General features: G+C 53.3%; 7 protein-coding genes across 10 annotated transcripts in view; 4 read left to right on the plus strand and 3 right to left on the minus strand.

The window, feature by feature from the left end:
• The window catches only part of MAP2K5 (mitogen-activated protein kinase kinase 5), a 175,026-nt gene extending 134,153 nt beyond the window's left edge, over positions 1 to 40,873 (plus strand). The window contains exons 20-22 of the mRNA XM_071568130.1: positions 4,682 to 4,743; positions 10,264 to 10,309; positions 40,673 to 40,873. Coding sequence (XP_071424231.1) covers positions 4,682 to 4,743; positions 10,264 to 10,309; positions 40,673 to 40,777 — 213 coding nt within the window. The 3' untranslated portion in view covers positions 40,778 to 40,873. The remainder of the gene's footprint in view (positions 1 to 4,681; positions 4,744 to 10,263; positions 10,310 to 40,672) is intronic.
• An 8,560-nt stretch (positions 40,874 to 49,433) lies between these two features.
• Positions 49,434 to 53,701, plus strand: SKOR1 (SKI family transcriptional corepressor 1). The gene is made up of 8 exons (XM_071568508.1): positions 49,434 to 51,410; positions 51,497 to 51,593; positions 51,973 to 52,080; positions 52,190 to 52,261; positions 52,489 to 52,563; positions 52,641 to 52,715; positions 53,451 to 53,516; positions 53,604 to 53,701. The coding sequence occupies exons 1-8, from the start codon at positions 49,434 to 49,436 to the stop codon at positions 53,699 to 53,701; spliced, it is 2,568 nt and encodes an 855-aa protein (XP_071424609.1).
• A 27,076-nt stretch (positions 53,702 to 80,777) lies between these two features.
• On the plus strand, positions 80,778 to 154,252 carry PIAS1 (protein inhibitor of activated STAT 1). 2 transcript variants are annotated; one of them, XM_071568388.1, is made up of 14 exons: positions 80,778 to 80,809; positions 108,401 to 108,845; positions 129,342 to 129,426; positions 129,987 to 130,034; positions 131,085 to 131,175; positions 131,671 to 131,805; positions 135,978 to 136,083; positions 138,821 to 138,894; positions 143,620 to 143,780; positions 145,926 to 146,056; positions 146,314 to 146,491; positions 147,481 to 147,623; positions 147,840 to 147,877; positions 149,807 to 154,252. In XM_071568388.1, the coding sequence occupies exons 1-14, from the start codon at positions 80,786 to 80,788 to the stop codon at positions 150,101 to 150,103; spliced, it is 1,956 nt and encodes a 651-aa protein (XP_071424489.1). In that variant the 5' UTR covers positions 80,778 to 80,785; the 3' UTR covers positions 150,104 to 154,252. The 2 variants fall into 2 exon arrangements, with proteins under 2 accessions (XP_071424489.1, XP_071424491.1); XM_071568390.1 differs by having other exon boundaries at positions 150,007 to 154,252.
• A 3,258-nt stretch (positions 154,253 to 157,510) lies between these two features.
• CALML4 (calmodulin like 4) lies at positions 157,511 to 164,308 on the minus strand. Of its 2 annotated transcripts, XM_071568819.1 has the most exons (5): positions 164,200 to 164,308; positions 164,067 to 164,097; positions 161,689 to 161,829; positions 160,915 to 161,103; positions 157,511 to 157,797 (listed from the first exon to the last, which is right to left on the minus strand). In XM_071568819.1, exons 1-5 carry the CDS (start codon positions 164,200 to 164,202, stop codon positions 157,700 to 157,702), a joined length of 462 nt encoding a protein of 153 aa, XP_071424920.1. In that variant the 5' UTR covers positions 164,203 to 164,308; the 3' UTR covers positions 157,511 to 157,699. The 2 variants fall into 2 exon arrangements, with proteins under 2 accessions (XP_071424920.1, XP_071424921.1); XM_071568820.1 differs by lacking the exon at positions 164,067 to 164,097.
• Positions 164,309 to 166,190: 1,882 nt separating this feature from the next.
• On the minus strand, positions 166,191 to 174,371 carry CLN6 (CLN6 transmembrane ER protein). Its single transcript, XM_071568743.1, has 7 exons — positions 174,119 to 174,371; positions 173,082 to 173,196; positions 171,615 to 171,713; positions 169,010 to 169,198; positions 168,810 to 168,865; positions 167,863 to 167,985; positions 166,191 to 166,573 (listed from the first exon to the last, which is right to left on the minus strand). The coding sequence occupies exons 1-7, from the start codon at positions 174,199 to 174,201 to the stop codon at positions 166,285 to 166,287; spliced, it is 954 nt and encodes a 317-aa protein (XP_071424844.1). The 5' UTR covers positions 174,202 to 174,371; the 3' UTR covers positions 166,191 to 166,284.
• Positions 174,372 to 180,125: 5,754 nt separating this feature from the next.
• On the plus strand, positions 180,126 to 188,109 carry FEM1B (fem-1 homolog B). The gene is made up of 2 exons (XM_071568694.1): positions 180,126 to 180,627; positions 185,114 to 188,109. The coding sequence occupies exons 1-2, from the start codon at positions 180,380 to 180,382 to the stop codon at positions 186,747 to 186,749; spliced, it is 1,884 nt and encodes a 627-aa protein (XP_071424795.1). The 5' UTR covers positions 180,126 to 180,379; the 3' UTR covers positions 186,750 to 188,109.
• Positions 188,110 to 190,112: 2,003 nt separating this feature from the next.
• On the minus strand, positions 190,113 to 241,615 carry ITGA11 (integrin subunit alpha 11). Of its 2 annotated transcripts, XM_071568222.1 has the most exons (30): positions 241,459 to 241,615; positions 233,972 to 234,083; positions 220,604 to 220,713; positions 219,118 to 219,209; positions 218,278 to 218,392; positions 216,730 to 216,857; positions 215,883 to 216,031; positions 213,681 to 213,825; positions 212,594 to 212,759; positions 211,095 to 211,165; positions 210,492 to 210,636; positions 209,708 to 209,856; positions 209,347 to 209,487; positions 208,359 to 208,562; positions 207,604 to 207,734; positions 206,504 to 206,670; positions 203,773 to 203,912; positions 202,851 to 202,961; positions 202,563 to 202,648; positions 201,231 to 201,438; positions 198,079 to 198,177; positions 196,719 to 196,795; positions 195,902 to 195,991; positions 194,647 to 194,737; positions 194,445 to 194,558; positions 192,859 to 192,945; positions 192,395 to 192,505; positions 191,913 to 192,008; positions 191,282 to 191,395; positions 190,113 to 191,043 (listed from the first exon to the last, which is right to left on the minus strand). In XM_071568222.1, the coding sequence occupies exons 1-30, from the start codon at positions 241,508 to 241,510 to the stop codon at positions 190,972 to 190,974; spliced, it is 3,573 nt and encodes a 1,190-aa protein (XP_071424323.1). In that variant the 5' UTR covers positions 241,511 to 241,615; the 3' UTR covers positions 190,113 to 190,971. The 2 variants fall into 2 exon arrangements, with proteins under 2 accessions (XP_071424323.1, XP_071424324.1); XM_071568223.1 differs by lacking the exons at positions 219,118 to 219,209; positions 220,604 to 220,713; positions 233,972 to 234,083; positions 241,459 to 241,615 and adding an exon at positions 218,755 to 218,774.
• Between the last annotated feature and the right edge of the window lie 2,139 nt (positions 241,616 to 243,754).

Raw genomic sequence — 243,754 nt, forward strand, 5'->3', positions numbered from 1 at the left:
TTGCTCATAGATTGTGCATAATTAATAATTAAACGCTTGCAGTTGTAATGGGTTGACCTCCTTGAACTGTTCATTATTCACAAGGCAAAGGCATCACTCAAAGTTTTTTCCTCTTGCCCTTCCCCGGTCTCGCTCTGTGTGCACCATCGGGCTGGTTTGGAGAGAGCAGAGGCTGATCTTGGCTTCTCCTGCAGCAGATCCCACTTCTGGAAATGCTGCTTGGATGCTCAGGGAGCTTGGGAATAATGGGACATTGACCCTCACAACTGTTTGTGTCTTTACTACCATTTTAGCATCATCCCTGATATCGAGGTCTTCACGGTCCTGGCCAAAAGATACAGCATTTAATGAAAATGGAAGAAGCATTTCCCAGTTAAAATTGAGTATCTCTGCTCCTCTCTCCTTTGAGATGTTGGTTTTTTACCTTCTTTCCCTCTGTATGTGATTTCATGGAGCAGGTGGGGAGAATAAGGCAGGTCATGAGGGTGCAGCTGGACGTTCCCTGGGGGTACATCAGTGTGACTGTATTGCTTGGGAGAGAAATGGAGCTTTGCTTTATTTCCTTCTATTTCCCATCTCTCTGAGTGTCAGGAAACATGTGGGGAACTTCAGGATACAATACAGGATGGGTTTGCAGATCCTCATAATTGAGCAACCTGATCTAGTGGGAGGTGTCCTCAAGAATCAGCCTTGACCTCCTTGAACCTCCCAAAAGACTCTCAATTTTTCAGACAAATATCCCATAAATTTGAGTGTGCCCAGTCTAAAATCCTTGGGATTAAAGCATCTTGTTTCCATGCTGAGCTCCAGCATGTGTGTCCACCTCCAACCCCTCCACACACCATCTCTTCCTGAGCTCCCTGAGAGCAAACCATCCAAGGCATGGCCATGGCCAACAGCAGCCCAGGATGGGGCTGAAATCCCTGCCTTGCACAGAAAAATGGGCCAAAGAGAGGAAGAGAACAGGAGTTAACACTTCCTTTCAACCAGGTGAAGTGTTGTGAGGCAGGAGCCCCGTGCCCTCTGCCTGGCTGCAGGACAGGAGCTGGGTGGTCCAGGGTTTGGGCTGCAGGACAGGAGCTGGGTGGTCCAGGGTTTGGGCTGCAGGACAGGAGCTGTGTGGTCCAGGGTCTGGGCTGATGGTGCTGCAGGACAGGAGCTGGGTGGTCCAGGGTTTGTGCTGATGGTGAAGCAGGACAGGAGCTGGGTGATCCAGGGTTTGTGCTGCAGGACAGGAGCTGGGTGGTCCACGTTTTGTGCTGATGGTGAAGCAGGACAGGAGCTGTGTGGTCCAGGGTTTGTGCTGATGGTGCTGCAGGACAGGAGCTGGGTGGTCCAGGGTTTGTGCTGATGGTGCTGCAGGACAGGAGCTGGGTGGTCCAGGGTTTGTGCTGCAGGACAGGAGCTGGGTGGTCCACGTTTTGTGCTGATGGTGAAGCAGGACAGGAGCTGGGTGGTCCAGGGTTTGTGCTGATGGTGCTGCAGGACAGGAGCTGGGTGGTCCAGGGTTTGTGTTGATGGTGCTGCAGGACAGGAGCTGGGTGGTCCAGGGTCTGGGCTGCAGGACAGGAGCTGGGTGGTCCAGGGTTTGTGCTGATGGTGCTGCAGGACAGGAGCTGGGTGGTCCAGGGTTTGTGCAATTGGTGAAGCAGCTTCTGCCCTTCCTTGCAGGAGGCCATGGGGTATGGACACCCAAAGCAGGCTGCTGGCAGGCTTTGGACACCCAAAGCAGGATGCTGGCAGGGTTTGGACACCCAAAGCAGGATGCTGGCAGGGTTTGGACACCCAAAGCAGGATGCTGGCAGGGTTTGGACACCCAAAGCAGGATGCTGGCAGGGTTTGGACACCCAAAGCAGGATGCTGGCAGGGTTTGGACACCCAAAGCAGGATGCTGGCAGGGTTTGGACAACCCAAGCAGCCTGCTGGCTGCTGCAGAGCCGCTTAGCAGCTTCCCCTCGCCTCTCCCGATGAGGTTTCACTCGATTATGGGCCCGTCATCCCTTGTGAATGCAGAAATTATCACCTTCCAAATGAGTGTGAAGTGCTGGATGCCCATCCTGGTGCCCAGCAGGGCCTGAGCCGAGCTGGCAGCCCTGCCCGAGGGATGTTTGCCTTGGAACGAGCTCCTCTAGCATTTTACTTAAAATAACCAGCAGGGATAGATGGCTGGGCAGAGCCAGTTGCCAGGAATGGCATCCCGGGGCTCCGGGAGTGGTGCCCGGAGTGTTGCCCACCTTGCCCACCAAGGCTTCAGGTGGGAGCCCAGGAAGGCTGAGCTGGGCAGGAGAAAAGGATGGGGAGAGGCAAAGCCTGCTGGGCTCCCTCGGAGCAAGGCATTTCCCTCTGCATTTTCGGTATCAATGTGGGTAATTTTGGTCTTTGAAGTGGAGAAAGTTGAATTGTGCCTCTGATTTCCTCCACTCTCCAGCAGAAAGCTTCCAATCTTGCTGTCATTTGGAAGTTTGGGAACAATCACCTCTCCCTCCCCCGGTCGGAGTTCAAAGAGGACTTGGGCTCGTTCTATCAAACACTCCTCGTGTTTAATAGAAGTCTTTGAAAACCGGAAAGCAATTTCGGCTTCTCCTTTTCCTCCTCAGTTACTTTTGATTGAATCGTGTTTTCCAGCAGTTTCCAATTGTTCGAATTGGAAACAAAGCCTTAATAAGAGTTCTAGTTAATTTTCTGTCTTGTAATTACCGATCTCATTTTTCTGATAATTGGCCCCAGCAATTATATGTATATTTACTAATCACATAGGAGGCTCTGCAGTCGTGTCTCTCTGCCACCATCGATAATGACACCCACATTGCAGAGGTGCTTTTATCATCTCCTTTTTTCCACTACATCAAAGCTATTTCCTCGCCTTGCCCATAATGAATACATGCATGCATTTGACACAGTTGTGTGCTGGAGAAATTGTTTGGCTCCCACCAAATGCTGCACGCTCCGAGTTTCTTGCCTGCAGCGCTGGAAGGTTGTATGTAATGATATATTGCTCATCCAAATGGCCAAAGCACTCCAAAGCACAGTGAGATTAAAATAAGTCATTCCTTTGTTAATTTAAATAGGTGCATGTATCATACTTTGCAGGGTACTTTGTGGAGGGATGTCAGGGAGGGGAAAAAAGACGCCGAAAGGTATTTTTAATAGCAAATGAGAATAGATGAGAATGGAGTCATTTGCAGCTGCGTGTTTTATGTGGCTCTCTTGTTCCGACTGTAGGTCTAATGAGATGACACTGTTAAAGTACTCTGCAGTGTAATTTCATTACATCCTGAGCTGTTACACTATAAACACACTGGAGCTCTCTGTCATTCTTGGAAAAACTCCTAAATTCGTAAAGCCCTTCTTTTGCAAATGGTGATGTTGTTTGTTCCCAGTTTGGAAGCTTTTTTTTTTTATTATTATTATTATTTTTTTTTTTCTCTTGCGCTCTTAATTTTTTTTGTTTTCTTTCCTAAACGTTGGGATGTTGTTTTCCACCAGCAGCCTGGTGAATTTTTTGCTTTTAAAAATTCTTTTGCCTTTTAAATCCAGACCAGACAGCATATGAGGACAGGCTCTAAAATGAATAAGTGTAAATAAACATGAGTGTAAATAAATAGCGAATGCAGCGAAAGAAACAAAGGTCAACACAAGAATAATTTCGCAGCTCTTTGTTAATTACAAGACCATTTGTGTGTTACTTAAATAATCATTAATTTCTCATTTACACTTTCCCTACCTTCCTTTTTACCCTGTGGCTATCATTGTCCTTTTTTCACCTCCCCTCAGTGTCTTTCCACATGTTTTTACCCATCGTGTAACGCTCATTAGTGGCAATGCGGTGTTTTCTAACACGTTCTCCGCGGGATCGGGACCTCTCCCTGCCCGCAGTTCCCGCTGGGAAACGGCGGCTCTGCCTTTGCTGCTTTGGGCTGGGGGTGGCTTGGTTTGTTTGGGGGTTGGTTTGGGGGTTGGTTTGGGGGTGGTTTATTTGGGGGTTGGTTTGAGGGGTGGTTTATTTCGGGGTTGGTTTGGGGGTTGGTTTGGGGGTTTGTTTGGGGGTTGGTTTGAGGGTTGGTTGGTTTGTTTGGGGGTTGGTTTGAGGGGTGGTTTATTTGGGGGTTGGTTTGTTTGGGGGTTGGTTTGTTTGGGGGTTGGTTTGAGGGGTGGTTTATTTGGGGGTTGGTTTATTTGGGGGTTGGTTTACTTGGGGGTTGGTTTGGGGATTGGTTTAGGGGTTGGTTTGTTTGGGGGTTGGTTTGAGGGGTGGGTTGGTTTGGGGGTTGGTTTGGGAGTTGGTTTGGGGGTGGGTTTGTTTGGGGGTTGGTTTGAGGGGTGGTTTATTTTGGGGTTGGTTTGGGGGTTGGTTTGTTTGGGGGTTGGTTTGTTTGGGGGTTGGTTTGAGAGGTGGTTTATTTGGGGGTTGGTTTCTTTGGGGGTTGGTTTGGGGGGTGGTTTAGGGGTTGGTTTGTTTGGGGTTGGTTTAGGGGTTTGTTTGGGGGTTGGTTTGGGGGTTGGTTTGTTTGGGGGTTGGTTTGGGGGTTTATCTGGGAGTTGGTTTGGGGGTTTGTCTGGGGGTTGGTTTGTCTGGGGGTTTGTTTGGGGGTTGGTTTATCTGGGGGCTGGTTTGTTTGGGGGTTGGTTTGGGGGTTTGGTGTTGCTCTCCTATAGAATCCATCTCTTTTCCCCTTGGCAGGACTCGCCGGTGCTTCCAGCCGAGGACTTCTCAGAGCCCTTTGTGCACTTCATCACTCAATGGTGAGTGGCGCCGGGTCGTGTCGTGCCATGTCGCGATGAAGGCGACACGTGCCATCAATGTGGGCACAGCCACGTGTCATTAATGTGGGCACAGCCTGCCATTAATGTGGGCACTGCCACGTGCCATTAATGTGGGCACTGTCACGTGTCATCAGTGTGGGCATTGCCATGTGCCATCAATGTGGGCACAGCCATGGGCGATTAATGTGGGCACTGTCACGTGCCATTAATGTGGGCATTGCCATGTTCCATCAATGTGGGCATTGCCACATGCCATTAATGTGGGCACTGTCATGTGCCATTAATGTGGGCACAGCCACGTGTCATTAATGTGGGCACTGTCACGTGCCATTAATGTGGGCACACCCACGTGCCATCAATGTGGGCACAGCCACGTGCCATTAATGTGGGCACACCCACGTGCCATCAATGTGGGCACAGCCACGTGCCATTAATGTGGGCACACCCACGTGCCATCAATGTGGGCACAGCCACGTGCCATCAATGTGGGCACACCCACGTGCCATCAATGTGGGCACAGCCACGTGCCATTAATGTGGGCACAGCCACGTGCCATCAATGTGGGCACAGCCACGTGCCATTAATGTGGGCACACCCACGTGCCATCAATGTGGGCACAGCCACGTGCCATCAATGTGGGCACACCCACGTGCCATCAATGTGGGCACAGCCACGTGCCATTAATGTGGGCACAGCCACGTGCCATTAATGTGGCCACAGCCACGTGTCATTAATGTGGGCACTGTCACGTGTCATTAATGTGGGCACAGCCACGTGCCATCAATGTGGGCACAGCCACGTGTCATTAATGTGGGCACTGTCATGTGTCATTAATGTGGGCACACCCACGTGCCATCAATGTGGGCACACCCACGTGTCATTAATGTGGGCACTGTCACGTGTCATTAATGTGGGCACAGCCACGTGTCATTAATGTGAGCATTGCCACGTGCCATCAATGTGGGCACAGCCACGTGCCATCAATATGGGCACTGTCACATCCCTGGGGCACGTGGGGTGGCAGAGCCCGGCGAAATCTGTGACCCTGAGTTACACAAAGGCTTGGAAAGGGGCTTACAAGAGGCTTGGGGGGTTTTTCCTCTCCTCTCTCCCAGTTGCCCGGAATGTGGGTGCTGAGCCCCTGGATGTGGGTGCTGAGCCCCTGCCCTGGATGTGGGTGCTGAGACACTGGATGTGGGTGCTGAGCCCTCCAGTGTGGGTGCTGAGCCCCTGAATGTGGGTGCTGAGATCCTGCTCTGAATGTGGGTGCTGAGACCCTGCTCTGAATGTGGGTGCTGAGCCCCTGGATGTGGGTGCTGAGCCCCTGAGTGTGGGTGCTGAGCCCCCAAGTGTGGGTACTGAGCCCCCCAGTGTGGGTGCTGAGCCCCTGAGTGTGGGTGCTGAGCCCCCAAGTGTGGGTACTGAGCCCCCCAGTGTGGGTGCTGAGCCCCTGGATGTGGGTGCTGAGCCCCCCAGTGTGGGTGCTGAGCCCCTGCCCTGAATGTGGGTGCTGAGCCCCTGCCCTGGATGTGGGTGCTGACCCCCCAGTGTGGGTGCTGAGCCCCTCAATGTGGGTGCTGAGCCCCTGGATGTGGGTGCTGACCCCCCAGTGTGGGTGCTGAGCCCCTGAGTGTGGGTGCTGAGCCCCCAAGTGTGGGTACTGAGCCCCCCAGTGTGGGTGCTGAGCCCCCCAGTGTGGGTGCTGAGCCCCTGCCCTGAATGTGGGTGCTGAGCCCCTGCCCTGGATGTGGGTGCTGACCCCCCAGTGTGGGTGCTGAGCCCCTCAATGTGGGTGCTGAGCCCCTGCCCTGAATGTGGGTGCTGAGCCCCTGCCCTGGATGTGGGTGCTGACCCCCCAGTGTGGGTGCTGAGTCCCCCAGTGTGGGTGCTGAGCCCCTGGATGTGGGTGCTGAGCCCCTCAATGTGGGTGCTGAGCCCCTGAGTGTGAGTGCTGACCCCCCCAGTGTGGGTGCTGAGCCCCTGGATGTGGGTGCTGACCCCCCAGTGTGGGTGCTGAGCCCCTGGATGTGGGTGCTGACCCCCCAGTGTGGGTGCTGACCCCCCAGTGTGGGTGCTGAGCCCCCCAAGGCTGCCCTGGGGGGAAGGCTCAGTACAGCCTCACGTGGGTGGTGTCGTCATTAAGACCTTTCCCTGTCGAATTAATTGCCCGGGAAGGCAAAAGGCCTTGATGGGCTCCTTGGCTTCTCAGTAAGTAATTTTTAGGGAGAGTGGTGGTTTAAAATGCACCACTGGGTGTGTTTTCTGTCCTTAAAAGTGAGGAGTTGATTGGAAACCTTTTAAATGAAAGGAGGACTGGGGAGAGGAGGAGGTTGTAGAATAAATAAGGCAGTTCTTGAGTGACTAAGGGACCAAATGCTGAGGGTAAGATACCCAAAAGAGGCAAAGTGAAGGGAAAAATCACTATTTAACTGTCCCACCGCCCTGAAAACAATGAAATAAAGGGCAGGTATTTATGCAGAGCAGAGAAATAAGCTTGAATTTTGTAAAAATAGGGGATGTTTGAGGGAGAAGGGACCAGGCACACCCAGGGCTGGATGTTCAGCTCTGCCAAGTCAGAGGGAGCCATCGGTGTGTGGGAGAGGGAATCCTGCCCCAGGGGGGTGTCCTGCCCCAGGGGTGTGTCCTGCCCCAGGGATGTTTCCTGCCCCAGGGGTGTGTCCTGGTCCAGGGATGTGTCCTAGTCCAGGAATGTCTCCTATCCCAGAGGTGTCTCCTGCCCCAGGGATGTGTCCTGGTCCAGGGGTGTGTCCTGGTCCAGAGATGTGTCCTGCCCCAGGGATGTGTCCTGCCCCAGGGGTGTGTCCTGGTCCAGGGGTGTGTCCTGGTCCAGAGATGTGTCCTGCCCCAGGGATGTGTCCTGCCCCAGGGGTGTGTCCTGCCCCAGGGATGTGTCCTGGTCCAGGAATGTCTCCTGCTTGAAGGATGTCTCCTATCCCAGAGATGTCTCCTGCCCCAGGGTTGTGTCCTGTTCCAGAGATGTGTCCTGCCCCAGGGATGTCTCCTATCCCAGGAATGTCTCCTATCCCAGAAATGTCTCCTGGTCCAGGGATGTCTCCTGCTTGAAGGATGTCTCCTACCCCAGGGATGTCTCCTGCCCCAGGAATGTCTCCTATCCCAGGAATGTCTCCTATCCCAGAAATGTCTCCTGGTCCAGGGATGTCTCCTGCTTGAAGGATGTCTCCTACCCCAGGGGTGTCTCCTGCCCCAGGGATGTGTCTTGCCCCAAGGATGTCTCGTGCCCCAGGGATGTCTCCTGCCCCAGCGATGTCTCCTATCCCAGAAATGTCTCCTATCCCAGAAATGTCTCCTGCCCCAGGGATGTCTCCTGCCCCAGGGATGTTTCCTGCCCCAGGGATGTTTCCTGCCCCAGGAGTGTCTCCTATCCCAGGGATGTCTCCTGCCCCAGGGATGTGTCTTGCCCCAAGGATGTCTCCTGCCCCAGGGATGTTTCCTGCCCCAGGAATGTCTCCTATCCCAGGGATGTCTCCTGCCCCAGGGATGACTCCTGCCCCATGGATGTCTCCTGCCCCATGGATGTCTCCTGCCCCATGGATGTCTCCTATCCCAGGGACATGTCCTGCCCCATGGATGTCTCCTGCCCCAGGGATGTGTCTTGCCCCAGGGATGTCTCCTGCCCCAGGAATGTCTCCTATCCCAGGGACATGTCCTGCCCCAGGAATGTCTCCTGCTACAGGGCTGTGTCCTCCTCCAAACCCTTGCAGAGCTGTAGCTTGGGCTTTGCACATTTGGGGTTTGTACCATATGTCAGGGCCACTGCAGCAAAAGTGACCTGATGACATTGAGCTTTGACTGAGGAGAAAGGACCTCTCAAGCCTGTAACAAATCCAGACACAAAAAGCAGTCTGATGATCGGTTAATTAAAGTAACTAAATAATTAAAGTTTGTGTAAGAGAGGCTTCAGTTTTCAGTAGTTTCAGCTTACCAGGGCAGAGGCTGTTTGGCTGCTGTGCGTGGAGCTCTGTGTTTTTATCCTCCCCCAAAAATTGATGGCAGACCTTTTAAAAAAACCAATTGAGGCAGAGGGAGGGATAACCTGTGTTAAAATTTCCCCAGATGTCAACCTGAAGCAGAACTGATGGTGCTTAATAGCCTTGTTCTCCCTGGGGATGCAGCTACTTTGGACTGTCAGATTAAACTGCTACCTCAGACAGCTTGTGCTACTTGATTATTTGAGGGGCTTGTGCTTGTGTGTAGGGAAGGTAAATTGTGTCCTTAATATCTCCAGTTTGCAGCACAAATCATCCAGTATTTTATATATAATGTTATATTAGCTGTGCTTTTCAGCGGGAGGAATCACTGCTTGTAAAAAGCAAATAATATGGAAGTATAGATTATTTAAGCAATCAATTGCTAATAACCAGGAGAGATGTCAAGTGAGCAGCATCCCAGCCTTTGTGCCAGCTCTGCCATAAAGCCTGGCTGCTTGGATGGCATCCAATTAGTCAGGAGGCAGCTCCTGGTGGTCACCTCTGGGCCACGTTATTGTGTTCCCTCATGCAGCTCAGCACAGCCTTCAGGAGCTAATTGCACCTGTTGCCTGGAAAACTAGGACTGTTTGCATGAGAAACATGATCTTATAAACAGGTTAATGCTGTGTAATGAACTATCACCCTGCAGTGTAATGGAAATAAATGGGGAAGAGGAAGGGAGGAACCCCAGGGTATTGCCTGGGCTCCTGAAGCTGTTCAGCAGTGGAGCTGAATTTCCCACCTGTTTGCCTAATTCTTTGTGTCATAATCCCCAGAAAAATGGGCAGCACTCACTGTGCCTTCTGAGCTGGCTGCACTTCTGTGGGCTCTCTATTAATCCTCTTTTCCTGCTCACAAACATCCTACAGCCCATAGGGAAGGAAAACTCCCTCTATGTATTGGCCAGTAGGAGCCCTGTCCTCCCTCAACACCTGAAAAACGTTAAAAACACCCTGAAATGCTCCACTCTGGGATAAAAGAGAAGGAAAACTCCCTCTATGTATTGGCCAGTAGGAGCCCTGTCCTCCCTCAGCACCTGAAAAACGTTAAAAACACCCTGAAATGCTCCACTCTGGGATAAAAGAGAAGGAAAACTCCCTCTATATATTGGCCAGTAGGAGCCCTGTCCTCCCTCAACACCTGAAAAACGTTAAAAACACCCTGAAATGCTCCACTCTGGGATAAAAGAGAAGGAAAACTCCCTCTATGTATTGGCCAGTAGGAGCCCTGTCCTCCCTCAGCACCTGAAAAACGTTAAAAACACCCTGAAATGCTCCACTCTGGGATAAAAGAGAAGGAAAACTCCCTCTATATATTGGCCAGTAGGAGCCCTGTCCTCCCTCAGCACCTGAAAAACGTTAAAAACACCCTGAAATGCTCCACTCTGGGATAAAAGAGATACGAGAGAGAACAGATAATTCAATGTTTAAACATGCAGAATAAATGAGCAGTTGTTTTGATTTCTTTTTTATTATGTTTCATGCCACAGCATGAAGAAGCAACCAAAGGAAAGACCAGCACCTGAAGATTTAATGGTAAGTGAAAACTCAGTTTATATCTGTCAGTGATTACTTTTTATTCATATACATACATGTATATACATATATATAGTGTGTGTGTACTTGTATATACATATATATACACATATATACATAATTTACACAGTCCTGTTTAATTAACATCTTTATTGATGGTTTAGATGAGGGGATCGAGTCCATCAGCAGCAACTTTGCTGATGACACCAAGCTGGGAGGGAGTGTCGAGCTGCTGGAAGGCAGGAGGGCTCTGCAGAGGGGTCTGGAGAGACTGGAGAGATGGGGCTGATTGCAATGGGATGGAGTTCAACAAGGCCAAGTGCAGGTCCTGCCCTTTGGCCACCCCAAGCCCTGCAGCGCTCCAGGCTGGGCACAGAGTGGGTGGAGAGGGACAGGCAGAGGGACCTGGGGGGACTGAGGGACAGGAAGCTCAACAGGAGCCACCAGTGTGCCCAGGTGGCCAAGAAGGCCAATGGGATCCTGGCCTGGATCCAAACTAGCGTGGCCAGCAGGGCCAGGGCAGTGACCCTTCCCCTGGACTGTGCCTTGGGGAGGCCACACCTTGAGTGTTGTGTTCAGTTCTGGGCCCCTCAGTTGAGGCAAGAGATTGAGGGGCTGGAGAAGGGACTGGATGTGGCACTGAGTGTCCTCTGAAACACCTCCAGGGACAGAGAATCCAACATGTCTTGATCCAACCCCACTGTGATCACCAGCCCAGGGCACTCTGTGCCCTGGGCTGGTGATCACAGTGGGGTTGGATCAAGGATTGATGATCTCAGAGGTCTCTTCCAACCCAACTGAGAAGAGCAAGGAGGCTGGAGAAGGGGCTGGAGCACAAGTGCTGTGGGGAGAGGCTGAGGGAGCTGGGGGTGTTCAGCCTGGAGAAGAGGAGGCTCAGAGGTGACCTCAGCACTGTCTGGAACTGCCTGAAGGGAAGTTGTGGCCAGGTGGGGGTTGGTCTCTTCTCCCAGGCACTCAACAATAGGACAAGGGGGCACGATGGGCTCAAGCTCTGCCAGGGGAAATTGAAGTTGGAGAGCAGAAAAAAATCCTTTCCAGAGAGAGTGCTCAGGGTTTGGAATGGGCTGCCCAGAGAGGGGGTGGATTCCCCATCCCTGGAGGTTTTTCAGCTGAGCTTGGCCGTGGCACTGAGTGCCATGATCTGGTAAAGGGACTGGAGTTGGACCAAGGGTTGGACTTGATGATCTCAGAGGTCTTTTCCAACCCAGTCCATTCTGTGATTCTGTGAATGTGGCACTGAGTGAGAATCCACCATGTCTTGATCCAACCCTACTGTGAGAATCCACCTTGTCTTGATCCAACCCCACTGTGATCACCAGCCCAGGGCACTCTGTGCCCTGGGCTGGTGATCACAGTAGGGTTGGATCAAGGGTTGGACTCAATGATCTCGAAGGTCTTTTCCAACCCAAACCATTCTGTGATTCTGTGATATGCACATACACACACACATATATATATAAAATAAAAGTGTATCCATTTTTTCCTGACTTTTCCAGTATGTACAAACCTCACTCTCAACTCTTCCAGGCTTGTGCAGCAATTCCATGTTTGCAGAGGACACCCAAACCAAAGGTGGAATTATTATTATTCCACTGAAGTTGTTGGATGTTTTGCTGTTTTGGGGAGTTCATACAGAACTTCAAGTTTCAATCCAAACCATTTGGATACTTAATACCCCTTTTTGGTTTTCAGTTTGTCTGGCCAGGGATTAGAGCTTCATGGAGGTCACTCTTTGGTCAGCATTTACCATCTTAACCTTCCCAAAAGTGAGGATTGAAAACAGAATATGTGGTCAAAATTAAGTGTATTTTAATGAGCTGGAGGAGCCTCAGTTTTCCCTCAGATTCATGTAAACCACAATTGGATTGGCTGCAGAAAACTGAGTGAATTTGTAGCTTTGGCCTGTCCGTGGGAGGGTTCTGAGGGTTGGAATCTGAGCTCAGAGACCACTTTTTTTTTTGCTGGGAATTGTCATTTTTGCAGTGAGGCAATAACGGGCTCCGTGTTCTCAAGCTGCTCCCTCGTGGCTCTGCAGTTGGTGCTGTTTGGAGTGGTTTTGAGCAGCTGAAAAAAGCCCCATCTCCAGCAATTACTGCACATATTTACAGCAATTTCTTGGAGCCAAGAGTCCCAATCCCCTCTGACTCACATCGGGTTTTTTGGGGTTTACGTGGCAGTGCTTTTCTTTATTTGCTGCTTCCTGCCACTTGGAAAACCATCCCATTTGTGTGGGGGAAATAGCAAGGGGTAATTGCAGCATAGGGATAATTTTAATATAGGAATAATTTTAATATAGGGATAATTTTAATCTAGGGATAATTTTAATATAGGGATAATTTTATATAGGAATAATTTTATATAGGAATAATTTTATATAGGATTAAATTTTATATAGGATTAAATTTTATATAGGAATAATTTTATATAGGAATGATTTTATATAGGATTAAATTTTATATAGGAATAATTTTATATAGGATTAAATTTTATATAGGAATAATTTTATATAGGAATAATATTATATAGGAATAATTTTATATAGGAATAATTTTATATAGGAATAGTTTTTATATAGGAATAATTTTAAAATAGGAATAATTTTATATAGGAATGATTTTATATAGGAATAATTTTTGTATAGGAATGATTTTAATATAGGATTAATTTTAATCTAGGAATGATTTTTATATAGGAATAATTTTATATAGGAATAATTTTAAAAATAATTTTAATCTAGGAATAATTTTATATAGGAATAATTTTATATAGGAATAGTTTTTATATAGGAATAATTTTTATATAGGAATAATTTATATAGGATTAATTTCAATATAGGAATAATTTTATATAGGAATAATTTTAATATTAGGATAATTTTTATATAGGAATGATTTTTATATAGGAATGATTTTTAAATAGGAATAATTTTTAAATAGGAATAATTTTATATAGGAATAATTTTAATATTAGGATAATTTTATATAGGAATAATTTTAAAAATAATTTTTATATAGGAATAATTTTTATATAGGAATAATTTTATATAGGAGTAATTTTTATATAGGAATAATTTTTAAAATAATTTTAATCTAGGAATAATTTTTACCTAGGAATAAGTTTTATATAGGAATAATTTTTAAAAATAATTTTATATAGGATCAATTTTAATCTAGGAATAATTTTATATAGGAATGATTTTCATATAGGAATAATTTCATATAGGAATAATTTCATATAGGAATAATTTTATATGGAAATAATTTTATATGGAAATAATTTTATATGGAAATAATTTTATATGGAAATAATTTCATATAGGAATAATTTTATATGGAAATAATTTTAATATAGGAATAATTTTCTATAGGAATAATTGTAATAGAGGAATAATTTTTATACAGGAATAATTTTAATAGAGGAATAATTTTTATATGGGAATGATTTTAAAAAATAATTTTTATTTAGGAATGTTTTTTATCTAGGACCAATTCTGAAGGATTTTAGCAAGGCAGAGACACTTGTGCCTCCTCTCTGATGTTCCACACTGGGAGCTGCAGGGAGGATAAAGCAGAGTTTCTGCTGCAGCTCCTCTCCAGTCAAAGGCTCAGCTCTGAAGGTGCCCCGGGGCAGGTGTCTCACAATCCCACTCTCAGCTGAGGTCCTGGGGAGGGAAATATTTAACTGTGAATCTGATTGGAAGGGAATTAACTCCCCCCTCTGTATTTACAGTCCGGTACCTGCTCAAATCCCTCCGAAAAAGGAGCCCTAAAGTCTCTCAGGGCCCCCCTTTGGGTGCTCTCTGTGCCCAAGGCTCACACTGCCTGATTTTGCCTTTTTTATTAACTCCTGAGGGTTGGCAAATTCTTGCAGTTTAGTCACATCTGAGGGAACTTGGAGCAGGTTGTGGAGCCGTGGCCACATTTACCTCGTGCTCTGCTCTGCCATGGCTGGCTGGCTCAGCTATTAAAACAATGCAATGGGCTTCCATAAAACCTCAATTGTGTGCAGAGAGAGGCACGTTGGGGTGATGCAATGGCCCTGCCACTTATAAATAAAACATCTGCAGAGCCACAGACCCCAGAAGTGTATCTGGATGTTGGGAAGCAATAACACCACTCCAGGGTGCAGAGCCATAAAACTGAGGCCAAAGGGTGAGTGCCTGCAGTCCCAGGCAAGTGCACAGATTTATCTTTACAACTCCATGCCCTGGAGTGTGCTGGGCCCCTTTGAAGGAGGTATTTTGTGAAATAATTTGGAAATTCCAGCAGCTCTGGAAGAAAAAAAAAAATAAATAAGAATAAGCGGTCCTGTTTGTTAAACAAACTGGTTGGTTTGATGCATTTTGCCCCTCGTGCTGCTTCTTATTCAGTTATAAAGAAACTTGCAGCACAAGGAGTGAAATAGGAGGTGGTGAAATGAAGTCCTTGCCTGCAGGAGCCTCCCCAGTGCCCTGAATTCCCTCCTGTGCTTTCTGTGCCACACCCCCTGGTAGCTCAGGAGTTGCTCCCCAGTCAAACCAGTTCCATTCTTGCCCTTCCCCAGTCCTTTTATTTCTAAACCTCACATGCAGATACCCATCAGCAGGGTGGGTATATCTGTGTTCACAGCCTCCCCCAGCCTGTCTTTAGATACAGATGTATCAATTAATTCATAGGCATTAAGTTGAAAATGTAATCACTTATTTATTAGTAATTGCTGGAAAACAGGGCCAGAAGAAAAGCTGTTAAATAATCACATTTAGGTTGGAAAAGACCTCCAAGACCACAAAGTTCAGACTGTGCCCCATCACTGAGTGCCATGGCCAGTCATTCCCTGCACACAAATACCCTCTGAACTGTAGCACAATATCCTTCTAATTCCACACCATCCACCCCTGAGACCTCCCTGGAATTCTGATGGATGGGCCAGTGGGCAGAGGGATGTAAACACCGGGGTGGGCAGAGTGGGGCAGGTTCTGTCAGGGAAATCCTGGATCTGTCAAGGTCAGCTTGTCATTGACTTCAATTAGGGCAGGACTGGTGCATGTTCCTGGAGTTTGGGGATTTTTTTAATTTAAAAGCCATGTAGTCTCAAGGATGAAGGGGATATAACACAAACCATCATTACTCCAGAGGGGCCAGAGTGGGCTCCTCCCTGTGGGCACTGCCCGTCCTGGAGGGCACTCTGTGCTGACCAACTCAGCTCAGTGAGGGACTGAGAGCAGAACAAAGGGAGCACAACATCCATCTCTCTGCTCTCCTGATATTCAGGGAGTTGTTGGGTGCATTGAGGAGCTGCCTGACCCTCCCTGCAGTGCCAGCCCTGCAGCTGCCTGACCCTCCCTGCAGTGCCAGCCCTGCAGCTGCCTGACCCTCCCTGCAGTGCCAGCCCTGCAGCTGCCTGACCCTCCCTGCAGTGCCAGCCCTGCAGCTCTGGCACTGCCACGGCTCACACAGGGCTGGAGTTGCCCTCTCTGCTACAGGAGCTCTGCTCCAAAAAAATCCCAGTTTGGGCAGAAAATAGGGCCAAAGTCAAGGCTGTGGGAAGTTCCTGTGGGAAGGAATCTGTGTGCAGGTGAGCACCACATTTCCAGAACATCGTTGGGGTTCCTGGATTTGTTTCTTTTATTATTAATTATTCACTCTCTGGCCTTTGTTCCGTGTTCCCATCCCCAAAACAAGCTGGCACGTTGGTTGCTCTGTGTTTACAGGACCAATTAATTGTTTCAAAGTATTTCACATTAACAGGCTTGTTCCATGGGATTGAAAAGAGGAATTTCACCAAGTAATTGGAGAATTGTCCACTCAGGGAGAGGAGCAACCTTTGGAATTTACCAGTGCTTGCTCTAAGCTTGTTCCAAACTCATTCCAAAGTGCTTCTCCTTTATTTCCACCTTGTTCCCTCTTAAGAGAAGGGCACAGAGTCAGTTAAATGGAATATATTCCTGTATTAGGGAAGGCTTCACAACATCTCAGTATATTCCTCTTTCTCCTCTCCCTTTCCAACACCAAAATCTCACCAATTCTTCTGTATTTTTCCTTGGGCACTTCCATATTTTGCCTGCACCGTGGGGTTTCCTGGTGTGCCACCCTGCCCACAGGGCCAGGTGTGTCTGAGCAGTGGGGCTGGGCTGCCTGGCAGCTTTGGGTGCTGCTGGCACTGTCTGTGCTGCCCTGGTAACTTTGGGCACTGCCTGTGCTGCCATGACAGCTTTGGGCACTGTCTGGCACTGCCTGGGCTGCCCTGGCACCTTTGGGTGCAGTTGGCACTGCCTGTGCTGCCCTGGCAGCTTTGGGCACTGCCTGGCACTGCCTGTGCTGCCCTGGCAGCTTTGGGTGCAGCTGGCACTGCCTGTGCTGCCCTGGCAGGTTTGGGTGCAGCCTGGGCTGCCTGACACCTTTGGGCCCAGCCTGGCACTGCCTGGGCTGCCCCGGTACCTTTAGGTTGAAGGGTGGCACTGCCTGTACTGGCCTGGCACCTTTGGGCTCAGCCTGGCACTGCCTGTGCTGGCCCGGCACCTTTGTGCTCAGCCTGGCACTGCCTGGGCTGCCCTGGCAGCTTTGGGTTGAAGGGTGGCACTGCCTGGGCTGCCCTGGCGCTTTGGGTGCAGCTGGCACTGCCTGGGCTGCCCTGGTAGCTTTGGGCACTGCCTGGCATGGCCTGGGCTGCCCTGGCACTGCCTGTGCTGCCCTGGCATCTTTGGGTGCAGCCTGTGCTGCCCTGGCGCCTTTGGGCTCAGCCTGGCACTGCCTGGGCTGCCCTGGTACCTTTGGGTTGAAGGGTGGCACTGCCTGTGCTGGCCTGGCACTGCCTTTGTGCTCAGCCTGGCACTGCCTGTGCTGGCCTGGCACCTTTGGGCTCAGCCTGGCACTGCCTGGGCTGCCCTGGCAGCTTTGGGTTGAAGGGTGGCACTGCCTGTGCTGCCCTGACACCTTTGGGCACTGCCTGGGCTGCTCTGGTAGCTTTGGGTCCAGCTGGCACTGCCTGTGCTGCCCTGGCACCTTTGGGCTTAGCCTGGCACTGCCTGGGCTGCCCTGGCAGCTTTGGGCTCAGCCTGGCACTGCCTGTGCTGCCCTGGCAGCTTTGGGTTGAAGGGTGGCACTGCCTGGGCTGCCCTGGCACCTTTGGGTGCAGCCTGTGCTGGCCTGGCACCTTTGTGCTCAGCCTGGCACTGCCTGGGCTGCCCTGGCACCTTTGGGCTCAGCCTCGCACTCCCTGGGCTGCCCTGGCACCTTTGGGCACTGCCTGTGCTGCCCCGGCACCTTTGTGCTCAGCCTGGCACTGCCTGTGCTGGCCTGGCACCTTTGGGTGCAGCCTGTGCTGCCCCGGCACCTTTGGGCTCAGCCTGGCACTGCCTGTGCCGGCCTGGCACCTTTGGGCTCAGCCTGGCACTGCCTGTGCTGCCCCGGCACCTTTGGGCTCAGCCTGGCACTGCCTGGGCTGCCCTGGCACTGCCTGTGCTGGCCTGGCACCTTTGGGCTCAGCCTGGCACTGCCTGTGCTGCCCCGGCACCTTTGTGCTCAGCCTGGCACTGCCTGTGCTGCCCCGGCACCTTTGTGCTCAGCCTGGCACTGCCTGGGCTGCCCTGGCACCTTTGGGTGCAGCCTGTGCTGCCCCGGCACCTTTGTGCTCAGCCTGGCACTGCCTGTGCTGCCCTGGCACCTCTGGGCTCAGCCTGGCACTGCCTGGGCTGGTTCCAGAGCCACATCCCCGGGCTTTTCCCGCAGCTTTCCAGGCTAAGCTCTATTTAATGGAATCTCTGCATAGTGAGCAATCAGGTCAGAGCGGAGCCCCAGCCCCTGCTCGAGATCAATCGCTGGCTGATACTTTATCTGGGCCACTTTATTATCTCCCGCTGCTCCCAGCCCATTCTGCTCCTCCTTTGTAGCGTGCACTTCAGCTGTGGTAAAAGTGTGGCTCCCATACATATTAAAAACATATACCCATTCTATCTGTATGTAAATGGGGGAGGCACAGCTGGATCCTGCAGGAGTTTGATTTACTAATAGTTATTATCTGTTCTGGCTGTTCCGAGCAGGGAGAGTTGCAGCAAACAAGCTGGCGCAGAAATTGCCTTTATGAGATCACTGCCCTGCTTTGGTAATTGTTTCAAATCTCCCCTTTAGCTGCAAGCTTGGCCTTTCCCTCTCCCCTCTGCACAGGCTTTGCAGGGCTGGGGAGGGGCTCTTGGGGAGGCTTTTTTTGGTCAGGCGGCACCAAACTGGGCTGTGCCACCTCTGCCTCTTTAAGGGGCGGCTTTAATGGCAAGAAATTGGATTTGAAACACCAAAAGTGGGGATGTGGCAGCGAGTCTGTTCTTCTGTGGCGTGGAGGAATAAAAGTGCAGCCTTCAGGAGGCTGCTTGGGATTCTCAAGGAAAGATTGGGCTGGGAGAGGCAAAGCTGTTGGCCAGGGGTGCAAAAGATTGAGCTGGGAGAGGCAAAGCTGTTGGCCAAGGGTGCAAAGAGGCAAAGCTGTTGGCCAAGGGTGCACAAGATGGGGCTGGGAGAGGGAAAACTGTTGGCCAAGGGTGCAAAAGATGGGGCTGGGAGAGGCAAAACTGTTGGCCAGGAGTGCAAAAGGTTGGGCTGGGAGAGGCAAAGCTGTTGGCCAAGGGTGCAAAGAGGTAAAACTGTTGGCCAAGGATGCAAAAGATTGAGCTGGGAGAGGGAAAACTGTTGGCCAAGGGTGCAAAAGGTTGGGCTGGGAGAGGGAAAACTGTTGGCCAAGGGTGCAAAAGATGGGGCTGGGAGAGGGAAAACTGTTGGCCAAGGGTGCAAAGAGGCAAAGCTGTTGGTCAAGGGTACAAAAGATTGGGCTGGGAGAGGCAAAACTGTTGGCCAAGGGTGCAGAAGATTGAGCTGGGAGAGGCAAAGCTGTTGGCCAAGGGTGCAAAAGATGGGACTGGGAGAGGCAAAGCTGTTGGCCCAGGGTGCAAAGAGGCAAAGCTGTTGGCCAAGGATGCAAAAGATTGAGCTGGGAGAGGGAAAACTCTTGGCCAAGGGTGCAAAAAGTTGGGCTGGGAGAGGGAAAACTCTTGGCCAAGGGTGCAAAAGGTTGGGCTGGGAGAGGGAAAACTCTTGGCCAAGGATGCAAAAGGTTGGGCTGGGAGAGGCAAAGCTGTTGGCCAAGGGTGCAAAGAGGCAAAGCTGTTGGTCAAGGATGCAAAAGATGGGGCTGGGAGAAGGAAAACTGTTGGCCAGGGGTACAAAGAGGCAAAGTTGTTGGCCAAGGGTGCAAAAGATGGGGCTGGGAAAGGCAAAGCTGTTGGCCAAGGGTGCAAAGAGGCAAAGCTGTTGACCAGGAGTGCACAAGATGGGACTGGGAGAGGCAAAGCTGTTGGTCAAGGGTGCAAAAGATTGAGCTGGGAGAGCCAAAGCTGTAGGCCAAGGGTGCAGAAGATGAGACTGGGAAAGGCAAAGCTGTTGACCAGGGGTGCACAAGATGGGACTGGGAGAGGCAAAGCTGTTGACCAGGGGTGCACTCACCTCCTGCCCTTGGTTCCTTTCACACAGATCTGACCATTTTAGTTCAAGTCTCCCAATTTTGAACCCAACTGGGAGCTTTTCTCCCTTTTGGAATTTGCATTACTGGTGTTTTTTATGATGGGGTGTATTTCTTCAGAAGGCTGGGTGGTTGTACATCATCTGTGCCAAAACCTGCTGGAAAACATGATCTTGGTTTTAATAATTATTTTAATGCCTAATGCAATTTTTGAATTCCTCATTCCTGTGCATCCAGCAATCCCTCTCTCCATTCCAGGCAAAGCTTCAGTCCAGGCACCCTCACCTTATTACCTGTAATGGGAGTTTTTTCACATAAATAGTTTGTTTGTGTATTTAAATGTGTTAAGAATGTGTTAAAATGTTACAGACTCTCAAAAATGGGTTCTGGCTCCCTGTTCCCCTGTTTCAAACAAGTCCAGGAAATTCAAAATGTGAGGCTTTTAAGTAGCTGTATTTTAAGTAGCTGTATTTTATTTAGTTGTTTTATTTATTCTGGAGGGTCTGGACAGGAGCCCTTCTTACCAGGCAGAGCTGAAAATGTTTGCAGTTCATTGTGTTAAACCCTTGGGTTTAGTTCTCAGGAAACACTTTTATGGTTTAAACAAACAAGTGGAGGATCAGCATAATCCCACCTGGGTTTTCATCTAAACCTTCAGAATAAAGCCAATAAAATCCTGTGCTTGGGTTTGGCACTAGAAGGGCTTTTTTGTCACTGAGGAGCTCAGGTGGCTGCACAGGCTGGGGGTGTGATGGTGTGTGGTAACTTTGGGGATAGAGCAACACCAATCACCCCATAAATTGGGAGAAATCAGCTGGATTTTGGCTCCTTTTGTGGCCCTGCTTGGCCCTGGGATGGAAACACACCCCATAAATTGGGTGAAATCAGCTGGATTTTGGCTCCTTTTTTTCCCTACCCCAGTGCAGGATCTCTGAGTGATGATTTGTCCAACATCAAAGTGTCCCTGCTTGGCCCTGGGATGGCAAAATACCCCATAAATTGGGTGAAATCAGCTGGATTTTGGCTCCTTTTTTCCCCCTGCCCCAGTGCAGGATCTCTGAGTGATGATTTGTCCAACATCAAAGTGGCCCTGCTTGGCCCTGGGATGGAAACACACCCCATAAATTGGGTGAAATCAGCTGGATTTTGGCTCCTTTTGTGGCCCTGCTTGGCCCTGGGATGGAAACACTCCCCATAAATTGGCTGAAATCAGCTGGATTTTGGCTCCTCCAGTGCAGGATCTCTGAGTGATGATTTGTCCAGGATAAAAGTGGCCCTGCTTGGCCCTGGGATGGAAACACTCCCCATAAATTGGGAGAAATCAGCTGTATTTTGGCTCCTTTTTCCCCCCTGTCCCAGTGCAGGATCTCTCAGTGATGATTTGTCCAGGATAAAAGTGGCCCTGCTTGGCCCTGGAATGGAAACACTCCCCAAAAATTGGGTGAAATCAGCTGTATTTTGGCTCCTTTTTTCCCCCTGTCCCAGTGCAGGATCTCTGAGTGATGATTTGTCCAACATCAGTGGCCCTGCTTGGCCCTGGGATGGAAACACTCCCCATAAATTGGCTGAAATCAGCTGGATTTTGGCTCCTTTTTCCCTGTCCCAGTGCAGGATCTCTCTGAGTGATTTGTCCAGGATAAAAGTGGCCCTGGGATGGATTGCTGTGTGTGCAAACATTTGGGCTCTCTCTGTCACAACCAGCCCAGTTATTCACTCCCTGACAAGGAGAAATTCTGACAGGCACCAGCCACGTGCCAGGTGTGAAGGAAAGGGCTCTCTCCTGATTTCCCAAGGAAAAAAGGGACAGAGCCAGGTTTCAGGTGCTGTAAATATAGAATCATTTAGGCTGGAAAAGATCACCCAGTTCAGCCATTAAATATAGATGATAAATGTTCAAGTGTAGCTCCAGTCTATCAATTCAGACCCACAGTGGGCAAGGAGTTCTGGATCAAATCCTGGATGCACTGGAGGCAAAGTCAACATTTCTCTTGACTCCCTTGGTGCTGGATTTCACCCCAGGGCTCAGGATGCTCCTGTCACTGTGTGTTCATTATTCTCCTTGCTCAGGGGGGGCTTAGGAAGAAAAGCCATGTATTAGTCCAGGTGGCAGCATTGCTCAAGCTGAAATTGGGAAAGGTGGCTCAGGAATTCTCCCCCTTCATCTTTCTATAAAAGGGAGAAACCCCCATCTCTGTCCTTAGGGGTGTGAGCTCTTTGTCACTGGAGAAATCAGCTCTTGGAATAGGGAAATACCTTCTATCAGTGTCACCAAATGGAGCAATAACAGAAATTTGGGGATGGTGACAAGGTTGGGTGGGAGTGGTGGGGTGGGAAAGTGTTGTCCTCATTCCCTGCCTTTGCCCAGCCCTTGCTGGTGGGATCAGAGCCTTTCTGCAGCAAACATCTGACTTCCTCACATGCCCTCAAGCTGCACAATTTTCAGCACTTGGGAGGGAAATGTGGAAAGTAATGATTTGAGTTGGCTCGAAGAAGTGTTGGAAAACTGAGGGAATTGGACAAGAACAAATTGGCAACAGCTTAGAGTGATAGAGTTAATATTTTTGGTTCCTGGAGTCTCCTGAGCTTTGCAGTTTAATTTGAGCAAATGTTTCATTTGGCACTTCTGGTTGTTCTGGAGTTCTCCAGGCACAGGGACAAATATTTACATCTCACTCTTTTCTGGTGGCAGATTTACAAATCTTTCAGTCACTGCACGTGGAGAGTTTGTGCATTTGTCATGTTGATCTTTTTATGTCAGCTGTCTTCTTTATTTCAAAAATCTAGGAAAATAAAGCCATTCACAGTTCCCAAATCAGAGCCATATCTTTAATTCCCAGCATATTGTCCTTTCTGCTCATTGCAAATTCATCAAGGAATTCCCTTTGACAGGCAACTGTTGCAGTCTAGGTAGGATTTGTGTCATGAAATTGGTGTTTTAAATGGATTCAGACACTCTGCACGGATTAAATGGCTGGTGCTTCTGCAGGAGCAGCTACTTGTGGGGCTGCACTCTGATCAGCACCTCAGGACACTCCTGCACTCTGATCAGCACCTCAGGACACTCTGATCAGCACCTCAGGACACTCCTGCACTCTGATCAGCACCTCAGGACACTCCTGCACTCTGATCAGCACCTCAGGACACTCTGATCAGCACCTCAGGACACTCCTGCACTGATCAGCACCTCAGGACACTCCTGCACTCTGATCAGCACCTCAGGACACTCTGATCAGCACCTCAGGACACTCCTGCACTCTGATCAGCACCTCAGGACACTCTGATCAGCACCTCAGGACACTCTGATCAGCACCTCAGGACACTCCTGCACTCTGATCAGCACCTCAGGACACTCCTGCGCTCTGATCAGCACCTCAGGACACTCCTGCACTCTGATCAACACCTCAGGACACTCCTGCACTCTGATCAGCACCTCAGGACACTCTGATCAGCACCTCAGGACACTCCTGCACTCTGATCAGCACCTCAGGACACTCCTGCACACTGATCAGCACCTCAGGACACTCCTGCACTCTGATCAGCACCTCAGGACACTCCTGCACTCTGATCAGCACCTCAGGACACTCCTGCAGCATTAAATAAGAGCAGGAATTGCCTGGGAGGGAGCAGAGTACAAAGCAGGAGAAGGAGCCAGGGCTTCTCAGTGCCGTGTGTGCATTGTGCCTCCAAATCCCTTAATCAGATTTGTGCCACTCCGTCCTCCCACCCCCCAAATTCAGCTGCAGGATCAGGGCCTGGAGTAGTAAAAAATCAATTAATGCCACTTTCTCATTTGTGTGGCTGACAAAAGAAAAACCCCCTGTATATAAACAGGGGAGGGGAGGTTGTTAATCGGATTTTCCTGCTGATTGACGGCGCTTGGTGGTGACAGCAACTTTCCTGTTCAGGGCTGGCTTTTCCTTCTGCCTTTCCATCCAAGCTGTGTTTGCCCTGCTGGAATTGCCTCTGGTGCCCCTGGCAGAGCCCCTTTGTCGGTGCCATCCCCGGTGGGCACGGGGAGCAGCTGGTGGTGCCAGAACCTGTGCCACGCACAAAGAGCTCCGTGATCCTGCTCTCGGGGTTTCCAGAACCCCCCAGAAACCTGTTGAGGATTCCAAGGAGCTGAGAGATGTGAAATGAGTGTTAAGTATTAGTGATGTGGAGCTGAGGGCCCCGGGGACACCGGAGATAAACAGCCACAATTACGGCAAAGCTGCCAGAGCAAACAGCACTGAGCACAAACAGATGCCCTGCCCGTTTGGGGGGATTGATTGGAGGGCACCAAGGAATCGATTTTTGTCTTGTTTGCTCTTCCAAACCCCCCTCCCTGATCAAGTGGGAGGCTGAATATTTCATGGCTCCTGCTTGGGGTTCATTTCTGGGGGTCCCGCTTGGCGTGGCTGGTCCCGGCTCAGCCTGCCCAGGGAGCAGCCAATGAAGGGCCCCCGGGTTCCAATGGGCTTGGCAGGCACTTCAGGTGGGTTCCAATCAACCTCTGGTGTTCACAGCCTGCTCTGCTCACTCTTTTGGAAATTAAACAGGATTTTTTTAATTTTTTTTTGCCCCATTTCCGAAGCCACAGCCCCCCCTCCAGAGCCGGGTTTGTCCAGGCTGGAATCCCAGAGCACTGAAATTCATTGTGGTTTGTCCAGGCTGGAATTCTAGAGCGTGGAAAGCCATGGAAAAGTTCACAGTGGGTTTGTCCAGGATGCAATTCCAGAGCATGGAGAGCCATGGAAATGTTCACTGTGGGTTTGTCCAGGCTGGAATTCCAGAGCACTGAAATTCATTGTGGTTTGTGCAGGCTGGAATTCCAGAGCATGGAGAGCCGTGGAGAAGTTCACTGTGGGTTTATCCAGGCTGGAATTACAAAGTACAGCAATCCATGGAAAAGTTCATTGTGTGTTTGTCCAGGCTGGAATTCCAAAGCATAGAGAGCCATGGAAAGGTTCACTGTGGGTTTAACCAGGATGCAATTCCAGAGCATGGAGAGCCATGGAAAAGTTCACTGTGGGTTTGTCCTGGCTGGAATTCCAGAGCACTGAAATTCATTGTGGTTTGTCCAGGCTGGAATTCCAGAGCGTGGAAAGCCATGGAAAAGTTCATTCTGTGTTTGTCCAGACTGGAATTCCAGAGCATGGAGAGCCATGGGAAAGTTCACAGTGGGTTTGTCCAGACTGGAATTCCAGAGCATGGAGAGCCATGGGAAAGTTCACAGTGGGTTTGTCCAGACTGGAATTCCAGAGCATGGAGAGCCATGGAAAAGTTCACAGTGGGTTTGTCCAGGCTGGAATTCCAGAGCATGGAGAGCCATGGGAAAGTTCCTTTTCTGGGGTTTTTTTCATGCTTCTGGCAATTGTTGTTATTTGTGTACAGCATTTTCCACTCCGAGGTTTGGGTGAGAAACATTTAGGAGATTGTTTCAGTTTTCACTTCAGCTTAGCCATTTGCTTTGTAATTATTTTCCCCCTGTCATGGTTTCAAAACTTGGAGAAAAGCCCTCTTTTCTTGCCTAGTGCAGGGGAACATTTAGTCCCTGTTTGAAGGAATTACTTCATTAACCAGCTGTTAATTTTTGCTGTATCAGCTTTTAATTCCTGCCAAGCTCTGGTGCCAACAGGACCATTCCTGGGGACACCTCTGCAGGTGCATCTCCCTCAGCATCAGAGTTCAGGTCAGGTGTGCCTTTCTGGTGGGAATCCCCTGCTCTGTCAGAGCCCCCACTCTCTCATTCTCATCCCAGGCAGGTCCTGAAGCTTCTGAATTGAATGAATTTGAGATGAAGCCACCCCAGAAGGTTCTCCAGGCACACACCTGAGGAGCTCCAGCCACTAATGGGTGCTGGGTCTGCAGAACAGACCAGAGCTGCTCCAAAATCCTCCTCTGCCATCCCTGAGAGGCTGGCCCAGCCCTTCCCTGGGCAGCTCTGCTCCTGCTGGGCACAGCTTGCCAGTGTGGCCATAGTCCAGCAGCCCTGGCCACTGTCCCCACAGCTCTTGACCCTGAGATCAGCTCAGCTGGTTAAAACTTGGCTGTAACAATGCCAAGGTCATGGGTTCAATCCCCCGTGTGGGCCACTGACTTAAGGGTTGAACTCAATGATCCTTGGGGGTCCCTTCCAGCTCAGAATAGTCTGGGATTCTGGGATTCTGAACCTCAGCAGCACTCACAGGAGGCCAACTCCAGCTGGAGTTTGGTTTAAGAGTCAGAGCAGAACAGAACAGCTTTGCTGGGGGTTGGTTTGGTTCACTCAGCACCACGGGAGAGTTACTGAGTTAACAACAGAGAGCAGGAGCACTCAGCAACAGGACAAGGGGGCACGATGGGCTCAAGCTCTGCCAGAGGAAACTGAAGTTGGAGAGCAGAAAGAAATTCTTTGCAGAGAGAGTGCTCAGGGATTGGAATGGGCTGCCCAGAGAGGGGGTGGATTCCCCATCCCTGGAGGTTTTTCAGCTGAGCTTGGCCGTGGCACTGAGTGCCATGATCTGGTAAAGGGACTGGAGTTGGCCCAAGGGTTGGACTTGCTGATCTTGGAGGTCTTTTCCAACCCAATCCATTCTGTGATTCTATGGATGTGGCACTGAGTGAGAATCCACCATGTCTTGATCCAATCCCACTCAGTGCCCTGGGCTGGTGATCACAGTAGGTTGGATCAAGGGTTGGACTTGATGACCTCAGACGTCTCTTCCAACCCAACCCATTCTGTGATTCTCTGATTGTGGATTCCCCATCCCTGGAGGTTTTTCAGCTGAGCTTGGCCGTGGCACTGAGTGCCATGATCTGGTAAAGGGACTGGAGTTGGCCCAAGGGTTGGACTTGATGATCTCGGAGGTCTTTTCCAACCCAATCCATTCTGTGATTCTGTGATAATGCTGGTGAGGGGACTGGAGCACAAGTGCTGTGGGGAGAGACTGAGGGAGCTGGGGGTGTTCAGCCTGGAGAAGAGGAGGCTCAGGGCAGAGCTCATCACTCTCTACAACTCCCTGACAGGAGGTTGTAGCCAGGTGGGGGTTGGTCTCTTCTCCCATACAACTGTCAGTAAGACAAGAGCACATGACCTTAAGCTCTGCCAGGGGAGGTTTAGGTTGGATATTAGAAAGAAATTCTTTGCAGAGAGAGTGCTCAGGGATTGGAATGGGCTGCCCAGAGAGGGGGTGGATTCCCCATCCCTGGAGGTTTTTCAGCTGAGCTTGGCCGTGGCACTGAGTGCCATGATCTGGTAAAGGGACTGGAGTTGGACCAAGGGTTGGACTTGATGATCTGGGAGGTCTTTTCCAACCCAATCCATTCTGTGATTCTGTGGATGTGGCACTGAGTGAGAATCCACCATGTCTTGATCCAACCCCACTGTGATCACCAGCCCAGGGCACTGAGTGCCCTGGGCTGGTGATCACAGTAGGGTTGGATCAAGGGTTGGACTTGATGATCTCAGAGGTCTTTGATTCTGTGATTCTATGAACTGCTGAGGAAAGAATGGTCTGCAATGGCCAAATGACTCCTCTGTGCCACAGCCAAGCCCAGAAGGCTGGAGGAGTGCAAGGCTGGTGGTGCCACAGGAAGGACACAAAAAGCAGCCCCATCCCTTTGGGGTCCTGCAAGAGTTGGGGCTGAGGTGTTGGAGTCAGGTCCCTCCTGGGCAGTGGAGCTGCTCCCTGTCCTGCTGGTCTGACCTGCTAAATTCCCCCTGAGCTTTCACTGCTGAGGAGTTGCCAGCTGGCCACACCAAGGGGTGTCTGAGGTCTGATTTGGGGACCAGCAGCCACCCAGAACTTCAGAAGAAGGTGGAAAAGAAGGATTGTAAACATAACAGAAGGATCTGTGTTGGTGTTTAAAAATGGCAATCTGGGTAGACAGTTCCTCTTCAGGTTAAGATGCTGAGGTTTGAGTTAAGCTTGTTCTTCCTCTTGCTCCATCCATTAGGCTTGAGACTTATTTGAAGGCAAATTCTGTGAGTTGCAGGAGAGTTTTGGTGCTTCAACAAAATTAAACCAGCTGAAAATCCCTTGCAATTAACTTTCCCAGGGCTTTGGTAACACTTAATCTACAAATAGATAAAAAATAAGGGGGGAACCCCTACAAAAAGAGTCCTCAAAAACCCCCAGACAAACAAGAACTGCAACTCCAAGGCTTCAGTGCTTGGTTGTGTGATCCATTTCTCTTTCTTTGATATGCTTTGTGTCAGCTTGTCACCATCAGAGGGGAAATCATTGCTGTGCTAATCTAGGCAGGCACAGTTCTCAGGCTGACCTGGGCTAATCTGCCTTTGCAATTTCAAGAACTATGTTTGACTCCTCTGAAAGTAACCTTAAATTGTAGTCTTGTAAGAATTCCAGAGCTGTATCCTTCACTCCTTCTCCTAATGAGGTTATGACCAAATGCTCATTATAATTGCTTTAGACTCCTTTTAATTTTCAAGCTTATTAATCATAAGAAGAGTTATTTAAAATTGCATAAATTAATCTTAGATTAAAAGCCCATCAAAGCCTCGAAACAATTAAGAATAAGTAGGATTTCCCTGGGGCAGCAAGTTTTATTTTAATAGTGTAGTCAGGTGGATATCAGAACATTGAAGTATGGTAGTGATTAATGTATGCAAAATTTAAATGAGAGTTTTTAAATGGCAAATCTAAATCACATATTGACCTAACTGTAGGCTTTAACTGCATTGTCTGTCAGATATTTAAACTGTTTAGTAATCAACATTTTAATTACACTGTATGTTAGGGAGGCCAACAAACAAAATTCCACAGTTGCTGATGTTCTGTGTGCAGCTGTTGGGCAGGTTGGGCTCTGCCTCTGGTGGAGGAGGGAGGGCAGAGAGGAGCTCCAGGGAGGCTGATGGTGCTTGGATTTCCTTCTGGATGTCTCCTTGTTCCTGCTGCATCTCCAGGAAACACCACCAGTCAGTGCCTGGAGCGTCCAAGGCCAGGTTGGATGGAGATTGGAGCCCCCTGGGCTGGTGGGAGGTGTCCCTGCCCATGGCACGGGTGGCACTGGGGTGGCTTTGGGGTTCCTCCAACCTGGACTATTCTCTGAGTCTGTGATTCCCTGGATTTGGCCCAGGCTTGGAGCAACCTGGGCTGGTGGGAGATGTCCCTGTTCGTGGCAGGGGGTGACACTGGAGGGGCTCCTGCAGCCCATACACCTCTCTGAGTCTGTGATTCCCTGGATTTGGCCCCAGGCTTGGAGCCCCTTGGGCTGGTGGGAGGTGTCCCTGCCCATGGCACGGGTGGCACTGGGGTGGCTTTAGGGTTCCTCCAACCTGGACTATTCTCTGAGTCTGTGATTCCCTGGATTTGGCCCCAGGCTTGGAGCCCCTTGGGCTGGTGGGAGGTGTCCCTGCCCATGGCACAGGTGGCACTTGAGGGGCTTTAGGGTTCCTTCAGCCTGGGCTATTCTCTGAGTCTGTGACTCCCTGGATTTGGCCCTGCCATGGGGCTCTCAGGGCAGCAGCACCAGGCTCTGGGGCTGCAGGGGTGGTACTGAAGGGTCTTTAGGATTCCTCCAGCCCATGCCCTTCTCTGAGTCTGTGATTCCCTGGATTTGGCTCCAGGCTTGGAGCACCCTGGGCTGGTGGGAGGTGTCCCTGCCCCTGGCACGGGTGGCACTGGAGGATATTTAGGGTTCCTCCAGCCCATGCCCTTCTCTGAGTCTGTGATTCCCTGGATCTGACCCCTGCCATGGGGCTCTCAGGGCAGCAGCACCAGGCTCTGGGGCTCTGGATGCCTCCCCAGGCACAGACAGTCTGTTTTGCAGACAGAAGACTGTCCAGTGAGGTTCTAGAGAGGTGTGTTTATTCCAGGCCTGGGTGCAGGGGAGAAGCTCCTCCAAAAACCTGCACACCTGGTCGAGTTACAACTGGTTGATATGCAAGTAAGTTGTACATATTTATTATTCTTCTTGCATAAACATTATTCTCATAGAGAGGGCAGGGATATTACAATGAGTTTCAAGAACTGATTTCCATTTTCTCCACCCTGTGCCACTCTTTGCACCTGTGCTGTTCCCCCTGGGAACCCAGGGCAGGGCTCTCTGGTGGGCTTTGGGGATGAAGTCAGTGGTCTTCCTCTCATGAACTCTTTACCTTTTGCTCCAAACTGCTTCAAACCAGACTTGTTGGCAACTGCAACTGGTCTAATTGGTGAACTTCTCTATTTGTCTTGTTCTTTTGACGTATTTTCTGATTTATCTTCATTTCATGGGGTATCTTGGCTGTTTTAATTAGTGCAAGAGGCTCTGGGGCCTCTTGGTGTGGCATCTTCAAGGACAGGTCTGTACACTGTGAGTTTTGCTGTATGTTAGACAGGGAATTTTATACTACTGAGCAAACTCTGTGACAGGTATATCAATTAATAATGTTATCAATTAATAAGTCCCCCCAATCAGTCCTTGCCCTCAATAGTGGCTGCTCTGAGGACAGGAACCAGGAGAGAGAAGTGGGCCAGCAAACACTGGGGCCCAGTTCAGGCACAGCCCTGCAGTACTGGGAGAGCTGGGGGTTAAACCTGCCCTGCCATTGCTGCATGGGAGGGACAGGGAGGTGTCACTGCCCTGGCTGCAGCTTGGGGACACTGGGGACACACCTGCTAGACCTGCTGAGCCTCCCAGCCCCTGCTGCTTCAGCTGCTCACACTTTGCTTTAAAGGGGAAAAAAAAGCCATCCTAAAACTCCAAAAGGAAACCAAGAGCTGGCACAGCCACCTCACACCCCAACAGGGTCCTGCAGGAAACCAAGAGCTGGCACAGCCACCTCACACCCCAACAGGGTCCTGCAGGAAAACAAGAGGTGGAAAAGCCACCTCACACCCCAACAGGGTCCTGCAGGAAAACAAGAGGTGGAAAAGCCACCTCACACCCCAACAGGGTCCTGCAGGAAAACAAGAGGTGGAAAAGCCACCTCACACCCCAACAGGGTCTTGCAGGATCCTTGTGAAAGGAAACCAAGAGATGGAACAGCCCCCTCACACCCCAACAGGGTCTTGCAGGAAAACAAGAGATGGAAAAGCCACCTCACACCCCAACAGGGTCTTGCAGGAAAACAAGAGCTGGAACAGCCACCTCACACCCCAACAGGGTCTTGCAGGATCCTTGTGAAAGGAAACCAGGAACTGGAGCAGCCACCTCACACCCCAACAGGGTCCTGCAGGAAACCAAGAGCTGGAACAGCCCCCTCACACCCCAACAGGGTCTTGCAGGAAACCAAGAGGTGGAACAGCCCCCTCACACCCCAACAGGGTCTTGCATGGTCCTCTCACTCTGGGCATGGTCTGTGTCTCTGGATTAACGTGTGCTCAGCCTTCAGATTTGCTGCCCCACTCCAGCCTGAGGAGCTGGTGGAGCCTCCCCTGAGGGTGCTGTGACACCTTCTGTGCCTGTGAATTCTCCATGTTTTGGGAGGCAGCAGGGAGAGAATTGGCCTGAGGATTCCTGGCTGCTATTCCTGGCTGTGGAGCCGCCTCGGCCGCGTGCAGAGCGAGCAGATAATTAGAGCAGCGTTTAGTGTGGCTTGTCCTTGGAGAGAGGAGCTCTAGATGTGCAATCCTGCTCTGCTGGAGGAGGCAGGGGGTGCAGGGATGGAGTCTTGCATGTGCTGAGGTCGCTGGAGAGGGATGTGGGGTCAGCTCAGGGTTCTTTGGGTTACTCAGCACTTTCCAGGTGTCCTGAGGAGCTGCTTCAGCTCCAGAGCCAGGACTGGGGTTTGTCCTGGTGGCTGTTTGACTTTCTTCCCCATAAACATGGGAATGGGCAGGAATTTCCCCTGTAAATGGCTGTAAATGGCATGGACACCTCGGTAGCAGCGGGAGAACTGACTGGGATGTGCTGTTGGACAGCCAGGTTGGAATGTTTGGGAATTGTAGGGCTTGTGCTCCTTGTGCCAGCCAGGCTGTCCTGATGGAACATTTGCAGTGGCTTTGCTTTGAGCAGAGCAGAGAGGGAGGGCAGGGGGCATCCCACCTGCCCCAGGAGCATCCCACCTGCCCCAGCAGCGTCCCACCTGCCCCAGGAGCATCCCACCTGCCCCAGGAGAATCCCACCTGCCCCAACAGCATCCCACCTGCCCCAGGAACGTCCCACCTGCCCCAGCAGCATCCCACCTGCCCCAGGAACGTCCCACCTGCCCCAGGAACGTCCCACCTGCCCCAGGAACGTCCCACCTGCCCCAGGAGCATCCCACCTGCCCCAGGAGCATCCCATGTGCCCCACAGCATCCCACCTGCCCCAGGAGCATGGGCAATGCTGTGGTTTGGTCCTGGTTTCCACTGAGTTAGTGCTGACATGAGCTGCAGTTCTGAGAGAGGTTCTGACTCGTGGTGGGGTCAGGTGGAAACAAGTCCCACGTGTCCCCTGGGGCTGTGCAGAGCTGGCTCAGGGGATGCTCTTCCCAAGCCTGAGCAGCATCCCTGTGGATTAGGGAGTGGGAGGAGGTTTGCAGTGTTCCTTTTTTCGTGTTTGTGCAGGAGAACCTCCGTCCTGCTCCCCAGGGATGGGCAGTGCAGCTCCATGGGCAGGGCAGCTCCGTGGGCAGTGCAGCTCCATGGGCAGTGCAGCTCCATGGGCAGTGCAGCTCCCCAGGGATGGGCAGTGCAGCTCCATGGGCAGTGCAGCTCCCCAGGGAAGGGCAGTGCAGCTCCATGGGCAGTGCAGCTCCATGGGCCGGGCAGCTCCGTGGGCAGTGCAGCTCCGTGGGCAGTGCTGCTCCCCAGGGATGGGCGGTGCAGCTCCATGGGCAGGGCAGCTCCATGGGCAGTGCAGCTCCATGGGCAGTGCAGCTCCGTGGGCAGTGCTGCTCCCCAGGGATGGGCAGTGCAGCTCCGTGGGCCGGGCAGCTCCATGGGCCGGGCAGCTCCGTGGGCAGTGCAGCTCCGTGGGCAGTGCTGCTCCCCAGGGATGGGCAGTGCAGCTCCGTGGGCAGTGCAGCTCCATGGGCAGTGCTGCTCCCCAGGGATGGGCAGTGCAGCTCCGTGGGCAGTGCAGCTCCGTGGGCAGTGCAGCTCCATGGGCAGTGCTGCTCCCCAGAGATGGGCAGTGCTGCTCCCCAGGGATGGGCAGTGCAGCTCCGTGGGCAGTGCTGCTCCCCAGGGATGGGCAGTGCAGCTCCGTGGGCCGGGCAGCTCCGTGGGCCGGGCAGCTCCGTGGGCAGTGCAGCTCCGTGGGCAGTGCTGCTCCCCAGGGATGGGCAGTGCAGCTCCGTGGGCAGTGCAGCTCCATGGGCAGTGCTGCTCCCCAGGGATGGGCAGTGCAGCTCCGTGGGCAGTGCAGCTCCGTGGGCAGTGCAGCTCCATGGGCAGTGCTGCTCCCCAGAGATGGGCAGTGCTGCTCCCCAGGGATGGGCAGTGCAGCTCCCCAGGGATGGGCAGTGCAGCTCCGTGGGCAGTGCAGCTCCCCAGGGATGGGCAGTGCAGCTCCATGGGCAGTGCAGCTCCCCAGGGATGGGCAGTGCAGCTCCATGAGCAGTGCAGCTCCATGGGCAGTGCAGCTCCATGGGCAGTGCATCTCCATGGGCAGTGCAGCTCCACGTCCACCCCTGCCCACCCCTGCAGAGTGTTTTTCCTCACCCCCTCAAGCAGGGCCTCCCCTCTGCCTGGGAAGCCTCCCCCGGAGCAGCCAGCAGGGATATTTATTTTCTGTCTTTGTGTTGAGGCTGGGCAGGCTGTGCTCCCCTGCACACTGGCCTGATGGAGCCGTGCCCAGCCAGCGTGCAGTGCCCCCAGCCCTGATGTGCCATTAATGAGGGGTTAATGTGCACTCCGATGTTTTGTGGACTGTGGGTTCATTACACTTCTGAGTGCGAGGTCCTCGTGCAGAGCGCCCAAGGTCCCATTGCATTATATCATGCAATAAAAATACCCTTTTCATATCACAGGCTAATAAACTGTATTTGAAATGCTGTCTGAGGGCACTGCCATTGTCTTGATAGGCTGTGGCTGCAACAGTTGGGATCTTTTTATTGTGCTTCTTGTGATGCTGAATTCAGATTTTTTTAGGGAAGTGCATCGTTTGTCTGTGCTGTTGGAACAAATGGAGCTGCTCAGGCTGGGAGGGTTCCTGGGAATGTTGGAAGGATGGCACCATTGCAGCCACTGCACTGCTGCTTATTCCCAGTGTTCCTTGCTTAGGGATGAGATATTTTCCTGTCAGTTCTAATTTCCTGCCCTCCCCAGTCAGCCTCTCACTGCCCAGGGGAAAAAGCACCAGGAGAGGATGTTGTGGGTCAGATCTGGGTGTGCTGTCCAAAAAAAGAGCTTTATCCCTGCCCACCATCTGGGGTTCAGGTTCCTGTCCCTGTCCCCAGCCCTGTCACCTTTGGTGCCCCAGGGAACACCACCCTGCCCTTTGGTGGCTGCCTGGCATTTCACAGGGGGAATGTGCTTTGGTGCCATTCTAGGGTGGCATCTGCCTCTTTCATAGACCTTTAGCCCAGTCTCCCAACAAACCCTCACTCACTTTGTGCCTGGAAAGTGCCCTGAAATCCCAGGGGAGTTGCTTTAGGGCTGTTATTTCTGCTCTGCCTCCTTTGGACTGAACCTCCTTGGTGCTCTCCACATTATGTGGTCAGTGGCAAAGGAACCTGTTTGTGGCAGAGATTCTGCTGGATTTGTGAGAGTCAGTGTGAGCTGTTCCATTAGAAGGGTTCAGGTAGCTCAGACTGGGGGCTCAGATTGGGGGCTCAGATTGGGGGCTCAGACTGGGGGCTCAGACTGGGGACTCAGACTGGGGACTCAGATTGGGGGCTCAGACTGGGGGCTCAGATATGGGGCTCAGACTGGGGGTTCAGATTGGGGGCTCAGACTGGGGGCTCAGACTGGGGGCTCAGATTAGGGGCTCAGACTGGGGGCTCAGACTGGGGACTCAGACTGGGGACTCAGGTTGGGGGCTCAGACTGGGGGCTCAGGTTGGGGGCTCAGACTGGGGGCTCAGACTGGGGGCTCAGATTGGGGGCTCAGGTTGGGGGCTCAGACTGGGGGCTCAGGTTGGGGGCTCAGACTGGGGACTCAGGTTGGGGGCTCAGACTGGGGGCTCAGGTTGGGGGCTCAGACTGGGGGCTCAGACTGGGGGCTCAGACTGGGGGCTCAGATTGGGGGCTCAGACTGGGGGCTCAGACTGGGGACTCAGGTTGGGGGCTCAGACTGGGGGCTCAGACTGGGGGCTCAGACTGGGGGCTCAGATTGGGGGCTCAGACTGGGGGCTCAGATTGGGGGCTCAGATTGGGGGCTCAGATTGGGGGCTCAGACTGGGGGCTCAGACTGGGGGCTCAGATATGGGGCTCAGACTGGGGGCTCAGACTGGGGGCTCAGACTGGGGGCTCAGACTGGGGGCTCAAACTGGGGGCTCAGATTGGGGGCTCAGACTGGGGGCTCAGACTGGGGGCTCAGACTGGGGGCTCAAACTGGGGGCTCAGACTGGGGGCTCAGACTGGGGACTCAGACTGGGGGCTCAGACTGGGGGCTCAGACTGGGGGCTCAGATTGGGGGCTCAGATTGGGGGCTCAGACTGGGGGCTCAGGTTGGGGGCTCAGACTGGGGGCTCAGGTTGGGGGCTCAGACTGGGGTCTCAAACTGGGGGCTCAGATTGGGGGCTCAGATTGGGGGCTCAGACTGGGGTCTCAGACTGGGGGCTCAGATTGGGGGCTCAGACTGAGGGCTCAGATTGGGGGCTCAGACTGGGGGCTCAGACTGGGGGCTCAGACTGGGGGCTCAGACTGGGGGCTCAGATTGGGGGCTCAGACTGGGGGCTCAGATTGGGGGCTCAGATTGGGGGCTCAGGTTGGGGGCTCAGACTGGGGGCTCAGACTGGGGGCTCAGATTAGGGGCTCAGACTGGGGGCTCAGATTGGGGGCTCTGGGGGCTGCAGAGACTTTGTGTCCCAGGGGGAGTTTCATCTCCCTGGCACAGCTCATCCCTCTGGAGCAGAGCTGCTTGTGGGCACTTGGGGCTGGAAAATGCCCATGGATCTGCAGTCCTGCCAAGGCTGCCATGGCAAGTCTCTTGCAATAAGCTCTGGGTGGGTTATTATCAGAAACAAAGACTTCTCAGGGCAGAGGAGAAGGCCATGAAAGCAAATTGCTGAATTTTAAGGGTAGGTAAAATTATGGAACTTTTACCCTTGAATAATGGCAATTTAATTGACTGGGCTAAATGATTGATGGTTGGTGAGCAATGAGTTTGAATTCCCAGGGCTGGGTGTTCAGGGGGGCACTGCCCTTTTAATTTCATGTCAGATATTTAAATCATTTCCATCCCCCTGTGCAAGGAGCTCCCCTGGAAGGAGTTAACCTGTCTGGGGGGCCACTGAACCTGAGCAATGTACCCTTTATCAAGAGAACCAGATGAGACAAGTTCATTTAAAAAGCCTGGTTTGTCATTGTTTATCTAATTTTCGGGGTTGACACACAAAATTAGGCTGCCTGACACTCACTCAGGGTTGTCCTGGGCTGTCCTGCCTGACCTCCAGGCTGAGGTGCTGCAGGAATCCCTCCCAGTGCATCCCAGCCCAGGGAGAGTCAAACCAGTTCCTGCCCACTTCAAACAGGTCCACACATCACTGAGCTTTGCAGTCTCAGGAGGAATAAATTCCCTTTTGTTGACTTTCAGTAGCATTTTCAAAATGAAAATTCCTGAGAAAAATAAAAACTGGTTGAACCCTTGTGATGGAATAGAATTTTATCTCCTGGGTTTGCTGTTCTTGCTCACCCAGCATGAATTGCTGAGGGTTTCTGAGCTGCTCTCAGTCACTGAGCAGTGACTTAAACCTGGGGGAAGGTGGAGGGATTGAAGTGCTCCTCATCTCCCTTAAAGATGCCAACACACCCCTGGCATCCTAAACCAGCACACGCTGGAAAGGCCACAGGAAAACAAAACCAGGGAGAAATGAAATGATCCAACCTTTTAAATCAGCTGAATAATTGAACTGTAAAAAGCTAAAAGAGTAATTAACAATCGTCTCTTTCCTTTGCAAAGCAAAACAAAACAACCCCAAAACCTGAGCTCAAAGATGAGCAACTTTTGCATCCTGTTTAACAGCACATTTATTTGTCATTGCCTGGGGCAGCTCCAACGTGCCCACCCTGTTTCTCTCTGCACTTCAAGCCCACTAAACTTATTTTTCCAAAGAAAATCAATGCTGGATTTAGGGATATTTGCTTTTTAAAATACAATGATGAAATTAAACAAAACTAGATAGATTTTTTTTTTGTAATTCTGAAACACAAATTTTTAGTCCTTTTTTTTTGACTGTGGCAGCAAAGGCACAAAAAGGAATAATTTTGGATTTTCAGCCTGTGTTGGGTGTGCTGATTTCCAGGTGTTTTTAAGGCAAGGGGATGGTCAGGATTTGGTTGGGAATGTGTGTAGAAGTCTGAGCAAATGGGAAATATTTGTCCCACAATAGCTCCAGGCTCCCAAAAAAAGTGTCACCTCCCCAGGCCCCTCAGGAACTGGGCACTGCCCCAGAAAATGCAGTTCAGGTTTCCACACCTTCCCCTTTCCTCAGTGTTCCCTTGCAGGGAATGTGCTTTGGAATATTTAAGGACAGCAGGTTGCTTGGGCTTGGTGGAGAACATCCTAAAGTCAGGATGTGTTTATTAGACTTTATGAAGTGTCCAAGCTGGTGGGATTCCATTTCTTCCTCCCTGAGGTGAGTTTATCCCTCTGCACTGGAGCTGTAATTCCTCCTGCACTGGTTTGGATTTTTGTCTGGTTTTCCCCCTGTTGTCCTTCCATCCCTGCCCCTTCTCTCCTCTGTCCCTTCCTGAGATATCTCCAGTCAAGGCTCTGGTTTTGGGAGGTCTCTGTGGTGCTTTGGTTGATGTTTGGAGTGCTCTGGGTGCCTGAAAAGGAGGGATTGGGTGCTGAGGAGTGACCAAATGTGGGGGGACTTCTGAAGATGTTTCCAAGAGCAGAAGGAAGAGCTGCTGGTCCAGCTGCCTGCAGACCTTGAAGGAAATCCTAAATAATTTCCCTGAGACATTTTTGGCTGCTGAGCCAACTGCAAGTCCCTCTGACATGGTTTGTGCTACATTTTCCCTCCAAATCTTGCTTCAGACAGGCCAAGGCCAGCTTTGATGGGCTCCTGAATTATCCACAGTTGTGCTCTGCTCTTTGCTGGGTGTTTTATTGCAGGTGCAGGTGGGTGGGCAGCAGGTTGGGTGCTGCTGGCTGAGGGATTAGAGCCACCAAAGTGGGATTGGAAGTGGATTTTGGAAGTAGATTTGGGACACTTGGGACCTCCTTGGGTTTGGTGCCTGACCTGAACATGCTCTGGGTTGTCCAGCAAGATCTGCTGGCACTGCAGTTGTAGCCTTGGTGGAAATCTCTGTTCTCCTTATTTAAAAACAACAAAAAAAATCTAAAAAAAACACAAACAAAACAGAATAAAAAAAAACCAACCCCCACCAGATTCTGAAAATCAGCTTGTGGGAAAAACATCCTTCAGCCTGAGACAAATCCCCACTGAAAACAGGGGGAACTACAGTGTGCTTTGCTTCCAAGAGAGACATTCCTGGGGAGAAAGGGGTGCCCAGCCCCAGGCTCCAGGGCAATGCCCTCCCAAATAGGGTGCCCAGCTGAGGTGCCAGCCTTGCCCAGCTCCCTGGGCACTGGGGAGCAGCTCAGGGACAGGGGATGAGCAGGAGGTGGGAACTGCTGTGGCTGCAGGGGGGTCTGTCTGAGGCACATCCAGGGCAGCAGGACCTGCCTGGAATTGCTGCCTGGAATTGCTGCCTGGAATTGCTGCCTGGAATTGCCCCAGTGCAGCTGCTCTGCCTTGCCTGGGCCTCCTCTTTGTTTCTCCTGCTTCTCTCCAGCAGCCTTGGCTGTTTTGTTTCAGAGGCAACACAGCTCCTTCCAGGCTGGCTGGCTGATAATAAGCATTTACTTTTCTTCCTGCACCTTTTTCACCCCCAAATACCCCAAACTGATTCTTGCAGCACCTTTTATTCCCCTTTTAACCACGAGCCTGCTGGAAATGAGGCAGCTTTGGGAAGGTCACAGGGGTAAATATGTGGCAGCTTGGGAATAAACACCAGGATTGCTGTCTCTGGATTCCCCAGAGCTGTTTCCTTAGGTAAGAACCAAATAAAATCAACAATATTCCACACTGAATCCCTGTAAAATGGTGAAACTCCAACATAAGTGGGATATTTGGAGTAGGAGCTAAAAAAAAGAGAGGATTCTGCCTTTCCTTAGTGTTCCTGATGTTAGACATGCAAGACCAAAGCTGAGGATTTTTGGTAGGCAGGTGTTGGGAGGAGAAAGGCACTGGCCATATGCTCAGTGCCTGGAGCATCTGTGTGCTTAAATGCATCATTTGCCCATCAGGCCTCTCCTCCTGGGAGCACCGAGCTGGGCTGCCATCCCTGAGCTCCCAGGGAGGAGCTGCAGCCCCTGGAGCTGCCCCTGCTCCTGGGGGACCATCTCCCAGTGGGACATTCCCAATGCAATCCCACATATCACACAATCCCAGACTATTCTGGGTTGGAAGGGACCCCCAAGGATCATCGAGTCCAACTCTTAAGTCAGTGGCCCACACAGGGGATTGAACCCATGACCCACACAGGGGGTTGAACCCATGACCCACACAGGGGATTGAACCCATGACCTTGGCATGATTTCGAGTTGCTCAGAAGGGTGAGGGGAAGAGATTCCCTTCCAAAAGGTGAATATTGGGGGGAAACATCTTTTTCTGCAGCAGTTCCAAGAAGCACACTCAGGAAGGTGGGTTGCAATGGAAGGGCAACACCTGGCCACAATTCCAAAGGTGTGGAGGTACAAGGGAGGGTTTGGAGCTCCAGCCTGATGGGAAGCACCAACAAATCTGGGAAAGAAAGTTCTGTGGGCTGGCCTTGCCCTGGAAATCTGTAATCACAGGAGAGCTGGGCTGTGGCCTCGGGTTTGAGGAGTTGGGTGGTCCTGTATCTCTGGGTTTGGGTCATCCTGTGCCTCTGGGTTTGGGTCATCCTGTACCTCTGAGTTTGGGTCATCCTGTACCTCTGGGTTTGGGTCATCCTGTACCTCTGGGTTTGGGTCATCCTGTACCTCTGGGTTTGGGTCATTCTGTACCTCTGGATTTGGGTCATCCTGTACCTCTGGGTTTGGGTGGTCCTGTGTCTCTGGGTTTGGGTCATCCTGTATCTCTGGGTTTGGGTCATCCTGTACCTCTGGGTTTGGGTCATCCTGTACCTCTGGATTTGGGTCATCCTGTACCTCTGGGTTTGGGTAGTCCTGTGTCTCTGGATTTGGGTCATCCTGTATCTCTGGGTTTGGGTCATCCTGTACCTCTGGATTTGGGTCATCCTGTACCTCTGGGTTTGGGTCATCCTGTACCTCTGGGTTTGGGTGGTCCTGTGTCTCTGGGTTTGGGTCATCCTGTATCTCTGGGTTTGGGAATCTCTGTCGTTGTTTTCTGTGGGATGTGCACATAAGGAAGGGATCTTAAAGCCCATCCCATCCCACCCCTGCCATGGCAGGGACACCTCCCACCAGCCCAGGTTGCTCCAAGCCCTGTCCAGCCTGGCCTGGGACACTCCCAGGAATGGGGAATCCACACCCTCCTCCTTCAGCAGTGGCACAGCCTGAAGGCCATGCCAGGAAGGGTCTGGGTCTGAACACAGTGAGCCAATGGAATATAAAATGGCTAACCAGGATTTCCAAGGAGTGTTGGGCTGAGGCCTCCAGGAGGAGTCTGAGCTCCCCATCCCTCCTTCCTCCACGGGAACATACGGATAACGCGGATCTGAGTTTGCATCACTGCTTTGGGTCACTGCTTTGACTCACTGGTTTATTGCATTTTTATGGCTGTTCCACTGGTTTTCTTGTCCCAAAGGGCCCTGTTTCCCTTGGCTGACTCTGCCTGTCCCCTCTGCAGGGCCACCCCTTCATCGTGCAGTACAACGACGGCAACGCCGAGGTGGTGTCCATGTGGGTGTGCAGGATGCTGGAGGAGAGAAGGTCCACCCAGGGGGCACAGTGAGCAGCCCAGGGATCCACAGCTGCTCCTGGCCCAGCAGCACCAGCCCCACGCTGCAGACTCACAGCTCAGCTGGATCATATTGGCCTCAAAGTGTTTTCTGGGAGCACCAGCAGAACCTCTCAGGGGGTCTGGTGTTGCCTTTTCCTCACCCGCCACATTAAGGAATCTTCTTCCCACCTTTCTTTTGCTGCTGAGCAATTTACAGATTATCTCCAGTTATACTGTACACAGCCTTGAAGCAAGTCTTTTATATCTCTATTTTTGGGCTATCAAATGTACTGGATCTTTCCTGACTCCAGAGTTATTTTTTACCTGTTGCTCTTGGACAAATGACACGGTGAGTGTTCAGAGGAATCCTGAGTGCAGAAAGCCACAAAATGCTGGGTTTGAACAGAAAACAAAAGCAGACAAGCAAATTAAAAGGGAAAGGGAAGTACCTGGGCTTGCCCAGGTGAGGAGTTGCCCTTCCAGAGGGTGTGTCAGGTGGATCAGCACCAATAAATGAGCAGGAATGCCTCTCCCAGCACTGGCTGCTGCAGGGCAGGTTTGCTGGGAGGGCCGAGCAGGGAAGACAACACCAAAGGGAGGACCATCCATGGTCAGGCTCTGCAGGCTGAGCCCTAAATCAGGAAGGTTTTGCTGAGGTAGAAAAAGTGAGGAGAAAGAGGACAGTGGAACCAGGCTGGGAGAGCTGGGGGGGTCACCTGGAGAAGAGAAGGATCCAGGGACACCTGAGAGCCCCTTCCAGGGCCTGAAGGGGCTCCAGGAGGGCTGGAGAGGGACTGGGGACAAGGGATGGAGGGACAGGACACAGGGAATGGCTTCCCACTGCCAGAGGGCAGGGATAGATGGGATATTGGGAAGGGATTCCTGGCTGGGAGGGTGGGCAGGCCCTGGCACAGGTTGGGCAGAGAAGCTGTGGCTGCTCCATCCCTGGGAGTGTCCAAGGCCAGGCTGGACAGGGCTTGGAGCACCCTGGGCTGGTGGGAGGTGTCCCTGCCCATGGCAGGGGTGGCACTGGGTGGGCTTTGAGGTCCTTCCCACCCAAACCATTGCAGGATTCCAGGATTCTCCTAAACAGGGAGCAGGTGCTGCTGGCAGAGCAGAGCCAGGGTGGGCAGAGACCTCTGACTGCCCAGGGACAGCAGCCCCAGCCCAGGAGTCTGCAAAGAGCAGCAGCTCTGGGGGTCCCCTCTGCCCCAAAGCTCCTGCCTGTGTGGCATCCCATGGCACTGTGGGGGCAGAGGGGGCTCTCAGGGCTCACCAGGCTGCAGGATTTCCTGGCTGTGCCAGCAGCCTGGGGCCTTCTCAGGAGCCTTTGGGCCTCCCCAGCTCTGACTCCAGCCCTGATGTTCTCCCTGCAGAGGGAGGGGCAGGTGCAGGTGGGTCAGGCAGGAGCTCCCAGCTCTGCTGGAACAGGAGAGGGCAATGATTGCAATGTCTCTGCTCTGTGTTTCTGGCTCCTGCAATTTCTGGGGACATTTGCACAACACACCGACACAGATTGAATCAGTCCTTGTTCAAGATGCTTATTAAAAGAAAGAAAGAAAACACAGACAAGGTGTGAGAGGCAGGTTTGGGGTGGGTCACTTGGGTGGGAGGAGGTTGGGGCTTTGTTTGCTTGTCTTTGCATTAGAAATAAACTTTTGCTAAAAAAAAAGAGTCTCAGGTAGTTTATTTTATACCACCAGCTCAACCTCCCCCCACAATTCAGTGAAACGTTCCCCCTGAACCACTTCAAATCCTAAATGTTACTCTGGAAGCAGCCTGGAAAAGACTTTGTTTCCTTCCTTGGAGGGATCGTTTGTCTTCTTTTGAAGTGTGGAGGTTGCAGGCGTGAACTTACAGACTAAAGTTTGTCTTAATTGCTGTGATGTCCCAACCTGGCTGGCAGTGCAATGAGGGAGCCCCCAGCCCTGCAGGAAGTGAGACATTCCCTCCCTGGGAGCCAGCCAGAGGATGGGCAGCTCTCCCTTTTATTTATCCCTCACACTCTGCATTAGCTTTCCCTGGATAAAACATCTCCCTCTCCAATTTAGTTGCAAAGTCAGCAAACCCAAGGCTTTTCCTCTCCCTTTTCCAGACTCTGCATGGAAGGTCTCACTGGGAAAAACTCAGAATGTCCCATCTGAGCCAAAACTTCCAATATTCTCCACTTTTCCCTGCCTGTGATCACTGCCAGGCAAAGCTCACCCTGTGAGGTGAGCCCATGGTAGTTTGCCCTTAAACCCAACACAGAATACATCCAAACACATCCTGCTGCCAGCATTCCAAAGGCAAAGTGGCAGTGATGGTTTTCCAGAGAACAGCCTGAAAAGCAGGAGGGGGGAAAGGGCACTGCAAGAGGTGCCCAACCTGTGCCCCTCCCTTGGTTTAACTCCTGTGGGGCAGGGATGGCAGTGGGATGGTGGTAATAATGGAGCAACCCCCAGGAACAGCTCCTGGGAGCTTCATTTGATCCCTGAGAGCACAAGCAAACGGGAGGTTGGAATCTGGGAGCTGCACTGGTGCTTTCCTGCCTCGTGGAGCTGGGTGGTCCTGCTGGGAATGTTCACCTGGAGGTACCACTGGAGAAGGGATGGAGCACAGGAACCCCCAGGGAGAGTGTGGGCAATGTCTGAAGCAAAACCTGGGACTTTGAGGGTTTGCTGGAAAAGCAAATCCTGCAGGGAACACAATCCATGGGCGAAGGCACTCTGGTGACAGTGGGACTTTGGCTGTGGGTGCACAGGAGCAGGAACACCTCCCTTGGCTTTGTGGCTCCAGCTGTGCTCCCCCTGCCCACTGCTGCCTGTGGACAGGACAACCCAGAGGGCACCACATCCACCCCACGGGAGGGGCACCTGGCACTCCCCTCCCCAGGGAGCTGCAGCCTTGGCTGGTGAGGGAGAGGAGGGAGGAGGCAGCTCAGGGGTCTGTCCAAGCCATGGCTCCACTCTGGGAGGTCAGTGACTGCTCCCAAGGGGTCCAGGGCACACAGGAGCCCCCTCAGCCTCCTTGGGCAGTGAACAGGAGCAGCAAATCCTTCCCCAGGGTGCCCAGCTGGTGCCCCCTGCACTGCTCCAGGGGCTGCCAGGCTGTCCCCAGCCTCTTGAGGACATCCCAGTGCAGGGACTGCACCCTTCAGGATGTGGAACTGGCAGAGATAAACATGGAAGAGACTCAAAAACCCCCGAGAGACCCATCCTTGCCCAGCTGCCATGGGCTGGCTCTCTCAGGAATGAGTCAAACACAGCTCAGGGTGCCCTCAGTTCTCTGAGAGCTGCAGGAGAACCAGCCGTGCCCCCTCAGCCTCTCCCGAGGGTGCTCAGGGGACTCCCTGCAGCCCTGTGAGGGTGTTGCTGGGTGACTCCTGCCCCACACGGCCCCACCCCTGCCCTGTAGGGACCCAGGGAGGAGCCAACCCGAGCCCCAGCAGCCGCAGCTGGGTGGGCACCATGTCCCTGTGGTGGGTGCCAGGCCCGGGGGGCAGAGGGGTTCCCTGGAGGGAGGGCATTTGGAGCTCACTGAACGATGGAGAGATCCCGAGATACAGCAGTTATTTAGGATAACTCATCTTCAGCATTCCCGGGGGATCCTCCCTGGCTGGAGGGTGCTCAGAGGCATCTGGAGGGATGGGTGGCTGCCACCTGACCTTGCTGCCTCATCCTGCTGCCCCAGCTCAGGGGCACTGCCCTGCCAGGCTGCCCAGCCTGCACTGGGACAGCCGAACGGGGAAAACGAATCAAAAACCTCTCTCAGTGTATTATTTGGTGACATTGAATCAAAGGAAGGTTGTGCAACCTGCTCTAGTGGAAGGTGTCCCTCCCTGCGGAGGTGGGGTTGGAACGAGATGAGCTTTAAGCTCCCTTCCAGCGCCAAGAATTCCAGGATTCTGTGCCTTTCCGTGGGGAAACTGCAGCCGGAGCTGCATCCCAGGGGATGTCCATAAAGCACCCGTGTGCCTAAGGACAGGATTTATGGGTTGAGCCTTCCCCCCTGCTCTGCCCGCGGTGCCCCCTGCGCTGCCCCCTCTGCCCGGGCTGCGGAGAAGTTCAAGGTTTAGCAGAGCCGGAGCTCGCGAGGTGTTTAATGACAAATGGATGTCTGGGGCTTTTACGGGCAGCAGGAGGAAAACTGTCCTGCAGCCCAGGCAGAGCTGCCAGGTGAGTGCAGGTCCATCCTGGAGGGCCGCGGTGCCCGGCTGGCCCTGGCACGGCCTGGCACGGCACGGGCACAGGGAATTGCTGCCCCCACGGAGGCACTTTTGGTTTAACCTGCTCAATAAAATCGTGTCTATCGATCCCGCACGGTGCGTTCGCTCCTCCGAGCGCCGCGGCCGCCCCGGCCTCGGGAAATTCGGGAGACTGAGCCGTGAGGGGGTGTGGGGAGGGTTCAGGTGGGCAGAACAATGAGGGGCAGCTGTGCCATGGGGGCAGGGACTGGGGGCAGCAGCTGGGGGGTTGGACAGTGGGGGAAACGAGGCACATCAAGGGGTGCATGTTGGGGAAAGGCAGGCTGTGTGCTGGGCATGGCGGGGGCGCGGTGGGTGCACAGAAAGGGGGCACGCGGTGGGAGAGCTGGGGTAGAAAGATGGGGGGAGAATTGGGGGGCACAGACGGGGGGATGCGGTGAGAGAGAGCCGGGGTGGCATAGATGGGGGGTACACAGGGGGAAAACCGGGGTGCACAGACAGAGGGGGTACAGGGGAGAGAGCCGGGGTGGCATAGATGGGGGGTGCAGGGACAGAGAGACGGGGGGCACAGACAGAGGGGGTACAGGGGCAGAGAGCCAGGGGGCACAGACAGGGGGGTGCAGGGGCAGAGAGCCGGGGGGCAGAGATGGGGGGATCACGGCGGAGGAGGTGGGATGCACAGAGCGGGTGTATTGAGGGCCAGGTGTGCACACCGCCAAGGGGCCCAGGGGGGCACCGGGAGGACCCCGCAGGCTCCCCGGGAGTGGCACGGCAGGAACCTCGGAGGGTCCCGATCCTCCTCCCCCCTGCCCGTCCCCGCCCGCCCCGCGGGGGCTCCGCACGCCGGGTCAGGCTGAGTGTGCCCGGCCTGCAAAGCCACCGCCCGCTCCCTTTGTCAATGTCCAGTAATTAAAATGTCACCGTTTAATTTTCAGGCCTCTCGGAGCAATCTTTTCCTAATAAAGAGTCTAATCGAAACGCTCCTTCCCCCGCCTCGGCGGGAAGGGCCGCGGAAGAGGCTGCGGAGACTCAGAACCGCCGCGGATCGATGGAGAGAAGCCCGGATTGATCGGCCTCTAAAATTAAATTTATTGGGGTCATGGTTTTATATGGTGCTGATACAACTGTTAAATGGGGAACATTCATTTCCAATAGGAGGCGTTTATTAAACTTCCACTGAATTAGACCGCCGTGATTTATGTGGCAATCTCGGCTCAGCCCTCCAGGAGCGCGGGGCCTTCCGCGCCCGCCACGCGTGATTATTTATTTATACACCCGTGACACGGCTCCCTAAGTTTTAACCTAAATTATCCACCGGCTTCGTCTGCCAGCGGCACCGGCCCGAGGAGCGGGGAGGGCTGGGGGTCCTGCCGGGGCGCAGCGCCCGCCCCTCCGGCCGCGGTCCCTGCGCGCCCCCCGGCCCGGGAGGGTCCCCGGGGGGGTCCCCGGTTTGGGGGGACGGCGGCGCCCGCAAACGTCCCGGCTCTCGCGTGTGGCGATCGTTGAGCGTTAATTAGAAATTCATTACAATTAAAAGCCGCGCGCACACGCCTTAATTACATCTGATTTTTAATTCCGAATCCGTGTTTACACAGTAAGCGAGACGTACCTCCTGATTATCCCCAATACTCTTTATACTGTACTAATTATGTAAATTAAACCTAATTAACTGACAAAAACTGCAGTCAATTCAACTGTTAAAAGATACGGCGGCTGCGAGGAGCGGGGCGCGGGCGGGGAGCGCGGCCGGGGCGGCGGGGCCGGGGTCGGGCCCGGGGCCGTTCCCTTCCTCGGGGCTCCGCGCCGCCGTCGGGGCGAGCCGGGGGCCGAGGCCGCCGCTCCGGGCACCGGTGGAACTCTGCGGGCACCGGAGCAGCCGCACGGCCCGCGGAGGGCACGGCGGAGGGGGTCAGGACAGCGCTGCATCATCTCGGAGCCCCCCACACCCCCGACGTGCCGCCACCGGAGCGGCGCCGGGACCGGCGGGGACCGGCTCGGTGCGCGCCCGCTGCCGGTGCCTCTCAGCCCTGCCCGTGCCTCGCAGCCCTGCCGGTGCCTCGTAACCCGCCGCGGCCTCGCAACCGGCTCCGCAGCCACTGCGGGGGTTGAACGCCGTGGGACCCCCGAAACCGGCGGCGAGGGGGCAGCGGGGCTCGACCCAGAGCGGGCGCGCCTCACCGCGCTCCTGCCTCCGTATGGCCGGACAACGGGGCGGGGATGGGGGGGATAAATAATTAAAAGGTGAGGAATAATTACCGGCTCGGGTTGCGATCATTGCGGGAAGGCCGCGCCGCAAGGCCCGGAGGGCAGCACCGGGTCCGCGTCCCCCACGACGGGGCGTCCCGGGGGGAGCCGCGGCCGCTTTCCCGCGTGGGAGCGCGGACTACAGGTCGGTGCAACCGCGGAGGAGACGGGGGGCTCCGCACCTGCGTTTCTCTCCGCGCCGGCTCCGCCGATGCTCCCGGTGCCGCCGGTGATGGCGGGGAAGGGATGGCGGGGGGGGCACACACAAAAGTGATAGCTGGGGGCTATCCGCGCCGCTATTAACTTCTGTTTGATCAGTGTAATTGCGCCGATAGCGGCCGGACGCGATGATTAATTACAGTTTAATTAACGTGGCCGTGACAAGTGCTGCATGCGGGAACACAACCCGGGCAGGGATGCGGCTGGAGGCCCCGGCCACGCCGGCAGGACCGGCGGACACGCGGTCTCCCCGCCGCTCCGGTGTCCGTCGGTCCTGCCTGCGTGGCGTGAGCCCCCGTGGGGAACGAAAAACACGAGCTCGCCCCCTCCTGCCTTCTCCTCCCGACGATTTCGTTGCCGCCCGATGTCCCCCTCCCTCATCCCCGGTCCCGCTTCCGCACCCGCGCCCCGCAGCGGAGCGCGCATCCCGGCCGGGAGAGGGATGTGCGACAGCAGCGCATCCCCGATTTCGATGGGGTCCCTCCGCCACTCCCTCCGGGCTCGTCTTTTCGTTACCGCCCGCTCCCCACGCAAACTTTCAACGAGCATCGCTCCCCCCGGGAGGTCCGCACGGGGGGAGGTGGGTGCGGGGGGGGGCGCGGAGCGGCGCGAAGCCCACGCAGGTGCGGTGCGGGGCTGATCCCCGCTCTTACCTCGGGCAGCCCGGGCGGGTCCCCGCTCGGTGGCGGCCCCCCACGGCCCCCCCCCGCTCCCTCCCCGTTCCGCCGTGCCTTAAAGCCGCGCCGTGATTGACTGGAGCGCATCGGTGATTGACGGCGGCGGGGTCCCGGAGGCCGTTAATGTAAATATGCTGGTGCTAAGTGGGTGTGTCTTCCCGTTATTTTAGCTGTCACCGGATCAATGTGCAGCGTCTCCAAGTACGGATCCGGATCCTCCCTCGGTGGCGCGGCTGGTCACTCGCTCTTGTTGCATCTCTGCCGGGCGGACGCGGCGGCGGGGCGGGCGGCGGCCCCGAGGCGTCGGTGAAGGGCGCGCCCGCTGCCCGCCCGCCCCGCGCCCCGGAGGCTCGGCCGCCCCCGGGAACGGGCTCGGTGCGGACGGAGCCCCCCCGGCCGATGGCGGCCCCGGCGCCGGGCTGCGGCCCCTAGTCCCGAGGAGAGCCTGCACGTCCAGCCGGGCTCCGCGGCGCGGTGAGTGCGAGAGGGCGGCGGGCGAAGGGGATGCGAAGGACGGGGGGGCGGAAAGCGGGGCGCGTTTTCGGGGAGTCGCTCGCCGTTATTTTGTGTAATTACCACGGAAGCGGCTTAACCACCGGGAGCCCTCCCCGCTAAGCCAATTTGCCTGGCTCGCTGCTGCCCTTCTGCTACGTGCGGCGGGTGCTGCCCGCCCCGGCCCCTAATCCGCCCGCGCCTAATCGCCTGCCGGGGACAGGACAAAGGGGCTCGGGGGCACCGCGCCCGCCGCCCCGCTCCGCCCGCGGGCACCGAGAGCCAAGTTTGGGCCCGCCCGGTCCGGCCCGGGGCTCGGCTCCTCCGGCCCCGCCGCCGCGGGACGCGCCGGCCGCATCCTCCGGTGCGTTTCGTTGGAGCCCGCCCGGGGCTCGCCGCAACCGGCGGCCCGGCACGGCCCGGCGAGCCGGCACAAAGGAAAGGAGAGGAAAAGGAAAGGAAGGCACCTCCCGGGGACTCGGGGACTCGCGAAGGGCGGGCGGTGACCCCGCAGGACGCCCTTGCCCCGGGCTCCCGGAGCTGCCCAGCCGCGGGGCCGCGCCCGGTGGGGGATATGGCGGCGCTCGGTACCGGCGGCCGCGGCACGGGGGATGCGCTCCGGCTCCGCCAGACCCCTCCGGCCGGGCAGGGTCGTGCGGCAGCGCCCGGGGGGCTCCGGGCCGGGGCCGGTAGCGCCGAGCGAGGATTGGCCGGGCCTCGGAGCGAAGATCGGCCGGGCCGCGGAGCGGGGCCGCGGGAGCGGCGGGCCGGGAGCGGCGGCGGGGCCACGGCTGCGCCTCTAACCTGCGCCTTTCCCCGATTTTGTTTTGCAGGGGCGTTTTGGGGCGGAATGGAGGCGATCGCCAGTCAGATGGGAAATGGGAGAGATGCAAGCTCCTCCCCAAATTCAAAGCAAGAGCTGCAGCCGTACCAGGGCTCCAATACCCTCAAGCCCAACCAAGTGGGTGAGACCTCCTTGTACGGCGTGCCCATCGTGTCCCTGGTCATCGACGGGCAGGAGCGGCTCTGCCTGGCGCAGATCTCCAACACGCTGCTCAAGAACTACAGCTACAATGAGATCCACAACCGGCGCGTGGCCCTGGGCATCACCTGCGTGCAGTGCACGCCGGTGCAGCTGGAGATCCTGCGGCGGGCCGGGGCCATGCCCATCTCCTCCCGCCGCTGCGGCATGATCACCAAGCGGGAGGCGGAGCGGCTCTGCAAGTCCTTCCTGGGCGAGCACAAGCCACCCAAGTTGCCCGAGAACTTCGCCTTCGACGTGGTGCACGAGTGCGCCTGGGGCTCCCGGGGCAGCTTCATCCCGGCCCGCTACAACAGCTCCCGCGCCAAGTGCATCAAGTGCAGCTACTGCAGCATGTACTTCTCCCCCAACAAGTTCATCTTCCACTCCCACCGCACCCCGGACTCCAAGTACACCCAGCCCGACGCCGCCAATTTCAACTCCTGGCGCCGCCACCTCAAACTCAGCGACAAGACGGCCACGGAGGAGCTGTCGCACGCCTGGGAGGATGTCAAGGCCATGTTCAACGGCGGCACCCGCAAGCGGACCTTCTCCCTGCAAGGGGCGGCCGCCGGCGGGCCCGGGGCCGGCTCCCCCGCCGCCAAAGCGGCCCTGCACCCGCCGCCGCCCGCGGGCCCCGAGCTGGCCCCGGCGCACAAGAGCCTGCGGTGCAGCGGGCAGGAGGCCGCGGGCGAGCGCGGGGCGCTGGGGCTGGCGGCGGCGCACGGCGGGGCCGCGGGCGCGCACGGCGGGGCGGGCGCGGTGCGCAGCTACCCGGTGATCCCGGTGCCCAGCAAGGGCTTCGGGATGCTGCAGAAGCTGCCGCCGCCGCTCTTCCCGCACCCCTACGGCTTCCCCGCCGCCGCGTTCGGACTGTGCCCCAAGAAGCAGGAGGAGGCTCTGGGCGGCGCGGGGGGCGGCGAGGCGGGCAAGGGCGGCGCGCTGCCCCCCGGCATGTTCTGGGGCCCCCCGCACCCGCACCCGCACCAGCCGGCCCAGCCGCCGCACCAGCCCGGCGCCGCCAAGGACACCGGCGTGTACCCCTCGTTCCCCGTGTTCTGGCCGGCCGCGGGCAGCCTGCCCGTGCCGCCCTACCCCGCGCAGAGCCCGGCCAAGGCGGCCGCCACGGCCGTGGTGGTGGCGGCGGCGGCAGCGGCGGCGGCGGCAGCGGCAGAGCCGGCGGGGCTGGCGGGGCGGCACGGGGAGCTGGAGGGCTCGGAGCCCTCGGGCAGCGGCAGGAGCAGCGCCACCCCCCAGGAGGGCACCGGGGCGGAGGGCGAGCGCTGCCCCAGCGCCCTGTCGCGGGCGGCGGGCGAGGAGGAGCGCTCCGGGGACGAGGCGCTGCTCGCCCCGCTGCCGCTGCCCAGGAAGGGCAGTTACCTCTCCGCCTTCCGCCCCGTGGTGAAGGACGCCGAGAGCATCGCCAAGCTCTACGGCACCCGGGAGGCGTTCGGCGGCGCGGGCCCCCGCGGCCCCGGGTACCTCTCCCCGGACTTCCTCAGCGAGGGCAGCTCCAGCTACCGCTCGCTCTCCCCCGGGGGGGACACGGCGGAGGAGCCCGAGGTGGACGTGGAGTCCAACCGCTTCCCGGAGGACGAGGAGGAGGAGGCCGCCGCCGTCCCCGCCGCCGTCCCCGCCGAGGGCCGGGAGCCGCCGCCGCCGCGGCTGCTGGCAGGGCCCGAGGAGGCGCCGCCCGCCGGGGCCGACGGGCCGGAGGAGAACACGAGCGAGGTGGCCGTGCAGGAGGGAGGACCGGCCCCCGACGGCAGCCCCGAGCGGAGCAGCAGCAGCGGCGGCGCCTACGAGGTGCGGGGCCGGCAGGGAGCTGCCCTCCAGGGTCCCCGCGGGGCCGGTCCGGGGTCCCCCCACCGCCCTGACTCCCTCTTTTGTAGGTGTTCGCGCCGGAGAGGGGGGAGCATCTGCAGCCGCTGAAAGCCGCCGCCTCCATGGGAGCCCCCGCCGCCTTCCTCTGCGCCCCCGAGGCCAAGGGTAACGCGGGCCGGGCGATGCGCACCGAGGGCGCGGCCCCGGGGGCGGCCCCCGCCGGCGGCTCAGCCCCTGGGGGGCACCGGGGCCGCCGCTTTCGTTTGGGGGCTTTGGGGAGCAAAGCGAAACAAACGGTTTCCGGGCGGGGGTCGGGGCTGGAGCCCCCCCGGGCCCGGGGACGCCGCCGAGGCCGCGGCCGGTGCGGCGGGGATGGGCTAGGAGGGCCAAGCTCCTGCCCACAAGCTACTTTCCAACAGCAAAGCGATTAGGATGTCCGCTAAGAAGGTTTTAACGAGGGCTTTGTCCGTAATTATGTAATTAAGGATATATCAGGACCATACTTTCATTGCTTATGGTTGAAAATCGGTTTATTAACTTTAAGAGCAAGATAAAGAAGACAATCACTCCACGGCAGAGGATTTAGAGACCAGAAAATCCTATCAGGACCAAAGGAATGTCTCTCATCCCAGCCCTGTAAATACCGACAGAGGTAAGCGCCTCTCCGCGCTGCTCCGCGGGGCGATGCGCGGCCGCTCCGCGGGCCATGCGGGGTCGGGGAGCCCCCTCGGCGGGGCTGATGGAGCTTCGCCCCCCACCAGGAGAGGAAGGCCTGGCCATGGATGTCACCGGGACGCAGCTGGTGGAGAAGGACATCGAAAACTTGGCCCGAGGTGAGGCGGGGACGCGTCCCGCGGCGGGGCGGGGGCTGCGGGGCTCGGCGGGCTGGGGGGGCCGGTGACACCCCCGGCCTCTCCCGCAGCTCGAGGTATTTGTGTTTTGTGCAGGAGTGATTAACTCCTGTGATTAATGTAACGTAATGCGATTAGCGCCGCGCTGAGCCGCCTCCAGATGGAAAAGTGCGGGCTCCCCTCAACCCCGCCGTGTATTTTTAAAACAGATGAGTTACAAAAACTGGTCCTGGAGCAAATGGAGCTGAGGAAAAAACTGGAGAGGGACTTCCAGAGCCTGAAAGGTACCGGTGCCCCCGTGCCCCGCTCATCCCTGGCGCCAGGCGGGGAGCGGGCGCGGTGCTGACCCCTCGTCCCGCAGATAACTTCCAGGACCAGATGAAGCGGGAACTGGCGTACCGGGAAGAGATGGTGCAGCAACTGCAGATCGTCCGAGGTAAGGCCCGGCCGAGTCCATCCGCCCATTACCACCTCTATTTTTTATCTCCTCTACTCTTTTTTATTTTTTCCTTTTTTTCTTCCTTTCTCCTCCTTTTTTTCTTCCTTTCTCCTCCTTTTTTTTTCTTCCTTTCTCCTCCTTTTTTTTCTTCCTTTCTCCTCCTTTTTTTTCTTCCTTTCTCCTCCTTTTTTTCTTCCTTTCTCCTCCTTTTTTTTTTCTTCCTTTCTCCTCCTTTTTTTCCTCCTTTCTCCTCCTTTTTTCCCTCCTTTCTCCTCCTTTTTTTTCTTCCTTTCTCCTCCTTTTTTTCTTCCTTTCTCCTCCTTTTTTTCTTCCTTTCTCCTCCTTTTTTCCCTCCTTTCTCCTCCTTTTCCCCCCTTTCTTCCTATTTTTCTTTATTTTTTCCTTTTTTCTTTTTTAAATATCTTTTCTTTCGTGCCCTCCAATTCGTCTCGGCAATTCGAGCCGCCCCTCAAAGGGCTGCGAGGCATCATTACACGGGAGCGAATGAACCTTCCCTCTCGCAGTAATTTCCACACGGGCTAAATTAAAAACCGAGGCGTAAAATTACCTGGGAAGGCAGAAAGCCGTGCCCGGCTTTACATCCATCACGTCCCCCCGTTGCCCTCCTCCCCTCCTCCCCCCGCGCTGCGATGCCCTCGGGCCCAGCGCAGCCCCGACGGGGCGGCCGCGCTGGGCCCCGCGGGGCGCGGTGTGATCGCTGCCCCATTCCAGACACGCTGTGCAACGAGCTGGACCAGGAGAGGAAGGCGCGCTACGCCATCCAGCAGAAGTTGAAAGGTACCGGCGTGGGGCGGGTTGGGGGGGCACAGACGGCTAAAGAGGGGCATGGGGGGCTCGGGGGGTGACGGCTCCATCCCTCCGCAGAGGCTCACGACGCGCTGCATCATTTCTCCTGCAAAATGCTGACCCCGCGGCACTGCACGGGGAACTGCTCCTTCAAGCCGCCGCTGCTGCCCCAGTGAGCCCCCCCGGCCCTCCTTCCCCCGAAGCCATGAGGGCAGAGCCCACACAAGCCATTTCCACGAGGAGACACTTGTACATAGAGGACTCGGAGCCCGGCTTTCCTCGGACTGGCAATACGGCGGGGGGCGGCCCCGGGCCGGTCGGGGGGAGCCGGGCCCTGCCCGCGCCCCCCGCTCCGCCTCCCCCTCCCTCCCTGTGTGTCCGCTTCTTCCACCCTCGTCCAGACTGGAAACAAAAGTGGCTATGTGCAATGGATATAAATGTACTGTGATTCTCTTGGTACAGTATTTGTCGGATTTTTATTTATTTATGATGTATATTTATCCCCCCTCCCCGCCCCGGGCCCCCTCCTTTCCCCCTCCCTGTAAATTCTGGATGTAACGGCACTTTAAGGGCGGCCCGCGACCCCCGAGGCAGAACATCGCTCGCCCGCTCTGCGGACAGACCCCTCTGTACGTGATTTTGGTTCTTTAATAAAAACAGACTTTAAGAAGCCTCCTGGTGCGTGGGGCTGGCCCGGGGGGCGGGGGTGCCCACGCCGGGCACGCCGCGGGAGGGGCTCGACGGGTGGCCCCCGGTACCGAGGGTCTGAACCTGGGGGGCCGCGGAGCTTCCTCGATCCCTCCTCCTCCTCCTCGCCGCAGTCGGGAGCTCATTAATGCCCATTTATATGCTCGTTTCACACATGACGATATTCCATTAATGAGCTCGGAGAGCGGGCACGGAGTCGCGCGCACACCTATTAGCCCGAAATACCTGTTTTCAGCCCAGAATTAACCTCGGACCGCAGCGGGACCGGGATCGGGACGGGGACTGGGACGGGGCGAGGCTGCACCGGGATGCCAGGGAGCTCCAGGGTGGCAGGGACCGGGTGGGGAGACTCCCCGGGAGCTGCGGGAGGGATGCGCCGAGATCCCCCTGCGGCGGCCGGGACCGGGCAAGGGATGCGGGGATAGGGAGCTCAGCAGCATCCCGGGCATCAATCAGCAGCATTCCGGGGATCAGCAGCATCCCATGGATTGGGAGCATCCCAGGGATCAGCAGCATCCCGGGGATCGGGAGCATCCCAGGGATCAACAGCATCCCGGGGATCGGGAGCATCCCAAGGATCAGCAGCATCCTGGGGATCGGGAGCATCCCGGGCATCAGCAGCATCCCGGGGATCGGGAGCATCCCAGGGATCAGCAGCATCCCGGGGATCGGGAGCATCCCAGGGATCAGCAGCATCCTGGGGATCGGGAGCATCCCGGGCATCAGCAGCATCCCGGGGATCGGGAGAATCCGAGGGATCAGCAGCATCCCGGGGATCGGGAGCATCCCAAGGATCAGCAGCATCCCGGGGATCGGGAGCATCCCAAGAATCAGCAGCATCCCTGGGATCGGGAGAATCCCAGGGATCAGCAGCATCCCGGGGATCGGGAGCATCCGAGGGAAGGGGTTGGTGCGGGGATGCCCCCGGGGGGCTGCGCGTTGCCCATCCCGGCGAGGTCGCTGCGCTGCGAACCGGCCGCGGGAGCGCCGAGCGCGGCTGTGCCATCAATTAGTTGCTGAGGTTCATTAGACGGTTCCGCGGCCTGCGCTGCCACCGCGTGGGCGCAGCCGGAGCTGCAGCTGCCTCCTCCTCCTCTCCTTCCTCCATTCCCAATCCCGGGAGCGGCTCAGCTGGAGCAGGAGCAGCAGCTCCCACCCATCACCTGAGGGCAGCGCGCCCATCCCAGCCAGGGCAGGTGGGCACGGTTGGCTGGGATGAAGGTTAAAAACGCTTGGGGGGTGGAAGCAGAGAGGAGTTTTCTGGTTTCTCGTTGTTTTTCTGAGGTTCAGGCAAAGTTCCCGTGGTTTCTTTGCTCTGGGATGCCCTGGAAGTGCCCAAGGCCAGGCTGGAGCAACCTGGGCTGGTGGGAGGTGTCCCTGCCTGTGGCAGGGGGTGGGACAAGGTGGCCTTCAAGGTCCCTTTCAATCCACTCTGGGATTTCCTCCTCTGAACGCAGCCATCCTGCACTCTGAGCTGAAGGAGGTTCTGATGTGTGACCCTGACCCTGAGGAGGAACAGCAGAGCTGGTGGCATCTCTCCTGCAGGTAAGTGTTTGGGAAGGGGCATCATCCCCTCAGCCATGGGGGGGATGTGTGAAAAGGGAGGTGAGTAAAAAAGAATCAAGGTCTGCAAGAGGTGATCCCTTGAGGGAATGAAACAGCTGGAGCCCTTTGGAGCTTGTAGGGGGGGCACCTGAACCTCTTTCTTGCATGTTCCTCTATACCCTTCAGGCTGGGTCATTGTTGGCACCTCCCAGGCTGGGGGTGACCCTGTGGAGGAGCCCCAGAGGAGCCTGGCCTGGGTACCTGGGCCTGCTGTGCCCACCTGCCCTGGCACACCCCGTGTGTGGCAGCAGAGCCTACAAACATGGGTACAAAAATGAACTATTATGTGGTATTAATATTTTCACACTACTTAGCTCTCATTAAAATGTACTTTGCAGAATTTAATATGTGACTTCAAATGACACAACGTATTAAGTGCTTAATATACTAGAAATTATGAAACTATTATAGTCTAAGTAATATGAAATAATTAGAGTGAATTAAACTTCACCAGCAGAATGAGGGAAAGGCTTCAAATTTTTTATTCTTTTTTTTTTCTTCAGTCTCAGAATAGTTGAATGCAGTAATGGCCCCTGAAAATAAACAACCAGAGTTGGGATTTTTAAATAATTAAAGCAGGAAGAAGCCTGGAGTGTCTGTAGTTGAGCTTGTGGTGCATTTGGAACGGGGGAAGCAGAAGGTCTGGTTGCTGCAGCTGATGGAGTTGCTCTTTCAGGCCAGTGGCCCAGCAGCTCCGAGGAGCTGCTCACCAGAGCTGCAGCCTGGCCAGGGCCTGGCCCCATATGCTGCTTCCCTCTGGTGCACAGGGCTGGTTGTTTGAGCTGAGCAAACGTGGTGGCTCTTGGTGACAGAGAGGGCTCTGGTGCCACACGGCCTGGGAGTGCCCTCTGGGTGGGGTGCCAACCCCAGAGACCCCCCCCTTACAGTCCCAGCACTGTGGCCTCACTTTGGGGAGGGGTTTGAGCCCTTGGGTGGATGTGGGGGAGGAATTGCAGGGCTCTTCTTGCAGTGGGGGATCACCCTGCAGGGGGGGTGTCTGCAGAAGAGATGCCAGGCACCTGATGGAGCTGCCAGGTTGGGGCAGGGGGTTCAGCCAGGGTGTGGGAGGGTGTGGGGCTGTGGGGCTGCACTGCTGGGGCACAGCTGGGCACAGGGCACACCTGGGGTGTGATAGAGTGTGGGACTGTGGGGCTGCACTGCTGGGGTACAGCTGGGCACGGGGCACACCTGGGGTGTGATAGAGTGTGGGGCTGTGGGGCTGCACTGCTGGGGCACATTGGGCATGGGGCACACCTGGGGTGTGATAGTGTGGGACTGTGGGGCTGCTCTGCTGGGGCACAGGTGGGCACGGGGCACACCTGGGGTGTTGAACTATGTGGAACTGTGTGGGGCTGCTCTGCTGGGGCACACCTGGGGTGTGATAGAGTGTGGGACTGTGGGGCTGCACTGCTGGGGCACAGCTGGGCACGGGGCACACCTGGGGTGTGATAGAGTGTGGGACTGTGGGGCTGCTCTGCTGGGGCACAGCTGGGCACTGGGCACACCTGGGGTGTGGGACTGTGGGGCTGCTCTGCTGGGGCACAGCTGGGCACTGGGCAGGGCAGGACAGGGACCCACCCGCTGTGTCTCCCAGCCCCAAACCTGTGCAGAGAGGGGGCAGCTCAGGTGAGGGGTGTCTGTCCAGCAGCAGAGTGGGTGGATTGACAGGATGCCATGAGAGAGAGGAGACAGGTTAGATATTGGGAGGGAATCCTTCCCGGGGAGGGTGGGCAGGCCCTGGCACAGGTGCCCAGAGAAGCTGTGGCTGCCCCATCCCTGGGAGTGTCCCAGGCCAGGTTGGACAGGGTTTGGAGCCACCTGGGCTGGTGGGAGGTGTCCCTGCCCAGGGCAGGGGTGGGATGGGATGAGAGACCCTTTCCAACCCGCTCGGTGATCCCAGGCTGGCACCAGGAGATGGCGTTCCCAGCCCCGCTCTGCTCCGCGCTCCTCCACCGAGTCTGGAGCTTTGGAACGGAGGGTTTGTGCGACTTCCATGGAAACTACCAAAAGTGCCCCTTGGCAATGCCAGTCTGAGCCGAAGGGGGGCACAGCCCGCTCAGCACCCGCGAGCTTATCCCGGCCCGGGGCAGGACGTGGCATTTGCTCTCACAAGGTCCCTGTTCCTTCTCCAGCCTGTCCCAGTCTCTCTGACCAGTCCTGTCCTCCCAGTCCCTCCCAGCTGGTGTCCCACCATTCAGGTGGCCGATATTGATGGCGAGGGATGGCACTGCTCACTGGCTGCCAGCTGGACTCTGTACCCTGACACAGCCTTTGATCCTCCAGTCTGGCCAGTTTTCCTGCCATGTCTCTCTGGTTTGGCCCTGGTGATGCCATGGGAGCTGTGCCAACAGCCTGGCCAAAGCCAAGGTAAAGAAACCCCTGATTGCCCTCATCCAGAGCCCTTTCATCCCAGAGGGCACCCAGGAACCATTTGTGCCTGGGGAACCTGCCCTGGCTGTTCCCAGTCACTGTCTTGGCCCCTTGGCAGAGAATTCCAGCAGGATTTGCTCCACCACCTTCCCAGGGTGATGCTGCTGAGGCCAAAAGTTCTGCACTGACCACTCTGGTTCCTCCAGACCAAAGCTGGGAGTCCCATTTGCCTTTCCCAGTCACCAGAACTGCTGAGACCTTTTGGAGATGACCCAGTGGGTCACAGGGACTGTGGCTGGTCCCTTGGGTGCTGCCCACTCAGCACCACGGGTGCCAGTTTGTCCAGGGGGCCAGAGGGTCCTGGAATGGTCATTGTCACCAAAGTGAACCATGACCTGTTGGCTGGGGAGTTTCTGAGTTCTTTCTCAGGGGAAAAACCCCAAGCCCTTCAGGGTCTGTCTGGCTGCAAGGGCTGGGGACAAGGTGTGGGTCTGGTCCTTGCCTGGCTGGAGGTTCCTCCCAGAGTTTTTGGGAAAACAAGTTAATTTGAGCAATGATGTGTCTGAATGGTGTCCTTTGGGTTGAAATTCAGAATTTAGGGACAAGTGTGAGCAGGACAGAACAGAGCTGTGTGTGAACAGGATGAGGAGTCCCCAGGTGAGGAGGTTGTCATTAAATGGATTGGATTTTGGGTGCAGAGGGGCCTTGGTGCTGTGAGGAGGAGCAAAGGGTAGGGCAGCTCTGCCTTGCTCACAGAATCACTGATTTCCATGTAACAAAAGGAACTCTGTGGTTCTCCTGAAAACTTAAAACACATTTTCCTTTTTTTTCTTTCTTTCTTTTTTTTTTCCTTCTTCTTAAAAGCTGACAATTCTTTCCTTTGATCTCCTTTCTGCCTCTTAATGAAGTTGTGGCTCAGCCTGCCCTCACTGTGCCCGTTGTTTTTGCTTTGCTTCACTGCCCAACCCTGCCAGGGCCAGAGCTGGGCTGGGCTCTCCTCTCCCCACTATCTCCCACCTCCTGCCACCAGCTCAGCTTCCAAGCCCCCAGCAAACAGGGAGGGCCCAGGGAGGGCCAGGCTTCCACTGGAGTCTGTCAGAGCTGCACAAGCAAAGGAAGAATTTGACACTAACAAATGAATTCTCTCTGGTTTGCCACGGGGCAATTCAGCTGCTGCTGCCACAGAGCAGGTGGATTGACTGGGGAGGGCACCAATGCCTGGGCTGGGCATTGCCAGCCCACTGATGCTGGAGGCAGCCATGGGGTGATGGGACCCCAAAAACCTTGTCCCAGCAGTTTGGCTGCCCAGAGCCACTTCTCTTGTGCTGGAAGTCAATTAATTGGCAGGCTGGGAAGGGGGCAGTGGGCACTGCCCAGGGCTGGCAGCAGTGCTGGTCCCACTCTGCTCATTGCCAGCCCTACAGAGACTCTTGGAGACCCCAGGGCCTGCTGAGCCCCATCCCCAGCGTGTCTTGGTGGTGGGTTCCTAATCTCTAATTGAATTACCACCCTCACCACGAGCTCTGAGTGACTGTGCCAGCTGGGAGGGCACAATCCCAGCACAGTTCAGGTTGGAAGGGACCACTGGAGGACACCCAGTCCACCCTCCCTGCTCAGCAGGGTCCCAGGAGGGGACTGCCAGGACTGTGACTCTCTGGGCAGCCAGTTCTGGTGCTCAGTCACCCTCACAGTAAAAAGCCTCTTCTTAATGCTCAGGTGGAGCTTCCTGGGCATCCTTTTGTGCCTGTTGCCTCCTGTGCTGCTGTTGGGCACCACTGAGAGGATTCTGGCTCGATCCTCCTGGCACCTCCCTCCAGATACTTATAGGCATTGATTGGAGGTCTTATTTAGGATCTTATTTTGAAGATCTCTCCAGGCTGAACAGCCCCACCTCCCTCATCCTCATGAGAGGGATGTCCCAGCTCCCCCCATTGTTGGGGGATTTGCTCCAGGAGCTCCGTGTCCCTCTTGATTCCAGGAGCCCAGCTCTGCCCATGAGCCCAGTGAGTCCCCCCCAGGCTGGGCAGAGGGGCAGGATGTCCTCCCTGACCTGCTGCCATGGGCAGGCAGTGCTGCAGGGCTGCTGCTCCCTTTTGGGAGAGGACAGGAGCTCCTTTTGGGAAGCCTCTGCTCCTGGTTGTGCCCCCCCAGCTCTGGAGGAGGGATCAGCCTTGATCTGGAAGGGCCATTAATGTCACCCTGCCCAAGTGCTGCTCTCTTAAAGGCACCTGCCAAGTCTAGCACGTTCTAATTTGCTCTTTTCCCAAGCATTCCAGGGTTTATGGCTCAGCTCAGCCTGGAGACAGAGCAGGGGCAGATGGAAAGCTCCCTGCAGAGGGTCTGCCCAGCAGCACCTTTGGGGGCTCCCTGGAGGGGACTGATGTGCCCTGAAATATCTGCCTGTCCTGGGGGTTGTGTTGGGTCCTGCAGCAGTCTGAGCTTTGAGAGCTGGCAGGAGCTTTGTCTGGGTGCTGGTTGTGTCCAGCAGGTCTGTCTGAGCACAGGTGTGTTACTGCCTGTGCTCTGCTTTGAATGTTTGGTGGTTTTCAGGCAGCAAAGATTTGGGAACATGTTAATAGTGTAAAAATGAAAGAGAGACAGAGAGAGGGGGAAAAAAAGAAACTGGAGAGAAAAATGCATTTTCAGTGATGTCTGCACCACATTGAGAAGCACATTTGCAGTTTCTTCCCATCTGTAGTGACTTGTCCAGAGCAAACATTACCAGTCAGTCCAGGTTTGGCTGCAGAATTGCCATAAACCATGGCAAGGGCATCCAGAATAGCACAGCCCTGGAACTGCTTCCAGGATTAGGTCCTACTCCCTTGAAAAATAAACCTTGGCAAGAGCTCCGTTCTCCCTAATAAAAATTCCATTTTCACAACTCTAATCAAGTTTTCCAGAGCCCTGGTCCAAATTAGAAACTGTTCACAGAATATCTGACCCAGGAGAACAAGATGGAGCTTTTCATTGAAAGCAGGGCTGGGTTGGAAATTTCCAAACTTCCCAGTGGCTCCTCTGTGGGAAAACTGGGGAGTGTGTCCCAGCAAAGCCACCCCTGCCATGGCAAAGCTCCTGGTCCTGCTCCCTGGGGAAGAGTCTCCTTGGAGGATTCTTCTCACAGACAGGCTGGGGGGTCACCTGGAGAAGAGAAAACTCCAGGGACACCTGAGAGCCCCTTCCAGGGCCTGAAGGGGCTCCAGGAGAGCTGGAGAGGGACTGGGGACAAGGGATGGAGGGACAGGACACAGGGAATGGCTTCCCACTGCCAGAGGGCAGGGATAGGTGGGATATTGGGAAGGAATTGCTGGCTGGGAGGGTGGGCAGGCCCTGGCACAGGTTGGGCAGAGAAGCTGTGGCTGCCCCATCCCTGGGAGTGTCCCAGGCCAGGCTGGACAGGGCTTGGAGCACCCTGGGCTGGTGGGAGGTGTCCCTGCCCGTGGCAGGGGGTGGAACAAGATGAGCTTTAAGTTCCTTCCAACCCAAACCATTCTGGGATTCCATGAACTTGTCCATCAGTAAATGGCAGTGGAGTCTGGAGGAGGAAACCACAGCCACAGTTCAGCTCTGCCTCTCGGGCTGGTTGGGCTCAAAGATGTGCAGAGACATAAAACCCCTGGGCAAGAAGGTTGTCCAAGGCTCACGTGGGCTCCTAATTGTGGCAACATGTTGAATTCTGTGCTATGGTGGGGTTATATAACACCTTTTATGAAACTCCTGGCATGAGAACAATGCATAAAAATAACAGATGTGGCAAATCACAACCATGTTCTGGAATCTTTCTGCACTTCAGTTCAGAGCAAACAATAGACTTGGGTGAAATTGGGGATTTTTTTTCCTCTAAAAATGTGTCTATGGGCAAAGAAATATTTGAAAGAGCAGGAAAAAGGCTAAAAGTGCAGAAGGGGTTTCTCCTGAAGGGAACTGGAGGTGGTTGGGAGCTCCAGGGCAGCACAGCAGAGGGTGTGAGAGGGGATGGAGTGACCTCCTGACCTTCAGGGAGACTTTCCTTCTAAACCAGGCAGGAGAAAAGTGATCCTGAGATGTGTCCCAAGGGAATGATGGTAAACCAGCACCCTGACTGAGAACCAAGGGTGCAGTTGTCCTTCCAGGACCATCACTGTGCAAAGGTGGCACTGGGGGATGTGGTTTAGGTGGTTTGGCAGTGCTGGGTTGATGGTTGGACTCGATCTTAGGGGGCTTTTCCAACCAAAATTGTTCCAGGGTCGCTGTGCAGAACCTCAGGGTGTGTCTGGGGGGAACTGCAAATGCAGGAGGATCTGGGCAAGGGTACCTGGGAGGGTGTCTGACCAGCCAGGGTGTGCCAGGATGGGGCTGGAGAGGTCCTGGGTGCCAGGGCTGTGGCTCTTCCATGCCCTTGTGGAGCTGCTGCCAAGAGGCCTCTCAGAGCCTGGCACTGGAGCAGAAGGGGCTGTAACTCAGCCATGACAACGAGGAACAGGCTCCAATTAACCACCAATCACCTCCTGATTGCTGGGGTGCCCTGAGCAAGGACTGCCCATGGCTCAGAGCACCCCAAACCACCCCCAGGGCTCTAACCCAGGAGGCAGCACTGGGCAAGGAGTGAGAAACTGGATGTTGCTGGGACTAGGGTGGGGTTTGGTTCCTTTTCTGACTCTCAGCCTCAGAACAGTCAATTCTGACTTTGGCACAAGCCCTGGCTCCAGCTGGCAAGGGGCACCATCCTGGTACAGCAGCTCCTGCTTCCCAGAACTGCATTTGGCCTCCACTCTGCCCCATTATGTGCCATTAATTCATCATCTATTGTTTGGGAGAGCCCAGAGGTGGGAGCAGGACCTGCTGCTCTGGCACATCTGAGCCGCTTGGCCAAGAGATGCCAATTATTTCTGGGTATCATTTTAAAGAACTTTGGCTCCCACATGGGAGAAAACTGCAGGACAACTTCAATAGCAAAGGGAAACCAGTGCTAATAACCTTTCTTTATCAGGAGAGAAAAGAAAGATACTTTAGCTAAAGGCTTCCAACAGTAAAAACAGAAGGGCCATTTCAGCTGAGAGAACTTCTGTTTTGAAAGAGTTTGCTGGGTGGAGACATCACACTGAAAGGATCTTGTGCAACTCTGCTTTTTAGGTCTTAGACTAAATTAGAATCACAGAATCATAGAATGGATTGGGTTGGAAAAGACCTCTGAGATCAGCAAGTCCAACCCTTGATCCAACCCTACTGTGATCACCAGCCCAGGGCACTCCGTGCCCTGGGCTGGTGATCACAGTGGGGTTGGATCAAGACATGGTGGATTCTCACTCAGTGCCACATCCATAGAATTATAGAATGGATTGGAAGAGACCTCCAAGATCATCAAGTCCAACCCTTGGTCCAACTCCAGTCCCTTTACCAGATCATGGCACTCAGTGCCACGGCCAAGCTCAGCTGAAAAACCTCCAGGGATGGGGAATCCACCCCCTCTCTGGGCAGCCCATTCCAATCCCTGAGCACTCTCTCTGCAAAGAATTTCTTTCTAATATCCAACCTAAACCTCCCCTGGCAGAGCTTAAGGTCATGTCTTGTCTTACTGACAGTTGTATGGGAGAAGAGACCAACCCCCACCTGGCCAGAACCTCCTGTCAGGGAGTTGTAGAGAGTGATGAGCTCTGCCCTGAGCCTCCTCTTCTCCAGACTGAACACCCCCAGCTCCCTCAGTCTCTCCCCACAGCACTTGTGCTCCAGTCCCCTCACCAGCATTATCACAGAATGGATTGGGTTGGAAAAGACCTCCGAGATCATCAAGTCCAACCCTTGGTCCAACTCCAGTCCCTTTACCAGATCATGGCACTCAGTGCCACGGCCAAGCTCAGCTGAAAAACCTCCAGGGATGGGGAATCCACAATCAGAGAATCACAGAATGGGTTGGGTTGGAAGAGACGTCCGAGGTCATCAAGTCCAACCCTTGATCCAACCTACTGTGATCACCAGCCCAGGGCACTGAGTGGGATTGGATCAAGACATGGTGGATTCTCACTCAGTGCCACATCCATAAAATCACAGAATTGGGTTGGAAAAGACCTCTGAGATCATCAAGTCCAACCCTTGGGCCAACTCCAGTCCCTTTACCAGATCATGGCACTCAGTGCCACGGCCAAGCTCAGCTGAAAAACCTCCAGGGATGGGGAATCCACCCCCTCTCTGGGCAGCCCATTCCAATCCCTGAGCACTCTCTCTGCAAAGAATTTCTTTCTGATCTCCAACTTCCATTTCCCCTGGCAGAGCTTGAGCCCATCGTGCCCCCTTGTCCTATTGCTGAGTGCCTGGGAGAAGAGACCAACCCCCACCTGGCCAGAACTTCCCTTCAGGCAGTTCCAGACAGTGCTGAGGTCACCTCTGAGCCTCCTCTTCTCCAGGCTGAACACCCCCAGCTCCCTCAGCCTCTCCCCACAGCACTTGTGCTCCCATTTATTCCTTTGCTTTCCCACAGGGAGGTTGCTGAGGAAAGCTGAGGAAAAGGCTGATTTTTGGACTAGCTGGAAGCACGTGGCATCTTCCAGGGTCGGTCCCAGACACTTCTGTCTCTAATTTGTGTCCAGACAGCTGATATTTCATAGTTCTTCCCATCCTCCAAGTCCTCTGTAAGTGTTAAGTATTTTTGCATCCAGCAAATGGAACAATAAGGGAGGACTTAATTTTCCCATCTGTCAACTCGTGCTGAACAAATTGTACATCTTTCTCTTTAGAGTGAAATCTCAGCTAAATTAGAAGCTTTAGTGTTCCTGTTCATGTTTCAGAGGTTCTGAAAGAAATTCTGTCATCACATTTCTGCCTGAAATTTTTTTTTAACATATTACAAATCACAGAGGACTTGGTTCTGTAACGTGGTGATGGTGGCTCTGTCTTGGGTGTCTAAGCTTGACTCCTGCTGCCCCAAAGTTACCTCAGGTTGAAGGCAGAATTATCATGGAATGGTTTGGGGTGGAAGGGACTTGAAAGCTGATCCAGTCCCACCATGGGCAGGGACACCTCCCACCAGCCCAGGGTGCTCCAAGCCCTGTCCAACCTGGCCTGGGACACTCCCAGGGCTGGGGCAGCCACAGCTTCTCTGCCCAACCTGTGCCAGGGCCAGCCCACCCTCCCAGCCAGGAATTCCTTCCCAATATCCCATCTATCCCTGCCCCCTGGCAGTGGGAAGCCATTCCCTGTGTCCTGCCCCTCCATCCCTTGTTCCCAGTGTCTCTCCAGCTCTCCTGGAGCCTCTTTGGCTACTGGAAGGTTCTCTAAGATCTCCCTGGATCCTTCTCCAGGCTCAGTTTTTGGGGAGCAAGTGCTGGATGTGGATGGTCAGTGGTGTTGGTCACGGAGAACTCTGGGGCTTTGGAGAGATTCCTGTGCTGCTGCAAAGCTCGGGGGCCACGAGCAGCTGGCAGTGCCACGGGCCCCATCCTGCCCTGCTGAGGATGCTGAGCACAGGCTGGGCTTTGCTGCTGCCCTGCAGGGTTTGGGATGATTCTGCTTGTCTTGAGCTCGACCCTCCAGTCCAGTTGGTTGCTGTGGGTGTGGGAGGTGCTGCCACATCATTCCAAACCATGTTGGTGGGTTCTGGAGCTGCAGGACTTGTAGGTTCCTGGGCACTTGTTGCCTCTGGGCAGCCCCAGGCCAGGTTAGAGCTGCCCTCTTCCCCCTCTGGACCCCAGATCTGCAGCAGGGGGTGATGTAAGATGTGCTTTGGGGGCAGATACCCCTTGTCTCCTGTCCTTGCTGCTTGTTGTAGATGTTGTCTGACCTCACCTCACCCTCCCCAGTGCCACCCAGCTGCCAGGCTCAGATAAGGGCTGGGAGGGCAGATAAGAAGCTCTTCCCCTGCTCCTCCCTCCTCTGGAGCCCCAGCAAATGGAGAGGCTCCACTTCCCCAATCCCACTGTAAAATCCATGGGAAAGCAACAGCCAGATCCAACAGGGCACCCCTCCCTCCTCTCAGCCTCTGGAGGACAGAGTTGTCAGTGCAATCTTGGGTGAAGAAAGTCAAATAATAGAGCCCCCTCTCTTCTCCTCAGCACCCCACATGCCTCCTAAGCCACCCTTGGAGTTCAGGGTGGGTTTACCTTGAGCACAACCATATTATGTGAGGTGGCAAAGACACACCCTGAAATACACAGGGAGGGATTTGGCTCCAGAGGTGTTTTCATTGGAAAACAAAAGGGTTTCTGTGCCAGCCTGCAGCAGGTGCCAGTTGGAGGGGATGAACTCTCCTCAGATGGTGGTGGTATCTCAGAGCATTCCTTGTGAGGTTCCTACAGGTCCTCACCAGCTCTTCCCACCCTTTTGAGTGCAATGAGGTGATGTAGTCCAGAAAATTGAGAAAAGAGGGTAAAAATGTAAGTTTTTCCTGTTGTCTGCCAGCTTGTCCCTCAGCAGTGCATTCCCAGAGAGGCATCCATGGCTGCAGCAGGGCATCCACAGCAGGACTTCACCCAACAGAGCCCAAGGGAACCATGGCAGGGTCCAGCAGGAGCCCTCTGGGGTCCACAGCTGGTGTGAGCTCTGCTGGGACGTGCTGTTGTCAAGGAGGTGGGAGAACTTCCCCCCAGCAGCAAGGATGAAGCAGGAGAGGATGTGAAGAGGCAGTTGTTGGCCAGCTGGGGTGTCCCTGTGGGCCAGCTCGGGTGCCCCCGTGGGCCAGCTGGGGTGCCCCTGTCCTGTTGGCCAGCTCGGGTACCCCCGTGGGCCAGCTCGGGTACCCCCGTGGGCCAGCTGGGGTGCCCCCGTTGGCCAGCTCAGATGCCCCTGTGGGCCAGCTCAGGTGCTTCTGTCCTGTTGGCCAGATCGGGTGCCCCCGTGGGCCAGCTGGGGTGCCCCTGTGCTGTTGGCCAGCTGGGGTGCCCCCGTGGGCCAGCTCAGATGCCCCTGTGGGCCAGCTCGGGTGTCCCTGTCCTGTTGGCCAGCTGGGGTGCCCCCGTGGGCCAGCTGGGGTGCTCCCATTGGCCAGCTCAGGTGCTCCCGTTGGCCAGCTCGGGTGCCCCTGTCCTGTGGGCCAGCTCGGGTGCCCCTGTCCTGTGGGCCAGCTCGGGTGTCCCCCTGGGCCAGCTCGGGTGCCCCTGTCCTGTTGGCCAGCTCGGGTGCCCCTGTCCTGTGGGCCAGCTCGGGTGCCCCTGTCCTGTGGGCCAGCTCGGGTGTCCCCCTGGGCCAGCTCGGGTGCCCCTGTCCTGTTGGCCAGCTCGGGTGCCCCAGTGGGCCAGCTCGGGTGTCCCCCTGGGCCAGCTCCGGTGCCCCTGTGGGCCAGCTGGGATGCTCCTGCTCCGAGCTCTGGTTTCAGGAGCTGCCATGGTGGCAATTCCAGCCACAGGATCCACAGCAGGAGCTTCACAGCGGAGCAGCTTCAAGGATTTTCTTGCTGGGCTGTGCTGGCTCGTGCTGCAGCAGGGATAAATTCTGATGTCAAACAGAGAGATGTTGTCACCCCCCCTCTCCCCCTCTGGGGTCAGGGTTCTGCTTTATGGCTCGGAGAGCCATTAGTCCAGTCGAGAGCATATGGCCAAGAAGGGACAAAAAAAGGCTTGTGTGTTTGGGGCAGAGCTGCAGACAAAAAGCTCTTTGTGCTCGGAGCTGACAATGACAAATAAAGAGGAACCTGTTGATCTGGGACAGAAATGGAGGATTATGAAAAGATCACATGGTGAGAAAGAGTCCCTGGCTGTTTGTCTGGATGTCAGTCTTGCCTGGTTGAAGTGGCCACGGCGTGTTTGTCAAGAGAAATCCTCTCTCCTGCTCCTGTGCTGCTTTTCCCAGCCTACAAATTCTACCTGTGCCTAAACTCGCTGCCCTCAGACCACACCAGAGAGGTGAAATGCCCTTAGCTGGGTCCTCAGCCTGTGTGTAATAATGAATGTTTGCCAGTCTCCCTGATCACACTCGGGGCACTGGAAACACCGAATGAGAAAAGCAGAGTCTGTCCAAGCAGGATCAGAAACACAGGACAGAAAGAAAACTCACCAACAGAAAGCCTATAACTTACTGGAAGGAGCCCAAGGCTGTGTCTAGTGCTAATAATAAGCGTATTTCCCAAAGGCACCATTTGATTTCTATCCAAAACTAAACATATTTGAAGCTCTGCCTGGATGTCATTGTATAGCAGATTAAGTGGGGCAGTTTGGGGTGTGAGTAACTTCATAAAACCTTCAGCCAGCTCTGAAGAAACAGCCCCAGTCTGGACACGACTGGGCTACAAAACACTTCACAGATAATGTGGTGCTTTTTGTGGTGCTTTTCATGGTGAGTCTGGAAAAACCAGAGCCCAGCTTTGGTTTTGTGGCACATCTGGCCAGAGCACAGCTCTGCTGGGTGTGCAGAGAGCACAGGGAGCAGAAATATTTACACTGAGCATGGCTGGGCTGCCCAAAATGCCCTCCAGAGCCTGTGCAGTGCATCATAGATTTTTCAAAAATCTATTCTAGCCCATTATGTTCTGGAATGTGTCCGAACCCATCAGTGTGGGCAGTGCCAGCGAGTCTCTGCTTTTGGAGAGTAGGGGAGACCTCTGGAAAGGGGTTTAATTCAGAATAAAGCAGGGGGGGTTTATTCTGAACGCCCCCTGGGTTGGGGGGAAATAACACCAGAATGCTTTGCCTCTGGTTTTCTTTGTCTTTGCAGCTGAAGAGGCTGAGCTGGGGAAGGTGAGTGGGCAACGGAACACAAAGGAAGGTCCCTGCTGATCTTTGAGCACTCAGGGCTGAGATCAATGCACAGAATGCACTTGGAAGGACTCTCTCATTTACTGGTTTCAGTAAATTGCTGGGCTGTGCTTCCCAGGGATAATGTGATGGTCGTGGCTGTGCCAGGAAGAAGGTGCTTCAAAAAAACAGAACAATTCCCTGCAGGCAGGTTTGGATGGCTCAGTTTGGGCTGCCCTGAGGTCTGTACCCTACCCAAGGAACACCCAGGGGTGCTGCCCATCTCTCCTGGAGGAACTGAGTGTTTGCCTTTCCTGGTGCTCTGCAGTTTATTCCAAAGCCACAACAAACCATTTTAAAGCAAAATGTCCTCCTGTAGAGAGAAATGCCCTTTCAGGTTGGTTTAGAGTGCCCAGCCCTGGAGGTGCCCAAGGCAGGACTGGCTGTGGCACTCAGAGCTCTGGGCTGGGGGACAAGGTGGGCATCGGGCACAGGGTGGGCTCCAGGGACTGGCAGGGCTTTGCCAAGGTGGGCATCAGGCACAGGGTGGGCTCCATGGGCTGGCAGGGCTTGGCCAAGGTGGGCATCGGGCACAGGGTGGGCTCCATGGGCTGGCAGGGCTTTGCCAAGGTGGGCATCGGGCACAGGGTGGGCTCCAGGGGCTGGGAGGGCTTTGCCAAGGTGGGCATTGGGCACAGGGTGGGCTCCAGGGGCTGGGAGGGCTTTGCCAAGGTGGGCATCGGGCACAGGGTGGGCTCCAGGGGCTGGGAGGGCTTTGCCAAGGTGGGCATCGGGCACAGGGTGGGCTCCATGGGCTGGCAGGGCTTTGCCAACCCCAGGGATTCCATAATTCCTGCTCACCAGGCTCTTTCCAGCCACTGCTCTTCCCTCTCCCTCTGCCACCCCCATTCCCCCTGGCAGGGGGTGGGGGCTCCCAGTGTCTGAGGGTCCAATTATCCTCATTAAAAGTATCAGCTCATAATTCCTTGTTCCAAGTCAGTTTGTGTGGACATCCCCACCAGGGATTTGGTGCTTGGTACTGGAGTTGCTGCTTAGGTTTTCTTTTAATAATATTTTTTAACTGGAGGCAGCTCTATTTATATATGCTTTGGGAGGATAATTTAATGGGTAAATATAATCTTTATTAATATTTTCTTTGTTAATTCATTGATGTTAGTAAAGAGCTTTGAAGTTGAAAGCCCTGTATGCAATAAATATTAACATTATTCCAACTTATTTGAATGTTGCCAGCATTCCAGCTCCATCATCCTTCATCCAAGAATCTCCAAGTGCTTTCCAAATGTTAATTAATTTCCTCTCAGCAGCCCAGGGAGATACCTGTTATTATCTTCATTTCACAGAGGAGTCATCCCGAGTGCCTTTTACCCCACGACTTGCTCCAAACCAGGTAATATGGCAGGAGTTCCTTTGGGCCTGAGCCAAACCTGAATTCCTGCCTCCCATTCTGCTGTCCCTGCTGCTGGACAACATTCCCTCCCTGGGAGTGGGGGGTGACACTCACCGTGGGTTCATCACCTGCTTTTATTGGTTGCTCTTAAAAGAAAAGAACAGACAACGACACACGAGGCCCCACCCAGGGCAGGAGGGGGAAAGAAACTCCTCCCAGTCAGGAGGATCACAGTTAATAATGGGTGAATTTTCAGCATTTTTGGATGGGCAGGGGTAAATCTTCCTGGGATGTTGGTTTATAGAGTCAGGATCTTGTAATCCTTACTTAAAAGAGCATTCAAATAGAAGTATTTTCTCAAAAGCTGCACAGCTGAGGAAATAGTGGGGTGGGGAGCACAAAAATCTGAGCTAAATAAAACATTCTGCAGCTGAAACTGCTCCTAAAGCCCCTTCCCAAAGCAGAGGGCGAGTCTTGCTGAGACAAGAGGAGGATTCAGAGCCACTGCAACTCCAGCAGCCCAGGAGAACAATGAGAAGTTCAGAAATAGCACTATTGACTGGTGGAAAAACAACATACATATAATTTTCAGGTAATTACGAGGGTATAATTAGCTGTGTTGTTTTCACATGAGCCATCTGAGATGAACTTTGCTGCCTGCTGGAGCTCAGCTTTGTTTCCAGCCTTCCCCTGGCTGGGGAGACTCTTCAGAAAGGGGATGAAGGTTTGGGGATTCCACAGGCTGCTCCTGCAAGTCTGTGGGAATTCCATGTGGGACAATCCACTGTCTGTGTTGTTCCAGGTGTGTCCCATGATGGGAACTGTAGGATGGGGAGGAGGAAAGAGACTCAGATTATAACAGGTCCTTTTCTGAATCACTATAAGTCACTGATCATAAAATCACAGAATGGATTGGGTTGGAAAAGACCTCCAAGATCAGCAAGTCCAACCCTTGATCCAACCCCACTGTGATCACCAGCCCAGGGCACGGAGTGCCAGAGTGATCACAGTGGGATTGGATCAAGACGTGGTGGATTCTCACTCGGTGCCACATCCATAGAATCACAGAATCATAGAATGGATTGGGTTGGAAAAGACCTCCAAGATGAGCAAGTCCAACCCTTGATCCAACCCCACTGTGATCACCAGCCCAGGGCACGGAGTGCCCTGGACTGGTGATCACAGTGGGATTGGATCAAGATGTGGTGGATTCTCACTCAGTGCCACATCCATAGAATCACAGAATGGATTGGGTTGGAAAAGACCTCCGAGATCATCAAGTCCAAGCCTTGGTCCAACTCCAGTTCCTTTACCAGATCATGGCACTCAGTGCCACGGCCAAGCTCAGCTGAAAAACCTCCAGGGATGGGGAATCCACCCCCTCTCTGGGCAGCCCATTCCAATCCCTGAGCACTCTCTCTGCAAAGAATTTCTTTCTAATATCCAACCTAAACCTCCCCTGGCAGAGCTTAAGGTCATGTGCTCTTGTCTTACTGACAGTTGTATGGGAGAAGAGACCAACACCCACCTGGCCAGAACTTCCCTTCAGGCAGTTCCAGACAGTGCTGAGGTCACCTCTGAGCCTCCTCTTCTCCAGGCTGAACACCCCCAGCTCCCTCAGCCTCTCCCCACAGCACTTGTGCTCCAGTCCCTTCTCCAGCCTCGTTGCTCTTCTCAGTTGGGTTGGAAGAGACCTCTGAGATCATCAACCCTTGATCCAACCCCACTGTGATCACCAGCCCAGGGCACAGAGTGCCCTGGGCTGGTGATCACAGTAGGGTTGGATCAAGACCTGGTGGATTCTCTGTCCCTGGAGGTGTTTCAGAGGACACTCAGTGCCACATCCAGTCCCTTCTCCAGCCCCTCAATCTCTTGCCTCAACTGAGGGGCCCAGAACTGAACACAACACTCAAGGTGTGGCCTCCCCAAGGCAGAGTCCAGGGGAAGGGTCACTGCCCTGGGCCTGCTGGCCACGCTAGTTTGGATCCAGGCCAGGATCCCATTGGCCTTCTTGGCCACCTGGGCACACTGGTGGCTCCTGTTGAGCTTCCTGTCCCTCAGTCCCCCCAGGTCCCTCTGCCTGTCCCTCTCCAGCCACTCTGTGCCCAGCCTGGAGCTGCAGGGCTTGGGGTGGCCTGTGCAAAACTGGTACAAATCAGAGCAGTGTGAAAATATCAGTATTTCACATGAGCAGAATAATATATAACTTAATCAAAACTCTGGAAAATTTAGCACCTTAATTATTTATTTTTTTAAATTGTCCCAGACTTTGTTTATTGAGCATTATTTAATGTCTATAGAAATTACCTTGCACACTGGCACGTTGCAATGTTACAAAAATCACTTTTTATTGGAATAGAAGAGTTTATCCCAGATTATTTTTTTTTATTTAATTGCCCCAGACTTTGCTTATTGAGTATTATTTAATGTCTGTAGAAATTAACCTGCACCCTGGCATGTTGCAGTTACAAAAATCACTTTTAAGAGTTTATCCCAGATTATTTTTTTTTTTTAATTTAATTGCCCCAGACTTTGCTTATTGAGTATCATTTAGTGTCTGTAGAAATCAACCTGCACATTGGCACGTTGCAATGTTACAAAAATCACTTTTAATTGGAATGGAAGAGTTTATCACAAATTATTTTAATTTATTTGTTTTAATTGCCCCAGACTTTGCTTATTGAGCATTATTTAGTGTCTGTAGAAAGTAACCTGCAAACTGACACATTGCAATGTTACAAAAACCAGTTTCAATCAGAATGGAAGAGTTTATCACAAATTATTTTTATTTATTTTATTGCCCCAGACTTTGTTTATTGATAATTATTTAGTGTCTGTAGAAATTAACTTGCACGTTGCAATGTTACAAAAATCACTTTTAATTGGAATAGAAGAGTTTATCCCAGATTATTTTAATTTATTTGTTTTAATTGCCCCAGACTTTGCTTATTGAGTATTATTTAATGTCTATAGAAATTAACCTGCACATTGGCACGTTGCAGTTACAAAAATCACTTTTAATTGGAATAGAAGAGTTTATCCCAGATTATTTTTTTTATTTAATTGTCCCAGACTTTGTTTATTGAGCATTATTTAGTGTCTGTAGAAATTAACCTGCACCCTGGCATGTTGCAGTTACAAAAATCACTTTTAAGAGTTTATCCCAGATTATTTTTTTTTTTTAATTTAATTGCCCCAGACTTTGCTTATTGAGTATCATTTAGTGTCTGTAGAAATCAACCTGCACATTGGCACGTTGCAATGTTACAAAAATCACTTTTAATTGGAATGGAAGAGTTTATCACAAATTATTTTAATTTATTTGTTTTAATTGCCCCAGACTTTGCTTATTGAGCATTATTTAGTGTCTGTAGAAAGTAACCTGCAAACTGACACATTGCAATGTTACAAAAACCAGTTTCAATCAGAATGGAAGAGTTTATCACAAATTATTTTTATTTATTTTATTGCCCCAGACTTTGTTTATTGATAATTATTTAGTGTCTGTAGAAATTAACTTGCACGTTGCAATGTTACAAAAATCACTTTTAATTGGAATAGAAGAGTTTATCCCAGATTATTTTAATTTATTTGTTTTAATTGCCCCAGACTTTGCTTATTGAGTATTATTTAATGTCTATAGAAATTAACCTGCACATTGGCACGTTGCAGTTACAAAAATCACTTTTAATTGGAATAGAAGAGTTTATCCCAGATTATTTTTTTTATTTAATTGTCCCAGACTTTGTTTATTGAGCATTATTTAGTGTCTGTAGAAATTAACCTGCACCCTGGCATGTTGCAGTTACAAAAATCACTTTTAAGAGTTTATCCCAGATTATTTTTATTTTTTTTTATTTAATTGCCCCAGACTTTGCTTATTGAGTATCATTTATTGTCTGTAGAAATCAACCTGCACACTGGCACGTTGCAATGTTACAAAAATCACTTTTAATTGGAATAGAAGAGTTTATCACAAATTATTTTATTTGTTTTAATTGCCCCAGACTTTGTTTATTGAGCATTATTTAGTGTCTGTAGAAAGTAACCTGCAAACTGACACATTGCAATGTTACAAAAACCAGTTTTAATCAGAATGGAAGAGTTTATCACAAATTATTTTTATTTATTTTATTGCCCCAGACTTTGTTTTTTGATCATTATTTAGTGTCTGTAGAAATTAACTTGCACGTTGCAATGTTACAAAAATCACTTTTAATTGGAATAGAAGAGTTTATCCCAGATTATTTTAATTTATTTGTTTTAATTGCCCCAGACTTTGCTTATTGAGCATTATTTAGTGTCTGTAGAAAGTAACCTGCACACTGGCACGTTGCAGTTACAAAAATCACTTTTAAATGGAATAGAAGAGTTTATCCCAGATTATTTTTATTTATTTTTTAATTGCCCCAGACTTTGCTTATTGAGTATTATTTAATGTCTATAGAAATTAACCTGCACATTGGCACGTTGCAATGTTACAAAAATCACTTTTAATTGGAATAGAAGAGTTTATCCCAGATTATTTTAATTTATTTGTTTTAATTGCCCCAGACTTTGTTTATTGAGCATTATTTAGTGTCTGTAGAAAGTAACCTGCAAACTGACACATTGCAATGTTACAAAAACCAGTTTTAATCAGAATGGAAGAGTTTATCACAAATTATTTTTATTTATTTTATTGCCCCAGACTTTGTTTATTGAGCATTATTTAGTGTCTGTAGAAAGTAACTTGCACGTTGCAATGTTACAAAAATCACTTTTAATTGGAATAGAAGAGTTTATCCCAGATTATCTTAATTTATTTGTTTTAATTGCCCCAGACTTTGTTTATTGAGCATTATTTAGTGTCTGTAGAAAGTAACTTGCACGTTGCAATGTTACAAAAATCACTTTTAATCAGAATGGAAGAGTTTATCCCAGAGAAAACCTGGATTTGTTGGTGCTGTCAGTCTGCACAGTGCAATTCAAAGCCCACCTCACCTCTCTGATTTAGCACCTTGATCACCTTTATTTATTTTTTTTGGAAATAGTTGTAGCTTTTTGTAGTTTTCTCTCCTCCTGTTCGAGCAGTTCTTGGCCATTTTCAAGCTTCTGGAGGATCTGATGCCCCAGGTTTGGACATGGCACTTCTCAGTGGACCAGCCCCATCCTGTTCCTGCTGCTTTTTACTCCTTCCTTTACTCCATCCACACATTATGGGTGCTAATGACAAAAAACCCCAATTGTGATTCATGGAAATGGAATTTTGTTGACCAGAAATGTGGATTTAACTGGGCCAAAGGAAATGCTTTTCCAATTGTAGATGAGTATCTCAGGAATGGCCAATTCTTCGCAGAGAATGGACTAGTCCAGTTCTAATTAAATAAAAAAAAATAATAACAAAAGAAACAGATCACAATGTGAGAGCCCAGAGAAAAGGTACAGACAGGAGTAGATCCACTCAGGAGTGGCAGGAAAAGGCACTGAGGGATTTTAGGGGGGTGAAATGAAGTGTGTGCAAGGCCAGGAGGGTGTTTGCTCCTGTACAAAACCAGCTCCCCACGACATAAAACTCCTCCTGGAATCCTGGAATGGTTTGGGTTGGAAGGGCCCTGAAAGCTCATCCCATTCCAGGCAGGATTCAGGGATGTTGGGGTGGGAAGGATGAAGGAATGGATGGAAAGAATGGGCTGATTGTTGTGCCCAGGACTATTGTCTTGCAGCTGCAGGAGCAGGGGAGGCAGAGGGAGCTTGGAATGTGCAATTCCAGGCAGGGAACACAATCCACAGGGCATTCCAAAATCAAGGAGTGCCATTGGAATTTAGATTTGTCAAAGGTGCAGCGGGGGAAGAGTTTGTGGCCATGGCAGGGTTTGAGTCCTCAGGGTGGGAAATGGCATCGGGTGAGGGCAGAGAGAAGGGAAGTTGGTGCTGGAGAACTGAAACAACAGGAAACACGAAAGGGAGCTGGGATGGGTCACACTGAGACACTGCAGGTGTAATTACAGGTTGCAATCACTCGTTTGCATGTGCTTTCCATATTGCAAGGCATGGTTGGAGCAGCAGAGCTGAGGATGTCACACCAACATCAGCCAAATGGCCCAGGACCTTCCCTAATTTAAGATTTGAGGTGATTTTCTCCCCCTCTGGGAATTTAAAGAACTCAGGCAGCAAAGATGCAACGAAACTTTCTTTTCTAAGGAAGTAGCAACCTTTGTTTGGGCCAAATTCATGAGATGAGGTGACATAACATGATATAATTTAGTGTGATATTGCTGTTGGATGTGGATTTTGGGGAGATGTACCAGCCAAGGCCAGTCACTCCACAGCATGTCCAGCAGTGCCACGTGTGTTGCTAATTAAAAATGGACTTGTTTTGTCACACATATTTGCTACTCCATTTTCTACAGATGCAGCCAAAGCATTTCCACTGAAATGGGATTTCCTTCTGTCCCCCAGAAAAGGCTCTTTCAGTGACACATCCAAATGTTTTTACGCCTCCAACAACCTCAGGAATCAAAGACAATTTCAATGGTGGGGTCATGTTTTCTCTCAGGAAATAGGAATTGAGAGTCTATCCCGAAATAATTTGTATTCAGGATCACAAATGCCCCCCAGTATTTTGAGCAGAGAGTAAGTTTGGACTATCAGACAAAGGGGGAAAATCCTTGGAGACTCAGACTAATGAAAACAATCTGTTGGTAGAAAAATTGCATATCTGTTTTAAAAATATTATTGTGGCTGAACATGGTTTTAAGCAAAGAAGTTACATGACATAATCTTTTTTTTTTTAAAGTTACAGAAGAGGAAAATGGAAGAAATGGGGCTTGGAAGTAGATTCTCCAGTCATTTATTCTACTGAGATATGGCCAAAAGGGGGAAAGGAACTTTTAAAAATTGGGAATTGAAAATAGCAAAATTCTGAATGGTTTGGGGAAATCCTGATCTTTCGTGTTCTCCCCTCCCAAGGGGTAAAAGGAAAAGCCCTGGAGTTGTAGCTCAGAAGCAGCACAACTGGAAGGCTGTTTGGGGGTATTTTTACCTACTGCAGTTGCACCCCAGGTATGTCCTTTTGAAATCCTGACAGATCTGAGTGTTGCCATCACAGCCAGAGCTGCAACAACTGGGAGCACCTCTGGAAATCACAGTGTGTTGACAAAGGCTTTTCTTGGCAATAAAGCATCATCTGAGACTCAGGAGCAGAGAGGAACAAAATTTCATTACATGTAAATAATAGTCTAAAAATAGAAGCCCAGAATGTTTTTCTCATTAAGTTCCTTCTTCATCCTAAACTACACTCTGCATTTAAAAATAAGTGACTATCAAAAAGTCAAAGCTGCAAAATAAAGGGCCTGGCTGAGCTCTGTCTGTAGAAACACCGACAGTATTTAGGGAGAAGGGTTTTAACCCAAATTCTCTGTATCCTCTGCTTTAGTTCACTTCTTCATTTTAATGCAGCCAAAGACATTCTCAGGCTGTTTTATTTAAGGCAAGTTTGGAAAGAGGACGCTGTGGTTTATGGCCATGTGTCTGTCAGCTCTGATGGTGCCATGCCATGATTTGGCAAACACTCCAGGCACTTGCCCACATCCCACTGGGGCTGGGAGGGAGGGAGGGAGCAGAGGACAAGCTGCCTCATTCAGGGGAAAAAATTAAGAGAAATCCAACAGGGTTTGTCTTGATACAATTAGAGACCTTTCTAGGCAGATTCCTGAAACCAGACACAAACTCCTCGATCCTGTTGGATTGGGATCATTAAAGGTATTAATAATTTCCAATCAAGGGTTCTAAACTGGGCTGGTTCAGGCCACTGAAATAGAGGAGCTCATTGTGGTCCCCGTGAGTGTTGTGGGGAGTCACCTGCATTTATTTCTCTGCTCTCTTTGCCAGAGCAGCCCCTGCTCAGCCCTCCTCACACCCAGGACTCACAGAGAACCCCAGTGCTCTTCTGATTGCTGCTCATTTCCTGAAGGCTCCATCTGATGTGCTGGGCAGTGAGGAAATCCAGGAGAACAGAGGGAATATTGGGATATCTGCAATGGGAACAGGGAGTGGGCACAGCCTGGGGGTGAAAGGGGAGTCCCAGAGAGGAGCCACCTGCATTTGCTGTGCCTGGGCTGGAGACCAAGGTGGGGAACGTTTCTGGGAGAAATGCTGGGAAATGGAAAGATTGGGAAGAGATATGAGTTGTTCTCTTTGGTCAGGGAATCAGGATGGATGGATGGATGGGTGGGTGGGTGGATGGATGAGGGATGGATGGGGGGATGGATGGGTGGATGGATGGATGGATGGATGGATAGATGGATGGATGGATGGATGATGGATGGATGGATGGAGGGATGGATGGATAGATGGATGGATGGATAGATGGATGGATGATGGATGGATAGATGGATGGAGGAATGGATGGATGGATGGATAGATGGACAGACGGATAAAATTTTTTTCTATCAATAAACAGGATGGTATCAAAGAGCTACCCACTAGCAAGACATTGGACACCCCTCTCCCATTCTCTCTCAATGCACAACACTGAATTTTCAGTCGTGGGTGACTCCTCGGGCTCTGTGGGATACGTTATAACTCTGCAGTACCCAGGAGTGATCTCCTTACCACAGATTCCTTTGGTGGCTTCCAACTCACTTTAATCTCTAGAGGGGAGACATTAATGCTTTTTATTTCTTGTAATGTACAGAATGTAAGAGCTGGATTTTATGGCAGCTACGGACAAGAAGGACATTTTGTCTCTATTCTGTGCACTCGGGTGAAGGCCCAGTGAATGGTGATCTGTATTTACAGAGTAACACACAGGTAAAAAGAAGCTAAATAAAGCCAAAATGATTAGAATACTCCTGTTTGACCAGCCCAGCTTCACACCCGGTGCCATCATCCTGCCAGGCAGCCATTTGGACATGCATTTCCCCCTCTGTGTGACCGGCTCTGCTGCTGGAATAACCCACGGTTTGCTCAGAAGGGGCAGCTGTGGGGCCCGAAGGCTCCTCAGAACACCCACCCTGCTGCTCCTCGGCAAGGGCAAAGCCCGGGCCAGCTCAGGGTGATTCCCTGGACTTTTCTGCAGAAGCCCAGAGCAACAGAACTTGTATTTATACAACTCCTCACTGCCCGCTGGTGCAGACGAGTGGCCGGAGGGTTCCCGTCCCCAAGGGCCGAGCGCCGCGGGTGGAGCAGCGGGAAGAGGAGACGGAAATTCCAGTTGGAATCAGCCCGTGTGTCCCCGCTCCGGGGCTGCGGGGGCCGGGGTGGGCATCGGGGGTGGGGACCGAGGGGATGGCCAGGGAGGGACCAGAGCTGGGGACCGGGTGCCACTCGGGGCTGCCTCAGGAGGCTCTCGGGGCCCGCGGAGCTGCTGGGGAGGGATCCAGAGTCACTCCGAGCCCGTGGGGCTGCCCGGGAAGGGACTGGGGGCAGCTCCGGGCCCGCCTGAGGAGGAACTCGGGGCCCGCGGAGGGTCCGGGATCCGCTCGAGGCCCGCGGGGATAGCCGGGGAGGAACCGGAGGCCCCTCAGTGCCCGGGGGGCTGCCCGAGTTGGGCCCCGATCCCGCCCGGCTCTCCCCGATCCCTCCCGGCTCTCCCCGAGCTGGGCCCCGGTCCCTCCCGGCTCTCCCCGATCCCAGGCCCGATCCCACCCGGCTCTCCCCGAGCTGGGCCCCGATCCCTCCCGGCTCTCCCCGATCCCGCCCGGCTCTCCCCGAGCTGGGCCCCGATCCCTCCCGGCTGTCCCCGATCCCAGGCCCGATCCCGCCCGGCTCTCCCCGATCCCGCCCGGCTCTCCCCGATCCCAGGCCCGATCCCGCCCGGCTCTCCCCGATCCCGCCCGGCTCTCCCCGATCCCAGCCCCGATCCCGCTCGGCTCTCCCCGATCCCAGGCCCGATCCCAGGCCCGATCCCGCCCGGCTCTCCCCGATCCCAGGCCCGATCCCTCCCGGCTCTCCCCGATCCCTCCCGGCTCTCCCCGATCCCAGGCCCGATCCCTCCCGGCTGTCCCCGATCGCAGGCCCGATCCCGCCCGGCTCTCCCCGATCCCAGGCCCGATCCCGCCCGGCTCTCCCCGATCGCAGGCTCGATCCCTCCCGGCTCTCCCCGATCCCAGGCCCGATCCCGCCCGGCTCTCCCCGATCCCAGGCCCGATCCCTCCCGGCTCTCCCCGATCCCGCCCGGCTCTCCCCGATCCCAGGCCCGATCCCTCCCGGCTCTCCCCGATCCCGCCCGGCTCTCCCCGATCCCTCCCGGCTGTTCCCGATCCCAGGCCCGATCCCGCCCGGCTCTCCCCGATCCCGCCCGGCTCTCCCCGATCCCTCCCGGCTCTCCCCGATCCCGCCCGGCTCTCCCCGATCCCGCCCGGCTGTCCCCGATTCCTCCCGGCTCTCCACGATCCCAGGCCCGATCCCTCCCGGCTCTCCCCGATCCCGCCCGGCTCTCCCGGGGCTCCCGCACAAAATGGCGCCGCGATTCAAACGCGGGCGCCGCGCGCGGGCGGGGCGGGGGGGGGCGGTGTCCCGGCGGCGCTCAGCGCGCCTGCGCCGGACGCAAGATGGCGGACAGTGCGGAACTAAAGGTAAAGCGCAGCTCTGGGTCCCCCCGCGGAGCCGCCGCGGCCGCGCCGGGCCGGGCCGGGCCGGGACAGGACGGGACGGGCCGGGCGGGGATGGGGCACCCGCGGGGCTCGCCGGGGCGGCCCTGCAGGGAGCGGGGCCGAAGGGACGGGCGGCGCGGGCGCGGTGCGGAGCTGCCACCCCTGGCCGCCCCCCCTCCGCCGGCCGCGCTCGTCGGGGCAGAGCGGAGATCCCGGGCCAGGCTGGGCTGGGCCGGGCCGGGCTGGGCTGGGCCGGGCTGGGCTCGGGGCAGCGGCCGGGGCAGCCCCCGCGCGGTGCGGGCGCGGCCGCGGCGGGACACGGAGCGCGGGGCTGGCTGCGAAGTTTGCGGGAGCGCGCAGGGGGTGACAGTGCGGGCACCGCCACCCCCGGGACAGCCCGAACCGCCCGGACGGGGAGCGGGGCTGAGCCCCACCGAGCACGGACAGCGGCGCTTCGGCTGCCCCGCAGCCTGGGGGGAGCTCCGGGGAGCCCCCGAGGGGCCGGGAGTGCGGGGGGCAGACCCGGGGGATGTGCGAGAGGGGCCGGGGCTGCGGCCCGGGGCAGCTCCGGGGGATCCTCCGGGAGAGCCGGGGGTACGGGGGGTGCGCGGGGCAGCTCCGGGAGGGGCCGGGGGTGCGCAGGGCAGCCCCCGGAGATGTGCGAGAGGACCGGGGGTGCGGCCCGGGGGATACTCCGATAGGGGCCGGGGGTACGAGGGGCAGCTCTGGGGGATGTCCCGGGAGGGACCGGGAGGGGCCGGGGATGCGGGGAACAGCCCCGAAGGAGGTGCGGGAGGGGCCAAGAAGGGCCGGGGGTGCGCGGGGCAGCCCCGGGGAGCCCCGAGGGATGTGCGGGATGCTCCGGGAGCCCCGGGGGATGATCCAGGAGGGGCCGGGGGTGCGGGGACAGCCCCGGGGGATGCTCCAGGAGGAGCCGGGAGATGCTCCGGGAGCCCCGGGGGCAGCTCCGGGACAGCCCCGGGGGTGCGGGGGTAGCACCGGGGAATGCTCCGGTAGGGGCCGGGGGTGTGGGGGCAGCCCCGGGGGATGCTCCAGGAGGGCCGAGGGATGCTCCAGGAGGGCCGGGGGTGCGGGGGCAGCCCCGGGGAGCCCCGAGGGATATGCGGGATGCTCCAGGAGGGCCGGGGGATGCTCCAGAAGGGCCGGGGATGCGGTGGCAGTCCCGGGGGATGTTTCAGGAGGGCCGGGGGTGCGGGGGCAGCCCCGGGGAGCCCCGAGGGATGTGCGGGATGCTCCAGGGGGGCCGGGGGATGCTCCGAGAGCCCCGGGGGCAGCTCCGGGAGCGGCCGGGGGTGCGGGGGCAGCCCCGGGAGCCCCCGAGCGATGTGCGGGGTGCTCCAGGAGGGCCGGGGGATGCTCCAGAAGGGCTGGGGGTGCAGGGCAGTCCCGGGGAGCCCCGAGCGATGTGCGGGATGCTCCAGGAGGGCCGGGGGATGCTCCAGGAGGGCCGGGGGTGCAGGGCAGCCCCGGGGAGCCCCGAGGGATGTGCGGGATGCTCCAGGAGGGCCGGGGGATGCTCCAGAAGGGCCGGGGGTGCGGGGCAGCCCCGGGGAGCCCCGAGGGATGTGCGGGGCAGCCCCGCCGAGCCCCGGCCGCCGCTCCGCCCCGGGCCAGCGCCGCGCAGTTGGCGGGGACTGCTCCGCTGTGCCTCGGGATTTGGGGCATTGCAGCACTGGGGCACCCGCGCTGTACACGCGCTGAAATCCCTGGAGGGCCCCCCAGGAAACTTTGGCATCACTCGGAGGCGTGTGCGGGGCCCGAACGCACCAGCAGGGCGGTTGGTGGGGCGAGTTTGGGAGTTCCATCACGACTGTCGCAGGGTCGGGACTCACCCGAAGTCTGGAGTTAATGCAGGGAAAGACACAGATCTGGGATGAAATGTGGAATCTAAATACGGGGTATGTGAAGTATGACTAAGGAAATACTTTTTGTGTCTCCCCAGAGGTTCAGGAGGGCTCAGGTTTCTGGGTGTCAAAGGTACGGGGCACTTTCATTTTTGGATGCTCAGGGTGCTGTCAGGAGGTGAAGGAGTGAAACCTTGAGCGTGTCCAACTCCTCTAAACCCTCCTGTGGCCACAGTTTTTCAGGGGATTTTAGGCAATACTGTATTGCTGTGTTGTCCCTATGTCGTTTTCCTTTCCAAATAACAAGGTAAAGGGCTGGGATGTGATTCCAGTGCTCAACTTCTGTTAATTTTAGGCTGGCAGATGGAATGGTGTGTTTTGGGAGCTCCCTCTGAGGGGTTTGTGTGATGCCTTTATCAGCCAGACTCACCGAAATGGAGTTACAGGAGGGGAGTGATGAGGACTAAAGCCATTTTTCTGGGTGTGTGTTTAAATGGCAGGATGGTGGCCAAGGGGCAGGGCTGAAGGGCAGCATTTTGCTGTGAAAATTGACAATTTATTGGTCTTGGGGGCTTTGAAACCTGAGGTCTGTGCTCCATCAGGCTGGAGGGGGGACTGTCCTCTTGTCTTTCTCTGCAGCTTCACAGGTGGGTCTTCCATGGAGCTGTTTCTGTGTCTGCTCCTTGTCCTTCTCTGAAAGTTCCTTATTACGAACTATGAGAGAGAAATCCCAATTTTTTTAATTAATTTTTCTTAAAGTCCTGCTGCTGCCTGAGTGCTTTGGGGACTCAATGCCAAACTGAGTGTTTTATTCTCAGTTTCCCTTTGCTGCTCAGGACAGTGGCACTGACAGGTTGGGACTGAAGGATTTTACTGCCTTCTGGGAAAAGTTGATTTTTTTCCCATGGCCATGGGGGGGACTTGGCATAAAAAAATGGTTATTTCATAAATCCATACTTTGAAAACTTCAGTGCATTTTTTTTACAAATTAAAAAGGGTGTGTGGGTGGGTCCTGCTCTGCCAGGAGGGGGAGAGGGGACACAAATTCCTGCTTAGGGTTGTCACAGGGTGGTGGTTTTCCAGCAGCTCAGGTTGGAGGGGCTGGAGAAGGTGAGGGATCCATGGAAAAATGTGGCTCATGGAAAGTTGTCACATCATCCTTGGGGCCAGTGGGAATGTTCTAAGCAGGAGTGAATCCTCAGAAAAGTTTGGAAGTTGGAAGGTTCCTCAGGGAGGGTTTGTGATTAACACTCTGCTGTTTAAAGAATGACCAGCAAATTCCTTTAATTTTCTTTTTCTTGCTAAAACCTTCTATGTTTCTCCTCTGGTTAATTAACAAATAGCATTAATTTCAGCTTTTAGTGACCTTTAGAAATTAAAATCCAATGTGATAGTTGTGCAGTGACTCTCTTGCCTTGCCAGAAACAGTTTGTCAGGAAAAGTTGGGCAAGTTTCTAAAACTTTGGAGCCTTCCCATGTAACAAACTGTGTAACTTTGCACGGGTAACTTGGGGAATGTGATAAGATGGGTGGAACTGCCACAGCAAAACTGAAGTTCTTGCTCCCTCCAGAAAAACTGTGGTCAGTCTGACCTGCCATCATTTTTCGTGGAGTTTTAAATAATAAAAAAGCTTTTTTTGTAATGTCTTATCTTGCCATAATCAAGAATATTTCCCTTTTTTTTGCCCCATTTTGTCCTATTGGGGGGAAAAAAAAATCAGATAAGGTCAAACCTACTTTGCAGCTCCCAGACTTGTGAGGTTACTGAATTCTTTGGTCCTCTGGAAGGTTTGGATAAATTGAACCAGTATGTTTTCATTTCTGCTGCTGAAATCAGGTACCTGGAAAGTCTGTGGAGTTCTCCATAGGCTGAGGCATATGTGAATTTTCCTGATCTTAATTACTATTCCTGTATAATTGCACCCAGTCTCTAATTTATCTCAAGGTAAGCTATTTAAAGCTCTTTCTAATTGGAAGGAGTATACTTGAGTGATTAAATCTTTCCTTCAATATTTCTTACATCTCTTTAAATTGGTTATTAGATTGTTGTGATCTTTGCCTTCCACTCAAGACTTTTGGAAATCATTACACAGTTTGCAATAATCAATTCAATTACACATGGATCAAAGAATGGAAAAGAAAAGCTTATGTTCAAGTATTGTCATTCTTGATACTGTCCTAAGGAGCTGGTTTGGAAAGCACATGCTGGGAGGTTTCCTCCTTTGTTCTCTCTCCTTTTCAGAAAGTGCCTTTGGGGATTGAAGAGATCCCTGGTGTGTTTCTTGTTAGACACAATTTATACTTGGGGGGAAAAAAAAAAAGTGAGCCAAGAGTTTGAATGAAAATTCATAAAGGCATTTCCACACAATGCTGAGGAAAACAAACCAATTAGAAAGATCCATTTGGGAAATGCCCTTTCCCCAAATGCAGGGAGGCAGTTTTGGAGGGGCACAGGTTGGTGGCACAGCAAGTGGATCTCTGGAATGGCACCCTCAGTGCTAATAAGAAGAATGTACCAGTTTGAGTGTTCAATTAGAATTTTCCTCCTCTGTATTAGGAGCTATTTTTGCCTAATCCCTGTCTGAGTTGCTGTGGCTCTGTGTTTCTGTGCTTAAATAAATATAAGCTCCTTGTCATTGTTACCTGAGGCTGGGGATTACTTTGCTTTCCTGCTGCAGTTTGGTGGGTGCCATCCCTGTGTCTGTAACTGTGTTTTGGTGCAGGTATCACGTTTTAGCCCCTGGGATTGCAGATATCAGGGACAGCACAGGCAGCTGTGCATGGCAGAGCCCAATCCATAACCCTTCTTTATGGGCAATAAACCCAGATTGCTGTTGTGCCCTTGGCAATGCAGGCAGAGCATGCTGGATAACCCTCAGCACCACTGGGGCATTCCTGGAGGGAATTCCTGGGGGGTCTGGGCAAGTGGAGATCATGTTTGATGCCACTTGGGAGGAGGAAAGGAGGAAAGTGTGAGAAAGAGCATTTCATAGTAGATCTTTGTAATGGGTTTGCAGTTCATTTTGCTTTAGGAGTTACAGTGAAGGGGTGAGAAGGTCAGGAGGGGGTAGAAGGTGCATCCTGTTTAGCTTCACTCCATGAGAAAAGTGTTTCCTCGGGGTGGGTGAGTTCTCAGGACTGCCTGGCCATTGATAAAACCATTTCTGGATCAGACACACAAGGCAAACAGTTCAAAGCATCCCATGGAACAGGGTGTGGGGAGTTGGGTTACCTTCAGATATTGAAGTTATTTTTAGGATGCAGCCGACTGCTCTGGTTTCTATGGTTTATGGGCTGACCTGCACTCACACAGGGCACAGGGAGAAGTGCAGACCTGTCACTAGTCTCTGGCACCGTGGGCTGCAGTTCCTGGAACCTCTTCTCACATCCCATCATTTTTCTCTTAGTGCCATTATGGTGAAAACCAAAGCAGAACTTCCAAACACTTGAGATGTGAGAGCTGCCTGTAATTGCTGTGAGATCCCCCCAGCCCTGTCCCACCTCTGGGTGCCTCACTGATGCCTCTCTCCAGAGCACCTCCCGTGCTCCTGGTTTGTCCCAGGGCTTGGAGGGACTGGGAGCTCAGCCCCAGGCTCAGGGGGTGTGAGGGACTGGGAGCTCAGCCCCAGGCTCAGGGGGTGTGAGGGACTGGGAGCTCAGCCCCAGGCTCAGGGGGTGTGAGGGACTGGGAGCTCAGCCCCAGGCTCAGGGGGTGTGAGGGACTGGGAGCTCAGCCCCAGGCTCAGGGGGTGTGAGGGACTGGGGGCTCAGCCCCAGGCTCAGGGGGTGTGAGGGACTGGGAGCTCAGCCCCAGGCTCAGGGGGTGTGAGGGACTGGGAGCTCAGCCCCAGGCTCAGGGGGTGTGAGGGACTGGGAGCTCAGCCCCAGGCTCAGGGGGTGTGAGGGACTGGGAGCTCAGCCCCAGGCTCGGGGGGTGTGAGGGACTGGGAGCTCAGCCCCAGGCTCGGGGGGTGTGAGGGACTGGGAGCTCAGCCCCAGGCTCGGGGGGTGTGAGGGACTGGGAGCTCAGCCCCAGGCTCGGGGGGTGTGAGGGACTGGGAGCTCAGCCCCAGGCTCGGGGGGTGTGAGGGACTGGGAGCTCAGCCCCAGGCTCGGGGGGTGTGAGGGACTGGGAGCTCAGCCCCAGGCTCAGGGGGTGTGAGGGACTGGGAGCTCAGCCCCAGGCTCAGGGGGTGTGAGGGACTGGGAGCTCAGCCCCAGGCTCAGGGGGTGTGAGGGACTGGGAGCTCAGCCCCAGGCTCAGGGGGTGTGAGGGACTGGGAGCTCAGCCCCAGGCTTGGGGGATGCTCCATCACCTTCATTGGGCTCTGCTGGAACTACTGAATTTGAAGCAATAGGCCCTTGGTTGCTGTGAATAAACATTTTGAAAGGGTTACTTTTTGGATCACTCCAATCCCAGAGGATTTGTGGCTGGGAAATGGATTGGATCTCTTGTGACTTTTCTCCTCTGGATGTTTGGCCCTTTGGCTCCAGAAAGAAAGAATTCCACCTGAAGTTGCCCCAGAAATGTCTGTTTCCTTTTGCTGCTGTGCCTCCACTGTGGAAACTTTGGCTTTGATGAAGGATGTTGCAGGTGCCCTTCTCATGGAGGGCTTTATCCCCCTCCATAGAAAGTACTCAAAGCCTTCTGACAGTTCCAGGGAAGGAGGAAAATGTGGCTTTTATGTTAAAAACTTGTTGGTAAATACCTTGTGTGTCCTGTGCAGTGCAGCCTGTGCTGTCCCCCTTCCTCTGATCACAGGATTGTGGCTGCAGAAATGTCTGTCCTGTTCCTGAGGGAATGCCCAGTTTGGGGGACTCCTGGGACAGGTGGGCAGCTGCATTTTGGAATCCTGATCAAGCTCAGGTATCGATTGTCTCGTTGCTCTGTTGCTATTCCAGCTCTTTACAGACCAGTCAATGCCAGGAGTGCTGGTTTGTGCTTTTTAAAGTGAAGATGATTGGATTTTATGCTGCAGAAATTGCACACAGAACCTTCAGTAGTAATCTGTTCATGAAAACAAATGCCTTGCTTAAAAGCAGATTTTTTTTTTGCTAGGGAGGAGGAATGAGGAGGAGAAAGGAGCTTCCAAAGGGTGCTCAGTTCTGTAATTTTGCTCCATGCCATCAAAGCCATTCTGAACGTGGAGGCACTGCCATAAAATGTGGCTATTTCAAAGCAAATTAAGAGCTTTGGGGCTACAAGAAAAACTCCAAGGTATTAAACCTTTGAGAATATATGGGGTTGAAGATGTGGCCAGGAGATGTCAGTTTTATCTGGCCTTGTTCTGGTCACCCAGATTTTCAGTGGCAGCCAGAACCACATTAAACCAGGTAAGAGTTTGTTATTATTGTCCCAGTGCTGTGCCACAAACCTTTGGGTTGTCAGCTCTTCTGCCTGTTCTGTGAGGCTCCTGCAGCTGTGCTGATCCAGGAGTTTGTCAGCAGTTTGCTTCATCTTGTTCTCCTTTGGGATTAGGGCTGGCTGTGGGTGTGCCTGTTGGGGCGTGCCCGTGGCGTGTTGGGGCGTGCCCGTGGCGTGTTGGGGCGTGCCCGTGGCGTGTTGGGGCGTGCCCGGGGCGTGTTGGGGCGTGCCCGGGGCGTGCCCGTGGCGTGCCCGGGGCGTGCCCGTGGCGTGTTGGGGCGTGCCCGTGGCGTGTTGGGGCGTGCCCGGGGCGTGCCCGTGGCGTGTTGGGGCGTGCCGCCCCCGTCGCGTGTGTCGTCGTGGCCCCCCCGTGGCGTGTGTCGTCGTGGCCCCCCCGTGGCGTGTGTCGTGGCCCCCCCGTGGCGTGTGTCGTGGCGCCCCCGTCGCGTGGTGTGGCGTCCCCGTCGCGTGTGTGGTGTCCCCGGGCAAACACTGGAGGGACAGTGGAGTGCTCTGTGAGCTTTGTGTTGAGGGCCAGGGCAGAGCAGGAGGCAGCACAGGGTGGGTGTTGTGGGCTTGTCTGGGACACGTGAAACACAGAAATGAAAAGCCAGTCTACAATTAGACCAGAGGTCAACCTAAGCTTGACCTTCGTGTCTATAGGAGATGATATACAGGAGATTTATATAGGAAGTGGCATGATAATTAATGGCCAAGGAAGAGGAGCCTTTTGAAGCCATTGCTTGGTAAGAACAGAGCCCTGGGCTGGGCAGCAGAGCAGAGACTCCGTGGGCATGTGGGAGTTTGTTTAGCACTGGGGATGGAGAGCAGGGAGCAGTTCCCTGCAGGTGCCACACTGGGCTGAGCTGAACACACATGGACAAATGTGGGGGAGTTGTGCCCCCTCCTGCTCCTGCCAGCCCTGCCTGGGCTGAGGGAAACTCCACTGCCACCTTCCATCCCACAGGGACATCTGACAGTGGGAGGGGAAGGGGCAGTGTCAGTCCTGCCCTGCCTCGGGGCTGGCACACCCCCAGCAGCTGTTCCTTAGCAAACTGAGCAGCATCCCTGGCTCTCTGTGGGTGTTTTCTCCCCGTGCCCTGTTTATCCTGAGTGCTTTTCCCCCAGTTTCCAGCCCTGATAGGATTTGTCATGCTAAATTCTTCAGAGTTCAGTGGGACTCTCCTGTGAACTTTTCATGGTGTTACTTTCAGTTTGACACCTCCTCCCTCCCTTGATCCTGACCATACATAGATCATTTGGTAATTCTGGTTGGAAGGGACCGTGGGAAATCTCCAGTCCCAGTTCCTGCTTGAAGCAGGATCAGCTCTGAGGTCAGAACAGGTTACTCAGGACTTCACCCAGTTTGGTGTGTGAAACCTCCAAGGATGGAGGTGGCACCACCTCTGTGGGCGACCTCTTCCACTGCTCAGCTGTTCCCATGGTGAAAACAGGGTTGGTTTGGGGTGTTGTTCATATCCCTCCTGAACCTCTTGTTTCAGTTGTGCCTTTGTCTCACGTCCTTCTGCTCTGTGTGAAGGTCGTGGCTCTGTTTCCTGGGTGGCCTTTCCACACTGGAAGGTGCCATGGGCTTCCTCCAAAGCCTCCTCTTCTCCAGGCTGAATTAGCCCTGTCCCCTCAGCCTCTCGCTGCACCTCTCATCTTTGGCAATGAGATACCAGCAGCTTGCTTGGGAATGGGATTTGGGCAGCTGATTCCATGCCATGATGGAGTTCTTGAGGAGTTTTTACTCCTGAGGGTTTGTGTTAGTGGAGATGGATTTGAAAATCCTTCACACCCTCAGCAATGTGCAAAAGTAGTTCTGAAACTGTCCACTGATATCAGTGAAAAAGGTGGAAATGGCTTCAGAAAATTAAATTTCATAAGCAGTGTGAGGGGAGAAGGTGACAGGCAGGAGATGGCTGTCACCAGGATGGGTGACCCCAGGAGGCTCCTGGATTGGATGGGTGACCCCAGGAGGCTCCTGGATTGGATGGCATGACACAGGATGGGTGACACCAGGAGGCTCTGTAGGATTGGATGGCATGACACAGGATGGGTGACACCAGGAGGCTCTGTAGGATTGGATGGCATGACACAGGATGGGTGACCCCAGGAGGCTCCTGGATTGGATGGGTGACCCCAGGAGGCTCCTGGATTGGATGGCATGACACAGGATGGGTGACACCAGGAGGCTCTGTAGGATTGGATGGCATGACACAGGATGGGTGACACCAGGAGGCTCTGTAGGATTGGATGGCATGACACAGGATGGGTGACACCAGGAGGCTCCTGGATTGGATGGGTGACCCCAGGAGGCTCCTGGATTGGATGGCATGACACAGGATGGGTGACACCAGGAGGCTCTGTAGGATTGGATGGCATGACACAGGATGGGTGACACCAGGAGGCTCCTGGATTGGATGGGTGACACCAGGATGGGTGACCCCAGGATGGGTGACACCACGAGGCTCCTGGATTGGATGGGTGACACCAGGATGGGTGACCCCAGGAGGCTCCTGGATTGGATGGGTGACCCCAGGATGGGTGACCCCAGGATGGATGACCCCAGGAGGCTCCTGGATTGGATGGGTGACCCCAGGATGGGTGACCCCAGGATGGATGACCCCAGGAGGCTCCTGGATTGGATGGCATGACACAGGATGGGTGACACCAGGATGAGTGACACCAGGAGGCTCTGTAGGATTGGATGGCATGACACAGGATGGGTGACCCCAGGATGGGTGACCCCAGGATGGTGACCCCAGGAGGCTCTGTAGGATTCCTGTCCAGTTTGAAGCCTGGGATACCGAGCTCTCCTGCTCTTTCCTCCCCTCCCATTAAACACCTGGTTATAAAGCAAATGCAGAACTGAGCTCAGCCTCCTCCTTGCTTGGTTGCAGCACCTGAAGATGCATCTTTGTTGTCACAGCCATTGGAGTGTGCAAACATGTGATAAATGTTCTCAGAAGTTTGTGTTGGGCAGGAATTCAGGGTAACCTTTGGGCAGAGCTGAGATTAGAGGCCTGGTTTTTGTAAACCAGGTTTATCCTTGGTAAAACCCAGTTCTCTATTCTAGTCTTGATCGTTGGAAGGGCATCTCACCTTGTTTGTGTGGTGGCAGTGGGTGAATTTCACTGTCCAGCCACGTGGAGAAATCTCCTGTCCCTTGAAGGGGGTCAGTTGGATGAAGATCCTTCAGTGTTGGAACTTCTTGTTTACCTTCATTTAATGCCTTCTGCAAGATGTTCCCCCTGCCCTCAGACTTTATAAGCTGCTCTGTTCAGCTTTTCAACTGAAAAATGTTTCATTAACATGCAAAGTAGAATATAGGATGGTTTGCTGGGCTGTTCAGCATAAGTGCAGCTCTCTATTATTATTATTTTTTTAAAGCAGAAGCCAAATACAGTCGGGATGGTGTGTTTGGTTCAGGTAAAATCTGATCTGAACTGAAGTGTGCTGTAAAAAGTTGTGGGGATGAGAATGTTTTCTGACATCCATTCCTCGTGTTGTTTCTCGAGTCTCTCTCGACAAAATGATCTCACTCCTGTGCAGATGTTGGATCTTGTTTCCCTGGTGCAAAATAAGAGTCTTTGGAACGGCCCAAGTATTTGTGCAGATTTCCAGCTCATTGGGAAAGCTGTTGGAGGCAGCTCTGCTGGGGCTGGGAGAGCACCTGTAAATGTGCAGCTCCAGGGTGGAAAAGGAGGGGCAGACACCAGGCTGTTCTTTGGTGGGTTCTGTGTTGATTTATCAGCATCTCTCTGTGAATCTGCTGAGGCCACTCCATGGCAGGGCTTCAGTTCTTTAAAAATCAAGAATCAGAACTGTTGTTGGTTTGAATTGCAAGGATTTTAGATAATATTTTTCTAAAGGGTGTACACCCAGGGCTTTATTCAGTTCAGTTCTACTCTCACCTCTTTGCTGTTCAAATTTGAGAAGTAACATTTTTATTCAAGGCTCTTGATGATGTCACTTGGGCTTCTGAAGAAATGGCTAAAAATAAACGTGTTATAAACTGATTTTTAAGAAAGTCAGAGTAGCTGTGGTGGTTCAGACCAAGGTACAGCTTCCAGAAGTGAGTGAGGAGGGAAAAGCACCACCAGGGCACAGTGTGAGAAGCAGCTGTCCCCTCCCTGCAGTGTTCTCCTGGTCTGCAGCCACTTTCTGCCCTGTCCTCTGCATCCAGTGGGGCCACAGCTGGATGAGCCAGAACGAATCTGTTTCCCAAGTGCCTGTCTGGGTTTCTCTGGAACCTTTATAGCCTTGTTTTGTGCTCAGTGTTTTGGTGGGGATTTGTGTTCTGCTCTTTGCTGCACGAGGACCCTGCTCCTTTCCTTGGAGCCTGGTTCCATCCAGCTTCATCCATGGGCCTCTACTGCAGGATGGAGGAGGCTGAACAGTTGATCCCTGGCCAGGCTCCTTGTGCTGCTCGTGGTTTTATAGATTGCATCATATTTGTCCCCATGTCTTCTATTTTTAGGTTGGAAAGTTTTGGCTTTGGCTGTTTATTCGTTAGGGAAGTGTGGTGGAGTTGTGCCCATCCTTTGGTGGAGTCGTTGCCCCCGCCCCTTTTTGGTGGAGTCGTTGCCCCCGCCCCTTTTTGGTGGAGTCGTTGCCCCCGCCCCTTTTTGGTGGAGTCGTTGCCCCCGCCCCTTTTTGGTGGAGTCGTTGCCCCCGCCCCTTTTTGGTGGAGTCGTTGCCCCCGCCCCTTTTTGGTGGAGTCGTTGCCCCCGCCCCTTTTTGGTGGAGTCGTTGCCCCCGCCCCTTTTTGGTGGAGTCGTTGCCCCCGCCCCTTTTTGGTGGAGTCGTTGCCCCCGCCCCTTTTTGGTGGAGTCGTTGCCCCCGCCCCTTTTTGGTGGAGTCGTTGCCCCCGCCCCTTTTTGGTGGAGTCGTTGCCCCCGCCCCTTTTTGGTGGAGTCGTTGCCCCCGCCCCTTTTTGGTGGAGTCGTTGCCCCCGCCCCTTTTTGGTGGAGTCGTTGCCCCCGCCCCTTTTTGGTGGAGTCGTTGCCCCCGCCCCTTTTTGGTGGAGTCGTTGCCCCCGCCCCTTTTTGGTGGAGTCGTTGCCCCCGCCCCTTTTTGGTGGAGTCGTTGCCCCTGCCCCTTTGGTGGACATTTCCACTTCTAATATGTGTATATATATTTCTATATATGGTTTTTTTTTAAGGTGAGACTGCCCAACCCAGTGCAGTTGGAGAGCTGGGTGAAGCAGGGGTTTATAGAGCCTGCAGTGATTCCTTCTTTGCTCTCTGTTCCCTTCCTGATGATTTCTCGCACTGATTTGTGTGTTTGCTGCTCAGCCCGTGTTTCCAGCTGGGTGTTTATTCTGGGTCCAGGAGTTGCCCAGGATGGCAAAGGTCACCCCGAGCCCCTCTCAGTGTGTGGGCAGCTCGGCCTGGCTGCTCTTCTGCCTCTCCCACAGCCATCCCTTGGTGGAACTGCAGCATCCCTGAGCTCTCCCACCTCCCCTCCATCCTCCCACCAGTCCCAGCAGCAGCACCTTGGCCGTCCTGCTGCTCCCCTGCTTGTCTGGGCTGTCAAGGAACAGGTTAAGCTGCCCATGCCAGCCCAGAGCTCCAGCACGGCCCTCCCCTATTGTTTGCTCTTGGTTGGTAACACAAGAACTTTGAATAGCAACTAAGGAGCCGTGGCCCGGGTTTGTTTTCTTTAAGAAGTGGTTCCTGCTGCAAGAACACCGGTGTGTGCAGCCTGGGTTTGCAGATTGCCTCTGACCTGGGGGATTCTGTTGTTTTTAAACACACGGAGGACTCGGAGGCGGTGCCAGGCTGTGTTAAGGGGAAGCAGAGATGTGTTGGGACTTGTTTCCTCTCTTCAGTTCACTAGAAAACCTCTGTCAAATGTCTTTGTTTTTCACAGAGTTTGATAAAGGGCTTGAGTAAATAGTTGATTGGCTGCATTGACTCCCTGGGCCCACACGGGACTGATCTCTCGATTCATTTTTATTTTCCCCCCAATATTATTGTTTGTAGCAGAGGAGCTGAGCAATGTTGGGAAGCAAAACAACACTCCCAACATCCATCCCTGGAGTGGAAGCTCTGTGTTGTTACCCAGTGAGTGTATCAGGAGGCACAAAGGTGAAGACTCTTCATACTAAACCCAGAAAATGCTTTATGTTGTTGTCAGACCCTAAACAATCCCCCAGCCCTGAGCCTTTGGCCTGTGAAGGTAAAAGGGACAGGCAGAGTATAAATTAATGAACATGTGAGAGTCATTCAAAGGACATTAATGAGCTGCCAAAGGCTTGTGTATATGCAAATTCCTATTCAGGGTGGGATTTGGATGAGTGCATTAATGAGGTGGGGCAAGAGTTTGGGCAGTAAGGATGAAAGGGAGCAGTGACTGGAGCAGCTTCCTCCCTGTGCCTGGAGAGTGGGCTGGGAACTGGGGGGAGACAGGCTTGGAAAAGGGAGGGAGTGCTGTCTGTGCAGTCAGTGCTGCAGGAACACCTCACCTCTGCTGGGCTCCCTGCTCAGGATTGCCAGGGAAGTCTGAGCTTTGCCAGCAGAGTTCTCTTGGGCAGCTCTCTCAGTCCTGGCTGTTCTTGTGGCTGAAGCCAAGTGAAATCAGTATCATTCTTGGAGTTTCCTTGCAATGGTTTTCATGCATTTTAAATCATAGGTGTGGCTGAAACTTGGCTTATAAACCCCCTCATTCCATCAAGCAGTTTGTTTCCATGCAGGGCAGGGGTTATTGTGGGAATAGTGAACTGGAGTCAGTGAGAAAAATGGTGTCTGAAGGATGAGGTAGTGGGAGAGGCTCGGGGTGTCAGGTTGATGGCACTGGGAGAAGAAATATCCCCTTCCCACTGAGCAAGTGTCCCAGTGTGTGTCCTCAGCACGTGCCAGAGGGACTGGGGGATGTTTCTGTAGGCCCTGTCTGTGCTCTGTGTATGTGGGCCAGGAAAATATTGCATAGGGAATATATATATATATATATATATAGCTTTCTAACTCACTGCATGCTTGAGCCTATAGGTAACACTGCAGCTAATACATAGAAAAATGCAGTTTTGTGGCCTGGACAAGCTCTGGGAGATGGAAGGACAGGGCAGCCTGAGTTCTGGGGGTTTGGAGCAGCTTTGATCAGCAATAGGCCAAGGGGGCACGATGGGCTCAAGCTCTGCCAGGGGAAATTGAAGTGGGAGAGCAGAAAAAAATCCTTTGCAGAGAGAGTGCTCAGGGATTGGAATGGGCTGCCCAGAGAGGGGGTGGATTCCCCATCCCTGGAGGTTTTTCAGCTGAGCTTGGCCGTGGCACTGAGTGCCATGATCTGGTAAAGGGGCTGGAGTTGGACCAAGGGTTGGACTTGATGATCTCAGAGGTCTTTTCCAACCCAATCCATTCTGTGATTCTGTGATAATGCTGGTGAGGGGACTGGAGCACAAGTGCTGTGGGGAGAGACTGAGGGAGCTGGGGGTGTTCAGCCTGGAGAAGAGGAGGCTCAGGGCAGAGCTCATCACTCTCTACAACTCCCTGACAGGAGGTTGTAGCCAGGTGGGGGTTGGTCTCTTCTCCCATACAACTGTCAGTAAGACAAGAGCACATGACCTTAAGCTCTGCCAGGGGAGGTTTAGGTTGGATATTAGAAAGAAATTCTTTGCAGAGAGAGTGCTCAGGGATTGGAATGGGCTGCCCAGAGAGGGGGTGGATTCCCCATCCCTGGAGGTTTTTCAGCTGAGTTTGGCCGTGGCACTGAGTGCCATGATCTGGTAAAGGGACTGGAGTTGGCCCAAGGGTTGGACTTGATGATCTCAGAGGTCTTTTCCAACCCAGTCCAGTCTGTGATTCTATGGATGTGGCACTGAGTGAGAATCCACCATGTCTTGATCCAATCCCACTGTGATCACCAGCCCAGGGCACTCCGTGCCCTGGGCTGGTGATCACAGTAGGGTTGGATCAAGGGTTGGACTTGATGATCTGGGAGGTCTTTTCCAACCCAATCCATTCTATGATTCTGTGATTCTAAGCACTAAAACTTTACTATTAATTAGCTGCAAATGAGAGGACACTTCAGAATATGAGATTACACAGTCAAATACATCCAAACCATCAACTTTCCCCCCCCCCCCCCATTTGTCCTATTTTCTGGGATGCAGCACAGGAGACAGATGACATCATCACTGACTGTTATTCTGGTATCTCCAACAGTTTTAATTAAGAATCATATTAAATGTGGATCCTGACTAGAACAGCAGGGTGACACCAGTACATAATTGAATCTCATTTCCCTGAAAAGTAACCAATCCCTGGGCTGATGCCCCAAGAGAGGGAAAACTGGAATTAGCAGCTCACAACTCTCACTTAAAAAAAAAAAAAGTAAAATTTACAGGGAAACATTAATGTTTTCTTTCAGACTTTGAAGCAAAATTCCCTTTTGAGAGATGTGGTGCCAGGGTTGGTGAACTGGCTGTAACCCAGGGCCAGCAGCAAAGAACAACACTGGGGAGGGGGCAAGGGAGGAAGGGAGGGAGAACAGGAAAATCAGGAGACAAGATAAAACATCAGGTATGAGAAATAATAATTTATCATTCAGAGAAAGCCTTTTCCAAAAGAAATAATTCTGCTGATAACAAATACCCACGAAATACACTGGTCAAATATCCCATTCCCTTCTAATACTGGTCCACTGAGAATAATAATTTAATACTACTAACAATTAGTCTTAATTGCTATCACAGAAATAAGAGATGGAGCCAAAAATTCCCACTGTGTCAATAAACTGAAAAAAAACATTCTATCAAGCAGAGTAGCATCTGCAGAGTCCTTTAAAAAAAAACCCAAAAAATAAAGACAAGAAAAAGGAAAAGCTGATCATTCTGCATTTATTTCATAAGGTCTTCAACCCATGTATAGGAATTATGTCAGGAAGCCAAAGCACACAGTTCTTTTTAAGCAGTCATAGAGCAGAAAGTCATCAAAATGAATTAAAAGTTTAAACAATATTAAGATATTTTCTTTATGCATTCCATTTTTTACTATATTTCACCAAAGAATCTGCACATCTGAAATGTTTTTCCAGCATGCAGTGGGTGTAAGGAGAATTAGTACCCTTTTATATGTTACAGAACAGGGTTTTGGGCTCCAGCCCCAGGAAACAGCATTCCCATGTTTGCAGCACTCTGGAATTCTTTATTCCCAGGATAGCACAGAATATGCTGTTGGAAGGGACCCACAGTGAGCACTGAGGGAACCCTGAACCCTGCACAGGACCAGCCCCAAGAGTCCCACCACGAGCCTGAGAGAATTAACATTTTAAATCCCATATTGAGGTAGGTCAGTTTTAAAACATGTTTCATTATGAATCAGTAGCTGGAGGAACAGAACTGCAGTGCTGGCAGTGCAGCCAGAGGTGGAAATGCTGGCACTGAGAGGTGCCTGTCCCATCAAACCCTCCCTGTGCAGGGAGAGCTCAGCCCCCTGAGCTCCCACGGAGAGCTCAGCCCCGTTCCCAGCCAGGCAGATTCAGGATCCTGGGTCAGGCAGGGAATGGGACACGGATCACTCCTCTGCCTGCTGCTCCCAGCACTCCTGAACCAGTGGGACTGTCAGGAATCACAGGAATTCCATCCCAAGCAACAGCACAGGCTGGAAGGAGAACAGCAGGCACAGCCTGAATGCCAATCCCGGGCACAGAGAGAGGGAAAGGAGGAAGTGCAGCCCCTCCTGCCTCCCAACCCTCTGGCTTCTCCCACTGTGTCCAAATGCAAGAAGATGACAGAATAACAGGGGAGGAAGCAGATCTTCCTGCTTTTCTTCAGCATTCAGTGAGGATAAAGAAAACAGTTTGGAATGACATGTGCAGCCAGAGGCACAGTGGGAGGATGCACCTCAGGCATGGCCTGAACTCCTGACAAATCATAGAATGGATTGGCTTGGAAAAGACCTCCGAGATCAGCAAGTCCAACCCTTGATCCAACCCCACTGTGATCACCAGCCCAGGGCACTCAGTGCCCTGGGCTGGTGATCACAGTGGGGTTGGATCAAGACATGGTGGATTCTCACTCCGTGCCCTGGGCTGGTGATCACAGTGGGATTGGATCAAGACATGGTGGATTCTCACTCAGTGCCACATCCACAGAATCACAGACTGGATTGGGTTGGAAAAGACCTCTGAGATCATCAAGTCCAACCCTTGGTCCAACTCCAGTCCCTTTACCAGATCATGGCACTCAGTGCCACGGCCAAGCTCAGCTGAAAAACCTCCAGGGATGGGGAATCCACCCCCTCTCTGGGCAGCCCATTCCAATCCCTGAGCACTCTCTCTGTAAAGAATTTCTTTCTGCTCTCCCACTTCAATTTCCCCTGGCAGAGCTTGAGCCCATCGTGCCCTCTTGTCCTATTGCTGAGTGCCTGGGAGAAGAGACCAACCCCCACCTGGCCAGAACTTCCCTTCAGGCAGTTCCAGACAGTGCTGAGGTCACCTCTGAGCCTCCTCTTCTCCAGGCTGAACACCCCCAGCTCCCTCAGCCTCTCCCCACAGCACTTGTGCTCCTGTCCCTCTTAACTAACTCTTCAGCACTGGGTGGTAACTTATGGCATGTGGGGAATAAATCTCTTTGCAAGAAATAAAGATTTTTTCTTTTAAATCTAGGAGGAAAACCTGCATCTATTATGGCAATAATTTGTTTTAATCCAGCAGTGCTTGAGTAACACAGAGGAATAGTCAGTAATGCCCGTTGGTGCTGTAGGGATTTAAAGAACTGATGCAAGCAAAGACAAACCCTGGGTGAGGAATGTGGGCCTTGCTGCTGAGAGGCTGGAGCTGCTCCTGGGAGCTGCCTCTCTGTGCAGGCACATTCCCTGAATTCCAGGTGCCTTCTTCTCCAGCTTTCCCTCAAAGGTGACTCACAAAAGCTCCATGTGCTCCATGCAGGTATTTGAGATACTCAGGAAGTAACTCGGGGTCTTTCTCTGGTGTTCTGCTGAGAAAGGGTGGCTGAAAGGTTCTCATTTTACAGATTCTCTGTGTGCAAATCCCAAATCAGAGGGTTTGTTACAATTTATTTCGTGTTAATTGTATGTTTTAAAGCATTTTTTTTAAACCATTAAGGGAGGGGGAAATAAATGTGTGTTTGTGGCTTCCAGAAGTGGAAACTTCTTGGTCCTGTCCTTTTTTTTGGTAGGAAGAGACAATCTTTCAGCTTACTCCTGATTTTGATTTCTTTTTTCTTTTTTCTTTTTTCTTTTTTCTTTTTTCTTTTTTCTTTTTTCTTTTTTCTTTTTTCCTTTTTTCTTTTTTTCTTCCTTTTTTCCTTTTTTCCTTTTTTCCTTTTTTCCTTTTTTCCTTTTTTCCTTTTTTCCTTTTTTCCTTTTTTCCTTTTTTCCTTTTTTCCTTTTTTCCTTTTTTCCTTTTTTCCTTTTTTTCCTTTTTTCCTTTTTTCCTTTTTTCCTTTTTTTTCTTTTTTCTTTTTTTCTTTTTTTTCATTTTTTCATTTTTTTCTTTTTTTTTTTTTGGTAGGAAGAGATAATCTTTCAGGTTACTCCTGATTTTTTTTTTTAATTTTTTTTTGTAGGAAGAGACAATCAGGTTACTCCTGATTTTTTTTTTTTAATTTTTTAAAAATTTTTTTGTAGGAAGAGACAATCTTTCAGGTTACTCCTGATTTTTTTAAAATTTTTTTGTAGGAAGAGACAACCTTTCAGGTTACTCCTGATTTTGATTTCTTTTTTTTCTTTTTTTCTTTTTTCTTTTTTTCTTTCTTTTTTCCTTTTTTCCTTTTTTCTTTTTCTTTTTTCCTTTTTTTTCTGTTTTCTTTTTTCTTTTTTCTTTTTTCTTTTTTTTCTGTTTTCTTTTTTTTCTGTTTTCTTTTTTCTTTTTTTCTTTTTTTTTCTTTTTTCTTTTTTTTTCTTTTTTCTTTTTTTCCTTTTTCTTTTTTTTTTCTTTTTTCTTTTTCTTTTTTTTTCTTTTTTTCTTTTTTCTTTTTTTTTTCTTTTTTCTTTTTTCTTTTTTTTTCATTTTTTTCTTTTTTTTTTTATAGGAAGAAACAATCTTTCAGGTTACTCCTGATTTTTTTAAAATTTTTTTGTAGAAGAGACAACCTTTCAGGTTACTCCTGATTGCTGTAGAAGTTGTTCTATTCTGATTATACCACGTTATTTGTCACATTCTAACAGGCCACGGTGAGTTCAGGAAGCTCTTTGAGCAGTGTCTGTGCCACTGCAGGTTATTGCATAGAACTGGCTCTCCTGGCAGCCAGAAAGGCTTAGTCCAGCCTAAGAGCATTCCTAATAGAAACTAAATTTATCTGGCAATGACCCCCTGCCAAAGAGCTGGAGATCGTTGTCTTCCCTCTCAGCCTCAGGTGGGAGCGGTTTGTTTGTGGAGGGCTCCTTGTTTTGTGGGCTGGGATTGTCTGCGCTGGGATTTCTGCAGCCCTGCCCTGGAAATGGTGGGAGCGCAGGAAATAATTCCCATCTGGGAGAGAATCCTCCAGGGACAATTAAGCTGGAGCGTGGCTGAAAAAACCTGGAGTCTCCCAGCCCCGATCTGGAGATTACTGCAGTGTCAGGAACCTGATTTAATAGTAGGGTAATGATGGAGATCACCTGGTGGGGAAGGTCCCTGGAGAGCCGTAAAACTTTCGTTAGGGATTAAGGGAAAATGTGCCTGGCTTTAAATCAGACACGGCGGAGACCCACGAAGGGCTCGGCAGCCTCTGCCACAAATCCCTCCTGCAGTGAGTGCCCCAGTGGCTCTGCCCCGCTGGTGGGATCCTGCATTTAACATCGGAAAGCAAAACAGCCCCCGGGTTTGTGTTCAGACACCGAGTTGGTGCTTTGGGTGTGTGATCGACAGTGGGGCTGAATCTCCTTCCAGGGGAAATTCCCTGTAGGGAATCTCCTTCCCTGGTGGTCTGGAAGGGGCATGGCCTGCCCTGTCCCGGGGTTTGTGTGTTGTGTCGGTGCTTTTGGAAGGTGTTTCCCACCTGTGACAGCACAGCCAAATACCACAGGCATTGCCAAAAGCACAGGACAACCTTGAAGGCACAGGGATTGTATGAAACATTCCAGAGTTCCCAGCAGCCAGTTCAGGGGGCTGGGACTGCCTCTCTGTTTGCTTTTGCAACATCCTGTCACTCTTCACTGCATTTTGTTACTTTTATCGCTGTGGTTTTCTTGAAACCGGTGACAGACATCACTGACACCGTGGTGGTGTGACTGGTGTGGGATGAGAGGGAGGGATCTGCACTGGGGGCTGGAACTCTGAGTTTGAATTTAAAAGTGTTCAGGTAGGAAAGAGCGTTGCTCTGACATTCCTAAAGCTTTCTGCCTTTGGGGGCAGTCAGGTTGTACCAGCACAGCAGATGGGAGCAGCTACTGCTTGCCAGAAGGAAAATGTTCCTTGGACTGGTTTAGTGTGGAACTCTGAGTTTGGTGGTTATGATACAGTTGGTAAGTGGTTACATGAGCTGAATACAGAAGGATTGTGGTGGGAAATGGCAGGAGCTCCTGTCCAGGAGCTTCACACTGAACTGCTACAGTTTTTGGGATCTCTTCCCAGACAGGGCCTGGAACCTGAGCTTGGAATCCTCCAATCCTCAGGGTTGGAAAAGGGGCTTCATCATTCAGCTTGGTTGGTTCAAGGGTCATAATGTTTATTCTGTGAACAGATACCCAACCATATAATTGTCAAGGAAATGCCTTGTGTGTGAGCAGGCAAAGGTAACAGACACCCAGCTCCAGCTTTGGGGTGACTGTCTGGGCTGGCATGGCAAGGAAAAGGTTACTTGGTGAAAGTCATGGCTGCAGAGCTCCAGCTTAAGGAATCTGATCTGTGGAGGCACCTCCAGCAGGACTGGCCAGGCTGTTTTGGCATTTCCAGGGTAAGGACCTCATCTTGCTGACTCATTGTTAATGGTTTCAAATCTATTTTTATTGCCAGCTGGACCAATGTATGGATTTGCTCATCCAGTTGCAACATGTTCTTTGTGAGCACTGATCCACTGTGTCAACAGAGGGTTCCTTTGATCAGGAGCTCCTCCAGCTCCTGCCGTGGGTGACGGGAGGCAGAGAATGTTTGTACCTGTTCCTTTGGTTCCCTCCCAGCCCCCTGTGGGTCCCACTCCAGCAGACAGAGCAGTTTTTCATTAGGAAAACCAGCAGCCTCCTTAAGGCTGGAGGCATTTCCATATTTATGCCTGTTCTCTGTGCTTTGCCTCCCTCTGGTTTGAATGACAGAGCCCTCAGCCCAGCCCAGGGAGGCACAGCCTGTCCTCCAGGAGCTCCAGCTCCCACTGCTGGGTGGGTCACTCCCTCCTGCAGCTTTTTGGGGGGCTGATTCCAATTTTTATGGTTTAGCCCCCAGAGCTTCCTGGTGGGAGGCTTAGAGGTAGAATTCAGGGCTGGACAATTTGCCTTCATAAAAGAAGGGAGTATTTTGACCTTCAGGATTTCCCGTTTTCACAGATCTTAAGTGGCCAAGGAGCCAAGAGTTAAGTCTGTGTGAGTGTGGGGAGCTCCCCCAGCTCAGGTATAGCTTCCTCCTCTGGAAAATTGGATTAAAGAGGCTGTTCTTACATGCAGGAGCTGTGCTTTTTCAGCTGGGTGTTGGAGGTTTGCTGAGCTCAATTCAGGATCATTTCCATACTCATCCAATGATTCCTGGTTGCTTTTACCAGAAAAAAGAATGTGTTTTTTTTTTTTTTTTACCTGTCTTTTTGGAAGTGCATTGTGCAATTCCTGGAATAGCAGTTTTGTTTTTCGTAAGGGGAAATTTCCATTGATGTCCTTCATGTTTGAAGGGACTTGCTTTCTTCTGTAATAATGACTCTTAATTACTAAAAGATCACTCCAGCTAATCACTATGTTTCTAATAGCAGAAATCTACTGTCACTCTTAAATTACTGTTTATAAATGGGTGACCTCCCATTTAGTTTCTTCTTTCTCCTTTTCCTTACTTTTTTCTTCCATCTTTTGACTGATGTTTGAGGTGATTTTGTTGTTCTTCTCTACCCCCCACCCTTCAGTGGTTGGAGAGCTGGGCAGGACCTGTTGTGCAGCTTTGGGCACTGAGTGTGGTGTGGGACCAAGCCAGATGCTTCTTGTTGTGCTGGCAGATCTTTGAATGTGTTCTGGAGCTTATTCACAGCTTCTGGTTATCATAAACATCCAGAATAACTTGGATTCTCCAGGCAGGTCCTGGAGATGGAGAAATACCCTTTTTAACCAGCACTCCTCAGGCTGTTGGGGCTGTTGCTGCTGGTGGATGAAAGGGCTGCTCTTCAGACACTCTTGTGCTGCTGGTGTGGGTGATAAACCTTCAATAATGTCCCTCACACTGCTCAGTTAATGAAACAATAAAAGTACTGGCTGCTGCCTGGTTTTTACCACCTGACAAGTCCCTCCCTTGAGGCAATGGGAAGAAAAGGTGCAGGCTCCCTGTGTGTGGTGTTGGATGTCAGCAGATAACCTGCATCTGATCCTGGCTGGAGCAGCAGGACTTGCAGCTCATCCTCCTGCATTTCCAGCCAGTGTTTGGGCCTCGGTGTATTTTCCAGTCCAGAAATGAAGTTCCCTGTGTGAATCCTCATGTCTTTTTAGTGCACATCCCTGAATTGAGTGCCCAGGCACAGGGTTATTGAAGGAATTTCTTACCCAGAGGCAATAACACATTTTTTGTTTTTAAATTCCCAACCTTCAGTGAGACAAGATGTAGTTCTTGAAAGCATTTTCTTTGCTCTGACCTGTTGGACTTCCTCAGTGAGGATTCTGCCTGGCCTGGGCATCCTCCCTTGGTGGGTGGAACACCATTCTTTTAAAACAAGATTTCATCTCTGCTGTTGTCCATGCAGAGAAAACCAAAGTAAATTATTCTTGCCTTAAACAATTTGTATATCTTTAAAAAATGCTCTGACTTCTTGGAAAGAACTGTAGGTAGACCATCCCTTTCCTATGGCTGGAGAGAAGTGGGGAATGATGTTGGATACTGCCCCTGGATCACTTTGGAACTTAAGCCATTTTCTCCCAAACCTTATTAGTTACCTGAGGTAGGTGTGGGGCAGGAAATACTCCTTGTTTTCAGGGGAGTTGCTTGGGAGTGTTTCCTCACCATCAGAAATCGGGGGATGCACCAGCATGAGCAGCATCAGATGGTTGGGATGACACAACCTGGAGAAGTGGCGTGGATTGGAAACAGGAATGGGAGGTGGGAAAACAAACCATCCTCTTTGCTTCCACGGACCTTCTGCCTCACAGACTCAGTTGGGTGACTTGCAGGGTGCCCTGCTGGCTTTGGGAGGGCTGGGCTGGGCTGGCTGTGCCCTCAGGCCTTGGGTGAGGGGAGTGTGGCTGGCAGTGCAGCAATCCCTGTGAGGAACTCACATGGTTGTGTCGTGCTGTCGAGCAGGAAACGCCAGCTGGGTGTTTGGAGTTGCCTTCTACACCCCGGGAAGGTGTTTACACCAAACACAAGACTCTGCCAACCTGAGATAAGGATTTGGCAAAGCTTGTTCTTGCTTTGGCACACTTGGAACACCCTTCCCACTGCCCTGGGCCCCTCTTTGAGTTTTGGGGATTCCCTGGGTGGGACAGGGACCAAAATGTCAGCAGAGCACCTCGTGTGCTGGGGTTTGTTGGTTTGCTCTCTGTGTTTCTCACCCCCAAGCTGGGCCAGTGGCAAAGAGCTCACCTGTTTGCAGCTGAACACCACCAGTTTCTTGTGCACTGGGGATGGCTGTAGGGACAGGTGTGACTGTTATTTACCATAACTGACCACCTGGAACTGCAGCCTGCAGGATTATCCTGCAGTCAGTCCTTGGGAGCTGCGTGTATGTTTTTATTTTTCTTCACCTTTTGTTGTTGTTTTGGAGCTTTATTTTCTGTAGGAAAGCAAACTCCAAACATTGTGCCTGTTCTGATGAGCAGCCAGAGGCAGGGGCAGTTACTGCTCTGTGGGTATTTGCTGTTGTTGGGCACAGACTCTTTGGGGTGGCTTTGGAACCTGTGATCTTTTTTTGTTAAACTACTTCAGGAAAAGGGAAGAAAAGCAAGATTTCCTGAAGCAAAAGCCTTTGTGTGTCTGCCCTTCAGCTTTGCTGCTGCAACTAAGGCAGCAAGGGGTTGGAATTGTGGTGAGCTGAGATGTGACAGGGAAAAAAAATATAAATTGCAGCTTTCCCCCATATTTTGTGCATTTGGCAGCACTTGGTTTGTTTCCCTGCTGGAATTATCCTGCCTGTTCCTGGGTTAGGTGTGCCATGGGATTGGGCAGTGGTGGCACTGCTGGTAGAGCTGGGCAGTCTCTTAGAGGAAAACACAACTGTGTTGGAGGAGGGGAGAGGAGTTTTCCCTTGTGAGACTCTTCCCAGTTCTGGGCTCTGCTTCCCAGGGCCAGTGATGGACACGATGCCCTGGCAAAGCCCAGTGCAAGTGTGTGTGGGGATTGTTTGAAGGCATTTCCTCTCTTTGGTTTTCTATATTTTCTATTATATTCATTGCCTCTCTTTGTTTAAGCTGTTGCTTCTCTTTATTTTATATTTGTCTTTATTCCACTTCTTAGGTGGAAGAAGGGTCTGTCAGTAAAGTCTGGAGCTGGAATAAACCCAGCAGGCTTTAGTGCTGGTTTTGAAGTGATGGGTCTGTTGGTGCAAACAAAACAGTTCTTGTCTGCTCTGTCAGGAATGTGCCAGGGTGGGGAAGGTGTGGGGAGCTGTGTTTGTTTTGGTCTGGCAGTCTGGACCCTGCTTTCTGTAGGCTCATTTCTAACCTGCCTTTACCTTAAAAATGGAGAACATCCAACCTGGAGCAGGAGCTGCTCTGTTGGCTCAATTATTCCTTAATCCTCCGTGTTTTCTGCAGGCTGGGCCTGTGAGTTTATCACAAAAGGAGAAGAGAGTGAAGCTCTGAGAGGTTCTGGCTGTTCAGAAAGTGACTTTTAATGGTGGTGGCATCAAACCCTTCAGCTGCAACTACTCATTCTGCTGGAGAAATGTTTGTAAAGCTTTAGAAATAGTGTTTTTTCATGTTTCAAATCTATTTGTTTCACTTTCAGCTGTCAACACTTCAGTTTGTAATGAAATGGCTTTTTCTTTTAAGACATCTTCTTTTCTTCAAGTACCTGGTCTGTCCTCATTGGGAGCTCCGTGACAGTCCTGTAGTTAAAGTGTGGAGAGGCTTCTTGGGGTATTGGTATTAAACCCAAATTCCTGGTCCCTCCAAAGGCTTTGTGGAAGTCTGCAAGGAAGGCTGGTGTAGGATTTGCAGGGAGGCTCCTGAGCTCTGGGGCTGTGGTTCAGCAGGGCAGAATTGTGGCAGATTTTGTGTTCATTCTGGTTGGGTGCAAACCTCATTACATTAATGAATCATCCAATTTAGGGCTTTGGAATAACACAGCCTGTTCCAGTGTAGGGAAGTCCTACCAGGAGACCTGGAAGGTCTCCTCCAGGTGCTGGAGGTCTGAGGGATTGGCTGAGAGTTTCAGGGTGGTTTTGCTAAAACTGGGGATACCACAGTAATTACTGGCACTTCAGGTTTAAGAATTAAGGTGAAAAAATATTAGAATATTGTGTGTGAATGCTTTGCACAGTTGGAAGGACTGGAGAGGATGGGAGCATTTGTACTTGATGTCAGGTGAAAAAATATTAGAATAATGTGTGTGAATGCTTTGCACAGTTGGAAGGACTAGAGAGGATGGGAGCATTTGTACTTGATGTCAGGGACTGCAAATGCAGGTTCTGTTTTGGCCATTTGCCCTTCAGTGGCTGAGAAAAGCAGAACCCTCATGTGCTGAGCTGGTTTAGTCCCAAATACATCCACCAAGTAGGACTTGGAGTTTGGTTCTTTGGGTTTGACCACAAAACACTCAGGGTATTTAATAGTTTCATAGAGAAGATTCAGATTGCCAGTTGTGGCAATGGATTGGGGCATTTCCCTTCTTGTGATTTCTTGGGAACCCAGAATTCTGCAGGATTGTGATGAGGGCCAAGGGACTGTCAAACAAACCTGGAGTGGAAACCAGCCCTGGGTGGGTTTTCTGCCTCCTGTGCCCGGCGGGGCAGCAGAGGGTGCACAAAAGGGCTCTTGGGTTCCCTGCTTTGCCAAGTGTTTTTCTCTGTTCTGCAGAAGTGAAACACTTGACAAGTCTTACCAGTTGAGTTCATATTTGGAGACAGTAAATGACTGTGCAAATGAAGATGTTAATTAATAGAAGGCACAGCCCAGCTCCCCCACCCGAGACAGCTCTGATGTGAGGAGGAAGGAAATGCAACTGGAAGGAGTTTCCTTTAACCCAGGAATGATGATGGGGGTTGCACACAAACTGGATTATAATTTCTCTCTCTCTCCAACATCAGCCATTTCTCTGCTTTCCTTTGAACCTGTGTGGGTTAGTTCTGCTTGGCAGAAAGGGAGGGAGGGACTTGGAAGTGAAGTGTTTGGAGTTAAGGACTGGCACAGCTTGGATGTTGTCAATGTGTAACTTCTTTTACATCCAGCTAAAGGAATCCAAACTTTTCAACTGAAGGACAGTGATTGACCAATAATTACATTTATTGTAAATAGTTACATTTACAAATTCCCAAATGTCAACTGCCCAACACAGAGAGAAAGAGTCCACCCCCCACCAAGGGAAGAGGAGGTGAGGGGAAAAACCAAGACCCAAACCAGCAAGCTTCTTATATTATCCCAAAGAGAGACAATTAAAACCAGAATGTGATATAATACACATATATGTAAATGTGAGAAAAAACAACAACAACCACCACCAAGTCACCCAACCAAATAATGCAGATTCCAACCACCCAAACCCCACAAAACCTCCCAAAAACTCTTCCAGAGAAAACTCCCAGCAGGAGAGGAGAAAATTAACAAGAAAGTGTTCCCCTCCCTGGATACCACAGTGGGGATGGTGGCAAGGCCTGATCTCGGCAGGGCAGGGCAGTGTGTCCTTATGGGGCTGAGGCAAAGACCAAAAGAGGCAGAAGCTCCACCTCCCTCTCCTTTTATACTTCCTGATGATGTCAGATGATACGAAATATCTCTTTGGTTGCTTTTTTGACCCTGAGATGAGCTCAGTTGGTTAAAACTTGCTTGTAATAATGCCAAGGTCATGGGTTCAATCCCCTGTGTGGGTCATGGGTTCAATCCCCTGTGTGAGCCACTGACTTAAGAGTTGGACTCGATGATCCTTGTGGGTCCCTTCCAAGTCAGAACAGTCTGTGATTCTAAAAGGAGGATCTCTCAAACCTGAAAACTTTTAAGTCAGATGATGCTTGTCCCTTCTAATCCATGTCCCATTCTCTGGACCCGCTGACTTGAGGCCTAGAGCTGAAACTAAAGCCCAGAGCACCCCAGTGGAACACTAACTTTTGTTGTCGTTCCTTTGAAGCAAATGGTTATGAGCCTTCGAGTGTCGGAGCTGCAGGTTCTGCTGGGCTACGCGGGCAGGAACAAGCACGGCCGCAAGCACGAACTGCTCACCAAGGCGCTGCACCTGCTCAAGGCCGGCTGCAGCCCCGCCGTGCAGATGAAAATCAAGGAACTCTATCGGCGCCGCTTCCCGCAGAAGATCATGACGCCCGCCGACCTGTCCATGCCCAGCGTGCACTCCAGCTCCATGCCCGCCGCGCTGTCCCCCTCCGCCATCCCCCAGCTGGGCTACGACGGGCACCCCGCCGCATCCCCCCTGCTGCCCGTGGCGCTGCTGGGCCCCAAGCACGAGCTGGAGCTGCCCCACCTGGCGTCGGCGCTGCACCCCGTGCACCCCGACATCAAGCTGCAGAAGCTGCCCTTCTACGACCTGCTGGACGAGCTCATCAAGCCCACCAGCCTCGGTAAGGCAGCGCTCAGGGGCATGCACAGGGGAGAGAGTGAGATCTGTATGGGGGTGTGTCCATTCGTCTGTCCTGTCCATCCCGTCCGTCCCGTCCATCCATCCGTCCCGTCCGTCCGTCCCATCCGTCCGTCCCGTCCGTCCCACCCGTCCGTCCATCCACCCATCCGTCCGTCCCACCCGTCCGTCCATCTCACCCGTCCGTCCGTCCCGTCCGTCCGTCCCGTCCGTCCGTCCCGTCCGTCCGTCCCGTCCGTCCGTCCCATCCGCCCGTCCCATCCGTCTGTCCCGTCCATCCATCCATCCGTCCGTCCCGTCTGTCCCGTCCATCCATCCATCCGTCCGTCCCATCCATCTGTCCGTCCCTACATCCGTCCCACCCGTCCGTCCGTCCCACCCGTCCGTCCGTCCCACCCGTCCGTCCGTCTGTCCCATCCGTCCGTCCCGTCCGTCCTGTCCGTCCGTCCCATCCGCCCATCCCATCCGTCCGTCCCGTTCATCCACCCGTCCGTCCGTCCCACCCGTCCGCCCGTCCCTCCCGTCCCTCCGTCCCACCCATACATCCGTCCTGTCCGTCCCGTCCATCCGTCCCTCCGTCCATCCGTCCCGTCCATCCATCCCATCCGTCCGTCCCGTCCATCCGTCCCTCTGTCCGTCCGTCCCGTCCGTCCCGTCCGTCCCGTCTGTCCCTCCCTCCCTCCCTCCCTCCCTCCCTCCCTCCCTCCCTCCATCTATCCATCCCTCCCTCCATCCATCTATCCCACCTATCCCATCCATCCATCTATCCCACCTATCCCATCCATCCATCCATCCATCCATATGTGTGTGTGTGTCTCTCTCTCTATATATATCTCTGTGTCCGTGTGCATATACACAGGTGCATATATACAGTTTTTACGTATATATTTGTCAAGTTTTGAGGTATGTATTTTTCAATTTTGAAAGTATATATTGGTTAAGTTTGGAGGTGTGTATTGGTTAAACTTTGAAGTAGAGTCTCTTAAGTTTAGAGGTGTATATTGGTTAAGTTTAGAGGTGTATATTGATTAAGTTTAGAGGTGTATATTGGTTAAGTTTAGAGGTGTATATTGATTAAGTTTAGAGGTGTATATTGGTTAAGTTTAGAGGTGTATATTGGTTAAGTTTAGAGGTGTATATTGATTAAGTTTAGAGGTGTATATTGGTTAAGTTTAGAGGTGTATATTGGTTAAGTTTAGAGGTATATAGATTTTTTTAAAGCTGTTTTAAAGGATATCTATTTTTTAAGCTTTTATGTATATCTATTTTTTAAGTTTAGAGGTGTATATTGGTTAAGTTTGGAAGTATATAGATTTTTTTTTAAAGTTGTTCTGAAGTATATATATATATTTTTTATAAGTTGTGAAGTATGTATTGTTTAAGCTTTGAAGTATCTCAGTATTTTTTGCATTTTGAAGTATCTATTTTTTAAGTTTTTAAGTATGTCCATATTTAAAGTTTTTATGTATATCTCTATTTTTTAAGTTTTTACATATAAATATCTGTAAGTTTTGAAGCATATCTGTATTTGTCCAGTTTTGAGGTATATATTTGTCAAGTTTGGAAGTGTATGTTGGTTAAGTTTGGAAGTGTATAGATTTTTTTTTTTAAAGTTGTTTTGAAGTATATATTTTCTAAGTTTTGAAATATATATGTATTTTTTTAAGTTGTGAAGTATATCTATTTTTTAATTTGTGAAGTATGTCTATTTTTTAAGTTTTGAAGTATATATTTTTTAACTTTTGAAGTATAGAATTTTTTAATGTTTTGAAGCATATCTGTATTTTTCAAGTTTTTCCATATCTCTACTTTTAAAGTTTTGAAGTATATCCATTTTTTGAATTTTTATGTATCTATTTTTTGTATTTTGAAGTATATCTTTTTTTTTAAAGTTTTTGCATATCTATATTTTATTTTTTGAAGTATATATTTTAGTTTTTTAAATATATCTATATTTTATTTTTTAAATATATCTATATTTTATTTTTTGAAGTATATCTATATTTTATTTTTTGAAGTCTACCTATATTTTATTTTTGAAGTATATTTTATTTTTTGAAGTATATCTATATTTATTTTTTGAAGTCCATATTTTATTTTTTGAAGTATATCTATATTTTATTTTTGAAGTATATCTCTATTTTATTTTTTGAACTATATCTCTATTTTTGAAGTATATATTTTATTTTTTGAAGTATATATTTTATTTTTTGAAGTATATATTTTATTTTTTGAAGTAAATTTTTTTTAAAGTATATATTTTATTTTTGAAGTATATATTTTATTTTTTGAAGTATATCTATTTTTTATTTTTGAAGTATATCTCTATTTTATTTTTTTAAGTATATCTCTATTTTATTTTTTGAAGTATATCTATTTATTTTTGAAGTATATCTATTTTTTATTTTTTGAAGTATATATTTTATTTTTTGAAGTAAATTTTTTTTAAGTATATATTTTATTTTTGAAGTATATATTTTATTTTTTGAAGTATATATTTTATTTTTGAAGTATATCTCTATTTTATTTTTTGAGGTATATCTCTTTTATTTTTGAAGTATATATTTTATTTTTTGAAGTATATATTTTATTTTTTGAAGTATATATTTTAATTTTTGAAGTATATATTTTATTTTTTGAAGTATATATTTTATTTTTTGAAGTATATCTCTATTTTATTTTTTGAAGTCTATCTCTATTTTATTTTTTGAAGTATATCTATTTTTGAAGTATATCTCTATTTTATTTTTTGAAGTCTATATTTTATTTTTTGAAGTATATATTTTATTTTTTGAAGTATATCTCTATTTTATTTTTTGAAGTACATCTATTTATTTTTGAAGTGCAGGTATTTTTTAAACTTTTAAAATACATATTTTTAAAGTTATGAAGTATATCTATATACTTTAAGTCACGAATTATATCTATGTTTTTTTAAGTTTTGAAGTACATCTTTATTTTTTTCCAGTCTAAGGGCCAAATTTTGCTGCTAATGCAGCAAGTGGTTAAATGTTGCATCACAGCAGAGTTTGGAGAATTGCTATTTTTGGTGCCTTTTGGAACAGATTGTTCTACATGGAGAGGCCTCTTACGTAACACTCAGTGGTTGCTTTGGCTCAGCCTCTAAATATGGTTTAAACATCCCTTGTACTGAAGGGGAGTTTGATGAGAAACAAACTAAACCTGAAAAAAGGAAAAAGAATCTGCTTTCAGGAGCTCTGGTAAACCAGGGGGTTTAATTATTAAAAAAAACCCAACAAACTGAACAAAACTGCCCCCAAATCCATCAATCCTAATAAATCTGCTCTGTGCTGGGGAAGAATTCCAGGCTGGGATCTGCCCCAGCATCTGAATTTAGGGAGGTTTGTGATTATTGTGCAGTTGGGGCTGCTTTTCTTGCAGGAGGTTTTTGAAACCCAAAACTGAACAGAACTCCCCCCAAATCCATCAATCCCAGTAAATCTGCTCTGTGCTGGGGAAGAATTCCAGGCTGGGATCTGCTGGGATCTGCTGGGATCTGCCCCAGCATCTGAATTTAGGGAGGTTTGGGGTTATTGTGCAGTTGGGGCTGCTTTTCTTGCAGGAGATTTTTAAAACCCCAAATTTAAAAAAACTCCCCCCAAATCCATCAATCCTATTCAATCTCTGTGCTGGGAAAGAATTCCAGGCTGGGATCTGTTGGGATCTGCCCCAACATCTGAATTTAGGGAGGTTTGTGGTTGTTGTGCAGTTGGGGCTGCTCTTGCAGGAGATTTTTAAAACCCCAAATTTAAAAAAACTGCCCCCAAATCCATCAATCCTAATAAATCTCCTCTGTGCTGGGACAGAATTCCAGGCTGGGATCTGTTGGGATCTTTTGGGATCTGCCCCAGCATCTGAATTTAGGGAGGTTTGGGGTTATTGTGCAGTTGGGGCTGCTCTTCTTGCAGGAGATTTTTGAAACCCAAAACTGAACAGAACTCCCCCCAAATCCATCAATCCTAGTAAATCTCCTCTGTGCTGGGAAAGAATTCCAGGCTGGGATCTGCTGGGATCTTTTGGGATCTGCCCCAGCATCTGAACTTAGGGAGGTTTGGGGTTATTGTGCAGTTGGGGCTGCTTTTCCTGCAGGAGATTTTTAAAACCCCAAACTGAACAGAACTCCCCACAAATCCATCAATCCTATTCAATCTCTGTGCTGGGAAAGAATTCCAGGCTGGGATCTGCTGGGATCTGTTGGGATCTGCCCCAGCATCTGAATTCAGGGAGGTTTGGGGTTACTGTGCAGTTGGGGCTGCTTTTCTTGCAGGAGGTTTTTGTCTGAAGGTACCAGTGGCTGGTGGAGCTGCTGGGGAGCCTCCTGTGCCTGCAGAGCGTTGGGTGTTGTGTGGAGTGTTGTGTTCAGTTCTGGGCCCCTCAGATCAGGAGGGACATTGAGGGGCTGGAGCGGGGCCAGAGAAGAGCAACGAGGCTGGAGAAGGGACTGGATGTGGCACTGAGTGTCCTCTGAAACACCTCCAGGGACAGAGAATCCACCAGGTCTTGATCCAACCCTGCTCTGATCAGGGTCAGAGAATCCAACATGTCTTGATCCAACCCCACTGTGATCACCAGCCCAGGGCACTCTGTGCCCTGGGCTGATGATCACAGTAGGGTTGGATCAAGGGTTGATGATCTCAGAGGTCTCTTCCAAGCCAACTGAGAAGAGCAACGAGGCTGGAGAAGGGACTGGAGCACAAGTGCTGTGGGGAGAGGCTGAGGGAGCTGGGGGTGTTCAGCCTGGAGAAGAGGAGGCTCAGAGGTGACCTCAGCACTGTCTGGAACTGCCTGAAGGGAAGTTCTGGCCAGGTGGGGGTTGGTCTCTTCTCCCAGGCACTCAGCAATAGGACAAGGGGGCACGATGGGCTCAAGCTCTGCCAGGGGAAATTGAAGTTGGAGAGCAGAAAGAAATTCTTTGCAGAGAGAGTGCTCAGGGATTGGAATGGGCTGCCCAGAGAGGGGGTGGATTCCCCATCCCTGGAGGTTTTTCAGGTGAGCTTGGCTGTGGCACTGAGTGCCATGATCTGGTAAAGGGACTGGAGTTGGCCCAAGGGTTGGACTTGATGATCTTGGAGGTCTTTTCCAACCCAATCCATTCTGTGATTCTGTGAATGTGGCACTGAGTGAGAATCCACCATGTCTTGATCAACCCCACTGTGATCACCAGCCCAGGGCACTCAGTGCCCTGGGCTGGTGATCACAGTGGGGTTGGATCAAGGGTTGGACTTGATCATCTCTGAGGTCTTTTCCAACCCAATCCATTCTGTGATTCTATGGATGTGGCACTGAGTGAGAATCCACCTTGTCTTGATCCAACCCCACTGTGATCACCAGCCCAGGGCACTCCGTGGCTGTGATCACAGTGGGGTTGGATCAAGGGTTGGACTTGCTGATCTCTGAGGTCTTTTCCAACCCTATCCATTCTATGATTCTGTAAGCAGGGCTGGGTTTGTGCTCTGGCTCCTGTGGCTCTGCAGTGTGGGCATCTCTCAGTGCCCCTGAAGGGCACCAGGCTGGACATTTTTGGAGGGGCTTCCCATCTGCTGGAACCTGCTGAGGGCTGGGAAAACATCCATCCATCCCCTGCTGGGCTCAGGAGGAGATTGTGAGAGCAGATCCGGGGAGGTGGTGGGTGAGTGAGAGGAGGAAGAGTCCTCTGCAGGAGAAATCCCTTGTACACAAACCCCAGCAGGTACTGCCAGTGCCAGCCTGCAGGGCTGGGCACTCCCCAAGGACCTGGCACAGGGGTTGGCATATTTTTCTGTTTTAGCTCTTGTAGCTGAGCCATTAAGGGTAAACCAGATGGTTTTTGGTAATCCCATCTTCTGGTTCAGGTATTCTTTTCAGAGGTGAACTGTATCTCTTTAGCTTTAATCTAAAGCCTAATTGATTAATAAGCATTCCAGGCAGTGGCTGGTGGTGCAGGATAATGAGGTGCTCAGTATGTGCCTCATCACTTTTACATTATAAATACTTACAAATAAAGCTCTAATTTCCAGAAGACATTCCAATGCAGGAGTTATGGAGTGCATTTATTCCTAGATGTGGTAAGAGCACTTTGCTGTGTGGCTGACAAAGCAGCCCCAAGTGGAGGGATCATAATTCAAGCTCGGCCATGTCTCATTGCCTGAGGACTTGATATACAATGGGATATTTTTCCCCCTTTTTGGACTCTGAGTGTCAGGGTAAGAAAATGGAAGTGGGTGAAATTCCAAGCAGATAGCTCTGTAAGCAATATCCATGTTTTCTGTCAGCTTAAGGATGCACTCAGGGTTTATGGGAGTCCTGGCTGCAGATGTCTTTGTTTTTCTGAAGAAATACTATAAAAGAAATGCCTTTTTTCTTGTGCATCTGGGGGAAGAGGGACCATCAGTGTCTGCCTGTCATGGAATCTGGGAATGGTTTGAGTTGGAAGGCCACACCTTGAGTGTTGTGTTCAGTTCTGGGCCCCTCAGTTCAGAAAGGATATTGAGGTGCTGGAGTGGGGCCAGAGAAGAGCAACGAGGCTGGAGAAGGGACTGGAGCACAAGTGCTGTGGGGAGAGGCTGAGGGAGCTGGGGATGTTCAGCCTGGAGAAGAGGAGGCTCAGAGGTGACCTCAGCACTGTCTGGAAGTGCCTGAAGGGAAGTTCTGGCCAGCTGGGGGTTGGTCTCTTCTCCCAGGCACTCAGCAATAGGACAAGGGGGCACGATGGGCTCAAGCTCTGCCAGGGGAAATTGAAGTTGGAGAGCAGAAAGAAATTCTTTGCAGAGAGAGTGCTCAGGGATTGGAATGGGCTGCCCAGAGAGGGGGTGGATTCCCCATCCCTGGAGGTTTTTCAGCTGAGCTTGGCCGTGGCACTGAGTGCCATGATCTGGTAAAGGGACTGGAGTTGGCCCAAGGGTTGGACTTGATGATCTCAGAGGTCTTTTCCAACCCAATCCATTCTGTGATTCTATGGATGTGGCACTGAGTGAGAATCCACCATGTCTTGATCCAACCCTACTGTGAGAATCCACCATGTCTTGATCCAACCCCACTGTGATCACCAGCCCAGGGCACGGAGTGCCCTGGGCTGGTGATCACAGTGGGGTTGGATCAAGGGTTGGACTCAATGATCTCGAAGGTCTTTTCCAACCCAAACCATTCTATGATTCTATGACCTTAAAGCCCACCCAGTGCCACCCCTGCCATGGGCAGGGACACCTCCCACCAGCCCAGGGTGCTCCAAGCCCTGTCCAGCCTGGCCTGGGGCACTCCCAGGGCTGGGGCAGCCACAGCTGCTCTGCCCAACCTGTGCCAGGGCCTGCCCACCCTGTTCAGCAGCCTTGGATTCATTTTCTCCATTTATTCAGTTCCTGATATTCTCACTGCAAAGTCTTCAATTATTCATTGAGTATTTGCCCCGGATGGTTTGGGGATCCTTCTCAGTGCTGCCAGCAGTGTGGGTTTCCTCAGCTGTCCAATTCCTGTGTTCCCTGGGGTGTTTTCCAAAGGCAGATCCGGCTGCAGGCACTCCGAGCTCCTCCCTGGCATCGGGCCAGCACTTCAGCATCTCCTGCTGGCTTTTTCCCATCAGATCACTCATGGGACAGGGCTAAGGAACTTTTGAATTGACTCTGTTTCCCTCCCCCACAAGAAGGAACTGATGACCTGATGTGGGGTTTGGAATAAACCCTGACATCTGTGTGCTTAAAATGGAACCTACTGGAAGAGCAAAAAGATGGATGAGAGACAGAAAGGATTAGTGTGATTTGAGGATGTTCAGATCCTTCTGGAATGACTCTCACTGCATAAAACTGGGCAAAGCACATCTTTGGGTGTGAGTGACCCTGGCCTTTCCCAGGCCAGCAGCTGGGAAGGTTTCCTGCAATAGCCTTGTGTCCTGTGGAGAAGTGATTATTAATTTGAAAAGCAATAATTTGATGAAGCCTCAGGGCAGGGAGTTGCCCAGCAGGGCACTTGAACATGCATTCTGTGCCCAAATACTTTATGTAGGTGGGTAGCACACAACTAATGGGAATTACAGATAAGGAAATCAAATGTGCTAACTCTTATTTTTAATTTTGAGAACAAAGGGAGGAAATAGATGTTGCCTTCTTACATTTGCTCACTCAAAATGTAGCTCTGGCCTGGGATTAACATGGCTGTGCTGGGCTGGGTTCATGGCATGGGGAATGCAGGGATTTATCCATTTGTTCCCTTCTCACCAGGAGCTTCACTTGAGCATGTCTGGCTGCTCATGGAATCAGGGAGGTTGGAAAAGCCCTCCAAGATGATCCAAGTCCAAGGTGTGCCAATGCCCACCTTGCACCCAGCCCGGAGCACTGAGTGCCACGGCCAGCTGGGGGTCTGAGACACAGATGTTTGTTCATTTTCAGTGGAGCTGTTGAATTTGAGGCACATTTTATTGATCATCCTCATTGCCAAATGGAGAATGAAGCTGGAGTGGGTGGCTCTGTGTCCAGGCCAGCTGGGAATGGGCACTGGGGGTGAGTGTGCCCTGAGCACTCTGCCCACGGTTCACCAGGGTTGGATGGGAACCCAGAGCTTTCCTCTTCTTGCAGGAAAAGCTGTCCAGTTAGACTTTGATGGAATGTATGAAAATTGCCTTGTTATTGTGATTCTCTGTTGTTTTTCCTGTAGGAACTCCTTTAAAGAGGAGAATTTGGGCTGTTGGTTTCTCAAGTGAAGCTGCAGCTTTCCCTTCATTTCCCCGTTTTCAGCCCCCAGTGCACAGACTCTGCTAATTGGTTGTTTTTTAAACATTTTCTAAATGTAACTCCTAAGAGATAAGATCTCTTTTGTGTGGTGAACTGTGTTTACTATGAGATGAGTAATGAGGGCCAGAATCTGCCAGATTATTAGGGAAAGGACATGAGATAGTTAAAATGCCTCCTATTCCAGCAAATGTCATTCCTAATTGCTTTAGCTGTGTAGTTGTTCCAAAAAACATTTTAACTGGCTTAGGGGGTCTTTACTTACCTGTAAGGGGAAATTACCCTTTTCTTTTCAATTTAAAGGATTAAAGCAGCTGTGGGCTGTCCTCCTTTTTAAAAGCTGTTCAAATGCCATATGGATGATCATCCTAATTTATTTGCTGTGCTTCAGCTTTCAGGGATATGGACCCAGCATTAAAACTTGGATCTGAGCAGCAGAGTTGGGGTTTAGCTGCAGCCTCTGGGAAGGAAGAGACAAATACCAGTCAGTATTCCCTATATCCAGCACATTTCCAGACTCCACAGCTGGAAGGAGCTTCCAGTCCCTCTACTGAGCCTTCTCTGATTGAGGTCTTAGTTTAATTTCCTAATCTGAGGGTTCTGCTCCCAGGATGTCTCCAAGCAGTGGGGTTTTCCCCCAGGATCGACTCCATGCTGAGGAGCCTTTGTGCTTCTGCAGTTCCCATGGAATGTCCTTTCTCCTGGGAGGGATCCTGGGGAACTTGGCCACGCTGCACTCTTGGAGACAGCTCTTGCAGCCAAGCTGCCTGAAATCTGTAGGGTGACTGTAGTTCAAGGTACAGCCACGAAACAATTAAACAATTCAGTGCCCCAGAACTCTGGGTTGGAAAGGCTGCAAGTTTTGCTTGGCAAGTGTTTCTGCCTTTCATATATCAGCAGGCTGATCTCCTGCTCTGTGCTATTGGTATTATGGTTTATATGAAAGTCACGCTTTTACTGTCTTCTGTGTTTATTATTTTTTTAAATGTACTTTGTGGGAGGAAGTTCAACAAAACACTATTTTCTAAGCTCAGGCTTGAGCTTTGTGACTTCCGGCCCTGCAGCTTTTAATTGTGCAAGAATGGGGTGAAATATTAGCTCTGCCTTGTTCCTGTGCTGGGACTGAGCTGGAATTCCAGTGCACTTGGCTTTCTTTTTTGGCTTCAGTTTGTATTTGCATAGATTGCCTCAGGTTCACCTATAGAGGATCTTTCCATAGTGCACAGTCTTGTTTCTTTGGAGTCTGAGAGAGCTGTAACCAACTGGGTAACTGCTGTGCTGCAAAAAAAAGGAGAATTTCCTGGGCTCCCTTCAGCTGGTTGCTCAGCCTGCTCATGCATGGAACAGAGATCACTGGAATTCCAGGACCTGACAGGATGGGGATGTTTCCAGACACCACTGCTGGGCTGTGAATGGATTTAGGAACCCACTTGGCTTTCATGAAGTCAGAGAATAGGCTGGGTGGGAAGGGACCCTTTGGGATTGTGGGGTCCAACCCCTGGCCCTGCACAGACACCCCAAAATCCCACCCTGTCCCATTGTCCAAACCCTCCAGAAGCTCTGGCAGCCTTGGGGCTGTGCCCACTGCCCTGGGGAGCCTGGTCAGTGCCCACCACCCTCTGGGGGAAGGACCTTTCCTGATGCCCAACCTGCCCCTGCCCTGGCACAGCTTCATCCAAGATCAAATTAAGATATATTTTTGGGTAATTGATGATTTGATAAGGAGCCTGTGGGTCCCTCCCCACCCAGGGCATTGTAGGACTCTAATGAAAGCTTTTTGTAGCAGGAATTACCCCAACCCCGTGGCTGCCTCCAGGCATGTGAGTAATCCCTTAATAACCAGGAGCCAGTGGGAGCCTGGAGTCCCTTCCAGTGCTGGGGGAGCTCACAGGGCTGCTCACATCACACAGCAGGGCAGTTTTGAAGGTTTCCTCTTGCCACCAAGGTGCTGAGGTCCCTCAGTGGTTGCTGGAAATGCTGCTGGGACTTGGAGGTCTTGAGTAACCTGGAGTTTTTCAGAGATCCTTCTACCTCCCTTTAGGATAAAATGATACATGGATTGTGCTAACCTTGGTGAAGAGCTTATTAGGGACTCTGCTGTCTAATAATGAATATTAAACTTAATTCTTTGCCTTTTCTGTCAGGTTTATAAAACTTGCTACTTGGTTTTGGAGAGGAAAACTCTAACAGCAGAATCCCTGTGCAGGGATGTGGCAGTGCTGCCTTCTTCCTGCTGCCCCTTTGGAGTGTTTGGGAGTTGGTGCTCTCAGGAGGAAGCTCAAATGTTCAAGCTTGAGGGGCAGCATTTGAGTGCTGGGACAGATATTTTGGTGTCTAAAGTGACTGAACTTGAGTCAGGAGGATCCAGGGGTGTTCCCTCCCCTGACACAGTGATGGAAAAGTTGTGCAGTGATCTGTGGGCCAGGAGGGCAGAGCTGGTGGGTGGGTGTTGGTTCCACAGAGGTGGGTTGGGAGGGTGGAGAGTTCTGGCTCGCAAGGTTGGCCTGAAATTGTCCCTTAGTCCTCCCTGCAGGTCTTCAGAAATGCTCCAGTACATGACTTGTTGAGAAAATAATCAAACATAAATGTCAGTCCAATTGCACAGAGTTTCCAGCTGATCTATTCTGTTTGTACAACATATCAGAGAGAGTTATAAAATCCATAATATTTATGGATTAATTGTAGTCCTTGGAGTATTTCCAGGCTATTTTCATGTATATATTTAGGCACTGTTTCAAATAAGCTCCTTCATATCTCTTTACTCCCTGCCTTTCCCACCCCCTGCCTGTTCCTCCTGGGGATTAACTGTGAGTTGGACAGAATCTAACCATGATTTGAGGTGAGAAATGCAGAGCTGGTGAATAACCAGGACCTGGGCTCTGTTCTTCATCCCCTCTGAGGTGAGGAGGGTGGCACTGTCCCTGCAGGTGTTTGTGGGCACAGCTGTCACCCTGGGAGTGGGTTAAGGGCTCATGACCACTGCCAGGGAGAGAAGGTTTTGTGTGTTTACTGAGGTGCTTCCCCTCAAGTAGCTTTGAAGGGTTTGGAAACGTTCAGGTTACGCAGCATCCGTTGTGGGAAGTGATGGAAAGGGAGTGAAATGGCCAAGCTGTGACAAAACAGGAATTGGGGTGCTTGTGGCACTGGAGTGGCTGAGCCCCTGAAGGCCAAGGCTGGGCTGGGGGGCAGAGCCCACCTTGGCATGGGCTGGCTGGCTCTGGGGCTCAGGGAGAGTCTTTTCCAGCCTTCCAGGGGTGGCTCCAAGCAGGGATCAATGTTTCAGGACAGCAGGAATGAAGGGAACACTGGGGGTGGTTTGGAAGGCTCTGCTGCTGTTCCAGAGCATGACAAAGGTTGTGGTTCATAGACAGGAAGTGTTTGTGTGTAAACACTTGGTTACCCAGAAACTTCATAAATTGGGGTGGTTTTAAAGGCCTGGTGGTGCCTCCTGGGATGCAGATCCCCCACTGAGGTGGGTCCTCTCAGCGTTTCTCTCCCTCTTGGATCCTGCTTGAATAAAGTCGTTGCAGCAGGGACAGCTCCAAACACAGCTGGAGGTCAGGAGGTGTCCAGGAGGCTCTGGACAAGCAGGAGGGACTGTCCCTGCTGACCTCCTGACCAGGGATCACAGAATCACAGAATCACAGAATGGATTGAGTTGGAAAAGACCTCCAAGATCAGCAAGTCCAACCCTTGATCCAGCCCCACTGTGATCACCAGCCCAGGGCACGGAGTGCCAGAGTGATCACAGTGGGGTTGGATCAAGGGTTGGATTTGATGATCTCAGAGGTCTCTTCCAACCCAACTGAGAAGAGAAGAGCAATGAGGCTGGAGAAGGGACTGGAGCACAAGTGCTGTGGGGAGAGGCTGAGGGAGCTGGGGGTGTTCAGCCTGGAGAAGAGGAGGCTCAGAGGTGACCTCAGCACTGTCTGGAAGTGCCTGAAGGGAAGTTCTGGCCAGGTGGGGGTTGGTCTCTTCTCCCAGGCACTCAGCAATAGGACAAGGGGGCACGATGGGCTCAAGCTCTGCCAGGGGAAATTGAAGTTGGAGATCAGGAAGAAATTCTTTGCAGAGAGAGTGCTCAGGGATTGGAATGGGCTGCCCAGAGAGGGGGTGGAGTCCCCATCCCTGGAGGTTTTTCAGCTGAGCTTGGCCGTGGCACTGAGTGCCATGATCTGGTAAAGGGACTGGAGTTGGCCCAAGGGTTGGACTTGATGATCTCGGAGGTCTTTTCCAACTCAATCCATTCTGTGATTCTGTGGATGTGGCACTGAGTGAGAATCCACCATGTCTTGATCCAACCCTGCTGTGAGAATCCACCATGTCTTGATCCAACCCCACTGTGATCACCAGCCCAGGGCACTGAGTGCCCTGGGCTGGTGATCACAGTAGGGTTGGATCAAGGGTTGGACTCAATGATCTCGAAGGTCTTTTCCAACCCAACCCATTCTATGATTCTGTAATTCTGTGATCCCTGGTCAGGAGGTGTCCAGGAGACTCTGGACAAGCAGCAGGGACAGCTCCAAACCGAGCTGGAGGGATGGACCCTGGTCAGGAGGTGTCCAGGGGGACTCTGGACAAGCAGCAGCAGGAGGAGCTGTGGCTCTGGAGGTGTGTTATGGATTTCCTGCCTTTTGCTGCCATGGAACAGCATTCAAAGCCTGCCTGGATTTTACCATTTGAAAAGCTGAGCCTTGAACTAAATGCAGGGATTTGGGTCCAGTTTGGAGGCAGCAATTCAATTTTCAGGAGCAATACTTGAAAGAGGATCCAGAGGAACTGCAAGATCCCTGTGCTGCAACAAGATGAGCTTTTTACCTCTCTGGGGAAGGAAAGCTCCATGAGGAGCCTGTTCAGTGCCCACACACCCCTGGGTGGTGAAGAACCTTGTGCTCATACCCAGCCTGAGCCTCCCCTGGCACAGCTCCAGCTGTTCCTCACATCCTCATCAGGAAGGTGAAGACAGATAATTAGATATATAATTATATATCCATGTGTTGGCTTGACATCTGCTACAATATTTAGATTTCTGGTTAATATTTATTATTAATTAAATGTAAAGATTCCTAGTCCAAACTCTGCACTGTGTTAGGTTGGTGAATAACCAATTAGGCATCTCTTGTTTATCTTACAGCATGCAGCAAAAATTTGCTGTAGTCCTCACACTCTGACTTAACAGAACTGGTTTTACCTTCAGAAATAAACCCAGTTATTGGAAATCATTGGGAATGGGCCAGTTGAGTGAGAGCTCAGGTAATTATTGTGGTGTACAGTGCAAGTTTCATTTCAGTCCAGGTCTCTCTCTGCATTAGGAGGTAAAACATTCCCTTCAGTATTTAAGAAGCTGCACTTGGTGATGATAAATGGGAATATTCCCCTTGGTTTGCTGGCAGGGGATGGTCAGGAAACATCTCCACCTCAACACAAGATTCATTAAAGATTCCAAGGTGGCTGTGCCTGAATGGGAGTGCAGAGAGTGGCTTTTTCTCAAGGCAGCAAGAGGTGTTTTGCTGCAGATTGTGGGGCTATTTTTAGCCCTGGGTACTGGTGAGGTGGAACAGAATATTTTTAGAGCTGTAGAAAATGCAGCCACTTGTGCTGGGTTCCTTTTTTCACTCTGCTGCTAGAGGGGTTTTCCAAAATAAAGAATAAAATTGGTAGGAAATGTCTCTCATGTATCTTTATTACTTATATAAGGGATATATTGAGTGTGTGTGTGTATATATATATTTTATATATATATGTATATATAGACACACATTTCTGTAGGATTTTAAGTGCTTTGGTTCTATGAATGATGTTGTCATCTATTAAAATATATATTAATCATATTAAGGTATATTAAAATGGTTTTCCCTCAAATTCTGCAAGCCTTACTCAAGTGAAATGTTTGAAGAAAATCCACAATTAGCAGGGCATAATTGGATCCCTCTCAGCAAATATCCACCAATCCCATATTCTGTTTGGATCATGACCTGGCTGAGTTCATGGAGTGATTCAGGAACCAGTGGTGATGCTGCATTGGGAAAAGAAGAGCTTGGAAGAAGAGACTCTGTGATGTTTTTGCAGCATTTTAGGCATTTTTGAGTGTGTTTTGCTAATATTGGGCACCTGCAGGGCCAACAGAGCTGAGCCTGTGCTGGTTCTTGGTGTGTGTACAGATTTCCAGGAAAACATGGATTTTGTTCCTTGCCTTCCCTGGATTTAATTGGCTGGATGAAGGAGTAGGAAAGAGGAGCCACGGATTTGGTGATGTCTGAAACTGTTCCTGTTGCCACTCATGTCATTCCATGATTCTGCTTGAAAAGCTTTGGGTTACACTTTGCAAGCCCTCTCAGATCTCTGAATTGCTCAGGGGATTTTTCAGCAGCAGGGTAAGACAGTGCTGCTGCTTCCTGCATTTTGGGGGAAATTACTGCACTTGGGTTCTTCATGTTTAATTTAAATGACAAAGTCCAAGAGCCATCTGTGCCTTGTCCCTCCTTTCTGAACCTGCAGAGCACACCTGGCCTGTAAAGCTCTTAACTGCTCCTCCAAGTTCTGTTCCATTCAGAGAGGGCTAAAGAAAAGGTTGTAATGTCTAATAATTCACAGTTATAAAAAACCCCAATCCCCCCCAAAAACCATTCCTGGCATCTTTCTTACAAACTGTCATGTTTGCTCTGTTGTCCTGGCCTTGATTTCAGCTTTATTAGATTATAAATTCTATTTTAATCCACTTGGGTTTCGATTGCAGATCTATTTTTACCTTTCTGTTGTTAAATAATAATAATTGTTTGCAGGGCAGGGTTGTGTTTCTGTCCCTCAGAATGATTTTCTCTCATAAAACTGTACATTTGCATAGTTCTGGTTTTAATCTTGAAAACTTGAAAAGGAAATGATGAGCTTGACTTGCCAGGGGCTGTTTGGTGTCCTGATACACCACAGGAATTAATAGAAATCTGGCAGCTTTTCTACACTTCAACTCCAGATGGGCAGAGTTTCTTCCCTGCAAAATCCCAAGTCCCTGGGAATGAGGAGTTGGAGTTGTGGCTCAGCCTGGGAGCTGTGTCTGTAATGGCAGAGCTCTGGTTAATGTGCTTGGCTGAGACTTTCCTGCATCATTTGTAGGGTAAGCAGATCTAGAAGGAATAGATATGGATATAAAAAGAAGATAAAGGAGAAGATGAGAGAAAACCACGAAGAAAAACCATATTTTATCTTCCTTTCAGATGCCACTACCCAGTTGTAGTTCCATGTCCAAGGGGCAGAGTTGTGTCTGCCTGACCATGACTCTGTTGTGATTCAGACCAACGTAGTTCTTGTCCTGTTCAGTCTGTCCAGAGTTTTGCAATATTTTATTGGCTTTTGGAGCATCTTTGCTGAATTAACAAGCTTTTCCTGCCCTCTTTGCAGTTCAGCCACACTCCTGTGGGAATCCCAGGGTTGCAGGTGCACAAAGCAGGGCTGGAGAACACAGGGGGTGGTTTGGGGCTGGTTTCAGGGAAGGAGCAGCCCATCCCTGGGATCACTGATCAGCAGCTCAGGGGCTTTGGTGAGACAAGAGCATATCACAGAATTCCAGAATGGTCGGGGTTGGAAGGGGCTTAAAGCTCTTCTTGTCCCACCCATGGGCAGGGACACCTCCCACCAGCCCAGGTGGCTCCAAGCCCTGTCCAGCCTGGCCTGGGACACTCCCAGGGATGGGGCAGCCACAGCTTCTCTGCCCAACCTGTGCCAGGACCTGCCCACCCTCCCAGCCAGGAATTCCTGCCCAGTATCCCACCTAAACCCACCCTGTTTCACTTTAAATCCATTCCCCCTTGACCTGTCACTCCATGGCCTGGCCAAGTCCCCACTTCAGCAGAGGGTGCACCAAAAACACACTGAAAATTGAAAAAAAACCCAAAACCACAAGAAGAAATGGTAGAGGCCTTTTTTTTGGTGCCAGCAGAGGCTGTTTCCTGTCTGACCAACATGCTGGATCCATGGCTGGTGAGGACAACTGGGATTGGAAAGCTCCCAGTGCAGAACTCAAACTGTGCTTCTAAATTTGCTCCCAATTGAATGTGTAAATGCTTTAATTTGGCCAGTGCAGGAACTGGATATTAGGGAAGATTTCTTCACTGAGAGACTGGTTAAGTATTGAAATAATCCAGGGAAGTGGTGGAGTCACCACCCCTGGCAGTGTCCAAAAAACAAGTTGTGGTTTAGTGATAAGTTGGTATTTGGTTGAAGGTTGGACCTGATGATCCTGGAGATCTTTTCCAACCTTAGTGATTCTGTCAACACAGAAGTTGGAAACCCCCTTTTCAATGTCACATGTTGTTATTAAATAAAACCAGGTCTTATTAACACAAGGAAAAGGGTTGAATTTTGGAACCTTTGTCCCATGATGGGAACTCTGTCATAGTTTTCTGCTGCACAGGGACTTCAGTTCCTCCTGTTTCCCACATTCCCTGCTGGATCCCTTAAGCTGAGGCTGCTGTAAAACCAAAGCCAGCAAAAAGATGAGCAGGTGAAAGGGAAAAGGATCACTTGGAATTTTGGGGTTGGAATGTTGGTAACTGCTGTTTGACTTCTTGGGCAATGAAGGTTTAGATGAAGGTCACGTCAGTTTAGTGTTGAGCAGCCTTTGGTTAAAGGTGTTGGAGTTCACAAAAACCTTCCAGAACTTTTCTAGTAAAGGCAAAACTGGCACTTTGTAGGTGAAAGGGAAAAGGATCACTTGGAATTTTGGGGTTGGAATTTTGGAAACTGCTGTTTGACTTCTTGGGCAATGAAGGTTTAGATGAAGGTCACGTCAGTTTAGTGTTGAGCAGCCTTTGGTTAAAGGTGTTGGAGTTCACAAAAACCTTCCAGAACTTTTCTAATAAAGGCAAAACTGGCACTTTGTAGGATGAAGGAAATAATCCATGAGAGGAAAATAATCCCAGCAGGCAAAGCCATGTAATACTAGGAAATAATACCTGGAATTCCTTCAGTTCTCTGCAGTGCTTCAGCTTTGCTGGTTCAGCTCTTGTTGGTGACAATGTGTAGTTCTGACTTCTCCACTGATACCTAAAAATAGGTGCAGAATTGCCTGGAAGCCAAAGGTTCAAACAGCTTTTCATTGTTAATTGTGCACATTGTGTTTGTGTTTCCTGCTCCCTCTTACTCTGTGCTCTGCCAGGGCTGCTCCAGAGGAAATGGATGGAAATCAGAATGCAACAGGTTATTTGGGGGAGTTGATGCCTTTGGAAAGGTTTCCTATTGCTGCTGCTGTCCCAGGGGTTTATTCCCTGTTCCTGCCCCTCCAGCTCTGGGGCTGTGCCCTGACCTGCACATAAAGGAATAAATGTGTGGATTGTGGCAAGAGAGAGAGAGAGAAATGGAATTTGGGGGGATTGTTGCTGTGAATATTTATCCTCCCTCAATGTCTTTGCTGTTGTTGGTTCCAACCCACCACCTGCTGGTTTAACAAAATCCCTGGAGTCTCCCCCTGAAGTGTTCACTCATCTGTCACTCAGGGCTGAGGCAGAAGGGCATTATAGTAAACCAAAAAAAAAAGATAAATCTGTCATGTGTTTAATGCATAATGTATTTATTCAGAGCCTTATAAAATTATTAAGAATAATGGAACTGAATGAGAAGCTGCTTTAGGTTGCACTCCAGTGTGTGTGGGGAGTGTGGAGCAGTTCTCTGGGGAGATGCTTCTTTTTCTTCCCTTCATTTTTTAACAGCCACTTTCATTGCCAGTGTGTGTTTCTCTGTGCCTGCAGCCCTGGGAAGGGATTTGGTTCAGATAAACCCACTGTTTTGGAGATCTTTAACATGCCTTTGGTTGGCAGCAGGAGCAGTAACTCTTGAGCAGTGTTTGGTTTGTTCTGGGACACTGTGAAGGCTCAGAAAGCAGATTTTGTAGTTACATATCTTGGCAGGTTCCATATATTTGGTGCATTTCACTCCATAAAATATCCTCCTGAAATGTGACCTGTTGCCTGGGTTGTGCTTCAGCCCCTCTGGGAACTAATCCATGATCTTGTGTGCCCCAGGAGATGAACCACTCATTGATGAGAATTCCTAGAGAATTTATTTATTATCAGAGTACACTTGTTACAACAACTGATGGGTTTAAGTTGCTGTTCCCTGCATCACTTCTTTAATGTCTATTTTACCTGCATGTCAGCTTTGTTAATTATATTTTATATTTTCATTGTTAATTATATTTTATATTTTCATTGTTAATTATATTTTCATTTATATTTTCATTTATATTTTCATTGTTAATTATATTTTATATTTTCATTTATATTTTCATTGTTAATGATATTTTCATTTATAGGAGTGTTTAAATGCCAGTGGCTGTTTGCAGGAGGACGTGTGTCTCTGCTATGGCTATAAAATCAGTATAAATGAGTATAAATGAATATAACTGAGTATAAATTCCTAGAGAATTTATTTATTATCAGAGTACACTTGTTACAACAACTGATGGGTTTAAGTTGCTGTTACCTGCATCACTTCTTTAATGTCTATTTTACCTGCATATCAGCTTTGTTAACGATATTTTCATTTATATTTTCATTGTTAATGATATTTTATATTTTCATTGTTAATTATATTTTATATTTTCATTGTTAATTATATTTTATATTTTCATTGTTAATTATATTTTATATTTTCATTGTTAATTATATTTTCATTTATGTTTTCATTTATATTTTTGTTTAAATGCCAGTGGCTGTTTGCAGGAGGACGTGTGTCTATGCTATGGCTATAAAAAATGAGTATAAATGAATATAACTGAGTATAAATTCCTAGAGAATTTATTTATTATCCAAGTACACTTGTTACAACAACTGATGGGTTTAAGTTGCTGTTACCTGCATCACTTCTTTAATGTCTATTTTACCTGCATATCAGGTTTGTTAACTATATTTTCATTTATATTTTCATTGTTAGTTATATTTTCATTTATATTTTCATTTATATTTTCATTGTTAATTATATTTTCATTTATATTTTTGTTTAAATGCCAGTGGCTGTTTGCTGGAGGACGTGTGTCTATGCTATGGCTATAAAATCAGTATAAATGACTATAACTGAGTATAACTGAGTATGACTGAGTATAAATGAGTATAACTGAGTATAAATTCCTAGAGAATTTATTTATTATCCAAGTACACTTGTTACAACAACTGATGGGTTTTCAGTTGCTGTTACCTGCATCACTTCTTTAATGTCTATTTTACCTGCATATCAGCTTTGTTAATTATATTTTCATTGTTAATTATATTTTATATTTTCATTGTTAATTATATTTTCATTTATATTTTCATTTACATTTTCATTTATATTTTCATTGTTAATGATATTTTCATTTATATTTTCATTGTTAATGATATTTTCATTTATATTTTCATTGTTAATGATATTTTCATTTATAGGAGTGTTTAAATGCCAGTGGCTGTTTGCAGGAGGATGTGTGTCTATGCTATGGCTATAAAATGACTATAACTGAGTATAACTGAGTATAACTGAGTATAACTGAGTATAACTGAGTATGACTGAGTATGACTGAGTATAACTGAGTATGACTGAGTATGACTGAGTATAACTGAGTATGACTGAGTCTAACTGACTATAACTGAGTCTAACTGACTATAACTGAGTCTAACTGACTATAACTGAGTATAACTGAGTATAACTGAGTCTGACTGAGTCTCAGATGTGTCTGCAGCCCCGGGGAGGTGGCTGTGGGCTGGCCTGGGTGGCTCTGAAGGTCTCTCTGTTCCCTGCAGCCTCAGACAACAGCCAGCGGTTCCGCGAGACGTGCTTTGCCTTCGCGCTGACGCCGCAGCAGGTGCAGCAGATCAGCAGTTCCATGTGAGTGGAATTAGCACCCCAAACCTTGGAGATGTGAGGTGTGTGCAGTGCTCAGGGAAGGGCAGCTCCTTTCTGTGCCCTTTGTGTGGGAACTGGGAGCAAAAGGGTGAGAGGAGAGGGTTAAACGCCCCCACTTTGGGGTGTTTTGGGTGGGTTTCTCTTGGATTAAGTTCTGTGCAAACACAGGACTCTGTGCAAAGCACTTTATTTACCAACACTGCTTCCTGCAGCCCTTTCTTGCCACCAGCCAGGCCACCAGCCAGATGCTTTCTCCATTTCTGTGTTGTATTTTATAGTGAGCCATCAGAGTTTTCTTTATAGTGTATAATAAAAAAAGGAACTGGTAGAGGTCAGATGAGAATGTAATTGAGTTATTTACCTTGAAAAATAAAAACTGTGCCTTTTAATGCATCTGGGGAGTGATGGTTTGACTGGCCAGAAGCAGCCAAGTATGATGGACACCATATGTAGCATCCATCAAACCTCCGGCAAACTGGAGAAAACATTGATGAATCTCTTGTGAAAATGGTGTTTTTTAACCCATGTTCTGTTGTTTCCAGGGATATTTCTGGGACCAAATGTGACTTCACAGTACAGGTCCAGCTAAGGTATGTGTGTTCTGCCTGTCCTTGATGCTGTTGGTTTCTCAGTGTATCAGCCACGTGTTGTCCAGCAGGTCAGGCATTCCAGGGTGGGGAGGAACCTCATCCTGCTGGAGTGTCTTGGTGCTGGTTGTAGGTTGGGTGGATCCTCCTCCCTGTAACTCCACTGGCAGATTCCAGGTGCCTGGGCCTTCAGAATCTCGGAGCAGGGAGGGTGGTTCTTCCCAGCAGAGGTGTCAGGCACAGCATTCCATGGGCATGGCAACCCAAGGGCTCCTTCCCTTCAGGCAGCACTTTGGGAATCACTGGGCTGGGTCTGAACCTGCTGGTTGTTGTAGAGGTTTTGACAAGTGTATAATGAGGTGATTAAATCCTCTGTGTCAGCCAATTGGGTTGACTCAGTATGGGGTTGGGTGGATAAAGGGATGAGGAGGGAATAAGGGAAAAGGGGGACAGAGGCAGCACCCCCAGTTTGGGACCCTGATGGGATGAGACATTGGCAGGTGCCCTGGAAGGAACCCAGTGGGGCTGAGAGGCTCTTGTTGGTCCTTGGAATGCCTGTTGTCCATGATCCTGGCCTAGCCCAGGGCAGGGTGTCCTGTCTTGGATCCAAATAAACCTGCTTGGACTTCAGTCAATAAATCCAACTGGCTGAAGGAAGAGCTCTGCCCTGGGGGCTCCTGTGCCTCACCAGCTGCTGGTTTGCTGGAGCTGGGACAGGGGGAGACACTAAAGGTTGTCATTTGTGAAAGGTTGGTCTTGTATTGAGAGGTTTGGAGAAGAGGCAGAAAAGAAATGGGGATGAACTGTCCCTGTAAGAGGAACCTGCCTGTGGGAATGAGTCAGGCAGTGGGAGGGATTCAGGGAACCTGAGCAGGAACCTACAGCCTTCCTGAAGCACTGGAATTCTGGGGGGCTTTCCTGCCTAGGGACGTGTGTGGCTAATCTGAGGACTGTTAGCAAGAGTTGTGCTTTCATAGCTCAGTGGGAAAAAACTCCTAGGAAGAGATGATCTCAAAATCCCTTTGAAAGATGATGGAAGCTCTTTGCTTTTAGGTTTTGTTTGTCAGAAACCAGTTGTCCACAAGAAGATCACTTCCCACCCAATCTGTGTGTGAAAGTAAATGGGAAACCATGCAGCCTTCCAGTAAGTGAGATGTTCTTCTGATACACATTTTTGGGTGGCAGCAGCAGGAATGTCTGGCAGAAATTAGCCTGAGAATTTAGCCTGACTTTTGTTTTCACATTATGGAGTGTTTGAATGAATAGAGAAGATGAAATAAATGGTTTCTCAGGAGACCAGGCAGAAGATTAATTTCCAAAAGCCATGACAGTAAATTTTTGTCTCTGACAAACACTGGCTGGGGCAGCACAGGGGGTTGGAGGGGACAGTGTTGGCCAGGCAGGTTCCACAGCACTGCTCAGAGGGGCCTGTTAGTATTCCATGGGCAGGGTTGGGATTTTGGATTTCTCTGGGAGGAGAAAGAGCTTTAAAACACCTGATGGATCTGAGTCTGCCCCCTCTCTCTGCACTGGGGTGGGAGCCTGGCTGGGGTGAGCAGCTGGGGCAGGGCTGTGGTGGGAAGGAGACTAAAGCAGTGTTGGATTTGCTGTGTCTGAGAGCTCAATGCTTTGATTTCAGGGCTACCTTCCACCAACCAAAAACGGTGTCGAACCAAAGCGCCCCAGCAGACCAATCAACATTACCTCACTCGTCAGGCTGTCCACGACGGTACCAAACACAATCGTTGTCTCCTGGACTGCAGAGATTGGGAGAGTAAGTCCTGCTCAGAGCTCAGCAGGGTCTGCTCTGGCCTCTGTGTGCCAGATCTGAGAGATAAGCAGGTTTAATGGTGCAGGGAGCCCTGGGTGCTGGAGCAATGGCCTGTTCCTGCTCGTGGTGGAATTCTGTGGTGGCAGGAGATGGATGTGCTCCCTGAGATCGGTGCACTCCCTGCTGGTGGTGGGAGCTCTCCCTCCATGCCCCACCCACCTCTGTGACTCACTGAGGGCTCAGATAATGAGATCAAGACATCCTATAAAACTGTTGTTTGTTGATTTGGCCAAACTTCAGACTTGGAGCTCTTCCTGACTTCAGGGACTCAACAAACCTTATCTTGGCTCTGCCTGGTGACCGGCATGTGACGTTCAGTACAGGGTGGCCCTCTCTGGCTGGGGCTGTGCACACAAAGCAGCACAGCTCAGCAGGGCCCAGCAGCTTCCACTGGCCTTTTACATTTCCCTTCTCACAACTGCCACTCTCATATTTCACATTTAAACACTCCTGGGTTTGTCACTTTCTTGTGTCTGTGGGGAGAGTGTTACAATTGGTATTTATGAAATTGCTGATGTTCCACTGCACTAATTAAATCTGGAACATGCTGCAAAAAGTGACTTCAACAAATGAGCCCCTGAATTAGTGAAGTGCTTTCAGTGCTGGCAGCAAACCTGCTGGGTGGGCATTACAGGGGCACCGTGTGCTGGTGCCACTGCAACCATCCTGTGGTTGGAAGGCCCGAGAATTGTCCTGAGAGGAAACCTTGTCCAAGAATCTGGCAATGTGCAAAGCCCAGGATTCCTGAGCCAGCATGGAAAAACACTCACAGCACAGTGGGCAGCTGGGAAACACCTCTGGAGGATCAGGATGGGCTTCCTGGGGAGTGGAAAACAGTCTCTCTTAGGATTGGGGAATAAATGATGGCTGAATGGGTATTTAAAAAAATCTTTTCTCTAGTGAGAGCTGCAGGTTTCAGAAATAATCATTTAAAGGTGCACCTGGTTTGGCTCACACTGCAGAAGGGCCTCCATGCAAGGGGATGGATCCTCTGAATGCTGAAGAATATCAGGGAGGATTTAGGGAAGAGAGAAGCCCTGAACTCTGTTAGTCTCTTGTGGGCTGGCTGGTTCTCAGGCTCCTAGGGATTTCAGGTATCTATTACCTGAAATTCTCTCCCCCCCCCCTCTTCCTCCCCCTCTTCCTCCCCCTCTTCCTCCCCCTCTCCCCCCCCCTCTTCCTCCCCCTCTTCCTCCCCCTCTTCCTCCCCCTCTTCCTCCCCCTCTTCCTCCCCCTCTTCCTCCCCCTCTTCCTCCCCCTCTTCCTCCCCCTCTTCCTCCCCCTCTTCCTCCCCCTCTTCCTCCCCCTCTTCCTCCCCCTCTTCCTCCCCCTCTTCCTCCCCCTCTTCCTCCCCCTCTTCCTCCCCCTCTTCCTCCCCCTCTTCCTCCCCCTCTTCCTCCCCCTCTTCCTCCCCCTCTTCCTCCCCCTCTTCCTCCCCCTCTTCCTCCCCCTCTTCCTCCCCCTCTTCCTCCCCCTCTTCCTCCCCCTCTTCCTCCCCCTCTTCCTCCCCCTCTTCCTCCCCCTCTTCCTCCCCCTCTTCCTCCCCCTCTTCCTCCCCCTCTTCCTCCCCCTCTTCCTCCCCCTCTTCCTCCCCCTCTTCCTCCCCCTCTTCCTCCCCCTCTTCCTCCCCCTCTTCCTCCCCCTCTTCCTCCCCCTCTTCCTCCCCCTCTTCCTCCCCCTCTTCCTCCCCCTCTTCCTCCCCCTCTTCCTCCCCCTCTTCCTCCCCCTCTTCCTCCCCCTCTTCCTCCCCCTCTTCCTCCCCCTCTTCCTCCCCCTCTTCCTCCCCCTCTTCCTCCCCCTCTTCCTCCCCCTCTTCCTCCCCCTCTTCCTCCCCCTCTTCCTCCCCCTCTTCCTCCCCCTCTTCCTCCCCCTCTTCCTCCCCCTCTTCCTCCCCCTCTTCCTCCCCCTCTTCCTCCCCCTCTTCCTCCCCCTCTTCCTCCCCCTCTTCCTCCCCCTCTTCCTCCCCCTCTTCCTCCCCCTCTTCCTCCCCCTCTTCCTCCCCCTCTTCCTCCCCCTCTTCCTCCCCCTCTTCCTCCCCCTCTTCCTCCCCCTCTTCCTCCCCCTCTTCCTCCCCCTCTTCCTCCCCCTCTTCCTCCCCCTCTTCCTCCCCCTCTTCCTCCCCCTCTTCCTCCCCCTCTTCCTCCCCCTCTTCCTCCCCCTCTTCCTCCCCCTCTTCCTCCCCCTCTTCCTCCCCCTCTTCCTCCCCCTCTTCCTCCCCCTCTTCCTCCCCCTCTTCCTCCCCCTCTTCCTCCCCCTCTTCCTCCCCCTCTTCCTCCCCCTCTTCCTCCCCCTCTTCCTCCCCCTCTTCCTCCCCCTCTTCTTTCCTCATAATCATGATCATCTCTCTCTCTATCAGCTATTTTTATAAAGAACATCCTGGGTAACTCCTGCATGACCCCTGGATGCCCCAGGTGTCCAACTCCAGGTGGGACAGGGCTTGGAGAGACCTGGGCTAGTGGGGGGTGTCCCTGCCATGGCAGAGGGTGGGATGGGATGAGCTCTAAGGCCCCTTCCAGCCCAGCCCATCCTATGAGACACAATCCTAAAGTGATTCTTTGAGACCTGCACAGTTCAGTGTGAGGAATGGCTTTATTTTGGCTGTGCCCATCCAGTACAGAATTTGGATTCCCTCCTGCCCTTCTCCTGGAGTCATCCCTGGGATTTTTACCCACTCTGCTCCAGAGCCTTCTGTACAAGCTGCCTTGGGCAAGTTGTGCCTTTGTAGATTCAAGCTGTCGGTAAATAATTTCACAGTGTTAATTAGCAATTTTCTAACTTCTATACTAATTGAGGCATTAAACAAACAAGTTAAAGCAGTAGTGGTTTTTAACGATGTGAGAAGCAGTCATGGTAAGAATAAAATCTTGAAAATGTGGTGTTTCTGATGCTGTTTCAATTGGAGCAATTTTGTGGTAAGATGTATTACTGAAATCCTGCCTTTGGATGCTGGTGGCATCCTAAATATGAGAGAGTGGATGTCACAACTGTGTGATGTTTCTTGTGGCAGTTGCTGAGGGAAGCCTTTCTTTTTTCAACTGAAATTCTATGAATGCAGCTACAGGTTTAGCCAGTGATGTTTTTATCAAACTAATTGATGTCCCCTAATGTGAGAGCCCAGATTTTATCCTTTCCATTTTGGGGGCTGAGAGGTGCTGCTGATAAATGCATAGTACAGTCTCACATGTTTAGAAAGTCATTTACAACCTGCTTTTTTAGAAGCTTGTAAGGAAAAGAAGAGCTTCAGAAATCCCAGGTTGTGGTTTGAATTTGATGCCAGGAGGAGCTCAGCCCTCGAGGGAAAGGGTTGGAGTTCTGCATCCAACCTGCCTGGATGCCAAAGGAGTGGCAGAAAGGAGCATCCATGGCCTTGCCCTGACACTGATAAGGAAAACTGGCATGGTCAGCCCTGCTGAGGCTGGTGGGGAAGTGACCCAACCTCCTGGGAGGGCAAGGACAGGCCACTGGGAGCTGTGACTCCTTGGGCTGGTTCTCCAGAGCACATCTTGGCCCCCCTGAACTCTGGAACTGCCTTTGTTCTGTTCTGCTTGGGCAGGGAAGGTCCCAATCCAGAACCAGGGAAGTGCAGGAAGGTGAGGAGCAGATGAGCAGTGCCTGCTGCCTGAGTGGCACAGCCTGCAGATGAGGCACAGCCCTTTGGAAGAGGCACCACTACTCACTTTCCTCTTTTGAAAACAAAATAAGCTTTTATTAGAAAAGAAAAAAAGAATAAACACCAGGATAAATTCTGATAACCCTTGACCTGGCAGCTTCCCTTGAATGCACTGACACAGGGCAGTACCTCATGTCACCCATGGGACATTAAACACGTTGGCACAGGGCAGTACCTGCCATCACCCACGTGAAATCACCCTGCAGAAAGGGGCTGCATGTCCTGAATTAGGTGTAAAACTTCCAGAAGTGTCCTGAGTGCTGTTTTAAGAGCTTGGTTTGCAGCTCAGTCTCAGGGAAGTTGGAGACACTTGTGTTGCTTTTCACACTCCAGCCATGTGAACTCCTGGAGCTCGAGGGGTTCTCTCTGTCAGAAACACAGAGCAAGAGGTACAAAATCCAAGCTGCAGTGATGCTGAGTCTTTGCTGTGCTGTTCTGTCCCCAGAACTATTCCATGGCAGTGTACTTGGTGAAGCAGTTGTCCTCCACGGTGCTGCTGCAGAGGTTGCGAGCCAAGGGCATCCGGAACCCCGACCACTCCCGAGCGCTGAGTATGTCTGGGGGCAACTGGGCAGTGCTGGGGGCAACTGGGCAGTGCTGGGAGCAGACTGGGCAGTGCTGGGGGCAAATGGGGCAGTGCTGGGGGCAAATGGGGCAGTGCTGGGGGCAAATGGGGCAGTGCTGGGGGCAGACTGGGCTGTGCTGGGGGCAAATGGGGCAGTGCTGGGGGCAGACTGGGCAGTGCTGGGGGCAAATGGGGCAGTGCTGGGGGCAGACTGGGCAGTGCTGGGGGCAGACTGGGCAGTGCTGGGAGCAGACTGGGCTGTGCTGGGGGCAAACGGGGCAGTGCTGGGGGCAGACTGGGCAGTGCTGGGGGCACACTGGGCTCTGCTGGGGGCGCACTGGGCAGTGCTGGGGGCACACGGGGCAGTGCTGGGGGCACACGGGGCAGTGCTGGGGGCAGACTGGGCAGTGCTGGGGGCAACTGGGCAGTGCTGGGGGCAACTGGGCAGTGCTGGGAGCAGACTGGGCAGTGCTGGGAGCAGACTGGGCAGTGCTGGGGGCAAATGGGGCAGTGCTGGGGGCAGACTGGGCAGTGCTGGGGGCAGACTGGGCAGTGCTGGGGGCACACGGGGCTGTGCTGGGGGCACACTGGGCTGTCCTGCCCCAGGGCTGCACTTCCTGCAGCTCCCTGGGCTGGGGGCAAACGGGGCAGTGCTGGGGGCAAACGGGGGCAGTGCTGGGGGCAGCCTGGGCGGTGCTGGGGGCACACGGGGCTGTGCTGGAGGCGCACTGGGCTCTGCTTGGGGGCACACTGGGCAGTGCTGGGGGCGCACTGGGCTGTGCTGGGGGCACACTGGGCAGTGCTGGGGGCGCACTGGGCAGTGCTGGAGGGAAACTGGACTCTGCTGGGGGCACATTGGGCAGTGTTGGGGGCACACTGGGCTCTGCTGCCCCAGGGCTGCACTTCCTACAGCTCCCTGGGCCTGGGAGAAACTGGGCTCTGCTGGGGGCAAACGGGGCAGTGCTGGGGGCACACTGGGCTCTGCTGCCCCAGGGCTGCACTTCTACAGCTCCCTGGGCCTGGGGCAGACTGGGCTGTGCTGGGGGCAGAATGGGCTGTGCTGGGGGCAAACTGGGCTGTGCTGCCCCAGGGCTGCACTTCCTGCAGCTCCTTGGGTCTGGGGACTGCTGTGCTGGGGGCAGACTGGGCTGTGCTGGGGGTAGACTGGGCTGTGCTGCCCCAGGGCTGCACTTCCCACAGCTCCTTGGGTCTAGGGGCAAACTGGACTGTGCTTAACTGGGCTGTGCTGAACTGGGCTGTGCTGGGGCAAACTGGGCTGTGTTGAACTGGGCTGTGCTGGGGGCAAACAGGGCTGTGCTGCCCCAGGGCTGCACTTCCCACAGCTCCTTGGGTCTAGGGGCAAACTGGACTGTGCTGGGGGCACACTGGGCTGTTCTGCCCCAGGGCTGCTCTTTCCACAGCTCCTTGGGTCTAGGGTCAGACTGGTCTGTACTGGGGGCACACTGGGCTGTGCTGTCCCAGGGCTGCTCTTCCTGCAGCTCCCTGGGCTGGGGAATCTGAGAGGGCTGCTCTTTGTATTCAGTTCCAATTCAAAGACTCAGAGGCCTTTGTTTGGATTAGGAGCCAGTCCAGGAACCCTGTTGACACTGGGAAGGGAAAAATGCAAGAGAATCTCTTTGAGTTCAGCCATAGTGGCTTTGTTGCTGCAGAATGAACAACTGTATTTATACAGTTCACTGGTAATTCAGCACCTCAGGCCCAGCTCCGTGCCTGCCACTGAACCTGGTGCTGAGGAGGAAAGGATTCATCAGCACAGTCCCAGGGTGGGGAGTGAGCCTGGAGAGAGTGTCCAGCACGATCCTCCTCCCAGTCCCACATTTATTTCCTTATTGTTTGCTCTGACAACAACATGTTGGGCTGAGGTGGGGCAGTGAAAACGAAAGCAAAAACTGCTGCGTGTTTGTTTGTCAGGGAGAGGGGGAAATACCAACACCTGCTCACTGCTCTTGTTCTCTACTGCTCAGCTAATGCACAGCCCAGGGAGGAGAGGAGTCCAGCAGTGAGAGCTCCTTAGGGCTGGGCATGGCCTCGTGCCAATGCACTCTGGGCACTGAAGGGCACAAAGGTCTAGAGAGTTCCCAGGGGGCTGCTGGGTGAGTGTGCAAGGTGAGAATGAGGGTGCAGGGCCAGTTCAGAGCAGGGGGAAAATGGGACTGATTTATTCAGTTAATCAATGACAGTTTATAAAACCTGTAAGTAAAAGTCGAGGATGGGGAGAGGTGAAAGACTCCAACATTTTACTGCAGTTATTTAAAACTCAGATTTTTCCAGGGTGCTTCTGATTCCCCATTTCTCAGTTTGCTTTTCAGTTTGGTTCCATGCTGAGTGTCTTGGGGGTTTACAGTGAGGGTGAGAGTTGTTAACACTTCACGTGCTTGAGGTTGGAAGTGGAACCAACTAGTTGGTATATTTTAAATAAAGGCTGAGTTTAAAGTTGCCTGTAAATGAGAAGAGACAACTCTGTATAAATACATTTTCCAGGGATCTTCGTTTCAGATGAGCTTTTCTGCTTATCACTTAAATCCTGTTGTTTCTGGGCTTTCTAGAGAGTCAAGTCTGTTTATGTGACTTGTGTGAGTGAAACAACAGCCAGACTCTTCCAGCAGAAACTTCAGCACGTGGTTTTAGTCTTGTTTTATTTCTTTATCCAATTTATGTTTTCAATTAACATACAAAAAACCTTTTCTTCTTTCAAATAACAGTTAAAGAGAAGCTGACTGCTGATCCAGACAGTGAAATAGCAACAACAAGCTTAAGAGTGTCTCTTCTTTGTCCAGTAAGTCTTTTTTTATTCCCTCAGACCTGATTCTGCTGAAATGTGGCTGTTCTGGGAGGTGAAGTCTCCTGGTGTTTACCTGGTTTAACTGGGTGGGGATGGAAAATTATCTGTCTCTGTGCTTAAAAGATACACCCCTGAGGAAACTGCTCCATTAGCTTGGAGATGTTACTCAAAATACATGTAAGCAAACATTTAAATCTGTCATTTAAATCTGTTTAAATCTGCTCATCTGAGTGTGCAGTTTGGGGCTCTGATTTCATCCAACCCTCTCAGGGGAAACCTGAGAGTCAAACCCAGCTCTTGATCCAGTGCCTGCTCAGAATCCTGAGCATCTTGGATCTGAAATTCATTTAATGCATAGGGACACTTTGGGGGTTTAATAACCTTAAACTAAAAAATAAAATGTCCTGGAGGTTGTTCCAACAAAATTTGGTTTATTCCAGATTTGAGAGGAGAGAAAATAGTTCCACTGTGGCAAAGCCAACCTTGTCTTGACCCACTAACTGTGTTCAACCAGTTCATACCTGGGGTCATGTTGTCACTGGTAAACTGCACAATATTAACATGATGTGCCCTTTTTTAATCTTTTTTTTTTTTTACTTTTTATTGACTTGCTCCCTGTATTGAATGACATCATTATCTTCATTACAGTGTAACTTTTTAACCTTTTTTGGGGGTTAAGGATCCATCTGTTTCCTGCTTTGGCTCAATCTGCTCAAGCCCAACACTAAAATCTCAGTTTTAACATCTAACAAGAAAACTGCCTTTATTCTTGCAAAATTGAACCTTAATTCTCATTAAAATATTTAAAATATTTAAAAAATATTCTTAAACTTTCAGAGGTGTGAGCTTTGCTTCATAAAAAGCACAATTAAACACTGTGGTTACTTTATATAAAATATTCCTGTAGATCTTTCAATGAGTTATTGTCATGATCTTCCATCTCCAGCCTTTCTTCAATTCCAGCTGAGGGAGATAAGGAATTTATAAGGAAGGTAAAATAAATCTGTAGGAAAGATACAGGGATGGCATTTCCAAAGTTAAATCCTGATCTCTAAACTTGGGACCTCATAACCTACAAACTGGTGAACTTTGTGTCACATCCCAAATGCTGCAGCTTTGGAGCTCTGAAGTATTTTGGGTCCACACCCCTCACTTTGCTGAGTTGTTGCAATTGAATTTTTGGTGTTCTCTTGGTATTTTGTTATCCCAGAAAGCACAAAGAAAAACCCTTGGGGTTTTTTTGTCATTTTTAGACACAATATTCTTACCAATAGAATTAGTTTCCAATACAGACCAAAATAATCATCTGTTATTAGTAGGAATTAAATGGCTGTGAGAGTTTGGAAGTGCCTGTGTATTAATTGATTATCTTGAATTAATCTTTCTGCATCTTACAGAATTATGGACTTTCACTCCAGTTGTGTTTGGTTTGTCAGAATGATGTTGTAGAGATCATTCCCTGGGAGTTTTCTGACATGTTTCTGTTTCTCCTGGTTGCTTCTGTCACTGATGCAAGTCCTTCTGCAGTGCCTTTTGGTGCACCTTTTGCTCTTCAGATGGCTTGGGATTAGAGCAGGAATTTCCCCCCCCAGTTTTCCTTTTAGGACTGCAAGTTTGGCAGTGCCCAAACTCTGTTTTGCTTTCCGAGTTCTGCCAGGAGTAAAACAACAAAACAGCCTCAGGCAGAAGGAAGTGACTCCTCAGAATTCCCACCTGTGCCAGAATTTCCTCTTCCAAATGTGCCACTTTTGTGATACTCATAAAAAACAAAGTTGACAGCAGATCATTCTGAGCTGTTTGTCATTTTAGTGCCTCCAAACTGGACTGTTTTCCAGTGTGTTCCTCCCTCAGGGCTGCCTGATTTCACTGGGGCTTTTGGAATAATCCAGCCCGGGTTCTCTGGCAGAGGTTGAGCCTCAGCCTGTGCACAGGGAGGTTTTACCTTCATTCAGACTCCTCAGCTCTGACTGTAATTCCATTTGTAGCCTCCAGATTGGTCCTTGCTAATTCATAAGCATTTGGCTCAGGGAGAATTTTTTTGCCTTGGTTTTGTGGTTCTTTTCTAATGCCTGGATGGTCTGAAAACACCCCCTGGAAAGGCTGATTTGGTCTCCCAGAGCAGAATGAAAGATGAAAGGATGAGGAGAGGGATGTGCCTTCAGCCCTGGGATGAGGGGATGCTGCTCTCCCCATTCCTGCCTGGAATTCTGTGTCCAGGGCAGTCATGGGGTGCTGCTTTAGTCCCCAGAATGTTTCTTTTGCCCTCAGAACAGCCCAGAGCTCCCTGGGAATTTGGTTTGGGTTGGCTCCTGAGCTTGTTTTAGCCTCTGAGACCACAGAGAGGAAAGTGCCCTGAGCTGCTCCCTCCCATCCCTCTCTCCCATCCCTTCCCTCCCTTCCCTCCCTTCCCTCCCTTCCCTCCCTTCCCTCCCTTCCCTCCCTTCCCTCCCTTCCCTCCCTTCCCTCCCTTCCCTCCCTTCCCTCCCTTCCCTCCCTTCCCTCCCTTCCCTCCCTCCCTCCCATCCATCCCTCTCTCTCTCCCATCCATCCCTCCCTCTCTCCCATCCATCCCTCCAATCCCTCCCTCCCTCCCATCCCTCCCATCCCTCCCATCCCTCCCATCCCTCCCATCCCTCCCATCCCTCCCATCCCTCCCATCCCTCCCTCCCATCCCTCCCATCCCTCCCATCCCTCCCATCCCTCCCTCCCTCCCTCCCTCCCTCCCTCCCTCCCTCCCTCCCTCCCTCCCTCCCATCCATCCCTCCCTCCCTCCGCTCCCTCCCTCCGCTCCCTCCCTCCCTCATCCCTCCCTCCATCCCTCCCTCCATCCCTCCCTCCATCCCTCCCTCCCTCCCATCCCTCCCTCCCATCCCATCCCTCCCTCCCTCCCATCCCGTCCCTCCCTCCCTCCAGGATCCAGCAGCAAAGGGGCTGCATTTCAGGAATACACTGGAATTTATGTTCTTTATTTTTCCCCCTCCCTGGAAGTCCAAATAAATAAATCCCAGGCTCTGCTGCTGGAGCAAATATTTACCCACCCCAACATTCCCAGTGTAGCCTCTGAGTGTGGGTTGCAGCTTCATTTCCCAGTGCTGAGCTCCTGCCTGGGCTGGGTTTGTGAGGCAGGAATGGCCCAGGATGGGAGTGTTGTGTGTGCTGAATGCAGCATTTCTGTGGCTGCCAGGCAGGAGTCGGGCAGGGAGGGCTGGGAAGTGCAGGTTTGCCAAAGCTGGGCTCCAGCCCTCCTTTGGGGAGCTTTTGTTGTGGGGTCTGACACAGCTTGGCTGAGCTGATCCAGGAATTCTGTGCCAAAAGTGGGAGAGGAGCATCAGCTTGTTAACACTGAGTGTGCTGATCCCACTGGTTAAATTTCACTGCTCCTGAGAAATCAGAGGCACAGGTTTTACACCAAAACCTGGGGAAAATGCTCCTGGTTTAAAGCTGCTTTAACCCCCCAGGAGGTGGGTATTTGTGTCCTTCCTGCAGCCCTTGTCTCTGACATTCCTTATTTTCCTTTGGAGCCACCCAGGGATTCTCTCCTTACTCTTGGTGCTCCCTGAGCTGGGAGAGTTTTTGTGCCCAAAGACAAATGAGCCCTTGGCCCATCTGGGAGATCAGAATTCCTGACAGACATGGATCAGGGGCCTTGCTGGCTGGGGCTTGATGATGGGATGGAAATGAAGTCATGGATTTGGGGGGAGGAGGTGCTAAACACATGGCCCAGAAAGCACAGAGGCTCTGCCACCACTCCTGGGGCTCCCCTGGGAATTCTCTGCCCACTCCCATCTGCTGGGCAGTTTGGGACAGCAACAAGAGCCAGAGGGAGGGAAACCAAGAGAGATGCTGCAGCCCCGGGGGATTTGCTGGGAATGGGCTGGAGGGGGTTCTGCTGCCAGGGAATAACAGAAGATTAAAGCATCATGGAGGAGGTGGTGGCCTGTGAGTAGAGCCTTTGTTCTGGAGATTGTTTCTGGTTTTGGGAGGTTGGTGCCATCCTGTGGCATCTGTTCTGTACTGCTCAGGAGCAGCCTGGCCACGGGCTGGGCTGAGCCAGGCTTAAAAAACCAGCTCCACCCGGGGCTGGAAGGGGCTGAGGGGCCCCAGGTGAAAGCTCTGTGGATATTTTAGTCAAATAGGCATAACTTGAAGCTCCTCAGTATAAACAGTTCGTAGTGAATAATTGTGTTGTTGCTTTTAATGTGGGAAAAGCCTTGTTTAGACATTGCTGCTTCTCACCTTTAGTGTGGCTGCTTTGAGCCCCTCCTGAAGTGCAGCAGCAGCACTTGGCCCAGGACAGCTGCTTGGGTTCTGGGAGGAGAGGGCACCTTCAAATTCAGATTAATATCAAATGCCTGGCACTGTCTAATCAATTTTGCAATGCTAATGAGGATTCTTTCTTTGGTCCTTCCAGGACACTGGTGTGTAACAGGTGCTGAGTGAGCCCTCTCTTTGTCACAGCAATATGGGGGGATGTATTTTCAGTTTCCTTGATCAAATATACTTCAAAACATGCCACGTTTATTCACTCTCATGCCTTTTCAAACCTGCAGGAAGGAGGCAGCAGTGTATGTGACACGTGTTTTAATCAAACCTCAGACTGGTCAGTTCTTTCTGGGGTAGAACTCAGGCTGTGTCTGTCTCTTTCCAGACAAACATTAACCCTGTTTGTAAATTTAATGCCAAGGGAATACAACAATGTTGTTTGTTTTCCTTTCCCAGCTCGGGAAAATGCGTCTGACCATCCCCTGCAGGGCCCTGACCTGCTCACACCTGCAGTGCTTTGATGCCACTCTCTACATTCAGATGAACGAGAAGAAGCCAACCTGGGTGTGCCCAGTGTGTGACAAGAAGGCTCCCTATGAGCACCTCATCATTGATGGGTGAGTGAAGCCTCAAGCAGGACCCCTCTGCCCCCTGTGCCCTCTGCCCCCTGTGCCCTCTGCCCCCCGTGCCCTCTGCCCCCCCTGTGCCTTCTGCCCCCCCTGTGCCTTCTGCCCCCCCTGTGCCCTCTGCCCCCCCGTGCCCTCTGCCCCCCTGTGCCCCTCTGCCCCCTGTGCCCTCTGCCCCCTGTGCCCTCTGCCCCCTGTGCCCTCTGCCCCCTGTGCCCTCTGCTCCCCGTGCCCTCTGCCCCCCGTGCCCTCTGCCCCCTGTGCCCTCTGCCCCCTGTGCCCTCTGCCCCCCCCCGTCCCCTCTGCCCCCCCGTGCCCCTCTGCCCCCCGTGCCCCTCTGCCCCCCGTGCCCCTCTGCCCCCCGTGCCCCTCTGCCCCCCGTGCCCCTCTGCCCCCCTTGTCCCCTCTGCCCCCCGTGCCCCTCTGCCCCCCATGCCCCTCTTCCCTCCCTTGTCCCCTCTGCCCCCCTTGTCCCCTCTGCCCCCCCCGTCCCCTCTGCCCCCCCCGTCCCCTCTGCCCCCCCCGTCCCCTCTGCCCCCCCCGTGCCCTCTGCCCCCCGTGCCCCTCCCTGGGACCTCTTGGAACTGAGCACATCATTTCATTTCCCTCTCTTGGTGACGAATTCCTGCCCAGCTGCCTCTTCATTCCGCACTCAGCAATCACTCTGCTCATCACACTTGAACTTAATCACCATGAACAGTTTTCCTTCCAGTCCTAACTAAAGTTTTGAGCTAAAGTTTTCCCCCCCCATGTTCCATGGGCTGAATTTTTAGGTGAAAACAGCACATGTTGTATATTCTTTTAATGAAGTAACTGCACAAATGGTTATTTTTGACAGGAGACATCCATGTTAGAACAAAAGTCCTGCCACCCTCCAAGTGCTTGTGCAATCCCATGTCCAGTTTCCCACTTGGGCAGTTGCCATCTCTGCAGAGTGGCACAGAGATTGATTCCCTGGTGCTGACATTAAAAAGTAAAGAAATCTGGGCTTGGTCTGTGCCAGGTGTGCATTGCTGGGTGTGCATTTTAATTTCTTAGGTAGGAATCTTCTTCCCAAAGTGTGATAAAGGAAGAGAACAAGTTGAGGCTTCTGAGGATACCTCAGAATGTTTGACTCCAAAAAACACACAAAAAATGCCAGAACAAACAAACAAACAAACAAACAAACAAATCCCCAAAAAGCAAAACTGAAAAACCCTGAAACAAAGTGAACCCCAGAAAAACAGCTCATAAATAAGTGTTTTTCAGGGAGTATGTCCCTCATTTTGGGGAGCTTAAGGTCACTCTGGGTCCTCTTTAAGGCCCTGAAGAGACACTTTGGGCTGCCCAGGCTGCTTTGGATTCCTGGATCCCAAGATTTCCAGGTCCTCTGCTTTGGATCCAAGAGCTGTGGGGTTCCTTTTTGGAGGTTTCTGCCTAAAACAGCAAAGCCAAAGAGTAGGAATAACTAAACCAACCCATTTTCCTTATTTCTTCCTGTGTTGCCAAGTGCAGCTGTTGGGATTAGCTGATGTAATTAGAGCATCCCAAAGGGAAGGTTATTGCTGGAAAGTGGTTCTGTCTGGGAAAGAGGGAACTCTGTCTCCTTCAGGACCACAGGAAGAGTCTTGGGCCAGAGCTGGAATTCCCACTGGGGGTGATGTGGGGCCAGGAGCCCAAAGTTTCAGGAGGTGCTGGTAGGAGAAGAGGCTGCAAGTTCAGATTCCCAAGCTCAGCATCTGTTAGGAAGTTTCAGGAAGTACAAGTCCTTAAATTCTCAGCTGTGTGGACCCCTTTAAGGCATGGTCTTCCTCACTTAAGCATTGGCCAAGGGAAACATGGGCAAGGAGGAGGATTTTTTAATCCTGGTTCACATTCTTCCTTTGCTTTGGGAAAGGGAGAGAGTTCTGTGTCATGAGCTGTGCAGGATCCCACTCTCAGTGCTGTGAAATAAATCTGCAGGTTTTTCTTTTAGATAATATTTTATTTTTTTCCATGATTCCTTTTCACCAAGGAAGCAGATGAGAGAAGGGTAGAACAATGAAAGCTTTTGTTTCTAACACTACTTCAGACTTGCCCTGACTAATAAAGGTATTGGAGGAAAAGGAGGAGTTCAGCTCTTTTTGGGGACTGATATCCAGTGTTTTTGATGGACAGGTTGTTCATGGAAATCCTGAAGTTTTGCACAGACTGTGATGAAATTCAGTTCAAGGAGGACGGATCTTGGGCTCCCATGAGGTCGAAGAAGGAGGTGCAGGAAGTCACAGCATCTTACAATGGAGTGGATGGTGAGTCATGGAAGGACCTGCAGGGGAACTCTTGAGTCTTGCTGGTCCTTTAACTTCTCAAAATGCTTATTTTTAAATGTGTATCTGTAGCTTTAATGACCATTTGTGACAATTACTTGAGCAATACTGTTGGGGGCTGATGGGACTTCTGAGTTGCCAACATTGTGGAATTTGTGTTCTTGAGTTACAGCTTTATGATGTTCTCATTGTGGTGTTGGTGTGAGCTACACCTTATCCTGTTGGCTTCCTTTGAACAGGATGCATAAGCTCTTCCTTGGAACATCAGGTGTCTTCTCACCAACAGTCAAACAAAAACAAGAAGGTGGAGGTGATCGATCTGACCATCGACAGCTCGTCAGACGAAGAGGAGGAGGAACCATCTGCCAAGAGGAGCTGTCCCTCCATATCTCCAGCATCACCATTAAACAATAAGGGGTGAGGATAAAAAATAGGCCAATGCAGAGAGAAGTAAGAAATTGTATCTAGAAAGTTCTGTGTTTGGATTTTATCCTTATTTAGTAGCTGAGAGCGAATGGATTTGCTCTCAGATCAGAAGAGCTAAGTTTGGAATCACAGCCTTGAGTTGTGAAGTAACACAGTTAAATATTTCAGTTGTATTTGTGAAAAGGAGTGCAAAATGGTGCAGGTTGTGGCTTAGAAGTGTTTGTTGCAAACCTGGGAGTGTTTCCTTACACAGGGAGTTGTAGAAGCAGCACATTGGGGAGAGCAAGGGGAGAGCACCAGGGTGTGTGTGGTGGGCAGGGTTTGCCACCACACCTGGGCACCCCTGAGCTGAGCTGCCAGGCTGCAAACAGCTCCCTGCTTGCATAAATGTATTCAGGGATCACATCCAAGGCTGAGGCAGAGGAATGCTGGTGTTGGAGTGATTCCTGCTCCAGCAATAATGGGAATGACTCAGGGATCTCTGCAAGCTCCTCCAGACCTTTTTGCTGCCTCATTGCCTTGTAGAGCATCAATGCTGTGGTGTTACAGGGATTCCCATGGGATTCTTGGGATCCATATTCCTTCAGGATTGTCCTGTCCTGGCTTAGGAGCATCTGTAAGATATTTACTGTAGAGATCCCAGTACCATTTACAGGGAGAATCTTCAGTTTCTGCTGTTTGAGACTGAACTGCCCTTTTCAATTTTGCTGAATTTCAACTGTCTTGAACTGAATGAACTTTGCTGGTAAAACACTGTGAGGAGAAATCCTGGGGAATGTGTGTTCCTCATGTCTCTCCAGTTCCCACCAGATCCTCTGAGGTGCATCTGTGGAGCTTTGGAATCAGCAGGGCAGTTGCTCCACACCTTTCTCCAAGTCCATAAAGCTTTTTGGAGTTAAACTGGAGAATAAGCCTCCCCTGCCTGGGACAGCAAGGGAGCCAAGACTCTTATTCTTGTAACCAGCCTGTGTTTGTTGCAGCATTCTAAATTTACCCCACCAAGCATCTCCTGTGTCCAGGACACCAAGCCTTCCTGCTGTTGACACCAGCTACATCAACACATCCCTCATCCAGGACTACAGGCATCCATTCCACATGACACCAATGCCTTATGACTTGCAAGGTGAGCTCTGACTCTCTACCTGTAAATGCAGCTCTCCAAACAATTATAACTGTTGGAGAATAATAAAAAAATAGGTTAGGATCTCTGAGGTGAAGAGAATCTCAAGTGGCATCAATATTATGCTGGTTTTATTTCCAAATAAATGGTGAAAAATGAGGGGGTGCTTTTCTTTTTTGTTTTGAGAAGCTTAATTTTTTTTTGTGTGTCTTTTCACAGGTTTAGATTTCTTCCCTTTCCTGTCAGGAGACAATCAGGTAAGTCAAGGACAATCAAGTGTTATGGCAAACACCCTTTTCCAAAGCAGCACCTGCAGGTTTATGGTGCAGGTGTAAGATCAGGAGGCTGCAGCTTTGTTTTATACACACACACTGTGACCAAACATAAGCATTGCAAACAACAAAACCCTTTGTGTCCCAGGGTTAACTCAGCAGGCAGTGACTGTGCAATGCCCTGGGGCACAGCTGAAGGTGCAGCAGCTCCTCCTTAGTTCTCCAGCCCTGAGGTCCCACCACTGGCACTGGACAGTGCTCCTGCTTGATCACTTTTCCTCCAAGAAAAGAAGGGGCTGGGGTGTCTTCCCTGCCCTTCCTGCAATCTCCAGATGGAAAATGGCACTAAATACAGAGGGATAACTTCAGACCTTAATGAAGAGCAGCAGAGCCTGCACTGTAGGATTTGGAGTTAGGATTTGGATTTAGGCAGACAGGTTGATACTCACTGAGACACAGCTGAGGGAACTCCTGTGGAACAGGTGGTGCTGCCCTGCTTGTGCCAGTGCAGGAATGTTGGGGGCCAGGCTGGGCAGCCTGAATGTTCCAGCACAGTGGAGAGGAGGAGCACTGAGAGCAGGACTGCCCTCAGAAGGGTTCCATTTCAAACCTCCTTCGAGGCAGCTCAAGCTCTTTCCTCTCAGGGGCTGCCCCAGAGGAGAACCTGGAGCTGCCCTGGCCCATCCCTGGGGGGCTGAGCTGGCAGTGCCTCCTTCCCAGGGCAGTGCCCTCCTCACAGCAGAGCCTGGCACAGGATTTCCCCAGCTGGGGCTGCTCCCTGATCTTTGAGGAACAGCACAATAGTTTGGGGTTTAATCTGGGCAAGTTTTTCCACCAAGAGGTGAAGCAGTTCTGCTGCCTGCCCTTCCTGCCTGGCCTGGGTGTGTGGCCACCCTGCTCCCTTTGGGAGGTGTTTGCCCTTCCCAACACCAGCATTCCAACTTCTTGGGGAATTCTGAAGCTGAGTTTAGGATTCTGAAGCCAGTTTAGGATTCTGAAGATTCTGAAGACAGTTTTGCAATTCTGAAGCCCATTTTAGGATTCTGAAGCCATTTTTAGGCTCTGAAGCCATTTTTAGGGTTCTGAAGCCAGTTCTGAAGCCCATTTTAGGGTTCTGAAGCCCATTTTATGCTTCTGAAGCCAATTCTGAAGCCCATTTTAGCGTTCTGAAGCCCGTTTTAGGATTCTGAAGCCAGTTCTGAAGCCCATTTTAGGGTTCTGAAGCCCATATTAGGATTCTGAAGCCCATTTTAGGGTTCTAAAGGCCATTTTAGGGTTCTGAAGCCAGTTCTGAAGCCCATTTTAGGGTTCTGAAGCCCATATTAGGATTCTGAAGCCCATATTAGGGTTCTGAAGCCAGTTCTGAAGCCCATTTTAGGGTTCTGAAGCCCATTTTAGGGTTCTGAAGCCCATTTTAGGCTTCTGAAGCCAGTTCTGAAGCCCATTTTAGGGTTCTGAAGCCCATTTTAGGATTCTGAAGCCAGTTCTGAAGCCCATATTAGGGTTCTGAAGCCCATATTAGGGTTCTGAAGCCCATTTTAGGGTTCTGAAGCCCATTTTAGGGTTCTGAAGCCAGTTCTGAAGCCCATATTAGGGTTCTGAAGCCCATTTTAGGGTTCTGAAGCCCATTTTAGGATTCTGAAGCCCATATTAGGATTCTGAAGCCAGTTCTGAAGCCCATTTTAGGATTCTGAAGCCCATTTTAGGGTTCTGAAGCCCATTTTAGGATTCTGAAGCCAGTTCCTTTTCGCTTCAGACCCGAAGGGCCGCGCAGTTACAATTCCCCCCATCATTCCCTTAGCTGAGAACCCCGTGACCCCCCGAAGCTTCCAGAGCTTTAACCAACCAACCCCTCCCCTTTGTGCTGCTCTGGGTGTGCCTGTCTGAAGTTTAACTTGTTGTTTCTCCCCCCAGCATTACAACACCTCCCTCCTTGCCGCCGCAGCCGCGGCCGTTTCCGCGTCCGATGATCAAGAACTTTTACACTCCCGTTTTTTCCCCTACACCTCATCCCAGATGTTTCTCGATCAGCTCAATGCAGGAGGAAGCAGTTCCCTGCCAGCCACAAATGGTAGCAATAGTGGCAGTAACAGCAGTCTTGTTTCCTCCAACAGCCTGCGAGAGAATCATGGGCATCCCGTTGCCAGTAGGAGCAGCTCGGACACGGCGTCAATCTTTGGTATCATACCAGACATTATTTCATTGGACTGATCCTTTTGGACAGAGGAAACCTTTGTGCTTGGTTTTACTTTATGTTAGAAACATAAGACAAGTTGGTTTTGTTTTTTGGTTTGGTTGGGTTTTTTTTGTTTTGTTTTTCCTTTTTGTTTTTCCCTTTTTTGTTTTGTTTTTCCCTTTTTTGTTTTGTTTTTCCCTTTTTGTTTTGTTTTTCCCTTTTTGTTTTGTTTTTCCTTTTTTGTTTTGTTTTTCCCTTTTTCTTTTGTTTTTCCCTTTTTCTTTTGTTTTTCCCTTTTTCTTTTGTTTTTCCCTTTTTCTTTTGTTTTTCCCTTTTTCTTTTGTTTTTCCCTTTTTCTTTTGTTTTTCCCTTTTTCTTTTGTTTTTCCTTTTTTGTTTTGTTTTTCCCTTTTTGTTTTGTTTTTCCCTTTTTGTTTTGTTTTCCCTTTTTTGTTTTCCCTTTTTTGTTTTTCGTTTTTTGTTTTTCTTTTTTGTTTTGGGTTTTTTTGCTTCGTTTTGTCGTTTGTTTTTTTTTTTCTTTCCTTTTGTAGGGGGAAAAAAAAACAAATTTATGTGTACAGAGAACAAAAGTATATTTTCAGTTTTACTTTTGTATATAAACCTAAGATGGCCTCACTGGTAAAAATAAGAAAAAAAAACACAAAATGACAAAAAAATTAACAAAAACAAGGAGCTTCAGTTCATTTTTATGGATGCTGAAGATTTTACACCTGTGCATTTGTCATGTGAGTTTCTTTTTTTCTTTTCCCCTCTGGTTTGGACACAAATGGCATTATTTTCTCCACAGTAACATAACCAGGAAAGGAGCTGAACTTCTAAAGTTCAAGCTTGGGAGAGGGTTTTTTTTTCTCCTCTTGGAGACGTTTCCCTTTGCTGGTGGAATCTGATTCCCCATCTCATATTTAGTGCAGATTTTATTAACCTTAGAGCAGAGCAGACCCTGCTCTGCCTCCCCTCTGTTGGCAGGGCAGAGCTTTTCAGGAGTGGCTTTGGTTTTTTAGGATGTTTTATCATCTCTGGTTCCATGTGACCCTTTATTCAGGCAATTTTCCTTTTGGATTCCATGCTTGGGTCAAGCTGCCAGTTCAGTAGTGGCAGGACTGGAGGAAATGGCAGGAAGGTGAGTCAGGGCAGGCTGAGGTTGGGTGGCAGGGAGAGGATTTTCATCCAAAGGGCTCCCCAGGGAGTGGGCACAGCTCCAGGCCTGTCCAGGGAGTGCTTGGCCAAACCCTCAGGCTCCTGCTGGGTTTTGGGGTGTCTGTGCAGGGCCAGGGGTTGGGCTCTGATCCCAAGGGGTCCCCTCCAGCTCAGCACATTCCAGGATTCTGTGGTTCCCCAGGCCAGGCTCCCTGAGATCTCAGCCTGAGGAATTCCTTGGCTGTGCCTCTGTGGGATTACAGGATCCAGCCCCAAATCAGAGCACCCCCACCTGGGACTGGAGGCTCTGGTTTCTGAGAACTTCAGGATGTTTGTCAGCAGAGTACTCGGCACGTGCCAGCCTGAGGTTGGTGAGCTGCCCGTGCCCATCAGCCAACCCTGGCAGGGCTCTCTCTGCAGACCCTCCTTTAGAGCAGCACATCAGATCTGTCCCCCAGGGTGAATGTGGGAGCTCAGCACGAGGAGAACACCCAAATCCCTCTGCCCTGGGAGTGCAGCTGGTGCTGGGGCACCACGAGCTGAGGGCACAGCCCTGGGCCCAGCTGGGCATCAGTGAGTGTGCCAGCAGAGCCAGCCAGGGAACCACCCCCTGCATCCCACCTGCTCCAGGGGCTGCTCCCCATCCAAGTCTTTTAGGGAAGTGGCTTTCAAATTTCCCTTTTCTCTCTCTGGCCTTGGAATTCCTTTGCTTTTCTTGGATTTCCCAGTTGTGTTGAACTTGGAGCCACATTCACTTCCTGGGTTCTTTTTGGTTTTTCTTTTTAAAGTTGTGCATGGCATAGGAAAAATCTTTTTATTTTTTAGAACTGATGGGTCATTTGGGCTGATCTGTTCTTCTTAAAGAGTGACAAATGTGTAAATAGCTGGAATGCAGTTTTTCAGGAGATTCTTTTAGAAGGGGAGGAAGGAAGTGATTCTCTTGTGTCCCAAAGTCCATGTCAGAGAGAGTAAATATTTCCTCTGGTGTGAAAAATATTTTTATAACTGGTTGAAAGTGCAGGTTAACAAGTTTATCAGGAAAGAGAGTTAAGGAATACTAAAATAAGCAGATTCTTGTCTGAATTTTTCATATCCAAACCTGTTGATTTCAGCTCTTTGCTTCGAGCATTGACAAGGGCCACCTTTTGCCTATGAAGTCGTCTCAAAAATCTTGCATTGATTGAAAAAAAAAAAGGAAAAAAAAAAAAGAAAAAAGAAAAAAAAAAAAGGAAAAAGGCAAAAAAAAAATCTTTAATCCAAGTAGCATTAGGTATTGCTGTATGATCAGTCGTATGGTTATTTGAAAGGTTCACATTATGTGGCATCCAAATCGTTTTTAGTGTTTTTACAGCATCCCTCTGCCACTAAATAGTTGACTTGAATTTTGCAAAACAAATGTTTGTGTTTATATGTATATGTGTGTGTATATATGTATTTATAGAGCCGTGTGTGTGAGTTCCAAGTGAGTTAAATAGTTTTTCCCATGCATGTGTATTTCATACATATCTGGCTGATATATTATATTTCACCATACACCGATTTTATAATTTATTAAATGTCAGTTTAAAAAAAAAAAAAAGAAAAAAATAAATAAAAGGATAGAAAATGGGAAATACTTATTTTTTAAACAGTCTGATTTTGAAGTGATTGAACCTACACTAGGAAGAGATCTCATACCTTGTAGTCGTGGGTGCCACCCTGGTGGCTCCAGGGCACTGTGTGTGCCCGGCTGGAATGTGGCTGCCCCGGGATGTGGCACAGCCCTGCCCACCCCCACTGACTGTGTGCTCACAGACCACCTGCACAGCAGCTGGGGGCACTCCTAAAACCCTGCCAGTGCCCTGAGGTGGAGCGTGGCAGTGTGTGCCATCCTGGGATGTGGCAGCGGTGCCCGCCGGGCACGGTGACATCGGCCAGCGGCGTCCACGGTGACCCTGGGGGGGAAGGCTCTGCCCTCCCTCACCCCCCCTGGCATCTCTGCCCTCAGGGAGGGCCAGGCATGGTCTGCAGTGCTCCTGTGTGGTGTTCTCCATGTGCTTTGTGAGTATTCCTGTGCCAGCCCGGCTGTGCCCGGGCTGGGCAACCCTCTGTGCCTCTGACCACGGTTAACGTTGCTTGGTAGAAGTCTCGGTCTGAGTTCTCCACACTGCCCTGCAAACCTCGCTGCTCCCAAACCGCCTCCTTCAGGTCCCAGGTGTGGCTTGTGCTGCTGCTCGTGCCCTGCAGGTGGCATTGCTGTGCCCCTCAGAGCTCAGCCCCTTCTCCCGCAGCTCCTCCCGAGCGGACTGGGATGTGCCCAACGTTTGGGGTTGCCCCGTGTGTGCCCACGCCCCCCAGCCCTGGGGGAGCAGCGGGCTCTGAGTGGCTCCCGCAGCCTTCAGAAGATGGAAAACCACATTAAACCACCCATGGCAAACCACCCGGCACTGCCATAACCTCAGCAATGCCAGGCTGCCCCCTCCTCTCCAGGGCAAGGATTCCATACCCCTGCCAAGGATGGGGTGGCTTTTCCTTGGACTCTGGTGGACCTGCCTCCCAAAGCAGAGCTGAGGACTGTGAGGAGAACGTTTGGAATATTAATTTTTTTTACTGCAATTTAACATTTCAGGGTTTTAAGCACATTTTCAATAGAAAAGCTTTTGGTTTATCAGTGTAACTTGTTTTATTTTATTTCCTTTTTAACAGAACTTAGATTTCTAACAAGGGAAAATTGCTGGTGGTCCCCGAAAGTGCTGCTGTTAATTGTTTTAATTAACAAAGGGAAAAATGTATATAAGCAGAATATTAAAATGAACCATGAATTCCATGAATTGAAACCTGTCATCCATTGCCTTAAGCCTTTTCTCCTCCTTTCCACACGGCATGCCAAACCAGTCAATGATTTTAAAAATGTATAGTAGACCAATGTCAGTTTGTATAAAAGTACCGAGTGAAAATATTTATTATATGCATTGGAAAAAAAAACCTGGTTTACCTATTGAATGTTACCTGTTTCTGTAGAAATCTTTAGATGTAATAAAAAGCATTCAGTTATCTTGTGTTTCCTGAGGGGGGCACAGGGAGGGGGGACAGGGTGATTCCTGTGGTTTTCCTGCCCTGGAATGCTCTGCCTTTGGGTGTTTGTGGCTTGAGGTGTCCCACCCTTGTCCCTCCAAGCTCTGCTTTGTCCCCTGAGTGTGTGGGAGTGTGAATGGGACTCCTCTTTCCAGCTTTCCTTTGGGAATGGCCTCCCCAGCCTGGCAGGAATCCAGAGGGATTGGGAGCTGGGCAATCCCTGTGGCATCCACTCTCTGCCATTGTCTGTGGGAGAGGATTGTCCTCCCCTGTGCTGGGCAGTGGCAGGGCCTGAGCCTGGGCACTGGTGGGGTCAGCTGGAATTGGGCTGTTGGTGCGTGTTGGAACCAAATTCTCCCGGGAAACTCCCAAGTTTCAGGAGCTGCTTGTGCTCCCTGAGGGTTTGTCGTGTCCTGGTGCTCGTGGAGCGAAGTCTGGAGAGCTCTGGAGGTCAGGAATGAGCCCAGGGAGTGGGCAGAGCTGCAGTGCCAGGTGAGTGGGGCTATCCCAGCCCTGGGAGTAACAGCAGGAATTCCCACGTTTTGCTGTTGGCTTCACCTGCTCTGGATTAGCCACTGGATCTCCCTCCCTGTGCTGCTTCTCTGCATTTCCCACTGGATCTCCCCTCCCTGTGCAGCCTCCTCTGGATTTCCCACTGGATCTCCCTCCCTGTGCTGCTTCTCTGCATTTCCCACTGGATCTCCCTCCCTGTGCTGCTGCTTCTGGATTTTCTAGTGGGTCTCCCCTCCCTGTGCTGCTTCTCTGGATTTCCCACTGGATCTCCCCTTCCTGTGCAGCTTCCTCTGGATTTTCCCACTGGTTCTCCCTCCCTGTGCAGCCTCCTCTGGATTTCCCACTGGATCTCCCTCCCTGTGCTGCTTCTCTGGATTTCCCACTGGATCTTCCCCCCTTGTGTTGCTTCTCTGGATTTCCCAGTGGATCTCCCCTCCCTGTGCTGCTTCTCTGGATTTCCCACTGGATCTCCCCTCTCTGTGCAGCTTCTCTGGAATTCCCACTGGATCTCCCCTCCCTGTGCAGCTTCCTCTGGATTTTCCCACTGGATCTTCCCCCCTTGTGTTGCTTCTCTGGATTTCCCAGTGGATCTCCCCTCCCTGTGCAGCTTCCTCTGGAATTCCTACTGGATCTCCCCTCCCTGTGCAGCTTCTTCTGGATTTCCCACTGGATCTCCCCTTCTTGTGCAGCTTCCTCTGAATTTTCCAGTGGATCTCCCTCCCTGTGCAGCTTCTCTGGAATTCCCAGTGGATCTCCCCTCCCTGTGCAGCTTCTTCTGGATTTCCCACTGGATCTCCCTGTGCAGCTTCCTCTGGATTTTCCAGTGGATCTCCCTCCCTGTGCAGCTTCTCTGGATTTCCCAGTGGATCTCCCCTCTCTGTGCAGCTTCTCTGGAATTCCCAGTGGATCTCCCTCCCTGTGCTGCTTCTCTGCATTTCCCACTGGATCTCCCCTCCCTGTGCAGCTTCCTCTGGATTTTCCAGTGGATCTCCCTCCCTGTGCTGCTTCTCTGCATTTCCCACTGGATCTCCCTCCCTGTGCAGCTTCTCTGGATTTCCCAGTGGATCTCCCCTCTCTGTGCAGCTTCCTCTGGATTTTCCAGTGGATCTCCCTCCCTGTGCAGCTTCTCTGGATTTCCCACTGGATCTCCCCTCCCTGTGCAGCTTCTCTGGATTTCCCAGTGGATCTCCCCTCCCTGTGCAGCTTCCTCTGGATTTCCCAGTGGATCTCCCTCCCTGTGCAGCTTCTCTGGATTTCCTACTGGATCTCCCCTCCCTGTGCAGCTTCTTCTGGATTTCCTACTGGATCTCCCCTTCCTGTGCAGCTTCCTCTGGATTTCCCAGTGGGTCTCCCCTCCCTGTCTCTGGAATGTTGCTCAAGTGCTGCCTGTAACTGAATTCTTGGAGAAATTGAGGCTTTTCTGCTTTATTTTCTATCCATAGAGTAGGAAAAGCTAATTAAGAATTAAACAAGGTGTGTGTTTTCCATGGAGCAAAGTTCATTCCCCCTTGGAGCGTGACCTGCTCAGGGAGCTGGGATGTGCCAGGATCCAAGGAGGAGCTTCCAGGGTCAGTCTGGGCCTGCTGAGGACCACAAGGACCAGGACCTGAATCTGGAGGGTGGCAAACCCAGAGGGCAAAACCTGCAGCTCTTCTACCTGCAGGACTGAAAGATCCTGGCTCTGCTTCCTTTCCTGGCATGGCATTTGCCATGTCATTTAATCTTCTGTACCTTCCCCCTCCATGGGGTATTCCATGAGGATAATCCCTATTTTACCCTTCCAGAGATGCTCTTAGTGCTTTGGAGGGTTGAGATTTGCTCATGTTTTGGTTTTTCCTCAGTTCCTAAGGAGGTTTGTGGCAGTTCCAGCCCTGGGTGGTTCTGTTGCAGCTTTGTGTGATGTTCCTGGTGTTGGTCTTTGTGTTGTGGGATAAATGAATCCTGGAATAGCTTGGATTGGAAAGGATCTAAAAAGCCACTTTTCCACCAGCCCAGGTTGCTCCAGCCTGGCCTGGGACCCTCCCAGGGCTGGGGCAGCCACAGCTGCTCTGCCCAACCTGTGCCAGGGCCTGCCCACCCTCCCAGCCAGGAATTCCTTCCTAATCCATTGGATCTGCTGTGGCTCCATGAATTGTTTGCTGGTTGTTTCACAGAGCAAAGAGTGGGAGGAATGAGGGTTAAAGAAAGGGCTGTGGAGGGAGAGGAAGGGGCTCCTGGAGGCAGCAGCCACATCAGCTTTGTAGGACCATGGGCTCTTCCAGAGGGTTTTCCAGGTTGCTCCTCATGCCCTGACTGTGCAGAGCAGATCTCTGTGAGATTTTCCAGCTGACTGCAGAGATCATCTGCTGTTTGTTCTCCCAAATCCCAGATATTCCTCTGTGGATCTTTCCTGAGGCTGCTGAGATAGAGGTGCAGTTACATCAATAGGAACCACTCTGGGTCAGAGTGGTTGGAATAGTCTGAAGTCAGAGCTGGGGAGGATTTTCCTGTTGTGAAGAGCTTGAGTTTTCCTGGGTCCTGTTTGCCCTGCCAGGCTCTCTGGGAGCAGGTCCTTGGCACCAGCCTGGAATGTGGGCACGGATACAGGCACCGAGCCCAGATGGGTGATGTCAACTTGGAGACCTCAAGCACCACTTGCCAATTCTGCCACAATCCCTGGCCTTAAATGCATTTTAAAATAACAGTTATTTTTTAAAGCACGACACGTGTTGCAGGAGGGAACGTTGCACTCCCTTTATTGAAATAACTCCCATTTTGGGACACCATTTCTGCAGAAACGAGGTGGGAACCTGTGGAAGTTGAAGCTGTGAAGGCAAACAGGCTTTTCAAAGGCCACTGACCCCAAAGTCTGGGCAGTTCTGGGAGAAGTGGAGGTGAAGCCCTGCCAGGTGCTGCCCCCAGCAGGGCTCAGTAGTCGACGGTGGGAAGGCAAATGGTGCCCACGAACTCCTCGTATTTGATGGTGCCACTGGGCCCAACTTTGGCTTCTCTCAGCAGGTCATCAACTGGGAAGAGCAACAGGAAAGGGGAGTGTGAGTGGCCTTGATTGGTGTGACCCTCAGAGGAGGAACAGCCAGGCAGGATTTGGGGTTTCTGGGGGTTTTAATGGAATCAGAATTTCTGGGGTCAGGGGAGGTGCCAGCCAGGTGAGAGTTTCAAAGTAACATTGTCAACACTTTGATTTTGAATTCCAAGTCCAACTTTCCAGAGCAAACTTGTCCATTTCTTTGAATTCCACATGGAAAAGACTCAAAATTCAGCTTAAATCAGCCTTTTGGTAAGAGCTGATTTAACTTGAATTCCAGACCTGTCCCAAACTCGGTGGTGATGCAGAATTTTGTGCCCATTTTAAGTAGATTTGTGTGTTTCTGGTTAATGTGGATGGGCCTGTGGTGCTTGAAAGCACAAAACACCTTCCCAGCTGGGGCTTTGAGGCTCTCACTGGGAATACTGGGAGGGCAGTTGGCACCAGCAGTGGTGACACTTTCCCTTCCAGCTTTGGGAATGCCTTGGCAGTGACTGCACTCATTGTGTCTGACTCCAACCACTCCCTCCTGGACAGGCTGAGCCATAAAAGGCCCTTTTCCTCTCAAGGAAATTCAAGAACTTGAGAAATGCCACCCAGGAAGGCAGCGTTGGGTGAGGCTGCTCCTGGGCATGGGGTGGCACTTCCTTGGGGTGGCACTTCCTTGGGGTGGCAGGAGAGGAGGTGAATTCCCCCCTGGAAACCACCCCAGGGCATCCCAGCAGTTCTGGGCACTGTGTGGGCTCAGGGGCTGGGTCAGGATCTCAGCCAGCCCAGGGCAGGTTTGTGGAGGGGGCAGTGCCCATTCCCCCCCCGTGCCCCTGTTTTCCAGCCCAGAAACGTGGCTGGATGTCCTGTGGAGGGTGCAGAGGGAGCTGTTGGGTTGTGCACCTGCATTTTTCCTTTGCCATTTCATTAGCAGGACTTTTCTGGGTGTTTGAGGCTGTTGCTGGACTGTGGAGACAGAGGGATCCCACCCAGGGCTGGGCTGAGTCCTCTCTCTGTGCCCATTTCCCTGGAGCCCTCCCAGTCCAAACCAGGGCAGGGCTCTGGTGCCCTCCCAGTCCAAACCAGGCCAGGGGAGAGCTCTGGTGCCCTCCCAGTCCAAACCAGGCCAGGGCTCTGGTGCCCTCCCAGTCCAAACCAGGCCAGGGGAGAGCTCTGGTGCCCTCCAGTCCAAACCAGGACAGGGCAGGGCTCTGGTGCCCTCCCAGTCCAAACCAGGCTAGGGCTCTGGCGCCCTCCCAGTCCAAACCAGGGCAGGGCAGGGCAGGGCTCTGGTGCCCTCCCACTCCAAACCAGGGCAGGGCAGGGCTCTGGTGCCATCCCAGTCCACACCAGGCCAGGACTCTGGTGCCCTCCCAGTCCAAACCAGGGCAGGGCAGGGCAGGGCTCTGGTGCCCTCCCAGTCCAAACCAGGCCAGGACTCTGGTGCCCTCCCAGTCCAAACCAGGGCAGGGCAGGGCTCTGGTGCCCTCCCAGTCCAAACCAGGCCAGGGCTCTGGTGCCCTCCCAGTCCACACCAGGCCAGGGCTCTGGTGCCCTCCCAGTCCAAACCAGGGCAGGGCAGGGCTCTGGTGCCCTCCCTGGCACTGGAAACTCCTTGGCTGAGGGCACCAGAACTTTGATTGTGGCTGAACAACCTGTGGGGGTTTGAACCAGACCCGGGTGCTCATCCTGGAGCACACAATGATTTTGCAGTTGCCAGTTGTGAAATCTGGGGGGAAATCGTGGGAAGGGGGAAGGATTTAGGAGAGAAAAAGCTGCTTTACAGAAATGGGTGAGGGTGTCTGTGAGCAGCATCACCTCTTTGTGGCTGGGTTTGCTCTCAGGGAATTCAGGGGGCCAGGGGAAGCTGCTGCCAGCAGGATTTGGTTGCAGAGGGATAGATGAGATGAGGAACAACTCTCCTTCCAGGAGATCTAATCCCTCCAACAAGAACATCCTGCTGCTCATCAAATCCTTCCAAGGACAGAAACTCAGAAAACTGAATTCTTCTCTGTGTGTTTGATAAGAACACACAAGAAAAATGTCTTGGTTTGGTAAAAAAAACATTAATTCAAATGACTGAAGGCTGTTCTGGAGCTGCTGGAAGTGGAAGGGCCATGGCAGGAGTTCTGAGCAGCAGCAGGTGCTGCTGAAATGGAGTCTGGTATCAAATATTGATGGCAGCTCAGAGTTCAGGGGCAAAGCCAGGGGGGGAACCTCTCGTGGAGGAGCAGCCTCAGTTCCTGCTTTAGGATCTGCCCAAGTCAGATGCCAAAACAATGGGAAGGAAATCCCTCTGCACCTCCCAAGGCTTTGGAGAAAATGGTTCTTCCAGGAAGCCTTTAATTAGGGGGAATGTCTCCCTGTCCTGGCTGTTGGTTCAGCTCTCACAGTGCTCTCCAAGTGTTTGAAAGAGCTGTGGGAATTATCACTCCAGTGTAACAATTGGAGAAACTCCTTGTTGGTGTGAGGCTGGTGGTGGTGACTGCACTGACCAGCTCTGGTTAAATCTGAACTCTGAACATCAGCCAGGACAGTTCCACCCTCAGGGGGCCTGAGGGGTCTGTGCAAGCCCCCCAGCCCTGGGAAAACTCTCTCCTTGCCTGTAGCAAAGTGTGGGAAGGGGTTTAAGAAGTTTAAACAAGTACATAAAACATGTGGGGCAATATCAGCTGTTTAAAAAAATCACAGGATGGTTTGGTTGGGAAGGGACCTTCAGTGGCACAGAATCCTGGAATGGTTTGGGGTGGAAGGGACCCCAAAGCCCACCCAGTGCCACCCCCTGCCCTGGGCAGGGACACCTCCCACTGTCCCAGGGTGCTCCAAGCCCTGTCCAGCCTGGCCTGGGGCACTCCCAGGGATGGGGCAGCCACAGCTGCTCTGCCCAACCTGTGCCAGTACAAGGAAGGTCTGAATTATTTTCACCTTCCAATTCCTTCTTGTTGTGCCCCTTGGAGGCAAATTTCTGACAAACTGGGTTTTCTTTACTCCTTTTGCTTTCCTGCCTCCTGCTGGCAAAGATCCTCCCTCATCCCAAATTTGACTGCAGAGGAACATCAGGGAATAAGAAGATGGGGAGTGTTTGCTCCATGCTGGGGTTGCAAAGTACCTTCCTCCTCTGAGAGCTTCTCCCCCAGCCTGGTGAGCTTTGCCCTCAGCTCTGCCACGGAGATGACTCCTCTCCTCTGCCTGTCCATCATGGCCAGGGCTCTGAGGATTTCCTTCTGGGGCTCCTCCTGCTTCATCTGCCTGTACATGATGTTCAGGAACGTGGAGAAATCCAGCTCTGCGTTTCTGTCTGCAAGAGCAAGAGCAGCTCATGGCTCAGTTTGTGGTTTGGGTCCAGGATTCAACACCCCCCTCCTCTTCCCCACCCCCAGCTCCCCTTCCTGGGGTTTCTTTTGCCTTTTACCCACTGCTGTGGCTTTGTCCTCTCCTAAAACCCCATTTCTAGTTTTCCTAAACTTCTGCTCTGCTCTTGTATCCCGAATTTTTACCACCCTCCCCCCTCATCTCACAATTTTTCTTTAGTCTTTGTGATTTCAATTTATTTCTCTGTAACTGCAGCTAAATATCCTTCTGTGCCCTTTTCCTCTGCTGCTTGGGCTGAACAGTTTCCCAGCCTCAAAATCCACCCCCATGTGTTTGTCTCACCCTGTCCTGGGGGATTTGGTGACTTTGATGCCACTATTTTAACCCGTGGGCTGGATGATGTTCCCCATCCATGTTGGAAATGAGTGGGGTTTGCTGCCTGCTCTTGGCTCTGCAGTTTCAGCAGAGAGTGGGTGTCCCTGCTGGGCTCTGGGCAGCCTCCTGACCCCCAAAAATGGGATTTTCCCCCCCCCCCCCAGCCCCGTGTGCAGCCTGTGCTGCCCCCGCTCACCGATCCTGTGCAGGTGCAGGTGCCTCTGCACCTCCCCCGGGGTCGGGCTGGCTCCCAGACACCTCAGCACTGCCAGCAGGTCCGACGCCTTTATCTTGCCTTTTTGTTTCTTGTCATACAGGGAGAAACATTCCTTGAACTCTAATTAAGAACCAAAGCTCGGTCAGGCCGTGTCGGATCTCGCTGAGCCGCCCCGTGGCCGCTCCCGGGGGCGCTGGAAGGATTCCAGCTGGGATTCGGTGTCGGCTCGGGGTGTCTCCTTTCGGGAGGGGGATGGACAGCGGGGGGGACCCCGGGGAAGAGCCAAGGGCAATTAAAATCCAGCCTTGGGGACAGCTCAGCTAATTGGGGTCCTTCAGCCTAATGAGGCGAGTCTGGAAGTGGAGCCTCCCAGGCTTTCAAATTGGGAGGGGGGTGTTTGAAAGAAAGGGCTTTCCTTGGCCTTGTTGGGGGTGGGAGAGGGTGGGAGAGAGGAGGAAGGAGTGGGGGAGATGGTGGAGATGCTGGAGGTGAGGGATGCTGGGGGTGGAGATGCTGGAGGTGAGGGATGCTGGGGGTGGAGATGCTGGAGGTGAGGGATGCTGGAGGTGAGGGATGCTGGAGGTGGAGATGCTGGAGGTGAGGGATGCTGGAGGTGAGGGATGCTGGAGGTGAGGGATGCTGGAGGTGGAGATGCTGGAGGTGAGGGATGCTGGAGGTGAGGGATGCTGGAGGTGGAGTTGCTGGAGGTGGGGATGCTGGAGGTGGAGATGCTGGAGGTGGAGGATGGTGGTGGGGATGCTGGAGGTGAGGGATGCTGGAGGTGGAGTTGCTGGAGGTGGGGATGCTGGAGGTGAGGGATGCTGGAGGTGGAGGATGGTGGTGGGGATGCTGGAGGTGAGGGATGCTGGAAATGGAGTATGGTGGTGGTGGTGGAGGAGGAGATGCTGGAAGTGGAGGATGGTGGTGGTGGTGGTGGAGAATGGTGGTGGGAGATGCTGGAGGTGTTGGTGATGCTGGTGGTGGAGGTGCTGGAAGTGGAGATACTGGGGATGGAGGTGGGGTGGAGATGCTGGAGGTGGGGGATGCTGGAAATGGAGTGTGGTGGTGGTGGTGGAGATGCTGGAAGTGGAGGATGGTGGTGGTGGTGGGAGATGCTGGAGGTGGGGGATGCTGGTGGTGGAGGTGCTGAAAGTGGAGATGCTGAAAGTGGAGATGCTGGGGATGGAGGTGGGGTGGAGATGCTGGGGGTGGTGGAGATGCTGGGGGTGGTGGGGATGCTGGGGGTGGTGGGGATGCTTGGGGTGGTGGAGATGCTGGGGGTGGTGGGGATGCTGGGGGTGGTGGAGATGCTGGGGATGGAGGTGGGGTGGAGATGCTGGGGGTGGTGGAGATGCTGGGGGTGGGGTGGAGATGCTGGGGGTGGTGGAGATGCTGGAGGTGGTGGATGCTGGTGGTGGAGATGCTGACAGTGGAGATGCTGGGTATGGAGGTGGGGTGGGGATGCTGGGGGTGGTGGAGATGCTGGGGGTGGTGGGGATGCTGGGGCTGGGGGTGCCGTGATCTGCAGCATCTCCCTCCTGCCCCCCCGCCCTCTCCCCTTCCCCCTCGCCCAGGAGATTCCCAGTTTCCCAGTAACAAAGCCGGGGCCGGAGCTGACCCAGTTAAGGCTCTGCCAGCCCTTCCCTCCCCGCTGCCCGCGCTGGCTCCGGGCGGGTTGTGCTGCCCGGGGACAATCAGCCTGTTTGGTGCCACCCCCGCTCCTCACCCTCTGCATGCCCAGCCCTCGGGGCAGGGGGGAGTGCGGGGAGCCCGTGGGTGCCCCGTGGGTGCCCCGTGGGTGCCCCGTGGCCTCCCCTGCCCCGCCGCCTCCTCCCGCGGAGCTGCTGAGCCCCAGGGCGCTGCAGATTAACAGATTTGCAATAATACTCTTATTTCAGCTTTCTTCTGCCAACCCCGGAGCAAACCCAGCCCCTGGCAGAGCTCCCCGTGCCCCGGTGCCTCCCAGGGGGAATTTGTACCCCCCGCACCTCCTCCTTGCCCCCCTTCCTTCGCTCCCATCGCAGCGAGACCCTCCAGCAGTGCCAGGGGGCACCCGAGGTACCCCCCGATCCCCGCAGGGCTTGGCAGGGGCTGATGTGCTGCCAGGGCTGGGACGTGGCTGGTTCCTCTGCCGGTGCCAACCCAACCCCTGCGGGTCTGTGCGGGCTCCGGGGCTGCTCCCAGTTAACCATGGGGAGGTTTCTCTGTTTGCAGAGCCAGCACATCCCGGGAGAGGAGGGGGAGAGCAAGCCCAGCACGAGACACTTCGTGGGGTAATGGCATTTTTATATAAATACACTTAAATTTGTGAAGCTGATCTTGGTAATTAAACCCCCAAAGCAGCCCCAAGTACGTACCATTGATTTGATCCTGGGACAGAAACTTCGCCTGTAGCAGGAAGGGAGGAAAGGGAAAGACACGAGAACCCAAAGAGCTTTAAAAGGCGGCTGAGGGGAGCGGGGGCAGCGCTCGGGACGAGCCCGGACTCACCATGGCCGGGGCTGGCACTGCCGTCGGGGCCGGGGCTGGCACTGCCGTCGGGGCCGCGGCGCCGCTGCCACCTGTGCCCTCGGGGAAGGGCAAAGTCCCGCAGCCCGGGCGGAGGCGGCCCCGTGTAATAAATACCCGCTGCTGCCATGGCCACGGGGCTGAGCCCTGCCCTCCTGCCCCGTGCCAGCCCGCCCTCCGGGGCACAGCGCTCTGCCCACCCCGCCCGCAGCCCCTCGCGGGGGTTTGGGGTCCAGCGGGTTGGGTTTGGTCATCTCAAAGGGCTTTGGTACCGGGACACAAATCCAGCCCTGGGGAAACGTGCTGGGCAAGGGAGAGGGGCAGTGCCAGCTTGGCAGGTGCTGCTGTGGGGCAGGAGAAGGGGCTGGTTGAGGTGGGCACCAGTGGGAGGTCCCTGTGCCCTCACGGGGGGTGTGCAGGGGAAGGGGGGGCTGAATGTGCCCCTGCAAACTCAGCAGAGCTGGGAAGGGATTTTTGAGGTGGTTTAGCAGTTCTTTATTGCCTGAGGTTTTATTAATTAGCGTTTAATTCCTGGCAGGGGGTGAAGCAGCTGGTGCCAGGCTGTGCTGGAGATCCAGACCAAGGACAGAGGATTTGGTGGCCACAGTGACCACTGCAGAATGGACTGGACCCTTCCCAGGGCAGCCCCTGCTCTGCCACAGTGACACATTCCAGATCCTTAAACGAGGTGGGAAAAGGATTCTCCTCTCAAAGGCCCTGCAGGAACAACGGGAGTCCCGCAGCTTTTTTTATTCAGTGTGTTTTGCTGAAAGCCTTTTTTTCCTGCCACTTGGGTTGTGTCACACGGGGCTCAAACTCAGACTGGGCAGCCCTGAACCACCCAGGGGGGCAGCTGGAGCTGCAGGAGCTCCATCCCCTGAGGCTGGAGAAGGGGGAGCAGGAGCAGGAGCTGCTGGTGATGCCCACAGGGATCATTCCCCTCCCTCATGCTGTTTTTGGGCTGTTTGTGGGGCACTGACCCTTCTGAGCAGGAGCAGAACTGCTGGTGATGCCCACAGGGATCTCCCTCTCCCTGATGCCCTTTTTGGGCTGTTTGTGGGGCACTGGCCCTTTCTGAGCAGGAGCAGAAGCTGCTGGTGATGCCCACAGGAATCACTCCCTCCCTGATGCTCCTTTTGGGCTGTTTGTGGGGAATTGGCTCTTCTGAGCAGGAGCAGGAGCTGCTGGTGATGCCCACAGGAATCACTCCCTCCCTGATGCTCCTTTTGGGCTGTTTGTGGGGCACTGGCTCTTCTGAGCAGGAGCTGAGCTGCTGGTGATGCCCACAGGGATCTCACCCTCCCTGATGCTCCTTTTGGGCTGTTTATGGGGAATTGGCCTTTCTCAGCAGGAGCAGGAGCTGCTGCTGGTGATGCCCACAGGAATCTCCCTCTCCCTGATGCCCTTTTTGGGCTGTTTGTGGGGCACTGGCCCTTCTGAGCAGGAGCAGAACTGCTGGTGGCACAGAGCCCACAAGAGCAGGGCTGACACTGGAGTTCAGCCCTTGCCTGAGGTGTTTTGGGACTCTGTGTGGGGAATTGGCCCCTCCTGCAGCAGGTCTGGCCCCAGGAGGGCTCCTGGGAGAGGCAGAGCCAGCTGCAGGTCCCAGGGAGGGCAGCTCAGCCCCTCCCTGGCACGTTGGCTCAGGTGGGAGCAGCGTGGGAGGAGCAGGTTCATCTCTGTGCCAAGACAAGGGGAGGTGAGAACGTTGCAGCTTCCTGGCAAAGCACTGCCATGCCAGGCTGGGATGCTGGGCAGGGCAGGGATGATGCTGAGGGGCTCACCAGGGGCTGGGGAGCTGCCCCTGCTCTGGACAGCAGGGATTTGGTGCTGGGAACTGAGCTCTGGAATTGTGAGGGCACACAGGGAGATGCCCCTGCCCTGACCCTCCCTTTGAACAGTTACACTGAACCCTTTTTTGGGGGAACCCACCCCCCAGCCAGGTCCAGTTGTCACACACCACCTCCTGCAGCTACTCTTGGTCAGGAATTTATTGGAAATACATTAATCTACGTTAGAAAAACTAGAATTTTTTTTTCTTCTCAAAGCACTCTAAAATATCAAACCCTATAAACTTTCCTTTGCTGCGTGGAGGTTGTTCATGTGCAGGGTGTAAAATGCCCAGGGCTCAGGGATGTAGATCACTCCAGGGTACTTCTTCCTGAGGATTTTGTCATTCCACAGCCAAGCCACCCAGCCAGCGATGAGGAGCAGGGTGATGATGAAGGAGTAGAAGAGGAAGAGCCCGTTGCTGTCCAGGACAAGTCCTTTACGTTTTTGGTGCATCACTAAAGCCATCATGGCAAAGAAAGTGAAAATGTAGAGGATGAAGATCTGCCCCTCTGTCACCAGGTACCTGCAAAGGCAAAACTGCTGTCAGGGATGCCAGGAGAGCTCTGGGGAGGGCACACTCCCAGCTCTGGGGATGGATGTGTCCCCCTCCCCTGCCCCACAAAGCTGTGCTGCTTCCTGCTCTCTGTGTTCATGGCTCTCATCAGTCATTTAACCCCAGGCCTCTGTGAGGAGAATGGCCAGGGAATGTTGCCAGGAGGGAATGGAAGGTGCTGGGATGGCTGGGAGCAGGAGCCTTGAATGGCCAGGGAATGTTGCCAGGAGGGAATGGAAGGTGCTGGGATGGCTGGGAGCAGGAGCCTTGAATGGCCAGGGAATGTTGCCAGGATGGGAATGGAAGGTGCTGGGCTGGCTGGGAGCAGGAGCCTTGAATGGCCAGGGAATGTTGCCAGGATGGGAATGGAAGGTGCTGGGCTGGCTGGGAGCAGGAGCCTTGAAGGCAGAGCCAAAGCTGGATTCTGGCTCCAACCTGGGAATGTTGTGTTCCTGTATCCCAAACCCAGTGAGCTGTGCCTGGCAGTGCCCAGTCCTGCCTGGGTGGCACAGGAAGGGCAGTTGCACCCCTGGCTCTTCAGTCACACAGAGATTCCCTGACCCACTGAAAGTGCAATGGCTGAGAACTGACCAAATCATCTTGATGATTCTGCCCAGCAAGAATTGATTTACTGTATAAACCCAGTGTCAGCAGAGGGCAAAGCCACAGGCAAGAGAGAACACCAGCCCTGAGGATGGAGGAGAAGCTGCTTGGCTGCCACCAGGGCCAGCAATGGGGAGGAGGAGGCTCCTGAAAATGGGCAATACAAAAGGACCTGCAGGGCTGGTGGGGAGGCAGTGGCTGAGCATCCCCTGGGCTCTGCCTGGAGCTGGGACAGCATCTCCAGCCACCAGGGAGCTGCAGGTACCTGGTGAGCACCCCAAAACCACCAAGGGACTGTCCTGGGGCACAGCAAACAGCAGCCTGTGAGGGGAAAGGCAGCAGCTCCACAGGGGCTGCAACTCCAGCTGTGACTGAAAGAAACACCCCAAGCATGGACAGAATTCCTGATGGGAGTCCCTGGAGTTGCCCCAACTTCCAGAGACTGAAGTGGCTGCAAATTTCAATGAGATTTGATTTGATTTTCCAGCCCTGCAGAGCAGCAGCTGCAGCAAGTGCTGCCCTGGGGAATGCAGAGCCTCTGCCTGGGCTATTCCCTGGGCTATTCCCTGGGCTGTTCCCTGGGCTGTTCCCTGGGCTGTTCCCTGGGCTATTCCCTCCCCATCCCTGCCCACCCCTCATGGCCAGAAGCCCCTTACCAGTAGTAGAGGCTGCTGGGCCCCACCAGCAGCAGGGCAGCCACGGGCATCCTGCTCTGCTCTGCCACAGGGGTGAAGCAGCCCGTGAAATAGATGAACAGGATCAGGAAAAAAGGGATGTACCTGCAGAGATGAACAACTCCCATCACTGGGGGGCCCCTGGAAGTGGATAAACCCCCCCAGGCCAACCCAAGCACGTGGGCAGCTCCTGTGCTGAGCCTCTGAGCTCATCTCCTGAGAGGAGAAGTGGAATCTCTTGCTCTGAGATTCCTGCTGTGCCCGTGGGCTGGTGGGGCCTGGGCTGTTCATGTCAGAGAATGAGAATTCCCAGTCTTGGGCAGGAAAAGCCCAGTTTTGCTGATTAGGACAATTCCACTTGTGCCATTCCCAGGCTCTGAGAGCCTCCTGTTGAGTCCAGGCTGAGCTGCAGGAGAGCAGGATGTGGACCAGGATTCCAATAACCCCACAGAGCCCTTTTTTATTTAAGAGAATGGGATTTTTCTGCTTCACAGCACTCCAGGAACAGCAAATAAACCAGGAAAGGCTGAAGGGGAGAGATTTCCCTCCACTCTGAGCAGCCTCAGGATCATCTGGCAGCAGGTAAAGGGACAGACAGGCCTTTCTGGGGTCTCCAAATTGGGGTGTTTGGGGCTCAGATTCCAGTGGAGCAGAAATGGGGGTGGTCTTTGCACCTGGATATGCCATGGAAGGACAGGCTGTTCCCTCCAGCTGCCCAACAACTGCCACATCCCAGAAATACCCCTGAGACAGAGATAAAGCAGGATTTTCCAAGGGTGAGCTCCCCTGTAATCACCCTGGCCATGAGAACATTATCCCCAGCCAGCTTTCAGCAGCTGGGCTTCATTTTTTTTTCCACATTAAGCTCTGATCTGCTCAGATCTGCCCTTCCTCCTGTGATGTTCTGGGGCCTCCTGCAAAGCACTCACCACATGGAATGACCCAAATACTCATCATAGTAGTAGAGCAGCTCAAAGGAATCAATCTGCAACACAACAGAGGGAGATTTAGAGGGGCAGAGGGAACGGGGCGATTAGAGAAGAACAAAAAGTTCATATATTTGACAAGTGCTTCTGTAAATCCATCCTCTTTAGCCATAAGTGGGAGCTGTGAGTGGAAAGGCCTTTACCAGAGTCTCTGGCCTGAGGTTCCTGATGATGGGGTTCTCCCTGACAGACAGGTGGTGCTGGTACCCGCTGAAGATCAGCCGGTGGTTCACCGAGTCGCCCACCAGGTGGATGCTGGCGCCCATCACAAACATGATGATGCTCACGTAGACCATGGACCTGGGCAGGGTCTTGGGGGACCTCTCGATGAGCTGCAAGCACAGAGATGTGTTGGACAGCGAGGAGGACACCAGAGACACCTTCTCTAACTGGACAGTGATTCTGATGGAGCACCCAGAGCGATTCCTCCCCCAGGAATGAGCCAAAGGGGGTCAGGAGAGGCCAAAAGGAGCAGCACTTTCTGTGGCTTCAGAGGGGATCTCCAAGGCTGGCTGTGCCCTCCAGTGGCAGGGAGAGCCTCCAGCACACTCAGCTCTGCACACACCTCCCTCTCCTGCCTGAGAGACTCTGGAATTCTCCACTGGATCATTTTCCAAGGACTCTTCTTGAACTGTTTGCAGGTTGGTTTTTTTTTCTGTCTTCCTGATGGAACCAGACTCAGCCACCTCTGCATTTGCTTCTCAAGAATAAGCTGGGTTTGACCTCATATCTAGAAAGATCTGATTCCCAGCAAAACCAGTTGAGGCAACATTTTGGGCCCCAGTTTCAGTGCTGAGCTCTCCCTGTGCCATCCTGAGGTCTGTGGAGGCCACGTGGGGCTGACTCAGAGTCTGGGGCAGGTTCCTGCAGGCCTGGCTGGGGACAAGGAGCAGGAGCTCCACACTCAGCCTGCAGAGCAGGGAACAGCTCCAAAGGCAACCCCAGCTCGAGAGCTCCAGGCTCTGGAGGAGACCCCAAGTGTGGGGCATCACCATCCCAGCCCCAGGATCAGCCAGGGCCACCCTCACCTCCCTCTCCCTGCTGCCAAATCAGCTTTGCAGCCCTCCAAAAACAGGCAGAAGCTCCTTATTTGTATTTAATTCTGAGGCTTAACTTTCCCTTTCTCTGTAACTGCTGCATGAACGTCACAGGAGTCATGGAGGACAAGGAGAGCACAAGGTCCAGGGGAGCCCTCTGTGATGGGGAAGGTCCAGGGGAGCCCTCTGTGATGGGGAAGGTCCAGGGGAGTCCTCTGTGATGGGGAAGGTCCAGGAGAGCCCTCTGTGATGGGGAAGGTCCAGGGGAGCCCTTTGTGATGGGGAAGGTCCAGGAGAGCCCTCGGTGATGGGGAAGGTCCAGGAGAACCCTCTGTGATGGGGAAGGTCCAGGGGAGCCCTCTGTGGTGGGGAAGGTCCAGGAGAGCCCTTTGTGATGGAGAAGGGCCAGAAGACCCCTCTCTGAAGGGGAGGGTCCAGGAGAGCCCTCTGTGATGGGGAAGGTCCAGGGGAGCCCTCTCTGAAGGGGAGGGTCCAGGGGAGCCCTCTCTGAAGGGGAGGGTCCAGGAGAGCCCTCTGTGATGAGGAAGGTCCAGGAGAGCCCTCTGTGATGGGGAAGGTCGAGGGGAACCCTCTGTGATGGGGAAGGTCCAGGAGAGCCCTCTGTGATGGGGAAGGTCCAGGGGAGCCCTCTGTGATGGGGAAGGTCCAGGGGAGCCCTCTGTGATGGGGAAGGTCCAGGGGAGCCCTCTGTGATGGGGAAGGTCCAGGGGAGCCCTCTGTGATGGGGAAGGTCCAGGGGAGCCCTCAGTGATGGGGAAGGTCCAGGAGAGCCCTCGGTGATGGGGAAGGTCCAGGGGAGCCCTCTGTGATGGGGAAGGTCCAGGAGAGCCCTCGGAGATGGGGAAGGACAGTGTGACATCCTTCGAGGGGACACAGCAAAGGAAACACACCCTGAATAACAAATGGATTTTTTGGTGCTGCCAGGGAAGTCCAAGACAGCAAATTTTGACCTGATGAGCCCCCAGTCTGCAGAAATCAGCTGTGAAGGGTCACACTGAGCTTTCACCTCCAAAGCACCAGATCCTCAATATTCCCTTTTGGCCAAACCAGCATTTCAAATTTCACAGGCAGACTCAGGAGAGAGAGAGAGAAAATCATTTGCATCTTAGACATAACTCAATTTCTAGCTAATGAAGGTTAAAATATATTTATAATTGCTTTCTCATATCTTCTGGCTGCTAAGTATTTAATATAAAAAGGTTTCTAATGACCCCACAGTCTTTAACCTCCTAATGGTTTCTGTGATCCAGTGGTTGGCAGCTGGAGCAAGATAAATTCCAGCTAAAGACACAGTTCTAATGTTGAAGAACAAGTGTAATTAAGCTCTGGACAATTTAGAGTATCTACTGTAGTTCCAGCTGTCTCAGAAGGTTTTTTAAGTCAAGGCTGGATGTTGTCTCACAAATATGCCTTGGGTGAAGGGCTCTGACTCCTCCTGGAACCAGAATTCCTGGGGGAATTGATCTGCTTTGTCTCTGCAGGAATTTGAGGGGTATTGAAGTGGTCACTGCTTTGGTCTTTGAGAAGTGGCACCTCAGATTGTTCCTGCAGTGGCAAACTTTAACCTCCAGCAGGGCTGGGCATTTGGGAATAACTGACAGCCTGAAAACATCCCAGCCTTTACAGACCTGCATTGCTGGCCCTGTCTGTGCAGCATTTTCCAAGCTGAACAGCTGCCCCCCAGGGTTACCTTCAGCAGAAGAAATGGTGTGATGACATTGTAAGCCATGTGGAAATAATCCCCAGCACTGGGTTTGTTCAGAGGAAACCACTCCAAGGGAAGGATTATCTGAGGAGAGGGAGGAAAAGCAGCACATCAGCAACCTCAGCACCCAGTTTGGGGTCACAGCCCTGTCTCTGTCACTGACAGAGACAACCTTGGGAATGCTGCTGGTTCCTAATGGTCAGTCTGACCTCAGGTGGCTTTAGGTAACCAAGCTGGGCAGCTCTTCTTGGAGTGACCACCCCAAGAACCAGCTGGGAGTGGGTGCTCAGTGCACAGCTCAGTGTTCCCTCCTGTCACTGCCCAAAGCCAGGGCCATGAAGCTGTGGGGCCAAGGAAGGAATTTGGGAATCCTGCAGCAGGGGCTCTCCCTTCCCCCTCTGCCACCTCCAGGTGCCAAATATAAAACATTCCATTGAGGGGAATGGCCACTCCTGCCCTGCCCCAGCTGGAGAGCAGGAGCCCCAACTCCAGAGACACGGGCAAGGCAGAGGGAAGAGCAGTAGGAACCTCTCCAGGTCACTTTTGGTGAGAAAACATTAAATTGTAGGATTAAATGACACAGAAGAACCTCCCCAGGTCACTTTTGGTGAGAAAACATTAAATTGTAGGATTAAATGACACAGAAGAACCTCCCCAGGTCACTTTTGGTGAGAAAACATTAAATTGTAGGATTAAATGACACAGAAGAACCTCCCCAGGTCACTTTTGGTGAGAAAACATTAAATTGTAGGATTAAATGACACAGAAGAACCTCCCCAGGTCACTTTTGGTGAGAAAACATTAAATTGTAGGATTAAATGACACAGAAGAACCTCCCCAGGTCACTTTTGGTGAGAAAACATTAAATTGTAGGATTAAATGACACAGAAGAACCTCCCCAGGTCACTTTTGGTGAGAAAACATTAAATTGTAGGATTAAATGACACAGAAGAACCTCCCCAGGTCACTTTTGGTGAGAAAACATTAAATTGTAGGATTAAATGACACAGAAGAACCTCCCCAGGTCACTTTTGGTGAGAAAACATTAAATTGTAGGATTAAATGACACAGAAGAACCTCCCCAGGTCACTTTTGGTGAGAAAACATTAAATTGTAGGATTAAATGACACAGAAGAACCTCCCCAGGTCACTTTTGGTGAGAAAACATTAAATTGTAGGATTTAATGACACAGAAGAACCTCCCCAGGTCACTTTTGGTGAGAAAACATTGAGCTGTGGGAGAGATGACATGGGACAAGTTTCACAGGAGACCTTCCCCGTGACTGGAACAACACACTCGGTCCCAGTTACACCAGTACATCCCAGTCTCAGGGACAGCTCCTGAAGGAAGTTCCATCCTTTTGGAGCAGGAACAAGCCCAGGGGCCCACCCCAGCCTGTGCCCAGCCTGTGCCCACCCAGAGGCAGAGGAGGCCCCTTTCCCCTGGCTCACCATGGCGATGGGACGCCCAAAGTCCAGCACCCAGTTCTGCAGAGTGAAGTAGAACCAGAGGTCCAGGTGGAATGGGGAGGTCTTGAAGGAGTCCTCGCCCTTCACTGCCCCGTGCCTGCAGGGACAGAGGGACAGCCTGAGCTCCTGAGCCTCCCCCTGAGCACCCCCACACAGCCCCTGTGCCCCCCTGGCTGCTGGAGCACCGGGGCTTTGGGATTTATGGAATAACAGGGAAGGAGGAGGCAGGACAGAAGGCGAGAAGGTGTTACTGTCACTGGCCCATCCTGGCCGAGCAGCAGCACAAGAACAAGGTGAAAAGTGCTGTATTAAGTGCAACTATTTTTAACTTTTACATGACAAAGCAAAATCCCCAATTCCCGCGGCACTCAGTGCAGCGATTCCTGGTGGGATTCCAGCACCGGGATGCTGGGGATGCACCATCAGGTTCATCTCCTGTTCTGAAATCCTCCTGTGCCTCTGCAGAGCCCCGCTGAAGTTTCTCCATGAAATGCCCCTCCAGCCCCTCCGGACCGCCCCGTCCCTGCGGGAAGACCGCAGGAATCGCCCTCCTGGCGCCGGGAGAGGAACGGCACCCCCGGGATGAGCCTCGAGCCGGAGCCGCCGGAGCCCACGGGCCGAAGCGAGGACGGTGTCCCAGTCCACGGCACGGGCTGGAACGGGATCTTCTTTAAGGTCCCTTCCAACCTGGACCATTCCGTGACGATTCTGGGAACCCCGACGGAGGAGGATGAGGATGGTGGAACCCGGGATGCGCCGGGAAGGCTCAGCTGCCTGGCAGGGGCTGCGGTCACCCAGGTAAGCCCCGATGCCCTGGGCAGGGCTGAATGGGGGACCCCGACCCGGGGCTGGGGGTCCCCGACCCTCCGGGACCCCGCGGTCCCCCGGTGGGAGCGGGCTGGGGCTGGGGCTGCATGGGGCGCCCCGGGGGGCTCGGCGCAGGGTGACCCGCGGGGATTGGGTGCAGGGAGCACCCCAGGGATGAGGGAGGGCGATTCCAGTGCCGTCCCCAGTCTCACCTGCCCGGGAAGAGCGTCCCGGCGGGCGGGGGCGAGCCCGGGGCCGCCGCTGGGAACGGCCGGCGCCGCGCCGAGCCCTGCATGAGCCCGGCCCGGGGCTGCGGCCCCGCTCCGCTGCCGGTGCCGCCGCCGGTGCCTCCCAGCCCCGCTGCGGGGCCGCTGCCGCTCCCGGGGCCGCTCCCGGTGTCCCTCCGGTGCCTCCCAGCCCGGCCGGGGCCGAGCGGCGGCTGCGCGGGGACAGCCCCGGGACCGCCCCGACGGGGCGGGGGCAGCGCGGGCGGCGCTTCCCGGCCCCGCCAGCGCCGGGATGGGCTGAGCAGGTTCTGGAGAGGCAGGAGGAGCTGTTTAACCCTTCCTGTGCTGGGTGGGGGCAGCACGGGCAGACACAGCCCGGCCGCCAGGGTGGGCTCAGGGTGGGGAAGGGCTGGCACGGAACAGCTCGGGACAGGCTCGGTCCGTGCCATCCACGCACCGCTCTGAGCCCGAGGATTAATGGAAGGGACGTGCTGGAGCTCCGCTGGACTGGTGGCCACGGTGGCAGGGCCCGTCCCTGGAGCACTGACCTGCGGCCCCGATGGAATAAAGCAAAGGGACTGTGTTGTCCTGGAAAGCCACAAGACACGGATTCCATGCGCTGTTCCCTGTCCCCAGCTTTGGCTGGATAAAACCCCTCGGGCCAGGTTGGCTCACGGCACTGGAAGTGTGAGGCAGGGAAGGGTTTGCTCCCTTGGGGGCTAAATCTGTACTCCCTGGGTTTGGAGTTTAGAGACTAAATCAGGAGGGGCATCCACGCCTGAAACAAGCAGAGTTAAGGCACAGCTCAAGGAGAGCAGGTCAGGCCATTTAATGGACAAAGTGGTTTTGTAAATTCCAGAATGGTTTGGGTTGGAAGGCACCTTAAAGATCATCTTGTTCCACCTCCTGCCATGGCAGGGACACCTCCCACCAGCCCAGGCTGCTCCAAGCCCTGTCCAACCTGGCCTGTGACACTCCCAGGGATGGGGCAGCCACAGTTTCTCTGCCCAACCTGTGCCAGGGCCTGCCCACCCTCAGAGTAAAAAAGGTTTGATGCACCGAAACCCTTTGGCTTCCACTGCTGGCCTTGGGCAGCTCCAGGACTGGGGTTGGGCACGGAGAGCTCAGGGGTCACACCAGGCTTTGGCACCCCAGGATGGGCTCTGTGTGACCACAGGGACCTGTCCCAGCTCTGTGCCCTGGAATGTGCACGGTGGGCACCCCAGGGTGGGCTCTGTGTGACCACAGGGACCTGTCCCAGCTCTGTGCCCTGGGATGTGCATGGTGGGCACCCCAGGGTGGGCTCTGTGTGACCACAGGGACCTGTCCCAGCTCTGTGCCCTGGGATGTGCATGGTGGGCACCCCAGGGTGGGCTCTGTGTGACCACAGGGACCTGTCCCAGCTCTGTGCCCTGGGATGTGCATGGTGGGCACCCCAGGGTGGGCTCTGTGTGACCACAGTGACCTGTCCCAGCTCTGTGCCCTGGGATGTGCATGGTGGGCACCCCCGGGTGGGCTCTGTGTGACCACAGTGACCTGTCCCAGCTCTGTGCCCTGGGATGTGCATGGTGGGCACCCCCGGGTGGGCTCTGTCTGACCACAGTGACCTGTCCCAGCTCTGTGCCCTGGGATGTGCATGGTGGGCACCCCAGGGTGGGCTCTGTGTGACCACAGTGACCTGTCCCAGCTCTGTGCCCTGGGATGTGCATGGTGGGCACCCCAGGGTGGGCTCTGTGTGACCACAGTGACCTGTCCCAGCTCTGTGCCCTGGGATGTGCATGGTGGGCACCCCAGGGTGGGCTCTGTGTGACCACAGGGACCTGTCCCAGCTCTGTGCCCTGGGATGTGCATGGTGGGCACCCCCGGGTGGGCTCTGTGTGACCACAGGGACCTGTCCCAGCTCTGTGCCCTGGGATGTGCATGGTGGGCACCCCAAGGTGGGCTCTGTGTGACCACAGTGACCTGTCCCAGCTCTGTGCCCTGGGATGTGCATGGTGGGCCACTGAGGGGTGACTGGGGACAGTCCCTGGGGAAAGGAACAGGACAGTGGAATTGTGGTCTGGAGGAATTGTGGTCTGGAGCACAGGGAGCTGGACCCACCGGAGCTGCTGAGGCTCCCCGAGCTGCAGAACAGCCACCCAGGCCCTGCCCAGAGGTGCTGCCAGGGGGAGCAGCAGCGCTGCCTCCTCCAGGGTTCCTCCCCACCTCACTCCTGCTGACCCAGAGGAGACACCCAGAGTGGCACCTGGAGACAAATATCCTTGAAAAGCACAGGAGATGGTTGAGATAACAGAAGCAGGTTCCACTCCATCTTACCATGAACTCTGCTTGTCCTGCTGTGCCCGACACGTGTACAGGGCCCTGAAGGGCTGACCCTCCTTGACTGGCACCCCTGCCCTGGCCTGGCCGTGCCCCCCTGCTGTGCCATCCATAATGCACAGCCCCAGGGAGCTGCAGCTCCTGTTTCATGGCTCTGCATTAACTATTCATAGGGCTGAGAGCAGATCCCTGGCAGGACAATGCCCTGGCAGACGGTGGCTGGGACTGGGATCAGGTCACTGGTGGGCTCAGGTGGCCCATCCTGGTGTGGGGCACCTCCCGAGGGCACGGGGAGAGGAGCTGTCAGAGGCCAGGTGGGTTGTTGGAGCTCCTGGTGAAGGTGATGCACGTGTGGCAAGGCTGGGATGGTGTCCCCAAAGCTGAGGATGAAGGCCCTGCATGTGCCAGGCTGGGCATGGTGGGCTGGGGGTGGAGGCAGGACTGGGGGGGCAGGAGCTGCTGGCCCTGTTGGAAAACAAACAGTGGAGTGAACGAAGCAAAAGGAAGCCCAGCCCAGCCCAGTCAGCCCATCTCAACTGAACCAGATCCAGCCCAGCTGAACCCAATCCAACCCATCCTGGCTGAACCCAGCCCAGTCCAACACAACTAAATCCAGGTGAACCCAGCCCAGTCCAACCTAACCCAACCCAACCCAACCAAGTCCAGGTGAACCCAGCCCAGCCCAACCCAACCTGACCCAGGCCAGGTGAACCCAGCCCGGGCCAACCCACCCAATCCAACTGAACAAGTTCCAGCCCAACTGAGCCTGGCTGAGCCCAACCCAGCCTAACTCACCCAGTCCAACCAACCCATCCCAACAGAACCCAACCCAACCCTGCCCAGCCCAGCCAACCAAATCCAACTGGACCAGATCCAACCCACCCAGTCCAACCAACTCATCCCACCTCAACCCAGTCCAACCCTCCCCAGCCCAAGTGAACCAGAACCAGCCCAACCAAAGCAGGGTCAGAAAGGCCAGCCTGGGGCCAGTCCCTGTGTGGAGGGCAGGGATGGGCAGTACAGGGACAGCTGGACAGCACTGCAGGCCCAGGGGAGGGGAACAGAAGCAGCTCAGCTGGAGAAAAGGAGGCTCAGGGGGGACCTTCTCACTCTCCCCAACTCCCTGACAGGAGGGTCGGGCTCTGCTCCAGGGAACAGGGACAGGAGGAGAGGGAATGGCCCCAGGCTGGGCCAGGGAAGGGGCCACCTGAGTTTCTGGAATTTCTGCTTGGAAAGGGTTGTTATACATTGGAATTGCCTTTCCAGGGAGGTCTGGAGTGCCCAGCCCTGGAGGTGCCCAAGGCAGGACTGGCCGTGGCACTGAGTGCTCTGGGCTGGGGGACAAGGTGGGCATCGGGCACAGGGTGGGCTCCAGGGGCTGGCAGGGCACAGGGTGGGCTCCAGGGGCTGGGAGGGCTTTGCCAAGGTGGGCATCGGGCACAGGGTGGGCTCCAGGGGCTGGGAGGGCTTTGCCAAGGTGGGCATCGGGCACAGGGTGGGCTCCAGGGGCTGGGAGGGCTTTGCCAAGGTGGGCATTGGGCACAGGGTGGGCTCCAGGGGCTGGGAGGGCTTTGCCAAGGTGGGCATTGGGCACAGGGTGGGCTCCATGGGCTGGCAGGGCTTTGCCAAGGTGGGCATCGGGCACAGGGTGGGCTCCATGGGCTGGGAGGGCTTTGCCAAGGTGGGCATTGGGCACAGGTGGGCTCCAGGGGCTGGGAGGGCTTTGCCAAGGTGGGCATTGGGCACAGGGTGGGCTCTGTGGGCTGGCAGGGCTTTGCCAAGGTGGGAATCGGGCACAGGGTGGGCTCCAGGGGCTGGCAGGGCTTTGCCAAGGTGGGAATCGGGCACAGGGTGGGCTCCAGGGGCTGGGAGGGCTTTGCCAAGGTGGGCATCGGGCACAGGGTGGGCTCCAGGGGGCTGGCAGGGCTACTCCAAGCAGGAACGATTCCACAGTGGAATTACAAGATAAGGCAGTGACTGTGCAGCTCAGGAGGGGGTGTGTGATCCTGTGCCACCCACGGGCAGTGCCAGCCTGGCAGGCTGGGCTGGGGGAGCTGGGGGGGCTGCTCCAGGCCCTGGGACTGTGATTCCATAACTCTGTTCTTCTGTGACTCCATAATTCTGTAATTCCATTACTCTGGGAATCTCTAATTCTGTTATTCTGTAATTCCATAATTCTGTGACTGTAATTCTGTAATTCTGTTATTCTGTGACTCTAATTCTGTTATTCTGGAACTCTGTAATTCTGTGACTCTCTAATTCTGTAATTCCATCATTCTGTGACTCTGTAATTCCTTAACTCTCTTATCCTGTGACTCCAATTCTCTTATTCTGGAACTCTGTAATTTTGTGACTCGAATTCTGTTATTCTGGAACTCTCTAACTCTGTGATTCTAGAACTCTGTCATTCCATAATTCTGTGATTCTGTAACTCTTTAATTCTACAATTCCATAATTCTGTGACTCTTTAATTCCAGAACTCTGCTATTCTGTGCCTCTGGAATTCTGTGATTCTAGAACTCTGTCATTCCATAATTTTTTGACTCTGTAATTCCGTAATGCTTTTTTTCTGTGACTGTAATTCCAGAACTCTGTAATTCTCTTATTCTGTGACTCTGTAATTCCAGAACTCCATAGTTCTGTTATTCTGTGACTCTGTAATCCCATGATTCCAGAACTCTGTAATTCTGTTATTCTGTGACTCTGTAATTCCAGAACTCCATAGTTCTATTATTCTGTGACTCTGTAATTCTGTGACTCTGTAATCCTGTGATTCCAGAACTCTGTAATTCTGTAATTCTGTGACTCTGTAATCCCGTGATTCCAGAACTCTGTAACTCTGTTATTCCGTGACTCTGTAATTCTGTTATTCTGTGACTGTAATTCTGTGACTCTCTAATTCCGTGATTCCAGAACTCTGTAATTCTGTTATTCTGTGACTCTGTAATTCCAGAATTCTGTAATTCTGTTATTCCGTGCCTCTGTAATTCTGTAATTCCGTGACTCTGTAATTCCGTGATTCCAGAACTCTGTAATTCTGTTATTCTGTGACTCTGTAATTCTGTGCCTCTGTGACTCTGTAATCCCATGATTCCAGAACTCTGTAATTCTGTAATTCCGTGACTCTGTAATTCCGTGATTCCAGAACTCTGTAATTCCGTGATTCCAGAACTCTGTAACTCTGTTATTCCCTGCCTGTAATTCTGTAATTCCGTGCCCCTGTGACTCTGTAATCCCGTGATTCCAGAACTCTGTAATTCCGTGATTCCAGAACTCTGTAATTCCGTGATTCCAGAACTCTGTAACTCTGTTATTCCGTGCCTGTAATTCTGTAATTCCGTGACTCTGTAATTCCGTGATTCCAGAACTCTGCAATTCTGTTATTCCCTGCCTGTAATTCTGTAATTCCGTGCCCCTGTGACTCTGTAATCCCGTGATTCCAGAACTCTGTAATCCCATGATTCCAGAACTCTGCAATTCTGTTATTCCGTGCCTGTAATTCTGTAATTCCGTGCCCCTGTGACTCTGTAATCCCGTGACTCGGTGCCGCCCCTCTCTCCTGCCATCCCGTGCCCCCCTCACGCTGCCGTTCCCCAGCCCCGTCCCCGGTGCCCCCCGCGCTGCCGCCGCCGCTCGGAACGCGCCGTCTCGGCCGCGGTTGCCGGCGGGGCCGGGCCGGGCCGGGCCGGGGCGGCGCTGCCGTTCCTGTTCCGGGGCGGCGGCGGGGCCGGGCCGGCGGTGCCTCCCGGTGCGGGTCCCGGTGCGGGTCCCGGTGCCGGTGCCAGTCCCGGTGCCGGTGGCGGGGCCGGTCCCGGAGCGGGTCCCGCCGGGGCCCCGGGGCGGCCGCATGTGCGGGCCGAGGTGCGGCGCGGCAGGACGGAGCGGGCCGGGCGGCGGGCGCGGGGCCGGGGCCGGGGCCGGGCGGCCATGGAGGGGCTGGCCGGGTACGTGTACAAGGCGGCGAGCGAGGGCCGAGTGCTCACCTTGGCCGCGCTGCTGCTCAACCGCTCCGAGAGCGACATCAAGTACCTGCTGGGCTACGTGAGCCAGCACGGCGGGCAGCGCTCCACGCCGCTCATCATCGCCGCCAGGAACGGCCACGCCAAGGTGGTCCGGCTGCTGCTCGAGCACTACCGGGTGCACACACAGCAGACCGGCACCGTCCGCTTCGACGGGTACGTGAGCCAGAGCGGCACGCGGAGGGCACGGGCACACACCGGGCATGGGCACCGGGCACCGGGGATGGGCACACACCGGGCACGGGCACACACCGGGCATGGGCACCGGGCACCGGGGATGGGCACACACCGGGCACGGGCACACAGCGGGCATGGGCACACAGCGGGCATGGGCACACACCGGGCATGGGCACCGGACACCGGGGATGGGCACACACCGGGCACGGGCACCGGGCACGGGCACCGGGTGTGGGCACACACCGGGCACGGGCACACAGCGGGCATGGGCACCGGGCACGGGCACCGGGTGTGGGCACACACCGGGCATGGGCACACACCGGGCATGGGCACACACCGGGCATGGGCACCGGGCACCGGGGATGGGCACACAGCGGGCATGGGGACCGGGCACCGGGGATGGGCACCGGGTGTGGGCACACAGCGGGCATGGGCACACAGCGGGCACGGGCACGGGGCATGGGCACACACCGGGCATGGGCACTGAGTGTGGTCACACACCGGGCACGGGCACCGGGCATCGGGCATGGGCACACACTGGGCACGGGCACACAGCGGGCATGGGCACCGGGCACGGGCCATGGGCACACACCGGGCATGGGCACTGAGTGTGGGCACACAGCGGGCACAGGCACCGGGCATGGGCATGGGCACATAGCAGGCATGGGCACTGGGTGTGGGCACACAGCGGGCATGGGCACCAGGGATGGGTATGGGAACACATCGGGCATGGGCACACACCGGGCACGGGCTCACACTGGGCATGGGCACACACCAGGCATGGACTCCAGGGATGGGTATGAGCACACACCAGGCACACAGCGGGCATGGACATGGGCACACACCAGGCACACATCGGGCATGGGCACACACCGGGCACGGGCTCACACTGGGCATGGGCACACACCAGGCATGGACTCCAGGGATGGGTATGAGCACACACCAGGCACACAGCGGGCATGGACATGTGCACACACCAGGCACACATCGGGCATGGGCACACACCGGGCACGGGCTCACACTGGGCATGGGCACACACCAGGCATGGACTCCAGGGATGGGTGTGAGCACACACCAGGCACACAGCGGGCATGGGCACACACTGGGCATGGACATACATCGTGCATGGGCATGGAGTCCAGGGATGGGCATGGGCACACACCGGGCACGGGCTCACACTGGGCGTGAACACACACCGGGCATGGACTCTGGGGGTGAGCATGGGCACACACCAGGCACACAGTGGGCATGGGCACATACCAGGCATAGGCACTAGACATGGGCACACACCGGGCGCAGGCACACAGCAGGCACAGACTGGGCACACAGCAGGCACACAGCAGGCATGGGCACATACCAGGCATGGGTTTGGGCGCACACCGGGCACAGGCATGGCCATGGCCATGGGTGGTCACCGGGCATGGGCACCAGGCACACACTGGGCATGGGTACACACCAGACGTACATCAGGTACACACTGGGCACTAATGCTGTGGACACCTGGAGCTGGATCAGGGCAGGGTGGTGGTACCTGCACCCTTGGGTTTGGATCAGGGCAGGGCAGTGGTACCTGCACCCCTGGGTTTGGATCAGGGCAGGGTGGTGGCACCTGCACCCCTGGGTTGGGATCAGGGCAGGGTGGTGGCACCTGCACCCCTGGGTTGGGATCAGGGCAGGGTGGTGGCACCTGCACCCCTGGGTTGGGATCAGGGCAGGGTGGTGGCACCTGCACCCCTGGGTTGGGATCAGGGCAGGGTGGTGGCACCTGCACCCCTGGGTTTGGGGCAGGGCAGGGCAGGGTGGTACCTGCACCCCTGGGTTTGGATCAGGGCAGGGTGGTGGTACCTGCACCCCTGGGTTTGGGGCAGGGCAGGGCAGTGGTACCTGCACCCCTGGGTTGGGATCAGGGCCGGGTGGTACCTGCACCCCTGGGTTGGGATCAGGGCAGGGCAGTGGTACCTGCACCCCTGGGTTGGGATCAGGGCAGGGTGGTGGCACCTGCACCCCTGGGTTGGGTCAGGCCAGGGTGGTACCTGCACATGAGGAGCAGGATGAAGGTTGGGTGGTACTTGGACACCACGACCCACCCCTTTGTTTACCCAAATTGAGGGTTTTCAGTGTCCAGCCCAGACATCCCAAGCAACATTCCTTCCTCCCTGCTGGTGGCCAGCACATGGGATGGCCGGGGGCCTCCCAAAGGGAGGCAGTGGAGGGAAGATGGTGCCAGGCCCTCAGCTGGGACCCACCAGGGCAGTGGTGCTGGTGCAGAAGCCCCCTGGAGAACCCCCAGGCTCCCTGGGTGCTGCACTGCCACGGCAGGAGGGAGGAGCAGCGTTGGTTTTGGAACCTCCCAGAGTGCTCCTCAAGTTCTCACCTTTGTGTCAGCGTCAGACATGAGGCTGAGCAATGCAGGAGGTGTTTGGGACAGCTTGAGGTGGTGGCACAGGGAGGGCAGTCACGGCAAACACCGGGCAAGGTGGGGTCTGCACTGGGGTCTGCCCTCTGTGTCACCCTGAGTTCCACCTGAGCAGCTGCCCCTGGCCCAGGGAAAGGCTGGCTCAGTTCTTGCACACCAAATGCAGCAGGAGGAACCCCCTTCCCCGTGTGCTTTGGGATTTGCTTTCTTCCTTTTCCCTCCCAGCCTTTTTTTTCCCCCAAGCAGAAACTGGTTGAGAATTCCTTGGCTGAGGTTTGCCCCAAATCCCGCGGATGGAAAGGCTCCTGTTGACAGACAGCAGATGCTCTGCTGCTGAGTCTGTGCCTTGCTGGGGTGGGGATGTGCTGCCAGAGCCTGGCACAGATTAAAGGAGGTGCTGTGTGAGGCACAATGGGCACAGTGGCAGAGGAGGAGGGACATGTGACCCCGTGGGGTTGTCGAGCCTCAGATAAGGTGGCACAGCAGCTCCCCTTGCCTGGGCTCCAGCTTGTCTCTTGGAGCTTTAGTGCACCAGCAAATTCCCTCATGTTGGTTACCAAATCCTGTCCCTTGGCTTTCCTTCTCTTTTAATATAGAAGGATTTTAGTGGGATTTTTAGCAAAATAAGGAACTTCTGAGTGTGAATTTTGTCTGCAGGCCAGGGAGCTCTCAAACAGCCTCTGGAGCGTTGTCTGGAGGTGTTGGGTTTACCAACAGCCACAGCTCTCACTGCAGAGCTCTGAGAGCTTCATCAATTGATAAAACCCACTGGGAAGGTGAAAGTTAAGCTGGTGTTTTATGGTATTTTAACTTTGGGAAATGTGGCTGTTTGTGCATGTGGAAATATTTGTCCCTCCTCAGTGGTCTGGGACTTGCCTTGGGCATTTCTTGACTGCAGTGGGAATGGTGCCTGTTCTGCATGTCAATCCTGCTTCAAAAACCAGGAATGGGAAGCACATCAGCCTTTATCTTTGGAGTTATGCTGTGCTGGCTTGGGGAATGAAAACAGCTTCCCAAACAGCAGCCTGTCCCCTCATTTCCCACTCCCACTGTGGTGTAAATCTCTGGAACAGTCCACAACTTCTGCTTTTTAAGTTTTATTTTCTTCCCAGAGTTCCATGTGTGTAACTGCTGGGCTGGGTCATGGCACAGGCTCTGAGTAAGGAGCAGCAACGGAAACAGTGGCAGTTTTGCAGCTCAGGGAGAGACAAAAAGGGAAGTGATAAGAAATTTTGAAGCCAGTTTTGCTGCCAGGGCTGGTGTTTGTGTGTCTGGACTGTTATTCATGACTGAGCTTGTTTTTTTGTGTCAATACATCCATTCAAAGCTTTTTCTTGTTCTTTAATGGCTCAGTTTGAGGCATCAAAGTGATAATTCTTGTAATGCTTCTTCCCAATTCATGTAACTCTTTTTTCCCATTCATGTAACTCTTTTTTCCCATTCATGTAACTCTTTTTTCCAATTCATGTAACTCTTTTTTCCCATTCATGTAACTCTTTTTTCCAATTCATGTAACTCTTTTTTCCAATTCATGTAGCTCTTTTTTCCAATTCTTGTAGCGCTTCTTCCCAATTCTTGTAACTTTTTTCCAATTCTTGTAGCGCTTCTTCCCAGTTCTTGTAACTCTTCTTCCCAGTTCTTGTAACTCTTCTTCCCAGTTCTTGTAACTCTTCTTCCCAGTTCTTGTAACTCTTCTTCCCAGTCCTTGTAACTCTTCTTCCCAGTCCTTGTAACTCTTCTTTCCAGGTCTCCATGGACTGAGGGCTGGAGCTTGTAGGTGGGATCTTCAAAGCAGCCTGGGAAGTACTGGTGGAATTGTGGCCCAATCCTTTGGCTGCTTTGAAGCTCCACTTTGCTCCCCTCCTTCCTGGGGTGGGTCTGTGTGCTCAGCCTCATCCTTTGGTCTCGGTGCTCCCTTTGAGTGCAGAATTGGGGTGGCTGTAGCCCCCCTGTTGATGGCTGGGTGTGTGTGTGTGTGCCCGTGGCGTGGCTGGGGCGCTCCTGGCACAGCATCACTTTAACTGCCCGTTCCTGTCCTCCCGTTGGCAGCTTCGTCATCGACGGTGCCACGGCGCTCTGGTGCGCGGCCGGCGCCGGCCACTTCGAGGTGGTGAAGCTGCTGGTGAGCCACGGCGCCAACGTGAACCACACCACGGTGACCAACTCGACCCCGCTGCGGGCGGCGTGCTTCGATGGCAGGCTGGACATCGTCAAGTACCTGGTGGAGAACAACGCCAACATCAGCATCGCCAACAAGTACGACAACACCTGCCTGATGATCGCGGCCTACAAGGGCCACACGGACGTGGTGCGGTACCTGCTGGAGCAGCGCGCCGACCCCAACGCCAAGGCCCACTGCGGGGCCACCGCCCTGCACTTCGCGGCCGAGGCCGGGCACCTGGAGATCGTCCGGGAGCTGGTCAGGTGGAAGGCGGCCATGATGGTCAACGGGCACGGCATGACCCCGCTGAAAGTGGCCGCCGAGAGCTGCAAGGCCGACGTGGTGGAGCTGCTGCTGGCGCACGCCGACTGCGACAGGAGGAGCAGGATTGAGGCTCTGGAGCTCCTGGGGGCCTCCTTTGCCAATGACAGAGAAAACTATGATATATTGAAGACTTACCACTATTTATATTTAGCGATGCTGGAGAGGTACCGGGACAGCGAGAGCGTCATCGAGAAGGAGGTTCTTCCACAGATCGAAGCTTATGGGAACAGGACTGAATGCAGGACCCCTCAGGAATTAGAGTCCATTAGGCAGGACAGAGATGCCCTTCACATGGAAGGCCTCATTGTGCGGGAGAGGATTCTGGGCTCGGACAATATCGACGTTTCTCACCCCATCATTTACCGGGGCGCGGTTTATGCGGATAACATGGAGTTTGAGCAGTGCATCAAGCTGTGGCTCCACGCCTTGCACCTGAGGCAGAAAGGCAACAGGAACACCCACAAGGACCTCCTGAGGTTTGCTCAGGTCTTTTCCCAGATGATCCACTTGAACGAGCCCGTCAAAGCCAAGGACATCGAGAGCGTCCTGCGGTGCAGCGTCCTGGAGATAGAACAAGGCATGTCCCGGATCAAAACCACGCAGGACTCCGACATCCACACGGCCCTGGACAACTACGAGTGCAACATCTTCACCTTCCTCTACCTGGTCTGCATCTCCACCAAGACCCAGTGCAGCGACGAGGACCAGTCGCGCATCAACAAGCAGATCTACAACCTGATCCAGCTGGACCCGCGGACCCGGGACGGCTCCAGCCTGCTCCACCACGCCGTCAACTCCGGCACCCCCGTGGACGACTTCCACACCAACGATGTCTGCAGCTTCCCCAACGCCCTGGTCACCAAACTGCTGCTGGACTGCGGCGCCGACGTCAACGCTGTGGACAACGAGGGCAACAGCCCCCTGCACATCATCGTGCAGTACCACCGGCCCATCAGCGACTTCTTGACGTTGCATTCCATCATCATCAGCCTGGTGGAGGCCGGGGCTCACACGGACATGACCAACAAGCAGAAGAAAACCCCTCTGGATAAAAGTACCACCGGGGTGTCCGAAATACTCCTTAAAACTCAAATGAAGCTGAGTCTCAAGTGCCTGGCTGCCCGCGCCGTGCGGATCTACAACATCAGCTACCAAAACCAGATCCCCAGAACTCTGGAGGAGTTTGTGAAGTTCCACTAGGCCGTGTCAAACCTTTCGTGGTGGTGCTACCCCGGGACAACACCAGGCAGCAGAATATACGTGAAGTTGTTTTGTTCTGTTCCTTTGCTTTTGGGTTCCTCTGGGTTCAATCTGCAGCCTCAGTTCTCGTGCAGATTTAGGAAGTGGGGGGTTAAAAAAGCCACATCATTTTCCTGTAGTCGAATCTGATGTTTGAGGTTTTGGTTGTTTCTTTTGGTTAAAAGAATCACGTCGTTACCTCTTGGTTTTATAAACAAAGTGAAAAGAATCCCCATGTAACTCCTGTAGAATGTTTTGTTTCCAATCCACATCTCCACTCACCATTCGCAGGTTTTAACACTCCTTGGAGTGAGGTGGGAAAGACAGATTGGGAATTCTGTGGTAGTTGGTTAAAAGTGAAGTCTGGACACCCAGAGCAGTTCGGTGCTCTCATACCTCACCATCTCTTTATGCCTTTCAGGTTGTGCTGAAGATGTTGGTAACGTTTGAAAGTTCCATTTTATTTTGAATTAAATTTCAAACAGCAGTTACCAACAGCTACAGACGTGGGGGATGCTCTGTTAGGAGATACAGGTTGGAATTTAGCTCTGGTACATTTTCCTAGTGCTAGTTGAGTTACCAAGCCCTTCTTTTACACTACTGCAGTAAGTACTGAAGAACCTTTGAACTGAAAACTTGCACTTGACCGAAAACACCCGAAATCATCGTTTCTTTTTCTGTAGCTTTGTTGCTCATTATATAAAGATCATGCATGGCTACCTAGAGAATGGATAGGGTATTTGTGTTTGTGTGTGTCCCAACATTTCAAAATGCTTTGAACTTGTTTCCTTTATGTTGTTCCAATGATCAACACGCACCTTTTTTTTTGACTCAAAGGATGTAGAACTGCACTCTTGGGTTCCAAATGCTGTATCTTCCTAACGGGGCAGCCAAAGAGAGTCTTCCTTGAACTGGCTTTTCCAAGCAGTGTGGAGTCTGTGCCTCCCTGAATTGGACTCGAGGGGTTTTCCTGATTTTTACTCCTTTCATTAGGAAAATCTCTATTAACACTGATTTTTACAAAATTGTCCTATCATAAAAAGTCTTCTATGATAAGCAGCTGATTGTACAATAATTCTGTGGCTCGAGAATGTGCTTCTCCTCCGTAGAAGTTGCAGATGCTCCAGCAGTGAAACGACACTTGTTTTGACAGGCTACTGAAAATCTGGTTGTTTTAAACACAGCTTTTTAACTGTCAGATGATGAGAGAATGTTCTGTAGGGGTTTTTTTTTTAAACAATCCGGGTAGAACTTTAAGGCGAGATTTGGGCACACGTTTCTATTTGTATGACAAATAAATAAACATTGAATGTGGAATTGACTCAGAGCTCTTCACGTTTCTCTGGGGATCAGAGCTGGGTGTTGTGGCTTCAGGAGCAGGTTGAGGAACAGGTTCCCAGAGAAGCTGTGGCTGCCCCATCCCTGGAAGTGTCCAAGACCAGGTGGGACTTGGAGCAGACTGGTCATTTCTGTGGGCTGCAGCAGATCCATCACAGCCCAAGCCCTTCCCTCCCCTTAGTCTGGAATTTTCCAGGCATTAAAAGCTGCAGCGTTGCCCCTGCTCTTTGTGGGAGTTACTCAAGCTCCTGAGATGATTCCTCAGCCCTGCAGGTGCTCCATTCCCGGGCAGAGCAGTGCAGTGACATCCCCTCTGCCAGGAGGGGTTTATTTATGGCTCTGGAGCTGCTCCCTGAGAGCCCATTGGCTTTTAAAAATAACCCCAGTGAGCTGAGCTGAGCCCAGAGCAGCCCACGCTGAGCAGGGAGGGAGGGCAGGGGCGTGCAGGGAGAGCTGTGTCTGTGTGTGTGTTTGTGCACACACGTGTCTGCAACACACAGGCACACGTGTGTGTGCCTGTCTGCATGTGCAGGGGCTTTGGGATGGACACACATGTATGTGCACACAAGGGTTAATACACACAGAAACACACACATGTATATACATGGACACATGTGTGTGTGCCTGTCTGCATGTGCAGGAGCTCTGGGATGTACATACATGTATGTGCACACACAGGTTTATACACACACATGTATATACATGGACACACATGTATGTGCACACAAGGGTTAATACACACAGAAACACACACATGTATATACATGGACACACATGTATGTGCCTGTCTGCATGTGCAGGAGCTTTGGGATGGACACACATGTATGTGCACACACAGGTTTATACACACATGTGTACACACACATGTATATACATGGACACACATGTATGTGCACACACAGGTTTATACACACATGTGTACACACACATGTATATACATGGACACACATGTATGTGCACACAAGGGTTAATACACACAGAAACACACACATGTATATACATGGACACACGTGTGTGTGCCTGTCTGCATGTACAGGGGCTTTGGGATGGACACACATGTGTGTGCACACAAGGGTTAATACACACACATGTATATACGTGGACACACATATATGTGCCTGTCTGCTTGTGCAGGGGCTTTGGGATGGACACACATGTATGTGCACACACAGATTTATACACACACACACACATGTATATACATGGACACACATGTATGTGCCTGTCTGCACGTGCAGAAGCTTTGGGATGGACACACATGTATGTGCACACACAGGTTTGTGCACACACACACAAACACACACATGTATATACATGGACACACATGTATGTGCACACAAGGGTTAATACACACATGTACACACACATGTATATACATGGACACACGTGTATGTGCCTGTCTGCATGTGCAGGAGCTCTGGGATGTACATACATGTATGTGCACACACATGTACACACACATGTATATACATGGACACACATGTATGTGCCTGTCTGCACGTGCAAGGGCTTTGGGATATACCCACATGTATGTGCACACACACATGTACACACACGTGTATATACACAGACACACACACGTGTATGTATCTGTACACACTATTTATTTCCACACACTAATACACACATATACACATATATATGTTTCCACCCAGCCAGAAACTCGGCCAGGAGGAATTCCCGCTCCAGGTGGGGATTCCAGCAGGGAAAAATCCCAGTTTGGGCTTTTCCCCTCCCTTTAAATAATGTTTGGGCTGGTTCTGCAGCAGATCCTCCTCTGGGCTCACAAAACCTCCCTGGCTGCTCAGCCCAACTGAGCACCCCTTTAAAACCAGGCTGGAGAAACCTCACATCCCACAAGAACAAAGTGCTGTGTCCTGTTTTCCTGCCTTGTATCCCAGAGGGATGAGGGCACCCCCTGGTCCCCAGCCCGGTAACTGAGAACTGAGTTGGCACAAAAGGGCAGCAGAGCCTGGTTGGTTTGAAAATACTGTATTTTTAATCCTCAAAAAAATACCAGGACAGTATTTAACCACCTTCATCCCACCGCTGGCCCACACCTGCTTTCCTTCCATCCATCCATCAATCCATAAAATTAACATCAGCATAAATAATTCCGGGATGCTCCGGGACACGTTCCTGTCCCCAGCTCTGAGCGTGGCTTTGGGTGGCACCACGTCTGCCCAGGGATGAGACAGGAGGGCCCTGGCTGGCCACCAGCTCTCCCAAACTGCTCCTTGGGAGAAAACACATCAAACTGCTTGGAATTATCTTTATTTTTAATAATTTTTCATTTGTTTTTTCTCCTTTACAATGACTATGTACAGCTGGACACGGGAGCTTTGCATTAAGGTGCTTTAACTCGCTCTGGTTCCATTCAGTGCATTCAGAAGGTGGCTAATTAAAACCTCCACCTAATTACTCCGCTTAACGAAGGCAGTTTGAGCGTTGTGGCCAGCAAAGCCCAGGGAGTGCTCCAGCCCTGCCAGGGGAAAGAGCAATCCTTTTTTTTTCATGGATATTGTTACTTTAAGGGGTGTTGCAGCCCCCTGGTTTGTCCCCGCTGGTGGGACACGGCGCTTGGGTGGCCCCTCGTCCCCTGTGGCGCTGCCACCTCCTTGCAGACCCAGCTGGAAGCTCCTCTTGCCGTGGCATGAAGAGGGGTGGGGTTTTTTTGGTGTGTTTCCAGGCTTTTGGACCAGTTCAGGTGATGTCACACAAAGGGGTGTTCTCTCCTTTCGGTGCAAACCCAAGCTCAGCACCCAAATCCCCTCAAGGTGACCTCCTGCTCTGCAGCTGGCGAGGGGCTGGGAGGGGGCACGGGGGGCTCCTGGCCCTGGCAGTGTCATTCCAGCCCCTGGGAATGCTGCTCCCGCTCCGCCGCTCGCCTGCGGCTCCCGCTCTTAAAGAATCCCAGCTGTGGGGAGGGAAGAGAAACAAAACCCCCCATTACTCCAGTGCATTGCTGGGAAGTGTCTTTCCTTTAGTAGGATATCTCCTGGATATAAATAATATGGAAGAGGAAAGAGTAGGGAGGAGCTTTTGGTGGTTCCTGGTGGTGCTGAGGTGCCCTGGGGGCTGTGGGGCCAAGGGGACTGTCCAAGCATGGGGGTCTCCTCTGAGCCCCCAACACAGGTGGCTCAGGGGCTGCTCACCTTCCAGAGCACGAGGACGAGCAGGGCCAGGAGCAGGAGACCTCCTAAGGTGCTCCCCAGGATGATCCAGATGGGAATCTGCGACTCCTCAGGCTTGGAGATCTCAAATGTGATCTGTGAGGAGAGAGCACCAAACCAGGCTGGGCTGGGCAGGGATGGAGGGCACGGTGGGAATACTGAGCACCCCCTGCTCTGGGAGTCCTGCCCCAGTGCCTTGGCTCAGGTTTTCCTGGCTGGATCTGGCAGTGCCAGCACTGGAGGTGCCTGGCTCTGGCCACGACTGCACCAAGTCTCCATGGGCTCTGCAGAGCTCAGTGCCCAGCATGGCTCCAGCCCCTCTGCCACCCACGGTCTTTTCCCTACTTGGTGGGTGTACTGAGCACCCCCAGCTCTGGGAGTCCTGCCCCAGTGCCTTGGCTCAGGTTTTCCTGGCTGGATCTGGCAGTGCCAGCACTGGAGGTTCCTGGCTCTGGCCACGACTGCACCGAGTCTCCCTGGGCTCTGAGGAGCTCAGTGCCCAGCATGGCTCCAGCCCCTCTGCCACCCACAGTGTTTCCCCCACTGGGCTCAGAGCAGGGTGTTGCTGTGCCCCAGAGCTCTGGCTCCCTGTGCCCATCCCAGCTGGGCTCACCTGGCGGGTGGGATCCTCCTCCCGGAACACGAAGGGGCTCCCGAAGCGTCGCTGCAGCGCAGCGTTCACGGTGACCTTCAGTGACTTGAACTTCAGCTGCACAAAGAGGGGCTGCAGGTGAGCACCACACCTGGCAGAGGACCCACCACCCCACCTGGGTGCCCCCCTCCCTGCCTTTGCTCCCCCTGTGGCTTTGCATCCCTCAGGAATGCTGATGGGAGGGGAGGATGCAGGTCAAGCAAGGAATGTGGTTGAATTGCAGCCTAAAGGACTTCTTAAATGAAGTAAATTTGCATGAATTAATTAGGTATGGGATTAAATTCCAGCTGTGTGGGATGCTGGATGCAATAGAATAAGTGGGTTTTGGCTACAAAAAACACCCTCCACATGAGGCTTCCTGGAAGGGAAGGAATTGCAGGACATTTTTGGGACATGAAGGCTCCTTTGGGGGATTTCTCCTCAAAATCCACGTGTGTCCTTACTGCTTTCAGAGACTTCATCCACAGGTTGCCACGCAAGTGCAGGTTCATCTCCTCACCAGGGGCCAATTTCACGTTGCAGTCGATGGAAACCACGTCAGAGTTGCTGTGATTCTGCAGGGGGACAGGTGAGGGGTGAGGGCATCACTGGGCAAGGGACAAAACCCTTTGGGATCCACCCCTGGCACACACTGAGGGCAGGGAGAACCACAACACCCCAGTGGAGACACCCTGTGCTTGTCCTCAACTGTGGCCATGGAGCATCCCAGTTCCAGGGTGTCCTCCCTGGGTTGGGGCCAGCCCAGATCCAGGATGAGCCCCATGGAACATCCCAGTTCCAGAATGTCCTCCCTGGGTTGGGGCCAGCCCAGATCCAGGATGAGCCCCATGGAACATCCCAGTTCCAGGGTGTCCTCCCTGGGTTGGGGCCAGCCCAGGTGCAGGATGAGCCCCATGGAGGTGCCTACCAGGTGTGGGGTGTGGGACAGGTCCTCCTCAGCTGGTGTCCCACCATAGTCCGTGGTGTTCCCCCAGATGCTGCAGGTCGTGTTCTCCTGTGGGAGAGACTGGTGGGCTCTGGGCAGGGGCATGGACACAGCCACCTCCCCTGTCCTGCCCTGTGCCCCCTTCCTGGGGGGCATGGGGGTCCCTGTGCCCCCTTCCTGGGAGGACTGGGGGTCCCTGTGCCCCCTTCCTGGGAGGACTGGGGGTCCCTGTCACCCTTTCTGGGAGGACTGGGGTCCCTGTCTCCCCTTCCTGGGAGGACTGGGGGTCCCTGTCACCCTTTCTGGGAGGACTGGGGTCCCTGTCTCCCCTTCCTGGGAGGACTGGGGGTCCCTGTCACCCTTTCTGGGAGGACTGGGGATCCCTGTCACCCTTTCTGGGAGGACTGGGGTCCCTGTCACTCCTTCCTGGGAGCAGTGGGGGGTCCCTGTCACCCTTTTCTGGGGGGACAGTGGGGGGTCTCTGCCACCCCTTCCTGGGAGGACTGGGGGTCCCTGTTACCCTTTTCTGGGGGGACAATGGGGGGTCCTTGTCACCCCTTCCTGGGAGGACTGGGGGTCCCTGTCACCCTTTTCTGGGGGGACAGTGGGGGGTCCCTGTCACCCTTTTCTGGGGGGACAGTGGGGGGTCCCTGTCACCCCTTCCTGGGGGACTGGGGGTTTCTGTCACCCCTTTCTGGGGACAGTGGGGGGTCCCTGTCACCCCTTCCTGGGGGGACTAGGGGTCCCTGTCACCCCCTCCTGGGGGGACTAGGGTCCCTGTCACCCTTTTCTGGGGGGACAGTGGGAGGTCTCTGTCACCCCTTCCTGGGAGGACTGGGGGTCCCTGTCACCCTTTTCTGGGGGGGACAGTGGGGGGTCCCTGTCACCCTTTTCTGGGGGGACAGTGGGGGGTCCCTGTCACCCCTTCCTGGGGGCAGTGGGGTCCCTGTTACCCCTTTCTGGGGGGACTGGGGTCCCTGTCACCCCCAGGCTGTTTGCTGGCACTGAGCTGGGGCTGCTGGGGGGGACGTGACTGGAGCAAATCCTGACATCCTGCTTGGATTAACTCCAGGCTTCTGTGCCTCTCCCCAGCAAGACTCAGCCTGGCAGAGAGGCCCCCCCAGGGCTGCAGCCACGTGTGCTGGGGTGTCACTGGTGACACGGGGACTTTGCCTGAGCTGCAGCTCAAAACATGCCCATTGAGGCCAAACCCACCCATCGACAGCCCCTCCTGTGCCAGGCTCCTTCCCTGGGCTCAGGAGCTGCTCCAGCCCTCACATCCTTTCCATGCTCACTCAAGCCTGGAGCCCACCCCAGGCCCAGCTTCCCAGACCCTCAGGAATTCACTGCACACTGGAGGGAAGTTTAGCCTGGAGAAAAATCTGGACTAAACCCTTTGGCCACCTCCATTTTCCGTGTTTCCAGCCAAGGGAATGCAAATGGGAGCAGCCCCAGCAGGAGCCAAGGCTGTCCATGCAGGTGCTGCAGAAGGATGGAGGTTCAGCCATGGCATTCCTCACCCCATCCCTGTGCAGGAGGGCCCCAGGTGGGCAGAGGATCCCTCCTACCTGGTCCAGCAGGAAGTCAGTGAGGAGCAGGAGCCGGTTGCCCGCCCGGGTGGCCACGGGGACGGTGATCCTGATGGTCACCCCCTCCACGGGGAAGAAGCCCAGGTTCTGCAGCTGGGAGGGGAGAGGAGGACAGGGGTGTGATGGTGGCACATGCCACCTGCAGGAGGGCACCTGGGGGTCCCTCTGGGCCCCTCCTCACCTTGAAGGTGCAGTGGAAGGGGGGCCCGATGCTGTCGTATCTCTCCAGGGAGCTGTTGGACCTGACCTCGTAATAGTCCAGGCTCGATGTCCTGTCGTGACAGGGGGTGACAAGTCATGAGGTGGGCTTGGAATGAAGCACCTCAGCACCCCCAGCACCACTCAGGCCCCCCAGCCCCTCCCCAGACAGGGCTTGAGGTCCACCTGACTCCATCTGGGATGGAAACTGGAGCCCAACTCCAGAAAAAAAAAAGGGGGGGATTTTAATGTTTCTGTAGGATTTTTTCTTTCTTTGTAGGATTTTCAGGCCTTTTTAATAAAACAGAGACATGCAAGGCCCTGGCTGGGGGTTTGAGTGTCATGTGTGGATCAGGGGAGGGAAATCAGTCTCAGTTTTGCAGCTGGAGAGGAGGGGAAGGATTCAGGAGCATCCAGTGGGTCCTGCAGGATCCCATCCAGGAGCACCCGCAGTGGGACACGTGCTCACCTCACCCATGTCATGACATGGGACATGTGAACCCAAATCCCCACAAACTTCACAATTATTTCCCCTTTTTTTTTCACTCCATGGTTCCCAAATTTGATATATTTTTTGGGCTGTTCTTTCCCTCCAAGTTTTCCCTTGGAAAAGAACAATTCTGGTATTTGTTAACTGGAGGATCCCCTCGCTCCCCATAAATCCTGAGGATTAAAGTGGTTTTATTTTCAGTGTCTTAGACTTAAAAACCCCCAAAATATAAAATGACTGAAGCTCTCAAAAATCTCCTAAAAATTACAGTGACCAGTGCCAGGGAATGTGATTCTGGGATCTGGGATCTTTCCCATCCTCAGGTTAATAAATTATTTGTGCTTCAGCCCTCACTGTCCCAGACTTTGTTAGTGGTGATTCCACACACATCCCTTGGCTGAGCTTCTCTGGTTTTAGTGGGATGGAAACCAGCCCAGATGTTGGAAACACCTGTTAAGAACATTATTACCTACAAGAAGTACTTTTTTTCCCCTTAAAAAATTGCCCTCACAGCTCTTTAATAAATAACCCTCATGCCTCTACCCGAGGTGAGAGCAAAGCACTTCATGGCTGGGGAGTTTTCCAAGTGATGTCTCTGATTTTATGGCCCCTCCAGCCCCTGTTTTTTAAAAGAAATTCCCCAAATTAAAGCTGGGTTTGCCCTGGGCTGTCTTTGCACCTGGTTTGGCCAAGGGACATCCTGCAGTGTGGGAGCTCCCAGAGCTGCAGCCCCTCCCCAGACACTCACCTGGTGAAGAGCAGGTCGGCCTCATATTTCAGCTGGAAATTGAGGTGGGCAACGTTGTCCTCCTTGGTGCTCTCCTTCTCCTCACTGTCACTGAAACAGCAGCAGGGCCAGAGGGCTGAGGCAGGACAATGATGCCCTCTGATATTTTTTTTGGGGGGTCATAGGAAGGGGAGGGGCTGAACTTTTGTTTTTTTGCTCCAAGTGTAAAGTAAAATAATTTTATTCCATAATTTTTATTCATCCACATAAAAGCAGATGATTTGGAGAGAGGTGTCACACCCAACAGCTTGAGGGTGGTGCAGGTGAGTCCTCCTGTGCTCTAATAATTGATGAAATTAAAAATAAATGAATCCCTAATGGAATTTCACATTCCTGTTGGAAATCATCCCCTGTGCAGGAAGGGTAAGGAGAATTTTGGGATATTTTTCCTGGGAAAGGTTTGCAGTGTGAGGGTGGATGTGAAGGCAGCAGGGGCTGGAGATCCAGCAGAGCCTGGCAGGGACTGCACAGCCTCCCACACAGGGCCAAATGATGGGGATAAATACACAGAGAAATAAAAATAGCACAGGGTTGTCCCAGCCCACAGAAACCAGGTTTCCTTGTGGGTATTCCCTGAGTGAAGCCTCCAGGGTGTCCCATCCCTGGAAGTGTCCAAGGGAAGGTTGGTTGGGGCTTGGAGCACCCTGGGATGGTGGAAGATGTCCCTGCCCATGGCAGGGGGTGGAACAGGATGAGCTTAAACGTCCCTTCCAGCCCAAACCATTCCAGGATTCCATGACCCCTGCAGAGACATTCAAGGGAGAAAGCACCCACTGACCTGCTGGCAATCAGGTGGATCTCCATGTTCTCCAAGAAAACCGACTTGCTGAACTCAAAATCCAGGCGAAAAGCCACCTGTGGAGGTGGGAATGGGATTGGAGAAAACATTGGAGGGGAAACAATCCCCCCAGAGGGCTGTGGGACGGTGGGGTGGGAGCATCACCACGATCCCCACAGGAGATGGGGCTGGGGTGGAGCGGAGCCTTCCCAGGCAGGCAGGAGGATTTGCAGGATTTCTTTCGGCCCCACAGGCTGCGTTTTTGTCCCTGGGACTGGAGGAGGGAGCAGCTCCCCTTTGGGAGAGGATCCCTCCAGGGGAGGGCAGTGAGAGGCCGCTCTGCTCGCTCCCATCTGCGGCACAGGAGGAGCAACAGGGAGCCAAGAGCAGAACCTGTGCCAAATGTCCCATCTGCAGCCCGTGGCAATGACCCCAGACTGTCTGGGACAGCACAGCTGACTCAAACATCAGAGCTGCTGCTGCTGCTGCTGCTGCTCCAGGGCCAAGCTGCCATTTCCAGCCTTGGCAGGACCTGCAGCACCTGATGCCAGGCAGATGCATTCCCAGCCCTGGAGCTCACGGGCAGCTGGGCTGCTGCTCCTTGGCAGCCACAGCCACCCCACAGGGCTCTTCTGGGAGCTCTGAGGTGCCTGGAGCTCATCCATCCATCCTTCCTTCTGACAAGGAAAGGCTTCAGGCAGATCCTGGAGCTGGGGAGATTTTATCTCCACACCCCACTTGTGTTGGCATCTTTTCCCATGAGGGTACAGGGTGGGCAGGTGGGATTTCTCATGGATCTCCAGTGGCTGCAGAGAGGGGCATTTCCTCACTTCTCCTTCCTCACCTTAACTCTCCATGTGACATTTCCAAAGGTTTTTATGGCATATAAAATCATGGTCACAGGACCTGGGCTAGCCCCAGTTTCTGGGAACCACCAGGTTTGGAAGATGCCACCGGCCCAAGGGGGCTTGGACAGGCTGAGAGGAGAGTCCAGAGGCACCTCAGAGCAAGGAAAATGCTCAGGCAGGGAAAGGTGATGGCCTCATCCTCACCCCTTGGAGCTCAGGGAAGTTACCACCAGTGGTTTGAAACCAACATTAAATTGCTTCAAAGGAGTCAAATTCTGTGACCTGGAGGAGCTGGGTTTGATCCTGGAACCCTCCCAGCATCAAAGCAGCATCCCAACCATCCCAGGTCCCCTGGCACAGCTTTCAAACACCACCAATGGGCAGAGAAAGAGAAGAAACCAAATATTTGTGTTTTAAAGCCATGGTGGAAGGTGCCCAGCCTGAAGATGAGACCCCATGGCCATGCTGGGGCAGAGGGTTGGTGTCCCTCGGGCAGGAGGGAATGTCCTTACCTTGGCCTTGGCTCGGAAGAAGGGGTAGCTCACATTGCACACCCTCTTGTTGGGGTGTCTGTCGTCAGTGGCACAGTCCATGTTGACGTCGGTGTCGTCCTGAGTGGGACAGGAGGTGTCTGTGACATGGGGATGAGCCCCACCCACACCCTGCTCGTTAGGAGAGCAGCTCAGAATGGGCTGGAACTTGGGGAAAAACAACCAACCAACCACCGAACCATCCACTGAACCATCCACCAAACCAACCAACCACCAAACCAACCACTAACCAACCACCGAACCAACCACCAAACCAACCAACCACCGAACCAACCAACCACCGAACCAACCAACCACCAAACCAACCACTGAACCAAACACCGAACCAACCAACCACTGAACCAAACACCGAACCAACCACCAAACCAACCAACCACCGAACCAACCACCAACCAACCAACCACCAACCAACCAATCACCAACCAACCAACCACCAACCAACCACCGAACCAACCACCAACCAACCAACCACCAACCAACCACCGAACCAACCACCAACCAACCACCAACCAACCAACCACCAACCAACCACCGAACCAACCACCAACCAACCAACCACCAACCAACCACCGAACCAACCACCAACCACCAACCAACCACCAACCAACCAACCACCAACCAACCACCGAACCAACCACCAACCAACCAACCACCGAACCAACCACCGAACCAACCAACCACCAAACCAACCAACCATCGAACCAACCAACCACCGAACCAACCATCGAACCAACCAACCATCGAACCAACCAACCACCGAACCAACCAACCACCGAACCAACCAACCACCGAACCAACCACCAAACCAACCAACCACCAAACCAACCAACCACCAAACCAACCAACAAACCAACCAGGCAATGAAACAACAAACCAACAATCTAAAGAATGAAGGAACGATACAACCAACCAACAAACCATCCAGCCAACAAACCAACCAACCACCCACCCCACCCCACCTGCTGCAGAATCCTTCCCATGCCCTCATTGACATTCCTGGAAAGAGGCATTTCTAGCAAGCAACTTTCAGCTTTCTGATTTAAATCCTCTTTATCAATTTAACTACAGTATGAATTAATGAATTAATTGTTCTTGGCACTGTAATTGGGAAGAAGATTCTTCCATGATGAGGAGCCCCCAGGAAGCACCAAGGGATGTTCTGCATGGCCACCAGCTAAGCCATAATATTTAATTTCCTCATCTCAACAACTACATTCCTGCTGCTGGAACACCTTCCATGTCTCCAGCCCATCCCAAAGCCCAGTGCCAGGTGGGATGGGATGGGATGGGATGGGATGGGATGGGATGGGACACTGACCCTGCTCTGCCTCCTCCACAACCCTGCAAGAGGTTGTAGCCTGTTTGTGAGCAGGTGCTCACCCTCACCATGAGGCAAGGAGCTGTTCCAGCTTTTGTCCCTGTGTTGGACCCCACAAGGGTCTCAGTTTAAGCTGTTGGCATAGGACAAGTCCTGCCCAGGAGCTGAGACATCCCAGCCCCAACTTCCCACAGCTTCCTTCCACTCATCTCATGAGATTATGGACTTTTTGTGGCCACAGCTACTTTCCATTTCTGTGCCACAGATATCCATCCATCCCACCATCCATCCATCCATCCATCCATCCATCCATCCATCCATCCATCCATCCATCCCACCATCCATCCATCCCACCATCCATCCGTCCCACCATCCATCCGTCCGTCCGTCCGTCCGTCCGTCCATCCGTCCGTCCCTCCCTCCCTCCCTCCCTCCCTCCCTCCCTCCCTCCCTCCCTCCCTCCCTCCCTCCCTCCCTCCCTCCCTCCATCCATCCCTCCCATCCATCCATCCATCCATCCATCCATCCATCCATCCATCCATCCATCCATCCATCCATCCATCCATCCATCCCACCATCTATCCCTCTCTCCCATCCATCCCTCCATCCATCCATCCATCTATTCATCCATCCATCCATCCCCTGGGACTGGCAGTTTGCTGGTTCCTAAGGAGCCCCAGCCAGGACCTCTGGCAGCAGTGGCAGTTCCATACCCAGCTGCAAACATTTCCTACAGCCACTCCTGCTCGGGGCCTCCTGTTACCCTTCACTGGAGGGTTTCCCCCCTCACTGCCTTTGGTGTAATCCCTCCAAAAATGCATTTTGCTCATTTTGTGGGAAATGTGCCCCACAATTTTCCCTTGGCACAGCTTGGAGAAAAACCAAGGCAGGAGGTGGGATCTGTGGGCAGGGATGAGGTCACTGGGGGGCTGAGGGAGGGCTCAGCAGCATCAGCACATTTCCCAAACCTCGCTGGGAGGAGGGAGGAGTCACACCAAGGCTGAGAAAATGCTGGGGGGGAAACTCTGGGGAGGGTGGGAGTGAATGTGGCATGAGAGGCTTGTCCAGGGGACAACTGCAGAGAGGTGGCATCACACTGAGCTGTGACCACATTCCCATTATCAACCTCTACTTCCAGGAGTTACATCTCAGCTGTAAAAATCCATCCCTGACAGGAACTTGGCCATGGGCAGGGAGTATTTTTAAACTACTGGAGTAGAAAAATAAAGAGGGGAAACAATTTCATCTGTTTTTGTCCTTCTTTCAGGCTCTTAAAATCCAAGCCTTTCTGTGTTTCCAAAATAAAGAGCTGGAAGGGCTGGAGGTGCTTAGAAGCTGAGCCCATAAACACGTCTGATTTATGAGGGATGGACACATTGTTGGGCTCTGCTTTGGGCTGTGGCTTTCCATCCATCCAGGACCAGCAGTGCCTCTGGAGAGCCCTGGAGTGCCTCACTGTGGGGGTACAGGGGTGAGTTAAGGATGGTCAGAAGAGGCTCAGGCACAGCCACATCAGAAGGCTTGAACTTCGAGCTTAGAGCTTTTATTTTTAGTTCCAGCTTCCCCTTTTATCTCCTCTTGTATCCAAGATGCCATCACCCCATTGGTTAGTCAGCTCACCAGGCATACCTGGAAACATTCCAGTGGCTCCAAGGTCTCCCACATTCCACAGGTGGCTCTCTGCTCCCTGAGGGTGCACTGCAAACTGCTTTCCTTCAGGGACACACTCTGAACTGCTCCATGTCAATCACCTCAGACATCAGGGGATCCACACACACTGTCCCCCCCAGCTCACCTTGGGGATCAGGCTGGCCAGCTGCAGGTTCCTGGAGAAGGAGATGTTGAGCACTGTGCTGTAGGCGTTCTCCCCACGGTTCTCCAGCGTGGCCTCCACGGCCACCCTCCTCCTGCTGCTCTCCATGATGAAGACAGAGGTGTCGAAGGAGAGGCTGAAGGCAGAACATTCCGGGGGGCCCCTCCGGAGCACGCGCCGGCAGAACTCCCTGCGACAGGGGGGCAATGCCAGGGGTTGTGTGCCCAGGGCATGGCAATCCCTGCTCTCCCTCTGTCCTACTGCAGAAAGAGGAATCCAATCCCTCCCACTGTCCATCATCCATGTCCAGACAGGGGGTGGACTCACCACCCCTGGAGGTGTTTAAGATGAGACTGGATGTGGCACTCAGTGCCATGATCTGGTGATCACAGTGGGGTTGGATCAAGGGTTGGACTTGATGATCTCAGAGGCCTCTTCCACCCCAGCTGACTCTGATTCTATGATCTTGCTTTGGATTTTTGGCTACTGCATGAAGCTTTCTCCAGCTTCACTGGGAGGGCTCAGGACAGCTGGGATGTAAGGAAGGAGCAGATCCTGTGCTGTCAGCAAAGGGCTAGACCAGGGTGCTCCAAGCCCTGTCCAGCCTGGCCTTGGACACTCCCAGGATGGGGCAGCCACAGCTTCTCTGCCCAACCTGTGCCAGGGCCTGCCCACCCTCCCAGCCAGGAATTCCTTCCCAATATCCCATCTAGCCCTGCCCTCTGGCAGTGGGAAGCCATTCCCTGTGTCCTGTCCCTCCATCCCTTGTCCCCAGTCCCTCTCCAGCTCTTCTGGAGCCCCTTTAGGCCCTGACAGGGGCTCTCAGGTTTCCCTGGATTCTTCTCTTCTCCAGGTGACCCCTCCCAGCTGTCAGCCCTTGGAGCATCTCTGTGGCCTGCTCTGGACTCCCCAAATAACCTTTAAAAGCTCTTTAACCAACGACATGGTGTGTAATTATTTCCTCTGCGTGAGTCAAGCCTGTAATTGCCAGGTGGGTAATGCCAACCTTCCCCCTGTTATTTACTGATTTGTCTCCCTGGGACTCATCACCATGGCACCAAATATTAGTTGTTTTGTGGATTCCCTGGAAAACCACTGATTCATTCCAGACAGGGAGCAGGCAGAGACTCAGAGAACACTGTGAGCCAAGGTGCTGAGGAGCACCTCCTGGAGGGGTTGGATGGACCTCGTGGTGGTGCTGGGTGAATGACCACTTGGGACATCAGAATTTATAGAGAGTGTGAGTTGGGGATGGATTTTGGAGCCTCCCCCAGTTGGTGGCACTGGTTGGATGGTGCTGAGTGACCTACTCACATGGCACTGGGGACATCACTTCTGGCATCCAGGACCAGATCAGGGACACAGTGCTCGTCCTCATTGCATCCATTCCAGAAAGGGACCTGAGGGGGACAACGAGAGCAGCTCAGTGACAATGTATGCCTCAGGCTGGGGACAGAGGTGGTGACCCCAGGCTGCAGCAGTGCCCAACCCATCTCTGCCACTGGATAGATCAGGGACTCCAGCCCAAGGTAAAGTGGCAGACGTTACACCCAGAGATCCATGTGCTCAGCAGACACCCTGGGAGGTGGGTGCTGCACCTACCGAGACCCTGAGCGAGGTGGGCCACCCATCATCCAGCATGGGGCCGTGCTCGGGCTCCTCCAGCTCGTAGTCGATGGAGAACGTCACTGGCTTCACATAGTCCGCCGTGTCCTGGGGGTGGGAAGTGCCAGTGAGGGCAGGGCTGCCCCTGGGGAGGGGCAGCAGCACAAGGTGCCCCCTCAAGGGGGGCAGGTCTGTCCTGCAGCTCCACCTGGGGCTCATCCAGTGGTAACAAAGCTCCAGGAGCTCCCCACAGAGAGGTGCTCTGAAGTGAGACGCTTCTTGGGCTAAATCACAAGCTCCATCTTGAGCTCCAGCCTCCAACTTCCCAGAAGTTCACTGCAGTTCAGGCTGGGGTTGGGGCCAGGCCAGTCTGGCAGCTCAGGCCTCCCTGGCCTCCACAACATTCTCATCATTCCCTGGGAATGTCTGCCTTTGGCCAGGTTTGTGCATCAGCTGTTCCCTGTGAGCCAGGCAGAGGGTTCCACCAGCTCTGCACCCGGGGGTGGCACCCTGATGGTTGGAGAGTGCAGAGGGTGAGACTGCAGGGACTGGCATGGAGGCACTTGGCTCCTGATGGCAAAAACGAGCGTGCACCGATTTTGGAGCAGGAGGAGCAGCCTGACCCAGGGGTGAGGAGGGCACGCCCTTCCCCAGGGCACGGCCAGCGGCTCATGGATCAGAGCCCTCCCAAGCTGGGGCTGAGTGATGTCACCGCTTGGGGACCCAACAGCTGCCACGTGCTGGCAGCTCCTGCCCTGACCACATCAAACCCGGCGTGAGGCAATGCAGGCTGCGGGACCAGGCTCAGCCCAGCCGCGCGGGGCTCCCACAACAACATCCTCATTGTCAGAGCAGCTTTCGCAGCTTTTCCGGGGCTGGCCGAGGAGGAGCCGCCCACCCTGAGGTGCCGCACACTCACCAGGACGTGGAAGCGGAGCGTGTGGCAGCGCTCCTGCCCCGCCGGCAGCAGCAGCGCCCTCCGCGCCGGCCGCTCCCCCTCGTCCAGGTGCGCCCTCGGCGTGTAGCGCCGCTCGTCCAGCGTGGGGGTGTAGAGCAGCCCTGCGGGACACGGCGGTCAGCCCTGCCCGTGGGCACAGCACCCTGGCACCGGGTCTGTGCCCTGGGAGCACCGGGTCTGTGCCCTGGGAGCAGCGGGTCCTGTGCCCTGGGAGTGGGTCTGTGCCCTGGGAGTGGGTCTGTGCCCTGGGAGTGGGTCTGTGCCCTGGGAGCAGCGGGTCCTGTGCCCTGGGAGCAGTGGGTCCTGTGCCCTGGGAGCAGCGGGTCCTGTGCCCTGGGAACAAGTCTGTGCCCTGGGAGTGGGTCTGTGCCCTGGGAGCAGCGGGTCCTGTGCCCTGGGAACAAGTCTGTGCCCTGGGAGTGGGTCTGTGCCCTGGGAGCAGCGGGTCCTGTGCCCTGGGAACAAGTCTGTGCCCTGGGAGTGGGTCTGTGCCCTGGGAGCAGCGGGTCCTGTGCCCTGGGAACAAGTCTGTGCCCTGGGAGTGGGTCTGTGCCCTGGGAGCAGCGGGTCCTGTGCCCTGGGAACAAGTCTGTGCCCTGGGAGTGGGTCTGTGCCCTGGGAGCAGCGGGTCCTGTGCCCTGGGAACAAGTCTGTGCCCTGGGAGTGGGTCTGTGCCCTGGGAGCAGCGGGTCCTGTGCCCTGGGAACAAGTCTGTGCCCTGGGAGCAGCGGGTCCTGTGCCCTGGGAGCAGCGGGTCCTGTGCCCTGGGAGAGGGTCTGTGCCCTGGGAGCAGCGGGTCCTGTGCCTTGGGAGCAGAGGGTCCTGTGCCCTGGGAGTGGGTCCTGTGCCCTGGGAGCAAGTCTGTGCCCTGGGAGTGGGTCTGTGCCCTGGGAGCAGCGGGTCCTGTGCCTTGGGAGCAGCGGGTCCTGTGCCCTGGGAGCAGCGGGTCCTGTGCCCTGGGAACAGTGGGTCCTGTGCCCTGGGAGCAGCGGGTCCTGTGCCCTGGGAGCAGCGGGTCCTGTGCCCTGGGAGCAGCATGGCAGGAGCCACGGAGGGAAATTCAGGGAGATGGGGCTGTGGGCAAAGCACCTGCTCTCCAGGAGGGGCCTTAGAAATGGCACATTGCAGGACAATTCTTTAAATCTGTGCCCGATGTAGAACTTGTCTCTCCTCCACCCACTGCCTGCACAGCCCTGGGGGTATCAACCCCTCATGTGCTCCTCTCCTGAGTGGGTCAGGGACAGCATTGGCTTCCTGTACAGCTCTTTGGAAACGAACTGAGCATTCCCAGGGCAGTGCCAGGCCAGGTGGGATTTCATAGGATCACAGAATGACTGAAAGGTTTGGGTTGGAAACACCCTAAACTCCATCTCATTTCACTCCCAGGGACACCTCCCACCAGCCCAGAGTGCTCCAAGCCCTGTCCAACCTGGCTTGGGACACTCCCAGGGATGGGGCAGCCACAGCTTCTCTGCCCAACCTGTGCCATGGGCCTGCCCACCCTCCCAGCCAGCAATTCCTTCCCAATATCCCATCTATCCCTCCCCTCTGGCAGTGGGAAGCCATTCCCTGTGTCCTGTCCCTCCATGCCTTGTCCCAAGTCCCTCTCCAGCTCTCCTGGAGCCCCTTTAGGCCCTGGCAGGGACTCTCAGGTGTCCCTGGATCTTTCCCTTCTCCAGATGACCCCTCCCAGCTCTTCCAGCCTGTCCCAGAGCAGAGGGGCTCCCACTACACCAGTGTGATGTAAAACATGGATAAACAAGGAGCAGCCCTGAGCCCCCAGCACAGCCAGCCATGGGGTGGCTCTTTGGGGTGGCAACAAGTGTAAAATCAAACAAATGAAGGCAACCCCACTCGGCTCTTTATCCTGCACACAGAGCAGGCTGGAGGAAATCACTGGGTTGGACAGCACAAAATAAACCCCTTGCTCCAGGGAATGGGAGTATTTTTCTTTGGCTTTGCTCACATCCCAGTTTTCCTGTGCCAGGGGATGAGCTGCTGTCACTTCCCTGCTCTGCTGAGTGCCAGGGAAGCATCCGGGGCAGAGTCAGGGGCACAGCAGCGTGGGGGGGTCATGGCAGGGCTGGCCAACAACTTCACAGACTCCCTGGGCTGGGAGGGGAACATCTGGCCTGCAGCTGTCCTGCTGCTGCAGGGGGAGGAGGAGGAGGAGGGAGGAGCTCAGTGGGCCAGGCACATCCCCTCCTGTCCTGCTGGTGGTGACATCCCTGTCACACGTGGGAGGAGAGCTCAGCCCCGGCGAATGGGGGACAGGAGGGGTGAAACACAGGGAAGGTTTATCCTTGGGGTGCCCCTTGGCAGAGCCACCATCGCTGCTGCCTCAGCAGGGACAGGGACAAAGTAGTGGGTGCAAAGGGCTGTGGCAGGTGGTGTCCAAATGCTCCTGGAGGAGCCTGAGATGAGCTCAGTTGGTCAGAGCACGGTGCTAATAATGCCAAGGTTGTGGGTTTGGTCCCTGGAGGGGCCATCCAGTTAAGAACTGGACTCAATGATCCTTGTGGGTCCCTTCCAACCCAGGATGTGCTGTGGAGCTGCTGTGGAGCTGCTGTGGAACGTGCTCTGCTGCAGACACGCCAAGGTCTCCCGTGGTTTCCCCTGGGTGCTGCCTGGGGCTGGAGACCCACAGAAGGCACTGGTTGGGTGTCTGTGCCCCTGGCAGCCGTGCCCTTACCCACAGTGGCTGTCTGGAAGTGTGCTGAGAGGAAGGCAGCAGTGAAGCACACGAGGGCTGACATGCAGGTGGCCTCCTTGCCGCCCCTCCGGCAGTCCTTGGTGAAGATGTTGATCTTGGGCGGCTCGAAGCGGATGCTGGTGTTGATCCTGACCACGCTGCGGGACCTGCGGGGCCAGAGGAGGTGGAGGGATGAGCTGTGGCACATCACCAGCATCCAGCAAGTCTCCCACCCCTTCGGATTTGCACTTCTCACACCTCTTCACTCTTTTTCTCAAGGTCAGGAAGGTGCTGAGGAGGACCCAAGAGCCCTTGTGTGCACACAGAACTCTCCAAGGCCCATCTGGGCTCAGCACAGCCACCCTCTGTCCCAACAGCTTCAGGAGGCTTCCCAAACCTTAATTAATATTTACAAATATTGAATTGTTCTCATTAAATCAGACCAGAGGGAGCCTGGGCAAATCACCACAAACCAATTGGAACTCCTGGAGAACTAATGATGAAATTCAGTGCAAGAAAAAAACCCCCTCTGGCATCTCTGTAGGGCCCAACAGCATTGAAATCCCACAGCTAATGATGAAATTCAGGGCAAAAAAACCCCCTCTGGCATCTCTGTAGGGCCCAACAGCATTGAAATCCCACAGCTAATGATGAAATTCAGGGCAAAAAAAACCCCTCTGGCATCTCTGTAGGGCCCAACAACACTGAAATCCCACAGACCCCAAACAAGACTGAAATCCCACAGCCCCCAACCAAAACTGAAATCCCACAGACCCCAAACAAGACTGAAATCCCACAACCCCCAACCAAAACTGAAATCCCACAGCCCCCAACCAAGACTGAAATCCCACAGCCCCCAACCAAGACTGAAATCCCACAGACCCCAAACAAGACTGAAATCCCACAGACCCCAAACAAAACTGAAATCCCACAGCCCCCAACCAAAACTGAAATCCCACAGACCCTCCCACCAGACAGGGGTTGGTTCTTCAGGAAAGATGGGTCAGCTCGTTGGGAAATCAGTTTTCCTTTGAAAAATACCCCAATGTTGCCATGAGATTTGGGCAGAGGAGGGTGCCCAGGGAGGGGGAGCAGCTCACCACAGCAGCACAGCGTTGCCCAGGGAGCCCACGGCCAAGTCCACGAGCCCATCCTCGTTCAGGTCCAGCTGCCCATGGATGCTGCACCCAAAGTACATCAGGCCTGGAGCAAGGTCAGCAGCTGCAATCCTCTGGAAAGGAATGGGGGCAGTCCAGGCTGGGCTCCAGCAGGAGCATCCCTGCCTGCCAAGGCTTCCCATGCCAACCTCCACCACGCTGCAGAAGATGCCCCTTCCCAACTGATTGCACCAACCCTGAATTTCCAGGGAACTGGAACAGTTTCTCCATCCAGAGGTTGCTGCTGAATTTACTCTGTGCATTTACTCTTTCTCACAAGGGGGAGAAAGAAGTAAATAGCAATAAATTCCTTATTTATAATGAATAAATAAATCAATCCCTAGCACTGAGTGCTGAGCATTACCTCTAATTTCAAGCAGGTTTTCCATACTTTATAGAATCATGGAATCATTTAAGTTGGAAAAGCCATCTGAGCTCATTGAGTCCAACCAGCACTGCCAAGGCCACCACTAAACCCTGTCCCCAAGTGCCACATCCACATGTCTATTCCCTGCAGGGATGGTGACTCCACCACTGCCCTGGGCAGCTGTGCCAGGGCTTGAATTCCAATGCTTTGTCCTGGATGGCTCAAAAGAGGAACTATCTGGCCCTAATAACTAATAATTCAACACTACTCGTGCTCTATCAGTCCTTACAATGGGCATAAAGGACATGGAGGCTCAGGACAACGGGAGCACCTGCTTGTACTTCTTCAGGATGGTCTCCTGGAAGCCGAGGAAGACGTAAATGGCTCCCTGGTGCTCGTCCTCCAGAGGTGCCCCCACCACCAGGTCGTTGTAGCCGTCCTGGTTGAGGTCGGGCACGGCGGCGATGCAGGACCCGAAGCGCGAGTTCTGGTAGCTCTGCAGGTCCCCGAGGGCTCCGCTGGCACTGAAGATGTTCTGCTGGGCCAGCCAGAGAGAAAAGGCACCAAAACAACCCCCAAACCATCAGCAGCAGCCTGGCAAGAGGAGAAGCCCCTCAAAGCAAAGAAAGACGAGGCAGTGGCGTGGGAGGGATTTCTCCAAGGAGGGAGGTGGGAGCATTCCTGGGGCTCTGGGACTTTCTGTGGGGCACATCCCTGGGGAGAGGGAGGCTCTGAGCCCACAGCAGCCCCACACCTACTTTATAACATCCTGCATAAATAATTGCATCAGATTTGTGGTTTAGGGATACCCCAGGAGGGATGTGCATCCTTAGATACAGAGCACGACCTGCTGAACGCCCACGAGCCCACAGGGCCTCAGGGATTTGGTTCAGAAACTGCATCTTGACTCAGGTTTGAGGGTGGCAGAAAAGCTGGTCCTGTCCAGAGCACCACCTGGGCAGCAGGGAAGGGGTCAGGGGTGGCACATGTCCCATCCCCATGGCAGAGGGACCGACCTTGTGCTCCCCAGGGCCTGGCCCAGTCTCTGGGTGCCCCTGCAGGGAAGGGGTTTGGGGGAAGCAAAGTGGGTGGGCAGCATTTCTCCTGAGAGACACCCACACTCCAAAGATCCTGTTTTGAGCCCTGTGGGGGCCTGGGAACAGCAGGACCTCACTCTGCACCTCCTGCCCCACCAGCTGTGGGGTGTGATGGAACCCGGGGGGCACACAAGGGGAGGTGACACAAGGGGGCACGGCTGCCATGACAGTGCCCAAATACCCCGTCCCTTGTCCCAGATCCCCCCCAGAGGTGCCACGTACCTCCTGCAGGGTGTACACGTAGACCTTGCCCCTCTCCCTGCCCTCACTGAAGTACATGGGGGCTCCCACCAGCAGCACGTCGGTGACGCCGTCGCCGTTGACGTCGAGTGAGTTGATCTCACTGCCATAGTAGGAACCGATCTGGGGGGGACAGGAGGGGCTGGGAGCGGTGCCACCCTCCCTGCTGGGGGCATTCCCAGCCCTGTCCCTGCTCCAGCTGCTGTGGAGCTGTGGGGGCAGTGACAGCCAGGACACCCTCAGCTGCCCACGGAGGTTTCAACAGGGCAGTTTGCAAAATGAAGGGGGAGGGTTGGTTTTTCCATAGGGGGAAAGTCAACGCAGCATTCCCAGCTGGAATTACCTGCTCTCCTTTGAGGGCCTGGTGGATGGTGAGGTTCCTGTTGCTGTGCATGCTGAAGAGGATGACCTTGCCAGTGTGGTTGAACCTGGGAGCTCCTGCCACGTAAATGCGCTCGTGCTTGGTGGAGATGACGGAGGAGACGGTGTAACCTGGAGCAGGGGTGGGCACAGGGGCCTGAGACACCAGCACCTCCTTCCTACTCCTGGATTTCTTAGGGAAGAGCCCACCTGGGCTCCCACACACTCCCTGGACTGCCCTTGAACACAGCTGGGGCTCCAGGTTCTCACAGCCGAGCCTGGGGACACTCTGCTGTCACCCCAGGGATGTCCCACGTGTCCAAGGGCTGTTGGTGTCCCCAGGGAAGAGCCCCAAGGTCCTGCCCAGCATCCCACCCTGCAGGGCAGCCACATCTCCAGGCAGAGGCTGCATTTTCCAAGCCAGGCTGATATTTTTACTCCAGAGCTGCACATGGAACAAATTAACCCAGCAGGTATTTCCTCCCTAGGCATGAAATTCCATCTCTGCTTTTAAACCCTTCCAGAAGTGCTGTGGGTGACCCAGGCTGGCTCTGGCTCAGCTGGTTCAGAGTTTAAATCCCTTTTGTGCTGCACACTGAGGTCAAAGCTGGGCTCTTCCCAGGTGAGGATGCTCCTGTTCCACATCCCACAGGTGGGATGCCAGGCACAGACCCACTCTGGGATTAGTCAGCAGAGGAATATGTTGCTGTTCCCATTATTAAGCACAAAATGCTGAATTCCCCCCTGGCCTCAGTCACTTTTCTTACCTAAATAGGCTCCATGATTTTTCAGCTCCTCTGGGAACTCCTGGAGATAGGATTCCCTCAGGGGAATGACCTTCCCACTGCTGGTTTCCTTCAGGACAGCTCCATTCCAGTCATAGGCTCCCACTGCTCCCAGCAGGATCCCATCCTGGGACAGCAGGAGAAGCTGGAGGGCATTTCTTGCCAAGTGGAGGCAACTCCCCCTCTCTCCCTTCCCACACAGAGCAAGGAAACCATCCCCCAAAGCACACCTGGAAAGCTGGAGGGGTTTAAGTCTAGAATGGTGCTTCAATCAGGTGTTTTCAGGGTCCCAGAAAAACCCTGGAGAGAATTCCCTGCTGGCTCTTCTCCTGGACCTGCCAGAGCCCGTGGGGGTGAGGGAGCTGAGCACACCCTGCACTGGCCAGTGCCTCCCTCCACACAGCCCAGCACATCCTGCCCAAGAGGTTGTGGCCTCAGGAGGAGCTGCTTTGCTCATTTAAGTGACTGAACTTCATGATCAGGGATTGAACTTCATGATTAGGGATCTACCCCAATCCCCATCTCCCACCTGCAGCACAAGGTTTGCACAGGGAGAGAAAAAAAACCCCACATTTCCTCTCTTACTTCTACAACATGTGATGAAAATCCAGTCTGGGACATTTCCAGGCCAAAGGAGATCTCGTTCTTGTTGGTGCCTTGAAAAACAAAAGGGAGTTTGTGTTTAATGGGGAGTTTTTTTCCTGGGGGGCTCAGAGGGGCCTCGGTGGGTCAGGGTGGGAGGAGCAAGGGGAGCTCAGATCCCACAGACCCATCACAGAGCCTTGGAATGGGTTGGGCTGGAAGCACCTCAAAGCCCATCCCATCCCACCCCTGCCATGGACAGGGACACCTCCCACCAGCCCAGGGTGCTCCAACCCTGTCCAGCCTGGCCTGGGACACTCCCAGGGATGGGGCAGCCACAGCTTCTCTGCCCAACCTGTGCCAGGGCCTGCCCACCCTCCCAGCCAGGAATTCCTTCCCAATATCCCATCTAGCCCTGCCCTCTGGCAGTGGGAAGCCATTCCCTGTGTCCTGTCCCTCCAGGCCTTGTCCCCAGTCCCTCTCCAGCTCTCCTGGAGCCCCTTTAGGCACTGGAAGGGGCTCTCAGGTGTTCCTGGATCCTTCTCTTCTCCAGGTGACCCCCCCAGCTCTCCCAGCCTGGCTCCAAAGGGGCTCCAGCCCTGGAGCATCTCCATGGCCTCTTCTGGACTCCTCCAGCAGCTCCACATCCTTCTGATGATCCCATTCCTCCCCAGATCACCCCAGTGACCCAAACTCATGCTCTGCTGTGGCCACAGAGAGATGACACAAAGATGTGCATTGAGAGATTTTTGCTTCATAATTGTCCCTGGGAGAAGTTTCTCATCCAGGGAAAATCTTCCACGGGGAAGCACCAGACTGGCTGGGCTGGCAAACTGGTGAAAGTTTGTGAAACTGGTCAAACTGGTTTGACCAAAATTGCCCCAACCCAAAGATGTTTAGTTTCCAGTGCCAGCCCTGCATCTCCTGATTCAATTGTTCATCCCAGGCTGCATTTTTCCTATGAAATTTAGACAAATTTAGCTTTGGAGAGCAGCAAACTCGTCACAAGGCAGACTGAGGTGCTGCCATTTAGAGCAGAACTATTTCCTGGTATTTAATTCCAGCCAATAAGGCAGAAACCCCAACATTGCTCCCATAACCTGGCACTGTCTGGCACCCCAGGGAGGCCTTGGCAGTCCAAGTGTGGGATCTGCCTCTTTATAACTCAGGGTTTGATGGAGGAGGAAAACACTGATGCCCCAAATGACCCTCACACCAAATTCCCAAGGTCTGCCATAAATGCCAAAGCCACCAGAACTCCTGTGGCAGGGTGGGGAGTGTCCTTTGGGGGAGAAGGGATCTGTGCTCTCCTACTTCAGGGGTGCAAAGCACTCAGAATAAAGATTTTTCTTTCTATGTGGAGACATTCCAAGTGTGATTTCAGGTTCTGTTTGGAACAGACATTGGGGAACCCACCATGTGCCCTGTTCAGGTTCAGCAGAGGATCAGCAGCACCTTGGCAGCCTGGGTGGCTGGGCCATGCCAGGAGGAGCAGCACCCACCTTCCAGGCTGAATATCCTTTCTCCCAGGGCATCCACGATGTCCTTGAGAGCTGCTTCATCCGTGACATTGAAGAAGTGCTTCTCGTCAGGGTCACTCGCTATGAACTTGATCTCGTTCAAAAAGGCCTCAGGGTTGATCCCTCTCCTGTTGTAATAACCCAACACCTGGTTGGAACAGAAAGCCAAGACTCAGGGGGTTTTCATGGAATCATAAATCCCAGAATGGTTTGGGTTGGGAGGATATTACAAACCATCTCCTTCCACTCCCTGCCATGGGCTGGGACACCTCCCACTGTCCCAGGGTACTCCAACCTGGCCTTGGACACTTCCAGGGATGGGGCAGCCACAGCTGGGATAGAACCATCCCAAACCCCTGAGGAGTGGCCATATGGAAGGATTCCTCATCCTTGGCATCTGACACCCCATGGTGGGACCAAACCAAGGAGCTGCTGCAACTCCTCCAGGCTGGACAGCCCATGTGGAGGTCCTGCCTGTCCTTGAGCTGCTCCACCACTGAATCCAGAGCTCAGCCCCCCAGTGCCTCCTGCAAAAGCAGGAGGAGCACCAGGACCTGAAGGGAAGTTCTGGCCAGGTGGGGGTTGGTCTCTTCTCCCAGGCACTCAGCAATAGGACAAGGGGGCACGATGGGCTCAAGCTCTGCCAGGGGAAATTGAAGTTGGAGATCAGAAAAAATCCTTTCCAGAGAGAGTGCTCAGGGATTGGAATGGGCTGCCCAGAGAGGGGGTGGATTCCCCATCCCTGGAGGTTTTTCAGCTGAGCTTGGCCGTGGCACTGAGTGCCATGATCTGGTAAAGGGACTGGAGCTGGACCAAGGGTTGGACTTGATGATCTCAGAGGGCTTTTCCAACCCAATGGATGTGGCACTGAGTGAGAATCCACCACATCTTGATCCAACCCTACTGTGAGAATCCACCATGTCTTGATCCAACCCTACTGTGATCACCAGCCCAGGGCACTCTGTGCCCTGGGCTGGTGATCACAGTGGGGTTGGATCAAGGGTTGGACTTGCTGATCTTGGAGGGCTTTTCCAACCCAATCCATTCTGTGACCTGGAGCCCCACTCACCGCCACGGCGTATCTGGTGACATTGTCCTTCTCGCTGTCCTCGATCACCCTCTCCAGGTCTGGGCTGTCGTGGGACTCTCCATCTGTGATGACAATCATTACTCTCTTTGCCCCTTTGCGGCCACCTTTCTGAAACGCTTCCGAGCTGCAAGTGAAGAGATGCCCTGGGCTGCTCAGCCCTGCCAGGGGGGTTTGGGGGCACCACTGCCCGCTGGCACCACGCACTCCACTGCCCACACCACCATCCCACTGCCTGCTGGCACCACCCCACTGCCCATGGCACTACCCCACTGCCTGCTGGCACCACCCCACTGCCCACTGGTATCACCCCACTGCCCATGGCACTACCCCACTGCCTGCTGGCACCACCCCACTGCCCACTGGTACCACCCCACTGACCATGGCACCACCCCACTGCCCACACCATCATCCCACTGTCCACGCCACCATCCCACTGCCCACTGGCACCACCCCACTGCCGGCTGGCACCACACCACTGACCATGGCACTACCCCACTGCCCGCTGGCACCACCCCACTGCCCATGGCACCACCCCACTGCCTGCTGGCACCACACCACTGCCCACATCACCATCCCACTGCCCACGCCACCACCCCACTGCCTGCTGGCACCACACCACTGACCATGGCACTACCCCACTGCCCGCTGGCACCATCCCACTGCCCATGGCACCACCCCACTGACGGCTGGCACCACCCCACTGCCTGCTGGCACCACACCACTGCCCACACCACCACCCCACTGCCCACACCACCATCCCACTGCCTGCTGGCACCACCCCACTGCCCATGGCACCACCCCACTGCCTGCTGGCACCACCCCACTGCCGGCTGGCACCACCCCACTGCCCACATCACCATCCCACTGCCCACGCCACCACCCCACTGCCTGCTGGCACCACACCACTGACCATGGCACTACCCCACTGCCCGCTGGCACCACCCCACTGCCCACATCACCATCCCACTGCCCACGCCACCATCCCACTGCCTGCTGGCACCACCCCACTGCCCACACCACCACCCCACTGCCTGCTGGCACCACACCACTGACCATGGCACTACCCCACTGCCCGCTGGCACCACCCCACTGCCCACATCACCACACCACTGCCCACACCACCACCCCACTGCCCACTGGCACCACCCCACTGCCCACTGGCACCACACCACTGCCCACGCCACCACCCCACTGCCTGCTGGCAGCACCCCACTGCCCACACCACCACCCCACTGCCCACACTACCACCATCCCACTGCCCACACCACCACCCCACTGCCCACACCACCACCCCACTGCCCACACCACCACCCCACTGCCCACTGGCACCACCCCACTGCCCACGCCACCACTGCCCACACTATCACGCACCCCACTGCCCGCTGGCACCACCCCACTGCCCACACCAACCCCCCTGGGAGGGGGCAGCATCACCAGGGAAGGTTTTAGGACCCTCAAAGGGGATTTTCCCACCAGTGGAAGTTGCTTCTTGCAGAGGAGTGGCCTTAATTCACCACACTGGGACATGAGGAAATGACCTCAAGTTGTGCCAGGGGAGGTTTATAGAAAATTTCTTCACCCAAAGGGTGGCCAAGCACTGGCAAGTGCCCAGGGCAGGGGTAGAGTCACAATCCCTGGAGGGGTTTAACTGATGTGTGGATGTGGCACTGGGGGATGTGGGTGAGTGGTGGCCTTGGCAGTGCTGGGGGGTGGTTGGTTATTCATCTCAGGCACCTTTTCCAGTCTAAAGGATTCCAAGATTCTATGAAAAAGCCCCAAATCTACAGCAGAACACTGGCTGGGATGTGGGGAAAAAAAGAAAAGCAGGAGCAGGGACTTGTCCTTGATAAGGGAGATGGGGCTGTGGGTCGTGGCTGTGCTGAGCTTTTGGGGGCCCCACAGAGCCTGGGGCAGAGGAGGGGCTGCCTTTGGGGGCTGAGAGCTCAGCTCTGGGTGCTTCCAGAAAGAGGCTGCAGTTCCAGAGTCTGTCTCTGTGCCCTCCTTCTGCTCCAGCTGCAGTTCTGAGGAGCATCAGTTGAGGACCAGATCTTCTTCCAAAAGCATTTTTAGCCTGGTGGTATCCCCCACATTCTCAGCAGTGAGGAAAAGTGAAGGGAGGGGGAGGGAAGGAAAGCAAATGGTGACTGAAGTTTGTTGGAGAGGAAGGTGGGAGGTTTTTACCGAGCAAACTCGATGCCATAGGCAGTCCTGGTCTCTGTGCCTCCTCTCTGCTCTATGTGACTGGCAGCTGCCACCACGTCCTTTACAGACCTGTAGTCATTCAGATGGAACTCATGGACAACATCTTCTCCATACTGAACCACTCCGACCTGGGGATTAAGGGAACATCACAAAGGATGCCAACAACCCCCCCAAAATGAGCTTTGTCAGCCACACACAACACCCCCACTGAAATTCCATCTCTGCCCCATTTGCCCCAGTTTGCCCTCCTTGGACCCATGAAAAATACTCAGTTTTATTCCCCTCACCCCTGCCCTGCTCTAAAGGTTTGGGGTGATGCCCCAGTGTGACCCCACAGCATGTCTGATGGCACCAAACTGGGGGTGACTTGTGCAAATTGCTGAGGATATCCCTGCCCAAATCCCTGCCCAAATCCCTGCCCAAACCCTTGCCCAAATCCCTGCCCAAACCCCTTCCCAAATCCCTGCCCAAACCCCTGCCCAAACCCCTTCCCAAATCCCTTCCCAAAGCCCTGCCCAAACCCCTTCCCAAACCCTTTCCCAAATCCCCCCATAATTACTATAAGGAAGGGGATGGAGAGCCCTTCACATGCTGCCTGTGCTCCCATGGGGTTTCCTGCCCTTTGGGATGTGGGATGTGCTCTCCAAAGCTCATTTAGGGCCATTAATGGGGGCATTATTCCCATGGGATGAGTCCAACCCCAGTGCCTGACCAAGCAGTGCCAGGTGGCACCAGGGTTAGAGGGAAGGGACGTTGGGACACCCCAGGAGAAGGGCTGGGGGCTCTGTGTGACACTGGGGGACACACAAGGTGTGCAGGACCTTACCTGGATCTGGCCAGGACCGATATAAAACTTCTTCAAGATGTTGATGAGGAAATGCTGGACTTCCACCCAGGGATAAATGCTGTTGGAGCCATCCAGAACGATGATGATGTCCATGTAGGTCTGGCACCCTGTGGGAGACACAGGGTGTTATTGCAAGGGGAGATTTAGGGCTCCACTCACTGCCAGGTACTTGCTGGGCTGATTTATTTGGTAAAAAAGCTGATTTCAGTCCTTCAGAAGGAGCTCTGGGCTCCACCAAGGTGGAGAGAAGCCACAAGCATCCTCTCTGCTTGGACAAGACAGGATCATTTTCTAAGAATAACACTCAGTGGTATCTTTTCTTATTCAGATTTGAGCTTTTATCCTGTCTAATAGAATTCCACACTTCAAAGAGCAGCAGGATCCAGCCCCTGCTCTTCCCACAGAGCCATGCCTTGCTCCTGAGTCACTGCCAGCCCTGCCAGCCACCACGAGGGCATTTCCTGCCTTCCCACCAAATCCTCAGGGCAGAACCAGCCAAGAAACCCCCGGGAGGACCCCAGGGCTCAGCTCTGCAGCACGAGCCATGAAGGACTGAGGCAGCAGAGTGGATTTCAGTGGGGAAAATTGCTCAGAACCATCTCTGTCTTGCTCATATTTTATGACAATCCTTAGGAAAGTCACAGACAAGCAGATGAAGCTGAATTTCCCAGTGACAGATATTTATCAGCTGTTTTTCCACTTCCTGGGGGCTTTTATGGATTGAAACATCCATGGACTGGAGTCACCCATGGGTCACTCCGTCCCTGGTCCTGAGCTGTGTGCCACCATCCCTGTCCCTGGCTCACCCTGGAATGCAGGGAGAGGAGCTGAGTTCCTGCATCCCACTCACTGAATGAGGACACTCCCTAAAATCCCAAATGGGCTCAACCACCTCCTGGCCATGGAGAGGGAAGTGACACTGGGAATTTGGTGGTGGGCTCTGCTTTTACTGCCTTGATGACCCCAAAGTCCCGTTTTCCCAAACCCCTCCCTATCCCACGGGGATTAACCCACCCCAGAGGTGTGATGGAGTTGGGAATCACACCCTGTGCCCAGCTGGGACAAGGAGCTTCCAGGAGCCCTGGGGGTGCAGGACAGGCTTCTGCCATCCCTCCCACCCTCAGGAAAGCCAAGAAGCTTTTTTAAGACCTCAGAAATAAAATCACATCTCCAAAGGCACCACGTTGGGCCAACACGTTTCACTTTCAGTCAATGTGAGCTTTGTTTTGTGTGGCCAAGTCCGAATTCTTTCCCTATTTTTCCTTCTGATAAAATATTCTGGATGCTTTCACTCCTGCCTTTGGAAGAATAAGGTGTTTTTTGTCTTCCCTGGGTGTCAGTCAGAGGGAAAATTCTTCCCAGATGTCTGTGGATGTCACCCCTTTGAATCACTTCCCTGCAACCACTTCCTCTCCTCTTGCCTTCTCCTCAACACTGCCAGGGCTCTGTGTGCCCTCTGGGCTGCAGGGGTGGGAGGGCACAGCTCCCTCTGCCCCCTAAGCCAGGCTTGGGGCCTTTGGTTCTCACTCTGCAGAGCTGGGGCCACCGTCCTGGAGAACCTGAAGTTGGAGTTGACCCTGGAGCACATGCCCGTGGTGTAGTAGGAGCTGCCGCACTCGTGGGACCAGAGGGGGCTGCAGGCCTGGAGGAGACAGAGGGGAGGGGGTTGGTTGGCACTGGGTCACTGAGGGCTTGCCCTTCTTTTTCCCCCCGCCATGGAAAGTGAGGATTTTGAGCCCCATGGTGTGTATGAAACATCATGGAATCAGAAATCATGGAATGGGATGATGGGAAGGGACCTAAAGCTCATCCCATCCCACCCCTGCCATGGGCAGGGACACCTCCCACCAGCCCAGGGTGCTCCAAGCCCTGTCCAGCCTGGCCTTGGATTTCCAAAGATCCAGGGGCAGCCACAGCTTCTTTGGGAATTCCCCAAAGACTGTGCCCCCCAGACTGTCCCCACCTGTCCCCCCCCTGCCCCCAGGCTGTCCCCAGTTCTCTCACCAGGAAGCTGCTGTCCCTGGGGTTGGTGGCCAGGCTGTCCCCAGGCTGTCCCCCCCTGTCCCCAGGATGTCCCCAGGGCTCTCACCAGGAAGCTGCTGTCCCTGGGGTTGGTGGCCAGGCTGTCCCCAGGCTGTCCCCCCCTGTCCCCAGGCTGTCTCCAGGCTGTCCCCCCCTGTCCCCACCTGTCCCCAGGCTGTCCCCAGGCTGTCCCCAGGCTGTCCCCAGGCTGTCCCCAGGCTGTCCCCAGGCTGTCCCACCTGTCCCCCCCTGTCCCCAGGCTGTCCCCAGGCTGTCCCCAGGCTGTCCCCAGGCTGTCCCCAGGATGTCCCCAGGATGTCCCCCCCCTGTCCCCAGGGCTCTCACCAGGAAGCTGCTGTCTCTGGGGTTGGTGGCCAGGCTGAGGCCGAGCCTCATGTTGTCCTTCCTCTCGGACACGTTGGAGAGTGTCACCCGTCCTTGGGAGAGAGGAGCTGGTCAGGGACAGCAGGACCCACAGCCCCCCCTGTGTGCCCCCTGGCACTGCTGGAGCCAGAGGGAGCTGTGCCCTGGGCAGGGCTGGCACACCTGTGCCTGCCCACCTGTGGGCTCTGCACTTTGGGCTTTTTGGGTTTTTCCCTCCATGCCACAACCAGGAAGGAGAAAAGTCTTCCAGGCTGTGAGTGAGGCTGTGGATGTTTGGGGACAAACCCCTCAGAGGGGCTCAGTCTCATCTGCTCCTGCTTCTCCAGCTTGGCATCCCCCCAGGGCAGTGCCCACCTGGCTCCACTCAGAGGGCCCTGCTGGACTGTGAAGTTGATTGGGAATAAAACAAACTAGGATGTGCCCATGGAACTGCTCCTGTCCTTCGAAACTCATTCCCAGTGGGAAAAAAAGATGGGTTTGGAGCAGGATTCAAATTGACACACTCAAGAGACTCGTTTCCTGGAGGAGTCTCAGTGTTGCCATCCCAAATAATGAAAAAAAAAAGAAAAAGAAAACAGTGGTTAAAAAACAATATTTGGAGCCAATCAATCAAATATTGCAGATGATTCAAAGTTCCTCCTCTCTTATCAGATCTGGTGGAAACCCAGGAGAGCTGAAATTCACAGTGCTGAGCAACGAAGTGAGAACAGAAAATCCCTGACCTCAAACCCCAGGGAAGCTCCTCAAGACCATGGGAAAGTCTCCAGTTCCCAAATCCTGCTGAGCCTCTGGGGTGCCCCAGACTGGGCAGCAAAGGGCACTGTGCCCCCTGTGCCTTTCTCTGCTCCAGCCCGGGGAGGGCACGGCCCAACATCCCCAAACTGTTCCTGGTGCTGGACCAGGCAGAGGAACCCCAAGGAAGGTCTCACTTCTCCCACGAACAAGGTGGGAATGGGATGTCAGTGGGACTGGGGCACCCCGGGGTGCTCCTCCTGCAGCAGCAGTGATGGGGCCTGGGGTGGGGTGGTTGGGTGATAATTCCCAAAATCCCTCAGGGACAGGCTGAGTCCTGGGAGCAAAACCTGCCAGTGCCCAGGGAACCCTCTGAGGTGGGCACAATGTCCAACCACCCCAGGAGAGGGAATACAGACCCTTGGGGGACATTCCCCACTGATAAGTTTATCCTGATCATTCAATAAACCAGTTTAAACTATATCAAATATTTTTTTTATTCCATTTTGCTCAGTTTTACCCTGATGTTGCTTCAAGCTCAGCAGGAGGAATCACATGAACACCTGAAAGAATTCCTGACCTCAAAATCCTCCTGAAACACACAGAGCTCACATTGTTGGGCTCCACCTTTGCAGCCCAAGCCCAAAGCCACGATAAAATCGTGCCATGACAAGAACAGGGTAAGACCCACACTGGGAAGCCCCAGGGGCTGTACCTAAGTTGAGTTTGGTGCAGTTGCTGTGGCTGTCGCTGGTCACAGGACACTTGTAGACATCTCCTGTCTTCTGCTGGCCGTTGGTTTCGTAGGGAGCTCCCACCACCAGCCTGGGGAAAGAGGGTTCTGTCAGTGCCCAGAGGGGGAGAACCCCCTGGGAAAAGGATTGCCCAGCCCCAGGCTCGGGAGGTGCCAGCAGAGGGTCCCTTGCTGGGGGTCACTGTTGTTTCCCCAACTTGGCTCAGTGCAAGCACCATTTCCCCTCCTCCTGCCCATGGGAACAGCCAGGAATGAGCTGGAATTGTGGCTCAGCTGCCTGGAATTAGTGCCCATCAGCTGGAACGGGGGTCTAGGGATACCTGGAAGGGAGTGAGGGCTCCAAAATCATCTGGAAGCACAAGGAGGAGCAAAGGAACCCATCACCTCCTCATGGCCAGCACCAGGATGGCACCAGGACCCTCAGCATCACCTCCTCATGGCCAGCACCAGGATGGCACCAGGATGGCACCAGGACCCTCAGCACCAGGATGGCACCAGGACCCTCAGCATCACCTCCTCATGGCCAGCACCAGGATGGCACCAGGACCCTCAGCATCACCTCCTCATGGCCAGCACCAGGATGGCACCAGGACCCTCAGCATCACCTCCTCATGGCCAGCACCAGGATGGCACCAGGATGGCACCAGGACCCTCAGCATCACCTCCTCATGGCCAGCACCAGGATGGCACCAGGACCCTCAGCATCACCTCCTCATGGCCAGCACCAGGATGGCACCAGGACCCTCAGCATCACCTGAGCTCTGCATGGTGGGCATGGCTGGCCCTGGGCAGAGGGGACAGATCAGCCCTTCCCACTGCTGCTTTTCATGGAATCCTGGAATGGTTTGGGTAGGAAGGGACCTTAAAGATCATCAGATCCCACGCCCTGCCATGACCTCCCACTTCATGCCAAGGACATGGATGTGAACAAAGCCCTGCCTTGCAAACCCCAAAGGAGCTGGTAGAGCACTGACAGCAACTCACACTGGGATCCACAAGGAAGTTCCTCCCAAAAAAAGCTGGAAAAGGGAATTTGCTCCAAGCTGGGGTGGTCACCAAGAGCCCAGAGCCAACCCCTTGGCTCTCCAGTGGTGGGTGAGGATGCTGGGCATTAATCTGCTCCTTAAAATCAGAGGAGCTGACAGGACCCCTTGGTCCCAGCAGGGATACGGGTCTCCAGTCAGGATGTATCTGGGACATCACAAACATTTCTCTCACTTTTTCTTTTGGACTTGACCAGAAAAGCAGCAAACCAAAGAAGGAAGAGAGCAGGGCCTGAGGAATGTGCCCACCCCTGCCAGGCTCCTCCAGAAACACCAGAACCACGAGTTCTTGGCACCTCCTGCTCCCGATGTGTCGGCCCAAAATAAATCTGCTTTTCCTTGCTTTCCAAATCCAATCTGTGGCTGCAACTGTCCAAAGCTGGATCTGCAGATAAACAGGACCTCTTTTGTTCCACACAGCCCTTCCCAGCAGCTGGCAAAGCCTCGGCACAGATGTTCCCTGTTAGACCAGGAATGGTCATTTCATTCAACGCTCCTTCTACAAAGACACCAAACGCTCATTCTTTCATTCCATCCCTATGAAAGGGAATTGCTCACCAAAGGAAAAGCTCCCAAAGCTGAGGATTCTCATGGAAACACTTCCTGTCTCGCAGCTTTAGTGTTAACGAGGGGATTAATTAGGGAAAGCAACATCCATCTGGAGCTGTCAGAAGCTCAGGGCAGTCTGGTACCTCCTCCCTGAGCTGCACAAGGACTTTGCTCGTGTCCCTCAGCCTCTGTCCCACCACCAACGTCCATTTGCTCGTGGTCAGAGAGGAGGGGGAAGGTGGAACTGGAGGATGTGGGAGAGGGAGAGAAAAAGACCTCGAAGATGGAAAAGAATAAAGGCTGAGCCACCTCAGACTGAGTAATTCTTAATTCTCAAGGAATTTAATGCAGATGGGATTTAACAGGAGCTTCTCAGAGGAGCTGCTCCCCCTCCCAGGCTGCAGGAAATCCTACCTGAGGTTTGCCATTAATTATCTCACCACCTATTAATAAATATCCCTGAATCATCACTCCAGTGATCATTAAGTGCAATTCTCTCTTTCAACCATGTGAGGATGACGAGGACATCCCACCCATTCCCCAGTCCTGCAGCTCTGGCAGGGCTGGAGCTCCAGGAACACCCAAATATTTGCAGGCTGTGCCAGAGCTCAGGAAACCGGAATTCTCCTCTCCCCAAGACAATGGCATTGTTTGCCCTTCTCCCTTCAGCTGCAGTCAGTGATTCATCAGCTGAAGCTGCAGAGTCCTCATGGAAACTTGGCAGCTTGGGAAAAGGCTTTTCCAGCTGTTTGGAAGGTGCTGCTTGCAGGGATGCTGCTCCACTCCCCAGCTCCCAAACTCTCCCCTTACTTGAGGGTTTGCAAACCTGGGCTTTAAATGTGATGGGTTTTTTTCTTAAACAGAAATAAAACCCCCAACCCAAGTAATTGAAGTAACCCAAAATACTCAAATAACCCCAAAATAAATAACCCAAAATACTCAAATAACCCCAAAATACTCAAATAACCCCAAATACTCAAATAACCCCAAATACTCAAATAACCCCAAAATACTCAAATAACACCCAAATATTCAAATAAAATACTCAAGTAACCCAAAACACTCAAATAATCCAAAATACTCAAATAACCCCAAATACTCAAATAAAATACTCAAATAACCCCAAAATACTCAAATAACTCAAAACACTCAAATAACCCCAAATACTCAAATAACCCCCAAATACTCAAACCCCCAAATACTCAAATAAAATACTCAATTAACTCAAAATACCCAAATAACCCAAAATACTCAAATAACCCAAAATACTCAAGTAACCCAAAGCACCCCAAAACCCCCAGACCACCCAAATAATACAGATTAACCAAACCACCCAAACAACCCAAATCACCCAAACATCCCAGATGACCAAGTAATGCAGATCACCCAAACCCCCAAATCACCCAAACCCCCAAATCACCTCCAAACCCCAAAATCACCCCAAAACCCCGGACCACCCAAAGCCAACTGGAGTCTTGTGCTGCAGCAGGAGCATCCCAGGCCCCATCCCTGGCTCCATCCCTGCCTCCATCCCTGCCTCCATCCCTGCCTCCATCCCAGGCTCCATCCCAGGCTCCATCCCTGGCTCCATCCCAGGCTCCAATCCCTGGCTCCATCCCTGGCTCCATCCCTGCCTCCATCCCTGCCTCCATCCCTGGCTCCATCCCTGCCTCCATCCCTGCCTCCAACCCTGCCTCCATCCCTGGCTCCATCCCTGCCTCCATCCCAGGCTCCATCCCTGCCTCCATCCCTGGCTCCATCCCTGCCTCCATCCCAGGCTCCATCCCTGCCTCCATCCCTGGCTCCATCCCTGCCTCCATCCCAGGCTCCAATCCTTGTCTCCATCCCAGGCTCCATCCCAGGCTCCATCCCGGCTCCCCCACTGCCCACACACCCTTGGGTGATCCCAGATCTGCCCCTGGTTCTCCCTGGAAAGCTGCACTGAGCCCTCCTGGCTCTGCCCTTGCCTCATGGCTTGGCTTGGAAAAGAAGCTTCAAAAGCAAATGAGAAGCAAACAGGCCCTCCCTCGCCTTCCTTTTGGTGTCCTGCTCGTGGGGAAAACAAAGGGGGGAAAATAAAAAGAGGGATTAAGTGGGAAAAGCACAGACTGCTCAGAGAGACGTGTCTGGGGATGTATTTATTTTAACTTTCATCCTAGGGAAAAAAATAAAGGGAGGGAAAACCAGGCTGGGGGTGGAAATACCAGAGGAGCTCCAGGGCTTTGTGCTGGTCCTGCTTCCCCTTCTCCTGCCTGGGCTGGGAATGGGATGGGGGGGCTGTGGCCATGGCTGCAGGCTCAGAGGAACAGCAAAATCATGGAATCCTGGAATGGTTTGGGTGGGAAGGACCCCAAAGCCCACCCAGTGCCACCCCCTGCCATGGGCAGGGACACCTCCCACTGTCCCAGGGTGCTCCAGCCTGGCCTGGGCCACTCCCAGGGATGGGGCAGCCACAGCTGCTCTGGGCAAAAATGACGTGCCAAGCTCAAGGTGCAGATTTTTGCACGTTTTAAAGGATTTTGTTACTTGTGCAGAGTTAAAATCACATTCAGACTATGGAATTATTGGTTTTGTTTTTTTTTACCCTCAGTAAAAACATTCCCTGCTGAAATTCCCCGTGTCACAGACATTAATTCACACCACTTACCTTGGGACTGAGCCCAATAAATTAGGTTTGCCTGGATTGTACCTCCTGGAAGAACATCCAGCCCTGATTTGAAGGCATCCTGATGGAGAAGCCAAATTTTCCCTGGGAAATTTGTCAGGAGGTAATTTCTCAAAAATCCACGTTGCACCTCAGGCTGCTGCCCTGAGCCCAGGGGATGTGCCCATGCCCATCATACCCTCCTGGAGGAGGCACCACCACCCTCAAACCACCTCCCACAGTCCAGACTCTGCTTCATTTAGTCCCCATTTATCTTCATTTCTAATTCTTTTTTTTTTTTGCATAAATGTTTCATTTCCATTTCTTGCTGTTGGTTTTTCCCAGCACTTCCCTCTGTACCCCCCAGCACCTTTCCCTGGATGCAGCTCAACCCCTCACCTCGTTCTCCTGATGATCCTCAGGCTCTCCCAGAGCCCCCTGAGCCTGTTTGCATCCAGCAAATTCCTGCCTTTCGGAGGGCACAGCCCCCTTGGCACAGCCCCCTCCCTGGGTGTGCAGTGGAGACCTTGCAAAGCTCATTTCCAACCTTCAGGTATTTTGATTAAAGCTCATTTTGAGCCTTGAGATATTTTGGTGAAATGAGAAGAGCTCAGGAGAGGAAGGTATGTCTGGTGACCCTGGAATGTGGGATTAGGGAGGAATGAGAAGCCACTCTGCTTTTCACAGGCCTTTCCAATCAATGGGACACTTAATCTCCTGCAAGGCAAATTCACTTGCAGTTAATTTATTCAAGATGGAACTGGATGAAGAAGTGATTAAGGAGGTTCAGGAAAGAGAGAGTTCAGCTGTGGAAAACTTGAAGTGGGATTGGAGCTCCGTGGAGGGAGTGGGACAGAGGAATGGACTTCCAAATGCCTTTCACCACAGTGGTAACAGTGGAAAAATACCAACAGTGGGAGTCCAAGCAGAGGCAGAAATGGTGCAGGAGCCCACGAGGTGGAGGGTGTGGGACCTGAAAACGGGTGCTGGGCCTGCCAGCACCTTCCTGGGCAGCCTCTGGCACAGCATTTGATCAGCCTTGGGCTATTTTCCCAGTTTCCAAACAAGCTGAAGGGCACAGGCAGCGGGGGATGGCTCTGCTGGTGCTGGGCATCCCACTGGCCACTCCTGCTCACCCCACTGGCCACTCCTGGGCATCCCGCTGGCCACTCCTGGGCATCCCGCTGCCCACTCCTGCTCATCCCACTGGTCACTCCTGGGCATCCCACTGCCCACTCCTGCTCACCCCACTGCCCACTCCTGCTCACCCCACTGCCCACTCCTGGGCATCCCACTGGTCACTCCTGGACATCCCACTGGCCACTCCTGTTCATCCCACTGCCCACTCCTGTTCATCCCACTGCCCACTCCTGCTCACCCCACTGCCCACTCCTGCTCACCCCACTGCCCACTCCTGGGCATCCCACTGGCCACTCCTGCTCACCCCACTGCCCACTCCTGCTCACCCCACTGGCCACTCCTGGACATCCCACTGCCCCCTCCTGGGCATCCCACTGGTCACTCCTGGACATTCCACTGCCCACTCCTGCTCACCCCACTGCCCACTCCTGCTCACCCCACTGCCCACTCCTGCTCACCACGAGCAGAGAAAACTCCTGAACTGGTGACCAGGTGCCACCACAGGACCACCCTTGGGACCCACAGCTCTGGCTGAGGGCTGGGTGCCCTCCCACAGGTCTCAGAGGGAGCTTGGGGTGAGGGTTGCTGTTTATCAGATCAGATCCTTCCCCTGGCAGTGCCCAACATCCTTCACACTGCTCTGGGCAGACCCTCCAGCACCACCTTTGGGCTGAGCCCCAACCACTGAGCCAGGAGGCTCCTTATTTATTGGTGCTTTCAAGGGGCATCTCACCCTTTGCAAGGCAGTTTTGCCCACTGGACAGCTGGCAAGTCACCCCTTGCAGGAGCACTGTGGGTGGAGGCACCAGAGCATCCCCCTCACCCCCAAGTGCCCCCACACTGCCCACATTGTCCCAGTTAATCCACAGCCTGCAAAGGGCAGGGCAGGCCCAGAGCTCCATCCCCACATTTGGTGAGTTTTAGGGGCTTTTCTCCCCCAAAAAAAGAGCAAATCCTTTCTTCGAGGTTTGGATCCCACTGACCCTGCAGGGCCTGGATCTAGACCCTGGCCACGAGCTTTGTCCCCACCCCTGTCCCCTCCTGCCACCCACGTGCCACCAGCACACAGGGGCACCCTTGGCTGCTGTTTTGCCAAGGCTGGGCAATGTTTCCTCACTTTCTAACAAACCCTCTCTTTACAAAAGGAAACATGAACACTCCTGGCACTGCTGCAGCTGCTCCAGCCGGGAATGCTGTTCTGCTTCCCTGGCAAAGCCCTCCATGTGCCCCCTCTGAGTGGCCACGGCACAGGGGGAGCCCTGGGGGGACCCAGGGGCAGCTCAGGGGCCAGGCAGGGTCACAGCCCTGTGTGTGTGGGCACAGTGGTGACACCAACCCCCTGGGGCAGCGGCAGGACATGCCTGAGGAGCTCTCTGTGCCAGTGCTGGTGGCACTGCCCGGCTGTTCCTGGGCTCCTGGCTTCCCTTTCATCCCAGGATGCTGCACTGGGGAGGTGTTTCCATGCCAGGCCTGTGGGTCACTCCTGGCTTGGGGCAATCTGAGGGCTGGATGTGTCCCTCAGCTCTGGTGGGATCTTTGAGGGTTCCTTGTGTCCCTCAGCTCTGGTGGGATCTTTGAGGGTTCCTTGTGTCCCTCAGCTCTGGTGGGATCTCTGAGGGTTCCTTGTGTCCCTCAGCTCTGGTGGGATCTCTGAAGGTTCCTTGTGTCCCTCAGCTCTGGTGGGATCTCTGAGGGTTCCTTGTGTCCCTCAGCTCTGGTGGGATCTTTGAGGGTTTCCTTGTGTCCCTCAGCTCTGGTGGGATCTTTGAGGGTTCCTCGTGTCCCTCAGCTCTGGTGGGATCTCTGAGGGTTCCTTGTGTCCCTCAGCTCTGGTGGGATCTCTGAGGGTTCCTTGTGTCCCTCAGCTCTGGTGGGATCTCTGAAGGTTCCTTGTGTCCCTCAGCTCTGGTGGGATCTCTGAGGGTTCCTTGTGTCCCTCAGCTCTGGTGGGATCTCTGCCTTCCTTCTGGAGGTTTCCCAAGGAACCTCCAGGACTCCAGAGCTTCCCAGGTGGCTCCTGCCCTGCCCAGTGCCCCGTTGCCACCAGCCAGCAGTGGCTGGGGGGGTCCCCACCCCTGTGCCCCTGGAGGCACCATTGGGCACCAGCTCCCAGGGTGTTGTCCCATCCCTGGAAGTGCTCAGGGTCAGGTTGGAGCAACCTGGTCCAGTGGAAGGTCCCTGGGGGGTGGAATGAGACGAGCCTTGAGGTCCTTTCCAACCCAAACAAGGAAACAAGGGCAGCAAAGGGGGCATGGCTGAGGGCAGGAGGTGGCCCCTGGTGCCAGCAGCCCTTGGTGGCAACAGGAGAGCAGGGCAGAGGCTTTGCCCACCCTGCAGGGACGTTCTGCCCATGCCCACCCTGCAGGGACATCCTGCCCACCCTGCAGGGATGCTCTGCCCACACTCTGCCCACCCTGCAGGGACGTTCTGCCCATGCCCAAACTGCAGGGACATCCTGCCCACCCTGCAGGAATGTTCTGGCCATGCCCACCCTGCAGGGACGCTGTGCCCACCCTGCAGGGAATGCTCTGCCCACACTCTGCCCACCCTGCAGGGACAACATGCCCACTCTGCAGGGATGCTCTGCCCATGCCCACCCTGCAGGAACACTGTGCCAATGCCCACCCTGCAGGAACACCCTGCCCATGCCCACCCTGCAGGGACACCGTGCCCATGCCCACCCTGCAGGGACACCCTGCCCATGCCCACCCTGCAGGGACACCCTGCCCATGCCCACCCTGCAGGAACACCCTGCCCACCCTGCAGGGACACCGTGCCAATGCCCACCCTGCAGGGACACCCTGCCAATGCCCACCCTGCAGGGACGCCCTGCCAATGCCCACCCTGCAGGAACGCCCTGCCAATGCCCACCCTGCAGGGACGCCCTGCCAATGCCCACCCTGCAGGGACGCCCTGCCAATGCCCACCCTGCAGGAACGCCCTGCCAATGCCCACCCTGCAGGAACGCCCTGCCAATGCCCACCCTGCAGGGACACCCTGCCAATGCCCACCCTGCAGGGACACCCTGCCAATGCCCACCCTGCAGGAACGCCCTGCCAATGCCCACCCTGCAGGAACGCCCTGCCAATGCCCACCCTGCAGGGACACCCTGCCCATGCCCACCCTGCAGGAACACCCTGCCAATGCCCACCCTGCAGGGACACCCTGCCAATGCCCACCCTGCAGGAACACCCTGCCAATGCCCACCCTGCAGGGACACCCTGCCAATGCCCACCCTGCAGGAACACCCTGCCAATGCCCACCCTGCAGGGACACCCTGCCAATGCCCACCCTGCAGGGACGCTCTGCAGCTCCAGCCCCTCTCACCAAAACAACCCTCACTCTGGGGCAGCTGCCAAGCCACGGGAGGAGCTCAGCCAAGAGAGGAGGGAGAGAGCAAAGCCCGAACTGTTTTTCCAGATCAGCACAATTACAGCTGGAAACGCTCGGAGCAGACTCTGCTCTCCCTCCTCCTTTTGCCGTGCCCAGACTGGCAACGTCATGTCTGTGCCGGAGCAGCCGCAGGGCAGGGGCTGCCCCTCTGCAGGAGCCCTCGGGCACTGGGGCAGCTCTGGGGGCTCCCAGGGATGGGGTTTGGGGGACTCAGGGAGGGCAAACCCTGCACTGAGGCTTCACAGCTGCAAAGGGGGGTTGGGCCAGCCCAGGGCAGGAGCTCAGGATGGGGAGAGCAGCTGAGGAGCACCCCAACACTGCCCCCACAGAGCTGAACCCAAAGGAGACCCCTCTCTCCAGTCCTGCCACCCTCAGCCAGCCCAGCAATGCTGTATTTATTAATTTCATGGCTTCTCAGAGCTCATGGGTGTTTATTCCCAGGGCTTTCCTTCCACAGCCTGTTCTTCTCAAAGCTTCATTTTTTGCATAGCTGGAAACCTTCACTCCTCAGCCACAGCTGGTCCTGCCACTGGTGTGGAGCATCAGGGATGGTGCCATCGCCCTGTGGACACACAGCCCACCCCCTGGCACCCTTTCCCTCTCCTGCTCCTGTGCTGGGGGCTCTGGTGGCAGTGGGAAGCTGAGGGCAGTGGTTGGAGTGCCCTCCATGCATGTGTGAGAGGAGGGAATTGTCCTTCCTTAGGGAATGACAGAGCTCCTGCTCATGGGATGATGGGGAGGAATCAAGACAAACAATTAGAAGGGGGAGGTCAAAAAGAGGAGAGAATTTCCCTGTTTCACCTGCTCTTGGACCTCTAAAAACCTTTTCCTTCCAGACTCGGTGGGATTCCAGTTTGTGTTGGCCACAAACACCCCTGAGCACCACGAGAAGAGCACCCAAGGCTTTGGGAACTTCCACCTTCCATGGACACACAGCCCACGTGCACTGTGCAAACCCTTTGCATGCTTGAACACACTTATTTTGGCCAAATAAATCCATCCACACCAACAAAGCTGCCTGGACCAGAGAGTCACACCTTAAACCCCCCAAAATGGCACGAACCAGAGGGTGACTTGGGACAGAGTCCACTCTCCAGGTGAACACCAGAATCACCTCCAGCAACTCCCTAAAACTCCTTCCAGGTCATTTTGCCCCCAGAGCAGCAGCACAGGGAGCTCCCATTTGCCCCAGTTTCCCCAGAGATGCCCAGCCCTGGGCACTGGGAAGGCTCAGACCCCATAACCTGGTGCTGGGAGGGCTCCAGGGCTGGGCAGCCACTGCCTGAGTGTTGCTGCTCCAAGCCCTGGTGCACTTTGGGGTGGATTTCAGTGACCTGCTGTCATCTTTTCCATTCACAGACTTGGAGGAGGCACCTCCAGCTTAATGAAAGAGAGAAGGTGTTGAGAGGGAGGTTTGAGAGCCACTCACTGCTCTGGAAGACGGAGAAAACTCACCCCCCAAATCCAGGAGCTTTTCAAGCACTGCATATCCAAGTGGATTATTTTTTTTTCCTCTAGAGTTTAATAATCTGAATTCTTTCCTCATGGATTTTCCACTCTCTGGGTTGGAACTTCAGCCCTCACGTGCAAATGATGGGTCACTCCTTGAAAGGTTTGAAAAGGGGGGAAAAGGCATTAAAAATAAACCTGGAGAGTGTTATGTGTGAGTGTGTCCACAGCTCAGTGTGCCCTTCCACACACACCTGTACATATTTTTATCTGTACATAAACTGCTTTGAAGCCCTTCTAAACCCACCCACAGCAGCCAAAAGCAGCATTAAAAGGCTCAGACTGAAGGAGAGGTGCCAAAGTCCTCGGATTCCAGGCTTGGAATTTGGCAGCTGGGCCCCTGCACGTCCCTGGAACCACACGGAGCTTCTGAGATAACCATTGAGGTCCTCTGAACTCTCCTGTGTTCCCCTGCAAGATGCTCATCTGGCTTCTGCTGGGCTTTCATCCTGCCATCTCCCTTTCTCCTGCCAGCTCCTGGGGCTGGCTGGAGCTTGGGACAATCCTTATCCTGCTCTCCCTGCATGGCCTTGGTTTGTGCTGTGGAGGTTTGGGCAGCTCAGGCATTTCTCCTCTAACCAGGGTGAGTCATGGTGGCTTCAGTTTTCCACTCTGTCCACATATTTAATAGACATTTTGTGCCCCATAATTGCAGATTTAAATGATGCTGCACTTATGTACATATCTATGTATATATCTATGTATATATGGACACTCCTGCTGTGCAGAGAAAATTTCTTCATGCAGAGGAACCCAAACCAGAGGAAACTAAAACTGTGTCCTGCCTCATGTTGGTGGGAGAAAAGGGAGAAGGGACAAAATAAGCCAGAGCTGGTCTTTGCTCCAGTGTCCTGCTGGGAAAAGGAGGAAAAAATCCTCCTTTAACTGATCCTCAGCTTTGACCATCTCATCAGTGATGGTGGAAACTCCAAGGCAGGAGAAGAAGTAAAAGAGGTTCCAAATGGCACAGGAATTGGAGAGCCTGTGCTGGGATCATGGAGAAATCAGCACCTACAGATACAATGGGGCTGGAAATATTCCCCAAAGGGATGTTTTCCACCAATCTCCCTCCAAGGGCTCCCTCTGGGCAGAAATCCCTGCAGAGCAGCAGCACCAGCCCCTGCAGGCCCTGAGCACCCAAGGGCTGCTCTGAGCTGGAGTTCCCAGGGCAAGCACAGCATCCCTCAGAAATCCTGGGATGCTCTGGGTGGGAAGAGACCTTAAATTCCATCCCATTCCACTCCCTGCCAAGGGCAGGGACACCTTCCACCAGCCCAGTTTGCTCCAAGCCCCATCCAACCTGCCCTTGGACACTCCCAGGGCTTTGACATGCTTGGGATGAAATGAGACATGGAAAAGGGATGTTCTCCAGAAGAAGAGACAGGGAGGAATGTGATGGCAGAGACACTCAGTTCCTGTTCCTCCTGTGCTTCCCAGAACCACCATCCCTGCACAGCCTTTGGGCTCAGCCCTGGCCTGGCAGAGCCTCTGGCAGGAACCAGCACAAACAGCACCGAAGGGTTGGGGCTTGGGATCCATTCCCAGTGGGAAATACCTCACATTTCCTTCATTCTGCACAGGAAGAGCTCCCGTGCTCTGAAGCACCAGCAGAGCAGCTGCCCTGGAGGGCACAGCCCCATCCCACCCCCCAGAGCCCATGGAGCAGGTGGGCATGGAGGCACCCGGACCCCTTTGCAATCGGGCATGGAGTGGCACCCAGGAGAGCTCCAGCACTTGAGGATGGAGCCCTTCATGCCCAGCAGAGCAGCACCATCTGCCACCACCAGCTCCTCACCCAGGTCCAGCACAGGATGGTGCAGGGATGTGGTTTGTTCCCCGGAATGACTCAAGAGCTGTGTTTATGCTCCACTGACCTGGGCCAGGAGCTGCCTAAAATTCTTTAGCCCCAAGAAACTTTGTTTGGGTAAATATCCACATTCTCAAGCAAAGAAAAGGTGGAGGGCTCTGGCCCAGCCAGATGTTGCTGGATTCTGGAGTGAAAGCTGCTGGATTGGGAAACATCCCATAGCACTGGTTCATGGACAGCCAGGGGCAAAGGTGCCCAGGGACCAGCTGGCCCCTGGCACAGCTCTCTGGGAGCTCCAGAGCCCACAGAGCCCCCCCAGACCCGGGGCAGCAGCAGCAGCACCCCAGGAACAGCACCCAGAGCTCCAGTTGGGCAAACCACACAATCCCTGCAGCAAACAGGGCTCAGAGCCAGGGGAAGAGTGGCCACACTGGCCCCAGAATTCCATTGCACAGAGACAGCAGCTCAGCTTGAGGACACAGGATGGGATCCAGCCCTGTGTGTCCCACCAGCACAGGGCAGGGAAAGGCAGGACAGGTTTGACTCCTGAATTCCAGGAGGATCCTTGTGCTTTAATTATAAGTTTTCTTGCTGCCTTAAGCCTGGCTGTGACCCAGTCATGGGACAGATCCTGCAGTTATTGAGGTGCATTTCATGGGCTTTTGAGCTGCCCTGACCACCACAGCATCCAGATGTGCTCCTGGAGAGCACCAGGGGGCCCTGCCAACATCTGTGCAGGACCTGCAGCGAGGAGCAACCCCCCCTGAAACCCAAAACCTGAGCAGGGCCCATCCAAGGCCCATCTCACATTCCTGGTGGACACAGGCAGGTCTGAGCACTTCTGCAGACCAGGCTCTGATGGAAACTGCAGAGAACAGGATGGCCCTGACCCAAATCCAGATGGGTTTCCAGCAGTGTTGGAGTCCAAGGGGCTCCAAGGGGTGAGGAACCTGCTGGAGCAAAGCCCTGTGCACGGGAGGCAGAGGGGCAGGAGCCAGGACAGCACTCTCTGCACACACCCTGCCAACATTTACTGTCACCCCCTCCCAAAACTCCTCCTGTGCCAAGGAGAGGGGTCTCTGTGCCCCACCTTGCTGGGCACCGGCAGCACCATGAGCAAAGCTCAGTGTCCCCTGGAGCCACAGCACTCCCCACCCCAGAGTGGGGTGAGAAGGAGCAGGAGGAGGCAGGCAGAGCTCTGGGAGGGTTGCTGAGGATTCCCCCCCTCTCCAGAGCCCACTCACCACTTGTTGCCCCCGATGTCGTGTTGCTGCACCGTGTACCCAAAATAGGCCTCCTTGGAGCCAGAGATGATCTTGGGCCTCTTGGTGTCGATGTTGAAGGTGTCACTGAGCCCTGGGGGAGAAGAGAAGGATCCTGTCAGCCCAGGGCTGAGCTGGGAGGAGAAAACACTCCTTTGCTGGGGTCACTGAACAGGTCACCCCAAGAGGTTGGGTGGTTTCCATCTATGGAGATACTCAGGCTCCAACTGGACACAGCTCTGGCAACCTGGACCTCCAGAGGTGTCTCCACCCTCAACCATCCTGGGAATGCTGCTCCCCCAGCTGTAAAATATGCCCCAGGAGGGTCCTGCATGAACCAGGGATGGTTTGTCCCTCTGTGGAACAGCATTCCCACACCAGCCATGACCAAGAGGAGGCTGCAAGACCCAAAGCACGTCAGACCCACCTTACCTGCAGCCACCCAACACTCCTCTCTCCAGCCCTGAGCCCCCAGGGAGTGCCCAGCCCCAGGGCTGGAGCTCTGAGCAGGATCATTTGGGGTTTAGAGGCCACAGCTGCAGGAGCCCCTCCCCACCCACCTGCAGAGGGGCTTCACCCCAGCTGGCACCAACAAGCTGCTTGTGGGCACTGAGCTCATCCTGGCTGATGAAAAACAACCAACTGGAGCCAGGATGGGCATGGGAGGGAGAAAGGAGACCATCCTCCTCCCCTCTGACATCTCCTCAGGCCCCCTGTGAGGGTTGCTGCTCTGGGACACTTTGCTCCTCCAGCTGAGGTGGAGATGGTCACACCCTGGCAGCTTCCAGGCCCTTCTATCCCATCTTTATCCAGAGCCAGATGTTGGCTCAGAGCAGCAGCACCCTCAGACCTCCCCCAGATGCAAATGTTTCATGCAATAAAGGGGAGTTCTCTTAATATTATTTTCCCCAGGGTGTTGTTTAAACACAAAGGGTCATTATCCAGGTCCCAGGAAGGAGCTGGTGCTCCAGAAATGGGTAAGGATCTCCAGGATCTCCTGGATCTCCATTCCCACTGGGACACAAAGAGACTTCTGGAGGGTTCAGGGCAATGAAAGGTCTTGAAATCCTTCTTAGAAACAGTGACTGAAGGTTCATCTTTGGTATTCATGGGGATATGAAGGAGTTGTCAGTAGGAGAGGCTGGGGATGCTGATCCCAGGCAGAAGAATTGAGGATGAGAAGTGTTTGGGAATGCTGCTTCCAGTCAGAAGAACTGAGGCTGGGAAGTGTTTGGATAGGTAGGAATGTCGGGATAAAGCTGCTCTTTGCAGCCACAGGAACAATGTGCAGCTTTGGCTCTCACCAAGCAGAGCTGAGGTAAAGAGCTCTCAGATCCTCCACAAAGGAATTCCAGGAAGCAGGGATGAAACCCGAGGAGACAGGGATGGGAGCCAGCACATTTTGTGGTGCATTGACCTTATTTAACATCACAAAACAACTGAAAACCTGCCCCGAGTTAACTGGTACCCAGGGGAGAAACACAGGGTGGGACTGGGGGCCTGGGGGCACCCCGGGGTGTCACTGCTGGACCAGAGAGATGGGGTGGCACCTGGACCTGGCTGGAAAACCCACCGGGAGAGGGAGGATTTTGGGGAGGGGGGTTTGCATTTCCAGCAGGTTCAATTCCAGGCTGTGGAGAAGCATCTTGGGTGCAGAGCAAGGGTCAGAGAGAACATGGTGGGGTTCCTTCTTGGATACAAAGAGAGGGTCAGAGAGGACATGGTGGGTTTCCATCTTGGATAAAGAGCAAGTGTCAGAGAGAACCTGGTGGGGTTTCCATCTTGGGTGCAGAGCAAGGGTCAGAGAGGACCTGGTGGGGTTCCATCTTGGATAAAGAGCAAGGGTCAGAGAGGACATGGTGGGGTTCCATCTTGGATAAAGAGCAAGGGTCAGAGAGGACATGGTGGGGTTCCATCTTGGGTACAGAGCAAGGGGCAGAGAGGACTTGGTGGGGTTCCATCTTGGATACAGAGCAAGGGTCAGAGAGGACCTGGTGGGGTTCCATCTGATGTATTTTGCATTCATCAGAGTTGCTCTGATTCTGCAGAGCCCCAGCAGAGGGTTTTGGGGATGGGAACACTGGGATAAGTTGGGGAACCCATTCCATGGCTCCTTGTTTTGGGAGCACATCATGGCAGGCAACATGAACCCTCAAATAAAGAGCAGAAATATTCCATGAGTGGGAAATGTCTGGAATGGGGGAACAGGGAGAAGAGCTGTGAGGGGCCTCCCAGCCACAGCAGGTCCCAGATTCTGGGGAAGGTGATGAGGCTGGAAAAGCAGAAAGATCTGGAAGGCAAGTTTGGAGGCCCAGGATGGCAGAGGGGAGGGACCTCCAACCCCCCCCAGATGTGGGTGCACTCGAGGCACAACGAAACCAAACAAACATCAGAGCCTTTTTAAACTGGCTCCAGCTAATGGGAACTTCAGGAGGGGCTGTCACGGAAATCCAGCAAGCCCAAAGATCTCAGGCTCATTTTCTTGTCAGGAGTGACATCACTGTCATAAATAAGTGACCCAAAGCCACATGTTTTGCTTGTGAGGCTGCCAAGGCAGGAAGCCTCAAATTCCTCCTTTCCCAGCTCGGAGCTTCTGTCCTGTCCAAACTTTTGATTCTTGTCAGGTCAAATATTGAAAAGAGAAAAAATGAAACATATTTGGGGAAAAAAAATAATGGGAATAAAAGCCACTTTTCCTGTCGAAAAGGATAAAAATAAGTTCTCCTTGTAATGGAAACCCCAGGGAGGGGGATGCTCAGTCCCTGTGCCTTCCTCCTGCCTGGATCCTTCAGGATTCACAGCTGGAAAAGGGGCTCTGGGAAGGTGCCTGGCAGCACTGAGATGCCCTAAGCCTGTTTTTCCTGCCATGAGAGGTTTGGAGCTCTGGTTTGCTTCCTTTGCTCCAGACCTTCCTGACTGATGGAGCTCTGAGCTGGGCACTGGAGTTCAGGGAGAGTTCCCTGGTTTTATTGGCCTGGCAGGGAAATGCAGGCAGCATTTTAGCTGCTCTGTGCAAACCCAGCCTGGGCCACTGGGCACTGCCACAGCCCAGGAGTGTTTGGAGAGAGGCTGAGCCAACCTGGAGCAGCAACACCTGGCAAAGATCTCAGTGAGTCCATCCCGTGGGAATCTCTGTCTCATGTCCAGGGGTGAGCCAAGGAAAAGGGCAGGGATGGGACAGGAGGACAGCACGTGCCATGCCAGGCTCCTGCCCTCCTGCAGGGATGAGCCAGCTGCTCCCTGAGGAGCCTGGGAGCTGTGGCAGAGGGAAAGCTCCCACGTGCCAAGGCCCTGGAGTGTGCCAGGCTCAGGCAGCTCCAACTGGCACCTCAGGACTGGCCTGGCTGTTCTCGGTCCTGCCTCCTCTCCTTGCCCAAAGCCACAAGGAGAGGTGAGCTCTGGGATGGACAGCAGGTCCAGGGATGTGATCCCTGCATGCTCAGCATCCCTGGGATGCCAGTGGTGCCCACTGCTGGGCTGGGCTCCTTCAATCCCATCCCCAGCCCCACATGGGATTGGGAGGCATCGGATGCCCCTTTGCATCCCATCACTTGTTCTGTTCCCAGGATTGAAGTGTTGGGCTGAACACGGAAATCTTTAAGCTCAATAAAAGGTATTTGGGCCAAAGCCCTGAGAAGGAGCAGGGTGGGCCACGAGTTCCCTCTGCCTTTAATTCCCCTGAATCCTTCCTTGCCAACTGAGATGCTGACAGCACCCAGCTCCTCTCCACGCTCCTATCTCAGAGCCAGCATTTGTCATCAGCTGTTGGGAAGCAGCCCAGGCTCTGGTGGCTGCTGGAGTGCCTGGAGAGCCAGGGAATGCTGGGGATGAACAGAGGGATCAGTCAGCCCCAGCTCGTGTGTTGTAACATTCCTGCTCACCACAAAATCTCTGACAAACAGCTCCGGGGCTTCAGCCACACAAGCACCTTGTGCTTCCAGAATTGCAGCCCTGTGGGCCCCCAAACCTGGGCAGGAGCTGTTTGATGGACACATTTCACAGCCCTAAAGACCCTGTGGAGAATTTGTGATAACACCAATGGCATCAGGAAGAAATAGTGGCAGGTTTTCCACTGCCCCTTTCCCAGGAAAATGCCAGGAAAGCCAGAGGATGGAGGGAAGGGTTGGCTTCTCAGAGCCCCTTGTGCCTCAGGGGGTGTGTGTGTTCATTTTGGATCTTTCCTGGCCAGACCTTGGCCAGTGGATGGACAATGGGGTGCTGGGGTCCCACTCAGCCCCACTGCTGGGGCGGTGCAGCCACCAAAAATTAAGTCTCCACCATCAAAGCCTGAACTGGAGGGTCCTTGGGAACCCACCTGGCCAATCCCAAATGTGCCACATGGAACCAGCACAATGGTCTTATCCTTTGGTGACCCTCTGGAGAGGGAAGGAACCAACTGCCTTCACTGGAAAACCAGAGTGGGGAAGGAAAACTGCTGCATGGTCTGACCCAAGGGCATCTCTGCATCCTCCTGGAGGGACTCACAGTGTCAGGGACCAGCAGGACCCACTCCCTTTGTCTGGGCTCTCCCCCTTCCAGTCCAGAACTGTGTCCTGCTTGCACCAGAGCCTCGGGAAGGAGGAACTGGCCTGCTCTGAAGTTTGGGGGCACCCTGGATTGTCCCAGAATGGGTTTAGTGCAGGTGGATGCCACGGGGGTCTGTGGCTGCCAGACAATTGCTGGGGACACCACGGAGCCTCCAAGCACTCCCAGGCCATGGGACAACACAAGAACCCACGTTCAGGAGGTGTCCCACGTTCAATGGAGAGAGCCAGGAGAGGGATTTCCCTTGGGCAAAACAGCCAAGGGTTTGTTCCAGGACAGGAAGTGTTGCTTGCACAGCAGAGGGACCATTCCCAAAGATGCACATCCCACCTGGCACCCCCAGCTCAGCCCAGAGCCCTGGGGGGTCCCCCAGTCACACAAACCTGCCCTTGCCCACATGCCCAAACACCAGTGTTGGTGCCCAGCAAAATCCACCCACCAGTGGCCCCAACACATCCCAGCCTGGAGGGCACCAGGAGTGCTGGGAGCACCAACACAGCTCCTGTTTGCTGCAGCAGTGCCAGCACCCCATGGGCAGGGACACCCAGGGGTGGGAGACACTGTGGGAACAACCCCTGGATACAAAAACCCCCGTGGGCAGAAACACCCAGGGATGGAAACCACAGTGGGCACAAACCCCCGTGGGGTGAAACCACCATGGGCAGAAACATCCAAGGGCACAAACACTCAAGGCTGGCACACACTGTGCCCGTGGGCACAAACCCCTGGACACAGAAACCACCTTGGGCAGAACCATCCATGGACAGGAAATCCCATGAGCAGAAACCACTGTTGGCAGAACAACCCAAGGATGGAAAACACTGTGGGCACAAACCCTCGTGGGGTGAAACCCCAAGGGCAGAACCCCCTGGGTACAGAAATGCCATGGGCAGAATCATCCATGGACAGAAACATCCAAGGGTAGAAAACCCCAAGGATGGAAAACACTGTGGGCAGCAACACCCGTGGGCTGAAACCACCATGGGCAGAACCCCCTGGGTACAGAAACAACCTTGGGTAGAAACACCCAGGGGCAGAACCCCCTCCTGGCAAATCCTCTCCCAGGCGGGATTCCTGCCCAGCCCAGGGCAGAGCTGCCCCCGTGCCACACACCCAACCTCTCTCTGTCTGAGCTGCGTCTCCCTGCGGGGCTTTCACCCCGTGGCAAAACGTTTGGAGGGCTGTGCCCCCCACGCGGGCAGCTCCAGGGCTGTGCCCCCCACGTGGGCAGCTCCAGGGCTGTGCCCTCCACACAGACAGGGCCGGGGCTGTGCCCCCCACGCGGGCAGCTCCAGGGCTGTGCCCTTCACGTGGGCAGCTCCAGGGCTGTGCCCCCCACGCGGGCAGCTCCAGGGCTGTGCCTTTCACGCGGGCAGCTCCAGGGCTGTGCCCTCCACACAGACAGGGCCGGGGCTGTGCCCCCCACGCGGGCAGCTCCAGGGCTGTGCCCCCCACGTGGGCAGCTCCAGGGCTGTGCCCTTCACGCGGGCAGCTCCAGGGCTGTGCCCTTCACGTGGGCAGCTCCAGGGCTGTGCCCCCCACGCGGGCAGCTCCAGGGCTGTGCCCTCCACACAGACAGGGCCGGGGCTGTGCCCCCCACGCGGGCAGCTCCAGGGCTGTGCCCTCCACGCGGGCAGCTCCAGGGCTGTGCCCCCCACGTGGGCAGCTCCAGGGCTGTGCCCTCCACGCGGGCAGCTCCAGGGCTGTGCCCCCCACGCGGGCAGCTCCAGGGCTGTGCCCTCCACGCGGGCAGCTCCAGGGCTGTGCCCTCCACGTGGGCAGCCCCACGCTGCCCATGCAGGGCACACACACACACAGATGGTCCCGATTAACGGAGCGAGGCAGCTCCGCCGCCGTCGCTTGAAAGGAGCCGCCACCAGGGAGGGGAAAACAAGCGAAGCGGCCATAAAGCTCCTCCAGCCTGGCGCGCGTTCCCGTCGGGATGCCCGGGAATGCCCGGGAATGCCCGGCCGGGACAGCCGCGAGCGGTGCCCGAAAAGGATGTTCCCCGTTGGCAGCCCCAGCCCGGAGGGTGCCGGGTGGGATTGAACAGGAATCCCCAATGCTGGGCAGGCTCTTTCTGCAAGAAAAGAGCCCGAGCAGGAGCACAAAAGCACAGCCCGGTCCCGTCCCAGCCCCGCGCGGGACAAACCGCAGGCTCAGCTCTGGAACCAAACTCAGACTAAAACCTCCCCTTAGTTATTTAACCCCAAGAGATTTCCTGCGGTGCGACGGGACGAGCCACCTGTGGGGCTCCAAGTTAGTTCTGGGTAAAAGGGGCGTTCGTTTGGGGGGCTTTGCTTTGCCCCACCATCTGTTGCGGCGGGAGAACACCAGTTCATCCCACTCCCAGTGCCCGGCCGAGCGGGGGGTCGGGGCTGCCCACCCGAGCGGGAGGTCGGGGCTGCCCACCCGGGCACGTTCCCAGTGCTGCCCACCCGAGCGGGGGGTCGGGGCTGCCCACCCGAGCGGGGGGTCGGGGCTGCCCACCCGAGCGGGGGGTCGGGGCTGCCCATCCGAGCGGGGGGTCGGGGCTGCCCACCCGAGCGGGGGGTCGGGGCTGCCCACCCGAGCGGGAGGTCGGGGCTGCCCACCCGAGCGGGAGGTCGGGGCTGCCCACCCGAACGGGGGGTCAGGGCTGCCCACCCGAGCACGTTCCCAGTGCTGCCTACCCGAGCTGGGGCTCGGGGCTGCCCACCCGCCCGCTCGTTCCTGGGGAGCCCAGCAAAGACCTCCATCCTTTTCAACCACCCTCCTCAAAGGCTCCCACCTCCTTCCCTCCCTCTGACTCCCGGCAAAACTTTTCCAGGAGCCTCATTACCCTTGGGCTCTCTCCAGCGCCTTTCCTAAGTCAGGAAAAGTGATTCCCGGGTGGTTTCCCCTGGCCTGGGGACTCGGGGTGGGCAGGGGCAGCGGGCACTCACCGGGCAGGAGGCAGAGGGAGCAGGCGAGGAGCATCCCGCCGGGAAGGGCCATGGGCACTGCCCGAGCATGGGCGCAGGCAGCCGGCCAGACTGGTAGCCTCTCTCGCGGAGCCCTTTCCTTATTCCCAGCCTTTCCCGGCTCCCTGACAGACGGCGAGCATCGGGAGGCGGTGGGAGGGCCGAGGGAACTTGGAGGAGGTGCAGGGGGGAGGACGGAGCGGGGACAGCCCTCGCACGGCTCGGCACCCTTTCGGGAGCGGCTTCCTGGCACGGCTGTGCCAGCCGGGAATTCCAGCCCTCTCCCTGTGGCACCGCGCTGGGGTCCCCTGGGCACCCTTCACCTCGGGAGGGCGGCTTGGGGGTGGAACATCTTCAAGGGGTCACTGAGGGTTGTGGGGTGTCACCTCTGCTGGGTGGCACCTTCATTCAGGTGCCACGTCTGCTTAGATGTCACCTAAGCTGGTCCCACCCCTGCCCAGGTGCCACCTTCACTCAGGTGCCACCTCTGCACAGGTGCCACCCCCAGGTGGGTACCAGCCCTGCTCACTCGGGGGTGCCAAAGAATGAGACCAGTGCCCACAGCACCCAGGAGATGCCACACCATTTAGTTTGCCCTGCACTCAGCCAGGCACGGGCACCTCCTGGTGCCCAGGAGAGCCCAGCTGGGAAACAAAAGCAAAGGGACAGGAGAAAAACTGATGAGCCTTTTCTTCCCCATTCTGGGGCACAATGGGGGGCTCTTGTTCCACACCTGCCCAGGGCAGTGCCCACAACAGCCACCCCTGCCCCTGAGGCCCCTCTGGGCTGGGCACCCCCAACCACGTGAAGTCCATCAGCATCCCAGGGTGGCATCTGCTCCCTCCATCCTCTTCCTCCCCAGGCTTGGAATGGGAATCTCCACATCCAGGTGCTACCTGAGGGAGCTCAGTGGGAAAGGCTTTGCCCCTTTTCCCACCCAGCTGAGAGCAAAGACCTTTTGGGATGGATCCAAAGACCGTTGTCTCTGTCTAAGTGTCTGTCAGGCAGTCTGGGGTCTGCAGGAGGGAGATAAGCTCAGCTCAAGACACTCTTGGAGCAAAGAGTGTCTGTCTGGGACATCCAGTTTCTTTCCATTCTTCCCTCCTGAAAATACACATTTGAGGTCTGCAGGAGGGAGAGGACACATGTGTGGGATGGAGATCAAAGCAGAGGAGGATCCAGCGGGTGTGGAGATGTGGCTGCTCCTCAGCTCGTCTGTGCAGGGCTCCTTCCACCAGAAACGCTGCCTGGCAGAGATTCCACCTCTTAACTCCATTTCCCAGCCGGTTTCCCCCCATAAAACTCGGCAGCAAAAAACATTTCAGAGGGGCAGCAGCAACTTAAAGGAACAAGATGCATTTCTGGGAATAAAAGGGAATGTTAAAGAGACCAGACAGGAAGCTCTGATGTGATTTAAAGCAGAGTAAGCAGAGCACAGAGGGAGGGATCCCTGGGCAGTGGAGGCTCCCAGCAGAAGTCCCAGCCCTGCTGCTCCTGCTCCCAGCCTGGGGCACATCAGGAGAAACCCCTTGCTGGGAACTCAACTCTCCCAGGCAGTGGAAGACAAGTCAGTATTCCATGAAAAATAAATATATTTTTTAAAAGAATAAACCCCCCTGTATAATCTTTGAATTCACATCTCGGTTCAGTTTCCAGAGGGGTTGTTTGGAAAAAGGTCAGTGGAACTTAAAGGATTTGGAGGGAAAAATGGGGAAAACAGCACCAGAAAACGGGCCCTGGGTCTCGTGTTGTCCCTCCCTTGGGGTCTCAAGCACAACATTTCCCAAGTTCAAACACTCCATGGAAAACCAGCAGCAGCAGCTGCCTCGTGCCTGGCCTGGAAACCCCTGGAAAGTTGGATTTACAGGGATCTGCTGTCCCACTCCTGCCAAAGCTTTGGCCTCCAGAGGTTCCTCTGCACCAGCCACAGTTCCTGTGCAGAGAAGCAGAAGGAAAAACCCCGGGAGAGGCTTTGGGTTCACGAGGGATGTGAAGTAAAAAGGGTCTGAGGGACGTCCTTGCTGGTTCCAGAGAGATTTGCAAAGCCCTGGGGGGATTGAACTAACCCGGACCTGGTTGGGATGTCAGGTCTTGCTGAACTGAATTTCTACAGAAAATAAAGAGCCCCTGGAGTGGCTGCAGCCCTGCCCAGCCCCCTCCTGAGGCACCAGAGCTGCCCTGGCACATCCTCACCCACCCAGCCCCTGGCACAGGGAGAGGTGCCAGGCAGGAGTTCAGAGGAGCAGAGCTGAGCTGTGATAATATTGATGTAATACTC

This window comes from Pithys albifrons, chromosome 13, assembly GCF_047495875.1.
Source record: "Pithys albifrons albifrons isolate INPA30051 chromosome 13, PitAlb_v1, whole genome shotgun sequence".
NCBI classification, from domain to species: domain Eukaryota; kingdom Metazoa; phylum Chordata; class Aves; order Passeriformes; family Thamnophilidae; genus Pithys; species Pithys albifrons.

What these genes read in the sequence shown, in the direction of transcription:
- PIAS1 (XM_071568388.1), top strand. Translation starts at nt 80,786, where the DNA reads ATGGCGGACAGTGCGGAACTAAAG. An exon ending in TCACCATTAAACAATAAGGG is followed by an intron (nt 146,492 to 147,480) that starts GTGAGGATAAAA and finishes TGTTTGTTGCAG; the next exon opens with CATTCTAAATTTACCCCACC. An exon ending in TCCTGTCAGGAGACAATCAG is followed by an intron (nt 147,878 to 149,806) that starts GTAAGTCAAGGA and finishes TTCTCCCCCCAG; the next exon opens with CATTACAACACCTCCCTCCT.
- SKOR1 (XM_071568508.1), top strand. Translation starts at nt 49,434, where the DNA reads ATGGAGGCGATCGCCAGTCAGATGGGAAATGGGAGAGATGCAAGCTCC. An exon ending in GCAGCGGCGGCGCCTACGAG is followed by an intron (nt 51,411 to 51,496) that starts GTGCGGGGCCGG and finishes CCTCTTTTGTAG; the next exon opens with GTGTTCGCGCCGGAGAGGGG. An exon ending in CATCGAAAACTTGGCCCGAG is followed by an intron (nt 52,262 to 52,488) that starts GTGAGGCGGGGA and finishes TTTTTAAAACAG; the next exon opens with ATGAGTTACAAAAACTGGTC.
- ITGA11 (XM_071568222.1), bottom strand. Translation starts at nt 241,510, where the DNA reads ATGGCCCTTCCCGGCGGGATGCTCCTCGCCTGCTCCCTCTGCCTCCTG. An exon ending in TTTCATCACATGTTGTAGAA is followed by an intron (nt 210,637 to 211,094) that starts GTAAGAGAGGAA and finishes CTGCTGTCCCAG; the next exon opens with GATGGGATCCTGCTGGGAGC. An exon ending in ATCCACCTGATTGCCAGCAG is followed by an intron (nt 195,992 to 196,718) that starts GTCAGTGGGTGC and finishes CTGCTGTTTCAG; the next exon opens with TGACAGTGAGGAGAAGGAGA.
- FEM1B (XM_071568694.1), top strand. Translation starts at nt 180,380, where the DNA reads ATGGAGGGGCTGGCCGGGTACGTGTACAAGGCGGCGAGCGAGGGCCGA. An exon ending in GGCACCGTCCGCTTCGACGG is followed by an intron (nt 180,628 to 185,113) that starts GTACGTGAGCCA and finishes TCCCGTTGGCAG; the next exon opens with CTTCGTCATCGACGGTGCCA.
- CALML4 (XM_071568819.1), bottom strand. An exon ending in GTCCCAGGATCAAATCAATG is followed by an intron (nt 161,830 to 164,066) that starts GTACGTACTTGG and finishes GTTCTTAATTAG; the next exon opens with AGTTCAAGGAATGTTTCTCC. An exon ending in CCTGCACCTGCACAGGATCG is followed by an intron (nt 161,104 to 161,688) that starts GTGAGCGGGGGC and finishes TTGCTCTTGCAG; the next exon opens with ACAGAAACGCAGAGCTGGAT.
- CLN6 (XM_071568743.1), bottom strand. Translation starts at nt 174,201, where the DNA reads ATGCAGGGCTCGGCGCGGCGCCGGCCGTTCCCAGCGGCGGCCCCGGGC. An exon ending in ACCTCAGGCCAGAGACTCTG is followed by an intron (nt 168,866 to 169,009) that starts GTAAAGGCCTTT and finishes GTTGTGTTGCAG; the next exon opens with ATTGATTCCTTTGAGCTGCT. An exon ending in CCCAGCAGCCTCTACTACTG is followed by an intron (nt 166,574 to 167,862) that starts GTAAGGGGCTTC and finishes TTGCCTTTGCAG; the next exon opens with GTACCTGGTGACAGAGGGGC.